The 288,358-nt window shown below is 38.5% G+C and overlaps 8 protein-coding genes and 1 long non-coding RNA gene across 52 annotated transcripts in view; 5 read left to right on the top strand and 4 right to left on the bottom strand.

The window, feature by feature from the left end:
• SLMAP (sarcolemma associated protein) overlaps nt 1-87,869 on the bottom strand; it is an 88,548-nt gene extending 679 nt beyond the window's left edge. Inside the window, exons 1-25 of one of the 36 annotated variants that reach the window (XM_082321869.1) lie at nt 87,762-87,868; nt 86,188-87,631; nt 51,270-51,423; nt 45,715-45,787; nt 44,283-44,319; nt 42,728-42,790; nt 41,226-41,321; nt 40,868-40,939; nt 39,871-40,011; nt 38,095-38,232; nt 36,638-36,806; nt 36,502-36,552; nt 35,886-35,936; nt 31,467-31,529; nt 25,209-25,265; nt 21,766-21,846; nt 21,443-21,502; nt 17,121-17,258; nt 16,281-16,355; nt 12,051-12,371; nt 10,609-10,726; nt 8,871-9,042; nt 7,239-7,373; nt 3,624-3,713; nt 119-2,587 (exon numbers count right to left, since the gene is read on the bottom strand). In XM_082321869.1, coding sequence (XP_082177995.1) covers nt 3,630-3,713; nt 7,239-7,373; nt 8,871-9,042; nt 10,609-10,726; nt 12,051-12,371; nt 16,281-16,355; nt 17,121-17,258; nt 21,443-21,502; nt 21,766-21,846; nt 25,209-25,265; nt 31,467-31,529; nt 35,886-35,936; nt 36,502-36,552; nt 36,638-36,806; nt 38,095-38,232; nt 39,871-40,011; nt 40,868-40,939; nt 41,226-41,321; nt 42,728-42,790; nt 44,283-44,319; nt 45,715-45,787; nt 51,270-51,423; nt 86,188-86,385 — 2,547 coding nt within the window. In that variant the 5' untranslated portion in view covers nt 86,386-87,631; nt 87,762-87,868 and the 3' untranslated portion in view covers nt 119-2,587; nt 3,624-3,629. Of the gene's footprint in view, nt 2,588-3,623; nt 3,714-7,238; nt 7,374-8,870; nt 9,043-10,608; nt 10,727-12,050; nt 12,372-16,280; nt 16,356-17,120; nt 17,259-21,442; nt 21,503-21,765; nt 21,847-25,208; nt 25,266-31,466; nt 31,530-35,885; nt 35,937-36,501; nt 36,553-36,637; nt 36,807-38,094; nt 38,233-38,658; nt 38,890-39,870; nt 40,012-40,867; nt 40,940-41,225; nt 41,322-42,727; nt 42,791-44,282; nt 44,320-45,714; nt 45,788-51,269; nt 51,424-80,769; nt 80,926-86,187; nt 87,632-87,761 lie in introns of those variants that run through there. The other 35 variants (XM_082321890.1, XM_082321891.1, XM_082321884.1 and 32 more) reach the window with 35 other exon arrangements.
• Nucleotides 87,870-95,912: 8,043 nt separating this feature from the next.
• On the top strand, nt 95,913-123,034 carry DENND6A (DENN domain containing 6A). 2 transcript variants are annotated; one of them, XR_014229200.1, is made up of 21 exons: nt 95,913-96,106; nt 99,405-99,443; nt 99,538-99,580; nt 103,096-103,208; nt 104,206-104,286; nt 104,658-104,763; nt 105,921-106,000; nt 107,476-107,538; nt 108,209-108,264; nt 108,603-108,725; nt 108,903-108,998; nt 112,247-112,341; nt 114,162-114,227; nt 114,323-114,387; nt 115,016-115,105; nt 118,161-118,214; nt 118,306-118,415; nt 119,018-119,120; nt 120,596-120,670; nt 121,180-121,404; nt 121,732-123,034. XR_014229200.1 is itself a non-coding variant. In XM_082321928.1 (20 exons), the coding sequence occupies exons 1-20, from the start codon at nt 95,921-95,923 to the stop codon at nt 121,309-121,311; spliced, it is 1,776 nt and encodes a 591-aa protein (XP_082178054.1). In that variant the 5' UTR covers nt 95,913-95,920; the 3' UTR covers nt 121,312-123,034. The 2 variants fall into 2 exon arrangements, 1 of the variants encoding a protein (XP_082178054.1); XM_082321928.1 differs by having other exon boundaries at nt 121,180-123,034.
• On the bottom strand, nt 97,736-125,635 carry LOC309595236. 2 transcript variants are annotated; one of them, XR_014229201.1, is made up of 5 exons: nt 125,433-125,635; nt 125,220-125,312; nt 123,191-123,371; nt 101,519-101,734; nt 97,736-98,146 (listed from the first exon to the last, which is right to left on the bottom strand). It is a non-coding gene; the product is annotated as an uncharacterized lncRNA (long non-coding RNA). The 2 variants fall into 2 exon arrangements; XR_014229202.1 differs by lacking the exons at nt 97,736-98,146; nt 101,519-101,734 and adding an exon at nt 121,235-121,323.
• Nucleotides 125,636-125,813: 178 nt separating this feature from the next.
• ARF4 (ARF GTPase 4) lies at nt 125,814-137,677 on the top strand. The gene is made up of 6 exons (XM_082321929.1): nt 125,814-126,287; nt 133,083-133,163; nt 133,672-133,781; nt 135,133-135,204; nt 135,726-135,851; nt 136,722-137,677. The coding sequence occupies exons 1-6, from the start codon at nt 126,221-126,223 to the stop codon at nt 136,806-136,808; spliced, it is 543 nt and encodes a 180-aa protein (XP_082178055.1). The 5' UTR covers nt 125,814-126,220; the 3' UTR covers nt 136,809-137,677.
• Nucleotides 137,678-143,950: 6,273 nt separating this feature from the next.
• Nucleotides 143,951-148,286, bottom strand: PDE12 (phosphodiesterase 12; the record flags this gene model as incomplete). The annotated part of the gene is made up of 3 exons (XM_082322219.1): nt 143,951-145,523; nt 145,882-145,960; nt 147,045-148,286. The coding sequence occupies 3 exons, from the start codon at nt 148,284-148,286 to the stop codon at nt 145,081-145,083; spliced, it is 1,764 nt and encodes a 587-aa protein (XP_082178345.1). The 3' UTR covers nt 143,951-145,080.
• On the top strand, nt 147,703-220,702 carry DNAH12 (dynein axonemal heavy chain 12; the record flags this gene model as incomplete). The annotated part of the gene is made up of 75 exons (XM_082322213.1): nt 147,703-147,828; nt 149,098-149,171; nt 151,648-151,811; nt 153,490-153,580; nt 153,855-153,881; nt 154,826-155,015; nt 156,357-156,432; nt 157,277-157,435; nt 158,129-158,321; nt 159,494-159,682; nt 160,758-160,908; nt 161,019-161,110; nt 161,370-161,548; nt 162,343-162,478; nt 163,353-163,478; nt 165,168-165,302; nt 166,314-166,507; nt 167,449-167,689; nt 168,263-168,448; nt 168,815-169,015; nt 170,132-170,326; nt 170,571-170,692; nt 170,831-171,113; nt 171,755-171,874; nt 172,270-172,426; nt 172,663-172,835; nt 174,338-174,490; nt 174,900-175,139; nt 176,303-176,548; nt 176,854-176,973; nt 178,342-178,451; nt 179,300-179,483; nt 180,623-180,763; nt 181,749-181,832; nt 181,916-182,104; nt 182,782-182,901; nt 183,707-183,895; nt 184,580-184,731; nt 185,492-185,630; nt 185,718-185,884; nt 186,969-187,224; nt 189,410-189,709; nt 190,891-191,069; nt 192,421-192,613; nt 192,704-192,865; nt 194,813-195,007; nt 195,305-195,438; nt 195,770-195,932; nt 196,385-196,465; nt 197,650-197,826; nt 198,628-198,759; nt 199,197-199,286; nt 200,835-200,975; nt 201,111-201,352; nt 201,699-201,846; nt 202,705-202,850; nt 204,018-204,232; nt 205,175-205,367; nt 206,231-206,423; nt 207,422-207,594; nt 208,101-208,241; nt 209,485-209,643; nt 210,660-210,804; nt 211,652-211,802; nt 212,152-212,405; nt 212,981-213,121; nt 213,922-214,059; nt 214,960-215,193; nt 215,618-215,803; nt 216,331-216,434; nt 217,434-217,638; nt 218,349-218,486; nt 218,965-219,056; nt 219,307-219,374; nt 220,512-220,702. The coding sequence occupies exons 3-75, from the start codon at nt 151,648-151,650 to the stop codon at nt 220,700-220,702; spliced, it is 11,874 nt and encodes a 3,957-aa protein (XP_082178339.1). The 5' UTR covers nt 147,703-147,828; nt 149,098-149,171.
• ASB14 (ankyrin repeat and SOCS box containing 14) lies at nt 219,302-234,231 on the top strand. Of its 2 annotated transcripts, XM_082322220.1 has the most exons (12): nt 219,302-219,374; nt 222,658-222,697; nt 223,862-224,073; nt 224,603-224,658; nt 226,041-226,172; nt 226,269-226,427; nt 228,438-228,683; nt 230,326-230,497; nt 231,488-232,031; nt 232,584-232,737; nt 233,466-233,696; nt 234,151-234,231. In XM_082322220.1, exons 3-11 carry the CDS (start codon nt 223,946-223,948, stop codon nt 233,657-233,659), a joined length of 1,785 nt encoding a protein of 594 aa, XP_082178346.1. In that variant the 5' UTR covers nt 219,302-219,374; nt 222,658-222,697; nt 223,862-223,945; the 3' UTR covers nt 233,660-233,696; nt 234,151-234,231. The 2 variants fall into 2 exon arrangements, with proteins under 2 accessions (XP_082178346.1, XP_082178347.1); XM_082322221.1 differs by lacking the exons at nt 219,302-219,374; nt 222,658-222,697; nt 223,862-224,073; ... (3 more) ...; nt 228,438-228,683; nt 234,151-234,231 and having other exon boundaries at nt 230,330-230,402; nt 233,466-233,673.
• Nucleotides 234,232-234,434: 203 nt separating this feature from the next.
• On the bottom strand, nt 234,435-265,542 carry APPL1 (adaptor protein, phosphotyrosine interacting with PH domain and leucine zipper 1). 6 transcript variants are annotated; one of them, XR_014229226.1, is made up of 23 exons: nt 265,411-265,542; nt 260,787-260,885; nt 259,638-259,697; nt 257,666-257,737; nt 256,703-256,790; nt 255,074-255,115; nt 254,138-254,196; nt 253,510-253,656; nt 251,902-251,984; nt 251,639-251,797; nt 250,153-250,341; nt 249,610-249,652; nt 248,587-248,643; nt 246,727-246,818; nt 245,963-246,145; nt 243,628-243,677; nt 243,080-243,254; nt 242,940-242,976; nt 241,251-241,397; nt 240,948-240,998; nt 240,510-240,599; nt 239,717-239,944; nt 234,435-234,494 (listed from the first exon to the last, which is right to left on the bottom strand). XR_014229226.1 is itself a non-coding variant. In XM_082322214.1 (22 exons), exons 1-22 carry the CDS (start codon nt 265,462-265,464, stop codon nt 239,795-239,797), a joined length of 2,127 nt encoding a protein of 708 aa, XP_082178340.1. In that variant the 5' UTR covers nt 265,465-265,542; the 3' UTR covers nt 234,575-239,794. The 6 variants fall into 6 exon arrangements, 5 of the variants coding, with proteins under 5 accessions (XP_082178340.1, XP_082178343.1, XP_082178342.1 ...); XM_082322214.1 differs by lacking the exon at nt 234,435-234,494 and having other exon boundaries at nt 234,575-239,944; XM_082322217.1 differs by lacking the exons at nt 234,435-234,494; nt 241,251-241,397 and having other exon boundaries at nt 234,575-239,944.
• Nucleotides 265,543-272,989: 7,447 nt separating this feature from the next.
• Nucleotides 272,990-275,026, top strand: HESX1 (HESX homeobox 1; the record flags this gene model as incomplete). The annotated part of the gene is made up of 4 exons (XM_082322593.1): nt 272,990-273,203; nt 273,322-273,527; nt 273,839-273,940; nt 274,928-275,026. 4 exons carry the CDS (start codon nt 272,990-272,992, stop codon nt 275,024-275,026), a joined length of 621 nt encoding a protein of 206 aa, XP_082178719.1.
• Between the last annotated feature and the right edge of the window lie 13,332 nt (nt 275,027-288,358).

The following is a 288,358-nucleotide window of genomic DNA, read 5'->3' as shown; positions in this document are numbered from 1 at the left end:
CGCAGGCAGCGTTGCTCAGTATGGGGCACCCACTGGCAGCGTGGGCCCACCCCGAGGTTGGTCCCAGGGAACTCAGCACCTTCCCCGCTGTCAGCCACAGGGACCCCTGCTCCAGGCTCCACTCCACCTCCTCACACCACGTCTACGTGCTACCGGCAGGGAGGAGGGAACAGAATCAACTGGGAAAGAAACAGCAGCTGCAAGAGGGACAAATAGGGAGTTCAGGATGCTAAAGAAGAGAGGAGGCAGCATCGGGCTCCCTTCCCCGAGAAGGGCTTTCCACTATCGCCCCGCTATCTGCGGCCACTGCTCCTCCAATCTCACACGCCCTGCCACGGGCACCATCCACCCTCCAGCTGTGAACGCTTCCCCCCATGGCAATAACGCTCCCAAGCCTTTCATGGCTCTCTCCTCCCCCCTTTCTTTCTGAAAACCACGGCAAGGAGAGAGATCAGCTAGACAAAAACTTAAACCAGTGCAAATGTGAAATACAAGGTAAAAAAAGCCTTTTGCTATTACTGGACATGCTGCAGACATTGTGCCTGGTAACTGTGGCAATATTTAGCGCAAAAGAAACTTAGCATGAATCTTTCGTTTTTAAATGACATTCAACTCAAACATGCATAGGGAGAGTAAAGTTATTTTATTAAATCATGCACATCACGTGTGTTAGTGCAAATAGTTTAATCTGTACTCCAGAAATTCTATTGTAATTTTATATCTTTACAAAATAGATTTAAAACAATTATTTACTTTAAAAAAATGTAATTCTGAAGTTAAGCATTTCAGAACAATATTTGCAATATCCTATATACAAGAGGTACTAAGTACCACTGGCATACGAGTGTTCTGTGGTTGGGTGGCTTCCTGCAACTGAAAAGGATGAAATGAATGAACTAAATGACAATATTTATTTTCTACAAGTCCCTTGTGGACTATTTTTTCCAACTAATAATCCTCCCATTAGCAAATCCCATGTAACTTAAGATAGAACCTTTAATTAAAGGACAATGACCCTTAAAACCTCACAAAGTAAATTATACGCTAAATTTCTATTTAAATATTTAAACTATCTGTCGATTGCCATAACATTTTTAAAGCCAATTCAATTGCTGAGATTACCTCCCTATTTTGAAGTTTCCTTTAGCAGAGCCATTTTACTTTACCATTCTTTAGCATATTATTTAAGTCTTTAATAAACTTTTTTGACAGAACTGTTGAGCTGAACAAGACAACTACAGTCTACATTTAATTCAGCACTAACTACAGTGATTCCCACCAAAAGTCAGCAAATAGCAATAGTTATAGTACTTAGATAAGGAAAATAAACTTTGTAATGGGGACCACTGCATCATACTTACAGCCATGTGATGAGGATGCACAAAATTCTACTACCAAATTAAAATCATCTTGACCCGACAATACATCATCAGGTATATGATCCCAATTTTGTAGTATTTTATGTATCTTAGATTTTTTTTCAGCTAATCACAGATGTACTGTAGCAGTTCTCTTAATAAAGTTACGTCAACAAAAGCTTATCTAAAGAGCTTCTCCAGCTCAAGTCAGAAAGTATCAAATGACTGAAAAAATAAATTGATACATGTGGTATGTGAGAGAGTATTCATACTTTTAAAGAACGCATCTCTTTAAATATATGAAATTTAATAAATTACATTCAAACTAAAGTTAACGTAAGTTGAATCACTGCACTATGTCCATCAAATGACCAAGTACTTGCTCCCAGAAATACCTTAGTTCACTCAAGAACACACACATACTTACACTCGCACACGCGCACACTAAATACTCTAGGCTGGTCTTCACCATCAATATCTCTATCTCTTTAAGGCTGGACATGAATTGTGTTTATTCCCAAAAATCATTAATAAAGCAATCCTTATTGAAGAAAAATATGCTTCCTTCAAAAGGTGTGGTAAGAGAAGTTTTCTTAAGTCTTGTTCCCAACAGCTCAGTGACTAACAGCAAGTAAAATGGTATACTAGTTTGTTTTTTTTTTTTTTAAAAGAAAGAAAAAAAACATACTGAAAGGCACTGAGCACACTGCATCTGTTTTCCAAGTATCTGCAAGGTTACTTGGCTTGGGTGTCCAAATCAGAAAGGTGTTTTTCCTTTTAAATCTGGCAATCAGATTCTAAAGTAAGTGTCCACAACGCTAGCCATTATAAATAATTTGGTACCAAGAAGCCTACTTTAGGCCACCATTATAGTATTCAGAATCCCAACATACTAATTTAAAACTTGCATGAAATTGTAAGCAAAAATATTGCTCACAGTATGATGAATCACAATTTTATTCCCTCTTTATAGACAGATACATTTTATACAGTTTAAAGCAAATGACCCTACTGCTGTTCTCACGCAGAGCTGTGCTGTATTAAGAGGTAAAAAGGAAGAGAATTAATCTGTTTTCCCTCAGTATATGAATGTTGCCAGCTTCTAAAGGGAGGACGGTGTATGGATTCAACAACAGTTCTCATGGAGAAGCTCTGGTTAGGCCTGGGTACAGCACCACGGCTGTTACAGCAACCAAAGCTGCCATCACAGGCATCCAAGGCCATTGTCTCTGTGTGGAGAGAAAAAAAACACAATATCATATTTGTTCTAATTCATACTAATCAGTTTAACCCCGTGGTTCCTGAAAGTCCTGAGTACCTGTTGATAGGCATCACTAACGCGTTACCCACGAGCCCTCCTGCAGGCTAGTCCTGACTCTGAGCGTCACAGTAGCCCCTGTTTCTCTAGCAAAGGGACCTCCGCAACTCATCATGCCTGAGGACCATCAGGAGAACTTTGGCAGTTCCGTATTTCCAGCTTCATTGCTGTACGCACCTCAAAGAAATCGGCTATTAAACACGTGAGGGCTTAAGATGCTTAAAACATCGCTTGTGCCAAGTAATCGCTAGACACGTGTTTATGCAGTACTGACATCTTTAACGTAGCTTTTGAATGTTTAAATCCAGAAGTTAGTTCGTAGCAGATCCTAACAACATCATTTCAAACGGATTGTCACAACATTTCATGACAACAATAGCATTTTAAGAGGAGGACACACTGAGAGACGTTAGAGAAAATGCAAGCTGAGAGTTCAGAATACAAACCAACCACCTACTTCTCATCTTGTCTTTTTTTTCCATCTTCTTCATAGCAATAGTGAGAAAAATTAAAGTGTTTAGAGCCAGAGAGGAATTTCTTAGTCCATAAATAGGAACCAAAGCTTGTTGATTTTTATTGTTATTTAGAGGCAAACTCTTCATTTTTCATAGTTAATTAAGCAATTAAGTTTTCTTACAGGCCCTAGCATCGCAGCATTGTGCAAAAGGTAGCCCATTTGCTAAAGACAAACTGAGACCAAGTTAGAAGAGGCACATCCAGAACCAGTTAGAATGGAATTCATTGTTAGAATTAAAGGAATCACACAGATGTTAAATGATTAGTTGATTGCTCAGCTCATCAGTACCAACAGAATGGCGTATTAAATGAAGGGTTTGCTTCAGGTCAAGAAATACCTGTGAGCATTTCACCATGCACTATTTTATACAGAAATGGCACACACAGGTGAGAGGGACAAACATACATTGACTGAACAGTAGTGCTTGTACCTTTCGCTACCACAATGGGCCGTAACACCAATACAGGAAAGCCAGGATTAGGCCGATGAATACGGCTGGGACGGGTTGTAATATGGAAGGCTAAAGAAGGGAAGGGATATTAAAAATCACTTTGTGCTACAAATCAATCAGGTAAAGATGATTTAGAGAGGGGAAAATAAGTCAGTGAGTTTCGTTTTAATTGAAACGTATTAAAGACATCTAACACAATACAGCATTATCTAATCTGGTATACAACGTTAGTACACCGTTCTACTCAAATGAACAGGGATGTTTAAAAATAAAGGGAAGTAAGCAGAAAATGTTCTAAGAAACCTCTTGTCACAACTTGGAATTTAGCACTTAAAACCAATACAAATCTTGAACTGATTTGCTTGTATCTTATTTACAGTTGGGTTTAGTTTTTCTAAGTGAGAGGAAATCCCATCTGGATTTCTTAAGGCAGAAAGACTCACACCAGATATCGAATTTGTCAGCTACTTCTTCATTCCTTGCAAGTTAGCCTTTCCCATTTTCCATCACCAGCCTCCTGGAAAAACCATCTCTCTCCTCCCTTAGCGAATCAATTACAGCTATGTCCACAGGCAAACCCAGCAGTTCAGAGATTTCTCTGAGATTGTAACGTGACTGTACAATCAACACCAAGCTACTATAAAGCAGGGGGGTACATTTCTATGAGAGACCCCACAACGATCAGCATCTCCGGCCGGTCATCGGCCTTGCGACCAAGTGCAATTCTGAAAATGGACCAAACGTTGCAGCTGGGCCCAGCTACCAGCTGGCAAGATTGCAGGGTTCGTTCAGCTTATGGCCTCATTAGAACCACCTGCACGTTTTCTCAACTACATTCAATTAACTGTAAACTACTTTACTTCACATTCTGGATGGACAGGCTCTATGCTTAATATGATAAATTAAAAGCAAAAAAGGACTTAATTTCTTTTCAAGCTGTCCTTGGAAGAAATCTGCTGTCTCTCTGTCCTAGCCTATATATTCGTGCACACACACACAGACACACAGAGGTTAAGCTCAAACCATGCTAAATATTTTCTTAAGAACTTTTTTGTGCTGAAGCCACCTTGATTTTGTTCAGTCAAATAAATAAATAATAAATTCATGTTTGAAGACTTTCCAAAACATTATGATTCATAAATAAAATCTCATCCTGTTATGAATTTGTAGAAGTCACTTAATCATAGAACCTTCAACATGGTTCAAAACAGAAATCTTGGAAGGTATTCTAGTCTCTGCCATTCAATTCAAATTTGTTTTAATCAAGGCAAATATTTAATACACAAATTATGTGTAACTATTAAAGTCATTTTCATGCAGGATTATTTGTGTGTCATTGGTGTCACAATTCAGAGTGCCACCTTCCCACAGAAAGCACGCTGGTAGAAATAATCACAGCAGTGTTCAAAAAAGTGCCAGAAGTTTAAATCAACCAGAGCAGCTCATGTTCTCAAACCATTCACGTAAACAAATCTGTCATATAAAGCGCATCAGGAAATAACCAGTGACTACAAGCATGCAAGCACAAGTAGTACACCACACTGCTAAGCGTTTCAGAGCACATTTGGTTTTTTTAAAGTAAAACTTAAGTACAAAAACTTAATATTTAAATGATATCCCAAATGGAGTACAGAAGCCTTGTCTTTTCTAACATTTGTTAGTTCACTGAACAATTCTATGGATTTTTTTTTTTCTTTTTAAAGTTACACGCATTCATGGCTGTGACATCTTGGCAAATGAAATAGATGATAAATATCGACCACATTAAACGAAATTGCCTCCAAACAATTCAATTTCCCCCTCACGAACTTATCAATCTATAACAAATCTCCTTATTGTCGAGGAGCATTTAACCAGGTGCTTCACAAAAAATGGGCATCTTGTATTAGAATATGAAGATATACAAACTCAGATACAGATGGGCTGCAAAAAGGAAGAAATCCCCCAGTGGGAAGTCACTTTCTGTGGGACACCGTCCTTGGGAATTAAGTAGCAGATAATGATTCCAGCATAAGGGGACAATGGTACTTGAAAAATCTGTCCTTGGAACTCAGCCCAGTATCCATGATGCTTCAAATAATCCACAAGATAGCTATGTTTTACATTACTGATTGCAAGTAATGCTTGCTTGAACAGCAAGCTTGTCCTGCAAGTCCTTATACGGTTGGATGCTCTTTATCACACCTTAACCTCCAGGCTCCGACTGTCATAACTAACTCCTCCTCTGGAAGCAGATTTTGGCAACTGCTGTGGTTCCTGATTTCATTTAAATACTCACCTCAAATTTTTCCTAAAATTTCCTTTACCTTGCACGCTTTTCCACTTCCACAAGGTGCTCCCATTCCCTTCACAGTATTTCTTCTACGTCTACTCTACTCTATTTCTTCCCCTTTTTCCACTGATCGTTTTAATCCCGAGGTTAATGTTTTTAACAGAGCAGAAAAATCTCACATTCACAATTATTTATTCAGTGCGATTTCTTCTACTAGAATGGGAGTTTTTTGGTTGTTTGTTTTTGACTTCTGCCTACTGTAGTAACTCGGTATCATCTGAGCATTGCAGAAGAATTCTAAGCAGGAAAGAGGTTCTAAGGGAATTATAACATCGTATTTCTGAAAACATGACTGAAAAAAGTGAGAAGGGCTCTGAATTCTTTACATCTTTGACAGCTCTGTTAGAGGTTTACATTCAGTAATTGGCTATGGCAAGAGTATTCACAGAAACTTTGGGCATCTAGCAGCCAGCTGACTTTAGAGGATGGTACCTGTAGAACTTTACTCATAGTCAGAGAAATAGTTTTCTAAAAGGCTATTACAGAGCATCCGTTATCCTCCTGCTTGTACTGTCCACGACAGGAGTTGTTCACCCTGCACTGATCATAGAGGCAGTACAGGAAGACAATAAACCGGTCATCCCAGGGTAGTAAGGTATCTAAAATAAGGCTATGACCACCTTATAATGTGTCTGCTGCACCCATAACATTTGGAGGATTTCAGAAGTCTCAGTATAAAAAAAAAAGTTGTCCCTAGCTGTAAACTCAATTCTAGTGATACAACCTCTCAAATTAATTGCAACAGAAAAGAATATTTTCATTAGTGAATAGAAAGGACAGTTCAACTGCACCGTTTAAAGCATGAGCTGACCAGGGATAACCACTGTTAAGAAGCATGAGCAAGAGTAAGGAGGGAACATCTGGTGTAATAAACACTAATAAAATAAAAGCATCTTGAAAAAGGTCGCTTAATTCATCTGGATACGGGTTTCTCAGCTTTTACCCATTTATTTTTCTCTGAAATCAAAATGTTTTGCTTAGTTCTGGTTCACTAGTATTTAAGCCAGATGTTTTCAAGAGAGCAGATATCTAAGGCCATATTTAAAACTGTCACACAACTTGCATGCATAATAGTAACAGTGTAATGGCCTGCAAATTTGCACGGGTAGTACCAGAATGAAATTTTGCATATAATATGCTACACATCCTTTTTTTTTTTTTTTTTTTTAAAGTCCGTCCTTTTTCGTTTGACACATACTCCCTCAATCAACAGAACTGCCAGTGTCATAACCCTACTTCCCCACATATTTTGACAGACTTACGTTGTTTCCTTTTTCTTGTAGCAGCTTCAAGTTTTCTTTACATTGTTTGAGCTCTTCTGCGAGTGACTGATTTTCTTGTTCAGCCACCTCATACTTCGCCTTCAGCTCTGAGAGCACAGTCTGTGTTCTTTCATACTAAAGACAAAGAGAAAACAGTCTGCGGACCCCCGGACACCCAACACATGCTTACATTTGCTTCGTGCACGGCTTCCTTTCCTGTCACCTGCCTAGAGAAACTCACCTTGGACCAGTACACCCTCTTTTCATAAAAGCGGGGTAGAAAAAAAAAATAAAAATCTTAGTTTAGATCATCTTTTTTTCTAAATGAAGATTTTGTCCCTGACTTTGAAGGGGTAGGATTACTTAAAAAAAAAAGGAAATATGAAGTAAATGCAAGGCCTTAATTCATCTCTCCTGCCAAACAATTACTTATTATCATATTGGAAAGGACTGTGAAAACTATGAAGACAAAACAAGAAACAGGGGAACAAGGAGTCCTTTACGTTTAAATAATGGTCTTGCATCTAGGCTGTAGTTTAAATACCTACACCAATGAAACAGATGCAAAAACCAACATTCTGTACGAGTAAGACAAATGCTCTTCCCACACAGCAAACTCAAACGTAAGAGTAAGAAAGGCATTAAAAAATATTATGCCTTATTGCAATCATTCCATAATCCTCAGTGTGGGTCAAGTACAAATAATACTGGGTGAATGTGTCTCACGTTCCTACAGTATGGGCAGCTTGTCCTTTTTCAAACTCACATTCAGTTTTTTCTATAGATCACGAGCTTTCTAGTAGTCCTCATGACAGGGATTAGTAAGGACAGAACCAATGACTTTCAGTACTGGCATTTACCACAAACTGAAGGGATTAGGCATCCTTACAAATACATCTGATCACAAAAACACAGATTAACAAGACTGGGTTTTTCAAATTCTGAAAACGGTAAGGAATGTGACATGGATGAATTAATGACAAAGCAAAGAAAAGGCCTGCAAAAGAAACTAAAAGCAGTGACTGGGGAAAACTTCACTCAAAATGCTCATAAGAGAAAGCAAGTAGTTGTTGGAGGCTATGGCCTTCTTCCAGACATAATCTTCAGAGGCTAGGCAGATGAAATACATGCTCAAAATGCTAGCTTTTCCTTATGCACTTGCTAATCATCTTCAGCGGCCTAGTGATCCAGTAAGGTGAAAGGAGATCTTTGTACAGAATGTGTAGTCCCATTGTCAAACAGAAGAGTTAAAATCTAACTAGGAAGATCATACTGACTAAAAAGAATTAATTTTGATTCATAACAGCTAATGAAACTCTATACCACGATGTTCAGGAAGACTCTGAAAAAGCGTTTACCTGTCTGAACAGCTTAAAAGTAAATTCCCTAAGGTAATGCACAAAAGCAAACTTCAGAAGTTCCCAAAATACACGCAAGTCATTTTATCTGAAATCTTCCTTTTTAGATTTAACCCCCAGTTTATATATTGTTAGCTACCATAGAAGTACTTGCAATAAAAATATGAAAAATTTCCGTTACTAGAAATCATGTATTTTTCCTTTTCTTTTAGCTTAAAAGTGAAAGCCATTAGGCATTATATTCTCTCAAAACAGAAATAATGTTTCATGTTACCTCTTTCTGAACATCTTTTGCTTGACTCTCAGCTTCACTGAGTTGGCTTTTTAGACTAGCTGCATCCCGTTGATGTTTTTCTCTCAAAGATCCCATCTGATTTTCAAGTTCCTTTCGAGACATTTCAAGAACACTTATATCGCTGGTTAGCGCTAAACTCTGTTTCTGAGAGCTGAAAAACAAAATCCAATTGATTCCTCATGTTTTAAATTTAAACAAACAAGAGATTTTTTAAAGCACTTTTCATCCTCCGAAGCTTCACACATTGTTTTTATCTAATAAGGAAATATCAGCTTAGAGCAATCACAGAAGCGCAGATCATCACTGTCTCCCTATACAAAGTGCCGACACAAAAGGCTGCCCATAGGCTTGCTTTTACATGGGCATAGCTTAGTGTGTATAATTAGTCACAATGTATAATTTAAATAATTCATCATTCATAATTTTTAGTTTCTTTTACTTTTTATTATTTACCAAGTATTTATTACATACTCCAAAGTATTTTGAAATAAATTTGTAACAAGAAGTAGTCTGTCCAAGGTTGTTAGAAGTATTTCACTTATTTGCACACATACTGCTTTGCCTACTCCAGCTGCATAAGCTAAAAGCTAGTATATTCTTCAAGTGTTTAGTAAAATTGTGTAATAGTCACAAAAAGCTCTAAATTAAGCCATTACAAACTTCAGTGTAATAACCAAGTAGTGTGAATTTGTGCCTGTGCAAGACAAAGAAAAACAAGGGAGCGATCTTGCATATCTCCATTATGCAAATCCTGTATTTGCTTGCGGGACCTTCCGTATGAAAAAATACAAGTGGAAATCAGGGCATGATGGAACAAAAAAAGAAAGGTTTGATTCCTGTAAAATAACACATTACTTCTATAAATGTTTTACTCTGGGAAATTTCCATTTTTTCAGTTAGATCTTACAACAGTGAGGAAGTCAGAAGAAAAAAAAATAGATATCTAAGCATGATGGTAAAATTCAGATCTACAACAAAACAAAGTTGCTGTCCTATATTTACTTTATGAATTAAATTCCAATATCTGAAACTGAAAAACAACGTAATAATGGCAGATGGAGGGATAAGAGGGGGAATTTTCTTCCAGGCAGAAGATTTAGATAGCCTTTAGCAATGTCACGTGCTCAAATAGCAAACGAAATACAGTAAAATACAAATACTCCTGCACTGTAAAATCCCTCTCAAAAGACATTATGGCACTTGCGATAAAAAGATTTGTATTTTTCTGTTAAGCAAAATACGATACAGAATACTGTTTCTGCCCATCATTACACTTTATAATGTGACAGGCTTCCATCAGACACCACACTATCTGAGAATCATTTTCCAACCCTGAAGGCTGAGAAAATTTTAGGTTTGGAAATCTATGTGGTTTATTATCTTTTAAGTAGAAGGATAACTGTTAAGCCTAAATACTTCCACAACGCGCACTTCCAAGTCCTTATTAAAAGCAGCAAAATAAGTCAGGTTACCTTATGACGATATAACACGACTGATAAGTAATACAGAAGCATTTGCAAACTAGAAAAAAATAGCTTGGTATAACAATTTGGCATGAAAGTCTGTTCTGCCCAAGATTACGATACAAATAAAATTTCAACACATTTACTGAAACACCATCAGAAATTTAGTACCAATTTTGGGAAGAAAAAACAACAACAAAACAACCTCTTCAGCTACTACGATACCTTCCTAGACAAAACCATTGCACCCTTACCTAGAAAGCTCCTTCTCTTGGCGTTGAAGTTCAGATGTAAGCAAATTGTTTTCCTTCCTTAGTGTAACACATTCATCTTCCAGAGCACTCCACTCCGCCTTCAACTTTTCAAGTTCACCTGCAACAAATAAAATTTAATTGAATTGAATAAAATTATTTCATGACTGCTTCAAGTATCACCAGCTAATAAATGGAGGAAAAGCTGGTATCAGTCGTAAATCTCAAATATATTTGATTATAATCTTGTCACATGAATTCTCTCACAAGCACCTATAAAACATTACCATATCTTCTTCTGTTATGAGGTTTGTACGCCATTAAACAAGCTAGTGCTTTTTTTTTTTTATGTGAGCTTTTTCTAAGGCACAAAGGAGCAGACTACAGTCCGTTTCTGGGTCTACTCCAGTATTTTAGAAACAGTGACAGAAAAGTGTACTTGAAGAAAATAATTTCCACGACTTGAAAATAGCAAACAACGAGAATCACTAGATACCATGCCTCTGCTAGAAGGAACAGAATGTTTAAAGCAATAACTAAAGGGTGAAAATAAGACCTTTGGAAAAAAAAAAATCAGTCCCTGGTAAAACAGATAAAAATCAATCTTACATGTGTTTTAGTAATACAATGACAGAGACTAGAGTCTGAACTGGAAAAAGGCTTCTCTGGCAACCTCACAAAGATTAACTGATTCAGAATTTAAAGCATATTTTACATATGCCAGCTTCTCTTTGGCATGTACAACGTTTCAGCATGAGCTTTTGAACTCTATTAGAAGATTCTCCAAGACCTGAAGCTATAGGCCTGGAGTAGTGGCTCTCAACCAGTCCTCATGAAATGTGGGTGCATTACAGGGAAACACAAATGAATGAGCCTAAAGAGCCCTATGCTGGCTCAGCACAACGTATTTTTATATCTCCATATCATGTGCCCAGAATAAAGCTTTAATTTTAAATTTATTTTGACATTTTTATGTTAAAAATGAGATGGTATCAACAGTTTTATTAAGCCACAAAATACAGTTATTTGTCTCGAGTGAAGCTTTGCTAGAAAAATTAAAAGGTCAGAAGCTACCCATTTACGGACTTTAATTATACAGAAGTTACACAAGTCCCTTTGGAAATCTGTGGCAATATCAAGCCCTCAAGCAGCACAAATCTTCCTATCTTTTCTAAGTGGAATTATACTCGGTCTACTTTTGATATCAAAGGGTACCTAAGCTCATTTAGGCATAATTGACAATTACTATTTAATGAAGTATACAAAACAGCTTTTGTGACACTACAAGCTTTGATACACATATATAAATACACACGTGTATATATATAGACATAGTAAATGACTACAGACACACAGACAAATAGCGATTTGAATAACTGACATTCATCAGACTGAGAAGGGTGCTACTGCTAGCACTGGTCTGCGACATCCTTCTAAACAAATACCTTTTAAGCGAGTAGCCTCTTCCTTCTGCTGATCCTCACACTGCTGACACCGGAGCTGAAAGCTGGCTTGCAGACTGACAATTTCTTTTTCATAATCTGAGGCATCTTTCCGCCACCGCTCAAGTTCTGCTCGCACTGTTTGCAGCTCGTCTTGCAATGCAGAAATATCTGTATCTCGTTCTGATGCTGCCTTTTCTGCTACTTGCTGAAGTGACAGGATCTCATTTTGAGCACTGACTAGTTCATTTCGAGTGCTTGAAATTTCATTCTCCTTTTCCTCACGAAGATTCTCAATATCTTCTTGTAACCTTCGCAACTGAGCTGGAAAGTATACATTAATGTTAATATTTTTTAAAACTGTATTTACAGAAAATTTTAAAAAAACATAACTCCCTTTCTCAACTTCTTGATGTTTAATAGGACTAAAGAATCCTAATGCAATTGAAAAAGATACTAATCCTGCCAAACGCTGCACCCTTAAAGAGACCTGTACGTGGGGTCATGTATTAGAGAGTCGAAAGAAACAAGAATTACGGCTGGACAAAGCTTTCCTCGACAGGTTGTGTTATGTGCGTGACACTAAAGCAACTGTCCAAAATCTGAAACAAAGACTGAGATCAAGCTTCACTGTAAGCAAAACCAGTATTACAGAACAAGGACGCGGCAGGGTTCGGGGACAAGAGGAAAAGCAAGAAAGCCGTGACAAGCCAAACAGTTGCAAAGCTACACTGGAAATGTTTGCCGGTTCAGCAGTTAACTCGTGATGCCTACAAACGTTTGAGGCACAGAGTCCAACTTCTACTCCAGCCTCAACATGTAGTAAAGGAAATAAAAATTCCTTTACTTCTTTGCAAAAAGCATTTTTCAAAGCACAAGATGCATTTTGAATTGAAAGGGACAGCTGCACCAAGTGAACTGCACTATAGGACATCCTTTAGCATTTGCAGTTTACTGTAAATGTGCAGCAGTCACATACACGCTAGGTTATTTCACATTTCTGCACGAAGCAAATCTTATAAATTATTCCCATTCAAAACTGTTTCATTACTAGACGCATCTCTTCTCTGAGCACAACTATTTTTCATAGACACACATGCAAATAGAATCCGATGCGAACAGTTGGAAAATAAAAGTGCAGCATGAAAGAAAGAACAAAATGATAATTAAAACCCTGATTGATGGAAGCGAAGTGTTTCATTTGCTCAGTGTTTTTGTTTTGCTGTTTAAAGAACACCTATCAGAGTTCACATGTATTTCATTGACTTTTAACATAGGAAAAAGCAATTACTAAATTAACGAAGAATTGCCCTGAGAAGCAAAGTGCAAAGTTCTTAACGTCATTTGAAAACCTAATATAAGATACTGTAGAGGGTCAGAATTACACGTTTAAATTTATATGTTTCAGAAGCAAAGGGCAAAAAAGGATAGTGAAAAGCACGGGAAAGATAACCAAGGCTGAGTAACCTTCACAGATTTCTTGTATTTATTTTTGTTCTCTCAATCCATTACAGAAGATGACACGGAGAATGCGAGCGAGCTGTGCCGTAAACTGATACAGCATAAAAACTACTCGAGAGAGATTTGCACTTTCATGACAACTATACTTGATGTTTTTCAGTAGCTGCATCTACCGTAATATAGGTCGAATTCATATACAGGTACAATCTAGAAGCTTTGCTGTTAGTTGACGGACAGTGAAGAAGAAAAATGCAATTTTTTTCCCCTCCTCTAAACAAGCTCCAGCAAGACATTTAGCTCATTAGATAAACTGAAGAACCTATGAATTACCCAATTCCACACTCTGGAGGAAAAAGAGAGCATGAGAAAAAACATGATAGTTTTTATATATTGTAATACACAAAAGCTATTATAGACAACAGTAAGTTAGATTTCACGGCAGTTCTGTATAAGATGAAACACTCTATCTGTTCCATAACAAAGACATTTGTAGCATGATGGATTTTTAAATATATGTGAGCAACATGAGGCTTACTACCACCTCATTTGTTTGGAAATAGTTTCCACAGGGTTATACTAACAGAAGAGCAAACAAAGCAGTAGATGAGAACGACCTGACAGTGCTACAACACATTAACAATTGCCCTTGCATGTATGCTTACAGCAGAAGCCTACCAAACCAATATGCTAGGAAACCACGTTTCTAAACCACCAAGAACTACAACTTGCTAACACAGCAGGTGCCCATTAATGAGCAAAGGAGTGATTTTTTCAAACCATATCTTCCCGATACTATTTTCTTTATCAAGCCAAGCTAAATTCCTGCTCCTCAGTAATGGCAGTATTTCAAATAAATTTATTTATCAGCAATGCAGACAGAAGGAAAATAACAACTCTCCCTTTAAATGTTCAGGCGTGAAAACAAGCATGGTATAACTGAAAATCCAAACACGTACAAGTGCTTCTAAAGTTTGGTGGAGTTGTAGAAATAACTTACACAGAAAAATTACTACCAAGAATATTGGTAGGGTTTCTGAAGCACTGGATATAATTTGAAAGGGCAATTAGAAAGAAAACTTCCATTACATCTCTTACTTACGTAAGCCATTACCTCATCTAAACTGAATGCTTCACTTTTTTTTTTTTTTAAATAAGTAATGACAAGTTACTTGAATTTCCTTTCTTTACCTATCTGTTCATCTAAAGAACTTCACACGTAGAGACAGGATCTCGGTTATTTCTGTGGCACCTTCTCCGTGATAAACACACAAAGCCATGTAGCACTGGCTGGCCTAAAACATTCATTCCGTGAAAATACTTTAAGAAATGTTACTGCACGAAGCTGCCAGGATTTTTTTTTCTCCGCTACAGTTCCTAAAGGCTGCCAAGAGAGAATCCCGACATCCTGACAACTCTTCAAGTTGAGATGTGTCGCACCCTAGAAGTCTGGGAAGCGGCAAGCATCCAACGAACATCAGAACATTTTGAACGACCACGGAGAGAGAAGAGGAGGAAACACAAGCAAGACCTCACTGGAGAAGGCTTCAGGAGACAAAAGAGCACTGAACTGCAGGGGTATCTCGCAGTTAAGTTTGGCTCTGTCAAGCTTCTACTCTGATTCCCTTTTATTGACAGGGGGGAAAAAAAGATTTCTTTTTTCTGCATAGAAATAACTATCAAATGCTAATTTCTAACTTTTGCTACAGTATTTTTTACTTGGAAAATTTTCATTATTAGCAGGACAAGATTCAAAATCAAATTGCTCCTCTTGTTCTGAAGATGAGTATTATGCAAGCTCCTCTTTCTTACAGCGCAATGGCAGAACACACAAGTATGCTTTGCTGACATTCAGATAAACCAGCGCTATTACATAAGCTGCTCAGTGTAACTGCTCTATAACAAGTACCACATTCCACAACAAACCACCACCCGTAATTTGCTAAAGCTATTTTGATTTCCTAAGAAAGCGAGGCTTGTCAGTCCATCTGCCTGTCCGCTCATCTGCCTTCCAACCGTTTTTAGGTCCGAAACAAATGATATGCTGACAAAGACACCAAGGTATGAAGCTCCTACAAGTTTCATAACAATCAATGACTGAGTAGATGTTCAAACTAGTGCTTGCTCTAAGGAAGAGTCATAATATAACCCTTTATTGATTTTAAGGCTAGACAGCCTCTTGACCAATATGCTCACTCAGGTGCTCAGGCTGACGAGTTAACGCGATACAGAATACATGGCACAGAAGTCAGGTCAACCACGGGATTCCATTCTGCCGTAATTATTTTGGACTGAAAGGAGCATGATTGGTCATACTGTTTTTTCAAAAAGCATAGACAGCGTCCCTGTTGCAGAAATTTTACTGCATGCTCTGAGGTTGGATGCAAATCTGGAGTGATTGAAATTTATTTAAGGGGATTCCACCAATGAAGGGAAAAGACTGAGTAGCACAAAGACGACTAAACCTTCTGAGTAATTTTAAGATAATAGTCACAGTAAGAATCCCTGAATCATTCAAAGCTGAGAAGGATGGAAGAGAGAGGAAGGAGAAGAGACATCTGTTACAGATGACGTCTTTTGCATTTTATAAGTTATGATGAGAACCATAGGAATTGACAAGAAACATTTCACAATAAAATTCAAAGATATGGCGAAAGAAATCAGGTTTAAAAAATACACTCAATTAGCATTTTCCTTTATTAATGCTTATGATGCCACAGAAACAGTCAAAGCTATATATTTTCCCTAAAAGAGGCGAAAAAAAAAATTTCCTACCTTGCAGAACATTTATTTGCTTGTTAGATTCTTCAACTTGCACTCGATATGCTTTTCTCTCTTCTTCCAATAGCGCTATAAATGAAAGTGAATATGTGCCCAGAAGTTTTTGTTAGTAAGAAGTATTTCAGCTCTGTAATTAATTTGTCACAACTTCCCCTTAACTGAAAAGATTGAAACAATCATATTATTTCAGGAAGTTATCCAAGCTAGTAACTGTGTAAGTAGTTTAATAAAAAGTTAATATTAAGACATCATTCCATTATTGTGGTAGTATTATAATTAATTTGAAATTAATATAATCTGTTGCCTGATCCAAAAACTCCACATGTGCTAAATGCAAACTGGTGTGGGAGGGGAAAAAAAAAAAAGCTGTAAATATACTCCATAAAGCACACTGAACAATAGGCAATTAAACTGGACTATACCATATCCTGGCAAAACCAACCCCCAGTTTGCTGAGGATAATGATACAGCTACGTATCCGATAGGATGATCTAAACAAAGAATTACCACCGAATACATTAAATTATGTGCATTATCTGACTGAAATACAGATGAATCAATACCTGTAGATTAATATATAAGGATGAAATATATGGAGTTCAAGTATGCATTCAAATACTATGAAAAGATGTCCGTCTACCTTGAACAAAAATCTGACTGTATACAGAGTTTAGGAAAAAAGCAAAAGTTTCTGACATTCTGTGCAGGAGATGTGAATGCTATGGAACAAATTTATCTAACAGACAGTCAGCAAAACTGGACCCCCTTTTAAGACTACCTGATAAATACAATTTTAATGGATACCCGACACAACCAAGTTGATCTGGGTCTCACCTTGAAGTTCAAAGCATTTTTGTTTACTTGTCCTAGCTAGCTCTTGGGCTTCAATCAGCTCCTTGTGCAGTTGCTGAATTTCTTGCTTAGCCTCAGTCTCTGATTGTGCACCCTGCGATTCATCTGATAAAAGAACATCTTCTTTAAATCATAAATTTGTACAACAGTTTAATTTGCACTGCCATGTGATGACTGGTGACTTTTTATTCAAATCATCCAAAGTTAGTTAAACTCAAAATTGGATTAGGTAAATATTAGCAAAAATATTAATATACTTTTACAAGGAGGAAAACATACGCAAACTTTAAAACATTCATTATACGTAACATGCAGTATAAAACAAAACCAAACAAGAATGAGAGAGTGTTTAAAAACACTGTAGGGATTGGGAAGGATTCCTGGATTGACGAAAATGAAGTAACAACAAGCATAAGACAACCCTTGACCGTGTTTACAACTGGTCTGTTTCTGAAAGGAAGCTACTCTAACCTTCTCTCCTAGCACGCTCTCATCAGCGCCGATCCTGCACCCCTGCCGCCCAAGCCCTGCTCCCGACAGCCGGCACCAGCCCGGCCCGCAGCGCAGCCAGCCCCAGCCCGGGACCGCGGCCGGGACGTGCCAGCCGGCTGCAAGAGGCTACGCAGAGAGCTGCTATGAAGCGGTTGGCTACCGCCCATCGGCTTGCTGCCGTGCAGGCCTTGGCGTCCCCCTCTCCCTCCGTGGGCCATGGCTACAAGGAAAGGAAAAATTTAGGGAAATTTTCTAAAACAAAATTAAGAAAATGAAAAGTGCACCCTCCTTATTTCATTCAGTGGCCTGGTGCATACTAAGCTAAATTTTGCTCTTAAATTTTTTTTCATTATATCTTAAAATATTAGGTGTATCTGTAACACGATCAGATATCTATGCATGTTATTTAAACTCCAAATAAAAACATTTGCTTTTAAGTGTTGTATTAGCTAAAATGCGTATTAAATACCCCTTGGGTTTATAAGAGATGACTTGCAGTCGCAGACAAATTAAATACTTTTAAAGCTGAAGTTTTGGGGGAATTTAAAAGAGGAAAATTAAGTATTTCTAACTAACAGCAGTGTCCTCTAATGGGCACACGGACAAAACTGGATGCAGTAAGAAAGGGGAAAACAACACTCTAGCCCGCAGGTATCTGCAATGCCAGGAACTGCATTCAGGAAACTCTCATTCACTAAATTTTCCTTAAGTAGTGCCTGTGCGGAAACAGACCTTTCAACAGGCACGAACAGCGTGAGTAAACTGCACAGCTAGAGGGCTAAAACTTTATATAAAGCCCGTTAGGTGAGACAGGTACAGGAGAGAAATCGGTGAGAAAAGTCCAGCTGTACATGATGGGGAGGGAGGACATAAAGGTAGACGTGTTACACAGCTAACTGGTTAATAAATGTCTACCACTGTAGCCCATACGGATTTAAGATAAAGGGACACTGCTTAGAATATAAACCCCAAAAGACAAATTGCTTTGGTTGTCTGGACCTTTCACTGACAAGAAAAAATACATACAAGCTATAGTTTATTTTGTCATTACACTTTTGACATTCATATTTGACTGTACATGTCACCAATAAAGTAACTATGAAGATTTTTTTTTCGCTGTTTTCTTCATTAAAATAATTGTTTATCAAACCATGCTAAGTATTCATACTGTATCCCCCTAAGAAAAGAGGCTATGTTTTTCCTGCTCCACAGTAATGAATTGGTAAGATCGAGTAGAGCTGAGGGCACACATGTGCTTTTAAGGCTTTTTCAGAACAAAATTATGAGAGCAGAAAGAACAAAGAGGACTACATATTTCATCCAAATACTTTCTTTTATAGTTTATTAGAGTTCCACATCCAAGTTTCTCTTTACTGAACATGTTTTGTTCTTCGCTTCTCATGGATAAAGACTTGGGGCAATTAGACTTTCAACCCTCCCTAATGAGACTGTTCAGAAGAAATGGATGAAGAAGCTGACAAATCATGCTCACATCACGCCTGATAAAGAAGCAGTGTCCCAAATCCAACAATAGACAACCTAAATGAACTTTCTGGTGGACAGTATTTTCCAATCAATGAAAGCACACATCATAACAGATACTACTGCTCCAAAGGAGATGAGGAACTGAACTTAATGGGACAACATAATCAGTTTAGCAAAGGCACAATCAAGGTAAAAACTCTTTCCTACTCAAATGCAATCGGGGAATTTCCATATGCCTGACATGCTTCTAAATCAAAAGCCAGGAGATATAAGCATGAGAAAATAACAGCTTTTCAGTCTTACCCAAACTGAAAATTTCTTTGATGCCTAGTTCAAAGCAAACATTGTTTCTGTGCTAACTCTCGTTTTGAAAAATACTCCTTAGTGAGCAGGATTGCTCTATTTATAAATAATAAAACTACTAAATATCATCAGGCTTAGAATTAGTTCCCTCAAGAAGCAAATTCACATGTCAAAAACCTGGTTTGAGAACCAACGTAAAAGGTTGCAATTAAAAAAGCAATTTCCAGAAGTACTCAGCATTGGACTAACTGTTCTCAGAGAAGTCTAAGGAATTCTATCATTAATTACAACAAGGTGCCAAAAAAGAAAGAAAAAAAGTCAAATACAACAGCTGAAAACCCTCATTCATTTATTCTAGCTCATCATTTTCTTGTTCCATGATTTTGTTTTGTAACTTCCAACAGTTAAACAAAACGGGACGCTGCCTTTTTCAGCGACCGTTTCCGCATTCCAAACAGCTGCCAGATCAGAAATGTTCTCACTCTTCCTTAATTACACGGCTGCGTAACAAATCCACTTGAAAAGTCTTTCTGTGGCAAGTAAGATCCTTTTTAGGGCAAAGTCAGGCATATGAAGTAGCTCTGACAAAACCTCAAGCAAAACTGTGGGTTTACAGGCTCTTCATAAAAATTATGAGGGCAAATGATTCATTGTACAGATATTTTTTAATGGTTTCATGAGAGCAAAATAGGAATGCCCATAAATAGCCTCAAGAGAAAGAGAGTTATTCCAATTATTTTAGTTAATTACAATATGTAATTCAATAGCAAAGTGGTCTATGCAAATAGGTATTTGTCTACTTATCCACTTAAAAGTTTAGTAATGGTTATGGTTCAAATCTTCAACTGGGTAAAGACAGATGAAGCAACGACAGCATCCACATTAGCAGAAGACTGCTTCCATGTTACTACAGAAAACTTGATTTTAGTTCTTTAAGAATTCAATTAACCCTCCCTGCCGGTTGAATATACCCTGGCCAGAGACAGTATGACTACACCTGACCCTCGCTGTGACACGAGACTGTTCTAATGCGGGAAGCGGCACGCTCGCAGCGGCCTCATCTTGGCCTTGGGCTGTCAAACGAACCGTCCCGACAGAACTCGGGAAGGCTTTGCTTGCATAGAAGGAGAATTCAGGAACCAGCGGGTTTCAGCCTGAGGGGTCCCTGGACTACTTTTAAGGTGTCTGCAGAAGACAAGCTAAGAAATCCAGCGAATTATGAGTAGTCTTCACTTGGTTACATGGGAGCAGTCACTGTCGCCAATTTTTTTTTTTTTTTTTTTTTTTTTGAGAATCCATAAAGGTAGAAAGATCACTGCCTAATTGTACATAAAGCATAAAATTAACTTTCAGTATGCTAAATGTAACAACTAATTAATATCCCACAAATTTTTCAGCTCATGAATATATAAATATTAGCTTGCTAATCAAGTTTTAAGGAACATTCCTTCAGTGCAAAGAGCAGTAAAAAAATTAATTTTATAGCTATGAAGCGCAAAGCTAAGGCGCGGCAATCATTCTAAACACAGTTGTAACAGGAAATTCAAATCTTGAGTGTGTTAACAAAAAAAAGATTTTTAGATGTTCTTTTTAACCCATCAGGTGCAAACTAACAGAAGGATTTCCGATAGTGATGGAAACTACACAAGTACAATTTGGCAATGCTTAAAATACGTCAGTGATGGAACAAGCCCTCTTTCCCCCAGCTATTAGCCCTAACTTAAGCGTATGCTGAATTCTCAACTCCACTTGAAGTTATAATGTAAAAATTCCTAGAACAGTGTTGGTGAGTGCAGAAACTTTAAGCACAAATTGTTTCTACACTAACACTCAGAGGTATGCTTTTATATAGCATCAGCCAACGGAATCGTTATTGATATTTAAATGCAATTCTTCCATACTACCATGATTAAAACATTTTAATTTCAGCACTCTACTTCAATGCACATTTGGTAAAAAACACGTAGACAAAAAGATATACATACAGATTATGCATCTGAAGTTGCAAAACCAAATTTGTTTACCTTTTAGAAGAGCTACTTTAGCAATAGGTTCATTTAGATCTTGGTCATCCATTTGGGCATCTAAAATAAAAAACCCACACCTTTCAGAGAGCAGGTAGACTGCAGATGGTTTTCATATACGCATTCTTAAGCGAAGAGAAGCTTTTACGTTCTTCTCATTTTACAACAGTTAATTATGAAGTTGCAAAATAGACAATACTGCTCTAAGCTTGTATCTGGCTCCGCGTAACACAAACGTTCTCCGCTCTTTTAGAAAACAAATTAAATCACTTAATCATGAGCAAACTAATTAGATGTTACAGAAACCACAGCTAAACGCTCACCTGTAGTGTCGTCGCTGCTTTTTTCCTTGCTTGGACTAAGAGTGTCCGACAAATCAGATTCTTTGACTCTTGCTTGATTCTCTGTAAGAGACAAGGAAAATTGACCACAATCAGTAAACGCTTTGTTCAGTCTCTTTCTATTGCTAAACGTCGATAGAAAACAACATAGTTGAAGAAACACTTAAAAACCTGGTGGTTGCCTATTTCTGTGTAAGTCTAGGCTAAAATGGATTCAGCATCACTGAAGTCATTAATCTAGTCTAGCATCTAATGGGGGACGCAACTGTCTCACGCACAGCTTGAACTGTTGTTAAAGCTGTATTCTTGCCAGCTGGAACTCTGTGCAAAAGCTGACTCAATCAGGGAACAAATAAGAAAAGAAAACTAGAACAATGCAGATACTGTAACAAGTCAGAAAGAAACTGCTGTTAAGAATAAAACTGTGCTTCAGTATTTTAGACAAATAAAATAATAGCAACAAGTCTTGTATCTACTGTACTGTTAAAAAAAAGTGTGGTATGAGCCAGTAAAGAATCACAGCAATATAAATTAATACACTAATTTCTAGAAAGAATTTTCAGTTCAAATTGTATGAAGAGAAGGCAGTCTATGTCCCTTCCATCAAAGAAATACCTTCATGAAATATCTGTTCATACACAACTCATCACATCATTACATGCAGCTTAGTGAAGCCACACAGATGTTTTTGTTTTGCCTTTTTTTTCAGCAGTTCTAGATTTTTAATGGAGACCAAACATTTTCAAAAGGCGAGGGGACCTAATTATATTAGTGCATCCTTTTCCCACACAGAAGTACCCCTGACTCAGAATCTAAATACTTTATGGGGCTGTAATTTTTTTTTTTTTTTTTTTTTTCTCCATTTTTAAATAACCATTCCAGTTTCGTTCTGATGGCACACCATCCCTGGCGTGGACAAATACAGTAAATTTGTCAGCAAGGAACCACATCACCAATATGCACATGAGGTTATACATAATGAAGTCTTCCTTGGCTGACTATGCAGAGCCTTGGTTTGACAGCACTGATGCCCACCCACAGATTAACAGAGGTTTCCTCTCAGTCTCGGGTTCCAGGTAGAGAGATGTATATAAAAAGGCATCATTACAACATTCTTGGTATACAGACTTTACTTCTACCATACATGCAGAAAAGCACGGTGAACACAAATAATTTCTTCACACATAGGTACCGTAGATGGAACAAGAAAGTACCAGGACACGGGAACAAAGATGCACAGCAATAAATGAATCAAGTGTGTTATACCAATAGGGTTAGTATATGAAAATATGTAAAAACCAAAGGAGTAATGAGAAAGCTTGTGTGCATTGTTTTTTCAAATGACAAGAGAACAGAACTAAACACCCCCAAAATGAAAGAAGTTAAGTGGAACCTGAAGACAACCTGTGCAGTCACACTGGGAAATCAGCAAGAGAACAAAACACAGACAGGTTAATGGGGGAAAAAAAAAAGTTTTCTTCATCTAACATGAAAAGTTTTCTATTTCTCTATGCCAGAATAACATCCACTTGCACATGAAGCAGAAGGCGGCAAGTACAAACAAACAGCTGACCAAGAGCCAGACTCGTCCTATCTTAATGCAACTGAAATCACTGGAGAAGGAGAATGGGAAAGCACCCGTACACTTAAAGCGCATTGGGGGTTCGGACCTGGCAGCTATTCCAAACACATTTCCTATGACTTCATCAGACTTCAGAGCTCCTAACAACTGAAGTAGTTAAAAACTCGAGGTTTGGAGGGGGTTCTTTGCTAAAACAAAAAGGGTGCTTCCCTATTTCTAGGAATAAGGTTTTTAACTAATATCTGAAGATGTTACAATACAAAGCGTTTTACATGTATCGTATAGAAACAAGCTCACAAGACTGCCATTAAAACTGTAATACTAATTACTAAACCAAGTAATACATTCTTTTTAAAGTATTAAGAAAAGCATATCCCAAAAGCCTCACCCATGTCGTTTATATTAGTGGCCAATCCAGAAGCCCTAAGCTGAGCAATATCTGTACCCAACTGACTTTACCATATCTGGTCACACAAGGAAACGCAGCTTTCTCGCTCTGCGAAACAGGAGGAACAGTGCAAGTTCCAACCGCTGAATTCGTTCTCTCTCCTCCCACCTCCCTCCCACCCTCGCGTACGCCAGCTTTGTCCTCCCTCCCATCCTGAAGGAAGGAACAAGATTAGGCACTAGAGGAAAGATGCACCAGTTTCTACATCTGAAACAGCAGAAGTGCAGAAGAGAAATGGTTCAGAAACCTGCTTCCTATTCTGGAAGAGAGCCATAAGCACAAAACTCTTCCCCATACTATAGTATTTCACAGCAGTTGTCCCTATTTCCCATATTAAAACTGAGCTGAATAAATATAGCCAAAATGATGAAGTATATTAAAATGTGTTGACATCATACTTACTTGGTGAGTTGGAATATATTAACAGACACTAAAAATAGCTCACCGCTTTGCAAGATAACTGGCATGCAGTGTTACGTTACAGTTATTGTATGCATTCTTTTGCCAAATATGGCGTGTCGTCTATAGCTTACTCACGTACACAAAGGTCCCATTTCATACATTAAGGTAAGAGAAGATAAATTGAAAATTCTCTAAAAGACCAGAACTTTTACCAAGCTAACATTTATTCAATACAATAACGCTTTGCAGAAGGACGGAGGGTAAAGAAATGAGTTAGTATGTGCAGACGTTAATAAAAAGCTATAAAAGTGGAGTCAGCCTGCAAGCCCAAACAAGCCTACATTATTAGACACACAGGAGGTACTGATCTACACGCTTTCTGGCATTCCCGATTTTGGCACTGCAAGATAAGGATGACTGTTCCTTGATAACATAAATATTTTCTAATTAGATCCTTGTATATCACTTGTGTTATACGGAAGAGAAAAGAGTTAGAGATGCATACTTATATTTTACTGGGAAAAGGCAGGTTTAGGAGGTTAATAGTTATTTTAAAGTTATGAGGGTGTAAGTTAGAAAAAAATCAAATGAAAATAACACTTTTATTTAGAACTTAAAATGAGACCAAACATTATTTCTATTTAGTCCTACAATAAAAACAAAAGCCTGATTGAAATTTATGCAGGCACTAAAGATTTAAATACATTTACAGAAATTATACATTTTTTTTAAAATGCACATTCAGGTTAAGAACTCGGTCAGAACTGAGACTAGCATTTCATGCACTCAATCTTCAAAAATGGTTTCCTTTAAATCTTTTTACCTTACAATAGTATTTGGAGCAGAGTTCAGTAAACAATATACCTTCTCTTCATTTATTTTCCTTTCTTCAGTTATTCAACAAAACTCAAACTGCTAGTTTAAGACAGAACATGCACTGAAGTGACATAAAAGACATGCTTCAAAAACAGTCAAATAATCCAGAAGTCTAACCTTTCAAAAGCTTTGTTTCTTCCACTTTGGTTAGATGTCCTTCATCTATGATCTTGTCTGCCAAACAAAATAAGTGTTACTTTCCAGGCTCAAATTAAGCAAGCTTTTCCCTGCACACATCTACGTAGACTACATTCCATGACCAAATTAAAAGCTGATAATATTACTTCCTACTCGGGCTTGAACAAAAACTTTATTCTGGCATGGAATAATGAAACAGAGCACACAAGCCCACTGGAACTTTGTGATAAAGTGCATAATTATTTCTTCTGCAATTTATTAGCTTACATTATTAATGCTTCAGTTCACTAATGAGAAGTTAGGAAAATTAATTTTTACGAACTTTTTAAAAAACCTAACTGGGAGCAATAAATAATTCATACATTTATCAAATTATAGTTATCAAAAAAGGAATTCTAAGAGCTGGTTGCCTGAAATAGATATCCACCACACACAGTAGAAATCTAGAAATATGCCACAGTAAAAGAGCAATTGAGAAGCCACCTCCACATCACAACTGCTTTAACAGTGCCCAGGAAAGGTACACAGAAATAGCCTTTCTTGGCTTGAAACATTCAGAGAGCTGCATAAACTTCCAAAAAGTTGTGCATGCTTCACATTCAGGTTCTCAAAAGTTGAGTTTACATGTAGCATCGACAGGGAAGTCTATTCATGTATGTCAGGCGCATAAAAACCTAAAACACGGAATTTGAGACTACATTGCTAACTTCATCCTAACTCCAGCTGGGGCACGAAGGCAAACAGTAAGACCAAGGGAAGAACAGGTTTGGATTAATCAAGGACACTAAAAGAACTACTGAACCAGTAATTAATTAATTTCTTATTCAGAGGAGATTTCATTATTTTAAATTCCTTAACAGCCAGCTAGTGATGCCAACATGCAAAATTAATCGAGGGTCACATCTCTTACAGATCACATAATCGGTTTCTATGCAGTAGATGTTGCAGTTTAGACAATGTTGAAAGCTGTTAACGCCCACTGAAACACCAGGCTGGAAGCTGCCCCTGCCTCCGCTCTGCCGGGTCCCCGGCCATCAGGCAGGGAACCCCGCTTGCTGGGGACCCCAAGTGCTGTTAACAGGGAACGAGGCGCAGAGACGACTGGACGAACAGCGCACACAGGAGAGTTCAGATTAAGGAAGCTGGATGTCAGTAAATTCTTTTCAAATTTTTAATTAAAAAAAAATAGCGAGCTTTAGTCAGCATTTCCAGCTTCAAGTATCTCTGAAGATTAAGAAGTCTCTGTGCTCCTCCGATGGCCTGTTGCTGTAAGCACGACAATCTAAGGACAGAGGCAGCACATTTGCATGGAGATAGCTTTTTCAACCCTAGCTAGTAAGCAAGCTTTCAAAGAAGAAAACTCTGAAATCTGAAGAAGGGTTTGCATGGCCGAAAGCTTGTCCTGTCCCCTTCCCTCTCCCGCAGCCAGACGAACCAGTCTAAAAGATATTCCCTCCATCTGCTTTTATCTACAAATACTCTCCTGCATTCCTGTAACATTTTACAAATACTGCTTCAGAAATACACTGAACAGCACACTGGGTTTTCAGGATTGGCTTCAGGTCTCAAGAGCTGTAGGAGATCACTCATCACCTGAGTTCAGAACAGTCTCAAGTTCGCCAGAGCTGGGGGGAGTCACTGTGCTGGGACTGGGGAAGGCACCGCAGAGGGAATCAAGTTACTGCGGCCACCAGTGAAGAGTTACTGAGGGATAGCATGAGCCCTCTTCCATTAAAAAAAAAAAATCTAAACAAAAGTCTTCATATGTGATTATTCCAGGACTCAGCTGCGGGTGGAAGAGGGGTGGGGAAGAGGCAGCAAGAAAGCAGCTGAGGAATTCTGCCCATGTATCTGAAAAAATTAGCTGAATGCAAAACCCCTCCACTCAAAGTAGCCGTCAGCTGCTTCATCTGGAGGGGCAACACCTCAGCTATGCTGGACTGTTAGCTTAAAACAGGCTTCTATAAGCAGTTTACAGAAGAAAACTTAGCATTATGAATTGATGGATCTTGGAGTTTTCACAATTCAGTAACTGTTAAAACCAGAATAACAACAGCACAAACCAAAGAAACTAGCCTTCTTGACCCAGATGCTTTTCCAAACCAAAACCTTTGCAGCAGCTTTAAGAATTCTCAATTCCTCTGACTAAAAAAGTCTGCAGACTTTCTTTTTTCTTCTCCATGGTGGCTTACTGTTTTCTACCGTCATTTATGAATTTCAACATTTGTACAAAACTTTTCTTCTTGACGGTTTCTTCAGCAAAGAACTTCAGCAGTAACACACCAGTCCCCTCGCCCAGTGAGACCCACAGCTGGTAAAGCCAGTGTTTTTCACTTGAGGGCTGACACCTCTCCTAGCTTACAAAACAAGTCAGCATTCCCTGTGTTTTAGGAATGTTAGCATTAGTATATTCCAGAGCCAACAAAAAGTAGTTTATTTCAGCATGCCTGTGTATATTTAGATAATAAACAGAAAATTGGATGTTGATGTCATTGAACTACATGGAATCTCATTCTGCACTCTGTTACTGCCCTAGTCACTAAAACCAGCAGAATCCAGACAACGATCAAAGCAAAAGCAGACGTACTTGTATCTTTAAAACTTCCCTTTTTCAGATCTCTGCATCTTTTCATATTACTATTTCACAAAACTTCATAAACTTGATTTTTTTTTTTTTTTTAAAACCAATCCACATTTTCCCTGAACCAAGATGTGCATTTTTGGCTACCAAAATATAAATTAGGGTCAGGATCCTAGCTTTAATTTCTGGCGCAAATAATATTTATCTTTCATGCTATCCAGTCACTACTTAACAGAAAGCAAAGAGCTACTGATACATATAATAAATAATAATAATTTTTACTGAAACAATCTGCTTTGAAGTTAAGCTTTCAGTTCATCTTTAAGATAGTCTATGTTTCTTTTTGCAGTTTTCCTTTAGGTTTTTAGGCATTTCCTATCTTTTCATTTTAAAAACTCCCTTTTAGATTTAGGTTGCCTATCACTATGTGTAATATAAGAGTTAAGATCTGTTAACATTACAATGATTACTTAAGTAACATGCCCCCGATACATTTATGTTTTTGTATCAAATTAGTCTTTGAAAGAGGCCAGTTTTGAAGACCAATACAAGGAAACCTGGCCCTCAACATACAAATTTCAAACCATGTGAAAAAAGTGATACGGAGCAGCTTCAACTTCACTTGCCACCTGCAGGTCAAACTCATGGAAAAGCTGAAAACAGCCATTCAATCCATCCAAAAACTACTCCTTTTTAGATAAGAGAAATTAAAAAAAAAAACTAGTAAAAAAGCAAAAAATTGACTTGCATTTAAAATGATAAATGCAAAAAAATCACAAAATGAGGAAAAAAATATGGACACAAATAAAGAAGAATTAGATTGGAGCAAAAGACAGGAAGCCAGCAGGGCACCAAACCTCTCTTTCATCTAGACACCATCAGCATTTTTGGTTATAACTCATATCGTCTACTCAGCAAAAAGCCCGATGACTTTTGCTGTCCACGTCACTGGTGTTCACCAGTGGTTACTAACAGAAAGTTATGGAATGAGCAAGAAGCGAACTGGATGTAATGATCGGGAGGTAACGGACTTCCCAGATCATTCGGAGCAAGAGCTCATAACATCCTACAGATGCGGTAGATCAGGACAGGTTACTGGATGGTATCATGCGCCATATTCTGCTTAAAAAATAAAAATAAATAAAAAATATCTTTAAAAACCTACAGAAGCTGGATTTTACAAACAATGCTTCCCAAGTTAAGCAGTTGCATTGCAGCCTGAATAAGATTGTAGTGTCCTGTTGTTTCTGCCCTGCCAAAACAATTCTAGCTTTAGTACCTTGAGAGCTCTTGGTCGCTCTTAACTGATAAGCACTTTCAATTACCTTATACCTCTGTAGCGACTGTTTGTACAGAATACTAGATTGCTTAATCATCTAATTTTCCTTCTTGTGTTACCTTACATACTCCACTTCCCCGACTCAAGTTGTGTTTCCTCATTTCTCTGCTTGTGCTTTCCAATTTACGTGCTCCTTCCCCAGCACTTCGGAGATGCGCGCTTTCCCCGCTGTACCACCACAAGTCAGAACCTCTCTTCTAGACAAACTGCACAGTTGTCTCAATTCCCCTTTCTTTTTAGATTTCTCTTATGGCTTGCAGATCCTATAGCTTTGTCTGCTTCTATTACAAAACAGCAAACCCTACATAACACAACTTCAATGAGGGACTCCTATTTCTGGGATTTTTATCATATTATTATTTTTTAAATAATAAACCTGCTCCTTTCCCAATACCTACACCCCTGGGCAAAAAAGCATAGTATCATATAATGAACTATATATTCTTTCTCAATATCGCCAGTCTTTATGATATGGTTCTACACTTAAGTATTTGCTGCAGGGCTTAAAACTCCAGTTCCTGGCGATCTCTGAAATTATAATTTTTCCCCCCACTAGTTCCCAACCCGCGCTGCTGCAGAGAGCAAAGAGCAGGAGGAGGACGGAAGGGCAGCCCTTACATACGAAATGGAAATAACAGATCCCGCAGTTTTTTAACCTCCTGATTTTGTGGGGCCTGACTAAACATATTTGAATTTGGGAAAGGTGAACTTTCAGTCCAGAAATAAATATATGAGCTGCTGACTTCGAATCTTTTTTGTTCTTGATTACATAGTAAAAAAATGCAGTCACAAAAAATGCAGAATACCGAACCCTTTGAACTCTTATTCATTCTTTTAAAAATGAGGCAATCGAGGCCTCACAGTGTCTTTAATCTAGCTTCCGTCTCTCAAGAAAGGGGAGGCCTAAGTAAATTGATCTTTATTTTACTCTCATTACTACTTCAACTGCATGTTGGAATCTTTTACTAGATCCTGATGGTCGCTTTTGCTTCTTAATAGCGACAAGACTGATCACGTTCAGTGTGCAGAAGTGATACTAATACAAGTTTTGCTAAAATAGGTTACACTAACATCCAAACAATGAAAACCGGCAACCAATCTGTATTTGAACATCACGCAGTGTGTTCTTAATTTTCACTTTAGACAAAAAATATTTTTACTCAAACATTTAACTTCAGTTCATTTTTATGTACTGAATAAAGAGGATTCATTGAAGATCTTTGCAAAATTTAAAATTATTTTAAACTTCAGCCTGAGAAGACAGCTACCATTCACTCTTAACAAACTTTTTTCAAATAAAGTTTAAATTTTCTTAGACAAACCTTAGCAGTGTTCTGTCATTCAGTTGATAGCACTGCAATCCATATCACAAGGAGTAAAGTCAAACAAGTCTGTTACACTTCCTTATTGAAATTTAAAAGGGAAGAGTCCAATGGGCATAATGTCAAAAAAAAAAGATATTGTCTCATTTCTGCTTATAAATACTTCTCTCTGCTCAAGTTCAGGTACAGAACTTCTGTAAACTCTTAAGTCGAAAAATAATTCTTTATGCTACAAAGGAGTTTTCTCTGAAGTTTAATAGCACTTTTCTCTCTTCATCCTAATGACATTTTTCTCTCAGTGGACAAAAAGGATTAACATCTTAAGTTTTTCTTTAATTATAGATATGCAGACTGCGCTGTTCTATTACTCATTTTCAAAAGCCATTTGCTTTGAAAAACATGTTTCTCATTCCAGAATAACACATCTTTCTAAAGATTGGTATTGCATCTTTATGTTCTGTTTTTCTTAAATGAACCTCTCAGATTTCCACATAAAAATTAAGGTATTGCTTTCCTTTTTGTTCTTTGTAAAAACTAATTTGAAGAATGTGTAAGAACTTTAATTATCAGATAAATTACAGATATGTGAAATGAAGAAAAGCCATCATTACCTTATCTCTGTCCTTATTATCTGCTGCTTGTGATGTTTGCTTAAACTGACAGCGTTAGGCTTTCAACTTTTTAATTCATAACAGATGAAAAATTACACTCGGTTTTAAACATCGTGTGGCAACATTACCACCCTTTTATTGGTCAGAGGACAATAACGGATTAACTGCTAAGAAGAGACAGCGTGATCACTGCTTTGCAAGAGCAAAGACATCCTCTTACTACTACAGGCATCTGCTTAATATCACATTGCCACAACCCTATGCTTCGAAAATTTCTGCTACTACAGAAATATTAAACAGTAGTGACAAATTCTGGTTTTTATCCACCTTTTCTGGGTTTTCTGTTGTTTTTAAAGCAAATGTGATGAACACTCTTGTACTCACTCTGACATTCTATGAACTGATGAATAAAAGTGCAGTCCCCTCCACTCTTTGAAAGAAAGTGCTCTAGTAAAGAAAGAAACACTTCAGTTTACATCTTCTTACCATTTTCAAATTGATGCAATAAAAAATTTGAAAGGCATATTAACAATATTTGTAACTGTGTAATTACAGTGAACTTTTGAAATCTGAGTTAATATGCAAGCAGACAAGACATGTAATTGAAATGATGTCTGAGTGATATTAGAAAACAGATTACTCTCTTGAACTCATCAGAAGAAAGTAGTACTTTAACTGCATTTTCAAAGGGTACTTTTAAATACTAAAATCTAATAGCAGTTCTTAAGCATAATAAAGAGCCCCTTACCTCAACAGAAGCTATTTAAAAAAAAAAAAAAAAAAACAACCTTCATTTAACAAAATTTAGTAAGAACCAATTAATAGAAGTCCAAACATTCTGCATTTGGCATTTGCTGTATTGTTCTTTCAGGTCAGGTGGTGACAAATGACTTCGACTAAATTTTCATTGACAACTTCATATTTTTGGCAAAAAGATTAATGCACATGAGTGATATATAAATCACAATAAATTTAAAATACAGAAGATGATACACTACTGAAACATGCAACTCCATAGCACTGATGCCTCTAGTTCCTCCCATTTGTTAATTCATCATCAGACAGGGATAACTGCAAATACCAAATCCAAGCACTGAAGAAATAGGAAACATGTATTTAACCTATATCTTTCAGCATTTTTATTAGCTTTAAAAGGGCATTTAATAAGTTTTTATTTAGTCTTCATGTTTATTCTTCGTATCTAACACCCTCTTGAAATGAAAAACATTTATTTTAAAAGTGTTGCTGAATATGTCCCTTTACCTTTTAAACAAAGTTTCACTGCACAGAAACAACAATTTTTGAATGGACAGTTCTACAGCAGGGATCCTAAGACGGGCCTCAGCTCCCAGGTATGCCCAAATCCTTCTGTGCCACCCTGCGCAGCTCCCAGCTCCATCAGAATCTTGCATCTCCAAATAAAAAGGTGCTTACGCTTCCTTTCTAAAGAACCCCAAAAATCCTTTGACCTCAAGAATCCAGCAATCTGAAAAGGCTGCTTTTTAGTACACAAACTGGCAAATGTGTTACATTCTAACAAAATTGTTCAAGCCTTAGCTTCTGCTATCAGAGGCCTAGCTGTTAAGATCCAATAAGTAATACTAAGTGTTACTATATTTCAAAGTTACTCTAAGTAATGAACTTTTTTCTAACACACAAGGACAGGGCTTTTTAAAAGACAGCACCATGGCTATAACATTTGTTTTCCATATTTAAACTTTTTTTTTTTTTTTAGCCTTTTTACATCATCCTGTAAGTGACTGTATACAAATTTCTCATATCTTTCCTTATATAATATAGGGCTCACAAAACTGAAATATGAAAGCCAGGTGTGGTGCAACTCACTGAGAAGCATATCACTTACTGAAATAATTCAGTTTTACACGGAATTATTATATTATATATAATTATATATTATTATTATAATTTCCGTTCTTCAGTGGCTTGATGTATAAGCAAGTTACTCTCTTCTGCACCAGAATTTCCATACGTGCAATGAGAGAAACCGAATGCCTAACTATTGTCATCTTAATACACTCTGTTATAAAAAGCCTGTATAGAGAGTATAACACGAGTTCTTAGTTCCTCTACTCAGAGTACAGGTCTTTTAAAGTTATGGACAGTCACAGAAAAAAAGTAATGTGAAATCCTTATTCTTGCAATGGCTAGGTAGTATGCCTATATACATACCTTGAGGACTTGACCTGAAGTTTTGAGAGATAGACAAAAGGAATCTTGAAAAAGCATACTGATTTTACATGGTTATACCATTTTCCTCCAAAGGCGATGGAGGGGGAAGGTACGTATACCTTTGTATACGAATAGAGGAAACTTTTTTATTCCCTTACAGGCTAGTTAGCACACCAAAAAAATTAATTTCTGACTTCTGCCTTCAACTGTGAAGTCTTTTCCTTATGCAGAATATCCACCACCTCTTTCACTGCCAAAGTTGCTGAACCTACATTATAAACCCTAAGTTCTTAGCTCTTCTAAAATAATGCAAGACTACTCAGCAAAAAACCCCGGTAACTGCCTCCTGCTGCTTTCAAGAGAACAAAATCCAAAATCTGGCAGAGAAAATTACTGCCCATCTGCCATTACACGAGGGCTAGATAAAGGACAGGAAGATACAGAAAGGGACAGACTGTCACGAAGAGAACACAGGCCAGCAAGCTGTAAAAACGCCAGAGAAATGTGGATGGAGCAGGTAGAGCAGAGATGCAGAAGAATGTGGTACAACAGATAGCAAAATGGAAAAGTACGCTAAAATACAGAATAATAAAATAGCATGGTAGATGCATAACGGAAAAAGGTGATAGACTGCATAAATACACAGAAAGACAACTTGAATGAGCAGTTATATGTTGTCCATATTCATAAAGAAAAAGAAATTGGCAGACAGCTTCCTAAAAACTCCCAGGTTTAAGCACAAGTTCTACTCTTACTCATAGGATGGAGGAATCTGTATTTTCATGCATCCATCCAGATGACATTTTGACTCTTATGCAATCCAAAAGAAGTCAAAAAGAGATTGCTTTTTCAACTTTTACAAAAAAGTGAATATCAGAGGTACAATATTTGTTATAATCACATAATAACGAATTCAATTTTGAAATATTTCATACAAATTTTAAACTCAGACTGATCAGAGTCAGCAGTATATAAAAAACTAACATGACATTCCTACCAACAATTTTAAAACAAAAAAGTGCTTGTCAAAAAAAAAAATCATCTTTAGTGTGATGTTATCAATTATTTCTCTATAAAACAATATGTATTTGCACTTGAAGCTTGAAAGCTTTTACTAAATGTTTCAATTTAGCTCTAGGCTACTTTTGTTCACAGTATTGTATGTTTTTCTAATAACCTTCAACAACCTAACTTTCAAAGTCTTTTTACAGTTTACATGATTAGAATGAAGAATCACAATCCCTAATACAGTATCTCAGTTTTGTTTTGTAAAGAAGTTAACTATTTTCTGGGGTGGAAGATTTAAAAAAAATAAAAAAAAAAATCAAAAGCCAGTTTCTTTCTTAACCATTCCATCAAGTGTTAAGAGGATTACCAACCTAAAATTATGCATCAGCAAGATGGATCAATCTATCTAAAAAACAAAGTATGGCAGTCCAGAGAACTGGGAACAGCCATTAAGCCTCCTGCTTGCTTATCTCAGTGTGCATCATAGCTCAGCGCCTAAAATGCTAAGACATTATGGGATAAGCAGTACTTAGTTTAAGGGGAGGTTTTGGTACAGTTTCTGTTTAACAGATCGCTCCTCCTGCTCCAAATAAGAAATAGGCATGAGGTTAGGCCTCTTACTTTGCTATTAGTCTCCCTGGTTAAGAAGCTCTTCATTTATGATAATTAAAAAAAAAAAAAAAAAAGGTAAAAAGCTAAGAATTAGAGCATAGAGTTTTAAAATTTTGTTTCAAAAATGTATACAGTAATCCTTCAACACTGTGAATATTAGTGAAAACCATGAGTTTTCTATGTAAGTGCCCCATCCTTCCAACTAGCACTACCACCATTCCTCAGAGCTTTTGCTATCCAGCAAGACGCAACAAAAGCTGAAGAAAGCTAGGAAAAATTTAAAATAAGAGGACAAATATATCTTAGCCAATGGAACAATTTGGTGAATTTAGAATCGTAACTGGAATAATCTTTGCTATATGTGATATTGGGCATATTCTTATCAGACAATTTTATTCAAAAAGCTTCACGTGTATGTTAAGACACGTTAGTTAAAACACTTAGCTTTAACTAATTGGTCTTTAAAAAAAACCCATCAGTTAGTTCAATCTGTATTCATTCCTCTTTTATGTAAACACACTCCTGAGTTTTAAAAAGTTAGTTTTCACTATTTATGTATTTCATATACTCACATTTTTCCTGTTATGGTTAGGAAAAAAAAATATGTTTTGCTGACTTTACTTACCATACCCAATTTACTAGAAAAATGGTGTATGTTTGTGTTGCAAGGGAAAATAAAATTAAGAGGAAAAAAGTAACGAGTTTGGATTCCACTTTCTTGTGTCACAAGCCTGACATCATTCAGTAGATTCCTGCTAATTCCAGTGAGAGCCCATAGAAACAAGAAAAAAAAAAAAAAGACGACTTCCAAGTTGGCTCATTACATTTTACAGAAAACACCTAGACTGAAAGTCTAAGCAGGTCAGAGGAGTGGACAAATTCAATTTCATTTTTAAGAGACTACTATTCAAAGTAAAATTTTAGAGAACATTTTGAATTTGTTCAACTTCAGACATCAACCATAAGACAAAAGGTAGCCTTAAGATACACTACCTTTCTCTGTGCTTCCATTAATTTTAGGTATGAAGTCGTCAACTTGTATGCCTAGGATTAAGAAAGGGTATTATTTCTGGAACCAAACAAAACGTTTTGGGTTTTCTTTCTTTATAAATACAGCATTGTGAAATGCATCTGTCTTTTCATACTACCTCCTCCTTTTAAGTATCTAATCTAATCAAACAGAACAGGCAAAATTTAATCTGTTTTCCTGCACTACAGATCATGTTCCGGTTTGTTCAAACGTGTAAGAGGTTACTATCATCCAAAGAATGACTGCCTATTATATATATATATGTATATATTTAAAAAGTCCTTTTATATATATGCATATGTAAAAACTTTCAAAAATCTTGGAGCTGAGGGGGCACAAGCAGAGCTCCGAATTGAGCAATGACCCAGAAGTCTGAACACTCACAACAGCAGTGCCCTCTACTGGCATGCTGCTGTGGCCACGTCTTTCAATGCTAAGTGACAACCAAGAATGCACTACTGGCCTAAGTGTAAAACATTATTCTTTGGCCAGACTCCTAGACTACAAGGTTATTATGATAAAAGTAATTGAACCGAAAATCTGGACACCAGCTTGAAACAAGAAACTGATCACACCTACCTAAGCTGTTGTGTTCTTTAAGAGTTTTCTCTTGAAGATGTTCTAACCGTACTGTAAACAGAAGTCCAAAAAAAAGATATTTCACAGATTAAAAGAAAAACAAATAATCAAAGTTTCTTCCCCACTAGTGACTAACCTTGTAAAGCAGTTAGCCGCTCATTGGTGAAGTCATTATCTGCCTGCAAAGCTTCTATTTTTGCTTGAAGCTCTTGCTCTCTCTCTTCCATTTCATCTATTTTATGCTGCAATTCTTTCTTCTCAGCCAGTCCTTTCTGTTGGATTTCTTCTTGTCTTCCTTCTGCTACCTGCTCAAAGAAGATTAAAAAAAATCCCCCAATAAATCAAAATTAACACGTAAAGGAATAGATTTCCTTGATTTCTGTATATCTAAATGTACATAAGTAACTTTCTTTGCTAGATGAAGCAAACAGAAACACTGCAAAATTTTTCTACTGTTATTTTTCTACAAATTTCACTGCAAGTGCAATAACAGAGAGAAAGAATCTCAAAATATCTTTACTAATGTTCTGTCTGAGGAACCCAAATTTCACAGGAACAGTACCAGGGCCCAAAAACTAAGAAACACCCGCAGTCTCCCAGCATCTCCAATCAATCAAAACCCAAGAGTCCTTCTGAACTGAACGTGCATTGCACAGAAACTTGATTGAAAGCCACATCTTTTTCCTTGCTGCATTTCATGACAATAAGTTTCAAAGACTCTTCTCCCTCAAAGCTAGGTAATGTTTCAATTTTGATCCTTCTCTGTATACTCATCATCATCAGTGATTAACTCATCATTAGGAAACCAATTGCCTTAAGACCAGCAATTTAACATTTTAATTTGGAAAGAAAACTCTTCTGTCTGAGGTGCTGAACTAGGACTCGAAGAACCTAAGTTCAAATTCTAGTATATATCCAAGACAAACGCAACAACTGTCTCAGGTCTACAAAGAGAACACTACTACCTTCCTCCTCCACATCTTCTACTTATCTACATTGGAGACTCTTTGGGAACAGGCTTTATCATACTGTGATTATTTTGTTCTCCAGCATAAAGGACCTTTAAATATTAAAATCCTTAGATGTTTGGTTTAATAACAAACCTGATAGCACACTCCTCCTTCCCCCTGGAAGCTGAGCCATATTATTACTATGTGGTAGGCTAGGTACGTTTGTAACTGCACAAAGAGGCAACATGAAATGCGAATTTATTTCTAATTCTGGTTTTCATTCCCATTAACTTCAAGATGTTTAGGTTGAAAGTTATTTGTCTATATAAATTGAATATAAAGTTTTATACCATATGTAATTTCCTACTAAAATATATTGCAACTCCAAAAATATGGTAACTTTCAAAGTGAACAAAATGGGAACCTTTTTAGCAATTTACTTAACTGATGAAACTTTTCAGGTACATTAAATGTAAACTGAAAGAATACGTAAAAGATGATGTGCATCTTTCTTTCATTTACCTGTTGTTTAAAAAGTTTCTTAACCTTTATTTGATTGCTGCATTAGAAATTAAATTGTATTTATTTGTTCCGTGTATTATGGTACAGTATCATCGTAAGTCAGATGAAGTACTGTTATTACCTTTAGCTTGTCAGAAAGATCTTTAATTTCATTTACAGCTCCATTGTACTTATTAGCTAATTCTCTTAATTCTTCCTGAGTCCGCTCATTCATTTCTTTCAGGTGAGTACATTCATCTTCCGTATTACTTAAACTCCGCTGTAAGACAGAATTATTATGCAATAAATAAAAAAAAAAAAAAAAAATAGAGGCTAATAATCTACCAAACACTGAAGTTGATCTATTTTTTCCAAACAGTATATGTAACTAGCCATATTTAACTGCTTTGTTCTTAATCATTAAGGCTAAACAAACAGATCAAGTCCCAGCAAAAACACTCTCTATACAAACCTTTGTAATGTTCTACTTAAAGAACAGATTATGTGAAAATAGATTAGCTTCATGCACATGTAAAAAAAAAAACCCAAACCAAAAAACCCACAGTCGGTTATACAATGAATTGTGATTGATGGGAATAAAAACTGAAACGTGTGATCCATCTCCCCCATTCTTTTCTGGTTTATGATAAACTGTGAAAGTTTTATAATATTTTGTGATTCAATGTAATAAATAGATATACCGTACCTTTCACCCAGCAAAAGAGGATTTAACACACCATATAAGCCAACTGTCTCCCAGGAAGTGTTCTAAATCTTTTCCTGAACTCCATAATGTGGAAAGGCATCTAAACTAAGATGCCCGTACTTAGGAGGCAGCTGGGTCTTCAGGAAGCAAAGAATGCTCCAGAAGTTTGCATCAGCTGGTGATAGCAGCACGACTAAATGGTGTATAGGTTTCCTCCTCATAGCTCAAGATTTGTTTCTTCATTCATACATTTTGGGGTTTTTTATAACAAGCTCTGACTTGGTTCTTCACCACCAAAACAGACCAAAACACCTTTAAACAAAAGCGCATTCAAAACTACATGATATAATAAAGGACAACTTTCAACCAGGAGCCAGTTCGTCTGTGCGTAGAGAAAAGTACATGGCAGGAAGCACTCAAGCAAATCTCTTACTAAAGTTAAATTAATATTTCTCCCCCAAGAGTCAAAGTAAAGAGGAAAAAGTATAATAAATAAGTCAGAAGTTTCTTCTCTTAGTATAAGATTGGAAAGGAGAAGAAAGCTGGAAGTAAACGTAAAACTCCAACCATTGACAAACCTGTCAAAAACTATTGCAATATGGAAAGGGTTATTTAACTGAAATCTCATAAGGTTATTTAATACAGCACTATATGCATTGCATTCGCAAAAAAGCATGAAGAGGCTAGACACTTTGAGCACTTAAAATTAAGTCTTACGATATTCCTTGACCTAAGGGAATGTAGCAAATAATGATAATGGAAAGAGAAAATAAAGGAAAAGATAGTAACAAGAGATACCAGAGGGGCAGAAATCTTATTTGAAGAAAGTGTCCAACACTTTGTAATCTTAAAAGCTCATTCTTAAGTGTAATTTGTATGAGTGGTTAAGCTTCCGTTTCCATAAATTTTACAGTTTAAAGAAGGTCTAATGGCATTTTTCCTAATGCACGTATGTCATTTTCCCCTCACTTATTTCCCACACATACTAACTTCTGTAAGACAGCTTCATGAAGGAGTTGAAATAGTTTCTCATTAACTGTTTAACAATCTAAGTATTGTCCAACGGGAGAAATGAACACTACTACTTAATATACTGCAAGTGCCACAACACAACACATACTGGTGTATTACAGGCAACAAAACAGGGATCTATGTAGCAGCAGTTTTAACTGTTTCAGCATTTCCAGAAGACGAGGCAAGCAACTTCAATACCTCCACTTCAGAGAGTTTTCTGACCACTTCAATCTTCTCCTGAAGGACCCGCCTCAGGGACTCTTTGGCTGTTGTCTCATAGTTGTGTTTGTCTTCTTGTAATGCTATAAGCTCTTTTCGTATACTGTCTTCTGTTTGATTCTGTATGTGCAAGATAATTCAGATACAAAGATAGAATATAAATTAGTATTTTGCTGATATTTAGACTTGTTCTATTACAAAATGTTTAGCAATTTCTGGTAGATGGGAAAATGTTATGGACAAATCAGTAATCAAAGATTCTTGACATGACTGGGTGTAAACCAGTTATATTTTTAAGTGTATGTATGGCAGCAGACATTCAATGATCAGCTTTGATTATAGGAAAACTATGTGGGTTTTTTTGGACATTGCTAAGACAATGTCAAGCCTAGGAGACCCAAATTTGACAAACCAGAAACCTATAAGGTCCCATCTGAAGGACCTCAAACAGGACCTGCAAAGAAAGTTCTTATAATGCAGGTAGTTGAGAGGAATTAAAAATAAAATACGAATAAAAATTTAAGGCAGGCATAGGTGGCCTAAACAACAATCAAGGCAGGGCATACTTGTTACTCTGTCTCTGAATATTAGACAGCACATTGATAATGCCTTTTTTCAAATCCCTATTTGGAAAGAAACATCCACAGGAAACACGATAGAACGGTTGCTTCTCACCAATGACAGAAATTCCTTTTCTGCATTTCACTATGTACATATTTATATGTATATACAAAGGAAATCAGTTTGGGCTAAAAAAAAAAAAAAAAATGCTGAAAAATAGCCATTTATCTAGATTTAAAGCGATTCCATGAAATACAGAACAGCTCTACAGTTTTCATGCTATTCGCATTATCAAAATTGCACAGGCTCTCTTCAGAAAGTTTATGTTCCAACTGCTTTCCTACAACTCGCTAATTTCAGAACACTTCAAAAGAGCTATCTTTCAGCATTCCCAGTATTCAAGTGAACTACTTACCTTCGAACATGCCTGTAACTGATTTCCCATAACCTCTAATCTTGATAGCAGCCTGTCTTCATCTATTAAAGCCTAGCAGAAAAGAAGCATCACCTTAGAATTAACATGTGCTTTACGTAGTTCCAGTAGAGTTCTGCTTTAAAGACTTTAATTTTGTTGGAGTACTTACTACTAATAGTAATTTCAAAATGGTACATAATCACTAAATTTAAACATCATCTTTTGCACAGTTTAAGAGAACCACCATAAGCTTTTTATTCTTTCTGCTGCTTTTTTCCCCACTGTTTGTAAACGAATAGCTAAAATTTACATGCCACTGCATATTTCAGTCCATAAAGAAAAGGATGCCTGCAGATACCTGCCAACTAGTATCTGAAGCCTCTTGCGTGACAGCAAGTAGTCGCTGAAGGGTTGCCAGCTTCTGTTCCAACATTTGTTCCCGATGTAAGGCTTCCTATGAAGAGAACAGAGCACCAGTCAGTTCAACTAGGCCAACTCAGAAAAACAGAAGCAACAGACAAGATACCAAAATACAAGGGAAAAAAAAGGAAGTGTGAGTAGCAAACGTTGTCACACATTCAGAATTATAATACACCCATCCCATTTTATCCACCCACACATTTATTTGGGTATTTTAATTAGAAAATGTTATCCTACAACCTCAGGTTCCTGAAAACCTTCATTTTTCATGCATATGTTGCACATGCTGAGTACACATCGTAACAAGTTATTCTTTCCAAGACTTAAAAACACTTTGACTTTTGTCAATAATTTGAGTAACAAAACTGTAAACACCAAAAGGCAACTTGGCAGCTCCCATGCAATCAGCTGTTCATCTTCAAATCAGGTCACAAAAAGAAAAATGCCAAGCAAGAACTGCTATTTTTGTTTGATTTTTGGTTTACGACAGTAAGCTAGAATAGCATCTTTGTTAACAATTCCAGGATACAGAGAGTGAACAGATTGGTGAGCGAGTATGTATTTGGCCTCCCAAGAAAGAGCATCTGCCTGAGCTGCTTCCTGCTACGGCAGCAAATATATAGAAAGTCAATATCGGTCTCAAAAGCCTCATCATTGATGTGAGCAAATAAAAATTGCCATTACCAAACAAAACCAGGCAAAATAAATCAGTAGAACTATACATAAATTAAACCTAGGTAGAATTCACGAGTAAGAATGCTTCCATATCTTTTCCAGAAAGCTGATTTTACGATCCTTTCTAAAGAGTTTATTTATATATATTAGCACACACTTTAATGTGTTGCCATTTTGCAGTCTAACCCTTTTGGGACATGATGCCTTAGGAAAAAACACACTTATTAAAACTGACACAGGAGCAGGCACAGAAAGGCTGGTGATGGCAATCACCAGGAGGAAGAGCTGCCAGCACTGTCCCCTCCTTTATACTTTCCAATAGATATGGGGACAGAAATGACCTCTTGTTTTGCCTTTCTTTAGTTCTACCAAAACTTTATATACATACACAGTACATCCACAGCAATGGATGATGATAAAAATAGTGAGCAAAAGAAAATTGGGGACAGCAAGGTAGAAGAAGAGAAAGGCCAGGAAAAGCAGGTACATGGCGTTCAGGGAGCCTTCTATACAACAGTGAGCTTTCATGTTTCTTTTATAAAAGTCATCGTTTATACTGCTCATGCAAAACCCCAAAAGTTTACATCAAACTATGCTATGTCCTATTACAATGTTTTATATTATTTCACTACAGAAAAGGTAGTTAAATGCTTATCGTGTTCCGGTTTACAACATGCAAGCCAAAGACATACAGAGCATAAGATTTGTGTTTTGAACAAAGATGAAATATTTAGCCAAACTAAATACTGCCAAGAGAAAACCTACCTGTAGATACTGTGAAAGCTGAAACAATTCCTGAGAATACATACTGGGAGTGTTAGCAGCAACCTGAAAAATAAGAGAATTTAAGAATCAAGATGGTTTTGGAATTTTCATTAAACTCAAATAATGCAAAATTCATCATTTAAATCTAGTCTTGAAGGTAAACTTAAGACTATCTAATAATGGCATTTTCAATCATTTATTGTTCTGCTACTATTTATTCTTTGTTTTATCATAGACCTTCCCAACTCTGGGCTGAGGCCCCACTGCGTTAAGGTCTTTACAAGTTCTTAAACTACTAACACACCAAAGAGTTTAAGGCTTTTGTTTCAGTTGTGATTAAACTGACAAAAAAGAAACAAGGTGCACAAAGGTAAAGCCGTTCAACCCAAGCACAAACAGAAACTGGGGCCTTCCAGAACTGAAAATAAAGTCTCTCATATTCCCGTTCAATGTCATCATCACACACACATTTCAGTCATGTTTCCTGTTGACCTACCAGACATTATCTTCATCGTTCCCCTTTATAAGTATCCGTTTCAGATGTGAAGGATACCTGTATTATCTTTAAACATAACTGAAACTGTTCTGGACTTGGGAGGAAAAGAGGGTTGTTGGGGGGGGGTGGGGGTGGGTGGCAAATTTATTTATTTACTAATTCTTGTAGGCTCTTCCTACGCTGACATAATTTTGAAGCTGTTTTTCACACAGTTATACCTGCAGTCCCTCCTCAGAATTTCTGCCCTTGCCCTGGATTCAAGCTACAGGTGCTGTTTTGAAACCTCAACTTAAATGCAAAGCCTATGAACTTCTCAGGCTGCTGACTTCACAAATAAGTTTCCTTTGTTTCTCAAAACTTTGTTCTTCACATTTAAAACTGATTCAAACCGATTTAAGTTAATCCTTCTTTTTAGAGGCTAGAGAGATGATCAATTCCTCATCACTTGTCTCAAAGGTGTATCTATTAACAGCTTTTCTACCAGTCCCTCACATCATCAAAACTGAGTTTAAAAATTACACTAGACATTACTGACTCCATGACTCTACAGTGAGCGACCCTGGCTATACAAGAAGAGCAGAGAGGTCTGGTCTCAGCCTTCCTCTGGAACACGCCGGAGCACTTTCCAGCCCGTGCAGGGCAGCTTCTCCTCCATAAACAGCAAGATGCAAGGACAACAGACCTCATCCAAACACCAAATCACGAGCCGCTCTTGGATCCCACAGAACAGATCAAGCGTCAAATTATGCAGTACCCAAGACCTGTTAGGCAGTTAACCTGCACCGGGAAATTTAACCATCTTAACATCAATGGGTTTTTTTCTAAGCCATGTTTCAGATGCCATACTACATTTAGAAGTCAAGCTACCTTAAAATACACACTGCGATACTGCATTACCTTCTCTACCTTAAATGCCACTCGAAATATTAAACTAGGTAAAAACAGGCAGTGGAAAACATATCTGAATGTAACTGGACTTCACCATTTCTTCATCTTTATAACAAGCCAGAAAACAGCATGTGGCTGAATAAGGCAGAAAACAGCAAATTACTGAATTACCTTGTCAACAGGACTTGGTAATGGAGCATGGATAACACTAAAAAAAAAAAAAAAAAAAAAAATTAAAAAGTGAACACAAAGTGCAGAATAGAAGTTAAAAAAAAAAATCTACAAGAACCCTAGTACTGTGCATTTAATCAAGATGCTTTGTATTTTTAAGTTTGTTCTCCAGATAAAAATGAAGAGTTAATATACAAACTTGCAAAACCAGTTAATACTATGCTGAGCAATGTTTTCAAAGTTACAGAACTATTTTCAAATTATAAATCCGGGGTCTATTCTAAAAACTCTCTTTACTAACTTTTATTTCAGTAGTTGCATAATATTTGATTTTTTTTTTTTAAAACTGATTTATTAAGTTTTAAACCAATTTACATGCACAAAACAATAGATATGAAAAGACAGTGGATATACTACTCTCATTTACAAATTCAACAAACTGAGTAAAATAATATTTGGTAACTTACAGAATTTTGTACGCTTTCAATAGAGCAAATTTTCATCAGAATTAAAAATTTAACACCATACATTTCTACTATTTCTTATTAGGACATGCAATTACATGGAAAATTTCCCATAGTAATTTATTTTGACTTATCGTCCCAGAAGCAAAGACACCCTAAAGCTTCATGCAAATATTTCTGGGTACTAATGATAAAAGAATATTTAAATAAACCATCAAAAACATACAATTGCTGGGGATGAAAGATGATTAAGATGTCATTTATAATTGGCATTCAGTTACTGTGAACAAAATGTTTACATTTCTTGTTTGTACTGCTCTATGAAATTTTCTCCAAAAAGTGCACATATACACAGAAAACCCTCTCAAAGTTCATCTGAGCTTCCAAATATTATTCCATCCAACATATTTTATGATTATTTTTTCCTCATGCCAGGCAAAGCTTTCTTTCACTGTGACACCAAATAACTGCACCACGAGGACACATTACCGTATTACTTAGCTGAAGAACATAAAGTGTTATGTGTACACCTGTACACAAAGACACACCACTAACCTCACTTTTGTGGAGTCTATGTGCACTTAAGGGAGCAAAAATAACAATCCCAAATAAAAAAAGAGGGAAGGAGAACGCTCATTTGCTTTCTTTTGTCCTATATTCTTCTGTTTACAATACCCATTCCAGTACACTAAACCACAGCCAGTTAGAAAAGCCCAACTTGATAAGAACCTTTTTATTCTTTTACAGAACTTTTTTATTCTTTCATAGTTGTCTTAATTTCTAAAAGCAACAAGCAAATGAGATTTCTTTTTCATAATGCCTGCAAAAGAACCATGCTCTCCGTTATTTTCTTTGCACGATCACAGGAAAATAAACTGTTCCTATGCTGATTTGAAACATAATATCCATCAAATCCTCATTATACAGTAGTTTGATTTTGCCACACATGAACAGATACTTATTCTTACTCTGATCGCAATCGAGCTTCCATTCCATCTGGAAGAAACAGTTTGATTGTGGAGACTATACATCCATGGGTAACTGAAAGGAAAGAAACACTAAGTCACCATGATTCGTTACTATTTAATTATAAGTTCAGTGGTTAATTTTATAGTAACCAAGCGAACTGTCTTAAGAAGCTGTGAGGCAGGCAAACAAGAGGAGGCACGAAGGCCTTGAAGCAGCAGTGCCTGGGTCTGCCTTCCCGGGCCCCTCTGGAGACAGGGAACGCTAGCCTCAGAAAGCCGGAGGGGTTACGCCGGGCGCTGAGCCCTGGCTGAGCAGCAGTTACGGTTCCCGCTCCTCCACAGGCAGCGAGTACCTGCAAGACGTCTTTCTGCAGCAAGTTAAAAAAGTTAGCCGCGTGTTTTGATCATAAAACGAGGAAAAAGGAATGCATCTTACCTGCGCGAGGGGACGGGAACGCAGAAGTATAAACAAAATAACGAGCTACCTTTCTGACAAGATTCCTATGAGCATACCCCGGGACTGAGAAGGCACGCATCCCATTTGTGTCGCTTCAACGTCCGGAGCTTGCCAAGCGATTGTTATTTACGAACGCAAGGATCAAAAAGGGAAGGCAGAGGAAGAGTGTAGGAACCGCTGAGGAGCGGTACATCCCCTTGAAGGCTATGAGCAGCACCGCTCAGGCACTACACCGCTGGTTTGCTACGCTTGCAGCACACGCCTAATGCACAGCCCTAGACAAGCGGCCTCTCGTTTCAGAAGGAGAAAGCTTGCTTCTCCAGGACTAAATTCAAGATTCTTTGAACTCAAGGAAGATCCTAAGGAATAAGAGGAGCAAACGCAATATTTGATTCTTACATCAAGTTTGACCTCTCTTCACAATTTTTCCCAAAAATGTTAGGCTACCATTTTCAATGACATCGCAAACAGTCAGGTTACATCTGTTCTGGTTTTTTTTTTTCCTTGTATGATTCTATGATTTGGGAAGTAAAAATTCTTTCCAGTTACACGAATAGACAGACAGACGTTGTTCCCAAAAATACTACCGCAAGCTAGGTACAAGTAAGTATGTGGTCATCTATCATCTACCACTATACCTAAAGCATCCACCAATATACAGAGACAAATAGCTGCTCTACTTTCATGGTTATTAATATCAGCAACACAGTTAATCTGGCTTTGAAAAAAAAAAAGGGGCAATGGGTGTTTTAGGACAGCGGCAGTACTCCAGGGAAAGGAGACAGGTCTTTGAGGAATCTACCTCAATAGAATCTAAAAATACAGGAGAAATGATCCAACTAAACAGAGATGTTCTTAACCTTTACTCAGCGCTAGAAGCTAATGCTTTGGAGAAGCATCCTCTTGGCTACAGCACCTTGTTTTTTCAAGCTGACCTGGTAAAGTATTAAATTTACATGCCAGGGAAAAACAGCCAGGACCTCATTCTCAAAACAGATTAATCCATGGGTATTGGGGTCTTTTTTGGCTTTAGACTTCGGTCCCCAGAATTCACAAATCTGTTCTTGCAAAAACATAAAAAAATACATTAGCAATATTAGCTGTAGCATCTAATGCTCACACAGCTCTCATAAGGAACAATCTTTCCTTTAAGGCAGAAAGAGGAAATTAGTGATTTCAAGAAGTATTAGGGTACCTGAAATTAAAGACCAACAGACAGCTTTACCTTTGGGTCATATATCAGGTGGGTCTGCTGCGAGATTATACAATTCTGAAGTGTTTCCATCAACACTCAGACTGAAAAAAAAAAATCTCCTAAAAGCTGCAGGAGCTTTATTTGTGTAAAAATTAGGAGACAAAGGGGATTTAGCAGAGGGTCTCAAATAGGCAGTGACTGCAAAAAGGTACCAAGCACTTTGATAGGTTTATAAAATAAAAATGATAAAAACAAACAAAAGAACACCCTGCACTCCTGTCCTTTAGCTATCAGTTCATTATAATTGAAATAATGAGAAAGCCTAAGGGAAAGGCAAAGCAACATATAAAACATTATTATAGAGATGACTGGACAGGATAGTGGTAATTGTTTAAATTCAAGCCTCTATTATTCCTTTTGGGGAGTAAAGAAACAAAAAGGCAGTAAAGCAACGCCCGTTTGCCAGGTGGGACTGGCTCAGCACCACGGAGCGAGTGGAAAAACCCTGCTCCTGCTCCATCTGCCCGGCGAAGCTCCGGTCGCAAACGTGCCGCGTCATTCCGACACACCTAACCGCCGCACGCTTCGCCGCCCAGCGCCGGAAAGCCACCGCCAGCTGCCCTGAGCCCTGACGAGGGGTTTATGCTGCAAAGGAGCATAAAAACGGGAATAGAGACATAATTTTTGTTTGTCTCAAAATTTTTGCTTCATAGAGAGACAATTTGCAAATGATGCTCTCCTATTTGTTTTCACCTGTTGATGTGATAACATCAGCTGTGGCAATAATTAAAATAGCGCTAAGAAACTGCCTGTCCCCTTCCCCTTTGCGAGCTCTCTGTATTTGACAAGCGGCACGCACCAGGTTTCCTCCTCTGCGCAAGCTTTTTCAAACACCACGAGAGAAAAGATGCATTAAAGAGTCCAAACTTGACTAGAAAAAAGTGCATAAACTGTATTTGACCTGAATCACCTGGTATTATTTGACCCTACTTGAAAGCCTGCTGCTCCTTTCCATGTGGGGAAGTCACCCCCAGTTAACCCGTGGAATGCTCTGGCACTGACTGGGAAATTTAGGAAGTGCTAAAAGAATATAAACCGCACTAACACAGAGAAAAGGACGGGAAGATGATTAATAGCTAAGTACTGTATTAAGGAGAGGGAAACGAGCAGGACTGCGTGCTTGCTAGTAATATAAGACAAATACGGGAGCGGGAGGGCTGGCAACGTTTCTGTCGGGCCCGTTAATGACTTCAGTTCAGCAGCAGAAAGCAGAGGAATCGGTGCCCATATAAGATATCACATACTGAGCATGCCACTATTTTAATGAACCAAATCAAGACCGTATTTGCAAGGAAATGACTTACTGAAACACAGCCTGAACAATAAAATAAAATCTATTCTAGCAATATTTACACAAATCAGAATTTACATAGGCAAGTAAACTCTGCCTATCCTGTCATTACCTTATAATTACACACAGCAAAATGCTGAAATGTCTTGTGCAAGTAAGGCGTTATGTAAATACCAGAATGCAAAATGGTTTTAAAGGGAATCCCTAATTTAAAAACTACTTTCATGTCTGTTTCATTACTCCATTAGGTTAACAGTAACATCTAAGACTACCAAAACAAACTGGTGAAAAAAACGTGTTTATGTGCATTCCAGTTGCATTCACGGGTAAACGCTTCAACCGTGATGCAGCTGTTTCATGTCCCAGCACGATGATACAGTCTTCATTCATTGCTTGGGAGAGCACGAGGAGGGAGAAAAGCCAACCTTGCAAGCTCTTCCTCATTAGCGCGCTCAACGCATTCACGGGGAACGCGAGTACGCTGCCTATGCCAAAGCTAGGGAGGAGGAACAGGAAGGCTGCACAACCCGATCACTCATTACACAAACGCTAGGTCACTGGCATCGTGCTTTGCAGAACTAACGTAAAGCCATTGGGAAGAACTACTACTGGCAAGAATTCCTGGCAAGAGTTTGCTTATGATGAACTTTCCACAAACTTTCACATAAACTCATGGCAAATAACTGCTGATAAAAACAAGTGAACTCCAATTTTTCTTCCAACTAAATCTTAAAAATAAAAATTGTTTTAGGTCTAAACACACATGAAGAAATCCACCCTCTTTTAGCCAGGAGAGCATCTCATCAAATGAATAGTTCCAGGTTCATTAGATGCAATGTATTAATTTGATTTATTCCAGGTACACTGCTAGTATTCATAAATATCTGCAATCACTTCACATGAAATAACGTTTTAAGTAACTCCCAGACAATTCCAACTGGGCATCCAGGAGTTAAATCTTCGCAACATCATTTCCGAGAAAAGTGAAACAATGTAGTGTGACCTTCACCCCCATCCGTCACTCAAAAATACTATAGCTCCAGAAGCTCTCCAGGACAAAATACTTAACCACCTCCAATGCTTAACAAAGTTTTCTTTAAAGATGTATTCACTGACCTTCCTCTGATGCTTCAGACTTTGAGAACTATAACCTGCCTGGCTAAAGACGGATAGGATTTGTGAGTAACAGATGGAGCAGGCTTCATATTTTTGTTTTGTTCACTTAATGCCCTTTAAAAATTCTACCGTTGTACTATGAGTTGGTTTGTTGGGGTTTAGGAGGTTTGGTTTGGGGGGGTGGTATTGGTGTTCGTTTGGTTTTGGTGTTTTTTGTTTGTTGGGTTTTTTTTGGGTTTTGTTTTTTGTTTTGGTTTGGCTTTTTTTTTTTAAAAGAACTTTACCACCAGCATTTAAATTTAATACTATCCTTTGATTTCATTCTTTCCTAATATACCCCTCTTTAAGGATAAGCTCTATGAACGTCTTGTTCAGAAAAGTAGTAAAGTGGAAGAGCAGTGATGGCAGCTCTGCCATTTTATTGCCAAATCTCTGTGTTACTGGATTAGGATTCTTCAGAACATGGGCAGAACTTTGATGCTTACAGAAAGTAACAGACCCATTATGTAACTTTAAAAAGTCTTGACAATATTGATTACAATCTAATAATTCACACACAGACCAGTTTTCAGAAAGAGAAAGAAATGACTCCTGAAACACTGTACATAAATGCAAAGGAGAAGAGACAGAAGCTGCATTTTTATTGATTAACACAGATATATAGCTATTACAATAATACAAGATCTCTTGAGCGTACATACGGGGAGAAGAGGACACCAAGAAAACCAAACCGAACAAGAAATCCCATCACCTCATTTTTCAGCTAGCAACGTTTTTCTATCCTCACTTTAAACTACCTGCAGGAACCAAAATCAGTAGCAGCCACAGAAAGAAAAAGTAGGTATCTTGACAAGAATTAAATGAGCCAGTTTCAAACTTATTCCGACTACTTTATCAAGAAACGCAGTTTCACGCTTCTGTCACATTAGCTGAAACTTTAGGGTTCATAGCCTTGACAGAAAGTAAAATAAAAAAATAAAGTAAAAAAGTAAAAACCCCACAAAGAACCCCACACAGCACTATGCACACATGCCTGTGCCGCTCTTTTGAAATTGTTGTAAGTCAATGTAAGTGAAGCACTAGCTAAACATGCGGCCCCAGTTGAGCCTCCGCTTCTGGACCTGCGTTTCCACTACCCACACTAGCACCCATACAGCCACACAAGAGCGTGGGCCGTGGAGGCAACCCAGGTAAAACCTAGTTGGCGGGGGGGTGGGTGGGTGGGTGGATATAGTCAGTGCTTTCAGCAGATCCGTTTCTTGATCCGGTTTACCATGTGGCCACAGCACTCACTGCCAGCACAAAGGAGAGAAGAGGTAACAAAAGAAAAAAAAAACCCACCTTATTTTCTTAGAACAGGAATACCATTTTAAAGATTGGATTGTAATAAGATGTTCTAAATAAATATACTTGGAAAAACAAAAAGTGATCCATACCCTTACCTTTCCGCGTGTTCTCCGTCACATCTACGCCAAACTGGATGATGTCACCTGACATAATTTCACATGGTGGGCTTTCCTCAGATCCTCTACTCAGTCTCTGACTATTAATAAAGGTACCATTACTACTTTTAGTGTCTTGAAGATAGAACTGTAAAAACAAGCAAACAAAAAGAATAGTAAAGCATCTGGAAAAAACAAAACAAGTATGATGAAACATAAGCTCCAGTAAAATTATATTTGCTATAAAATATAGCTTGACATCTTGATGTAGAAGAGGACCAATGTATCAAACTCAAAAACGCCTTCCTCAGGAAGCAACATCTTCATATTATCGAGAAATATTTGTATTTGATTTTTAGTTGTTTAACACACGATTGAATTTTCGCACATAGACTATGGAAGTAATTGCTACAAACTGTACTTAACCTACTGCCTGCATGGAAAGGATCCGACATTGTTAGCAACAACACCTTTTGACACACACGTAAGAATTTATATTTATGTTGGTCGACACAAAAGAAGTCTAACTGCTCACACATTTAAGGCACCAGTGTTCCATGGCAGAAACACACTGCAGGGAAGTGCACTGAGGGCACAAGGAAAAGCTGTGGCAGAAGACAGAATTCAGAAATTGTAATATAAGACCACGGGGAAACTAAGGAAAAAAAAAATTAATATGTTTTTACCTCTCAGCGATACTAGTTCACAGCATTAAGTTAATCTCAAGATTGCTGCATCATCAAGTACCTTTGTAAATATCCATTTGTAGAGTTAATTAAATTTTAATAGCAACTTACTGAATCTGAAACTGCTTATGACACAAGACTTCTAGTCAAAACTGCTGCATCTGAGACCAGGTTACAAGTGAGTCACCTGGCAGAAGACCAGCGTCACTGGCTGAGACCTGATCGGCAGACGGCATGAAAGAGGGGACGGGAACGTCACTAACCGGGCAGGTGTAACTACCCAAATGAGTCACTTTCGGGAGGTCAAGCTGACAGCAGTTATTACAGGAACCTGACGGGATGGTAGAAATCCCTGCCTTCCTGCACTCAGAAGGAATCTCATCAAGTCCCAAAGCAAGCATCAATCTTGGGGAGAGATGTTGCCTTCAGAGAAATGAATGTATTCCCATGTTTCTCCTATAAAAGCAATTGATAATTTTTTTCAGGGTTCCATGCAAACTTTTCCATGCTTTTATTTGCCTTTATTATCACACTCCTCAAAAAAAGTGATATATAGCTCAAAATAATAGTGTCGAGGGAAAAGTTGGGTTTAAAAAGGAGTAAGAAACCAGCGCTAGGGCTCTTCCAGATTTCATATTGGGAAATGACACCAAGCACGTGTATCTTACACGCTCGTCCTGAGCGGCACAGAGCAGTGCCCCTAACCTGAGAGCCTAAGTGCCGCTGGGTCCCGAAGATGGGACTCAATACAGTAATCAAGGAGAATGCCAGCACAGGAAAGGTCAGCTAGGTGCACGTAATGACAGGATGAAAAGCAGCACATGAAAGATTTTTTTTCCAACAGATATGCCTTTGATCTTGAATTCAAGAAAAAGAAAATAATAATCAAATAGTCACATGTTCATAAAGATGAAGGGTAAACACAGATTATGGATAGATCAAGCAATTATGGCTGCATTCACTGCACTAACAATCAGACCCACCCTACTCTAAATAATACTCTATATATTATTAAATACTACATATTACTGTATAATAATATATAATATAGCTTTTATAACAGTTATAAGTCTAAAAGCCAATCAAATTAATTAGCTTGTTAATTTACTAAGCTCAGAGTACTGAACCCTCTCACGGTTCAGTGCAGAGAAAACTATTTTGTGCTTCCTGCTTGTTTTCAGTCTGTTTTCAGTCGGCATTCTGCTCCATTTGAAAATCCTTCTCATGAAAAAGTGAGTCACAAGCAAGGAGAAACAAACATGCTCGTGCTTAATTGGTTTTCCCCACCCTTTTCTTTCCTATGCATTATATCTGCCTTTTGTCCCTCCAACTTTTTGATTAATCACTGCGCCTTGTCAAAACACTTCTGCAGAATCGGCAGATGGGGCACAGACGAGAGCACAGGGAAAGACAAGAGAGCGACCACGGGAAAGGAAGGGCGACACAGCATCAGCAACGCAAAACTTACAAAATACCAGTAGAGTCCCAAAATTCAAACTGAAAAAAAAAAATCTGTAAACAAATGGCCACAGAAAATACACATTAAATTTAATATTATTAAATTGATGTCCATTTAACTGTATGCTACTGAATTTCATTATGTAAATTTTAGAAAAGTGATGCTCTTGAAGTCCTTACAAACAGGATTAAAATACTCTCCTCTTCCTGCTTCTAGTAAAGAAATAAGTAAAACCAGCAACATGTTAATAAGCTGATGTCTAAGTAGAAACGCACTGACTTCAACACTTGGCAAAAAGGATTCAGTCATCTTGTCTTTAATGGAGCAACTGGTCAGCAACCCACAGCACCGGTCCCTTTCATGCACCAAAGTCACCTGTTATTGCCATACCAGTTTTCACTAGTTCAAGTTATCTTAAAGGTCTATCCCTTCATCACTTTTGTATCATTACTAAAAGTTATCTATAGAAAACAAAATCAAGTGCAAGCCCTGAGACAAACGCGCGTATATGGTAACCAGGATTTATGGCAGTATACTGGTATTTCATATACTATTAATTATGCAGTATCTTTGGTGGGTTCTCCAATTCCCAAAACAACGCCTTTTGCGCAGCAGCTACGTAATACGGTGCCTTCTGTGGAACCAGCACCATTTGTTCTCCCTGCTTTCCAGCCCAAACCAACAAACTTCAGCAGCTTGAGGAGCACCAGAAGTCTATCCCTTCCCCGGTGCTCCTTGCCGAGTTGCACCACCACCTCTTTAGTCCAACTGGCTCAAGCATTTGTTGAGTCACTGCAAACCAGTTTTGAGAGCTGACGCGAGTTATACGAGGAGGTGCTTAAGCCGGTACTGCCAGAAAAAAGGGCAGCATATACTGACCTAATTACACTTGCTTTTATAATTCACACTTTCCTTCAGATCAAACTAAAGCCCCAGCCCTTTTGTGCCTCGCATTAACAACTAGTCCAATTTAGAGCAGAGAGGATAGCTCATGAACGTTCAAAACACCTCAGCTTTTGAGGACTGTTAAAGTATCACATCCTTAATTCAGATCACAACTATATATATATATATATATATATATATATATAACCACATATATATATGGTTTGAGTGGCAGTTTTCCCTCTTTCTTAAAATGCAAGGTAACATACAACTATTTGAGAAACTTATTCTCCAGCATCGTAGCACCTTCTCAGATAGAAAAAGAAATCCTGGCCCACATTTCCTCCTTAGTAATTTATGTTCCCATCATAGTTTGCATTCTCTCTCTCGTTTATACCCCATTAACAAACTCAGTTAACTGCAGACATCCTACCACGCTGCTTCTACAAAAAGTATGGAGTCTTTATTCTAAAGTCAAACTTGCAGTTCATCAGTACACTCAACCTTCTCCAGTATGGTCCATCTTCTTTAGAAACCGCATTAAGGAAGTTTCAAAAACTTACAGATTTTTGTTTCCATGTTTTACAAGGAATTATGTATTAATTTTACAAATTTAGTATTTATCATATTTCAAGTTAAGACTCAGTTTTGCAAACAGAACAAAAGAACCTCCTCTGCCTTGACCTGTGGGGTATAAAATCTCGTTCCATTTAAGTTCCATTGCTTTCTAGGTCAGTGACTCAGAAGAGTACCTCAACTTGCTAAATCACAGTCTACATTTTACTTCCATGCAGTTCGACAGCATTACAATTTTTCCCTCTGTAACAAATTCCTAATACTTCCTGATTAATGAAATAGAAAAATTCTTCCACAGAGATCCCAGATTATAATGCATTAAACTTACGCACATACAATATATGTATCCTAGCTGATATTAGGAAGTGACAAAATTGCTATGCTCCAGAAGGACAAATTTAACTTTACCTATGAAAAGTAGGTAGAGTGTTTTCTTCAAAGAAATAAAACCAACCACCACCACCAAATATTCTGCTTAATGATTACTACTCTAACATCTTCCAAGAGGTGGGCTGAAGATAACTCCTTACTTGGCCTGACAAGTGAGAAAGTGATGAAGTGCTTTGTTTCCCAAGCCACATGCAGTTCTGGTCCAGGACGAGACACTTCTGAAGGGTCTCGGAGAAGATAAAGGATGGGCTCAGAGATGCAGAAAATCTTGAAAAGAAAGCAGCACACTTTTTCAGTGATTTAATTACCTGGATTTAATTACAGTACAACACAAGGGTAGAACAAACAACGGACGAGCTGTTGTTTTAATATCTTACTCCAAGACTTGCTTTTAGCACTGCTTTTTTTCATCTTCATCTTGACAATATACAGCATCTCTCAATATACGGCGTTATTCCACTGAGGATCAAACTAGAAATTTAACATGAAGTTCTAGAATTAGCCTAAAATGTAGCCAAGTGCATCACTGAAAATGAACTTTTAACTAACTTGCTAGTTTAACATTTTAGCTTCCTCAGAACAAAATGAAAATCTCAAAATAACAGCAGTGCATAATAATCACACACTCAAAAGCCAAAGATAACAGAGATCTTTCTGTTGCATAACTGTTCATTGCAAGGTAAAGAGGGAAAATAAGTGCTCCACATACAGGAAAACAAAAAAAAAAAAAAAAAAAAAAAAAAAAAAATATCACTGTTTAAAGCGCAAGTCCTCTGTTAACGAGTTCTTGACTGTTTAAATAGTGTTTTTTCAAAAACCCTTATGGCCTAACTACCCCAAGTACACTACAACGAACAAAAGAACCTCAAGCCTCTGCTAGGGTGGAACTGTACCAGTACTGCAGTAAGGCAGTAAATCAAGACTGGCGATCGTACTCACATAACATTTGCTATCACTATGTATAGCCGTCCTTTTCCATTTTAAGAGCACATTACTGCTACTCCATCTAACCCAGCTTGAAACTGCAGTTCAGGACAATTACGCTGAGCATTACAGTGAGGAGAATTACTGGAGAACTGAGACAGTTTGCAGAGATGTGAGATTCATTCCATGAAAGCAAACAAATTCTACATCTAAAAATGCAGACATAGACCACAGCATATATTTAAACATATTTCATCCTTATTCCATAGCTGAATTAATAATTAAGTAAATAATAAGCACCAAATACAGGCCATTGCCTCTTTTACAGAAAGTCAATCATTAATATATTTTATTCACTCAATATATTTTCACTGCCTAGACAACCAATGTAGAGAGAGAATCCCAATTTCAGGGCCTCCTAGTTTACCATTCTTTTCGTCATCTCTTATTTTATGTGTGAAAGAAGTATACGCAACTCCCATGTGCTTCAGAGCCCTGTTATACAGACTTTGAGGCATTAGTTTAAACCAGACAGATTTAAATTAATTTGTCAAATTCTGAACTATAGCCACTAAGGAGACAACAACTTCACTTTTGCCACGTTCACTACCGCACAGGGTCAGCAAGGCCGTCAGCTAGAGCAGTTAAGCCATAAAATGCTGCAGTTAAGGCCACAGATTCTTCCCCTACTCATGCTACAAACGAAATGATCAACCGTTAAAACAATTAACGCTGACATTACAAATGCATCCCCCGAGTACTAAAGCTAATACTCAAATGCAGCAAATAAATGGAGATCTAAAAATTGGAATACTTGCCCTAGAGTAATACTTCAGGCCAAAATTGGACCGAGTAGTACAACTGTGTGTGTTTACTTGGTTCATGCTGCGTATTCTACCAGGAGACAACATATATTGGCTTTGCACAATCTGAAAGAGATTTTAATCTCTGTGCACAATCTGCACAAAGATTTTAAAACAATACATACTGGGGTCAAACCAATATGGCCAACATTTATCACACTGCAGCCAGAAAGCTTTTTCTCCGATACAATTAAAAGATCATTTTATCTTCCTTGAAATGTTAGCACTGAGTATTTTCTCATTTTGGGAGCAGCGCTTCTGCCAGAGTACACTGTGCAAACCACACTGAATTCCAGGTCGCTCCTTTGGCTGTAAGATAGAAAAGTTCAAATGCTAAATGATCTCCAGATCGAATTGATTGAGTTCCTCATTCTGGTCTGCTTAGACATATCCTAAATTCCTTTCCTCTCACTCGCCTAACTCCACCCGCCTATCAAGGAAGTAGAAGTATTTGTCTCCATCAGCAAGCATAATTCACAGGGTGGGGTACATCAAGCAAAATTGCTTTTCTATTTGGTCTTATATTTCTTAAACACATGGATCTAATAGCTCTTTGCTTGCTAAACACCAGCTCTTTTAACTTAGGAACAAAACTAGGGCACTAACTTTTGAGTTCTTAGCAGATCTCCTTTCTAAAAGGATCCCAGCTACCTGAGGCCGGCAGAGGCTGTGAAGCTGCAAGTGAGCAGCTGTGAAGGCATTTTCCCGTCAGACTGAACAAACTGCAGGAGTGGCAGACAGCTATTCAGGGACCAAAGTATTGAAGGTCCCCAGAAAAGCACAACTTGCTAGTAGTTTTCAGAAACTTCTTTGGAAAATACACTTAACCGCTCTTTCTATGCGGTAAATAAGAAAAAAGGAAAAAGTGAACCTTTGTTGACATAGCACTGGACAAAAAATATTCGCTCTAAACTTTCAACTGAAAACCTAAGCCTAACCTAAACCCAGCTACTCTGATGAAAAAGGTTAAAACCCTCAGCTACCCCCAGGAATTCAGCGCTATCCCTCCAAACCTGCCAGCAGCCCCAAGGGGCGGGAGGGAGAGGAGCGCGGGGAACGTGCACCTCTGCTGACCACGCTGTTCCCTGTCTGTTTACACCTTCAAGTTTTGTTGACTGTACTGCCAGGACAACCCTGCTGGTTGCTCATACCTGTTGTCAAGCAAAATAAACTGTGGCAGTAAAAGCAGTTTTGCGCCAGCATAACTGAGTCTGGGGATAAAGAGCGTGCAGCCTTTTCTGGACGTATTTGAAGTGCTGTGAAGTATTAATCCCTCTGCTGCTCGCTGTGTCCTGATAGTCCGAGTGCTTTGAAGTTCACTACACCCTGTCATTCGGCTTCGCTCTTCTCTGCGCTAACTCAGCAGGCTGTGCGTGAGGAGGACACGGGGGCTATGGTGGGGACGGGAAGGCGGGTTGGATTTGGAGGAACCGCCTTAGGTAGAGGGGCAATGGCAAACACCGAGGGGCACCAAGAGCTTAAACTGGGCACAAAACATATGTTTGCCTACAACCTTGAGTTGCTCTAGCGTGTTCCTCGGTAGCAAAATGTCACCTTTCTCAACAAAACAGAGCAAACATATCCAGGCGTGTTGTACCTGCAAACATTTCAGCACAGACCTTTCTTTTGACATACTACATTGCAATGCTTATTTTCACTGGTGACTTTGACAGACACACACCTATCAGAATTTTAAATAACGGCACATTGAAAATGTTCACAAAAACGAAAAACATGACAGCATGTTTGCAGGGTTAACTGCCATCTCCTACCTGCTGTGCCCATTAGGCAAAAGCACTTACTTTCTAAACCACTATTCAAACCCTACGTCTGCTAGTAGTTGCAACTGAACTTACTGGTCTGAGGGTGAAAAGCTCAGGACTCAAGGTTACTCTTAGTGAATAGCTCTATACTATTCTTCAATATTTGCAGTTATTCACATAATCTACATCAGGAAAACTCAGAAACGGGATGTCAGATATTGACTTTAAAAGGATTTTAAAATTTGTATTAGGAAGTGGGCATTATTAACAGAAAGGCTACTAAAAAGCCTAAGCAATACTGTTTTAACGATTCAGTTTTAGAACAAGCTGTGCAGAGCTTAAAAGCATTCTATTTAAATGGTTTGGGCTATTATCAAACAAAATTCTCAAGCTGCACTGTTGCATTTTTCAAAGTAATTCATATTAAAGAGATTGGCAGATGGCTACAAGTTTGTTTAGGACCTCAAACTATATCACAATCCAAGTTCTCTAGTTTATAACAAAAGCAAAAACCCATGGTCACAATTTAAAGCTTGTGGATACATATAAAAGAACGAGAATTAAGATCTGTACGGCTTATCTCAGTTTGCTGTAATTACGCATTGGTGTCCTCAACTTCAAACCACGGTCCCACACATCTTTCACAACCACTACACCATTCAAGGCCGAGGTCTTCAACTCACACGTGGTAATGGACACAAGAAAGGAGGCAGCCGAACCCACCGCCATCCTAGTCGTCTCCTCCTTACCCATCACAGAAAGCAGCAAAGTTGGCTCGATGGCAGGGGCAGCTGAACAACTCAGCATGGTTTCAGAATTCCTACCATTTTCAGTTTGCTTAATTTGGTTGGTACGTAACAACGGCCTGGGCTAAAAATGAGCATGCTTTAGAAGCCGGTTCCTAAGCCATAGACTCAAACCACCTGCAGCAGCAGCATCGTTCAAGAGGAACACAGCGGAGAGCAGCCTGTATTTACAATGCCAACTGTCTGAATTCTGTCAATTCTGTAGGTCGGAACCTTAAGACCTTAAAGTACATTTCACAGCCATAATCTGGAGTTCTCTGTATTAGGAGATAGCTGTCTGAAGCTGGAGCAAATTAAGAAAACCACAATGACCTTCATCATCTTTGCTTTCGTAACATATAAGTAAACAAACTGCACTACAATTCCTGGAACCCCCAACATCCCAATGATCGGTACAGAACTGTACAAACATCACTAACCCACTTTCACATTTCTTTTATTTACTTTAGCTCTAAAAGGAACTATCAACACTCCAAACACCTAGAAGAACAATCCTTCTGGAAAAAACGCAGTAGTATTATGGTGACGGTAATTTATATGGAAAAAATACTTTTATATGAGATGTTCGTCATAGAATTCCAACATTACGGTAACAGCTTATACTGAAAGCAGCGCTTTTACTCTACGACTGCGCTCTCACCCAAACTTTGCACAAAAGTTGCCCAAGTCCTGTCGTTTCATTCTTTTTTTTTTTTTTTTTTTTTAAAAAAAAAAAAACCAAAAAGAACCCGGAACCAACCAACATGAATAGAAGCATTATCAGAAAGGATGGTTCCCCTCGCTAACCTATTTGCCCTCACCCTCCTCTGCAGAACTGGTGGCATTCAAGTAGCCTCACAAACTATTTTCTAGAAACAACGATTTGTAACCAAACTTGACAGTTGTGAAGTCAACTCCTCCCAATAACCACATTCTGTAATTGCAAAATGCAGTAAAATGCCCAGTCAGAGAAGAACAAGTCCTGACCACCCTCTATTATGCAGTAACACCTCATTCCTCAAAATTCTGCATAAGTACGTTCATGTAGAAGATTCATGCTGAAGGACGTGACCTGAAGCAATCCTAGGCACGGTACATTCATTCCTCTTACTGAATAAACTTTTCTGTGGTAAACAGAAAGCGTGGAATAAAGTAGTTTAAAAAGGCAAAAGTTACTCATGAGTGCTGATCCATCCGTAGATTATTCAAATAACCCTGAAATGCATTCACAGTAAAAAGGAGCAGGATGAAAAGATACTCCCCAAAACCTCAAAATAAAATGTTTTACCACAAAATGTGACAACACCATCCAAAAATAGATCTCTCTCCACATCAATGTCACTAGTTTTGATGCAAAAGGCTATTTTTAAAAAGAGAAGATCTAGAGGAAGAGTTCTAATTTACAAGTAATTTGGTAGCTGACTGACTTGCTACAGTAAGACATCTGTCACCATAGGTACTAATTACTGCTCTAGAGAACACCTCCTTTACTTAACTTTTGTCCTCACAGTTCACAAGAATTCCTGAAAATCAGCCTGCTACAAATGCTGGATGGTTTCAGGACAACTAGAAAAATTTTCTATTTGTTCTCTTCACAGCTGAATCCAAGTCTGCCCCTTCACATATGCCACGCTTTAGAACTTCCTTTTGTAAGGAAATCACAGAATAGATTAAGGACATTAACAGCCTCAGAAAAGGAGATGCAACTCCATTCTGAATAGAGACAAAGCAGAAAAGTTTCCTACAAAAAAATTCCCCAACTCAGTACTAATTACACAGAATTTTCTTGAGGAAAACAAAAAATTATTTGAATTTTCAGCCTACATGAAAATTCTCAAGTAGAATTTTCATTCTATGTGAAATTCTCATCCTGAAAATGCTGAGAGATTTTTAAGGTATACTGCTGCTTTAAGTGCTAAGCTAAAATATATTAACAATAAAGTGCAATCAAGGGAAAGATTCCCGAGAAATGACTACTCACACATGGTCCCAAGATTCTCAAATTGATTCATTAGAATACAAAAGCAATACAACGAAGAGATTTATTTTCTGTTACTGCTGTCGTAGATGACAATATCTTCCACAACATACAGAGACTTTGAAAAAAATTTCCTGCTCCATATTAAAAACCTGATTAGTGTAATAGACTCACAAAACCAATAAAAACTAGATAAAAAAACAGGTTTCTAGAAGGATATTGTACTCGTTGCAAGGAAGTTGTTCTGCTATATTTCATTAAGGAAGCTCAGTCTCATTACACAAGACATTTATACAGCTACATATCATGTAGCGCTGTGATACCAGTGATTACTTTGTATAATTTACATCAACTTCTATCACCACATCAAACATTTACCCTGGGGAAAACACACGGACAAGGTGACTTTCTGAGGCTTCTCTTAATGTTACTGTGTTCTCTATATTAATCAATTACGGAAATATACTGCAACTTAATACAGCTTTAAAATAAAGAAAAGAAACAAAACACCTTAATAGGCTATTACCCAGAAATCCAGGCTTCTTCAGGATAATCACTTAAGATAATAACTTCTAAGTGTAAAATATTGCTGAAATACTCACCAATCCTGATGCCCTTACATGAATACTTCCCTCTAAAACTAGACTGAAAGCTAAATACTATCGTTTACTGTAATAAACTTAATGAGAGCTTGGCAACAGGACATACTCAAACTTTGCAGCAATGAAAGTAAACATTATCTTGAAGTGTACAAAGTCCCAAAGACTGTATTTGTAGGATGCATGTATCCAGATAAAAAAATAAAGAAGTGAGCTTGCAAAGAGCAGGTTGCCATATATAACTCTAATTTCTCTTCAAATGTATGTTCCTAAAGGTTGGCAATTTATCATTGCAATTTACTCTTACCTTCAAGTGGCAAAAGCACCTGTACTAAAATTCTGCACTAGCAAAAAATGCTAAGACTAATCAGGAACTAAAATTTTTATTCTTAAATTCACTATCAAGAAGTGGTTAAACTTGACAGTTACGTTCTTTGACCAAGTGCGAGATCAAAATTAACTGTGGCCTTGTCTCGATTACAGCAATGAAAAGTACGGCAAAAAGGGAGATTTGTCATGTTTGCACATAGCTTTGCTTTGCCCTAATTTAAGATCAGAAGTAAGGCAAAATTTAAAGACCAGGAGAGATTTATAAGATACTAACCTTATTAAAACCTTGCATAAATAAAAAATAATACCAAAGATTTACAACACCTACTAAAATAAACACTAAATTGTTTTAGCGGGAAAACATTGGAGAATAGGCAGAATTGACAGAAAAAGCAGAAGACAAATGAAAAACCAATGTTTAAAAAAAAAGAAATCTTGACATACTATCAGGATGTGGCACAGTAAATACTTAGAACAAGAAATCCAACACTAACATCATCCATTGTTTCTGCTGCCTCGAAAATCTTGAATTAACGAGATAACTAAGTGATTAACAAAAAATCAACTGAAATTGAAATTCTCCTTAAGAATTTTGCATTACTGAACTTCTATCAGCAAACAGTTACATTTTTCATTTGCAAGCAAATGGGAGAAAAACCCCAACAGAAGCCAAAGTTACCAGATACTCCACCAGGTGAAGAGGCAAAAAAGGAGACGTACTGACAGGGGAACAAGAAGTAGGAGGCAGCTCGTCAGCTCAGCAGGGAACTCCGGCTCTCAGCCACAACCCCAGACATTTCAAGGCAGGTGCAGCACTGCAAAAGCTGCTTAACGCTCTTGCTACACGCTGCTAAGTTTCTCCAATTAGTTAATCATTACATCAAAGCTCCTCTGCTCCTTGCAAAGAAGAATCTCTTCTCACGTGTTCACTTTTCAGAAGTATAGAGAATAAAGGGAGAAGTTGTTGAAACCATTTCAGCCTTTCCTCATTTCTGCGCCTTCCACATAAGGTACGGTGTTTACCTGCCATCGTTAATCCCATACTGCTGCTGGTTTATGACAGAGAAAACTCCCAGTGATCACACAGTCAGACACAGAAAAAAACCACATCAGATTTCACCGACACCTCCAAATGCAATATTTGGTATCGTCACAGTAACACTACATAAAAACTCTAAAAATATCCTGAAAAACTTACGAAGAAGATGTCTGCCTTCCTTTCCGCAAGGGACATATTCCATCTGAAAGGGCTTTTCTAATGCCACTACGGTATTTTTTTTTAAGCAAACATCTGCAGTAGGCCTAGTTAATTCATCTCTCCTTCGCACAAAGCAAAGATTTCATGCTTTCTGCCATCACCTGCTCCTGAGCTGTTTATTAGCAGATGACAGGTGTCACAAGGAAAATAACATCCAGCACATTTCTAAACTACAGTTAAAATAACCATACCGAGGAGAAGCTTAATGTTATGGGGATATAAGTTCAATGCAGCAATAAAGATGCAGTCCTAACTCCAAAGAACTGCTTAAGTACAAACGGCACTGCACTAGTTTTAATCATGTCAAGCTAGATATTCTTGTACCAGGTCCAAACCACAAATACTACCAAAATACAGTGCAGTGAGAGTTCACCGCACGCTTCCTCATACTGAAAACAAGGGTCACAGAGCGGTATGCTCCTCCCTGCTTTTCTGAAGACCTCTCTGCATCACGTAAGGACCAACGCTTTTTATAAAAAAAAAAAAAATACTAAATTTAATTTATTTTCATGCTGTGTTTTGAACTTCGGCATTCCATACAGAGAGCAAATGCTATTAACTGGAAACCAAACACCGTCAGAAAAGGGTGCGGTTCCATCCAAAGACGGAAAATTCATTTTCCGGCACAGAGGAGAAATTTGACAATTGGGAGTTTAATATTTGTACTCCAGGCACTGCCAAGCCATACCTCCAACAAAGTGAGAGCGAAAATAGTCTGGGAGGAGACTGCATTTATTTGCAACTCATTCTTGGGTCAAGACTTTCAAAGCAAGCAGTAATTGGATGCTGGTATTCATGAACAAAGGCAGATTATTCTGGTGTTCCTTTGAGAGCAACAATTTTACAATAAAAAAAAGATTTTTTTTTTTTAAGCTTAAGGTAAGAAACACCTATAGCATGCATCCACATACTGCCATGGGCCTGCCAGCAATCCGAGAGATTGTATGAGCTGATTTTTGGTATGTGATCTTAGAGAATATTGGTCAGCCATTTCTTCAGCTGGGTCCTGCTGGCTTCAGAACAAGGGGCAGGTGCTGCAGCCTTCTCACCGGCTGGGAACATCAGAACAACCCCAGCAGACAGAGGAACGGGGAGAGCGCAGATAAGATGTTCAACGATATGGTAATTACAGTTTCAAACACAGTGAGTCATGATCCATACCGGTCTTAGTCGAGGGCAAAAATCACATACATGGTACCTTGGGTTTACAGATTAAAAGGTTTGCTAACGTGGCAGAACTTGCCAAGGTAATTATTCCAGTACAGCTTTCCACACAGACAAAAGTATCTTGATGCCTTTTTTCTAGCTGTTTTCCATCATCTCCACAAAGTCACCAGGGACATTACACTGATAACACTGTGCCCATGAATTTTATTCTTCAGACAAGCTAAAAAACCGAAACCTGAACGCCCTTTAAAGTAACTCCGTCAATAAAGAAGTACTTCGAACGCATGACAAGTGCCCATGACCAATCTGCCAGTGGGCACGAGGAGCAGCGGCAAGGGAATTGCCAAGTACTGCTGGCAATCTCACACCCTCTCAGCCGCAAAGCCTGAGAGAGTAGGCATCCACACCTCTCAGAAATACATTACCAAGTCTTGCAATTTTTTGGACTAAATGTGCCATGTTTCCCTCTAAAACGTGGAAAATATTTTTCAAAGTACAAAAAGAACCTCTTTCTAGCACCAGTGGTTCTAGATAGTCAGTCTAAGAAGAAATATTCTCTGTGATACATCTTATAAAGGGAAATTGATGGTTTAATTCTTTAAACAGCCATCGAGTCATTTTCCAAACGGCAGATCCTTCCAGGATGAAAACCAGAGACACCTCCAACCATCTACATACAGATTTCAAGTCACACTGTCCAATTGACAAAACATAATATAACATTTTTCTTACCAAGATGATATGCATTTTTAATGGCTACAAACATACCGTGAAATTTTCCACAGTTCACCTCCTAAAAGCTGCAACGTAAAGTTGCTGATACTATGTACACTGAATCACTTAGGTCATCCTTTGTACTTCAGTATCACCAGAAAAGTTAGTTCCATTCCCCCCCGCCCCCCTTTTTTTTTTAAACAAAGCAGTCAGGATAAGCTTGATAGTTTTTTTTTTTATTCCAAATTGATTTAATTAAAAAAAAAAAAAAGGAGGGGGTATGAGAGGGGGAGAGATGACGTAAGTACAGATAATTTCAATCCTGAAAAGCATATGCAAAATTATGAAAAGATGACTAGTCCCAGTGATTACCAAGCTTTTCCATTCAGCTACCAATTCAAGGAACTTGTCCTGCTGAACGTAGAAAGCTGGTAAATTGTTTGCCCATGAATGAAGGGTCAAGTGATTTTTCTCATTAATTCAGTTGTGACGCTTTGACCTAGGAAAAAAGGGGGCTGTTGCAGAGAAAACATGAAGCAAAAAAATAATTCTGCCTAGCAAGAATCACAAAAGAGCAAATTAATGTAGGTGGCCTGAAGGACTTGAATACTTTTTTTTTTTAAACATCCACATCCCTGAAAGTTGAATCCAAAGCCTCATCAAAAGGTTACAAGTGCCACTATGTTCTTCCCATGCGGTAGCCGAAGGCACACACCCAAACACTGCAACCAGCACACCAATAAGGCACTAATGATAATCTCATAAGATTAGAAAAAAATTATACAATAAATCCATCAGATTTTTTTTTTTTGTTTCCATCATAATAATTATAGGTGGTATTCCCTGCTATCAAATTATATAATAGCATATTATGTTTTCTCTGTACAAGCCTGGGGTTATTCAGTTGTCATGTCAGTAACGTGCCGTTCCACAGACCAGTGAACACATTGCTACGGTAAAAAACGCAACACACCTAATCATTTGCAAGCAAGAATCACTGAATCCCTTCCCTAAGCATGAAAATGCCTTTTCTTTTTACTATTCAAACCTGAGTTGCAACCACTAGAGGGCAACATAATTATACACACTCTCGCCCACATTTGGTGAAGCAAACCAATTCAATAAAAGAAGTACATATCAGAAACTAAAGTTAAAGACTGTTTATATTATGAGGGTGGCTTTTTTTTTTAATATTGAAATTTCCATTAGTTATAGCACATATACTGTGGGTTGTCTAAATTATTAATCCCATCTTTACAGTCTAGAGCCTCAAACACAAGCTATTTTTCAGCTACAACATCCACATTAACAATTCTCCTACTTCTCAGATTTTAAAATTAGGTTTCTCAACTTCGATGTTCCTGCTACTGAAATTATGCAAGTTATTGAAATTCTACCCAGAATAAGCAAGCATGTGTAAAAATCAGAATGCTGTCAAAGCCTTTTCATATTAAATATAGAAATTGAACTTCCTAATCAATGGTAAAAAATATCTAGCTAGAAATTGGCCATATGCTGCAAAAGAACTGCAGTTAACATGCAGATTTTTTCCATGTCTAATCAGCAGTTCAGAAATATTGCTGTTCTGGGAACAGTTAGGCTTTTTCTTTACAAAGGTAGCACTTTCTTAAAATGCATTCTTGACATTTAACGTATTAAGTTCTGCTACAATTCATTATCTAGGCTCCTAGAAGAACAAAAGAGAAAGTCCAGAAACTGAAGCAAACCAGGAGAATGAGTCAGTTACTAAAAGAACAAGAACAAAAACAACTGGCAGAAGGATATGCACTGGTAACTCAAAGCAAAAACATTTAAAGAAGTATTTCAAAATCTACACTCCCAACAGAGCATGGAAGAAAGCTCAGCAAGCTTGGCTTCTCCAGTCATTAAAAGCGATAATGACATTTAATAAGAGTGGCAACGCACTGGTAGTGTGCATCAAATCAGTCGCATCTACGCTGGCCCGTCTACTCTATGAAAAAAACAAAATCTGTACTGTGTATCACCAAAACAGATGAACTCTCAAATTAAGTTCACATAAAATTCAAACTGCACTCCCAGCACAAACACAGCCTGCCCACAAAAAACATGTTTGCTGTTAAGTACTAAGCTTTGACACACCAAGAGGTTTGCCATCCAAGCTTAAATTTCATATGGCTGTAGACAAGACTATACTTTGATTAAAGAAAAATCAGCAAGACTTTTATGCTACCTATAATTAGTCTAGTATTAGTATGAAGTTTTAATAAACTTTAATTAGGATTAGATGCTATCCATAGCTTGTTTCAAAGGAAAATAGGTTGGGCCACTGGGAATTGGCAGCATTAAGAGCAACATGGTTAAATACAAATTCAAGAGAAACGTGTGTGCGTCCCCATTGCTTCTTTCTTCTAAACTTTTTTGGAAAATAGTTTTCTTCTGCAGCCAAGTAGTATACTGAGGTCCTATGCAAATACCAGGCGTATCGCCTGCCTATACCATGCAAATACCTGCATAGAGATGATGCAGGTTGACAGAACGTTTCTTCGGATTATTACAGCTTTGCATTATTTCAACCCTGTCATTAAAAAAAAACAACAACAAAATTTGTGACACTTTTGCTAGAACAATTTTAAAGTATTTACCACTCAAAACCGGGAAAAATGCTTCAAAGTCTGCCCAGCCACTCTTAAAACAATTAATATGTTATTGTTATAATAAAACCAGACATACAACATGTATATAGGTCAGTAACAGCTCTCCTGATTGCTTATACACAGATCCATGAGAACATCCACTGAAGCTACACAACCTAGCAGATACAGGTAACAAGTAAAGGGCAAGACCCTCTCACATGAAAGCACCTTTTCACACCGCTCCTGTTAGTAGGCAGGAATTAGTCTGTCTACCATGGAGCTCAAAAGAAGGAAGCGAGTCTGTCTCCTACTTGATCTTAGATTTACCTCCTTCCTCTGTTGCCACCTGACAGCAGCTCCTAGGGGCTGAAGGAGCGGCTGTATTTTAGATATTCTTAAATGAGAGAGACTGCAGCAGTCCCTGGAAAGTAACGTACGCACCACCTCAGTCTTTACATCTCTCTTGGCTTTACTGGATAGCACGTTCCTCGACAGCACGCAGCATCTCTCATCTAAGTTTTCAGGGAAGCGCCAGGAGTCAGCTCCCTGCTTTCTTCTCTATGTATTTCAACTACTTTTCATCCTAACAAGTTCCTTCTTTTGCAGCAGGCCTATGCTGTGGACCGTGCAGTGCAGGCAGCTGTTCTGCTCTCCCAAACAGCTGCTTTCGGAGTTGCACCACAGCACATCTCCAGCCTCCTCCCTGTTTATATGCTCTGGTTTCTTTTGGAAAAGAAAAAAAAACTGGACATGTGGAAGAACTGAGTGTAGACTGGTCCCTTCCCATCACACAACCGCAACATGTGCGAAGCACACAAGCGACCAGAAGCACACCACAGAACAGCCTGTACTATAGTTTCAACCTTCAACAGAAGGTACCTTAAATCAAAGGGATGCTGCATTTCTGGACATAAACACAAATACATAATTCTTAATAAGTTCTCATGGGACAAACAAATTTTATCTTTACTATTTATATTTTTATGTATATTATATTTATATTTTACTATGATGTTTATTCCATGGCTTGCTTTTCTGTCTCTTAAAATTAGGTGCATGTCAGATAAAATAAACACGTTCTGTTAACCAAGGTCCCTCATTTACCTTGTTAAATTGCATTTTTCACACTTAATTCAAAGCTGGACAACTCCAGCAGCTTATCTACCTACTGACTGCAAAAACCAGATGGCCTGACAACTTCCAGATTCGGCAGCTGAATGTCTCTAGACTTCCAATACCATCCGCTCAGCCAGCGCCAACGAGAACTAATTCAAAACATGACACACAGCGCTCCCCTTCTCTGTTTCTCAACAGTTTTATAACCTCAGTGTTTCTTAATAGGCGCATCAGGAACGTTAATGTTTTCTTCACTTCCCTTTGAAAGGTTTAGCTTGAAAATTTAAATACCAGAAACAGTAAACTAGTAAACAAAAATGTGTAAACCACATCAATAGTTCAGAGTAACAAAGCAGAGGAGAAAAAAATGCAAGAAAACTCACACAGATATTACTTTGAAAGAAAAACGGCATTTCAAACCAACCGAACTTAATCCTTTATTCCTAACTATTCTACCAATACCTAAATTATTTTGTATAAAATAATTTACAAACAGAAATTGTATGATTTTAGAGAGTCCCTCTGGATTTTATCAGTCATTCATATGTACAATAACCAATGTGCAGATTATTAATCCAGTTTTCACTTATTACTTTAAGAGAAGACTATGATCATTTATGCAAAGCGAGTCACTCAACAGTAATGTTCTATGATAAGTTACAACAGAAGTATTCTTGCACTGGGCCTTGTGATAGAATGCAACACATTTACTTCTTTGCCAACTAGACAATAATCATTATAAAACTTCACTCAGGAAAAACTATCACCTTTTATTCTTTCACTCCCCTCTTTCTAAAGGTTTACCAACCGTGCGTGATTTACAAACATTTTGCTCTGCAACCCAGAAAGAAGTGTGCCCACGGTGAGCCGATCAGCTGGAACCTCAATACCATTTAAACTGCAATAGATTACCAGCTTATCTTCTCTCAGATTTCTGTGCAGCCATAATATCAACTGAAAAGTCAATGTGTATTAGAAGAATTCAGTCCCTAAACTATTCCAAGAAAAAAAAACAGAAATAAAATTTAAAACAAACACACACAAAAACCCACAAAACAAACAAACAAAGAAAAAAAAACACAAAGAGAAACCCACCAACTTGATTCAACCAAATGATGAATTTAATAAAGAGCTTCTAAGACTTCTCTTTTTGGAAAACACAAAATTTCTTTCCAAGCAATACTTAGTCCTCCTTACATTATGTTAAGAGTCAACCTGCAAATACATAACTATCACCGCAAACAAAAACTTCTCACTTAAGTGACCATACTTTTACTACTCACACTTCACCTGAATTTTTTTCATTCACTTCAGATACTGTATTACAGAGAAGTTCAAATTGTTAGCTGACAAAAATCATTGTTTACTGTGACAGTCTCAGAAAAAAAAAACCAACAACATTGATTTTTAAAGAAAACTACCAGAACTTTTACATTCTGCAGATATGAAGAGTAACCATTGTGTCAGTTCAAGGATACAAACATTCACCTCTACTTAGCATTGACTACAATGCAAACTGAATTACTAGATTTCTTCATGAAGCAACATGTTCAAAACTACATTAAGTATTAAATAAACTATTTTAGCTGTGACAGAACCATGGAAATGAACACAAGTGGTTCCATGCTGCTATTTAAAACATAAACCAAAAGCATTGAAGCAAACTCTAACATCCAATGCTCTCATTAGCAAGTCAAGAGGTGAAACTATTTTCCCTAAAATCTTTCATGGAAGAGGACCTATCTTCCAACGGTATGAGTTGTTCAATGAAAAGAATCTGTCTGATCAAGAAATATTTATGTTGCTATAAATAAAGTTCTTCACAACCACCATTTGTGCATTGCTCATAATGACAGCTCTTTTTAACGTCAATAATATTTTGATAGAACTTAAGAAATTAAGCTGGGAAAAAAATACACATTTTTAAAAATGAAACATTCAATTAGCAGACTTAACATAGAAAATTTTCAAGGAAAAGCTTTGTTACCTTAAATAACTAACTTTTACGATGATTTTTTTCAACAGCACAGAACTCTGCTCTTCAAGCACCTATGCTTAATGGTACAAGTAAATTTAAAAACGAGAAGTGGCAATACATGTTTCCTGTTGTTTTTTTTTTTTAAAAAGCAACTTGCAATCTAAAGTGTGTAATCGTGACTTCAATTGTTCTTAAGTTTCAATATTCCCTTTTGCATCACTTCATCCACTTACAACATCAATCCTCTTGTCTCTATCCCATCCTCGTAGAATTTCCAATGCAGTCACACTCCATGGTATCTTCACTGCTCAGTGCTCTGCTCTTTTCACCTGATCGTTTATCCCTAGCACTGAAAAGGGATTTGTGTCTCAGTGCTGATAAGCAGCTCACCTCTGCAGTTCTCCAACCTGACCGTACAGCTCTGCTGCCTGCGCCCCACAGTACCTAACCACCTGCAGACCACCGTTCGATATGGCTAGCAGGCTCAGATCAGAGAAAGTGACCTCGAGAACGCTTGCTTGTATTGAGAAGGAAGGAGACAGAACCAGAAAAGTTTCTTCCAGCCTTTCATCTCACTCCTCTTCCCCCTAATTTTCCTCTCTCCAGCCCCTAAAATCACTTGTCTGGCTGCCCCATCACCACATGACACTTAGAACCCACCTGGACAAAAGAGGGGAGGAATCAGAAGTGCAGCTGAGACGGGATGCTACCACAGCTGGTTGGGCATCTGCCTTTCCTACTTGGCAGAGAGGGACAGCAGTAAGAGGAAGGCGGCAGCTAGAGTAACGGTGACTTTCAGGAATACAGCCTTATAGGCTCCAACGGGGAAGTGGTGCTCAAAACCAGACAGGGTAGATAAGGCAGCTCTTTATGAAAGCTTGGAATTCTTTTCCTCTCAGTGAGTGGAAAGAAGACAGGCCCAACCGCGTAGAGCATAGACAAGGGAGCTGAAGCCTAAGGTCTAGCTGCTTTAAGAGTGGCCCAAGTGCCAGAGTCAGCATGCAGAGGATAGGATGGATGAAGGACCAGTTATGCAGAAGGGCTCATCTGACATTTGAGAACTGGTTTGGGAACATTCTGTGTACCCACAACCTCTTCTGCCACAGATTTGTTCTCATTTCTTAAGTTCTGTCATAGAATATTGCTAAGAATCAGTATTTTGCAGAACATTTTTTTTTACCTTCTTAGTAGAAAAAATAAAGGGAAACTTAATTCCACAACCTGAAGCAGCACATTTTCTAATGGTAATATATACACATTACAAACAAGAGGAAGTTACTACCCAAAAATCCACAAAAACCCACAATACAAGGAGAGGCACTCGCTGCTACATACGCTTTAGGCCTCAAGAGGATTAGATAAATGAAACAAGGAACACTCTACTCTGATGCTGTGGTTCACCGTGCTTTTTTGGTGCCTACTCCATTTCTCTCTTCCTGTTGACTTATTAGATGACTGCCCTGACCCTGGCAAGAGCATCTCGTTCTAAATAAGCATTATCACCCACATTTTCAGAAATGCATAGGTTCAGCAACCTTGGATTTTCTAAAAGATATTTTCACCGGACAACGCAGAACAAGTTGACAAGATTTTGTTTCATGCTATTAGCTTTAGTTATTTTGCCAAGGGAACTAGAAAGCACAGAGGAATATAGAAATCAGTATTGAAAAAAGTACCTTTTGAGTTGGAACAAAGTCCTGAAAAAGAGCAGAATTGCAAACTAATGAGCGTGATTCCTCTCTGAATTGCAGCACCGAGTTTTGCAGAAAGTAACAGACTCCATATTCTACCACAGTTTTCATAATGCAATTTCTCATTAGCATTGTGGGAAGATGCAAGACATACAAGCTTCCTGCTATGGGACATTTTTAACAGTTTGACCCAAGCGTAATATCAACATGTCTGAAAAAAAAAAACTGTTAAGACTTCGTTTTATGAAGAACAGTCGCCCATGTTTATTTCCCAGAACTTGAAGCTGTAGCACTTGAGAAAAACAAACAACTCAAGTATTTAAATTAGAGTGTTTTCAAAACTTGTAAGTTTGGCTTAACAAACTATTAGCATGTTAAACAAATATGTTAATTATTATAATTCAGACATTTAAATGATAATACACTTACTGTGCCTCAAGTGCAGGCAGGTATCTCAGTGCTTTACACTTTAAACAAGCTGCACTTTAACTGAGTTTACCACTTCTGATTATATAAAATAAATATACAAGACATTCCTCCCATCATAATTCTTCTTCATGCAAGGTCATAAAGTTCTTTCTAAAGGCTTGTTTATCAAAGCAGATAAACTTTCTCCTCCCTCTTTTAAGATGCCAGGAAACAAAGCTCATACTTCAAAGGCTACATTAAAAAAGTAAGCTCTACTACAGCTAATACTCTTTCAATTGCTCAAAAATACAATGCATCAGGAAAATAAGGAGCTGATCTCCACAAACCTAAGTCCACGTAGCATATGCATAAACTAAAAAAAACCCTTACTAAGTAGTTAAAAAGGCCCTCAGACCTACTCATGGACACAGCTAAAGGAACCTGCACTCCTGGCCAGCTGTATGAGTAAATGCAGTGCATTTAACACCCATCTGATTTTGTGGCAATTTATTACTGGTTTTCCTTTCTTCCACTGAAATGGGACATTCCATCCAGAATTATAAAAAACGAGAAGTTCTACTGCAATCGGAAGTTTTGTTAATAACTGTTCTAGTATTTGAATGAGTGCAATGAAGTTAAAAGACCATGAAAGGAACAATGATGGGGGAAAAAACCCTGGAAGATCAGTAGCAGGTTGGTCCCCTCCATCCCGTAGCAGCAATAGTAGTTTCCCTAGCTTTTTGGAAAGGAAACCCCCTTAAGGGTCAAAAAACATAAGAGCGAAGACTGAATTGGCCCATTTTTCATATTTGACTCAGTACACTCACTAAAATCCTTTTTAATGTCCTAGCAATTACACAGCCACTGGTAATATCAAAATTGCAAAAAGCTGACCCCTTCCTATGTTCCAAAATACTTGTTTTGCTTGTGTGTTCTTTCCACCATGTTATTTGTTAGTTCATACTTCAACCAGAACTTTCCAAAAGTTGCAACTTCTCTTCAGATTGAAGAGGTTATTCCTAGAAAGTGGGTTTGCCTCTTTTTTTTTTCCTCTTACTCCCATTTCCATTCTCTCATCCATTAAATATAACCAGTTTTAAAATAAAAATGCAAGTCGGCTGTGCCTGTAAATGCAATAATTAAGTTTTAAGATAAAAAACATTTTCTGTCTGTATATAATCAGATTCTCATTCTAAAACAGACTCTGCCATAAAAGCTCCTTACTCTAACATAATTCCCCACTAAAACAGCATTTACTGTTTTGTTAGTAAATGCTAATAGCACAGTCCCCAAACGGGTTGTGCTGTCATATTACTAATTCTAATCAACAGCCTGGGACTCAGATACATAATACCTACCTGTATATGCACCCTTCGCTTTCAGCTACAGACTAAACCAAAAGTACTTAGTGTTTGCCGTGGACGTGAGCAGTCACACACAGGCAGCTGCTGTTGCACCGAGTCACTTGTTAAGCCACTGAATCTTTATCAGCTCTAAGAATGCTTAGTTCCTGCACCGCCCAGGAACAGAAATTTCAAATGAAAAAATTCAACGGGTTTTTTGGGTCAAAAAAAAAAACAATCAGGTGCAAACGCCTCAATTCTGGAAGGCCAGTTGTTCCATTTCCTTTTCTTCTTTTTTCTTTTTAATATGCCATCAAGCAGATGTTCTTGATACAATTTCTCAGGTTTTATTCCAGCTTAAGAAAAGGCAAAAGAGATTCAGTTCACCAGCTATTTATTCTATAATTGCAAAGTAAGTTGTAGTTTTAGCACTAATGGAGAAATCACAGTTGTATCGTGTCTCAGCAAACAGCTTTAACCCTGATGGTATCAAAAAAGTATCCTTATTACTAACTACAACCTCATTAAACATCACCAGGCCAGAGCTCCTTTTTGGATGCAGATAATGGACCTCAATTTTAGATCATCAAAATATTATACAAATTGCCAACTTTGCGGACTGCCAACAATTAAACAGCACTTTCATGTAGCACAACTAGGACTTGATCCACAACTACAACTGTTCCAGGAAAAAGAATACTTGGGACACCTCAGCATGAGTGCAGCAGTCAAATGAAATTATTACCTTTTCCAAATGTTCACAAGTATAAGCAAACACTTACTATTTCTTAAATCCTTCTATTGTCTGAAAACTTTTGCTCTGGATAGGAGACAATAGTTTCCACTCAGCTTTGCTCACCTGTATAAAAACTGTCTAAAGCAATATTTAAAGCAAAACTATATAACATATTTTCTAGACTTAAATTTGAGGCATGACACCAGCAAGCAGATCCTAGTCATTGAAATAGTGTTACAAGATTACAGGTACCCTAACATTAGACTGAAAACTACATCTTCATAAAAGGTTTTTAAGGATACTGCAAAGCAATCATTTCTGTAAATCTTTTGGAAACACAAAACTGCAATTATAAAGGAAGATGTGTACAGCAAGTTTAAACTATAAAATACATCAAAGAGTACAAGTTACAGATCTCAAAAGAAAGACTAGTCATCAAGATCCTTTAATATTAGTTTATAAAACTTAAGTCATCATCGAAAATTCATCCAGTAACATCTATCCTGGGAAGGCTCAACATAAAGCCATGTGGGAAAAAAGAAGAGAATTCAGCACATCTTCATTTGATCAACCAGGGGAAACAAAAAAACCCACCTATCCGCACATCTGCATACAGAATTGTTCAGCTGCAGGCACATCTACACCAGGCTGTGAAGCAGGCAAAATCCCAGAACAGGATGACCTAGAGAGCCCACAGGAATGCAATCTGGACGTCCCAGAGTGGCTCAAGGAAAGCAGGACAGCTGCGCTGGTGCGGTGTTTTGCCAAACTAACCCTTCCCAAGCCCATTTCTGGAACACGGGGTCAGAGCAAGTCAACTTGCAGCTAAAACAGAGTTCTGCATTAAATTTATCAGGAGGCAGTATTCTGCAATAGGATGTACGTATAACCTGCACTGATTTCAGTAGGTGAGGGAGCATGTGTACACAGATTCCAAAACAAAAAACAAGTTTTGAGAAAGTCGTCCATGTGTGTCGATGCAATGCATTTGTTCAAGTACAAAAACCACCAATAACATTTTCCCTTCTGTTTACATGAAAGTTAAAAGTTATCCAAACACAGCACACATACTTTTAACTTCCTAATTAACAGCCAGATTCATAAATTTAACTAAAAATCAGGACGACACCATGGATAAAGAGCATCCAAATAGAATATCCACATGCCTTTCTATTTTATAGGTAACACATTATTAATATAATAGCAGTCTATCAGTTCTTCCTTTAAATACACAGGAAGGTCTCTGTTCATAGACCAAATCATTGGCTTATAGTGACAGACAATATTTATATACCTACCAAAAGCCCTGCTTAAACAGCACAGCCAGTAGCTTTACCTAATGTCAACTACTTACAGAGATTGCAAAAACAAACATCCCCTTTTCTATTCCTGGCTTTCTCTTACAACTGCTGGAATATGTCATCTAGGAAAAGTTCTCAAAGAGGAAGATTGGAAAAAAAAAAATTAATTTCCCCTTTGAGCTTTTAAAAGGAAGTAGTGGTTGAGAGCTGTTAGTGAAAGTGTTGTATTATTTCCACCCGTATGGAATTAGGGGTGGAACTAGGAACATTCTTACGTCTTTCATTTAGTGCTTCTTTTCCTCCAGGTAAATTTTAAGAGAATTTTTATCTGACATGTTTTGGTGGGAATTTTAAGTTACACTATAAAAGAAGTACTCCAGGTATTTCATAATACTAAATTATATATATACGCACACACTGAAAGTTCCAAACATAGCTTAAGACAATAGTAACACAAGCTAGCCTACCTAGCAAATATGCCTGACCCTGTCCTCAGAAGCTTACTTGTTGGTAGGGATTAATTTCGTACCCCAAACTCTATCCCAAGTCCACAAACAACCCAAACTAATTAGATCTGCTGTCTAATCATCTGGTCTGGGTGACCTCCAGAGGCCCATACCAACCTAACTTAACCTCTGACAGTACATCCATGTCATAGAATTTGGTTGTCCTTGTTCATAGTATTGTAAGTTCCCTTAAAGTAAAAACCACCCTAACTGTACAGAATGACTTACACTTCTGGAATCCATAGAAAAGAAACTTCATCAAACTTATACTTTATCCCTTAATAATATGTGATTATATTGACTCCACATAAAAATCCTTTGGCATTCAGCAAGAGGAATCCCTGTAATGATAGCAAGAAAACAACAAGGAGTTGCAATTACCTACCGAGATCAAAGACCTGAAAAAATAGTTTGGCTGCAGAATGGATTCTTTCACAACCAGATACAAAAAACAAAGCTTTTTTTTTAAATAACAAAATTAAATATGTTACAAATAGTTCATTATGTCTCCCAAAAGCTTTCAAATTCTTCAAGCACCTGGAAACAGTAAGTGTAAGTGCAGAGAACAGCAATGCCAGAATTAAATCGCAAGTAATAATATCACCAAAACTGATTTGCAATGCTATTGCCCAGAAGTCCATTCAACTATTGTAGCTAACAACCAAAAAAAGAGAAGAATGACACTTAATTGTGCCAGGAATTACTGGGAAAGGTCACCAGAAATTTAAAAGGCAAACCGGTAGGCAGGCTAAAAGCCCAGAATCGCATAACCAAGAGATCTGTCTTCTACCCTATACAGTTAAGTATCACACTTCAAGAAAAGCAATTAAAAAATAGAAAGCAAAGCAGAGTCATCAAAATCTGCTGGGGGGGGTGGTGTTAACCAAGCAAAAAACCTCTTACAGAACATTAATAATAGTGCATTAAAGACATCAAAGTTTTAGAAAAATCTATGTTTAAACTTAATCTTGCTCAATATCCAGAAAAGGAACAACTCTGAAAAAGTACCAGTTAAGAGCAAAAACTGCCATATCAGATAAGACTAATGGCATATGCAAATAGCAGCAGCCAGTACCAAATGTCTTCAAAAGAACCTGCTGTACAAATATCTATTTGGCCCATAACAGAGCTTTTCTTCTTTGATTTGAAACATAAGCATTTCCATTCCTTCCTTGTAAAAGGTTATTACTCAATACACAGTTACAAGCATTGACAGCTCTTGTACCTTAAGCTCTTGCATTCATTTTACTTTTATGGAAGAACTATTACAACTGTAGTTATGAGAATATACAGCATTGATAACTTGTCCTTAGTTTTATTTTCAATAGTCTCTTAATACAAGAACAAAGGGCCACTTCTCTGTTTTTATATAGCTTCTATATCTATCTCCGATGTTGCATGTTTCCAATATTGAAGGCTTTCTGTCAACAAATATTTTCAACATTTATCAAATTATCAAGTGAAAACCAAAACTGAACAAGATGTTCCAACTGGGGACAAACTTACTTTAACAGTAGCACAATACTGTCAATATTTTTGTATTTAGTTACAAGTTCCCACTACTTCACACTATTAGAACATTTGTGATTGAGCCTCGCTCATCACCCATTCTTCAGTCTTCTCAATTGTTGGTTACTGCTATTTTATAACCTAAGAAGGCCTAAGAATAGCACATATTTTCCTCCAGTATGCACCATATTTCAACTATCAATACTAAAATGTTCCTCAGCTTTGCAAAGATATTATAAATTCCTCATGCCCTTAACTACCCTTGACTAATCCCAGTACTTTTTATATTTGCTTTTTACATGTTTACAAAAGTAAAGAAAGTCGAACTGCTGCTAGCATTTTCTGTGTTTTTCCACTCAACTACAGTGTTACTACAGGATTTTGGACTTTCTATTATAAGCCTGCTGGAAGTTCATTATTTATTTATACTTTCTCAAGACTGAAATAAACTCTAAGGCATTGCTCAATCCCATGCATGTGTGTCTGGTACAACATAACACAAAAAAAATGTATCCCATTAAGTGTCTGGCTCCAGCACAATTATTTTCCTTTTCAAAAAGGAAACTGTTCTGGGTCTCTGGCAGACAGATACTTCTTCTTGCAGGGGCTTGAGATGGTACAGTCCAGTCCATCTCTCTGCCTGAGGTTCCCACTCCTAAAGCCAACTGAAAAAACACTTATCTGTACTCAACAAAAACATGACAGTACTGCAAGCCTTCTCCCACCAATTCTGCTACAAGCAGAAGCGCTTCTGGAAAGAAAGACAATTTGGGAAACGTTAATTCATTTTCACAGCAATATTTAACTAAACTTGGGGCTCTTAGATACTCTAAACTCTCAGCAAGTGAGCAACATTAACAGGGAGCAATTACTGATGTGACTCAAAAGAAAATCCAGAGACAACAAACAATTGTACAGTTCAGTAGCAATCGTCTGTAGAATTGCTAGCTTTAGGGATGGAGACAGCACTCTTCCTTCCCTTTCACTTGCAAGGTTCCACAAACAATAATAATTTTTCACTTTATATTATCCATTAAAAGAAATGACAAAAACCAAAATGCAACAAATCAGCTGAGTATTTGTCTACACATTTTGCAGAGTTTTAGCTAGATCAGATTCACATCAACCGAAGTAGCACACTGACACAGTTAGACACTACTAACCCACATGGCCCTTTACAGCATACATAAATTGAGTTACTTTAATTAGACAACAAAGCAACCGAAACTGTTCAAATTCAGTAAGAAAAATGAGAGGGCAAAGCCAAATCAAAAATATTTCTCCAGTGTAATGCAAATCCACCTGCAAATAATCAATGGATTGCTGCAACTAACATGTTAAAGAACGTCAAAGAAGTCAAAAAACAATTTTATGTAATGAAGGAGTATTAGGGAAGCAACGTTTTACATTTATAAGCATGGGACCAGAAGCAAACCCAAGCCATCCCGTTCGAAACCTAAGGAAAACACATTTACTGGCCTTCATTACTGCTAAGTAACCTGATTCATTTGAGGTTTGTAAAAATTCATTGCCAATACAAAAGGGATTTTCGTTTGTTTTTAAAACCTAATCAATGTGTTGGTGTTCCTGGCTCAGGATAGGATGCATCATGACTGCAATGGATCAGCTCCAAGAATTACAGTATTAGCTCTGCAGCAGTGGCTCTAGATGGTATCTCTGCAGGGAAATCCTTGTCAGCAGTTAACTTACCTCTACTATAAATGGCCGCCAGCACTCCTACATTGGGTTCTAAAAGAAGTACGGTGGTGAAGTTTGCCGAAACGGAGAACTCCCTGCCCCATACTACTCTTATGATCATATCAGCATAAAATTGGATAGTTCATTCAGGGTGAAAAGCACTTACATAACAATATTAACAGGTGTATGTAAGAGCTGCTGACATCGCCCTCTTACCAAAAGCATCTAAGCACTGAAATTTCACCTTCGTGTGTTACAGCAGATCCCAGGTCAGTCTCCCAGGGCACTTGGAATAAACATTCAATGTTTGGAAGATAAAGTGTCTCCTCTACAGACACTGCAGACTGTAAGCATACATCAACATCAAAAGTACTGAAAAATAAAACATTTCTTCAGTATTCAAAGACAACAATCATAACAGAAAGCTGAAAATATGTAAGAGGAAAAATAAATACGGTATCCACCAAAAGAAATGCTACTGATACATGAGAAATTAAACATCCCTTATGCAGATCAGCACCAAATAGCCCAGAGTATCATACAGGAATCTCTATAGGAAGCAACAGAAAAAATCTCCCATTAAAATCCTGCAACCCCAAATACCATTTTTCATATCCCACTAAATTTCGTAAGATAGATTCACTAAAATACTTCTGAACAAACAGGATGTCCAGAGAAGACGTCCTATACTTTTTGAATCTTGCCAAATTCTTGATATCCACAAAACATTAAGTGAACAACATCTTTCCTTTTTACAAATTCTTTCTCTTCTTTCTTTCACGGTCAATATACTTTTATCCCTAGTACAATACAGCAAGAAAAGAGAGCATCTAATCTTTCAACTCTTGTTTATCAATGCATTTCTTGTATTGGTGGTCCAAAATTAGATGTGGTATCCTAGATATGGTCTAACAAGCTGCAGGGGGGGTTCTTCCTTTCCAAGCGCAGGACTTCACATTTGTCCTTGTTCAGACTCCTGAGGTCCTGTCTGCCCGTCGTTCAGCAAGGTCAGGTCCCTCTGGATGGCAGCCCTGCCCTTGAGCGTATCAACTCCACCACACCAACACTCCCAGATTCGGCGTCATCTTCAAACTTGACTAGAGTGTACTTCACCATGTCCTTCAGGTCATTGATAAAAACGTTAAACAGGACAAGTCACAATATAGACTTCTGCAGGTGTTCTGCCTGTTACCAGCATCCAGGTAGAGCACCACTTATTAACCACTGAGCTTGATCCCCAAACCGGATTTCTTTTACTCATCTAGTTGTTCGTACATCCAGACTGCAGTGCTCTGAGACAGAAGACCATCGTGGGAAACAGTCAAGAGCCCTGCTGAAGGCAAGGTAAATAGCGTGCACTGCTCTCCCTTGCCCATAAATCTAGTCATTTTATCATACAAGGCAATTAGACTTGTCAGACATGATTTATCCCTGCTAAATCCATACTGACCATTACCAAATCATCTTCATGTGCCCAGAAAAGTGTTCCAAAACTTGTTCCATGATTTTCCCAGGGACGCAAACAAAGCTAGCCAGTCTGTAATTCCCTGGCTGTACCTTTGAGGTTGTTGTTTTGGGGTGTTGGTTTTTCATTTGTTTGTTAGGGTTATTTTTTTTTTTGGGGGGGGGGGGGGGTGGTGGTGGTGGTGTTTGTTTTCTTTAAAGAGGGTGCTCCCTGCAGGAGGTGTTCTGTAACATTTTTCTCTCACATATTTTAAGCCTAGAAGCCACAAAGCACAGCCTTAATAAATTTCATTTCCTATCATGCGGACTATTTGGCTTTCAATTTACTAGTTAGCATTTCTGTAACCAAGATACTATGAATGTGCTCAATTCAATTCATACCCACGTTGAATTAAATGAAAACAGCAGTATTAGCCACCACCCTAACACAGAAACTTGTCCCTACAATTTTTTTTTTTCAGTTGTTAAAAATGACCAGTCATTTGCAGTCCTTTTGGTCTAAGAAAATATTTTATTTCTCACAGTTTCTCAGCGCCTTTGGTAAACTGTGGTCATGGATTCTCTATAAAAGGGACTTACAATAGCCACTCACAACAATCTAAGGCACTGAATAATTCCCATTTTTGAGAGCCTGGATATCTGTTGGAAACTTCAGGTTTCTACTAAAAGCTTCCACTACATCTGCCAGAAGCATTTCAGCCTGGGAGAAGTCACACACAAATTCTCAAGGGTTTTCGACTTACTTATTTTTAAAAACAAACAAACATACAAAACACCCCCCAAAAAATAAGTTTAAGACTATTTCAATTAAGCAGTTTTTACAGAGTTCCTGCCCATAGGCAGTGATAGAAGCTGAACAAACATATTTAGATTTTCTGAACTATAGCCCTCTTTTTCTTTTGCTTTGATTCACACTTTTTGGAACACTCCCTGCTCAGCACAACATCCACTTCCTACATATCCAGTGACTCACTTTTTCAGGCATCTCTTTAAGAGATTCATTAACTTGTAATTACTAAAAAAAAAAAAAAAAAAAAAAAATCAATTCTAAGCATAAGCTTCTAATGTTATTGCTGTATGAAAAATCCACAAGGAGATATTACAGTTTCTACAAACACAAGCAAAAAGAGGCATTGCACTGGTTGTCTGTGAAAGTATTACTAAGCACAGAAAAAGTCTGAGTACAGATATTCCGCCCCCCACCTCCTTCCACCTTTATCTTACACTTATTTAGGCTTACATATTACGTTAGAAATATTTTAAAAGGCAAATCCAACTTTAAATATCTGCTTTTAATTGCTATTTACTGGTGATCTTGAAGACTCATCCTACTTTTATCCTTAATAATGCTAGCATTACATAGACATTATCTCCTTTGGGCACGTAACTTTTTCCATGCATAATTAAAGTGCCTTCACACAAAGTAAACATTCACATCTTTCAATGGTAAGTAACATGTCATCTTCAACTTGGTCTATTCATGTGACATACTTCAGCTTAAGCCTACCTCTGCTTCAAAAAAAAAAAAACAAACCAAAACAAAACCAAAAAAACCATATACTAGTTTCCTTGCCACTGCTTACTGATGCTCCCTCTCTTCGGTTTCTGCCCTTCTTTACAGATTATGCTGATACAACTGTTTACAGACTCTGTAGTGAACAGGATCACTTGCATGATTCACTAAAACAAAACAAGCAAAACTCCAAACAATCAAGAAAAAAAAATATTAGAGTATAACTGAAAGGCAGCTCAAGAGGCAGCACAGAGACTGGACTGAGTGACTGGGAATGCCAGAAACTGGTACTGCCATGGAAGTACACAACTTATAAAACTGCAGCCCCAGATCATTCATGAACTATTTTGAATCATTTGAAGGTTTCTCTCTGTTACTAAATTAACATTTCAAGGCCTTTTATCTTTCATAAAATTCAAAATTGATATAAGTCCTATAGATGAGCTTCTAAGAAATGTTTACAAATACTGTGGCAAAAAGAATTTATGCAGGTTTAAATATAAGTCATTGATAGGATAATAACATATTCCTAAATGAGATGTACTTATTAGAAGTTCCATAAACAATGATAATAAATATTCCTGCATGCAAACGTTCTGGCATAGTTTTATGTTTTTGTTTGTACTTTGAAAACACCACAGAATTCTTTGAAGTAGTTTTTGCAATTCAAGATTAAGACTGTTTTTACCGACACCTTCTACCTGCCTTTTCACAACAGCATTTTATATCTATTATCTCTAACAATGCATTTTTCCCCCTCCTCCAACGATCTCACAATTTACCATTCAGATACTCAACCAGATGAAAAAACAGACCACACTGCCAAGAAACAAACACAGAATCCAAAATTCTCCATACTGCTGTATCAATGCTTTAAACCTTTTACAGTACCACAACATCTAACATGCAAAATTTAGAGTAATGTATTCCTACGCCTGATCTTAAACCCCCTCTTTAGTTGATCACTATGGCTGCTGACCCAGATACCCACCTGGGCAATTTTCATCCAGACCCCCATCAAATCCTCACACCATCCACTTATCTACTACTACCAAGCTGCTATTTTAGATCAGCTAGATAAAATGAATAAGCATATGGTTTTTGACCTGTATTAGAACAGCCAAAGCTAACTGAATTTTAAAAACAAACAAAAAACCCCACAGCTGACTGTCTTTTAAGCTCGTGTGTTAGTTAACAGACTTGCTCAACACTCAATGCTTTGTCAAATTAGCAATCTTTAATATGGCTAGACTATTTGTAACCATAAAAGAGCACATGGGGGTCTTAAAAATCTTTATAAATCATGAGAAATGTTGATAAAAAGCTATGTGCATAATACTTTTTAATTTAAAAACAGTATGATAAATTGGAACATTTTATTTTGTTGAGTCAAACAAGAAAGGTTAAATACTAAGCTTAAACTGAAAGTATTTAATGCACTTGAGTTTTCTAAAGTGGCCAAGAATACACATCACATGCACAACAGAGCCAAAACAACATGCTCAATGAAACACTAATACAGATAGCACTTTGCACAATTTACATGCAGGTAACTTGAAAGCCATGCCATAACCCAGCCTTAAGAAATTAAACGCTTGTCTTGTCCCATCATGCCCAGGTATTGCATTACATAGGATAGTTAACAATGGAAGGTTTAAGAACTTGGGCTGCGTTATACTGTTCCTCATGCTGTGTCATACCAGCAAGAAATACTGCATTAATTACAGACCATATTATTCTCAAAATCAAGAGCTACACTGACTGCATTTCATAGAAGGGCATGCTGCGAAGCTAAAAAACAGCTGATTTAGAGCATGTGAAGCTCTAGACCATAACATTAATATATTTGGGAAAAAAAAAAAAAAAAACACCACAGTGCTGAGCAACTGAAATCTGCACTTTGTTCATTTCTTGCGGATATTTAAAATTAACTTGACAGTCATTAAGTAAAATAACTTAACTTGTCCCAGTTCAATCCCTAGTGGACAAAACATGCACTACAGAACCCCTAAATTTCACTTAACAAGATATTTAGCCTTTTGAGAGGAACAGTTAAGACAACACAGGATATATTTTAAAACCATTTTCACTATCGATAAGAAAATATCTTGTAAGCAGTTTGTTACACTCCTGCTACCAGTAACAAACCTTCTATCAGACCCAAACAACAAAATACTCTTTATAAAGTTTCAAAAGGGCAAATAGGAAGAGTGCCAAACCCAGTATTTTTTTTAAATCCGTTTTTTGACACTCCTCTCAACGAGACTGATTTACACGCCCAGATAAAATAATTATTTCTCAGCATTTGAAAAAACACTATTACACCATTATATTCATACAAGCCGGTGCTTTCAGATTTGTATTACTCACCTCAAAATCACCTACTTCCAGCAATGAATAATACGCATGCAAATTTTTCAGTACTTATCACCATTTTCAACTGTTAGTTTTATGTACTTTTAATAACATTTAAAGTTTCTGCTTAGTAAGAAATTACCAACTTACCTGAAAAGTTATCATTTTAACTATAACACAAATCTTACTCCTTCCACATGAAACCATATTTAGTACTGCAAACCCAAAGCGATCTGCCATCTACAGGGACTTGCTAAAACAAACGTCGAGTTCATTATTTTTAAATACAGAAAACATCTTACCTTGCCTGTCTTGTGATCAAACCAGACAAGAGCATGGTTCCTGGACAGCACCTTACAGTCAAAAGTTGCGTTATTCTGAGCTGGCCGGCAGCGAGCCACGGAGCGGCCGATCTTGACGGGCTCGTCCAGGTAGACATGACGCTCCTGAAATGGATGAGAGTTCGGGCGGCAAGTGAAGATGGCCAAGGCTGAAGGCATCGAGGAAAGATTGGGGTTGCCACACCAACCAGAGATGAAGAGAGCCTCTTCTGATGCAGGCTGTCCTCCACAATTTTTAACGCAAACCTCCACAGCAACTTTATATTAAAGCAGGACAAACATTATCATATGAGAGGCCTAACAACTCATTGTTTCAGTGTGTAAACTAATTCTGGCAATAATCCAGTGAAAAAGCCCCATTATGTCTTTTAACAATATCAGCAGTGGCTCAAAAAAAGTCTAGAATGTACAACTTTCAAACCATCCTCCTCTGGAAGAACAGGAACAAGCATCTGATTCCTTCAAAGAGAAGCGAAGGCTCCTTGAAAGAAGGATAGAACGTCTTAAATCCAAGTAGATGAGTCATACAAGTACTTTTGTTTGTAACCTCAACTGCCTTCTTTCCCCCCCCCTTCCGTAAACAACACTGACCAAAATTCTGACCAATGCAACATGGAAGCAAGGAAAGGTTTAGGGAAGGGGGACAAGGGAGAAGGATTAGCCTCCTCTCTCAAAGCGCACAGATCGGGAGTTGGAAGGTGAATACGAAGCCCTGGCTCCACAACAGGGATCTAGTCGCTTCACATGGCGATCCGCATTTCACCATCTTCGTATATTAAACCGAAGCGGAATAGGTGGTCCTCGATTTAGGATGGGGTATGAGAGCTACACTGTTTTCCTCCCCTACACCAGATAAAGCTGAACTGGTCTACAGCTTCAGGCAGCCACTCAGATAAGGAACTTGATAAGACATGGAGAGGGCTTCAAACTCTCCTTCTCTCGGGGACAAACCACCGCGTGGGAAGGGTCCTTCGGGGACGGCCTACGAGGCGCACTGACAGGTTCCTCCCGGCGGTGCCCGCGACGGCTCTGGCGGGCAGCGGCGGGCGAGCGTCCCTCGGCGGGCGGCGGGGCGGCGGGCGGGGGCCGGCGGCGGAGGGCGGCGGGCGGGGGGCCGCCCCAGGAAGTCTCCGCCAGAAGCCCCCGGCGCGGGCAGCGGCGGGCCGGGAGAGGCGGCGTCCCCTCCGCTCCGCTCGGCTCGGCTCAGCCCCTCCGCAGGTGGCTGCGCATGAGGAGGGCCCGCTCCTCGGCCCCCCGCGCTCTCCGCCCGCCGAGCGCGGCTCGGCTGGCCCGGCGGCGGCCGGCCCTGCGGCGGCGGGAGAGGCCTGGCGGCCGGGCCCGGACGCCTCCCGCTCGGTAGCTCTGCCTCTCAGGCAGCCGCCGACCACGAAAACTTTCCTCCGACCTGCAGAGCCGAAAACAAACCGGGTCAGACGCGTCCCTCGCCCGGCGCGGCCCCGCGCCTCCCCCCGGCCTAGCGCTGCCCGGCCCCGAGGGGGGCACGGGGCGCACCAGGGCTCCGCTCCCTCCCTTACCTTCAGCGCAGCGGCCGCCATAGTGACTGGAAACCTACCCGGTGTAGCAGCCGCGGCGCTGCCGGGGAGGGGCGGGGGTCGGGGGGGAGGGCAGGCGGCGGCGGAGGGAGGAGCCGTCCTCAGCGGGGCCTGACCAAAGGGAAGGCGCGGCGGCCGCCTCCTGCCTGGGCGGGGGCGGCTGCGCAGGCGCGGGAGCGGCTCCGCGGCGGCGCGCTGGGCCCGCTGAAGCTGCGGCAGCGGCCGCGGCCCCGCCCCGTTGCCGGGGTTCCGGGGGCGCGGGGGGGGGGGGGGCACCGGCGAGGGGAGGGGGCGGCGGGCCGAGCCGTGAGGGGCGCGGGCGGCGGCGCGGGGCCGAGGGCCTGCTGTGAGGCGGGGAGAGGGGAGCGGGGCCGCTGCGGAAGGGCCCGGCTGGGAGGCGTTAGCAGGTGGGAGCGGGGGCAGGTCCGCGAGGTGAGTGAGCCCCGGGGCCGGCTCTGTGCCCCCCCCCCGGTCTCCTCAGCTCTGCCCTGGGGCGGGGAGGGAGGGAAGGAGCGAGCGGGGCTCGTCCGCCGCCAGGCAGGGGAGCCCTGAGGAGAGCCCGGGGCCGCAGGGCGAGCGGAGGAGCCTCCCCGGCATCCTCCGGCTTCCCCCCTGCTCTGCTTGTCGTTTTATGATCCCAGCTTGGAAACTTTGGAAGCCGCAGTGCCACTTGACGTGTCTTGGGGAGGGAGAAGCGCCGGCCGCCTTTTGCCGTCTGGTTCCCGGCCGGAGCGGGGGGAAGCCCTGAGGCGGTGGCGGTAACGGCGGCAGGGCAGGGCGAGGGGGGTCGGGCGGGGGTCTGCTGCTGGCTCTCCCTCGGCAGTCTCGCAGCGTCGCCCAAGGCCGCGTTTATCCCCGTTTTCTAGAAGCCAAGGAAAGATTGTTCCTTTTTCAAGGTCATACGGTAGGCTGGTGCCGAACAGGTCTCTCCGGTCCGAATTCATTTTTAAGTCCGTCATTCCCTATAAAGCAAACAAGCGGAGATTGTTTGATATAAGAGAGATGTTGGAGTCGCGCCAGCACTATAATTACCCTGTGACAAGGTGTTAGGATTAGGGATACGGCAGCGCTCTCTGATGCCAGAAAGGCCGGGCAGCTGTGGAGCAGAGAAGCAGAGCAGGGCCAGGCAGTTTAGCCAGCAATATATGAGAGAAATAAGCACCAACTGAGGTAAGGCAGTGCAGTATATGAGAGAAAGCATGATTGCTGTGCTGTTACTTACAGCGCAGTAAAATCTCAGAGTTGTCTTCATTTTTTTTTTTCCTTTCTTTTTGACTGCACTGTGATGGAGGGGGCTGATTCATTACAGCCTAGTTTTCTTCTGTTTTCTTCCAGTGATCCAATGAGAGAAAGACAGCAAAACCAGGCTGTAACATCTGTGTTTGAAGCGAAGAAATGAAATCCAAGATGAGGGACAAGTCTGATTTTCGAAGACAAAAAAAGAAAGACTAATAGGTGGAAGCTTTAGGACTGTCTGTCTGTAGTTTTCAGTTCTCCTGACATGAGAAAAACAAAAAATTATCTGGTGCACCACTTCATGGCTTTCATCAGCTTGCCTATGAGATTATACTACCGTGAGAAATATATTCCTAATTTACTCATTTTTTAAATAAATGGAAATTCAGTATGGCTATTGTTTATAGCACACAAGGTGCTATAAGTAATCAAAAGGGGGGAGGAAAGTGGTATAAAAGGAGGATGGGGAAAACGGGGAATAAATTTAAGTCCATCAGGAGCTAGACTTGAGGGAAAAAGTTGCAAAAGTACAAATAATTGAAAACATTTTGAAATTGCAAAGGTGTAAAAAGTGGGAACAAAGGGTACTACAGGTGTTGGGATGAAAAGAATGTTTATGAGAGCATTTTTTATATTTTTGTATGCATGTTTAATGGAGAAAGTCTGAAAGTAAAATTAAAGATGAAGAAGAACCATTACCATCTATAGGGCCTAAGAGAATCAAGTAAAAAAGATAAGCTGAGCAGTGGATATCTTTTTCTGATGTTCTCTGTAAGTATTTATAATTTTTAGATATCGAGATTCAAACAAATTTCATACTGTATTGTCTGCACAGTATCTTTCTCAAGTCTTCCTGCGACCAGTAGAACGACCTAATACTGCAAGTATCTGTGTCCTTTAAACTGTAAGCCACTGCCATATTATGGTATCCTGAACCCTTTTCTGTCCCCTGGGGAAATCGCATTTTGACAGTCCCATGGGGGAAGCAATGGTACGTGCCAGCTGCCTTTCTAATACTTTTTGGCGCTGCCAAGTGGCTCATGGAACAACAGAGTTCTACCTGCTTTTCCACGAGGGCATTAATTCAAGCCTGCCTTTTCTGCATGAGTGCCAGCTTTCAGAGAAGTTGGATGGGTTTAGTTATCTCTCAGACTTTTTTACTCCTATTTCAAATTGCCTAATGAGTTCAAAAGTTATCAGGGGCAGACTCATAGACTAAGTTAAAAATACAGAAAGTGGTTGCATTCTGAAATGAGGATCCAATTATTGTATGGGTATTTTATGAGGTACTTGATGCTTCCCAGAAAGTATCCATCTTAGAACTGTGGAAAGCAACAGGTGGATGGAAAGAGCTCAGTATAAAATGCTCAGCTGCTGTTCTGTGCTCGGCAGGAGCCGGGAGGATGTGTAACATCACGCTTCGTTTCTGCGAACCACGGTTTGCCACACCACCGAAAGAGGCAGTGAGCTTTGGCAGCCATGTTAGGTAAGGGCAGCGAGATGCCACTCAGGTGGCCATCCTTTTTCCGGGCAGGAAGTCAATAAAAATTTTATAATAGCCATCATAGCTAAGGGCAGAAGCAGCCCGCTCTAAGGCCATCTTGGATAAGGGAAATGGGAGGGAGGTGACTGTCACATTTGACCCCTAAAGAGCTGGTGTCAGGATGATGAAATGCAGCAGAGGTAGAGTTCATGTGCATACCTGCAAACAGCTGGATTTTGGCTTGAGTGTGTCAAAGTGCAGGAGAGATTCTGTAGTCTTAATGGCTTGATGAAAAATAAGATCTTTTGCTGAAGGCAGCCTGTTGTGAATTCTAAGTTAACTGCAACTGACCAGGGAAGAAAAACCCTGAGCATCATTATAGGCAACTCCGCCAGATTTCTGAGTATTGTGCAATGATGATCTAAAAGGCTACCCAAAATATTAATATACATCAGATTAAGATCGTCAGTGGGAAGGGGTTGTGAACCAGTTGCTTAGTGGGAGATCCTGAGTCAAGAGAGATTGGTACATTTGGAATGAACGAGGCATACCGTACAGCAAAAGTTCAGTTTCTAGTATAAAAATTAAGATGCAAACTGATAATGAAAACAGAATGAACAGGTAAGGAGAAAGTTGGAGATGCACAGTTTTCTACTGAGTTCTCATCCCTGAAACTCGTTCATCAGCAATTTACTAAATCAATTTCTCACTGATTTTCAGTAATACAACAAATTCTATGTATAATTGCACTCTTTTAAGCCATACCAAATTTTAAAATCTGACAGTCTATAAAGGCACTTACTGCTACATAGAGCAATGTGGAAACATAGAGCAAAGTTTGAACTGTTATTTACATCCTAATGTTGTATCTTTTGCAAAACAAACTTGCCTCAGAAGTAGCGTCTGAGACATTCAGAATCAAGCTGAACTGTCAAAAAGTAAGGAATTGTTTCAGAGCAATAGTTTCATTCTCCTGGAGCTATGGATGTGTCAATTTGAGTGTTAACACTACAAAAATGTAGTTCACAGCAATCACCTTGTGTCTCCTAGAGGACCTGGGGGAGGACAAGCTGCGTGGCACGTCAGACTGACTAGCTCAGGCCGATACTTGCTGCTCTGTAGTTGCTTTTGAGATGCAGTGGCTGAAAATGTAATCACTTTTTTCTTAAGTAGGAAAAGTGGTCTCACAAAGTAAGTTAAACAAGGACTGGCAAGATTATTGTGACATTGTGGTGATTCTACAATTTGTTGAAATCTTCTCGTTGCAATTCTTGATAAAATTCGCAATACTCGGAGCATGCATGATAGCGCGTATCGCTGGACGGTCACAGGCGTAAATGGTGTAGTTGCAGTGTATGTCAAGAGAGCAACAATGCAATTTGAATTTTTGGATACACGTTTGTTTTAGGAGCTGGTGAATACATATACATTCTACAAATGTGTTCTCTAGCAGTGTGTTTCTGTCCATGCTGGTGTGTCCTGAGAAGTAAACGGAGCAAGATTTTATCCTCAGAATGATGATTGTTACCAGAAAACAACAACAGGTATTTGCTAATAGGTTATTTGCTGTTTTCATGATCGCATTGAAAAAGAGCCAAATTATCCTAGATTAATAAATATCATAGATAACACGAAGGCTGTAATACATCTAAGAGCTGGTTTCCACTTCAGTTTTAACTATGAACTTTGCTACACAGTGTTTCAGCCACTGTGTGTAAACCGCTTTGTAAAAGATTCTGTACAGATACAGACATTGGTATGTATGCATCTGACCACTCGATCCCTCTGCTTCCAGTGGCAGGGATCACACAAAATCCTTTTTATAATCACCGAGCTCCTCAAAACTTACCAGGACTTTACTCCCCACTACTCTTGTTGGAAAACTTCATTCAAAACCTTATTTCTCCGGTGATTAGAAAACTTGTGCTAATATCAGCCCACATTTATTCAAGGACGGTTACACTTTTTTTTTTTTTATTGTAGCACTATCATTGTTATTTAGTTTCGGACTTAATTTCTGTTCTTGATCTTCTAACTCCCTGACTGATTATGTAAAGAACAGTTGCATTATCTTTCAGCATTAATTTTGAAGGAATAAGCAACTCAGCTGGTTTAATCCTCTCTTGTCAGGTGGATTCTCCATTTATCTCATTTTCGTTCAGACCCTTCCCTGCTCCTATTTCTAGTTTGCATTAAGCTTATTGAAAGGTACTCGTACCCAGTATACAAATTAGTATCTTGCTAACATAACAGACAATTATATTAATGTAATATATATCATAAGCATACATAGAATATACTATTTATATATTAAATTATGCATATGCTATATTTATACAGTTTATATATAAATATATTATTTATAAATATAGTCTATATGTCCTATCTATTTATATATACAATATACATTGTATACTGTGTTGATAATGTATGTATATGGTATATATGAATAAGTATAATGTAACATGCATACTATTAATACAGTATTATGCTAATATATAACTAATTTTACATACAATGTTTCTTAATTTCTAATGAAATTAGGTAAGTTGGTATATCAGGCATTTTCACTGCTTTATCGTTTTAGTAAAACGTAGTCATCACGTAACCAGCCCTTAGTTGCTTTTCTGTTAATATGAGGTTGACTTTTTGAAATGTTTGATGTTTTCTGTGGCTGTCTGAAAAATAAGGAAAAGTGTTTTAAAAATAAGTAAGTGTGACATTTCTGGTGTGTGTTTGTTTTAAATAAATGTAATTATTAGACCAGATCTAATTGTCAGATGCAAATAAAGTACTGCTTTAAATTGAAATCTCACAGCGGGGAGTGGAGGGGGGAAGGTGAGGTGAGCAGAAGATGTTTATCCGGTCCTTTGGTCTTCCTGAGTGGATATGAACAGGCTGCACCGTCGCTCCCTACTGAAGCTGATGGAAATTGGCCCGCCAGCAGCCAACACAGCATTTGCTGCTACCTGATAGAAAGCGTCCCGCTGAGAGAGGCGGGCCAGAACGGCAGAGATAGCAGCTGTAGGAGAAAGATAGAGGGTGGAAGAAGGCAAGATGGGCTGAAAGGCAGAGCAGTCCTGGCTCTCCAGCATCCAGCTGTCCCACACAGGCCCACGCTAATTTTTATTCCAGCACTGACGTCATAGGGGAGGCTTTTTCTGGAAGATGCTCTTGTCCAAACCCTGCCGAATATTTATATGAACAGACTGCTGTCTTTCTGCAAAATAAGAGTTCATAGAGCTTTGTAAGGGCAAATTCCCTGTGCAGAGCCCTACTATTTCATGAGACTGTATTGCAATTTGTAGCAAAGCATTCTCAGTTAGCAGATTGCCAGCTTTGAAGTCTGTATTTTGTCCTGCCACTGATACGCTTTTTGAAGGAGAAAGCAGTCAGTCTCAGTTGTTCTAAACGTTACAATACTTAAAATACATGCAGAAATCTTTGTATTCTTTTTCTTAAACAGTCAACATCTTTTCCCAACTGAGGAAGACCATCACACATTTTACCAAAACTAAGATGTATTTGAAATGGCTGGGTGAAAATCCTCCTGAACTAATGCTTCCCTAGTAATTCGCAATATCTCCAGCAGGTGAGGATCCTCTCTTTTTCCGTGATTTCTTTCTCAAAGATCATGTCTCTATTCTCTAAACTTTCTGCTGCCAAAAGATTATTTCTGTTAAGCACGAAATGGAATTAAGTTATTGGTCATTGCTTGTTTAACAAAACGAGCAGAGAATATCAGTCTTACTAAATACTTTATTCTTCCTGTTTTTCTTGTCCATATTTATACTTTTTATTCACACGAAAACTTACAAGTGGAGGCCAGCAAAAACTAGAAGGGAATGCATGATAATAATAGCTAAAATTTTGTTCTGCCCATGATAGCAAGAATGTAAACAAGGGAAGGCTTGTAAGAAGCCGTGAGATGATACCTTTCCTTAAACCAAGGGATAAAAGCTTTTGGCCAGGCCCTGTTTCAGCTCTTGAATGAAGACAGCAAATGAAATACCACTGCGGAATTGTTGCTCTGGGTTTAACCCGATGAAGCTAAGGCTTAGCCGTGCCTTATTTTGAATAGTCATCTTTTAGGGAGCCCAGGAGTTAGCTGTTGGGAAAGTCCGTGAGCCCTGTGGCATCATGGTAAACGCCTGAGGCAGCGGGGGACAGCAAGAGCCTTCCTCTGCCGCTCCCGTCGCACCCCACGTAGCTCCGTTCGTATCTTAGTTTGTATCTAAAATTCACTTTGCCGCTAATGGTTTATGATAACTCAAGGCTGCTAGATCTTAAGTTATATTTATTACAATGATAATTTTGTGTATTATAATTTTGTCTGAGTTGCATGTTTGTTCCTCCTTTGTCTAGGAAATTACTGTAATGATGAAGGCGTACTTTAATTTCTAGCAGTTTGGTTTTGATAGATAAACAAATGTTGTTGACGGGTCTTAAGGAAATGGTGCATCTGAAGAGTCGTAATTTTTCTATGAAGTATGTATACATGCGGTATCTTGGGTTTAATATTTGCAACTTCTATTGGGAAAAAACGGCACGTAGTAATTCGGCAGCCAGCCTGTCTGCATCTGCTGCGGTTGAAGCTGTTCTGGTAGCAGTCAACCAGGAGTCTGGTGCGAATGACTAAGCAGTAAGAGTTACAGGTCAGGAGGGTGTGTGGTTTTTTGTTGTTGTTTAATAAAGTGGCTATTTAGCACTTCCAGCTCCCAAAAATGTTTCCTACTGGAATATAAACGGGACACGGACAGTGCTAAAAGCATACCTGAAAGCCCTTATATTATTACATAAAGAGCTTGGCTTTTGGCTAAGGTACTAAGGTTTGAAGAGATGAGGATGCTTTTGTGTTATTCCCGTTTCCCGCGCAGTCTCGGGGGGAGCTGCCCGTCCGTCAGCCGGTGGGTCTGTCCGTCAGCCGGTGGGTCTGTCCGTCCGCCCGCCCCCGGACGCGGGGTAGGACGCGCCTGCTCGTTCCTTAGCCGTGACCTCGGCCCCGCGCCGCTGCGGCGGCTTGCCGGCGGCCCGCTGCCCGGCCGTTCCCCGCTGCGGCGGCTTGCCGGCGGCCCGCTGCCCAGCCGTTCCCCGCGCAGCTCGAGGGGCGGTGGGGAACGCGCTCCTCCCCAGGGCGGGCCAGCCCGCTGCTCTGCGGAGCTCGGAACCGACGCCGGACCGCGCCGTCGCTGCGCAGGGCGAGGCAGCCGGCGCCGTTCCCGCGGCTGGGCGCTCGGCGGCGGCGGGACGGGCCCGGCCCTGCCGGTGCCTTGCGGGGCGGCGCTGCCGGCCTCCCCCCCCCGTCCCGCCGCGCCCGCTTGGACTCGCCCACTTCGGGCGGCTCCAGGCCCCGGGGGAGCGGCGGGGGGCGGCGCGCCGGGGTCACGTGGCCGCCGGCGGCTGGGCCCGGGCCGGCAGCGCCATGTCGCTGCGGGAGCGGGGCCCGGGCGGCGCCGTGGTCGAGGCCGGGGAGGAGGCGGCGGCGGCGCTGGCGGAGCCGGATGGCCCGGAGCGGTGCCTGTCGCTGCTGCCCTGGGACCGTTTCTCGGCCTGGCTGCACTGCGTCTGCGTGGTGGGCTTCGACCTGGAGCTGGGCCAGGCGGTGGAGGTAGGTGAGGCGGCGGCCGCCCGGCTGCGGCGGCGTGCGGGGCGCTCGGGGCAGCGGCCCCTGCGGCCGGGCCCCGCCGGAATCGGGCGCTTCCTCTGGCGCCGGCGTTGCACGGCAGCGGGGAAGCTCGGCGGTGCTGTGAGAGGAACGTGATTGTGCAAAGCCCCGGACGGCGGCTGAGGGGAGGGAGCGTTGCGCGGGAAAGCCTTGGCCAGGGGCGGCTGTCACGGAGCCTGAGGTGAGTTCAGCGGTTTTCACGATGCTGGTTGTCACGTCAGTGTGCCATTGTGAATGGTTTTCGTCTCGTGCCAAGGTTTGTATTAAATACATCGCCGCCTTTCCTTATGCGCGAATAGCGCTAATTTCCGTGACGTCTAGGTGTTAAGGATTTTAAGAGCATAATAATAGTGTGAATGCAGGTAGTCTTCATAAGTAACAGTTTTCTCAGATCGCTAAGGTATGCAAATAAATTCTCTAAGCGTTTGGAGCATTTTCCTTGCACCATTAAATGAATGTCAAACTGTGACGATGCCACAGACTGCAGGGTTTTTTAACTCCCTGCTGCTCTTTGCCATTTTGTGCAACAGGCAAACATCTATGAAACTGCATGTGGAACTGCGTTAGGGAACTGATTGGGCTGAAAAATAAACTGGAAAGAATAACTATCGTTTGGATCAGTTTCGCATCCTGTTTCACCATATTCGCCATACGACTGTGCAGCAAACGCTTGGTGTGCGGAGAACAGTGTCTTGGCTTTTTCTTTCTTTCTTTTTTTTTTTGTTAAAGTGGTGTTAGCATAAACGTATGGCAGATTGGCCTAAAATTCAACTAAGCTAACTATTACAGTATTTAAAATACGTAATTGATATGCATTTTTGGCTGCAAGAGAAATGCAAACAAGAAACCAGCATACTGTGCTAATTATCTAAATGATATTTGCTTGGTGTTATAAAGTGGTGTTAGCAACAAAGACAATTTCTTTATAACCTGTGGCCGAAGCAAATAATGTGCTCTGTAGTTGAGGGAAGCACAGAGTAGCCTCTGTCCTGCCTCCAAACAGCTGTTAACAGTCCCATTAATTTTAGTTGAATGGATGCATAAAATGAAACTTAAAATGTCTACATAAATAAGGCCTGATTTTTTCGGTTATGTTGCTGCAGGAAGAATAATTAGCTTTTCGTTTCACTGGAATCCTTAACAATTAGGTTATTTAACAGTACAGAATATTAAGACACAGAAATGCAAAGCAAGCATTTCTGTTCTTGCACACACACACAAAAGGTGATGTTTTGTTTCTTTCTTGGAAACTCTTTAGACAGAAAGAAGCATCTCCTTGCCCAAATCTGCAATTCTAGAAGAAAATTCTTACGACTGTGTTTGAGGGGAAGAGTTCCCAAGTAGTTACCAAAGTGATATTTCCTCCAGTAACCTAACTTTTCAAGTTCATTTTCTTTCACCTACAAATTAGGGGTTTTTTTTGTTTTGTTCCTTGTCCAGCAAGTTAGATTATTATTTCGGGGGGGCAATAAAATGCACATAAAGGACATTCAGGTTATGGAGGCAAACATTTGGAAACTAGGAAGTGAATGGTCTCCACTAATTCTGCTTCTTTGTGTCCACCTTGCAGTCTTGTCTTTTCCCCTTTGCTTTTGTGCTTTTGATAGGCAGCTTCATCTTCAACACCTACTGGTGATGAAGAGCAGGCATAGCAGTAGCTCACAGGAATGGTATTCATGCACTTTTTCACTTTGCATTTCTTTAGTAAGGTTGTTCAGAAGAACGCTGTGAAATCTGGTAAAACTTCACCTGGGCTGTGCTTACTTTCATTATCACCGCATCATTCTGACACGGCCGTCCTTGCAGGTCGGAAAGGCTGGGCAGATGTGACAGGATAGAGGTAACGGTTACAACTGGTTTTCCTCTTCTTCCTTTGACTTCTAGGAAGATACATGGCTAGTGAGGAAAAGGAGTATGAATTCAAGTCTGGTCTCTACTCCGGTCCTCTGGCTAGATGCAGATCAGTTCAGCATTATTCAGCTGCTGAAAAAGTTACGTTTGAGTGTATTGCTTAGCATAAGGTAACATAGGAAAATGTTAAGAGGTTAAAGATGATAGGTTTACTAGATGCAGTATACAGGGGTTCCACCCGTGTGTCTACTTTTAGTTACGCTCATAGTTATGTTGTATGCCTGGACATCGTTGGATAGAGGACTGAGGGGAAAAAGAAATGAATCGGGGCCTTATGGCCAGGGCACAGAAAGTCTGTTTAGTCAGAGACCAGCCAGTGGGTATATTTGTTGTTTTCTGTAGAGTAGAATAGGGCTATATTATCAGGAGATAACATTCCTGACATTTTGTCAAACAAGATTAAATTAGCTAACTGGATGTTAGCAGTATGGTAATAAGAGGACTCCAGACTAAGTTAGTGTGCTTGCATTGAACAGCTGTTCTTAGAGAAGTTCCTATCTATGAAAGCGCTGAAACATAATCTTTGAATCTGTGTTGCATTTCCTTTGCTTACAAGCTAGGCACCCATTTCAGTAGTCTTGAGGGTTTTTTTGAGGAACTTTTTAGCTGAAATTTAAGTATCTCAAGTTTGTCCTCTTTCCTGTGTGTTCTTTTCTCACTTGCATAATCACTGATTTTGTACATGCAGGTTTTTTTAAATGATGGTGCTTCCGTATGTTACATTGTGTTGCATTGTTTTTGATTTCTGTGTTGTAAAAACATATTAAATAAATGTATTTTTTTTTCTGTCAGTACAAAAGTCATAGCTTTTTTTTTTTTTTTTTTTTTTCCCCTTGAGCTTTCAGAGTTCCCAGCTCTCATTTGGGGCCAATGTTCATCCTCCAAGAGTTAGTATTAATACAGAGGGTGTTTTGTCATTGAATTTCTATTACTCCCACCTAACTATCCATTGCAACAGATCTCAGACAATAATGTGTTGTTGGCTTCCTATAGAATCATCTACTGCATTTTGTATCCACAAGCTAAATTTAAAGGGTGTAATCTTGCTCTCCTTTGAGACCTGTTGCACCAGAAACCTCAAGTACTCTGAATTTATTAATTTATCTGTATGGTCTCCAACTGGCATCCAAAATACCTTATAAAGATGGGTGATCAAGTTAGCTTAAAAGCATATGATAAATAAGAACAGAGACATAATATTAATAGTTTACCCTTGAAAATAACCTGAGGCTAGGCAGGTATTTGAGGGTTGTATGCTAAAAATATTTAATAGAATCTCACTGCTTATGCCAAGTTTATTTTCAAATAAAATAATACTCTTTTCCTGTAGGTAATATATCCTCCACATTCAAAACTCACAGATAAAGAGGTAAGCCATGGTTGCTGTATAAGTATATCATTTGTTTTTAGTTTAGTAATTTCAGGAAATGTAACGGTTCTCTCTTCTTTTCCCCACCCTTTAGAAAACCAATATTTGCTATTTGTCTTTTCCAGATTCTAATTCAGGTAAGTGCTTCCTTCACTCTGTAGTTGTCTGTGGTTGGATTAAGCTATGTTAAAAAAGATGGAATTTGACAGTATAAATTCATGGGTTTAGATTAAATACTTATGCGAGTATCTTAATATTACAATACAGAAAAGTAGCAAATAAGGTTAAATACAAAACTGTAGTTGTCTGTATTGCAGTAAGGTTGGAGAACTCTGATTTTATTTTATGTAAACAAAATATCAGGAATGTGAATGTATAAGGCCTTCCAGATGACACACACGCAGATGTTTCAGAATGCTTTGCAAGTAAAGAATGAACATCTTAATCTCGCTTTTAAAGCAAATAATAATATTGTCATTGTAGAGAGAAGTGTAGGCACAGAATTTTAATGGTTTAGTAAAGCAAATGGAAGGCATATGGAACCCTCTTCTCATAAAGGAGTAATATATTTTCTAAATTCATAACGGTGAACCTGACTTTTAAATTCAAAAGCATTTAGAAAGAACAGTTGTGAAGGGAAAACCTAGGCTATCTTAGATCTTCCCTATTCTTCATGCTTCTGTTGCTGTGTGTGGTCCTGCTTGCTAAATTCTTCTTTAATCTGAACTTCTACTGTTCTGCTGCCAAAGAGAAATTGGAGGCATGTGGCTGATGCCTTGGACCACCTGCAAAAAGATATGGCAGGAGTACAGACGCTTCCTTTCACATTTATTTCTTTACAAAAGTCAAAACCTGTAGTAACAGACTTGTCCCTATAACTGCTCTTACTCGGTGCTTTTGGCTGCTCTGCAGCATACCAGCTCTGACAGCGCGATGCAGATGTGTGCTTTTAATAGGTGTGAGAGCTCTCTCTTAAGTAATGTTACAAAATATCTTGGCTAATTTTTCCCCTTTGTCTTAATGTCATTAAAATTAAGATATTTTCTCTGTTCTTGATATCCTGCATGTAAATGGAGGAAGAGCTGCTTTCTATTACAGACAGAGAAGATGAGTTAACTGTATCTTCTTATTACTCCCGTTGTTAATGGTTATAAATCTGTCCAAGCTTCAGAAGGTGTATTGAAGGTACAAAATAATGCGTTAGGATCAAAGGTTGATTTTTTAAATTTGTTTTTTTGTTTTTTTCAAATAAGAGTGGTAGTAATGTTATTTTAGGCAGAATAGGTGTATGTAAGGAGGGTTTACTTTCAGCAGGAAAAACCCTCACCTTTTTTCTTTTTGTGATGTCCCTATTAAGAACCTGTAGGTTCTTGATTGTTCTTGGTAGGCTGAAGTTTCAAATGATGTAGATGGATTACCTACATAAAACCTGCATTCTAGAAATTACCTGGGAGTGCATGCTATCTGTTACGATTTATTTTTTCGTTGTACACTGTAATATAAAAAGAAAAGCTTTGTGTAATATAACAGTGAAGGAAGTTATTAGCTTGCAGCTAAATTTGACGTCAGTCCTTCCTAGGTTTTCATGGCTCAAAAGATTAATACAACTTTCTTTTTCTTTTACAAGTACGAATAGATATCATTCCAGGACTTGTAGTGGCTATGAATTTAGGGGGGAAAACAGATTTAATCAGGTACTACTAAATCATGACACTTTTTGTGTTTTTAAGCTAAGTTTCCTAGTACAGTTATCTTTAAAATAATGCTTTTGCCTTTTCTGCATGGATAGTTGAAGAAAGAATAGACATTTACCAATCTTTTCAAATTCTACATACCAGAATAGCTTGTTACATAAGAAGCCATCATATTCTGAATGATATTTCAACATATTAATTATTAAGGGTAATTTAGGTCTTTTGTGTATAGCTTTTTATAATAGCCTTTTTTTTTTGCTTTGGATGAAGGGACCTAGCTATGAAAACTTGGAGCAAATATTTAGTGCTTTGTTATTGGCATGTGCTATGTTTTTTCTTGTTACGACTGGATCCATATTGCTAAGCACTTGCTTTAGTTACCTGTTTGAACTGGAGGGTTATCCCATCGTACAACGTTTTGCTACTTTTGGTTTTGTCCTGGTGCATTGTGGGTCTCCTGCTGCAGCTCCAAGGGGTTCCAAGACCGACCTGAATGCTCTGAACACGTCGGTATTAATCCACGCTGCCAGTTGCACGGCCGGTGAATTTGGCGGAGGGTTTGGGCTGTCTGTGGTTGCTGCAGCAGTATGTGTGTGGCTGAAAGAGAAGAAGAGGAAATTGAGCTTTTAAGTCTGAAGAACAGTTATCTGGAGAACGGAGCTCTGCCTTTCTGTTAAGTCGGGTAGCACTGGCTGATGCAAGGCAGGACAGCTGTGAAGAGCTCAGATAGTTAGGAGTGACTTCATGATTTTTTTCCTGGAGGTCTTTGCAAATTACATCCAAAAGCTGTAGGAGCAAAGCACTAATGAAGGGGTTAGATGTGATACAGAGAGGCAAGTGTCCTTTGCCAGCTGGAAACTTACTGCTGTAACAGTAGCTATAAGTGTAATAGTAGATTGGTTTTTATAGTCATTTACATGAACGTTTACACCGTTATGGTGAAGATAGTCTGCTCGCCACAGGTTGGCAATGCTCAGGAGGTTGTCTTTCAATTGATCGTGTTCACGTTAATAACACTGCATTCCAAAGCGACTTTTTTTTACAGGTTTGCTAGGATTAGTAATGTGCGTGCGTGTTCTTAAGATTTTAGCAGTCCCCCTTATCACTGTTCTCATGAGCAGCACATTCTGTTCAGCTTATATAGCTTTTACTTGAACTAAAGTTTTTTTTTTTGAGCTGCTTCTTTTTTAACAGCAGACAACGTTTGTAATGGCGAGAACACAGCCATGGAGAGTATCAGTGATACAAGTTCTGATACTTCAGTTCTCCGGTTCCATCTGGAGAAAGTTTCTTTGATATCTGATACAAACTGAGCCCAAATTTATATTCAGACTGCAAACAGTCAATATACTTAGTTGCATTTTTCTTTCAGAAATTAATTTTGATAAAAATGAAGGGAAACTTTGCTCCTTGGGAATATTACTGGGAAGTTTACTTTCAGTTTCACTCAGTTTTCTGCAGTTAGTTTTGCGACTTTCAAAATTACTGGTCCTAGGCCTGCACATGGAGTTATCGGCATAATACACTCTTACGGTGTGACTTATGTACGAGCTCTTTGGTGTCAGAAAAAGGTTAAGTGCAGTCATTCAACGGAGAAATGACATGTGGTTAAGATAATCAGAACTATACAGGCAGAGCAATAAAATGTGTCATAACAGTAGGAGGACAGCCATTAGTAGAGCTGTTTAAGCATGTGACGGGCTCATAAACTCACTGTGAGGCAGAGTGACTTTTTTTTTCTTGTTGAAGGTAGGCTATTTATTGTTGCCAAAGATGCCAAATTGATCGCTTATAAAAACATAAATATATAAATGGTTGCAATAGCAGGGCACAAGAGCAGCGCAAGATAAATGAACCAAGGCTATTTCACCTCTTTGGCTGCAGACAAGTCCTCGTGTTAAACAAGGCTCAAACTCAGAATGTTGTCTGTCTGTTTTTTATCTCTTCCCCCTATGTAGGTTGTCTTGGGGACACACAGTTTTGTTTTAGATTTCGACGGTCTCCTGGAAGGAAAGTCTCATTGTGTTGTTTTCTGGACCAATTGGATAGAGATCTACCAGTTTACTTAAAGGTTGGAAATAAGAAAACATGAAGTTAATTTCTTCTGGGTAATGTTAATTTATGGGTCTTCACACTTAAATTTAATGCTTGAAAACCAAAAATCTCTGAACTGGATGTCCTGAAAGACAAAGCTCAGCATGTCATTATCATAATAATTAACTAATAATTAGTTCCGTTAACTAGTCCTTAAGTGTTCTTACTATGGGTTTTGGACTGCAAGGAATTAAACAGAGGAGCAGACCTATTTTGTTACTGACTAGAAACCTGTAGATCAAATTGTAAAACCCATTACCTTATTGGAAGTCTGAAGTGCTTTATAACTTAAAAAAAAAAAAAAAAAAGAAGTTAAGATGTCTCTCTCTGGTTCCACCCTTCGTTTTCTGAAGATGGAGCAGTTATCTAAAATAGGTAGTGGCCAAAAAGTTGTTCTCAGCATGTCCTTATGGAATATTTAGGCCTTTAACTATGCTAGTGGGAGTCTGATTGTCAGACTCCATTTAGATCTGTTTATGTGGCAAATGCTTGAATTCCTGTTTGTACGAAGGATGAAGCTGATGTTTTATCTTTGAAATGTGGCAGCATGCTTCCTTAGTGCTCCAAGAATCGTTTATAAAACTAACACATTGAAAGGGTAGTTTTTATCTTTTCAAGTCAGGGCTCTAAGGTTTTTAACTGCTAAAATCCTTTTAGTGCTACTTTGCAAAATTATGAGTGTTCATTTATTCCTCAGGAAATTAATTCTGGTTTTGCTTTCATGGTGTGTCAGGAGAATGTAGATATAAAAATAGTAAAGCTAGAAAGCACAGCTGTTTCCACACACTGGTGTTTTCTCTTTGAAGTACTTATTAAAAAAAATAATGCCCATAAACAGAGTAATCCTTCTAGTTTGTTGTATCTAATCAACCTTGGAGCTTGCAGGGAAATAAGCTTTTAAAATGCATGTCAAATGCTTCAGAAAGAAGGACAGTGTCAGGTTGTTGTATTGAATTCTTTCCTTTTTTTTGCAGAAAGATCCAGCATATTACTACGGCTATGTACATTTCAGACAAGTTCGAGACAAATCATTAAAAAGAGGCTATTTCCAGAAGGTAATTTTGATTCTTTTAGGAAAATCTTAATTTGGAAATTAATTCTTTTTCAGTGACCTCAAGGAGCAGGAAGGAGTATCTTGCTCTCTTAATTAAATTCATTGTTGATTTATAGTCAATTGGTCTAATTTTACATCAGCTATGCTATGTTCTAGCTGCACTGTCAGAACAGCATTTTTTTGTGTTCAAAAAGTTGGGAACTTTTGGGAGTTGTTTGTTTGTAGTTGCCTGTAGTCAAACGCGTGGTTGGCTTGCGTGTGTGAGAAAAATCACACTTGACATTCTCTGAGGATAACCAGTAGAGCTGCAACAGAACTGAGGGAAAGGGTTAACTTAAAATTATATTTTCGTTTTGTTGCTTTTTATTCCAGTCACTGGTCCTCATCAGCAAACTACCTTATGTCCATCTCTTTCGCACCATGCTCAAGCAAATAGCACCGGAGTATTTTGAAAAAAGTGAAGCTTTCCTGGAAGCAGGTAGTGGAACTATTATGTTGTTCTGGAAGAGCTCCTACAGTATCACATACTTCTTTTGGAGAAATCACAAACAACGCTCTCACATTCTAGTTTGCATTTCTGTCTCCTTGCAGGGCAGAGGGATGAAGCTTTAGCGAACTGGCTTGATTTCTAGATCATTGAACAGAGCTAATCTAATTTTGGATCCTCCATGGGAGAACTGAAGCTCCCCCCTAAAAAACATCTAGGGTTTTGCTGTATGTTTGAGGACCAGCTGTTCAGCACCAGTAGCTGATGGCACTCCTTAGTTTGCACTCTTCGCAGATTGAATCCTTTTGGGCATTCTGACAACTTCCGTTAAGCAGCTGTACAAATGTCATCTTGTGGGAGGGTGTGGGGGGTGTGGTTTTTTTTTTGACCAAAGGGAAAAAGCAACAGAGCAGCACTGGTAACGGGGGCCTCATCCTTACTGTAGAACTTTAAGAGCCGGAGGGGGCCAAGTGGGAAAGTTATTTGCTCTTTGCCTAGAAGTGCTGTGTTCTTTGTACTGTGTCTGTCCTACACAACATTGGTGTCTTTGTGCTTTCACTGAGCAGCAATTTGTGGAAACCATTCTTGATGAAGGAATTATATTTTTTTAATCACCTCTAGAGAAATAGTTTTTTTTGACAGGTTGTATTATGAACAAAATAAGCTCTGCAGAAAGTGCTAGAATTAGTAATGCTGAAAAACTTTCTAGCCAAGTGAGAAAGCTAGCTTTTTCCTTAACTAGCTAGCTTTCCTTTCCTTAGCTAGCTTTTTCCCGTGTTTATCTGTTCTACAGTAGCTAATGTACATAAATGTGTGTGTTCTTTTCAAAGTTTCCTAATATGTACTTTCATGGTTTCTCATATAACATTTCTTCAACTAATTGCGAGTCTAGTTGCTACAGAAAATGGAAGACAAAAGGATACTGTTTTCTTGAAACGAAAAACTTTATAGTTCTAACGAAATAATACGTTAAGAATGTCAAGAAAGCTGTAAAACGTCTTTAGAGTTCAGCGTGATCGAGATAAGTAGAACCGTTGTGGGCTATCAGCGCTAATTTAGAATTGCAGTGTGCACAAAGGTGACTACGATATCATGGGTTATAGCATATATAAACTAATTATAAATTATACTTTTTTTTTTTCTTTAAGTTTGTAGCGATGTTGATCGTTGGCCACCACCAATTCCAGGGAAAATACTGCATTTGCCTATTATGGGTATTATAATGAAGGTAAATACTCCTGCACTTATTTTTCTTGGAGCGTGTTTCCCCCTCTATTTACTGTATAGGTACTCACTGTATTCTGCCGTGTTTTCAGTGCCTCATGCTTCAGAACAGGAATAGATGTATACTCCACTCAGAGTGAAGGTCTCGGAGATCTTGATTAGTTTCCTTGATTGGGAGGAGGATCTTTTATGGTGCATAGGTTAACATGTAATTTTTGTAGATACTAAAAGCAATGTTTCAGTACGACTACTAATTGCAGTGTCTATATTATCCTTCTGGAATATGCATTCTAGGAGACTTTAATGCTAATTGTATTTATCAAATCAAACGTTAAGTAACACTTCGAAATTCTGAGAATTAAGTTCCAGTCAAGCAAATTAAATATATTGATGAAAATCAGTCTTGTGTCTGAAGTTTGACAAGTAAAAATCTCTTTTGGCCCCCGCACCAGAAATTAATTTCTTGGTCTGTTGATAATTTTCAATGGAAGTTGTATCTAGTGCATGGGGAGGAACTGTAGAGGTTAAATGGTGGCTGAGAACTGGGCCTCGGGGAGCCATAGCATCTTCATATGAAATGCAATTAAATGGATTTGATGAATCCAGAGGTTGCAGTCCAAAGTACCTTCCTAGCAGATACTCTCTCAAGTTTATGGCTAGATGCATGTACATCACCAGGGAGAGGAAGAAGTTTCTGAAGCTGTTCCGAAAGCACAAATTTAATAAAGCAGTGTTCTGGATGCTGGAGGATAACGATGAGTGTCAGATATGTTGTGTTTGGGTATTGCCTGCATTTATCTCATCAGTAATTCTTATCCGTAAGAGTTGGAATTGCGTTCCTAAACTGGGTAAAGCCATCATTGCCATCTTCAGTCATGTTGTCCCTGGTTTTCTACACTGCTTGGGCAGCCAGGATTAATTGTTGTGCATAAATTACATCCATTTGTGCACACCAGCTTCCAATATGATTAAATTTGTAGTACTCAAGAATGATGCAGACTGTGAGGTCAGAAAAATATATTTATGTTGTTCAGTCTATTTGGATTCTGCCTCGTACCCACCAGGATGTCTGATGTTTTAGGAGAGGATTTTTTCTAAAAGCAATTCAGTACCACCTTAAAACCCCATGACCTTATTCCAGATCGTTCCCTCCAACATTTAAACATATTTTTATTGAAATTGTTGTAATAGTTGTGACTAATGTTATCAATAGTGTTTTTTAACTGAAGTATAATTTTCAAATTCTAATATTAAATTTGCAATGTAGTACTACATAGTATTGCATATTGATTCCTGTAGCAATGATCAGTAGTCTTCAGCTATGTATTCATTGTTATGTGGATGTTCTGTAGAGTAAATTAAGCATCATACTGTAGTATATCCTCTTTAAATGTTACATTTTGTCTGCGAGTCAGCATTTTAATTCTCTGCTTAATTCAATACAAGGAAAAAAAAAAAATCTTTCTTTTTCTTTCCAAGTTGCGGATTCCAACATATCGTGACAAGCCTGGAACAACGCCGATAGTACAGAATATGCACCAGGTAGAGATTAGATACTTCTGCTGTATATAACCCCCAGACAAAGCTAAATACCTGCCTTCACTCTTTAAACTTGTTCATAAAAGATTGGTAGCAAATCTTCATATACTGAAGTACATGATAATAATGAAATCCACAGTCTTTGAAGCTTTGAGTGGAGGAGTCTAGAGCTGCATTCTTCATAGAAAAGGTATTCTAATCCAGTTATCCCAAGTATGTTAGGAGAAGGGCGTCCAGCTCCTGGAAGAGGATAGTTGGCTGACAAAATTACTGACCTTGAACATCCTTTTAATGGGTAAAACTATATTAAACTAGGTTTTTTTGAGGATGAAAACCAAATTAAAAATCTTTGGCCATAGAAGATGGATATAAAACAAATCTGTCTGTGCCTTCATGTGCTGCGTGACTGTTGTTTAAAACAGCTTCAGTGTTTTATGTCTTTTCTGGACTGAAAGTCACATGGCTGTAAGTGGTGTGTGTGTTGGGGGGAAATATTGCTGTTAGCACACAAAACGTTACTTGTGGAGATAAAGTAGTACATACTGCAGTAGTACAGTAGTGGTAAATCATTAGGGTCTATACCATCTTCTGCTGTAAGCATTTAAGGGAAACTATTTCATTTAATACCTAGGTATTCTGATGACTAAAACACAAGCATTGCGATGTCTTTTAGGCAGATGCTCAGATCTCCATGGCTTTACCGACTGTTCATGAAGTAGATCTTTTCAGGTAGGAGTCTGGACTGATTTATTCCTAGTTGTGAATTCCCACAAGTCAAAGCTTTATGACGTTCCCATAACACATATCTCATAGCTTGCAAGCTAACGTTTATCAGTATTGTTTTTAATATTCTTTTTCTGTAAAGCTGGCAAAAAAAAAATTCAGACAACATGCAGGCTGAAACTGCAATAAATAAGCAAGTTCATTAAATGTTCCATTTTATGGGAGTATATTTTCCAAATTACTATTAAATACTACTGCAAACTTCCTTTTTATCCAGTTCTTAATCAAATACGTATTTCTTCAGGTTATGTTAAGTGTATTAAAATACCTCAATCTGTTTTTAGGTGTTTCTGTCCCGTGTTCTTTCACATTCAGATGCTTTGGGAACTAGTACTGCTAGGAGAACCGCTTGTCGTGATGGCACCATCACCATCAGAATCTTCAGAAACCGTGTTGGCACTTGTTAGGTAAATGTAGTGGAGCTTCCTAACTAAAGACCAAGTGAGTCAGTGTGGACTGCAGCTAAGTGCAACTTCATTTGATCTGAATATAACAAAGCATTACAAATTTTAGATTTGCTTGGTTCTTTCATGAAATTTTGCACTGTATACATACAACAAGCTTATCCTCTTTCTACCTTGCAGTTGTATTTCGCCGTTGAAGTACTGCAGTGATTTCAGGCCATACTTTACCATACATGACAGTGAATTCAAAGAATATACAACTCGCACACAAGCCCCGTAAGTAAATCAAACTTTGTTGTGAAGGTGTTGGTCAAAGCCACTCGTAACCATAAATTTGTTTTAAGATACTGCTTAACTATTATGAATTTCTGTCATTAGAGAATACATTTAGACCTCCTTATTTATAAGATTTATCTTATGGAGTGCAGCAATTAGCTGTTTTAAGTTTTCACTCCAGCTAGATAGGATAAAGAAGTTATGAAACAATGTCATAATTAAATTACATTTGAGCTTCATAGGATACTTGTGTACAGAATAAGTAAAACTGCAAATAGGAAAGCAAGAAAAGCATTGCTTTCCTGTAAGGGTTTGTCTACGCAACACCAGCTCTGTGGTAGCTCCTTGGGAAATTGTTCTGTAATTGTTTTTATTTTTAAGCAATTACTAAACAACGTGACTTCTAAAATTCAACGTCCGTACAGCTGTTTTGTAAAGTTAATCCAGTCAGTGTCCTAGTTGACACAATAATTTAAAAAGTAAATATCTCTTCACTAAATTTGTTAGGAAAATGTTGTAAATAATTCGGAAATTAAGTTGTGGGTTTTCTTTAGGAGCGTGAGTCTACAAAAACAATTTTGTTTGAAACTGCTTTAAGGACACACTTTTCCCCTTTATTATTTTTTTTTTTTAATCCTACTCTTAATTTGAGAGCATGTACTTCCAATATTTCTTATTATACGTTAATTAAATGCAGCTCGGTTTGGGAATGAAGTGCATGTGTTATGTTCACTGATCTTTTTATAAACAATTTTTTTCTAGTGTCTGAACAGGCAGTGGTTGTTGTGTTGGGTTTTTTGTTTTGTTGGTTGGTTTTTTTACTGTATTTTTTCCTCTCAACGAAAGTATTGCCAGAGATTCAGCAGTGGAAAAACATACAAAAATAGGCATTATGTTTCAGATTGTATTCCATGGGAATGGTTATGCAGTATGTAATTTAATTTCTAAAAATAATTCCATGAAGAATTTGGTTAAACTTTAGTAACCCGTGTTTAAAAATTGCATCTGCTCCTCTGTAGCAAAATAGAAAGGTTGTTCAGTATGTACATTAGTATTTGAAACAGAGTTAGAATTGCTCTGGCTTTCTTACGGAAAACAAAAAAAGTTGGAAAGATTGGAACTGTTAAAGCAGTGGCTCTGAGAAGGGGAAGAATCCAGATGATGCAGATTCTGCGTATTTTATTACCTTTAGCGAGAGGGGAACAAGGGGTATTTTTCATCTCGATGTTTTGATTTATCGTCCCTTTTCAGAAATCAGTGGTTTAAAATCAGAATTGTTTCTGATAAATATGGTAGATTAAGTCTCCTGAAAGTGACCAAGTAGCTTACCGAGTCTTGCTATTGTATCACCAGTAGCAGTGAAACAAGATTCCTCATGATTTGCTACCAGTTTGCCTTGACCTGGAGAATTATTTTTGCGTGTGTGTGTAAATGAAAGCCTTACTTGACTTTAACCCTCCGTCTTTAACCCTCCAGTTAGTAAAAGAATGTCTATTTGTGTACATTGGTCCAAAACAATTGTGTGTGAAACTTGCTTTTCGGTTCCCACGAAGTAGGCATGAGTAGATTTAATACTTGTGTTAAGTTAGGCTAGACTTGACCCCTCCCTGGGGAGAAGGAGAGTGCCTGTTGTTTGGGTTCTTTTGAGACTGTTTGTTTCCTATGTTGATTCTTATGGCCTGACCGTGAAAAGAATGTAAGATAAAACATCGCAAGTTGATTTTTTTCAGAGTACAACAAAGGAATCTGTTGAGACCTTTTTATGGACAGTGGTCTTTATCATTGTTTTGGAAGAGAGACCCTAAATCATGAACAACATTTGCAAATCCCAATGAATTTAAATCAATCATGCAAATGAGTTTAACAGGATTATGGAAACAGCCAAAAATAATGAAACTGAATTCAAATGAGTAGGGAAAATATATAATATCTGGAATAAAATGTTTTCAGGTGAACATACTTGAACAGCAGTAGGACTTGGAAGAAGTGGTTTTTCTGGTGAAGGTTGAGTCAGTGACAAGCGAGAAGAGACTTTTGAGAAACTGGTACAATTCGGTGCTGCTCATTCTAAGATGGAATGGAGAGATGAAAATTGCTGTTTCCGTAGCCCAGACATTGTACTAAGCTACAGAGCTGTGTGATCAGATTTTTGTCCTATCTGTGTGTCTGAATGCCTAATGAGTTTTTATATATATCAGTATAGTTATAATTAGCAAGTGGAGGGAGGAATGTAAGTCACAAATGTTTGTAGGTTAACATAGAAATTGATGCCCAGTTGCCATCATGATATAGCTGGAAGAACTGACTAAAAAGTTAAAGAAAGATTACTTTTTTTTCTCCCCACCTTGCCTTGAGAGACAGGAAACTTAAGGATGGTGTACAGAAAGTGATAAAATTTGGGATTTTTAAAACCAATCTGAAGAAATGATAACGTATTTTTAATATGGCAGTTCCAATGAGGCTTGCAGTTATACTCTCTCCTTAGCTAATGTTTGCCTGTAAAGTGGATGACAGCCACTATACTGAAAAATAGGTTGATATTTTCATCATATTAGTGCTACAAATCCCAAACTTTGCAGCCCTGTGCTCTTACTGCCTCTTGTGCTCTGGGTGCCCCTATCCTGCCTTGAAGCCAGATTCTAAGCACAGAGTGGACAGAAAAATCTGACAGGTTGTGAGCTTGGGCACAATGCTATTAAAGTGCTTGTACTTCGTCACTTGATCACTGCTTTTTAACAAAGAATGCTGAAGTGTTGGAAAGGAAGTAGGATATTACGTGTCTCTCTTTCTTAATCCTGTCATCTGAGCAGTAGTAGTAGCTCTACTGAGAAGTCTCATACAAACAGCAGTCACGTTGACATGCACATTCAAGTACTGAGAGTTTGTTATAATCAAACCTTGAAAAGTAGCAATTTGTCTTTCAAATATGGGTCAGATTGCTGCTTATTTAAAAAAATATATCGGATAATAAATCAGATAATATCCTGTTCTCATCATTGCAAATGGGCAGAATTTAGCCAAGAGTCTAAGCAGAAGGTGTCACTTTTAGTCTCCACTACCGTTTGGACTTTGATACATCTGTCTTGCTATTTTCTAAAACTTAAAAACTTTGCTAAACAGACTGTGCTCTTACGTGCAACTTAAAATGTAACTGTTCAATACAAAAGAAAAATAATTTCAAGTTAAAAATTGAAGTTGACCTTTTGTATTCATTAAGACAGAAGCTCTTACTGTCATTATTTTTCTAGACCATCTGTCATTCTAGGGGTGACGAATCCTTTTTTTGCTAAAACACTTCAGCACTGGCCTCACATTATCCGAATTGGAGATATTAAACTTCCAGGTAATGTACAAATATCTTCTACAATCCTGTGCGGCAAGATCTAACTGTGTGCTCATTTATTTATAAACATACGTAATTTAGCTCAATTGATTTAGTTTAATACTAACCAAATCCTCATGGATGTAAATCTGTCAAGTGAAATTAGGCTCTTGAGTACCCTATGTCTTGTCTTGCCAAATCTAGTACATTAAATGCAAAAGGTGCTAATACTCATTAGTAATAATGTTTTACCTTTTGCACAATCCGTTTTTTGTACTTCTACCAATAAGGTATTAAAATGAGAAAGATCATTTATTGCTGATGTTAATTTTAGGATGAGTAGAATGTAATAAATCTGCACTGCACAGCAAATGCACAGAAAGTAAAACCCACGTGAAAGCTAAGTTTGAATGTTAGAATAATATAAAAAATTGTTTGTTGACAGTATTTTGATAATATATTTCTAATCTGGCAATATTCCAGTAATTATTAATTGTTCAAGTTGGATGGTTTCCTTACATGATTGAGTAGAATTTTAACGTAGTCTTTGGATAACATGTCACTCTCTAGCCTGTAATACAACACTGCAGTACTCTAATTGCTAGATGAAACTCCTGAATGCAGCTGTTCGCTGTGACAGGTTCACTGTTCTGTTCCGAAAGTGGGAACGCATAAATATCCAGTTAGGATAATACACCAGGAAATCCATTTTTGTAGAATAATTTGCATTCAGTTTCTGAATGCACCAAATTAATTAAGGATGACGTACTGTATTCAATATAATTAGGCAAGGTTTTGCTTTATTTTAAAGTATCATGCCTCTCCATGCTTCAGAATACCTGGGGGGGTTTGGGGTTGTGTGGGGAGGAGTTAGCTAGCGGCTGTGTAGTTAAGGTTTGGAAAATAGAATCTTAATTAAACCATTAAACCTCTGCAAAGCCATATACACAGGTTGCCTTCAAATTTGATATACAGTTTCAAGTATGAAATTCTAAAGTTTTGGTGCAGCTATGTGAAATGCTTAGTCAGGAAGGTGTGGAGATGTATCTGTCTGACCTGCCCTTAAAAATTTAAATTTTATTTCTTTAGGGACAAAGAAAGGGCTTGTGATTGTTGTTGTTGTTTTATTTTTATTTTCTCCCCACTCTGCAGTTTCAATAGCAGTTTATACTATTATCTTTTCTGAAGCCGAGCATCCAACTAGATCTAAGAGGAAGGTTCTGCTGAGGCTGCAAGACCGCTAACAGGGTTTAGGGTCTTCTGGCTGGAGAAGGATATATTTGAAAAACAAAACAAAACAAACTTAGTTTGGCCTGTGGAAAAGGAGACTTAAATTCATTTTCTTACAACACTTAATCCATGGCTACTGTTTTAATTTCTTATATACAGTTTTTATTTTGGCCAAGTTACTAAAGATTTGTTCCGAAAGCATTTACCCTAAGGGGAACAAAGGAACATGGAATGAAATTTGAAAGTAGTGAAACAATCATTCAGTGCTATACAGTCAGTATTTTTCCTTAGCTGCTTTGATTCAGAAGGTCATCCTTTTGGTTTTTTGGTTTGGGTTGGGTTTTTTTAATTTTTTTTTTTTTTTTCCTTTCTGACAGGGAGCCCTTATATAAAGTGAAAAGCCTGTATGCTGTTATTCATATCTTTACTGGATGTTTCTGGATATATACTTGGATGCTTGCTGGTGTTTCTAATGCTTCTTACAATATTAGATAGTCTTCTAAGTGAAAGTATCCATTTCTAAAACTCAGTGCAACGTGTAGCACATTAACTGGAGTATCTAGTAACAGGGGTGGAGATTTGAAGTAATGTGGCTTTACATGTTTTGGCAGGAGAAGTTCCAAAGCAGGTGAAAGTGAAAAAACTGAAGAACCTAAAAACTTTGGACTCCAAACCTGGTAATAAGTTGCTTCAGAGTTAAATTATCAGTATTTTTAATTTTAAAAAGCATACCCCATTTTTCCTTTGGCTATATGCTGCTTTTTTTCTTCAGGTGTTTACACCTCTTACAAGCCATACTTGAACAAAGATGAAGAAATCGTTAAACAGTTACAAAAGGTAATACCGCAAGTCTCTTCTTAATGGAGATTGTTTTACGTACTGCTGCACGGTGCTTTCATTTAAGGCTGAGCTCTGTCTACGTAACTGGAATGAAACCGGATTCTGATTCCTTTGCCCCGGTTCATAACTGAATGGATAGGTATACACCTTCACTGTAGAAGAAGGGCTGCTGCCTTGGTAGCAGTTTCTGTAACAACATGAAAGGTAGAACTCGAGAAGTTACCTTAATAATTCAGAGAATTGAAGTGACTGATCCCTTCCTCTGCTCTGGGTTTTCCGCCCTCTCCCATCCCATTGGTCTATAAATCTCACACGGGAGGTGTATAAGAATCAGAGCTTCCAAACTTTAACTGATTTGAACAAGTTTGTCTATAGAAATTTTTCTTTCCTTGAATTTCTTTACATGAAAATAAAAAATTGAAAAGCAATTGAAGGGATGAATACCTGTGCAAAAGAACTTGATGCTATTGCTTTCCTTCCGTGGTTCAGGGTAGGAGGTGCTATGTGTAAGCTTATGGCAAATGAATACAGAAACACTGGAATAAATATTCTTAAAGAAAACCCACAACTACTTACATATTTTGGAGTAACAGACTTATTGTGATATTTTACTTCTTTTTTTAAGGGTGTACAACAGAAACGTCCCACAGAAGCACAGAGTGTGATTCTTCGGCGGTATTTTTTGGAATTGACGGAAAGTTTCATTATTCCATTAGTGAGTTCTTAGCCTAATAGGTTTTTTACATATGTAATATGGAATAGCTTTTTTGGCGTTAGCCTGACTGAATAAGTCCAATAACTATCCAGTTACTGCTTTTTCAGCTGTTTGCTTGTGATGTACTGTGTACCATTAATGCAAAGCAAAACGGGGTGTGTATTTTAATATGGAGTAAGAAGGAGATTTTTTGAACCCTTCCTCAACACTTTGAACCCCTGTCCACTGTTGAAATGTATTTATTTATTCATTTATTTTATTTAAGTGTAAGGGTGTTTATCCTGACCTTGAGAAATGTCAGTATTGGAAAGGTAGAGTTGGAAGGTACTTTGTAATGAGAAGAGATCTAAAAGTGTATACTCTTGTAGTAATTTGCTATGATAGCTGAGGGGATACTACGAGGTAATCTTTTTATTAATATGTGAATTTATGTGATAAATATGAAATTTCTGAATTAATATGTGGTATTTTCTGAATGAATATGTGATATTTAGCCATATATTCAGAAAAAAATGGGCAAATGAAATTTGGAATGGATGGCTATTTTAAACACTTAAATACCCTTGGGGAAAAATCACATACACAGAGCTCTCCGCTAGATCATGAAGTCAAAGATGAATGTGGGTTAGCTGGGGCATCTGGTACAACCACGCTGCTCAGAACAAGGCCAGTTGAATATATAGCTAAATATCAAACCTTGCTTTACAAGTATAGGCATAAACTTCTGGACAAATTCAACACACTTACGTCCCTTGATTCTAGAGGAGGCTTTGATCATTATCCTTGTGCTTTGTCTTCCTCAGAGGCAGTAAATACAGCTTCTAGATCACTGGTGACTGCAGTAATCACACGCAGTACTGCTCTTTCCCCAAGCCTTGGGTTTTAGAGTATAAGACATTTTCATGATTATCTGCTATTTCTCAGTCCTATTCTGCTTGGCCATAAACCGGACGCAGCTTTACATCTGGGGGGGAAATCCTAAAACAAGATTGAAAGGGTTCAGAGTGTTGTGTTTTCCTTCAACCATAATGTCTGTTCAGGAATTTTCCTTCTGATTTTGTTGTTTTATCTTTGTCTATTAGTGATAAGCTGGTTTGTTTTTCCTCAGAGTCTCATGGGAATGGTTTTTAGAGGACTTTCTGTTTTCCTCCCAGCAGTTTCTATATGCTGTTCCTGTAAAAGAATGATTCTCGCAAAAGTTAGCTTTATCAGGTGATACTTTCTTCTGGTTTTAGGTGAGGTAAAACAGATTCTGAGGAAACTCTGAAGATGATGTTACAATTTTACAAAGGAGAGACTATCACTGAATACTGAGATGCATCTACTTTATATCAGGGCATCACACGGAGCATAGTTTTTCAGTGGATCAGAGTATTTTATTGTGCAGCATCGTGCTATTCTGGAAATGGCAGATATCTGGCGTTTTGCTCTCTAAACACGGTACTTCACCTGCTCAAAACGCTAAGCCAAAGTTAGGGGGCAAATTTTGTCTCATTTCTAACGAGTCAGCAGAGTTTGGAGTGCTTAATGTTCACGGGGGGGTTTTTTGGGTTTTTTTTGACAGAGATCTTAATCTGCTGAAACAAATTTTAAAGTAGGAATTTGTATCTAATGTAATAGTAAAAAATTACTCGTCCTGTAAATTGAAATCCTGCTGTAGTGTTTGCAGCCTCCTGACGTACCTTCATGCTGCCAAATGAATATTGTGATGAGGTTGCTGAATCCGTGCAGATTTGTAGGCTTTGACTTGCACTGACATGGAAATTTGTCATCTGTTTTCTAATTTGTGCATTAAGATAAGGATAAATATGTTCTAACATGCTCTTACCTAGCATCTGGAGGTATGAAGTCGGAGTAACGATCGACTTCACCAACCCAAAAAGTTCTGTGTGAAGTTAAGTCGTTTCTCCAGGCAATTGGTTAGAATTGGGAAGTGCTACCTCAGGCGCTGGATGCTTACACAGCAGCTGCCCCATTCTGAGCTCTCTGAACACTTGCTGTGGATGACCTGAACTTTTCATCGTTTTAGAGCACGCATGGTCAGGTCCAATTTCTGTCTGCGGGAACTGGGACATGCCTAGACACTTGTTTGTCCTTGGGTGTTAATGATTAGAGGAGTTTTTCCTTAAAATTTGTCTTTCTCTTTTGTTCTTTTGAGACAGGATGGACATGTAGGGTGACTCTAAAGCCTTTCCCTGGCATTCCCCCCATCTTACTCAAACTTTCACTTCAAGCGAGAAACTTAATAAGTCTTCTGTCCTAAATCTTAAATTTATAGGGCGAGATCACCCTTTACATTCTCTGCCACCAGACAAGTATATGGGGGGTCCTTTGTTTTTTCAAAAGATAGAACTAGACTTTTCATAATGTTATCAAAGCTGATTATGTTCACAGATCAAAACGTACGGCCATTCGTGCACAAACACTTTCAAAATGCACAGCGGCTTGTGTTGATGTGCTTGTGTGAGCTGGCAAGGCGGAGCCGCCTCCTGTTGCCAGACCTGGGGCTTCAGCAGCGGCCTGGCTGAGCAATGCCTCCGCTGCGGATAGGTCAGGTGGATGGCCCGCTGGGGCCCTGGCCCTGCCTTTGCCAAGCACGGCTCCTGCGGAGCTGCCCACAGCCGATACAGCGTTTTGTGGGTTAGTTCTGTACTTGATGTTTGCATGAGGCACTCTGGAAATCACTTCCAAATACTTGATACAAACCGGGATTACTGTTTAGAATCACCCATGATATGAAGGTACCTGTGGACTGTCACCAAAGAAAAGAGATTATTTACTAGCGGCTGGAGCTCAGGATAGATATATATATTCCATGTATACATTTGCTTCCTGCCCTTCTTGAATCATGCTGATGTAAAGTTCTGTAGTTGCAAATACAAATGGTATTAGATAAGCTCCTTCTTACGCTCTCGTGGTAAATATGCATGACCCCACCCTGTACCAATACTTAGAAGAGAAAATGCTGTGGTCACAAGCGATAAGTAAACACGCACGTGGAGTGTGTATCTTTAATACTGGTTATGCAAACAACCTTTCTTTTTCCTTTCCCTAGGAACGGTATGTGGCAAGCCTAATGCCTTTGCAGAAATGCATATCACCGTGGAAGGTAAGGAAGTATAATTTGAATGAGCTGGCAATGGGTGATTAGAGAAAACAGCTATGGTATGCTAATGGTTTTTTTTTTTTCCTTCCCATAGAGTCCACCACAGCTGAGGCAGTTTAGCCAAGATGACTTCATGAAGACACTGGAAAAAGCAGGACCACAGCTCACATCAGGTTTAAAAGGAGACTGGATAGGACTTTACAGGTCATTTCTGTCATCAGCATAAAAAATTAATTTAGATAAATGAAGACAAATCAGTAATATAAATGCTCTTTTCCTGAGCAAACTTATTATCAGTATTGATTTGAGTAAGACTTATTTTTAGAATGCATGCTTTAATAGGAACTGATAGTGCTTAGGACACTTCACTCGCTTAAATCTGTGTCTCTGTAACCTGTAAATGGTTTTCATAAGATGCTACTAATGCTACAGGTCTCTGTATACCAGTATTATTTGTGCTTTTATTTCTGGTTCTAGCTTGATTCATCCTTCCAGTCAAACACAAAGATAAAAACGAGGCTATTTCAAACTGAGCCTTGCTTTTTTCCTGACAAAATTCCTAATCTTGGTTGTCTTTCAGACCCCTTGTCTTTACATTGTTTTCTGCATCCTTGTCTTGATTAACAGAAGCACCTGTCGTGCACCACTTCAGAATGTTACATTTTTTTGAAAGTAAACAGAGAAAGGGTCCTAATACCTTCTTCAGCCTCCAACATAATTGCTTTACATTTGATGACATAGAAGACAGAGTGTTACCAAAATTGTAATGAAAATATAAAATGTATTTTGCTTCGGTGTTTTACCAGGCATTTTTTGAAATCGCCCAACTTCGATGGTTGGTTTAGGAGCCGGCAGAAAGAAATGACACAGAAGTTGGAGGCCCTTCATTTAGAAGCACTCTGTAATGAGGTTAGTAAAATGTGTGCTTATGATTATGTTTATCATCTTGTAATAAAAATATATTCTCCCTCAAGTTAGTTTTACTCCTGCTGTTTTCATTTGTTGAACGTAAAAATGTTGACAATTTTGTGAAGTCTGATCTAGCAAAACATGAATTTGTTAACCAAGTACAAGCTAGAATTAGCATAGCAAAAGAGAAGACTATGCAATATAGTTCACTTTTTTAATAACGACTGCCATCGTTTGTAAAATGTATCTTTAGTCCTTTTTGTGTTCTTGTGTATTTTGAAATTTAATATACCCCCTCTTCCAAAAACACCAAAGTTTTTCCTCTTATTTGATGTTATTTCATTCAGCTTCTCTCCTTGGCGTTGCAACACATTTTTAGTTGTGATATAGTTTGTAGCTTTGAAGGTATAAACTCAGTGAGTACCACAGAAAATGGACGACTAATTAGATGTGGATAGTAAATAAGCCTACAACTGATCCATAGTAACTGGAAGCCAAGAAGTGAAATCTGTTTATTGATGTATAACAAAATGCCACATAAATGATCTTAGGCTGTAAGATCCATTCTTTACTTAAGAAGCTGAAGTGGCTATCAGTGTAATTTGAGTCGGAAAACTGATAAAGAAAAGGTATCGCAAGAGAAGAGACTGTACAGCTCAAGAGGGACTAGGAAGAACAAAAAAGTCAGTCAATACCACAGCTTTAAAACAAAACAAAAAAATTGCACTGGCTATTTTAAAAATGCCATTGATTTTTATCCCTCGCCTTGTCAATTCCCAAACAGTAAATTGTAGCAACCCAAATAGATTGTTCAAATAGAGCAGCCCAAAGAATTTGCAGGGCAATTATATCACCTAGAATCTATCCAACTGTATTTGACATTAACTTACTGTAAAGAAAAGGGAATGCGTCACAAAATTATTACTGACTCTGCTCCTTATTAGATTTTTCTTTTGATCCAGGCGTTAACATCTTTCTGTACGTGAGGAAATGTCTGTAATAGGTGAATAGTAAAGGGGCAGGGAAACAGAACTTCCATAAGAAAATTCACTTAATGAATATATTTTATTAGGAATCGACTATGTGATCTCCTTTAATGCCCTAGAAAAAAAAAGAAATGCTGCCTGGCACTATTTTAATATTTCATTGTGCTGGCAGATCTGATTTGGTAAACATTCACTGCCATTTTGCATTGTAGATGCTATTTTTGAAACTAAGCCTGTTTGGCATGATTTTATTTTTATTTGTATTGTGTCCTAGTCTCCTGTTTTGCTAAGTCCTGGGCAAACATGCAAATAAAGCAGATTTTGCAGTTCACAGTAGAGACAGGACATGAGTAAAATGAGTTTAGTAAATGGCATGAAAATAAGGAAAAAGAGAAGACCCATTCTGAACAGTAGGTGTAAATTAATACTACTTTTGAAAATCATATATGTTGCCTTAAATATTTCAGTGCTTAATTTTTAATCTTTTAGAACTTGGTTTTCTGGAGTCAGAAGCATACTGAAGTAGAAACAGTGGATCTTGTCTTAAAGTTAAAGAATAAACTGGTAAGTAACTGAATTGAACATGGCTTAAATTTGCCTGACTTAACTAGATAAAAGTGTCACATAGTTATGTTTACAGGTACGTAAATGAAAATATTATTTAAGACCTAGGTAGCTCGAGGTATCAGTCATTCAGGTTTTTAAAACAAAACCAGTTCATTTTCAGCCATGAGTGCAGAGTTAGCTGGCTTCCCCCCATCGTCCAGCTATGTCGGAAGCATTGCACTGATCTTGGGGTTTTTTTAAAACTAGTTGTAACTTTGTGACTGGTCTGAGTGGGAGCAAGGCAGAAAGGAAGCAGAAGAACAAACTTCCTTGTGATTACTGGAAGCCCAAATGAGGGATAGCTCATGCTGTTGTCTGGTTGTTGAGGAAACCTGCTGTTGTCCAAATTCCTACTCAAGTCAGCAAACGAGGAATTCCTTTTCCAGATTCACTAATATGTCACTTTGGTTTGTCTTAAGGTAAACCTGCATTTTTAGTAGAAATCATGTTTTATTGTACCTTTGCAGTTGCAGGCTGACAGAGAACAGCTTCCTGTGAAGACTGACACACTGAAAAAGCTGCAGACGCACATCAATGATATTATACTAGCACTTCCAGATGACTTGCAGGACATCTTGCTCAAAACTGGCACGACGTGATTTCTACTGGGCCTTTTTTGTGCAGAAAACAAAAGGCAAATGTAGTTTCACAGAAGGCAGCGGCTTACCAACTTCGGAACACAGCTCTAAATAGTATGTTAACACTACAAATGGACTGTACTAATAGTATAGCCCCCTGTACTATTTTCACTGTTTTTTCCACTTAAATACCAATGCAACTAAAGGAGTTCCTGTGTCTAATAATGTTTAAAATAAGTGCTCTTAAAAGAAAAATCTGTGGGCATGTGAAACTGTACCACAGTATAGGACCACAGTGCAGTGCTGGCATTGCAGAATGTTTTCTAATTGGTGCTGCTACACCCAATCCTGTTAACTCAGGGGTAAGCGATATTGATCCTGGACAGTCCTGTTGATGTAGTATCTGATTGCTCTTCTTTTTTTCTTGTCGTTTTCATCTAGTGATAAGCCCGACTGGCATATTGTGTGACTTGGTCAGAATACATCATAGTTGAGGTATTTTACTGGTAAATCATTGCTTTCAAAACTGTTTCAGGGACAGCTGAAATAATCAGATTGGTTCTTAACTTCTTCCTTTCTCCTTCTTACCATCTTTTCAAAACTATATTAATTGAGGATCTTTAAAGAAGAGAAGGCAGCTGACGAAAATTTCCTGAAGAGAAGTCTCTTCCATTCAATGTCAGTTAATTAAGGTGCTCTAACTCACATGCCTTAAATATAAAGTAATTGTATACTAATTGGTGGTTTTAAACTGCTGACATTCAGGATTTAAACTGGATTACTAGTGTAAATGTCAGTAAGAAGTATTCATCACGGGACATAAACACAACAGTGTTCTAATACAGATTTTAAAATCAGTGATTTCAGTAGAGCTAGCTGATACACAATCTGCTTCAGTTGGAGATCATAGCAGTCAGCTCCTGTTATAAATTTTTTATATTTTTACTTTTATTTTTTTTACTTATATCAGTAGGGCGTTTGAGGAGGTAATGGGGCTGGAGGGAGAAGATGTTGGCTTCAGCGGAAAAAAACCCTATGGGAAGGTCAAACTGTGGCAAGAAAAGATTGTAGCATGAAATTATTCTCAGTGTATGCATATAGCAGACATGCATAAAGAGTAATTTCTTCTTGCATATTAAGCAACAAGAATGTGATGTTTATCTTCTTGAACAAGTTTCAGTGGTATATAAGAACGTGGCTGCTCCATATGCAGTGTTGTACTTTGACCAGTTTCAAGTAGAATAAACTTCAATGCTATAGTGTACACACAGCATACACTTCTATATGGCAAGTGGATCACAGTTAAAAAAAAAAATCTGCTTTTAAGTGCTTGGATAGAATTTTTAAAGACCTATGACATAATCCTGCTACAAGAATATGCTTTTGTATGATAAATATTTCATACCATCTTTCTAAAAATGTCTTATTTAGATATACAGTGTCACAACAATATTTTTATGAAAATATGTATTTTAATACTGTTATTGTTTGTATGTCTCTATTATGTTACTTAAACTACACCACTTCAGCATTAATTTCTAACTTGCAAATTCTTCTTGCACACCCCGATGAATAGCATTTCTAATCCAGAAATTAATAAGTGGCCGTTCTTATACTAAATTATCTTAAAACCTGGGGCACTGTGTAGTTTCTTGGAACCATGTAAACTGGTAACAACTATGGTAACTATCACATGACTGCAAATATGTATTTTTGTAAAAGGAAATAAAGGGTTTGATTTTTATTTTTTTCTTTGGAAGTAATGTAACTTAGATGATGGGTGTGAGTTGTTTGTTTGTTTTTTCCCCTCTCCTTTGTAAGCAAAGCTGTTCAGCAGCTCCTAGAGACTGCTGCTTACTCTGACTTTATGAAGCTGTACCCCTCAGGTGACCAGAAATACCTGATGTGATGGCGTGGTGGTGTAGTTTGATCGTGCATCATGGTTGTAACATGATAGAGCTGCAGGATCCTCAGGAAAGCAAAGGGCAGGGACTGGCTTCCAAGCAAAGTTTATCCAGCCTTCAGTCTGTTCCCTGTACGCATCTGCGAGGCCCTTGAGAAACATGGTAGCGGGAAGCAGGCTGCAAGCAAAGCTCAAGTCAGGTTGGTATTAGTTTAAATCCCTGAATAACTAGATGTGTAAATGGAATTAGAATCTTGTTCAAAAGAAAGGCAAAAAGAAAAGTTTTACTGGGTTGTTTGCTGTCTTAGTCAGTGACTTGTCATGCTTTTAGTAATGGTGGTTCAAAAGGACCTTAACCTATAACTACAACCTAGGCAAAATGTAGTCACTAAAACAGGAACAGCCTTTCCTCGCTGCAGGTTTCTGATCTTGTCCTGTCTCCCTGCAGTCATTTTACACTGAGCATGCATATTGTGACTAGGGATGCTTCAGCCCTTGATAGTGTTGCAGCAGAGGAATTGTATCAGCTGCAGAAAGTAGTTGCCAGCCTGGCGAGCTGGAAATTTCCCACCGCTGTTTTTTGTTTTGGTTTTCACTCAGTGTGCTTCAGATATGGTAAAGAGCTTGTACTAACCCTCATTCATCTGAGGCTCGATGGCTAAAGGACAGTGCAAAAAAGTACTAGTTTCAGTAGCTTTACCTCAGTTGTCATTCTGACTTTAAAAAAAAAAAGTATGTACACACACACATTCTTGAGACCAGGATAAGAAAAAGTCCGTAAGTGAGAGAGAGAATACCTGGATGATTAGGAGTCCTTGAAAAGAGGTAGCAGCTGTTCAGTAAAGACATGCTAAAGATAAAGGGCCCCAACTGGGTCATCAGAAGCAGCTAAGGCTGCCTCAGTTAGTGTAACAGGAGAGTAAACTGGGCATGCATAAGCTTTGGGACTTCTCAAATTTCTTTTAAACAATGTAAAAATAATGCCAAGAACCAAAACATGAGAAAGTGCAGTCAAATGCGGTAAAGGTGCAGCTAACATCCATGATCTGAATAGGGGAGAATGAATCAAAAGTGTGTTGTGAAGACTAGTTATGTATGATTATACAGAGCAACCACTTCTGTTAATGGTGAAATGCTGATTATTGGCCATCACTTCTAGAGCAAATGTTTGCTAGACTGTACTCAACTGAAATCATGAAAGGTATCTATTAATGACCTAGCTGTAGGAAGAACATGCCAGCTCGGAGGTCTGGAAAGTAACTTATTTCAAAGAGTCCTTCACATATTTTGTAGTACACAGCTAAGTTCAGGGAAGCTTAACTTCTGGCCAAAAAAAAGTGTGAATACTGAGTGCTCTGAAAAGAAAATAGGTAAGTATTGGAAGCCTAGAACTGGACTCCTTAAAGCTATCAGGAAATTGAAATCTAATAGTTGATTCAGGATCATATTAACATCTTGGGCACTAACTAGATTAAGTTAAAATATGACTTATTTGAAAAATTTTATAAAAATATAACTTTCAATCTTGATTCGAAACAGATTTTTGGTTCAGAAGATGATAATTTAAAATTGAAGTCTTTCAACACGACACGTAAGAAAAGAACAGCCTAAGTTGAGCCCCACTCACAGCAGCCTGCTGTTCAGGGCTGTTTCTTTATCAAGACCATTAAAGATGTTTTTCTTTAATGGAGGATAAGTAAATAGCTTCCGTTGGAAAAAATGTTAGCAATTTTTTATTGACACTGTTTCAAATTACAATAGGTAGGCTATAACTCCGTGAAAATTTTTAGGGCTTTTGGTTGAACCAATGCTTCCTTGGGATCGGGAGCTCAGTCATTTACGTGTTAGATGCAGCTCACCTTATGTTGCCCCAAATTTAATTATCACCATACTGTGGGCTTTTTACAGTAGCTGCGAAAGAAGCTGTTACAGCTGCTTACGAAGTCAAAGTCACCTCTCGGAAAACGGCACGTTTCTAATAAACCACGGCTCGTTTCGGTTTTGCTCTCCTGCGACGTCCCCATACCTGCCTGCTGCTTCCCGGCCGAGGAACCGCCGCCGGCTGCCGCGCCAAGGTCGCACGGTTCGGCCTCCGCTCTGCAGAGGGTCCAGAAACAGCCTAAGAAAAGATCCTGCAGTAAGCAGTGTTCCCGTCATACGCCTTCGGGTTGTTTTTTTTAAATACCTAGCTCTGTTGCTGGTGGGGTGTATGTGGGGGCTCTCTGAGGATTCGTTTTACCCTGACACCCCTACTTCAGCTCTCGGCAGTCCTTTGGCCCTCCGGGAGCAGAGCCTGGTGGCGGGCGCGCCTCAGCCTGGGCGCAGCGGCAGCTGCCGTGAGGTGGATTACGAGGGTCTGGGGGCGAGCCGGGGGCACGCCTGCCCCGGGGAGAGGCACCCTGGCCCCCGGGCAGGGGCACCCGGGCCCCCGGCGGGCGCTGCTGCGGGGCCGGCGGCGGGCGCCGGGCGGCTGGGCCTCGCCCGCAGCCTGAGGAGCCGCTCGGCGGACTACGTTTCCCGGCATGCCGCGCTCCGCCTCGCCCGGGGCGGCCGGGAGCTGGGGCGAGGCGGGAGGGAGGCCCGCAACTACATCCCCCGTCATGCGCCAGCAGCGGCGGGGCGGGCGGGCGAGGCGCGGAGCGGGCGCGGCGCTTGCTGGGAGCGGTGGTCCCCGCCGCCGTTGGGCGCTGGGGCCGTGCGGCGGAGGGTGGTTCCGCGGCCGGGGGATGTGGCGAGCGTGACGTGATTTTGTCCGCGTTGGAGCCGGGGCGGCCGTGGCGAGCGTGACGTGGCAGAGAACGAGCGAGCGAGGTTCCCCGGTCACAGAGCAGCCGCTGCCGCTGCCCTCGCTGCCGCCTGCGCCTCACACGTCGGCGCCGCCGGGCGGACCCGCGCTCGGCAGCCTGCCCCTCGCCCGCGGAGGGATCCGCCAGCGCAGACCGGCGCCGGGCCGCGCGCCCCGTCCTCCCTCCTCGCCGCGCTCCTCCCGCCGCCTGCGCCGCCGCCCAGCCCCGCGCCGGAGCCGCCATGGGCCTGACTATCTCCTCGCTCTTCTCGCGCCTCTTCGGCAAGAAGCAGATGCGCATCCTCATGGGTAAGGGGCGACAGCCGCACGCCGCCGCCCGGCCGCGGCCCCCCCCCCCCCCCCGAGCCCGGCCGCCGCAGCCGTTCCGCCCTAACCGGCCGCGGCCGCCGCCGGGCCCGCCCGCTCCCTCACGGACGCGTCCCGCGGGCGGTGGGGGAGGGGAGGCCGGCGGGAGGGGGTCGCGGGCTGGCGGCGGCGGGGGCCTTGCCCCGTCCCGGGGCGCGGGCGGCGGGACGCCTCTCCCTCCCCTTGCCTCAGGGCTTGCGGGGCCGTTGGAAAGCGGAGGAGCGGAGGGGAGAGCGGGAGCGGCGGGGGAGGGGGTGGGGATCGGGATATGTCTGCCCTTCCTTCTCCTCCGCCCCGTTCTCGTTTTCTTTCTTGTACCACCCCCCCCCCCCCCCCCCATCCCGCTGCCGGGGGTCGGGGGGGGCAGAGCCCCGCTTTCTGCGGGCTTTGCAGCGGGGCTCGCAGCGGGGCGTGCGGGGCTCCGGCCCCCTCCTTCCACCTGCGCTTCCGCTTGCGTCGGGCCGGAGCGAAACGTAGAACAAAGATCACATTGCAGGAGGCGAAGCCGGTGCCCGGCGGGCGGGGGGGGCGCCGAGGGCCGCGGGGGCCGCCCCTTCTCTCGGCCCTCGCCGAGGGGGGCTGCCCCTTCTCTCGGCCCTCGCCGAGGGGGGCTGCCCCTTCTGCCCCTCGCCGAGGGGGGAGCGGGGTTTGCGCCTCGTTGCCCCCCGCACCCCCGGCGCGGTCGTGCTCTCGGCCCGGAGGCCAGCAGCGCGGCTTCTCGAAGGGGATGTGACAAAGCCCGCTGTGTTTAACGCCAAGAGCTTAAGAAATTGCCATATAATGGCCGATTTTCGGTAACTAAGGTGTCTGTATCTCTGGCTCGTGAAAGGACGTTCCGGTATAGCATCTGAGCGCTTTGATTCTCCCGTACCTCGTGTACAAAACCATAAAACCCCGTGGGTTGCTCTTTCAGTGCTTACCTGGTTTTATTGTCTGCCCGTAATTATTTATTTGGAATTAGATTCTCGTTCTCTTGACGCGGACCGCGTAAGAGTTGAAGCCAGTGGCTCCTGAAGATTCTCGCTTTAAGATTGTGGTTCAAAAGGTCAAGGCAAGCGCATACTGCATTCGGTATTTCCTCCTCCGCGTCGACTCTTCCCTGCCTCCTTCCACCCACCCCCACCCCCCAAGCTTTATGTACAAACAGATTTTAACCCCCAAGTTTTTCTCAAATGCTATTCCCAAAGCGAATGGAACTTGACTCATAGCCATGGACGGAAGGAGCTTGTCCTAAGAAATTACATGAAGTGCTCATTTCGGCGTAGCCAGCAATGGGACTGAGTCCTAACCGTGAAACTTCTTGGCACGCTGCTCATCCTTAACGCTGCCTGTGTGTGCACAGCAGACACGATAATGCAGCTTTTTTTGAATTATAATTTTCCATACATTTTGTGATGACAGAGTCCTTTATGACATACACAGTAATTTTTATTGTATCTTTGCTGCTTGAAATTAGAGACTCTCATCCATTTCAAAATAACCTGAGTAATTTTTGTCTTCAAGACAACTTAGTACATCTGTTGGTTTCAAGGAAGTGATTTGACTGTCTCCTAGCAGCCAGACTCCTCATATGACTCTAAATGAATGAAATAAAATCTTTAAATGAGCTTGACTGTAGAATGAGATAGTGTCTATGGTATTTGAAGTTCTGTTCCATTCTGCAAAATAATGAAAAACAGGAAACCGATGCCATACAGATCAAAATAGCTTGCAAGGCTTTAGTTTCTTCATTGGTAGGTAATTAGTTCAAATTTAGGTTAGATCTGAGTTAGGGAGCTGAGCTTTCTAGCAGTCAGTTCAACTGCATTTTTTTTTTTTTAATAATTTTAAGGTGTGGATTATATTCAAGTACAGGACTGGATGAGAGCATGGGACTGCAGCATATTTGTTATGTAGTATAAGAGGGCAAAACTTTTGCTATGTTGTGATGAGAGTGTATCATAGGACCTAAATTGGATGTTTAGAAGCAGAATACGTTATATTGGAGATCACGTAATTTGTTTATACCTGTAATATGGAAAAGAAGCTCTTCATAGTATTCTATGTTATGTGTCAGCACGTTGAGGAGAGATGTCTGAATGAATACTGGGACTGAACTAAACTTTTCCTCAAGGTGATAATTTTCAATTTGTGATTCGAAAATGAGCTGGACAAAGCTAGGCATTTAAGTAGTATACCAGTGAAGTACCTTTATGGGGTAAGATGTTTATGGAGAAATATTTAGGGGAAAATATATGGATGAGTTGATAATGAACAGATGATTAATTCATAATTCAAACTTCCCTTTCACAGCTTTATTCTGTTTCTGCGGAATTCAAGATAAAGTAAAATTAGTTTAACTCTTAAGACATACTTTGTGTTACTGAGTTCTGCAGAATTTGAATATTTCTCATCAGGTACCATTACCAACAGCAAACATGACACACTATCTTTTATATTCTCAAACTACGTTTATGGTAAAAGGTGGACATTTAATGGTATGCTGTTACTGAGGTTTGGTTTGTTTGGTTTTTTTTTTTTTAAACTGCACTTGTATAATTAAGTATTTTTCAGAAATACTACGTTAACGTGATTCTGAAGAAACGAACGTAAAATAATTCCTGCGTCGTCTTTATAGACAGAAGTAACATGAGGGGAAAGAAAAGAAATAACTGTAGGATAGGATTGAATGACTTAAAATTAGACGAGCCAACTGGGGCGTTAGAGTGGAAAAACTGAGTCCTAACTCTACATGTAACTGTCTGTGAAACTCTTTGCTCATAGATTCTTGTGCTTAAAAAAGAAAAGTTAGTGATTCGTTGTGCACCTTTCAGTATCGTAATTTAGTGTTCTGCGTCTTGGTGTAGTTGTGCAAGTGTTAACTGAGATAATAGCTGCTCAGGAGCTTTGAATACAAAGGTAATTATTAAATACATTAGGAAAAAAATTGTCAGATTGTGTGTCACTGTACAGCGCAAAACCATTTGCCTTTTTTTTTTTTTTTTGAGCACTGTTGGTTTGCATGCTGTTGGGTTTTTTCGGGGGTGTGTGTTTTTGAGAAGCTGTGTTGAGAATGACCCCTTCATGTCCCCCAAAGACTTACCCAAGGGAAACAAAACCTGAAAGAGGAGTAGTACATAAAGGATAAATAAGACAAGTTTTGGGAGAGCTCGTATAAAGGTAAAAGAAAAGTGAAGGAATACAAACCTATAGTAAATTGGGATTCGTTAATTTTATTTTTTTAAGCTGGCTTTTGTTTGTAACATGAATGTCATGAATCAGTTAAATACAGTAGAAGGTTTTTTTTTTCTTTCTCTGATTATGGGAAATGTTCATGTTGGAAGCAGCAACACCCTGTATGCAATAGTAAACTTTGGCAATCTCAATCTGACAACCAAAATCTATTGGCCTTGATGTGGATTCCATTTAAAAAGTCAGTTCTCAATTTTTCTGCACCTATAGTTTATAAGAAGTTCTGGGCTATGATCACTGAGGCAGCTTGATGTTCAGCCACCGATGATCAAAGTAGAAAGTTGGTAAATGAGGAATGCGATGAGGTAAAAGATGGTAAATGAGGAATCCGCAAACTACAAGCTTGACTTCTAGAAACGCGACTGATAGACTGTGAATAAAACGCTCTTAAGAGGAGTAAAGGGCTTAGAGCCACAATGGTTTTAACAGCAGCTGAAAGCATTGCAGATGTGTGTTCTGCAGCTAGAGGAAGAGGATGTTTGACTGAGTTGAAAGATAAATGGTTGCAAGTGCAAGTCTGTGCTTCCCATTTGTGCTTCATTGTAATATTAGTGCTTTGTGGTACGACTGCTGACCATCACACCCTGCATTGAGGTTCTTACACCTTGGTCTTGTCAATGGTCAGTCAGGCAGTGGAATCAGAGTGAAAATGTAGAATTGGAAATATACTTTACATTATTTGGAGATTAAAGACTTGGGCTTTAATCTTGATGATTAAATCAACTTAAAATTTGACATGGAAGTAGCTCATAGATTTACATTTAGCGTTCCAGTGCAAATGTAAACGTGTTTATTCTTGGGCTACTAAAAGCAATAGTTACGCTTCCTGGCAGCTCAAAATATTAAACGTGATTTGGTGCTCTGAAACTTGTTCTAAAAAGGGTGGTAAATGGCAAGTTGGAGTAAGATGTATGAATGGAGGCTATGCTCTTGATGACTATTGCTTGTTTAGACTTCATAACATTTGCAGTTTGGTGAAAAGAGGCAGTTTTTGCAAATAGGGTCGTGGTGATTTGCAGAAGTTGCCTTCCCTCGATTAAAAGCTGCTGTCTCGAGCGTGGAGTAAGAAGAAGAAAACATGAATCCATAACTCAGCCTGCCTCAGTGCAAAGTCTAACAGTTTAATTAGAACTGTGGATAATAGCGGATTTAAGCAAAGTCTCTGGGCTTTGCGCTCGAATAGCTCACGTAGCCTCCTGCCAACGCCATTGAGGTGGTGCTGGGTCCTGGCACAAGAGCAGAGCGCATAACTACGGCAATAATTTCTTAAATTTAGCAAATAGTTTAAAATTCTTGGCTAGTTTCTAATTTCTTAACTCTGAGTCATATCTTCAAATGGTTTTCGATACCCTGTGTATATCCTTTGAAATGAGATGAGCGTTTTTCCCCTTTGTCTTTATCTGTATCTTTAGTATAACCCCTAAATACACTAAAACCATTTGTGTAAATAATGCCATCTTTCCTTCGTTGCTAATTTTAACAGATCTTGTCAGTGTTTGTTCTACTGATAAGTGTTTGAGGTTTTTTTGGGGGGGGGGTAGGAGAAGCATTTGTGAGTATGTGTAGCTTTAATTGGTGGTTCACTAAACGATCTTAATGTTCATTTACTGGAAAACTATGCATTATGTTTTCGTGCAAAGATCTAGGCATCCTATAAATGCTCACTTGAAGCTGAGCCGAGTGAGAAGTGTTGGGCTTCAGGCATTGTGCTATTAAAAACATTGGTTTTGAGCATAGATGGAGCATTTGCGGGTTTCAGAGTTCTCTTGAGGGCTTTTCTAAGGCTACCTGACACTTTACTGGTGTAGCGAAAATGCTAACATTTACAAGTTTCGTGACTTGCAAGCTCTTGTGAAACTTCTGCTGTACTATGTCTTTTTTTGGTTCATGCTAAGAGACCAACACTTAGCTAATAGCAAACTTAAAACTGTTAAATTTAAATTTGAGCGTTTGGGGAGTTTATTACCCCTCAAGGAGCTTTGGTTTTGATGGTAGATTCCCCCTCTCCCTTCTTGCATTGCATTAACAATTAGAACGACTTTTTTTTAACAACACACAGTGACAATACCAAAGAATCTGCATTGGCATGTATAATCCTGTTCACAGTATCAGAATATAGGACAATTATAGATAGGTTTTTTAATTAGTTTGCTGTAACAGCAGTTTGTGTCTTGAGAAGGAGGAGGCTTTTTAAGAGTTTGGTTTCATTCTGAGTAAGTAGCTAATCTCGAATTCCATTTTATTGCAACACTAAGGAAACAGTTGTATTATTAATAGTCAAGTCATCAAACCACTTAAAGCTTAATATATCGCACTCACCAAGTAGGAAATTAACTCAGAACACTTAAGAATGTTATCAGACAAAGGTAACATTTGGTTTCTTGTGCAAGTATTATTTAAGTAAGTCTTTGATGGGGGTTTTATTTTTGTTTGGGCAAAATGGTATTGACTATTTTAAGTTTCACAAATAGACCTTTTATTCAAACCATTGCTGTGGAAAGTGCTTAGTACCTACTGTTTATTTAGGTGCTTATGTGCTAGACATTGGATTCTAACGTAAAGAGGAGTATTTTGAGTTGCTCCTATGTGTTCTGAAGTGCCTAACAATAAGCAGTTGCACAAACAGTTTTAGAAAACTACAGTCTATGCCTGCAGTGTTGATGCCTCTCAAAAAGTGTCTTTGAGGCTCCAGTTTATTTTTTTTTTTTAAGGATCACATATTTACCACATAGCTTACATGGAAAAACAGCAAGCTTAAGTTTTGTTGTAGAAACAGAAGAGCAAATTTTAGTGCAGAAGGCCTTCTATAAAGATCAAAAGTGGAGACCCCTAACGAAAGCATCCTAGCGGATCTCAGTGAATAGAAGTGATGTCCTGAAGAAGAGTTAGAGCCCTTAGGGTGTATGTGGAGGGATGGCAGGAGTTTCCTAATGTATGTGTTTTTGTAAATGCAGAAGAAATGTGTTAGCAAAGGGACAAGGGACTGGAATGAGGGAGACTGAAGTGTCTTCCATGATTAGTGCCAGCTCCTGTTGGTTCAGGTGCGTGTGAAAGTGGCCTTGGCTGAAGGCTGAGTAAGTGAGACCTTCCCCAGCTTCAGTGTGAAGTAGCAAACGTGATCAGTTAGAGACTATGTGCTGCCTGTAAATTGTTGCTAGGCATTTAAAAGCATCCTGACTTACACAGAAGAAACTTTCAAAGTGAATGATAAAATGTAATTAATTAACACAAATACTAAGGAAGATGACTAGAAACTTGTGAGCCTGTAGGTGGTGGATGAAAATGTGTTATTGACCTTGTTTTCTTCATTGCTTCTTTTCTCTGTCAGTGCTGGGTAGAAGAGATGGGGAGAAACATACAGCAGTATATCAACAATGACTTCAGAGCGTTTAAAAAGTTGTTTCTTAGAAAAACCCCCTGAATAGTCTGCATGTAAAATGGCATGTTTTTAAATTAGCAGGTTGTAGTTCATATTGTGAACTAAATCAAATTTTCTGTTTATTCTAGTTGGTTTGGATGCTGCTGGTAAGACAACTATTCTTTATAAACTGAAGCTAGGAGAAATTGTCACCACAATTCCCACCATTGGTAAGATAATCAATTCTCATGTCTTTATTCTTGTTACTCTAAATTTGTGTTGTAGAGACGGGCTTCTGAAGAGTGTAGGGATTTGCGATCTTTGCTGTCAGTGTAAGAATCAATACAAACATGGGCTTTCTGGTACTGCCATGACATAACTGTGCCAGACCAAAGATACATCCTGACCAGCATCCTGTGTCTGACAGTGGCCAGCAGCAGATGCTCACGGGTATAGGAACCAATTAAGTAGCAGTACTTCCCCCAAACACCAGGAACCTCTAGCAGTCTGTGGCTGAAAGACTTGTTGAACCAAAGGTGGTATACTTGGATTTTATTGGTTTCCTGCCCCCTTTCCCCCCAAGTCAATTTTCTTCTTGATCTAGCAATTCAATTCTGATAAGCCATTGTATATATATTTGGGAGAAATATAACTTAGGAAGTAACTATCTTTAACATGATTAGAATTACATTTTAACACTAGCATTAACTATTTCTAACTATTTGACTCTTATTTTAGGTTTTAATGTGGAAACGGTAGAATATAAAAACATCTGTTTCACAGTTTGGGATGTTGGTGGTCAAGATAAAATTAGACCTCTCTGGAGGCATTATTTCCAAAACACACAGGTAAGAGTTGAGATGGCGATCATCAGAGACCTGTTTTGTGAAGTCTCATTATGTGTGGAAGGTTGTTTTCTATCCCTTCCTTTCTGAAAGGCTCCTCACTACTTCCTGCAAGTTGAGGGATACCCAGATTTTATTCTAGTTGAAGCTCTTTGTTACCCTGAAGGCTTCAAGTCTAGTCGTGAGTGTAGCCTGGCAAGGATGAAGTCCTTCAGCATCTACCGGTGTTCTGTAATATGCCAGAGCAGCTGGTTTGTTTGTGAGGAGCTCTTCAATTTTGCTGTATCCATGTTTTGATCTGTTTGAACTGGCGTTGGCTTATACAGAAGATGTGTTATCGTCTAATCACCCTTCACATATTCTGTTTTTCTAATCAGCCTCAAAATATACAGCTTTTACTGTGCTATATCACTGTATTTAGTATGCTGCGTATCTAAAAATGTCGTAAAAGATCTTGTTACCGATTGATTAGAAAGGGTCCGCTTCATATTGATGTGACTGCTGTCATTTTTGGTGACATAAATGTGATTCTTTCCTTAGGTTCACAAGTAGTAAGGTAAGTTGCTTATTAGTATCAGGAAACTTTGGGAGTGGTGGTTTTTTTTGCTGTGTTGAATATAGAATTGTTTCCAAGAAACTTCTGTGCAGCATAATGGATGTGATTGGTGCAGAAAAATGGAGAAGTGTGGATTGACGAAAAGGAGTTAGCAAAGTACTGTTGTGAACAGAGTAATACTTAATTTCAGTTCCTTATTCAACGCTGTTACTAAATATTTTTAAAAGATGCTCTGTTTTCTTAAAGGGTATGATAAAATGTAAAGTTTTCAGACTGAAATTTAAGAGTAAATGGTGTGTTTGTAAGGAGGACACTTGAATAACAGAGATGCCATTAGAAACACTGTTTGGTACAAACTTTCTTTAAACAAATTCAGGCCTTAATTTAAGGTTGTGGGTTTTTTCAGTGAAACATGAGATGGTGAACCACTTGTGATTCTCTTGCTGCATTTAAGGTGATAACAATGAGTGAAAAAGGAGGAGGGAGAGTTAGCTTCTGAAATTTTGCTGGTGTCCTTTTTTTTTTTTTTTTTTCCTTTCAAGCTAATGAATCCCACACTAATTATAAATTGACATTTGTGTTATTTAACTTTTTTGATTTAGGAGGCCTAGCTTTATTTTGCAGCTGAAACTTAGGTACTTGTACAGACAGACATCTTGCGTTGCTTAAACAGAAATTTCTGTCAAATTTGGTTACCTAAGAGAGGGGACAGTCACAATATTCAATAAGAGTTTTTTGGTTTTTAAGATAGTACTGCATGCTTACATTGGTTTTTCAAAACTGCTTAACTTCTTACAGGGCCTCATTTTTGTGGTAGACAGCAATGACAGAGAGAGAATCCAGGAAGCAGCAGAAGAGCTGCAGAAAATGGTAAATATCGATACCTTCTGAAATACAATTGTTACACTTCGTCATATTTTTGGATGTGCATCAGCTTCCCTAAGAGATTTAGGATTTTAAAATTTTAGGGAGTTTGTACAGTGCATATTGTATGCACCTGGTAATTCTGGGTCGCAGAGTGCACTGAGCTGTAACTACAACTCTGTAGAGAGTTTTAGCTCAAGAACTACTAATGCGTCAGAACCTTTCTTTCCTTCATAAAACCTTAAGAGAAACACAGCAGATAAAGAAGGAATTTTGGAAAAACAAATTGGTGCTAAGAATTTCAGCAGCAAGGTGCTAGTAGATTTAAACTGCCTATTGAAAGAATATTTCCTTACTTGTAGGAGTTGTTTTGTTGGGTACTAGTTAAATTTCACCCGGTACTTACTAGTGACTTCAGGAGCAAGAATGAAAAAGTTTATAACCCTTAAGTCAGTATTTAGGTTTCTTAAGCACTTATGAAGTACTTAACTGAGCTAATTTAATAACGTGACCATTTTTTCTTTTAGCTTCAGGAGGATGAGCTGCGAGATGCAGTGCTGCTTCTGTTTGCGAACAAACAAGATCTGCCAAATGCCATGGCAATCAGTGAAATGACAGATAAACTAGGTCTTCAGTCTCTGCGTAACAGAACTGTAAGTGCTAAACTTCCTGGTTGCTGAACTCTTATCTTCCTTTATTATATATCATAAATGTAATCTCCCTTTAAAGGAAAGGGAAGTTTTCACCTCTTTCTGTAGAAGGATGCACATACCTGCTATTAGACTCTGTAGTGTGTAGTTTAAGGTCCTTGCTCAAAATAAACGATTTGGAAGTATAATCCAATGTGTACAGCTGTTGCAGTGTTTCATCTCTCACCTTCTCCTGGAAAAATAGAAACGTTCCAGGCTGTCACTGAAATACAGCTGTCAAACGTGTTTGACAAAGCATGTGGTGGGCTTTCTTGTTTTCCCAATGCTTGTTATTCTGGGGGAGAAAACGCATTATGCGTTCTCCCCACTACAAAGATGGGAGGAAATTAAGTAGCTCCTGAATTGTTAGACTCCGTCTGCACAAGCCTTTGAGACATAGGGTTGCTTCACATAAACCATTTATTGTTCTATAATACTCGCTTAATGTCTGTATGTTGACACACTAAGATCATATCCATAGAAGATGTTTTAGAGGTCTGTTAATTTAGGTAATTCCATGTCTGTTTCCTGAAGAGCAGTCTTTCAAAAACAAGAAGCTAGTTTTCAGCATGTAAACCAAATGCAAGTTCTGTGTTTGTTTCTTGATGCACTAAACGGTGTTCTAGCATTTGGTAGTCCAGCGTTGAGTTTTTGGGTAGTGTCTGAACCCCATCTACTGTATATAGACTTTTCAAAACTTATAAAAGTACCATCAGTTCAATATTGACTCTACTTACGGCACAAAACAGTGTTTAAAGAACACTATTTGAGTGTGTATCTGAGTGTCACATGCTGGTTTTAAATTTCATTTTTCTTTCTGTTCTGCATTAACAGTGGTATGTCCAGGCTACCTGTGCTACACAAGGAACTGGTCTGTATGAGGGACTTGACTGGCTGTCAAATGAACTCTCAAAACGCTAACTCAAACTGGATGACTCTTTCACCAGGGACATGTTTGATATAAGTGGTCTAGGCTTGTTACAACAAAATTAGTTTGCATCTTGGTTATTACCGTATCTGGAACTGATATTTGGGCAGGATATTACAGCGTTTCAACTTATTTTGTTGCCAATTATTGTTTACCGAGCTACATGTTGCAAAGGTAGCAATATGCTTGGGTAAAAATCTCCTTAACTTGGAAAAAGTGTATTTTCTGATTTTATTCCCCTTGTTAGCCTAAATGCCTGAATATAGTTATTGTGACATCTTTAAGATCTGTTTTGAATACTCTTTCAAGCCCCAATAAATTAATGTTTTAAATTTTTTTTTTCTCCCTGCTACTTTTAGTTTACTGATGCCCTGTTTCATTCCTCAGACAGTCTGCTGATTTAAAAATGTAGCATTCCGTATGTATTTATTTCTCTCCCTTGCCAAAAAGAATTCCTAATACTGCTTGTTCCAGCCAAGGAAATGCTCTAAAACACTATAGAAATCTACTGCACTGAGGAACATTTTATTAATCCTTGGGTTCTGTCAGCCCAACTTGCCTTTGTGTGAATTGGATTTGATGGGTAGAATAGTTCTGTGCTGGTTGCGAAGAGCTCATGTTGAGGTTGTTTTTAATATTCAGCAGATTGTCTTCCTTTATATTGTATCTTTTTTTTATGTTGCATGTTGCTTTTTGGTATCAGCCTGACTATTTTTGCCCAGTGTATAATAGTTCTGCTGAAGTTTTACTGTTTGTTGGTGAACATATCTTCATAAAGAAATTTTGGAAAATTCATCAAACTCAATGGATTAGTTTCTTCATAACCCACTTGGAATTATTCCTAATAAAATGATAAAATGTATAGTTCTGTGTATGCTCTTCTTGATTCCTGAAGTAGTTGAACTGCAAGTTATCACTTACTCTTGTTCCATATACTGAGCTTTCCTGCAGCTTGAATGTGAACATCAGTCTCAGATTTTTCACTTGTTTGGAGCTATGTAGAGCGGGACCCGGAAGGTGAGCAACAAAGTTGTATACAGTGCAGTAGAGTAGCTGTCATCGGGACTTATATAATTCTGTAAGTGTCTTTTGAAGTTGTAAATCTAAAATTCCTTTGAAGATGTCCAGATATGAAAATACTAACAGTTACAAAAATTGTAATAAAACCAATACGAACTGCCTGAAAAGCATGCATGTCTGTTTCATAGTTGTATCGACATTTAAAAACCAACATTGGTTCTAGCAGGAGAATCGCAGACTCTGGTGGCTAGCTGGGAAGCTAACTTGAACACTTGTACAGGGGTTTAGTCAATATTATATTGGTGGTAGTCACCCCCAAAAATGAGCTCTATGCAACCACTACTGTCTGCTTTCGTGTTTCTGCCCCCTTACGCCTCTGTAGTTCAAAAGACTTAAATGAACATGTTTTTTGAGGCTGCTACTAATGGGTATTTTAAAATCTATTTTTCTATTACCTGTCTGCTGATGGGATGCAAATATGGCTCAATCCTCCACCTGAAATATTCTATTGTATTGGTTGTATGTCTTTAGGAACCCAAAGCATGATTTCATTGCAGTTTTAGGTTAAGTTCCTCTCTCATTTTTACCGCAGGTCTTGTTATCCGTGCTACAAGAAATCCCAGTGACAAGGTCTGGTCAACTGAAGCCAGTTTAGGTTAAGAGCACCTTCCAAGGCAGCTTCTGCTGTAACTGAGGTTTAAGTTTCAGGAAGCACTGTTACTGTGAACACAACTAACCAGAGAAAATTCCAGAGCTTTTGAATACGGTCATTAACTGTCTTCAGTATGGAACAGAAACCCAGGAGACAATGTAAGGCGAGTAGGGTTTTGCTTGCACCTTTATTGAATTGCTGATTACGTATTAGCCAAAGTTGATGTATCCATGCATTGGATCAGTAGGTGTTAATATGCATATTTCTGGGAATGCAGTTTCTTGAAATAAACCTTAAAAGGAACACATCGTTCAGAAGAGGTGGCTTGTCCCTAATAAGGGTTGTACTGGTAATCCCAGTAGGTTAAAATGAAGGAATGCTTGTGACAAATTAAATGTTATCTCCTCTTCCAAGAAGCTAGAGGTAGACTTAAGCAAGCAGATACTTAAAAACAAATGAGGCCTATTATCTGGAAGGAAACATGCTGTTTGTAAACAGAGATTAAGATTTCATTGTTTTAATTCTTTCAAGTGCTTTTAAGTAATTAATCAGGTTTAGGTGAGCTCTGTTTAGCCACTGCACTTTTGAGTTACAGCATGTGTATAGAAGATTGTATTTCAAAGAGTCACCATGCTTGGCTTTGTGTACCAGTAGGTTGTAGTTCTGCTATAAAATAAGTAATTTCACAAAATAGAAGTCAGAAAGTAGTAAAGATCTTGAGCCTCATTTAAGAGCGATGGGATCTGCACTGGGGGTTAAGACTACAGCCTACACTGAGGTGTAGTAAGACAAAGTCAATGCAATTTTTGGGTGTAACTGAGTAGTCACTGTAGTGTTAATCGGAGCATAAAAGGAACTGAAGCAAGTACTTCAGTCTTCTTGTAAATAAGATCACACTTGACCTCTGTTACTAAAATGATATTTGCCTCTTAATACCTTGTAAGGTTGTAATCTTGGAAGCAAGGTCTCTGTTACACAGTTTATTCGTAGTAATATTAACCTGTGGAAGCGACAAGGCGCTTGATGGGCTGTGGAATAATGTCACAATTGGCAGAAGTAAATGAACTTTCCCTCAGGTGGTTATATTCTCGTCAACTGTTCCCAATTCTCTAAACATTTTCAAGGTACGCTCCAGATTACGTGTTCCTGATTCTAAGCAGCAGTCCCTGGGTTGGTGCATGTGCTTAGAAAGTCTGTCATGCATATTTTCACAGACTGCTGCTCTGAGCCGAAATCTTGGTGGCTTTATTTTTTTTTTCCTTTGGAGTTAGTGCTGCTTTTGTAGCTAGTGCTTGTCTGTTAGTACAAGAACAAACTTAGTCCTGATGAGTTTTGGGTTTTTTTTATGATGTCTTCATTCTTTTAGTACCAGGATCACATGTAGTGTTGAAATCCATATCGTATTCCATTAATATGGCTACCTGTCAGTAAATTCATTAGCTGTGGCAGTGACGCTTTCTTAAACTGACCAAAGCAATAATTTGTATGCTAGTTTTCTTACCCGAACACAGTACAACTCTGCTACTGTAAAGGCATTGAATGTCATTTAAGACATTGTGGATAGGTAAAATTACTTTTTTGTTTGTTTGTTTTGATGTTCTTTAAAATTGTTATTTTCTGGCTAAAGCAATTACAACAGTGACCTGTAGATGTTGTATATCAGTAACAACTTAGAATACAGCCCTGCTCTCTAGAGGCAGGTGGAATTCCCATGAAGATCCAATTCTGTCATGTCTGTTAAGAGTTGAGATATACGAACTTTGTCATTTCCCTATCAGAAGTCAAATACCTGAACTGAGCTGTTGTCCCAGAAGTTTAGAATCTTGGAGAGGCACAAGACTGCTAAAAATTTGTTCCTCATTCTACTGTAATGACAGGAAATCCTGAGTTCCAGTAGCTGAAGTTTTTCATTGTGTAGCATCTAGTCCTATACTCAAACAATGGGTAAGTTCTACTGCACTGGGGAGTCAGTCTAGTCATATTTGTATACAAGAGTTTTTATTTCAGTGTATCAGATGGCCAGCTTAACTACAGAGAGCAAAACACTGAAGAATGAGTGGTTTTTCTTTTGTTTGGCCATGCTGACACAATTTATTCCTTGTATTTTCAGTACATGCATGATTGGCTTTTCATTTTTTCCCAACATTTGGAGAATAGTTTTGCATGAATATTCAGATCTACATACAGACCACTGCAAAAGGCTTGTTTTTTGTTTTTCTGGCATATAACTAACCCGATCACTCAATCCTACAGCATAAATATAGAGGATATTTGTTTTGGTTTGGGTTTTTTTTTGTTTGTTTGTTTGTTTTTTAAAAAAAAAGGCTTCATGAACAACATAATCTAGAATTTGTTCTGCAGCTGTTTTGTAGATAATATGCAGACTTTGGTTCAACTGCAAGCAGAACAAAAATTGGTTCTAAACGCATCAGGAATTAGCAGAAAATGCTGTAAGCATTTCTACTTGCTTGGTTTGTTCTCAGTGTTTTCAACATACAGCAGTAAAACAAGGTGCTGGAGGCAACAGAACACTACGAGGGCACTTAGAGCATTGGCCTGACTTGTGTAAAAAGTAGTTTAGGGTTTTGCCAGTAATGAGAATTGAGAGCCCGGTTTGCAGTCCTTGCTCATTTGAGTAACCGTTACACTCGGGTCTGGACAAGTGCAATTTGATGAAACTTTGCGCATCACCTTGTCCCACTGCCTCTTCCCTGCCCGTGTCAAGAATGGTATTGACAGGGGACTTGCGTAAGAAATGACATTTGTTATGCTGCTGTTTGTTAGACCTATGAATAAAGCTGAGCTACCGAATGTGTTGTACATTGTGCAGAAAAAGCTTTAAAAGCATCAGGTTCTGTTAAGGGATCTGATGCAAATTCTAAGCAAGCTGTGAAATGTTTTGGGCTCTTCCTCTTACTGGATGGGAGTTGAAAGGCTTGAAACATTTTTTTGTTTTGTTTTTTTTGATGCTAAGAATGTGAGAAACAAGGCAAGTACACAATTAATTTGAGGCGTTAAAAGATCTGACTCCTTAGTATGTTGGGTATTTTTCCCCTTGTACCATTTTTCTCCTTCCTTTTCTTCCTCTCAATCATACTTTGCATTATTGTTTGCTTGATCATGATACATAAATGCATTTTACTGAAGGCTTGAATTAGCCCCTTCAAAAACAGCAGTGATACAAGAAATACCGATGTGTAAGAATTCGAGTACTAGCTGCCACAGGTGGCCGAGCCCCCTTTGTCTGGTATGGACCAGGTCACGGAATACAAGTTCCAAGTTGCCAGACCAGCCTGAAGGATCTGACGGAACTCGGTTGGGTTTTGTACATACCAAATACACAGGTAAACTACATTGCACAACAGCCAGAACAACCCAAAAACCATCCGAGTAGCCGTGACCTCCGGAAGGCCTTTTTTTCAGTGCTCTTCATTCTTGTAACGTTCTTGTGAGTGACAGGTTTGTGCACAGCAGGGGCCAGCGTGAAAGGAGAAACTCCCTCCCTCCCGAGAGACCAGCCAGTCGGAGCAGATGCTGGAGCAGTGCTGTCTCTCGATTGCTGCATCCCATAGCAGAGATGGGAAAGTTGATTAGGAAGCAAAGCGAGATGTTCCTTTTTCCCTTAATGGCTGGTCTGGGAAAGTAAAGTAACCAAAAAAAAAAAACTAAACAAACAAAAAAAAAAAGATGCAAAGAGAATATTGCCCAATTCTTTTAATGTGAAGGATATGAAGCATCCCAATTTCTGGAAGAGGAACACTGGTGAGTTTAGGTTTAAAATTAAGACAGGCTTAATGAGGCTTCTACAAATCTGGGTTCTAGAGGTGATTTTGAGAGGAAGAATTAATTGCTTGGCAAGGTCCAGACGTGTAGGGGGAGCTAAAATCGCCTGATGTGGAGTAGGAAGCACCATATATTACCTCGTGTAGATGTAAATACAGCGTGGGAGCATGGCGGACATGGGCCAAGGGTGTACCTAAGGGTTGCTCCTCACCCCACCAAAATACCACAATTCTTTTGAATTGTGACTTTTCCCGAACCCAGACCCTCATTCTGCGTTTTCACTCCAGAAATGTCTGACTGGTTCGTGGCACGTTGCTGCTATTGGCAGTCAGCCCGTGCTGCTGCGTTTTACTAACTAAACCAGGGATACTTGGACTGGACAATCTCCTGCACTAGCTCACGGGGCTGAATTTCCTCCTGCGGACACTAAGGGATTAGCTGCCATGTGCGAGGACCATCTAATTTTCCTGGGCCTGGTCCAGTGCCGTGTTTTTCGCTTACAGCTTTCTTCCTGCAGATGCCAGCGTTCCTGCGCTCCCCCTCTCCTTGGCCTGCCAGGAGACAGAAGCAGCAACCCAAGCCCCGAGAGAGGGAACGAGAGGGACCTGCTGTCTTGGAAGGGAGGCAGAATCCCAGGGAAGTCTACTCTCTGAGCAGCTCCACCTTCCGGTACTATAGAGAAGTTACAGGTTTTTAATGTTTTAGGGTTTGAAAATAAGATCAAGTAACCCAGTTGTAATGGATAGGTACTAAAAAGGAGAAAAAGAATGTTTTTAAATTTATAAGGGGAGCTCAGTTAGCCTATGTGCGTACTATGATTTCACTTCCGAACTTCACAATTGCAATCTTACTGTTCTAAGTTACTGAGACATTTCTGTTGCCAGCCTACAAGCCTGCATTACTCTGTGGAGTTTGGTTTTTTGAGGTGTTTTTCCCCCAGTTCTTTCAGAGCTGGCAAATTGTAGAAGGCCTCTGGCTCAGCTGTGATGTAGTGTAGTAATTTTCAGTGTTTTTCCAAGGTGTTAATACTTAAGATTTTCTTCTTGAACAGATCATTTAATTAATTTTTCTGCCCTTTAAGATGCCATATACTTGCAAATGTTAAATCTTCAGGTGTAACCTTTCCTTCATTTACTAAATTAGTAAATATTCTTTGCCCAGCTACGAGGTTTAGACTCCATTCTGTTTGCAAGATTTCCTCCTCATTCCCGTATGTCAAAGTTTAGTTATGAATCACTGATAGTTTTATTATCAAATTTGTAGTCTAGAAGAGTACAGACATCACCTTCAACTCATGCAAGATTTACGCTTTTTAATTAGACTTATCAGAGAACAGTAACTCATCAAGGACCCACCCGAAGTATTTAGGGTCCAGTTTTACAGGGTGAGTGCTGTCCATCACTCTGCTGCAATGATCTAACATCATTCATTGCCACTTTTATTGCCACATTCCCTGGTTTGCTTCCCTTTTTAGTAGCATATAAACAGTTCAGTGACTCCCAGCTATAACCTGCAGTGGAGGCGAGGAGTTGTGCAAGTATAGGGTACACCGCTTTAATCAACTGGGAAGGCTTGTTTTGCCATGAGAGACACTAATAACTACAAAAAAAAATATCAATTGACAACAGTGACAGACAACTGAAAAGGGAACTTTATTAGGTGAAAGATGGAGATCTAATGAAATGGTTTTCAAACACTGTTTGTTTCATGGGGACTAACGATGCAGGGAAAGAAGCTTCTGCACTGCCCCTCCCAACACATTCCATGAAGGTACAGATAAAATACATTTCCCCACATCCAAATCATCTTCTACAAAATAGGGAAGACTAGACTATTTCTAGAAGGGAAAAAATGCAGGTAAAAACAGTATTAAAAATTTGGGTCATCTTTGTATGTAATAGAGGAACAATTGTGATAAAGGTTTGCAGGTCACTTGTGTTTCTTTTGAAAGATTTGGGCACAGCTAGCTAATGCACCCCGTTAACTATTGTGTATCTCCCCCTACCTGAAAACAGATTATATTGTTAAAAAGCTCCCTCCCACCCAGAGCTGGCTGTCCTAAGCTTTAGTATTTCTTTTATTGCCAATGCCTACAAACAACAGAAGGAACAGCTGTTCAACATGGATGCTCCCTATAGATGTAGTCCAGTTTTACCTGGTGCTAAAGTTACCCTCATTACCCATAGGAAGTGGGCAAGCAAAATGCTTCCAAGTCAATTATATCCTTGAATTTAACATGGTTCATTGTTGACAGAAAGTCTATTCACTGATAATTAAAGAACATCTTTTCAGAAGGTAGTGGGTACAAGTACATTGTTCATGTCACAAATTGGGACATAATAACGACAAGACAATTCTTGAACTTACCTTAAAAAAAATTGTCTCGTCATGACAGTAATTAGAATGAGGTTGAATCAACTAAATCCATTTGTTTTCAGGTTCTGTGTTTGGTTCTGAATTAAGCAGGGTTCAGTTTGTACACTATCTGTACACTATGTACAGATTAAATTCATATGTCTCTTTTTAACAAAATAATTCTTAATCCTTTAAAAACACCGATAAAAAAGGTATATGACAATCCACTTTTCAAAACCCTGTCTTAAATACATTTTTCCCATTAGGATGTAAAAACGGAAGGGGAAAGTTGTCATGCAAATATTCTGAACAGTGTTATAATATCCAGTAGAACCATTAAACACATGAACTTTTCAGTAATCGCTCCGACTTTAGCCAGGGTGTAACCTCAGTTCCCCAGCAGTAAATTAAATTTCTTGTTTGAAAACCCCCAAAAGCACCCTGCAAGAGCCGATCTATTTCCACTTTAAGTCACATACTAGTGCTATATGATCAGAAGGATGTGAAACACTCGGCAAAGCCTGATGGGTTGTTACTTCTTCGTGACTCGGCAAGGGAATGACCTGTTCAACCTCTAGAGCATTTTTGTCAATGAAAATGTAGTCCAGACATCCATGAAACCCACCAACATAGTTTGTATAAGCAGGTTCTCCGCAAGCACTTAGCAGTTTGAAAGGATGGCTTAGAGGCATGTTGCACCTTTCTTCTTCACCATTAGAGACCCAGTCTTCGTGATCTTCAGCAATGCCACCACTCTTAATAAAACTGTAAGTTCCAGACGATGGTGTGCTATTAAAATCTCCACAGAATATGATTGGTATGCTAGGGTACAAATCACATGCTACGTGCTTGATGTGAGACAAGGCTACAGCGATTTGGATGAGACGGATGTTCCCACCTAAGAATATAAAAACATATTACTTTAAACACTTCACAGTAGCACAGGAGGAATATTCTGAGTTGCTTATTGAAGCGTGTATCATGTATAGCTCTGAAACAGTAATCTCATTTTACATTTTCTGTGCGCTGCATTTTAGAATAGTTTTTGGAGTTGGTGACTATGAAAGTTGTAGAGAGGCAGATACTGTTTTAACTTCAACTCGCACATGCAAGAACTCTGAACCTTAAACACCCACATTACAGTAGCTTTCCATTTTGTGGAAAGCAAAAGAATGGGGGAAAATCTGTTCTCCCTAGCAAGGACAAAAACCTTTACAAACACAGTTACCCTACATACAGGAACACGACAAAATTACCTTTTGGATGCCAGTATAGGTGGGTATTGGCTACACAAAGCTTCCTGGAAGGATCAGCTGTAGACTGAAGAACTGAAACCTTCAAGAGAAAAAAGCAGTATCTTTGACAAGTCTTAAATAGAGAGGTTATGTATTTTAAAAAATGCAATAGTTAGCTTATGCCTTTATGGTCCAGTTCAAAGAATCTGATGCTTATAACTAATAAACCGTACAGCTCCTAAGTTGAGACTCTTTATCTTCTATATAAGGTCTGGATATCAGCCAATATATTACCAATATTGCCACTGAATCCAGGTATTTGACAAACGTTCTCTTGTCTGTAAGTGTCTGGTTTGCCCATATTTTTTCCTTCAATTCATTCCATATTTTTTCATAAGATGTTGCTAATGCTGTACCATTCTTAACTACTTTTATTTTCTGTTCTCCCACCTCTGCAACAGAATTGGAGCTGTATCTCTGGTTCTAGCAAGCAAACTGTAGCATTGCATAGCTGTTAAATTGAATGTAAATTTAGAGGTGATTTCGGTTATCAAGGAAAGCTTGTTAGTCCTACTCAGTCCATCAGTAGGAAACTTCTCCCAGTGAGTGTTTCTGAAGTTCCTGACGCAGACCCAGATCTTACACGTTCGTACTTACGGGACAGCTCTGCTGGCGGACCCACTGGCATCAACAAGCTCACAAACCCGCCCAACGCTATTTCTCTCTCTACTGCCACTTTGTAAAGTGGCATTATTAAAGCAAGCCAAATTAACTTAATCTCCTTTCCAACTGATTTACAAGATGTAATTTTTATCAAATACATATTCTGACATACGAGAGTGAGTAGCGAAAAACTTGGCAGCCAATACCACCATCGATACCTGGCCCAGAAGCTCGAGAGCTGTCTTCATCTTAAATAAAATCATTTTGCCTTTTTTACCAGATTTTGGTAATTCCATATATCCAGTTCAGTATAGTCCCAATGTTTTTCTCTTGTTCCTAAATTGCTCTTCTGCTCTATTTGTCACCCTAGCTGACACAGAACGTACCGCTGTTCTATGTTTCAGACTGTTAATCCTTCGCCTCCCTTCTCCTCTGGTTTGACACTCAACAAACCTAGCTTGGCTGCACCCGCCTGGAGACGGGGAGGAGGGGAGAGGAAGAACGCATGTAAAACCCGGTACCTGCAGCACCGATGATCTCTGCAGCACCTTCTCCTGCACCAAGGGGTACTCGGCCAGCTTATCACACAACTCCTTGTGCAGCGGGTCCGAGAGCAGGGCTTCGCTGAAAGCTATGTCGTGCTGGCTGAGGAGGCTGAACTTGTCCCTGCGGTAGAAGGTGGCCAGGCCTTCGTGCTGCTTCTCCTTGATCTTGAAGCGCCCTTCGAGTCCAAAAGCATCCAGGGCTGGAGCCAAGCTGTCCACGAAGACGGACTTATCCACTTCTTGCAAGCAGATGAGGTCGGCGCTGTAGCCGGCCAGCTCCTTCTTGAGCAGGTTCTGCCGGTAGTCGAGCTCCAGGGCGTACGGGGCGCAGTAGGGGTAGAGCACGCTGCGGGAGAACTCCGTCTGGGCGTAGGTGTCGGCCAGGATGTTGTAGGAGACGGCGCGAAGGGAGCCCTGGCCGCAGACCTTCTGGGTGTAGAGGTGCCGGGAGTCGAAGGTGCAGGCGCCGGGGCCGGCCTCCACGGGGCCGCTGCTCTCCACCTCGCGGGGCGGCCCGTAGCGCTGCGCCCCGTCCCCGGGCGTGCACCGCAGCTTCAGCCGCAGCCCCACCAGCGCGTTGGAGGGCGTGAAGACGCGCTCGGCGGCCGCCGCCTCCACCCAGGCCGGGCCCTCCCCGCCGCCCGCCGCCGGCCGCTCGCGGTACCAGCGGAAGAGGCAGTGCTGCGGCGCGGCGAACTCGGCGCTCACCTTGGGGCAGACGGGGAAGCCGGCCAGGAGCGAGCGCGGCAGCTGCAGCTCGGTGAGCGCCGGCGGGTTGCGCTCCACGCGGTACCGCGCCTCCCCGATCTGCAGCACGGCGCCGTCCTGCCAGGCCGCCGCGTTGGGCACCTCCTCGGCCACCGCCTCCCCGTCGCGGGAGAAGAGCCGCACGGCCGGCGGCGCCGCCGCCGCCTCCCCCCCCGCCGGGCCGCCCTCCGCCCGCGCCTTCTTGCTCTTCTTCGCCGCCTTGGCGTGGCCCTTGGCGGCGTTGGTGGCGATGCGGGCCAGCGCCCGGCCCAGCGGCTCCGCCTGGTCCCGCTGCATGTGCCTGGCGCTGCCGTCGGGCAGCACGAACCGCAGGCTCAGCTTGGGCTCGGACGGCACGCACCGCACCACGGCCCGCTCCATGGCGGCGGGCGGCGGGCGGCCGCCGCGGGCGAGGAAGGCGGCGGGGGAGCCGCGGAGCCTCCGGAGGGCGGAGCGCAGCCGGCGCCACATGGAGCCGCCGCTCGCCCGCTTCCGAGAGGCGCGGCCGCGTCGGCGGGGCGGGGCGGCGCGCGCCCAACCGTCACCGCGCGCGCCCCAACCGTCACCGCGCGCGCCCGGCGGAGAGGCGGGGCGGGGCGCGTCGCGTCGCCTGAGGCGGCGGGCGGGAGCGAGTGAGCGGGAGCGAGTGAGCGGGAGCGCCTCGCCGCGGCCGCTTTCCGCTCCCTGGCGGGTGCTGGGCCCCTTTCTCGGCCATTAACCTGCCCGTGCGGTGTAAGTGCGCCTGGCTGGAGGCGCGCCGGGTGTTGTTCCCTCAGCAGCGAAATCCCGTCTCCTCAGGAAAACTTCCACGTCCACCTGGCAAACGGCTGTCGGGAAAGGGGGTTGGTCTCCCACGTACCGCGTAGATGGGTGCCAACTGCTTACGGATAAATCTCTTGATATCAAAGGTCTGGGCTTGTTTTCTGTGAGAAAACGCTTCATGTCTGGATTAAAACTTCAAACTGAATAGTCCTGGGCTGCTAAAACGTGTTAAGAAGGTGCCTGGGACTTTCAAAACAAGGTCTAAAATTCTCCCCAGCTGTTGTTCCTGCAGTCTCTGCTCATGGGGCTCTGCCCACACGTGTAAAATTAGGACTTTAAAGTCTGTTTGTCAAATGTTGGCAAGTGGGTAGTAAATCTCTGGCATTTCTTAAAATTTCCATTTATAGCGTTACAGAATGTAGAAGCTTAGCAACAGCTCTCTGATGCGTGAGGGTATTGTAGTTTCTTAAGCGTTCTTGCTGTGTTCTGGAACAAGAAGGTTTTTATCTGCTTTGTGCAGGCAGAACGCCGCAGCAGAGACCCACTGACTCGCTGAGCCTACATTAAGCCCTGTGGCAGGATAGGAAATCTAAGGTAAGATTTTTCCAAGATTTTTCTTTCACGGGAGCACATTAGTAGCCTGGTACCATACAAAGTGCAACGAACACCCTTTCTGTGAACAAATAGGCCTCGAATGAGCTTTTCATTGCGGACAGGTGAACCTTGTTAACAGCGGGGATCTAGGCAGGCGCGGCTCCCGTTCCAGGGCTGCCTGCTGCTTTATTCTCCAGGGAGAAGTCTCCTCGGAAAGCTGAGGGGAGGCGGTTGAAGGCCTGGCCGTGAAATCAGTGGTTTTGCAGGGGAGCCCTCGGGGAGCTGTGCCGGGCGGCCAGGCGTGGGGCTGGGGCGGCCTGGCACCGCCGCGCGTCCCCGCCGCTTGAAATGGCGGCGGGGCGGTGGGTGGGCAGCGCCGTCCCGGGGAGCCCCCGAGCAGCCCCGCTCAGGGACCCGGGCGGCGCCGGGCCCCGCTGGCCGCGCCCCGGCCCTGCCGCCGGCAGCTGCCCGCCCTCGGCTCCGGGGCAACGGCGGTGTTGTCCCCAGCCGCCTCCGCGCCGCCGTCCTGCCCGGCGCCGCCCGGGACCGAGGCGGCGGGAGAGGTGAGGGCGGCGGGGCGGCTCCCCGTGGGGCTGGGGCGGTCGCAGGGGCTGACGCTGCTCTCCCCTCCACACCGACAGGGCTCTGTCTCCGGGCCCCGCCGGGCTGAGGGAGCGCCGGGGAAACGTAATACCGGCTCGGCTCTCTTTAGCTGAGCTTTATTTCTTTTGATGCCTGCACCACCATCCGTTTTAATTCGTTTCTAGGACATAGCGCTAATTTAGGAGGTAGCTTTGGCTTTCTGCTCCCCTGTGAGAACCTGTTGAAATGCAGTTGTGAGTTTGTGCATCGTGTTTCCAGGGGAACCCTACCGTGAGTCTTTTGGGATAGCCATACTCAGCCACAAGCAAGACTTAAGCTGCTGTAGAAGGATAGTCTTTTAGTGAACCAGAGCCCAGTCACATGGCTGGTTTTTTTTCTTTCTTTCTTTTCCTTCTATTTTTCTGTCTTTGTATGAAGTGATTATCAAACTTTGGTTGCCAAGTATCTTTAACTGTGGTTACCCAAGTATCTGTCTAGAGAATAAGTCATATGAGGAGCGGCTGAGGGAGCTGGGGGTGCTCAGCCTGGAGAAGAGGAGGCTGAGGGGAGCCCTCATCGCTCTCTGCAACGGCCTGAAAGGAGGCTGGAGCCGGGGGGGTCGGTCTCTGCTCCCCAGGAACAAGCGATGGGACGAGAGGGAACGGCCTCAAGCTGCGCCAGGGCAGGGTTGGGTTGGGTATTGGGAAAAACTTCTTCCCCCAAAGGGCTGTCAGGGCCTGGCCCAGGCTGCCCAGGGCAGGGGCTGAGTCCCCATCCCTGGGGGGATTTAAAAGCTGGGGAGATGTGGTGCTTGGGGCCATGGTTTAGTGGTGGCCTTGGCAGGGCTGGGTTAACGGTTGGACTTGATGATCTTAAGGGTCCAATTTTGCACTTCTTTTTACAAGATGATCATGCAGTTTCTTAACCTTTCCATGTATGGAATAGAACCTTTAATGACTACTTTGCATGCAGAAAATGAGCTTAATTCTTTTTCTCCTTGAGAAATGTGAAAAGAAGAATAGGATGCTGTTTTTATAGAAATGCTTTCTTGATAATTTCCTGCACTTTTTCTGTCTCTCTTTAACCGTGGTATAGCGTCTAAAGAATAACTTTCTCATAATTTTTCTCCCATTTGTGTGATATTGTGGTGAAGCTATAAGTCTGTATTGATGTCATTATGATTTTTTTTTCTTTTTCTTTAAAGACTGCCTCTCTCTTCAGTAGAATTCTAGGATCTCGTATTTGAAAATTTGCTACAGCTTTATCTTTGCAGTAATACCAAATATCAAGGATGCTTCTGGGCATTTTTTTTTTCTTCAGAACTTTAGAGGCCACCCTTGTCTGAATTTGTTCCATGTTACTTAGCATGGGTGGACTTAATGAGGCAGTAATTTTTTTTAGTGGCCAGACAAGAAAGGAGTAGGTAGTCACCTGCTGAAGCCACAGGAACGAACAGCAACGCTGTCTCAGGCCCCATCGGTACAGGAACTGTGCCTACATCAGGGCGGGTCTGGCGCAGTCTGCCAGGGCGGTTAATAGGCTGCTCTTCTGGTGTCTTTGTGCTGTGTACAGCTGGTAGATTAGCACTTCAAGAGATTTGTAATAGAACTTTACTTTTATGCAACATGCTAATCTTGAGTTAATAGAACCATACCATCGTTTTTTACTATTGCAACGGAAAGTGCGTACATACAATGTCTGAACTTTGCCATTTTAGCATACATGGTATTTTTCTGTTTTCTGAAAGCTAAGCTTTCATACCTAGATTGTGGAAATCCCTGAGGCTACCTCATTTTACATCTTATGTACATTCAACTTAATACATGCATCTGTTAAACTGCTTTCTGGACAGGATTAATTGTATTCTAGAATCTTGGTTTTCTTATGGTTTTAGATGCCACACTCGGATGGAGCACCTTCCAATAAAAAGACTTTGAGAACTTCGTTTCTTCCCACTGTTTTACCTTCATCAGTCGTATCTGATATGTCACCATTGCAGAATAAACTATTGACATACCGAAGATGCAACGAACAGCAAAAGATGCTTAACCAGTTACTGTGAGTTTCCTGTCATTCAAGAAATGTTGAAATTCAAATGAAAGACACATTGCACATTTGACATCTGAGAAATAATAATGGTGTTAATTTTAGAGGTTTTTGATGTCACTATTGCAGTGCTGAACACTTTCCATCTAAAATCATTAATAATAGAAGACCATTTGATGGAATCTCTGATGTTTTTTCTTTTACAGCACCCAAAGTCTGCTTGAGGTGTGTTTGTTGGGGTAGAGTTGTGAGGAGAAAGTGACCTTCCCATTTTGAACGTTGTTTATGATAGACTAAAAAAAATCCTTTCTCTTTATGAAGAACTTTTTCAAAGAGAATGAAAGTCTGGATTACTTGCTTGCTTTTGTATGAATGATCCAAATGTGGGCCTACTTCGAACAGGCTTCTTTGTCACTATCTTAACGCGTTTGCTGCTGAGCTTAGTGATCTGTGTTGCTGCCAGAGGAGCACAGCTGCCAAGATGATTGGTAAATTCACATAAAATTGCCTTTCAAGGTTTTCATTTGCAGAGGAGGAAAGAGAATAGGAAAAGGCTCCTTTCCTATAATTGTCGTAGATCTAATAGAAAATTAAGGGTTTTTTTTAAATTATTTTATTATTTTGATAGAAATTTATTCCTGAAATACCTACATTATTTTCACGAACTTACTGAAGAATCCCTAGACATGTTGATTATCTTGGTATAAATATTGAGAGGATTCTGTGGGCTAAGGTTGCGTTGTTTATAGTAGTATTATGAAACTTGCATTTTCGTGTAGAAGATGAAAAAGGTAAGGAAATCTAAAGGTATTTGATAGGATTAAAAAGTACAGAAAAAAATATTTTGCCCTTCAGAAGAAGAAATGGAAATGAAAGACCTACATACAGTCTTAATTTAACCCATTTTAAATATTGTCACTGATATAAATAATTTTATTCTTGTTGGTGTGGCTTTTTAGTGATTCCATTTGCTGTGACTAGATTTGGTGATGGTAACCAGTTCTATAACTGTTATTAATATACACATATGTAGCAGCATTATATTCTGCTGGAACATCGATTCAGTTACGTTTTTGTACAAAGTGAACGGCCTTTTAAGTAAGGTCCCGTGAAGTAATGATTTGAGTGGCAGTCTAACTTCCACTTGGGAGTTTTTAGCTGAGTTATATTGAGATAAGGATGAAATACTCTTTGCAAGATATGTAAAGAGCGTATCCCAAAAGGATGCACTGAAATGTTTTAATGCATAAGGTCAGCAGGACATGCCAACATTAACCATTTAAAATTTTCTGATAGTTATTTAGTGATTTATAACCACAGGCCGTAAAAAAGAGCTAGTCTTAAACAGCTTTACGAGTTTTGTTCTGCACTTTTTTTTTTTTTTTTTTTTTTCATAATACAGTTGGGCAAGATCTGTTGTAGTTGTGTGAGGAGAAGTGAGATATAATCCTAACAGGAGCACTGGGCAATTGGATGAGGTGAATCAAGGCATGTATGTATTGTGATTGCGGCCAAGATGAATGTGCTTCTTTATATAAGAGAGGACAGAGTATGCAAAGGCAGCCTTACCTTTTAGTGATCAAAGAGTGGGTAAACATGAAAAATGAGGTTGTGTCAATTAAAAGCATAGTGTTATTTTTGAATATATTATTTGTAGTTTTTCCATGCTTCTGATTCTGTTTTACTTTAGAATTGATCGAGCTTTAAAAGTCTATCACGTATCCATGGAAGAAAAATACCACAGAGATCCTGTACCTCCTATCCCGGAACTGCCTTCCACTGTGAGAAAGTATTTCTTTAATATTTTAGCTGTTGCCGGTTTTGTTCTTTGTTATTGGGGCATTTATACCTCTTACTTAAAGATACTTATGTCAATCCTTAGTAATTCATAAATGTATTTATATGCTCAAGTAGTCCCACTGAAGTTGATACCTGTATATCTGCAGAATAAAGTCTTTATTTAGGAATAACATTTATTAAATTTTATATTTCTGATTTTGTTTGTTTGTTTGTATGTTCTTAATACATTACGATTTTCTGTTCCTTTTTATACAGATGAACAGTGAGCAAAAACAACAAAGAGTGAGTTAAATTCTTTCTTCTGCTTTTTTAGAGTAGAAGAGTGAATGGTCTCTATTCAGAGAGGTTGAGTATGTTATGTGGAATTCACGGTGGTTGAACAGGAAAAGCTTTTTCAGTAGTCTTGTTGGGGAAAATGGAATAGGAAGCAAAACAGAAATCTTTTCTTGTGGTCCAACAGAAGGGAAGTATTTTTCTATCACAGAAAGTATGTCCATCAGTCATTTAAGTTTTAATCTATACCTTAGTTAAAGATCATTATTTGGAAAAAATTCTAACATGCTTCAGGATTTTTTCACTTGAGGTCATAGTTCATACTTCAGCCTGTACAAAAAGTAGTCTTTGACATTTTTCACCTGATTTGAAGAACACGTCAAAATCCTGGAATTTGTGTATAGCTTTTAAAATAAGACTTCGTCTCCGAGAGCCACTTTAAACTCAAACTAGCATTGAAATATTTATATTAAGTAGCTTAAGGGAACATCTATTTTTCCTAGCCGATATTAGGTAAACTCATTCTGAAGACTATCGAGATTCAGATCCCTTTTTGTTTTATAACAAAGCCAGCACTTGAAAACATAAATACCTATTTCTTTGTCCAAAAAAACACCCCTATTTGTGCATACTTTTTGACAGACAAATGTTTGTCCAAGAAACAATGACAGGAGCCTTGAACTGTTCTATTGTCAGTTATAAACAGCAGAGAACCAAGGAAAATGCCATACTCAAAAGTACCATAGTTTGTATTTAAGCATTGAGATAGGGAGACCGTTTTACAACCATAGAGTAGCTTTTAGCGTACTGGTTGGCTGAATACAGAAAAGGTTAGATTATGTCACCTGCCCTTAAGCGTAAGAAATGGTGAATAAAGAGACTTCATTGTCAAGCCTAACACAAAAATATTTACATAGCCACTTATTAGACCTCTGGCAATATTGTCCTTTCAGACAAACTATCTCTTTATGAAGAAGTGCGTGCAAAGTAATCCGGTGGTTCCCATTCAGCAGCAGTGGCTCATGTCCATGCTCACATTGGTGCCACGGTCGCTTATGGAAGGCAAAGATAGAAAACTGTTAGCTGAAAAGCTTTTAGGGGAGATAATACGGGATTATGAAATGAGCATGAGAAGATTTGTGGGTAAGTACCAGAAACTACACAGTACTAATATTAATATATTAATATATTAATATTAATATATTAATGTCTGTATATTTTTTTATATATATATAAAATCAGCTGTTCCATGTCCTCCCACTGAAAATAATTTTTGTGGACTGATCTTTGTAATTAACCACTGATTTCTCCTTTTCTGCCGCAACAAATGCGTATTGGTCATGATGTTTAAGGCAAATCTTGCTGATTTTATTTGGACTAGTAAAAAGTTAACCAGCCAAAGGTATAGTTCAAGCAAAGACAAAGGCCACTGTAGACTTCATGAGAAAAAGGTTGATTGCTGATGACCTTATTTCATTAAGTCTTTAACCTGTTTAGTCAATTTGATGTCAGAATGTATCGCTGTTTTGTACGAAAGAAAGTAGAAACTTTTAATGTACTAGTCATTCTTTTTTTTCCCTCTGCAGGAACAGCAGCTTTTTTTAAGCTGTTGATCCACAAGCACATCCATAAGTTTTCTGATGCTGCTTTCTATGCATGAGGAAGCTCGCAATAAAAATTTAATAAAATAAAAATAAAAACCTGTTTTCATATATCACTCATGCAACTCATGTCGATTTTTAAAATTTTAAGAGTGAGTCATGAACTGGAATTTTGAAAGTGTATTCCCTTGAAATCATGTATTAATGTCTTTTATATTTATAGTATCTGAAATCTGAAATTGAGCCAAATTTTGTCAATATTTTGGTGGATGGCTGATCTTTTTAAAAATGAAGATTAAAAAAATACACAATTTAGCATGGGACTAACTTCTCTGTAATGTCATCAGTGGAATATAGTGTTGCACTATAATTATATTAAACAAAATTACCATAAATACTTAGAATCATAGAATATCTCAAGTTGAAAGGGACCCATAAGGATCGAGTCCAACTCCCTGCTCCTCGCAGGCCTGCCTAAAACTAAGCCACGTGACTAAGAGCATCATCCAGACGCTCCTTGAACTCTCACGGGTTGGGTGCCGTGACCGCTTCCCTGGGGAGCCTGTTCCAGTGGCTGACCATCCTCTCAGTGCAGAAATTACTTAAGAAAGTACTTCATTATTTAAACACTAGTCTATCTGAAAACCTTCATGAATAGGGGACAGAATTGGAATTAAGCCACCTGAATCTGTATAGGTATTTGGCAGAGGCTGTGATTTGGCGTTACCTTTGGGCGAATGTGTTTTGAAGACTCGGATGATGCAGTTACCTTTCCATCCTACTGTGTGCTTGGTTCAATCTGGAGAAAGACTGAGGAAGTACAGTGCCTATTGAACATGGCTTCATTTTCTTCTAATGTTCATATATATTTTTTTTTTCCTAGTGCGAAGTGTTCTTATTAAACCAGATGTAAAAGGACTTGAAGATGAAGAGGAGGCACCTTTGCCTTTATCACCTCTGTGAGCAGATTAAGTTAGCAAATAACTCACTGGCAAAACACACTCAGCTGCAAGCGTGAAATTCTCGTTGAGCTGCATGAACAGAGTTATGGGACAATATTAATTCTGGAGTCTCTTAATGAGAAATTATTTTCTCTCTGTAGAGGATCTTACGTTTGAACATCTTCTATCTGAACACTTTACAAAGTTTTAGCACTGACAGTGTTTTGTTACTGTTGTTACAGTTACATGGAGTAGCACTAATGACTGCAAATGAGACTTCTGGCTCTGAGTGCCCAGACACTGAAGTCATATTGCAGCCACCTCTGGAATGAAGTGTGTGCGTGCGGGGCAGTTCACTGGCAGACAGCAGCATTGTACAGTACTTTAACATGCTGAAACTGCATCTAAAGCCAAGGTTTCCTGTGACTTTGGTGTTATCAGGTGAAACCTTGAGACCGAAGGAGAGGCTGTTATGCTCTGTCAAAATAGAGAATAGGCATTCAGGTAGACAGAACATAATTATCTGAATTGCATGATTTGCTGAAGCATCAGAATGTGTGCCATCTAAATATTGATGAGAAATACTGCCTGTTAGCAGTTGGTGAAGTTAGAAGTTTACATTGAAAGAGCTTCAGGAACGGCAGGCGATCTGAAAATAGTCTGGGGTATAAAATGTGGTTGGTCAGACTGAGTACCTTTATGGCTCCCACTGCATCATATTGAGGATATGTGTATGGCATTTAACCATTCATGTTAGGAAATAAGCTTTTTAATAGTAATTTTTTTATGTAAGAATGTTTTATCCAAGTATTGCTTGAGCTCGTTTGTTTGTTTTGGTTGGTTTTGTTTGTTTTTTTTCCAGAGGCCTGGATTTTTCTAGACCATGGCATAACAGGTTTATCCAAGCAAAAAAACAAATCCTTTCCAACTTGCACATTCTCCACCCCACAATGAAAACTCTGCTGGAATTTGGTTATGCAGCATTCTCTACACCTCTTACAGTGGATTTCTCAAGTTTCAGGTAAAGTCTATTTTGGTTAATTATTAACCCGTATAGGTTTTTGAAGCTGGTAAAGAAGAGTTTGTTCAATTCTGTTATTCATCCTAGGGTTTTTTATATAACAAATTGCTTCAATGTGTCATTTAATGTTCTTTGAGTAGGTTACTTTGTGTTATGACACGTTTAACTTCTCTCTGTTGCATATAGATATTTTATTGGTGCTTAAATTGCTGGTAGTATCAGCCCTTTTGATTTATGTTTTGCCTTTAATTCTGTAAAGGTCTCCTCATTATTTACTTAATCTTAATGCCATGATCCCCATAGGAATCTGGTTGAAGTAGCATTTGAAAAATTGACTTGTAGTAGTATTACTATCTGTAGGGAATTCTACACTAACCCTAAAGATCAGATTTGTTGCTGGTTTTCATCAGTTGAATTTTATTTTTCATCTTGGAACTTTTCATTTTCATCATTTTCAAAAAGATAATTTTCGATACCCTTTTCCTCATTATTTTTTCTGGTAACTCTTCTTTATTTCCTGGGGTTTGGGGTATTTTTTTCCTCATTTAAGTCTACAGAAGTGATGCTTCGGGTTCCCACTGTGCTTTCTGCTAAAAAAGAATGGGTTTGTAATACGGTACAGATTACTGTTACTTTACTTCATGGGTTTTTAAATTTTTTTTTAATAAAGTTGCCTGTAACTTTCTTTTCTAGATTGAAGGGGCCAATTGAATGTGAATCTTTAAAGACTGATGTCTCTCTAAGCTGCTCTAAAGCAGAAGAGAAGATATTGAATACGTGGTATCAAAGAGTTATCAGTCTCTTTACTCAGGAGTCATTGAATGGTGTAAAGTTGGATCAGGTTGACTCTTTTTATAACTGTGTGGCTACGCTTATGTCTAATCAGGTAAAAATCTTTACTCTTCGTGATAAACTTGAGAAATTTAGGTATTTTAGATGAGTCAGCACACTATATGATATGGGGCCTGTTTAATTAATCGTTGTTAGCCATCTGTTGCATGTACTCCAGTAAATATTCCAAGTGTTAAATATTTTTAACTTCCCTCATTTAAAAGAAATACATGGCCTTGTCTGCTTCTTTTTATTCTAGTTTTTTAGATGCAGAAAACTTATTTATTCTACCAAGTAGAATGTAATTAGCTTAAAGAAGGAAATATCTCAGTGTTCTCAGGACCCTTCCTACCACCGATCTTGGCACTACAATTACACGTCATATATTAGCAAAATGAACAAAACCTGGTCTCTCTTTCGAAAGCAAACATAGCTACACAAATAGACTGTAAATCCAGCTCTGCCAACGTGTACGCAAGTGACTGCAGTTCTGCAAAATTTCCAAACACAATTTTTTTCTGTGGAAAATGATACCACAATACTTTGCCAGTTAATTTTTTTTCTCCCTGATTATATCAAGATGGAAGTTATAGGAAGTGTTTATCGGTCAATTTTTTTTTTAGGAATTCCAAATTGTTTTATTTCCTAATAATAATAAAGCAAGAACATTCAAATGAAATCACTGACCGAGACAATTATTTTTCAAAGTTTTTAGTTTACTGAAAATTGAAAATACTTTAACTTCCAAATAATTTAAAGCATCTGTTGATTACATTGTTCTATTTAAGAATACAATAATCAGTGGGAATATATTCATCAGTTTGAGAAGGCAGTCATTGTTAGGATTAAACCTTTATTTACTTTGTAGAAAAATAATGGACAATAGTCTAATCAAATCATTGTCATATTAAAAAAAAAAAAAAGTCAGAGGAAAATGCGTTCCAGAGATTTCATTTATACTTAAAGCATGTATTCGTAATAGAGTCAACTTTTGTAGCAAAAATAAGTGCATGGGCTGTGCTGAAATGTTTATTTGTTCATTAGTTTACATCCTTTAAGGGTTGGGACTGAAGCCCGCTGAAGTCATTAGAAAAATTCACACTACTTCACTTATCCATGAATCAGGCCAAAAGTACTAAAATGCATGGAAATCCTGGCTTCCTGAATGAAGGGGAAGTGGGATGGGGCTTTCTGTTCTTTCAACTAACAGGTGATATTATTACCTAGCTGAAAGAATTCTTGAGAAGAACGGTTGAAGCTTTTGTGGAACTTTTTGATCCTGAAGACAGAAATTGTCTACCTTTATTTAAGATGGAATTGACTCTTGATGAACAGAAAATGGAGTTTTATCCAAGCTTCCAAGACCTAGAAGAAGCGATTCTGTTTATAGTAAATCGTATAGGACAGACTCTCCAGGTGTGCTTTTATTTAATTATGTAACTGCTAAGTTGCTCCATGTGTGAAAACATTAGTAATTTAGGACTCTGACTACCGTGGTAATGGGAAGCAGAATGCAACTTGAGGTATTTATTTTCCATGAGCGTTCTGCAGGTCACGTCATGAATCTTGATGCCCAGTGGAACTCCAGGCTCTGAAACTCATTTTGTTAGTCCTTGTTCTTAAAATATTGGTACCCCTGCTACTGATGGTTTTAGTCTGCTATTTTAATCGGCAAATCTGTGTATGCCTACAAATTAATTGTCTGCTTGTTCATTAAATAGAAGTCAGGCTGAAAACTTACTCAGGAAAGAAAACTAGCTAGAAGATAACCCCTTTGTTTTCTTCTTTGGTATGTTTAGAAAACCTGAAGAGTGCTTTAAGTATAGGTAACCACATATTCTAATTTATTTATGTATTTATTTTTAACATTGAAAATCAAGTAGTTTTGCAGTGTATACATTCTGTGAACTAACGTTTTGCGTAGGAAAACAATTGGGATGTTAGTTATATGTGTGATGATTTACAATAAGCTTGCATGAATAATTAAGATCCCCAGAGAAAGAAAAGGAAAATTAGAGCTGATATTCCTTTTCTTTCTACGAAAAAGAAAAGCCTCAGGTCCCTAACAACTAATGTATACAGGATCTAAAGATTTATGGCTCAGGACCCAATCTGTAACTCCAGGGAAGGCAGCCTTTCTGGGGGCTTTAGATGTATCCCTATGGACTTAGTATTGGCCTTTAATCATACACGCTGGTACTTTCAGAGAAGTGTTTTGGGTTTAGTTTTGTGTGTTTGCACATAGGATAGAATTTAATTTTATGTGAGACTGGGTAATTATTTTTTGTCCATTTTACATGTTTCCTGTTAAACTTTCTGAATCAGGAAGAGTCATTCTAGGTGTGTATGAAGCACCTGGCCTTGGTCATGGTCAGGGTCTCATAATTCTCTGATACAGAGTCTTCTGCAGATTGCAACTTGCTTTTAAAATACATGTATCCCTGCATTGTTTTTTCTAAATTTAAATAACCAGAATTTGCACTTCTATTAGAACATCCAGACAGTACGTTCTTGGCTAATGGGAGGCACTACAACTCTGGACGCTGAGCTCCCTAATCATGTCATAGTATGGGCCACATCTACACTGAAAAAATGCATCAGAGACAACTTAGAAGGTCCAAAGGAATATTTTGAAAACTACGGTGAGTGATAGTTGAGTGTTTAAATAACTGTGTTACTTCTTTGAAATAAGTAAGTTACTGGACAGTGTGTGCATTTATAATAATATTATTACAACGTTATTGAATTGTAGTTGAAAGGTATGGCTGGCTTGTAGATGGAACTGCACAGGCACGGATAGAAAGATTTGAAGCAGAAGAACACAGTTTTGATGAATATACTGCTGTAAGTTTTAATTCTACATTTTATATATAATTTTTACTATACATACAGCAATAATAAAAAAAAGATAACAGGTGCTTAGCCTTTAGCTAAAAATTATGTTGACTACCTACAAATCTACAACATAAGTGTGTTTTTCCCTAAAAGTCTGTGGTAAATAGGAAAAAAAAAAAAATTATTTACTTCCATGTGTAATACTTATTCATGTAGCCAAGTATTTAAATAACAGTTCTGAAGTGTAAAATCTAATGTTTGTCTGAAGTTCATAGATGAATTCTTCACCCTCAAGAAGGAAATCTTGAGTTTACCAGAGGTGGCTCATTTCCCTATGATCTGTTTGAACTGTGAGGATTTAAAGCAAGGTTTGGCTAGTAACGCAAACGCCTTTGCAAAAATGCTAATGGACAGAATAGTTGCGAATTACAGAGAGGAAAATGAAAAGTAAGTAGAATTTTCTGCTTGTGAATGCTATGTGTGCTCAATGCATAGTAGAAATGTGTAGAAGAAATGCAGATATACCATACTCCTGCTCAATGAAGACTTGGCTAGCTAATGATCTCAATGCAAGTCGCACCAGCTAATGTATTTTTCATATGCTTTAGACTCAAAAACTAGTAGGGAAACTTACTAACAGACTTAAATAACAGAGCTAAAAGATCAAAGGGCTTCTCTTACCGTTCTGTCTTTTTAAGTGTGAAATACAGGACTGCATTGTCAAAGGAAAGACTAGCTAGATTCTCTTATTACATGACAGATACCTCTAGGTTTTAGTAGATAATGACAGATAATAACACTGGCCAATTGTAAAGGTTAATTTGCAGGTATGGATTAAATCATGAGTGCGGTCATATTAAATTGTTTGGTTAAAATGAACTGCTACAGTCAAGTTTTATAGTTATTCCACATAACCAAAACGACAAAATATTTACTAGGAAAGTGTGTGCATGCTAATGGTACTGTACATAAGTTCGTGTACTTACCAAAAGTAATTGAAGCATTTATTGCAAAAGAATACCCCCAACTCCGAACAAATCAATTATTGCAAATTAATAAACAGTATTTTTTTCTAGGCTGACTTGGTCATATTCCCGATGTAGTTTTATAAAGTAATGGAGTTTGTGTAGGGGTAATACTTAAAGAAGTAATTTGAACTTTTAATTCCGTTAAAGCTGAGCTTGAAGCCAGTCAAACTAAAATCTTAAAATGTTGATATTTTCTGTTAAATAAATTTATAGGATATGCAGGGAATTCGAAGCAATTAAGGAACGTGCATTAAAAGTTCCTGAGACAACAGAGGAAATGGTGGAAACAATAGCTCACATAAAGAAGGTCAAAACCAAAGGTATTCAGGACCTGTTGTTAAGGATCAAGGTAAATGACTATCCTTTCATTCTTAATCTTTTACCAAACGTGCTGGCCTATGCAAATACAGAATTCATTCTGGAGTGCAGAGACTTTCGTCTGACCATGCTGCATGTACTCAGTGTTATTTCAGAGAGAAGTGGGAAGTCCAGCTCGTTCTTTGCCATGTGCCTGCCTTTCTTATTCCCCATTCCCATGTGTTCTGCATGTCTGAGGAAAAGCAGCTTTTAATACATCATAGCAGATTGTAAGACACTCCGTTTATTGTTTGTACCTAGAGACAGACTTACTTCAGGGCTGCTTAAAAAGCTGTTTGTGAAAATGTAACACACAAGTGTAAAGAGAATTTTATGTGTAAAAACAGTCATGGCTTTGAACACACAAGAAGCAATTTACTATTTGAGCAGAATATAGATGATGCTGCATTAACAGTAGTACTTCGTGTGTGCTCAGAGAACAAAACTGAAAAATTGTGTAAGGTGTGGGTCAGCCAAAAACATTACTGGATAAGAAGTTCTTTGTTATATGTTATGATGATAGGTATCAGATTTTCTGTTAACAGTAATAGGTCTGTAAATATAACATGTTTATTCTACAGAATTTGTATTTTTCATATTTTTTTAATAATACTAGGATTTTTGCGTGTAGATTTACAGGCCACAGGAGCCATATTTATAGAAATAAGCTCACGAACGGGACAGGGATTTGAATAACTTTTTATATGTATTTTGAATATTAGCATTCAGTTGGCTGAAGTAGCTCTGAATTCTGAAAAGTCCATGAAATGTAGACTTCTATTTTATCTTTGTAGGTAATGTTGTCCTCCCCTATGTTTTTAAGCAGACCTATGATAACTAAAGTTTTGTGAAATCTCTTTGTATAGGAGTGCTGTCGGCAAATGAATTACTTCTTAGACGTTTTTTCATTTGCTCCTGAAGACATTGCACTGAATGCAGCAGTTCTATTATGGCCAAAGAAGATTAACCCAATTTTCGATGAGCATGATGATGTAAGAGTATTTTCTTAGTTTATGGTGTATTTTGGCTTGTTAGACTTTTCACTTTACTTGAGCTATTTATTTCCTCAGCAGGCTAAATGTATCTACACATGTAACGTGAACCATACTAATTTAGACATGCATAAATCACATATTTCCAGATTTTTATATCAACAGAGGGCTTTTTGTGGAGTAATTTAAAAATTGTCACTGTAACGTCAAACCTTCAGCAAGTCTTGTTGTCTCAGTTTGTTTGGGGTCACTATTAGGCAATTCATATGAAGGTGAAAATTCACTACACTGCAGCTGACTAGTGCTGAAAACGTAACTGCCAGGCCCTAAATTAGTGCTCTGGAACGGACGTCATTGAGTTAAAACAGTCTTTTGTTCTGTCAATAAAAGAACAGTGGGAATTGTGTTTTTTAGGTAGCAATCATTAATAGAAAATATACAACATCTAATTTTCTCTGTGTGATTTTAGATTACTTTATTTTCTTCCACTTGTCTATACTCATCTCTCTAGCATTTGTTCTCTCTGGCTATAATACAGTAAGTCAAGGCTTTTGGTGTTCTCTTGCCTCTCTGTAGTAATTTAGCATAGATTTAATAATTTCTTCTAAAAATGTTTAAGAATTAACAATTAACATTTTCTAAATGAAAATATTAATATCTTTGAAGTATCACAATTGAGGATTTCTCTTTCTCCAAGTCTTATTTAGATACTAAGGAGTACGTCCAAGGATAGTAAATATGCCTCTGACTTAAAACATACCCAGCTTGGGAGACTGCTGTGTCTGTAAAATATTTCTTTTGCATGTTACCATTCTTTTAATCCCGAAAAATAAGTGAGTGAAAATAATTTGTACACAGAGTCCATGATGCTTGCTCAGATTATTTTTAATGAAAATGGTAGTACAGAGTATCTGACTTAATGAGCGTCCCTCAGGAGTATACCTCTCTGTAGCTGACTGTCTAGCCACTTGCATTGTGCTAGAGCTTGAGGACAAGAATAGTTTCACATCAGGTTTTAGAGTCTGCGTGTTTGCATTTTATACTCTCTGATGAGAGTCCATTTTTATTCTAATGCAGTAGGAAAAGACTGGTTCCTCCTTTGGAGAAGCTCTGTCTGCTTCACAATTTTTGCATGGCAGTAGGTGTCCTCGTCACAGGAGATCTCCTCTGCCTCGGTTGATTTCTTGTTTGGTACCTTAAAAATAACCCTTCTGTGCGCAGACCTTGTGCTGTAGAGTGGTCTTATGTGCTAGAATTTCTGCCTTTTATAGCAGTAGATACATGCGGGATAGCATTAGCTTTCAACACCTGTAGATGTCTCCTCTTTTGGCAATAAAAGGTCGAATCCCAGAGATGAGAATCTCTCTGTTTCTTTCTGTAATACTTTCCTGTCTTTTGTCTGATTGCTGAAGGAGGCCTTTAAGGCAATGGTAACTGCTATGATGATCGAGGTAAGGGTTTCATGTTAAAATATAGAGGTTGCACACACTTAAATGGGACATACAAAAAGCAGCTCCTGAAGAAATTTCAATTATTGTAAGGATAATAACTTATCTGTATTGTTTATTTTCTATCTGTTTGTGCTAAATGTTTAATTTAGATGGTACTATGTATGTTAATCATTGAAAGGACTTACAACCACTTCCCTGTTGCTTTTTTACCATTAAAAAAAAAAAAATGGTTTTGTAGCTGATTGAACAGTCTAAACGTAAAGGAGAGCAAGAACTAATACATAAATGTGAGAAACTGATGGTGGAATTAGACAAGCTGACGCGTTCTGTGGCAGAGTTCGAAGAATACTCAGAACTGGATTGCATGCAACAGGTCTGATTAACATTTAGTATAAAATGGGTAGAAACGTTTTGTATGTTTAATACACAGGGGTCATGGAAACAACTTAGAATTAAAAGTAATCAGTTATTTTAACAAATGTGAACTAAAACGTTTATTATCCTCTTGCTACAATGAACAAACTCGTAAAATGGCCCCTGCCCCCTCTTCCCTTTTTGTATTGCATTGGCAATAACATTTGACTTAAAGGAAAGTTTACTATAAAGTTGTGCATAAATTAGCTGAAAGGTAATCCCAGCAAGGGCTGAGATGTTACAGATGTATAAAGTGAATGATTTTTTTACTCTGGTTTATATAAAGCATGGAATTCTGGCCCCAGTGACATTCTTTGCAAATAATTTCAGTGGGAGCAGGATTTCCTTCCCTGTTTTTGATATGTTGAGGAACTGAAGGAAAAAAAAGCAGGTTAGAAAGAGTGATTGGTAGCAATTTGATTTTTTTTTTTTTTAATTTTATTTTTTTTCTGTGAACCTCAAAACTTCATTTTTCTGCTACTGAAGAGCAGACCACTGGCTCCAAAGCTTCTCAAATTTCTAGAGGTATTTTATAATTGCCAGAGCACGTCTTGTGCTTTAATTGGAGGATATCACAATTGTGCTTAGTAATTTTGTTTTTTAAAAACAAAGCACTTCAAAGCACCAAACAGAAATCCTAAGCTAATAAATCCCAGTTGCCCTTATGCTGTGTCAGGCACATAAAAACATGTATGCCTGCCTCCTGGAACAGTGAATTTTAAAGCCCAAACATTTTGAAAATAGTTTTATACTCTTAAATTCAGCAATGATAAAACCAACTTTATTTTTCTCAGTGTTAATCTGGGTTCTTCATAGTTTATTTGCTCAAGGATAAGACGATGAGTTTTTAACTGATGTTTTCTAAAATTTTAATAAATACAAAGGCTTATTGTATTTTGATATCTTATTTCGATAGCTGTTAAAAGCATAACTTAGTTATCTCTCAAGACATACAATTATTTGATTACAGTATGTGGCTGACCTGAGGGTGTTACAGAAACGCATACAAGAGGCTGATGAAACAGTAGCTCTTATTAATAAAGAAGAGACTCTGCTCGAATGGAAACCGAGTGACTTCCCACTCCTCAACAACTTAAAAGTTGAGATTGAACCATATCAGAAACTCTTTAATCTTATACTGAAATGGCAACGAACAGAAAAAAGGTAATTCAGCTCTTGAAGCTAAATGAGGGAGAGCGGGGAAAAATACTCATGCTGGTTTTGTTCATGTCAGATGTAGAATATGGATTTGTTTTCTTATAAACATTTATTTGTTATCAGCAATCCAAGTGTAATAGTAACATAACTTACATATCAGGATTGTTATTTTTAATTCAGCTAGAAAAAATGTCAGGGGTTTTGTTTGGGTGTTTTTGTTGTGGTTTTTTTTTTTTTTTTAATGTAATGAAAAGGAGTCTGTCGCATATTGGATTCTATTTATATTGGTCATGCTGGTGAAGCCTGTAATAAGACAAACTCTGTGAAAGAAACGCATTAGGAAGAAAATATTTGGTTAGTTAGGAGCCATTTTGTATACCAGAAAATTACAAAGTTAAATTAGAAAGCTCACAATCTCTATGTAATGAAAACCATTTTTAACCTATGGGCTGTCCAAAGTACCATGTAGATGTGCTCAAATGATGACACTGCTATCTGGTGGCTAGATCCTGTCACAAAAACTGTAGTATGCGTGAGTCTAAATTAAGTGAGATTGTTTACCACTTCCTGTGCTCTCGGGAAGTTATAACGTGATATGGCTAGAAAGTATGGATTTTTTTGAAGTACAAAGGCCTAGTATATTTGATGTCATATGTTGATCTCTATCCAGAGCTTAACTTAAATATTTCTCAATCCATGCAGTTACTTAGTTTCAGTATGTGACCGACTTGAGAGAATTACACAAATACGCAGAAGAGTGTGATCAAGCCACCTTTAGTTGTGCATTAGAATTTTGCATAGAATGACAATAATTGGAAACAAGAGCTTAGCTTTAATTTAAATAACTACTAATCTACATCTCATTTCTGTTGCAACACAAAGTGTTAGTTATTTGTGGACTATTTGTTTATTATTCTGTTTTCTAACTTTGTGGGTTTTTTTCTCAGATGGATGGATGGTACCTTTTTGGAACTAAATGGGGAAAGCATGGAGGCTGAGGTTGATGAGTTTTTGAGAGAGATAAACAAAGCATCAAGACTGTTCCAACAAAAGCAGAAGAAAATTCAACAGGAGAGGAAAAAGACATCACAACGCAGAACTGTAGAAGAGAAGACAGAAGAAGAAACAAAGGGAAATCCAACTCTTACAATGTGTTCTTCAGTTCTGGAGCAGATTAAAGACTTTAAGGTAAGAAAAGGTGAGGGATATTAGTATTTGATGCTGAGGGACAAATGCTAAATTCTGCACTCGGTATAGATAGATGATGCAGTGTCAGAGACCCCTATTGTTACAGAGGGAGAGAGCACGCTCTGAATCGTTTCCAGATTGTACTGTCCCATTGATTTTAATAAAATTGGATTTTGGATATCTTTGTAGTTTTAGGAGTGTGAATTGTTAAAGAGTGGACACATACAGGAGAAGAGTAATTTTTGGATGCAGAGAAACAATTAAGGATGTAGTTGGGAATTTTGAAATGGGGCTATGTTATGTTGATGAAAGCCCAATTTAACATAACTGAAAAATTGTTCCTTTTTTCTGCTAAGACTGTACTTAATAGTTTTATATTTCTTCTTCAGTAATTTACTACAATTATTGGGAAAGGGAATGGATAACTGAATGGATCCATCTGTGCTTTTCAGAAAAGATTTTCATGTCATCAGCTACTGCAGCAGAATTTTAAGTGCACATCAAAGATGATTAAAAAGTTAAGAAATAATGCACATCACAGTTTTTACCTTATAAATGTTTTTCCTCAATTAGGAGAATATTCCCACTGTGATTATCTTTTGTAACCCTGGCATGAGAACTCGTCATTGGCAGCAGATGTCAAATATAGTAGGATATGATTTAACACCAGACTCTGGAACTACCCTGAGAAAAGTTTTAAAGCAGAATCTAGCCCCTTATTTGGAAGAATTTGAAGCGATAAGCGTAGGTGCAAGCAAGGTAAGCATAGAGATTTGATAGTGACAAATATAACATCAAGTGTCTCAGTGATGACTTTCATGGCTTACTAGGATTTTTTGTCTTTGCCCTTATGCAACAAAAGAGATTTGGTGAGACTTTGGCCCATTAGATGATAACAGTGAGTGTGCAGGCATTTGTATCTCATGTTACATCATTAGTATTTCCCAAGTGTACTGCTTTCTGTGCACTAGAAAATGATATACTAAGAAAAATAATGACAAGAAGTTAATTTATGCTGTTAGAGCAAAACAGCTTATTCAGCTAGATGAGTTTATATATGGAATTAATGAGCTGGAAAAAAATAATGCAGTAACTAAAATAAACTGTTTTCTTGTCAAACTGTAGGAATTTTCCTTGGAGAAAGCAATGCATGGCATGATGGAAACCTGGGGTTCAATTTCCTTCGGTACGAGTGTGTATCACGAGACCGGTGTTCATATTCTGTCTGCAGTGGATGAGATTCAAGCTGTTCTCGATGATCAGATTATGAAAACTCAGACAATGAGAGGATCACCTTTCATTAAGCCGTTTGACGAAGAAATCAGGGTACGATGACTACTTTTAGTTTTTTACCATTTTTAGTTGCAGGATAACTACTGTAAGAGTATGCCAATTGTATTACAGCTTTATTGTTTGACTTGTTAATGAAATGCTTTCATTGACTTTTCAGCAAAATTCTTTTGAGTCCATATAAGTCCCACTTACATTATTTTTGTGTTGGAATTCCCTCTTCCATTCAGAGTCAAGTGCAACCAAGAGAATGTGATTATTTTTCTGCGTATTTTGCAAAATCACTATTTCTATTAGTGTCTTTAACCTTGCTGCTTAATAACTGGAAATTATGGTTTTATTATTGTTAATGCGAATAGTTAGTGATTTAATCCTTGAGTTTCGGACTCAAATGTTGAACTAGAGTGCTTTCATCTGGGCAAGGAAACTTCTTGAGGACTGGAGAAGATTTTTTTTTTTTTTTTTTTTTTTAAATCAAGCCTCAGAACAATGATGAGATTGCTTTACACCTGCTTTTGTATTTTCAGGGCTAGAGTAGTCTTTGTGGTGCTAACACCATGAGTATTGACGGGAGAGAAGCTGGTGAAATTGCTTTGCAGTTCCCCTCCTTAGTTCTTTGTTGGTTTATGTAGGAAGTCTTCAGGTTCAAGGAGGCTCAGTGAACAGAGGCAGTATTTACCCTTTACAGGTAGCCTCTTGCAGAGGTATCTGCTGTTGTTCACTTTAGGGAGAGGATACTGGGCTGGCTGGATCTCTCCTGGGATCTAGCGTGACCTTTCTGGTATTTTTGTGTCCCTGCTGTAATTCAGCTGCAAACCAAGAGCTCCTTGCTGTGGGGAGATGAAACGGAATTTGTCCCTGGTAGCCTCCTGGGTATTACTTAACCATGAAGTTATTAAAAGATCGTAGCACTAAACTGATAACCGCATTTTGGGAAATTCATTTCCAGGTAAGTTAAACTTTCTGAACTCCTTTGGTATGTGCGGAAGAACCTACATACTCCTAAATATTTTTATTTTACTTTGTTTACTTCTAGATGTTTTTATTTTCTCCTTGGGAACTAGAGTACCACAGTGTCTACCTTTCTTGTATTTATTCTCTCTGTTATTTGTTTGGAAATATTAAGGTAACATCCTTTAAATATTTATTAAGGAATGGGAAAGTCGCTTAATTCAAATTCAGGAGATTATTGATGAATGGCTCAAAGTGCAAGCACAGTGGCTTTATCTGGAACCCATTTTTTCTTCTGAGGATATTATGCAACAGATGCCAGAAGAGGGGCGTCTCTTTCAGACTGTGGATAGATACTGGAAGGATATTATGAAGTGTTGTGCCAAAGACCCAAAGGTAAGGAAAATCTACAGTACGGAAAGGAAACAGTAGCTTCTCTCTCCTTTTTTTTTTTTTTTTTTTTTTTGTTGTTGTTGTTGTTGTGTCAATGCTTTTGTTTTCAAGAATATGTACAATGAACTACTACATCAGTTGCCTGGGCTTTCTAGGAGCAAAGCCATGTTGTATGTTACTTGAATACCTTCCGCTGTTTGAAGTGTCTTGTTTATAACTTAGAGTTTGCATGTGTGTGTTGTTACAGGTTCTTGTTGCTACTTCCTTGGTAGGGTTATTCGAGAAGCTTCAGAACTGCAATGAGCTTCTTGACAAAATCATGAAAGGGCTTAATGCTTATCTTGAGAAAAAACGCCTCTTCTTTCCCCGGTATGATGAGTTTTGGCTATTTAAAAAACAAAGAGTGTGAGTGTTTGTTTTGTTGTGAATAAGGTCAGCCTTTAAAGTAGCTTGATAATACAGTTGGCTTTTTTCTTTTTTTTTTCTTTTTTCTAAATGTTTTTTTAGCTTCTTTTTCTTGTCTAACGATGAAATGTTGGAGATCCTGTCGGAGACTAAGGATCCCCTCAGAGTTCAGCCTCACTTGAAGAAGTGTTTTGAAGGCATTGCTAAGCTACATTTCCTTCCCAATTTGGATATTAAAGCAATGTATAGTTCTGAAGGCGAGCGTGTAGAACTGATTTCGACCGTTTCTACTTCTGAAGCTCGAGGTGCAGTGGAGAAGTGGTTAATTCAAGTAGAAGATATTATGCTGAAGAGTATACATGATGTTATTGCTAGATCAAGAATGGTATGGATTTTGTAATAATTTAATAACTGTGGCACAAACAGACCTTTCTTTACTTTGAGGCTGTCTCTTGGCTTGCTAAAAGTCGTCCTGAACACAAGAGTTGATGAAGTTATGGGGCCAGGACTGAGTTAACATGACTTGTATTTATAAGCCGGTGGGATAAGTAAGAGTTTTTAAGTTGAATAAGAATAAAGTCGTTTTCCTCTAACACTGGATATAAATTCTTTTAAAAGCTTGGCAGCAATACTGTGTTTACAGGATATATCACCTGATGTAAATAAATTATTCAGGTTTTTGTATTTAATTACAAGTTAGAAATACAACACTTGTAATATGTTTGCTCCCTCCTAAAAGAAAATCATTAGCCAGAAAATGTTTCTTTGTATGAAGTTAGCAAGTTGTGAATATTTACATAATACGGAAAGATAATTGCAAGAATCTTTAAAATTATTTGATAACAACTTGCAAATCTAAAGGAAAAAGAGCATTTAAAAGTTTGTTTGGACTTTGAAAATAGGAAAATAATATTTTTTTTTTTTTTTAGCAAAGAATATTAATAGGATCACATTATATGCTTCTGTATTACCTTATGATATACATGCACTGACACTGTGTTTGTATACTGTATTTAACTCTTTCAGGCTTATCTAGAGACTGAGAGAAAAAGATGGGTTCTGGAGTGGCCTGGACAAGTAGTATTGTGTGTGTCTCAAATGTTCTGGACAAGTGAGGTACATGAGGTTCTTCGCAGTGGACCAGAGGTACTTCGTAATGCATACTCTTTTTTTTAGAAATCTTTATTAATTTTTCATTTCAGCTTATGTATTTTGCTTAATCAAATATTTTTCTACAATCAAAATAAAATTTGAAAAAGGATCAGCATATGAGTTTGATATACATGAATTTATGTACAGTGGCTTATACCTTTGATCCAGGGACTTGAATATTCTTGTTTAGAGCAAGCGCAGGTTAAAATGTAGCTTTGCAACATAAATGCATAACTGTGAATGAGAGAGCAGCTGATGCAAAAACATGACAATGTAAAAGAATGGCTTAATAAGCAATCTCCGTTAAGATATTTAGTCAATGTGAAGAAGTCTGGAACACCTGAAACCGTCATATAATCAGTTTCATAATTACCTTTTTTTTCTCCTAGGGTTTAAAGGGTTATTATGATACACTTCAGCTTCAACTTAATGATATTGTAGAGCTGGTAAGAGGAAAACTGTCGAAGCAAACAAGGACTACGCTGGGTGCCTTGGTTACTATTGATGTTCATGCTAGAGACGTCCTCATGGAAATGATTGAAAGTGGTAATTACCTTTTAAAACGTTTTTTTTCACATGTGTCTTAATACATAGTTAATGAAAAATAGTTAACCAATCTGATTTTGCTGCCTAAAACACAACAGTATCAAGATATGTATGCGAGTATTTGGATGTGAGTATCAACATTAATAATTTCAAGGCTGTTTTAAACTTAAACCTGATAGAAAAATCCAGTTATCCAAAACATCTTTTATGATTGCTTTTAATTCTGTGTTTATCAGGTGTGCAGAGAGAAACAGACTTTCAGTGGCTTGCACAACTGCGATATTATTGGGAATTTGAGAATGTTCGTGTCTGCATCATTAACTGCAATGTAAAATATGCCTATGAATACCTTGGAAACTCACCACGCCTTGTCATTACTCCTCTTACAGACCGATGTTACCGCACCTTGGTATGATCTTCCACCAGTGCTACTTAATACTGTATTTACTCTAGTATAGTATTTCTTACACTGTTGATTACACCATACTTTCAGGGCTTGCAGTTTTTGTCAGACTTTGGTATTTCTGTTAAAAGCAGTTTTCAAATATTGTAATTTCTATAGAACATGAAACTGACTTGAAACAAATCTGGGCAGCCCACCAATGTGACTGAAACATTAGCGGATTGCTCTGTTGTGGACGTGTTTTAAAAAACAAACAGAAAAAATGCCTAATATCTTTATTGCTGCCTAGATTATGAGAACACAAAATCCTTTTCTGATGTTCTGTGGTTGCTAAATAAAATGGAGAAGGATCCACTTGTGATCATATTGTTCCTAAGACTAGTTACAACAGTTTGGCAACTTTTTGGTATCCCTGCTCTTGTTAGAGGTGTTTATCATTGTACTGGTCTATCCTCAACTAACCTGACAACTGAAAGTTACCCAAGTCATCTCAGATATGGCTTTTCTGACTGTCATTTACTGCATTACTGTCGTTTACATTGTTTGGCTGGAGTATGGTTTCAAGTTTTACTAGGCACCCATCCTCCTCCTGTTGCAAGATGGTAATTTTCATGCTGTGGAGACCTAATCACGAACTCCCTAGGGTTTAAGAAAGAAAAGGTCTGAAAACACCTGACTGATGCATCTGAAGATTCCCCCCCCCCCCCCTTTGTAGCTTCAGGTTTTATGGAGTGGTTCTACCTGATGCTTGGTAGCTATCTGTCAAAACATCAAGGTACGTGGGTGTGAGAGGCAATGCGGCTGGTAGGCTGTTTCTTTCTTAAGCTCACAGACCTTGAATCTTGGAGCAAAGCAGTTGGAAACCTGGTACCCTGGCAAATGGAAGTCTCGTCCTTTGCACGCAAAGGTCTTAATACAGTATTCCCAGTGGTTGTCAGTATAGATATGGCCCTGTAACTGTGGATTGGAAGCCAAATATGTCTGAGTTTTTGTTTAGAGTCTGCAACTTTATTTTTTTTCTGTCAGCTTTTCCTCCTACTTCAATGGAATATAGGAGAGAATATGGAACGGTCAATGGAATACACATGCAACAAAGGGGGACAGTGTGGGAAACAAAAAGGGAAGAGGGAAAAAAGTATATTAAAGGAGAAACAGAGATAGAAAAGAGTAGTAGTAGCCAAGTAAATGCATCAAATTTAATTTGAAAGATGTATCTAAGCAAGAACTGAAAGATTGAGTCCCACAAAGTTTGAGTAACTGATCATGGTCATGATGATAATAACACTAAACTCTCTGTTAGGGTCACAATTCAATTCTCTTGTATATAGTTCCAAGCTGTAAGTAAATTTCAGTTTGTTTTTTTTTTTTATTAGTATAACCATACTTTTTATGTTTGTTTCATACAGTCATTGTATCTATCTAGTGCAATTTAATTTAACATTTTCATTCAGAATAATTTCATATGAATGAAGTAGTAAAAATTTCTGTAAACTATTTCTGTTTCTTAGATTGGAGCCTTTTATTTAAACCTTGGTGGTGCCCCAGAGGGTCCAGCAGGGACAGGTAAAACGGAGACCACCAAAGATTTGGCTAAAGCTCTTGCTGTTCAGTGTGTTGTCTTCAACTGCTCTGATGGCCTCGATTACCTGGCAATGGGAAAGGTAAATAGAGAATAAATGTTATTTTTTGGCATGAAAATTGTAGGGTGCCTACTTTGCAGAGACACTTAAATAAATGTGTCACCTGTGGTCTGCTACTCTTGGACACTATATACTGGTCTCTACATATGTTTAATTTTCTGTGCTTTACAAAATCCTATTAAGTCGCTAATTAAAACATGTAAAGAAAAAAGAGATTGCAGGATCAGGATCTTCTGATTTAGCTTTCTTTAGAACCGAGAAAAGAATTCGTTCTTGAGTACATCACTGACCTTTGCGCTAAACAGGCTTGAATAATATTATCATAATTGTGTCTTTCGTGTAATTAAATTTCCAACATGATACTCCTAGTTTCTTTTGAATCTTCTGAGATTCTGTTAGCGATATTATTGCTGTCTGTCTTCATCTGCAGTTTTTCAAGGGTTTGGCTTCATCGGGTGCATGGGCGTGTTTTGATGAATTCAATCGCATTGAACTGGAAGTGCTGTCTGTTGTGGCACAGCAGATCCTTTGCATCCAGAGAGCCATACAGATAAAGCTAGAAACATTTATTTTTGAAGGAACTGAACTGAAGCTTAACCCCAACTGTTTTGTAGCTATTACTATGAATCCAGGTTACGCAGGACGTTCTGAACTTCCAGATAATCTGAAGGTAAAATAATAAAATGCATGCTTCTGCTTAAGAATGAATTTTTCAAAAAAATAGAGGGAGACATGTATTGCTCATGTTAATTCAGACTGTATCACCTGGAACATAAACATATACTTGTTACACGATTTACACATACTAAGCCTCCCCCCGCCCCCCCCCCCCCCCCCCCCCCCCCAGTAATTTGTTCTTTTTGAAGGAATTTGAAATATTTTTTATTTTCTTGTGTTAGTGTTTCTCATGATTATTTTTCCAGGCCAAAGGCTGCAATGCTGTAGCAAGTAAACTGGCAAGTGTCAGGCTGTGGGTAGATTATAAGATTTGGATGCGAACTTTAACATGGAGGGCTATGTTGGAAAAAATGCTTTAAGAAAGTATTTTTACATTGCATTTATTGTTGTCTTATTTAAAAGAAGTGTTAGCAAAATACACTTAATACATGTAATGAATTTAGTTAGATTACCTGATTAAATAAAATCTTTGAGATGATTGTTTTGGCTAGATTAGCTGTTTCATTGAGGAGGCTTGGCTTTTGCATAATTTGGAGCCTTTTGGAACAGCATCTGTTCCTTACGACTCAATGTGGCGCAGAGCTGCTGGGCCAGAGCAAGTTGCCTCAGTGGGAACTACACTGTGAATGCTAACTTACAGCAGAGTTGATGCAGCATGAAGAGTATATCGACTGCACACGACTTAAAGAAAGGAAGTGCATTCTCTCACCTGCCATGTACAACACCTTCCTGCGCTTGCTGCTGTGTTGGATGTGTCGGTGTAAGGGGCAAAGTGCATTCTTGAGACAGTGATGAGGGAAAAGATCTGGGAGAGACAGTGCCTCTTCTGCACTGGACTGTATGTTGAGATGGATCTTGATGGCAGTTTACTTAATGTTAGCTTCCTCGTGAGTCATAAGCTGCAAACATTGGTAAGTCTTCTATTTCATTGGCTCCCAAACGTTCTGCTGGCCACTGCTTTCCAGCGTCACTGTTTTAAATGATCCACAGCTTACCTAATCATATTAAGCAGTACCTCATTTAAAATGCCGTTACTATTTTCAGTTAGAAATGCTGTGATGGGATGAATACTGATCCCTCACCTGCAAAAGTTCTGAATTGCTTTCCATTCCTCAATTGATTATTTAAAGATATTTCTTTGGGTATGTATTTCAGGTTCTTTTCCGAACAGTAGCCATGATGGTTCCTAACTATGCTCTGATAGCAGAAATTTCGCTCTATTCATATGGATTTTTGAATGCTAAGTCACTGTCGGTGAAGATAGTAATGACCTACAGGCTTTGCTCAGAACAGCTTTCCTCTCAGTATCACTATGACTATGGCATGCGAGCAGTTAAAGCTGTGTTGGTGGCTGCTGGGAATCTGAAATTGAAATTTCCCACAGAAGATGAAGATATATTGGTGAGTTCCTGAGGGAGTAATTCTTAAGGACTTTTACAGATGCACGCAGTTCTGAAGGCAGTTCCACCATGTCTTGGCACGTCGCTGATCCCCATTTCTTAGTTTCCCTATTTGTAAAACGAAGTTAATGAGATACATGCTGTGCTTTCCAGTGCTAGGCTGATGATTGCACAGTTTTGCTTAACTGCTTATCAAAGGCACCATTTAATTAATTAATCTTTATTACATATTAGGTTATTTTAATTGATGAACAGTTTATTCTGTGTTTTAATAAGAACAGTAAAATGTATATTTCTTTCTTCTAGCTTCTTAGATCAATTAAGGATGTGAACGAGCCCAAATTTTTGGCTCATGATATACCTCTGTTCACGGGTATAACTAGTGATTTATTTCCTGGAATCAAGCTTCCTGATGCAGACTACAATGTAAGTAGGCTTGTAACTTTTCCTTGGTCGTAATCACTGTGGGTTGTTTTGTGGGTTTTGTTTTGGTTTGGTTTGGTTTTTTTTTTTTGTTGGTTGGTTGGTTGTTTTGTGTGTTTGTTTTTTGTTTGTTTGTTTGTTTGTTTTCCCCAAGTGTAATTAATACGGTAATTTCATAGAGTAGTAGAATACCAGGTTGGAAGGGACCTCAAGGATCATCTGGTCCAGCCTTTCTAGCACAGTCTAGATGAGATGGCCCAGCACCATGTCCAGCTGAGTCTTAAACACATTCAGGGTAGCAGAGTCAACCCCTTCCCTGGGGAGATTATTGCAATGATTGACTGTTCTCATTGTGAAAAATTTCTCTCATGTCCAATCGGAATCTCCCTGGGAGTAACTTGTACTCGTTACCCCTTGTCCTCACCATGGGACTCCTTGTAAAAAAGGGAGTCTCTGTCTTTTTTGTAGCGCCCCTTTAAGTACTGGTACATGGTGATGAGATCACCTCTAAGCCTCCTTTTCTGAAGGCTGAACAAGCCCAGCTCTCTCAGCCTGTCCTCACACGGCAGGCTGCCCAGAGCCTGGATCATCTTGGTGGCCCTTCTCTGGACCCCTCCAGCCCATCCACATCTTTTTTGTATAACGGGGACCAGAACTGTACACCGTATTCCTGACAAGTGCCGAGTAGAGAGGGATAATGACTTCTTTATCTCTGCTGGTGAATAATTTGTGAATTATTGCAAGATGAGGAAAATTACTGAATGTTTGCAATGAAACTTAGTACCAAAGAAAATTCCTGTGTCTGTTCTGAGTATAAGCCACATCTGAGTTCCCTTACATCCAGAAAGGTTGTGTAAGGCATCTGACGGATTGGAAATTGATCTGCAGATTTACCAAATTTTAGGGTCCTTTGCTGTTTCTTTCCTAATTTTTGGACATAATTAAGTAAGATTAAACTTTGTGTTTCTTTTGTTTATAGCAAGAATTCAAGCATAGTTTGTTTGTAGGAGGATGGTTGGCAAGAAGATGAGCATATCGGAAAAGACAAAAAGGATTAATTTTTTAAAAACTTCCAGTAAATACTAGAGTCTTGTTAAAAGTGTATTGTTCCAAAGCACACTGTTGGTTTCCTGATGGTGATATGCCTTCTCCTCAAGATAAAATTGTAGTTAACTCCTATTGTAGCATATGAAGTACAGAAGTGATTTTTTTTTTTCTTCCCCCAGGGATGTTTGCTATATTCTGATTAATAGTATTTCAGTTATTAATTAATTTGAAACCCTTATTGATGAGCATAAGCTGTTCTACTGTAGTCCAAGAGAGTAATTTAAATTGTAGCAATGATAAGATTATGATCTGTTCTGATTTTAGGATTTTCTGGAATGTGCTAGTGAATGTTGCATTCGACATAATGTCCAACCTGTAAAAGCTTTTATAGAGAAAATGATACAGACATACGAAATGATGATTGTTAGACATGGGTAAGATTCTCATTACTGTTTCACAAGCACTATTTGTTGTAGTTTTGGCTTATACCGTAGTGGTTATTTATAGCAAATATAAAAGGTCTTAAGGGTGCAAAATGATTCTATTTGTATTGGTCACCACTACTGCTTTCATGTCTGCGGAGTTGTACTGCTCTTGATACCAGCAGTAGCCTCACCTGTGTAGGGAGTTTAGGTGCGGCTATCAGTATGGTGAAGGCTTAGGACTGTAGAAGAAGTATTAGTTATTAGATCTCTGCCATTTTATGCCTAGATTTTATTGCTGAATAGCAACTGTGTGGAGAAAATATATACAATATGACATTAGTCATGTGATTGTTAATATTCAGCTCATTAATTAATGCTTTCCATGTGACATTGTTATAGTTGCATCTCTCTGCTGGGTGACTAAAAAAGTTATTTTTAGTGGGTGAAGATAGTTTGATTTTTTTTTTTTTTTTTTTTTTTTAGTGTGTGTGTAGTACATGTTCTACTGTTTGTGTTCTTCCAGAACTTTGTTATAAACTCTGTCTAGACTGAAAAGAAACTAGAAAGTAATCTTTGATTCAGCAAATAAATGAACTAGTGTGGTAAATCTGGTGAATCTGTGTTTTAGAGGACAAGTTACGTACAGTGGCTGTGCAATCAGATTTACGTGTGCAAATAAACTGTTTTTGCCTAAACGATGTTTCCTATATACAAACCAAATTTACTTGTTCTGCTTTTTAAAAATTAGGTGAAAATTAGCTTTAAGCATATGAATGATGCTGTTGGCCTTCATGTGGTCTGTAAAAGTCTAAATCGCAAGACAAATTTATTAATAGCATTTTTTTTCCATCTAACAGCTTTATGCTGGTAGGAGAATCTTTTTCTGGGAAGACCAAAGTTCTGCATGTGTTGGCAGATACACTCTCTCTTATGAAAGAACGTGGGTATGGTGAAGAAGAAAAAATAATTTTTAGAACTGTGAATCCCAAATCAATCACTATGGGTCAGCTTTTTGGGCAGTTTGATACAGTATCCCATGAGGTAATGTATGTTTTAAAAATAGTGTATAGTAATTGTCCACCTGTATCTGTTTCTTCCTCTCGCCCGCTGTGGCTTTCATGGGGTTTGTATGAGTGCACTTGTGTAAGTCTGGGCTAATTTTAGGTTAACTCATGGTGTCATTCCGCAGTTGTTTTCAGGGGCAGGAAGGGCAGTTTACAAGGCTTCTGCTTCTGGTTTTTAAGTCCCAATTCCAGACAGCACTTTTGCATCATCCGTTCCCTGGGCTCCAGACAGTGTTTATAGGGCTGTGCTATAAATTAAATTACTGGTTTGGTTTTAAGAAAAAAGAAGCAAACATACCAGTATGGGTTCAAGACTAGGAGTTAACAATCCTGTCTGTTTTTTCTGCTTTGTAGTATTTCTAGCGCTTTCTTTTTTTTCATTTTCCTGTGTATGTCAGACCTCCGTTATTCTGGATTGTAAACCATTGAATTCATAATTTTGTGATTTTTAAACACAGATGAGAACACAATTGTAATTTTTATTTTAGCTTTTTATGGCTTGTTTTAAATCAGTGCATTAAAAAAAATGCAGTACCAAGTGTGTATGCAGTTATGTAGGTTTAAATATGCAAAAAAAAAAAAAAAAGCAATACCATTCCAAGGGTCATTGTCCTAATATAGTTGCATCCATGCTAGGAAATCATACCAAACTTAACTATTAATTTCCCTGTCTATTCCTAACCAATATAATCAAAGTAATGCAAAAATTATCTAGAAAACCTTATGAACTCATGGGTCTCCAAGTGTGAAACTTAGGTTTGGAGAAGAAACAATATGAAGAATCAAATGTAAAATAGTGAAACTTAGGGTGACTCTGGGGAGAAACAGATGCAAGACAGAGCAGAAGCACTTCAAAGTTTCTATAAATTGAATTGCCGGTCTTCTGTTTGTTACAGTATTTTTCAAAGTAAAAAACCCACTATTTTAAGATTTGCTGATGTTGCATGACCCTCAGTGAAACTGCAAAGTTATGTTGTGCTCTCTGCAGAACAAGAGAACAATATTTAAAAGAGAGGAATAACGAAAAGGAAATGGAAGGTTTTTCTATTACTTGCAGTTGAAATTGAACTACCTATGCTATGTCTTACTTTTCATTCCTACGTTCTCCTCCTCTAGTGGACAGATGGTATAATTGCTAATACTTTCAGAGAATTTGCATTATCTGAGACTCCTGAACGCAAATGGGTTATCTTTGATGGCCCAATTGATACCCTGTGGATAGAAAGCATGAACACAGTTCTGGATGACAACAAAAAGGTATCAGTCAGTGGAAATAAATGCCTAAATAAACTCATGTGACATTTTGAAAATACTCTTCTACATATAAAATCACAAATGCAAACAGCAGTGCCTGGCAGAGCAGGTGCCAGGTGGCTTTGGTAACAAGTTGTAAGCTTTTTTTTTTGGTTCTTTGTTTTGATTGGTTGGTTTGTTTGTTTGGTTTTTGTTTGGTTGGTTTGTTTTTGGTTTTTTTTTTTTTTTTTTTCTTACTTTACTGTATTGGAGTCATAATCACAGAACCTACTCAATGCTGTGAGACATTAAATGTATAGTATTTCCTTAATGTTATATTGTAAGTTTGTAACATAAATAATTGAAATTTAAATTTTAAAAAATACATTTAATTATAGTTAATGTAAATCCCACAGTTTCAAAACTTGCACAAACTCAAGCACTTAGGATTGTCTTTAAACCTAAGACACAAAGGGTTATATTTTCAAAATGAATGACTTCTGAGGTCAAAGTTGTAACCATATGGCACTTTTGAAAATGGGCCGTAGGAATCTCAAAGTGAATATAAAAATTAGAGACAATATGTTAAGTTTATGTTCTGGTGGTAGTTTGTCAAAACACTCAAACTGGACTTCTGTTTTGATGAGTAGGAATGGTGGGTCTCCAGCTGGAATGCTTCAGCGTTAGCAACAATAGCAGCAGATGCCCTTTCTCCTTTCTGCTTGCTGTCTTTTCTGTATCCTGTCATACGCAAGATTGATAGTTACCTGTAATGAACCTACTGGTAGGAAAATGTGGAGTACTATGGTTTAAGTGAAGAATTTCGCTAAAGCTTGAAAAAAATAATTATTGCTTCAAGTGATTAAACATTTTGTGTGTTGACCTTGCCTTTGTTTGTACTTGGTTTTGCTGATTTTCATATAGAACTCTCCTGTGATAGGAAGTGTAATTTACAACTGAATTTTTTTTTCTAATCTTGCTTGTGGTTTTTTTTTTTTAATTATTAAAGCTTTGTTTGATGAGTGGAGAAATCATCCAAATGTCCCTTCAGATGAATCTTATTTTTGAAACAATGGATCTTTCCCAGGCATCAGTAAGTTTTGTATTTAATGAAAATATAAAGCAAAGTTCAATATATTAAATGTATAATAAAATGAGTTTACAATTTTTCCTTAGCCTGCTACGGTCAGTCGTTGTGGCATGATTTATTTGGAACCTTCTCAGCTGGGCTGGAGGCCACTTGTTACCTCTTGGTTGAGTAAACTGCCTGAGCCTCTTAACTTAAAGGGACATCAAGATCTTCTGCAGGGACTTTTTGATTGGTTAATACCACCAGCATTAAGACTCCGTCAGAAACAGTGCAAGGTATTTTTTGCCATTTTTTCCTGCAGTAGCTAGGTGGCCGTTTTTGTTCTGTTACCCTTGGGAGGGACTGTTCTCTCAAGACAAGCACAATTAGAATGACTATGCAGCAGCCTCCTGTTGTTTTGAGAAGGGCAACTCTTGGGTCCAGTTTGGAAAGTTAAAATGAGAATGTTAGGTAAGGCTTGTATTGTAAGTTGATCATAGTTTTCACCTTGTTCTTTTCAAAAGTAAAGTAAGTATTTAAAGCACTGAGTGGAAAGTCTTCCCAAGAGAATTTTGTGCATATATTTTTTTCTTTAAAGCTGTCACGTTGAATAGGGAAGTACTTTTTTAAGCGTTAGGGGAAACGTGCATGTAGTTCCTTGCAAACTCTGTGTGATATAGCGCTTAGGCTTTTGCTCGCGTGTTGCTGTAGCTACTTCCATGGAGGTTTTTGTTTGAAGATCTATGATTGTAGTGGTCACGTGGTAGCTGTGAACATGGTTAACAAGCTGAATGTCTTGATGTTTCAAGGATAGAGGAGGGCAAATGATCTTTTGAATAAAAGTCAGTGTAAACCTTGCCTTCAAATATTTGTTCAGAATTAGCTAATTATCTAATTATTTTAGCATTTTAGCTTCAAAAGATAAACTAACTGAACACATAAAGTATAATACCCATCCTTTCATATCTCTTAGGAACTGGTACCTACAAGCAATACCAATGTTGTAGTAGCTCTTACACGGCTTTTTGAAATGTTGATTTGTCAAACTGTGCAAGAAGATCCCACCAACAGACACATCCGTGCATGGATTATGGTTGGTTTTTTTTTAACCTGTAGAAAAATGTGTATCTGTTTCTGTATATGCCGGTCTTCAAAAATAATTGAACTAATCAGAACGACTTTGATTTGGGATAAGAGATGTGAAACAATTTCACTACCTCCTTGCTCCGTCCCCCCAAACTTTGGAGATGCCCAGATGAGACACAAGTCTTAGAAGTAACAAATATGATTAAATATTTTACTATTTTTCCAATTAACTGGGATAAATAGTGGTTTTGTTAAATGTGCTTTTCAACTAACCAAGTAATTAGCTCAAGCAAAGTGTCTTGTTTCCCTTAAAGGAAATAAGTGTTCATGTAATACTGATTGGCTTGTTTGAGCGAAATTTCCTTGGGAAGAGTGTTTTCTGAGAGTTATATTAGTTGGATGCTCTGTCTGACCTTCTATGACTGTTCTTACGAGAAACTGAAGAAAACAGAATGTAAAAGTATTTACTTAAAATAGAATTAGAAAATTCCTAGATCCTGGTTTGCAATTAGAAAATCCTGAGGCCACATGATTGAACTCTTCTCAGGCTTTGTCATGTGACATTATGCTTTAGTCATTGGCCTTTATTTTTTTGTCATAAACATGTATTTATCTCCTTGAATAAGGTTTTTTTGTTTGCTCTGTCTTTAATCAGATTTCAAAATCTCTTTAGACCGGGTCTGTTCAAGGGTAACTTGTAACATCTATCTGTTTCACAGTATTTTTAAGAATTATGTTTGTTAATCAGACTGTACAAGGTTCATATAATATGTCAACTTTTTAGGCAGTTGCTCGTCTTTTTGCCCTTGCAGGGTTGCTTTGCTTTTGCCACAGTCTGGTCCATTGGTGGAACTTGTGATGGTGACAGCAGGATAATTTTTGATAATTTCTTGAGGGAAGCTTTGGCTGGGAAATCTGGAATAAATCCTGTACCAGCGAGTGTGGGAAAATGGGAGTGTCCCTTTGAAGAGAAAGGCTTGGTCTATGACTACATTTATGAGGTATGATTGATTGCTTCTGCGTTGACTGAAGGAGATTCTTACAGTCTGAATGGAAGGAAAATAGAGCTAGACAGATATTTTAACTTTGTGAAGCTTGTTGGATGTTGTAGAGTGTTGGTATTGGATTAAATCCCACCATGCATTTTTCTTTTTTGAGTAGTAATGTGCTGACCGAATTTTTTTAGAAAATACCAAGATATACACATCAGTTATACTTACAGTGTTGCCACATTATAGTTATTCTGTAGCTGAAGCTAAGCTGACGGACTCAAATCTGGTTTTGTATAGAAGGAAAGATGTGGACTGTCTAGACGGAAAGCAGGATATTGAGCCCCCAGGCAGCTTGCTTATATTAAAATTTTGTTTATACTGTCTGTTAGAAATGTTAGATTATAATTACACTTAACTTTTGCATATGTTCTTCTATTGGGTTTTTGTACATTTTTATGTTTGTTTTGGCTGAACAAAATCTTTAAGAAAAGAAAGGAGTCTAAGCTTAGGTATATACTTTAACACTTCATTAGTGAGATAAAGCAAACGAAATATATGGACTTCTGAAACATTTAATATTCATTAATTTATTAAAAATCATTATTTTCATTTTTCAAAAGTGAAGTACTGGAGAAAACTTTCCATATGTATAGAAGTAACACCATTCTATTTTACATGTGTATTTCTTCCTAGCTGAAAGGCAGAGGATGTTGGGTTCATTGGAATGGATTTATTAAAAATATTAATTATAGTGATAAAAATGTGAAGATTCAAGATATTATAGTCCCAACTATGGATACAGTCCGATATACCTATTTGATAGAGCTATTCATTACCCATGGAAAGTAAGTTACTTCACTTCAGTGCAAATTTCTGAAATACTGGTCATAGGTAGAAATCTCTCTTATTCTTTCCATTGACTTCATTGTTTATATCAAGCCCTCAAAGTTTATTTGGCCTGTTAAAAATAAACATTTACTACAAACAATACAATTTGTTGCCTTAAAGTCTGTTTTTATGAAGCCTTATTATAATCCAGTTTTAGTGTGCCCATTCTGATGATGCTGTTATGAGAGCCCAAAGAGTTTTTTGTTACCTTCTCTCTTCTTTGGTAATGAAATATATGTGTGGGTTTTTTTTTTTTTTTTTTTTTTCTTCTTTGATTAGTTCTTAGATTAATCAATTAGAATTGATTAATCAATTTCTTTGATTTTAGCTATGGTCAGATCATATAAGAGAACGAAATATAAAACAGCCTCAGGTTAAATTTCAAGGCTGAAAGTTTTATGAAGTTTAAACTACTGCAAGATCTGTCGGGGGAAATTTAACTCCCATGTATGTTCGTACATTCTCCAAATCCAGTAGAATGAGGCAATGAGAAACGTCTCTTTCTCTGTGTCCCCTTTGTCTTGTTGGTGGCAGCAAACTAAAATTATGAGAGGGTTATATGAATATGTTAAAACATTTTAGTTTCTTAAGGCATGTAATGTTTTGAGAGGTAGAACAAGCAGGGCAAGTTAATAAAACCTTTGACTTCTAATTGCAATTAGTTTATATTTTGTTAGATTTCCGCAGCCTGTATGCTTTCTTTCTTTCTTTGTGAAGACCACTGCTTTTAGTGGGACCAACAGGTACTGGGAAATCTGTGTATGTCAAGGACAAGTTAATGAACAACTTGGAAAAGGAGCGCTACTTTCCCTTCTTCATTAATTTCTCAGCTCGAACCAGTGCCAATCAGACCCAGGTTAGTGGAACAGATAACCTGTGTTTCAAAAAGATAACATATATGAATATTTAATTTCTCTTTTGAATATTCCTGTCTGCATTATAGAACATTATTATGGCCAGGCTGGACAAGAGGCGCAAAGGAGTCTTTGGCCCTCCAATGGGAAAAAAGTGCGTTATTTTTGTAGATGATATGAATATGCCTGCTTTGGAGAAGTATGGTGCACAGCCTCCTATAGAACTTTTAAGACAGTTCTGTGACCATGGATTTTGGTAATTATTTGAAATACAATCGAAACTTTTTTGTTGCTGCATTTCCTGTTATAATTATTTATTCACTGGAATTTTACTTTCAAAAGTTTCTTCAAGTGCTTTGTAAATGTTAAGATAGCTTTGGTTTATACAAAAATATATTATTTAAAGTTGAAACAACTCTTGCGTTGTTCTTCAAGTGACTTTTCAATTTAGGAAATTGATCCTCAGATTCGTTTTGGGTTTTTTAGAAAGTTTTATTGCTGAACTTCAGCAGTACTTGTATATATAAATAAAATCATTCCTTTACACCTCGATTTTTTATGTCTCTTTTTCATTGTTTTTATTTTTCCAGTGTAGTTCCTTGTTTCTTTCCTTTCTCTTCCTCCTCAGAGTGAATTGGCAGATATAGAGAGATATAAATAGAGATATAGATATATAAAATTATATAAAACTTTTGATTTTACTCATTGCATTGTTTTTTACTGTCATCCAAGATAACAAATTTTTTTTTTTAACAACATTTCAAAATAATTTTTTAAAATGACAATGAAATCAGATCTGGTAATAGCCATGAAGAAAAATAAGCTAAAGGCCTTCCCTGCTTTTGAGGTTTTTAGCTCTGCTTAGATAGGAAGAATGGAACAGGTGGTCTCCTGCGGTCCCTTCCAGCCCGAATTATTCTGTGATTCCAGGCACTTCTCAAATGCTGTTCCTTTTGTGATTCCAGGCTCAAATATCTGTTGCTTTTGAATAGAGACAATACATCTTTCCACATTACAGTTTTAAATACTTGTCTCAAAATGTCGTGTTAGGTTTTATGTAACCCAGCTTAAACAAATAATCTTTCAGGCCAGCATGATGTGTTGAGATTAGCTGGGTCATAGTTATAAGGCTAGTTGTTTTTGGGGGGGGGTTGTGTTTGTTTGTTTGTTTGTTTTAAAAAATATAAAATATATAGTAAAAATATGTAATATATAATATTATATTTTAAGCACAGATATTATGCATGCAGAGAGTATTCTGTAATATAAATGCATCTAAGCTGTAACAAATGTGTTGTATCTGTAACTATCTAAATGTTACATCACACTTTATTTTGAAGGTACAATTTAAAGGACACATCTAAAATTACACTTGTTGATGTACAGTTACTTGCTGCTATGGGGCCTCCAGGCGGTGGGAGGAATCCTGTTACTCCTCGATTTTTGCGACACTTCAACATTTGCACTATTAATTCTTTTAGCGATGAAACAATGGTCCGCATCTTCTCTACCGTAGTAGCTTTCTACCTACGAACTAGTGAATTTTCTTCTGAGTTCTTCACAACTGGAAATCAAATTGTCACTGCCACTTTAGAGGTAAGAGGCAAATACCTTAATGGAAGTTTCCCTTAGTTTGTTCAGTAAAGCTCCACTGGCTCTATAACTTAGTTGGTGAGGTAGAGATTTTAGATATTTTGTTCCTTATTATTTTTAACATACAGCCTCATCTGCTTTGACAAAATGTCCTAGTTTTATTGTTGCAGTAACCTTCTTATTCTAGGAAAATTGTCTTTGAATTTGTGTTAGTGTCGGGTCAGTGGTACCTGTCCACATAATGGCAAGCAGATGAGAGTGGAATCTCTTTGGGGTCAGACAGGAAGCTGTCACACGCAAAGACAAAATGAAAATATGAATTGCAACCCTTCCAGAATTCCTTCTCAGAGAGACTAAGAATGAAGAAATCACTTTCTCCACTTGCCTCCTTCCTCTCCCAGTCTTTATGCTAATTATGGGCACATGACAGCAGACGAAGGAAGCCAATGTGAACGTGCAGCTCGGTAGAATCTGAGTCCGGTACGACAAAAGACATCACAGAAATGTTGTGAAACTGAAAGCCATTAGGCCCAGCTGTATGGAATTTCTAAATGTTTTGTGAAGTTCCACGTTACAAATTTTAGCAAGTGTCACATTTGCAATGTACCATACACATAAAAAAAGGAATGGTGATTTGTGACATTTTTGCAAAGAAGCATTAAATTACAGACATAAATAATATCAAGGTATAGCTTTGCTGGCTTATTATGTAGCAGAAATCATTAGCAGTGTGAACGGGTCTATTGCCTACCATAAGTGTTCAGTGGAAATGCATTAGGTAGCTAATATTTGACTAATGAAAAATTCCGATAGAAAATCTGATCAGCTTCAAAGGCAAAATCAAATGGCTGAAGTTTCACAGGGGATGTGACTTCCTTCTACTGCAGAACTGAGGCCTTTCTCAGACTTTTCCTGCTTATACCCAAAGACATGTTAAAGACCGAATCCATCTCATTCCAAGGACTTGCAGAGCTGGTATTTCAGAACTTCTGTTGGGTAATACGTTCAGTGTATGAATCACAAGGCTGACTGATGACTGCCACTAGAAATCTTTTTGTAGGTTCAATTAATCCTTCCAAAACAAACAAACAAACAAAAAAGTAGTTCACAAGAAATTGGCAAGTTTTGCTTCTCTAAACAGAAAATAATAGTAGCAGCTACTAGTGATACGAATGCACTTGACTACATATTTAAAACATTCAGTTTTGTCAGGCTACATCTTAGACCAATTTCAGACTGTTGTCTTTTAATACAGTCATGCAGGTATTTCTCATCAGACTGCATCAAATTTTGTTTATACTATTAGACTCTTACACATTTGCCTGCTAGAGAATTTGTTCTAACATGAATTTTCATCCTGGTAAGCAATACCCTCCAACTCCTAGGATTGAAGTATAATGGAAGAACTGGGCTTTGGAATTGGCTTTGGACATGGGACAGCAGACGAAATGTGTACTCAGTACCATGGATATAGTCAAGCCTGTAACACTTGATTTTGCTGTACCCTTTTTTTTTTGTTTTTTTTTTTTTTTAGCAGGTTGATGTTTGATAATTGCCTTTGAGTATACAGAGACAGATTAAAGGTTTCCTCTGTCAGCATTAACTTCAGCATGTTATTTACGCTCAATGTAATGAGAAATGGCACTATTTCTGTCATAACAGCATGAGCTAACAACAGCTGATGCATTCCAGATAAGAGCAAAACATAGTCAAAAGACACTTTTCTTGATCTGCCTGTTCCTTCAGCATTTTTAATTGACTTTTTATTTTTGAGTAATTTGTAGATATGCAAATAAATAGATTTAAACAACTGAAATCTGGGAAATCACTATTACATATCATTCAGTCCTTCACTTGAAGGAGGATATCGTATAATTAAAGGAAGTCAAGAGATCTGAATGGTATTCCTGGTCCTACAACAGCTTTCTTTACACTTGCTACAATTACTTTTCCCATCTGCAATTAGGTTAGTAGTACATGTGTGTTCCAGCACTGCATGAGGTGCATCTAATATATTCAGAGGACTTTGAGATCTTTAAACATTATTAGGATTTATTAAGTGTGAAATGTTTCTCTTGGAGAAATATAATTTTAGAAGACATTTAAGATTCATTATAATAATATAGTCGGTGTTACTGTTTTGTTGATTTTGTTCTTTTGTTGTTGTTGTTGTTGTTGTTATCTTAAGGTGTATAAGAAAGCCATCAAAAATCTTTTGCCCACACCAGCCAAATCTCATTACACATTCAACCTGCGTGACTTTTCACGTGTTATCCATGGCTGCTTGCTCATTAAGAGAAGATCAGTTGAAAGCAAACATGTAATGATTCGGCTGTTCGTACATGAGGTATTTCGTGTCTTCTATGACCGTCTAGTGGAAGACAATGATAGAGCCTGGTTGTTCACTTTAATGAAAGATATTGTGAAAGAACATTTCAAAGAACCATTTGATTCAGTTTTTGCACACCTGAAGCAAGGAAACACACCTGTGAGTATCACGTTTAACCTGTAGTTAACAGTTTAACCTGCTTTCCTTATAAATTCTAGAAAGTTTCTTAATCACAGGTGAAATTTTGGATCAAATGTGCTTGAAAATTTGAGTTGAATTTGGCAAAATGCCTTCTTTGGAAAAAAAAAATGTAAAAATGTTTGGAAGGGTTTAACTGTTATACATAAACATCCTTTTCAAAAAGTATTTAATGTAAAATGTGGGTAAACTTATTACTTTTCTGTGAAAGAATCTTGTGTATCTGATAGTGAAACAAAAACTTGTTTCTTATTCAATTTAAAAACCAGTGCAACATTTTTGCAGATTTACCGAAAACCCCCATGGTATTTATATCTTAGAAATTTAATTTATCAAGTGTAGCATTTTATTAGGCTCCTAGATGTCTGCACATAGAAATAAAGCATCCAATTAATCAGTAAGTCAGCAGAGGAACTTTTCAAAAAAATTCTGTTACATCTTTTCTTGGAGATGCAGCAGCACGTACTGAATCTTTGGGCAATGGGAGATAAGATAACAGAAACAACCAGAGTAATTTATAAATTACTGCCACAAAAGTAGCTGGGATCTGCAGATAGTACTGTGCCTGCAAGGAGAAATACAAATATGAATACTCTTAAATGGACTTCCAGAGACCTGAGTGACAGGATAAAGAACCGTTCCCTTTTAAATTTAGCCTGCGACTGAGCTACTGTGTGGTAAACAGCATTCTGTAATTGTTATGAAATTTTAGTATTTAAAATGTTGTATAATCATGCTGTACTGTATGCCTTGTCTTCCTTTTTTCTGTTTTTCTTTTTTTCTTCATTGATATGTAGAAGAAATAACTTCGTGGTCTTCGTTATCCATTTGATAATATATTGAAAATTGCTACAGGTACATCAGTATAAATTTGGTGCAATCTGAAGGTCATGATTGTGTGACTGTTAATGGCTATTTGAGCCAATTGTGTTCCAGGAACAAATTAAGAATAAGTATATTGTTTAATACGGGGAAATATACAATTTTGAGGTGGGTGTTGTCTGCGAGTCAAAATATTTGAGTGCTTGTTCTCATGTCTTGAGTATTTGTCTAAATTCTTCTTTGTTTTCTAAAATTCCAATGAGGAATATATTAATTAAATATTAAACTTGACTTTATGATTTGTTGAACATTTACCATAGGTAACGGAAGAAAACATGAGAAGCTTGTTTTTCGGTGACTACATGGTTCCAGAACTTGAGGGAGATGAAAGACTTTATATTGAAATTCCAAGCATTCAGCTGTTCGGTGATGTTGTGGAGCAGTGTCTGGATGAATATAACCAAACCCACAAAACAAGAATGAACCTTGTAGTTTTCAGGTGCAGTTTTCTATTTCTGCTTGGCCTCTGTTACTGGTGAAGGCAGATGTCAGTTTTGCCTGCAGCCCCTGGACTTTCATTTCATCAAGGACGAAGATTGTAAGGGGGTGAGGTGCAGAGTGAGATACAGCACAGTCATAGCCGTCTGCTCTGTTACTGTGCAGCACAGCCGTGCCCCGCTTTGGGGCATGCACCCAGCCTGGTGCTGCAACTAATCCTGTGAAATTTTAGACTCTGCAGGCTGCTGTTGTTACCTTAAGGTGTGATCAGGCAGAGCTACAACTGAGACAGATTAGGAGGTCACAACTCCTTCCTCCTCCCTATTGCTAGAGATTGCTTCCTCTCCATCTTTGCCAGTGTGACTTGACATGTAGATGCTTTGTGAAGGCAATGAAGGTTAGTTTAAACACTTCTAATAGCAGTTTGTTTCAGTCTGGGACATTTTGACAAGCTGGATTTGTGAGTACCTGTATATACAACTATTCTGGGAGTTTGAAGAGCTGTCAGGCTCTGATCAGAGGCCACTTCTGAGTGCAGAAGCAATATGCCAGTTACCTCACTGAACAGCAGCCAGGAGAGCATGTCTCGCTGTAGCCTTAGAGTCCAATCTCATGGATAACATCTGGATTTCACTCCTTTATTTTTCTAGTCAGTCAAAATAAACGAGAATTTATCTTCTTTGAAATGCTTTAACCTTTCTTTGAGACCACTTTTAGCTGCTGCTCAGCTTACTTTAACTACCCCATGCCCTGTGCTTAAACAGGCCATCTCCTGTAGACCTTGCTGCATATTCCAAGGTGAACTATGCTTGTGCTTTCACAATAGATAGGACTCTCGGTAATGTGCAGATACTGCGTTCTGAAGATGTTGTGCCAATATCTATTTCACATGTAAGTTATAAAACACTGTCAGAGGCAGAGGGAAGGAAGAGGTTTGTTGATATAACCCATTTTCCCCCAGTTGTTCCTTTAAAAAGTATTTAAACTGTTTATACTTCAAGAAAGTCAAAACTGATAATGCTGTTATGATTTAGAAGTAGAGGATTTCTGTTGGTTTTCTCTTTCTTCGACACCTTTATTCATATAGTGCTCCTGTTCTCACCACCGCCCATTCCCTTCAGTAATTTGTAGTCATTTGTAATTTAGCTAAATACTGATATTTGTACAGTAGAAGAGTTGTGAGTTTTATTTTATTTCATGGTGCATACCCACTCCCTTTCTTCCTCTCCCCCCACCCTGCCTTCAGAAATTTGTTTTGGAGATGCTACTTCTATACTTGTTTCCCAGATTTATAGGTGCACAAATGTATACGTATTTCTGCCATTCTGCTAATCAGGACATTTCAAATACAGGTATGTGTTGGAACATTTGTCTCGTATAAGCCGCATTCTGAAGCAGCCAGGGGGTAATGCTTTGTTGGTTGGAATGGGAGGAAGTGGACGTCAGTCTTTGACTCGTCTAGCAGCATTCATGGCAAAAGTGTGTGTTTTTCAACCGGAGATTTCTAAGACCTATGGTACAAATGAGTGGAGAGAAGATCTGAAAGTGAGTATTAATAACCTGTCTGCATTTTGACTTAATTTTGGGGAAGGATGTTTTGGAAGGTACAATATTTTAACTGTCTTGCATTTTTAGAGTCTTCTGAAGAATGCAGGTGTAAAAGGCTTGAAAACTGTATTTATAATCACAGATGCACAAATTAAAGAAGAAAGCTTTTTAGAAGATCTTGACAGTGTCCTCAACACTGGGGAAGTACCCAATCTTTTTGCAGCAGATGAAAAACAAGAAATTATAGAGGTATCTTGAGAAATTCTCTTTAATGTCACCTGCCTTTTAAGCTATTTTGTCAGTTCAGTGTGAAGTGTGGCTTTTGGATATATGCACTTAATTCTGTGACTTTTTTGGAGACCTTAGATAAATCAGCCAGTTATTAGTAAACTTATGGAGTCACTTATGCCTACTACTAGCTTTAATTCTGACCTGGCATTCTGTTCCACAAGCACATTAAGTTGTGCGCGTAGGGAACTTTGATTGCTCACAAATACCCCGTGGCCATAGTTATTTTTTGCAGTCTGTTGGCAGAAGAAGAATGTACATCATAATGTTTTCATTGATCAGTTAAGGCCAAAGACTTTTTTTGAGAAAACAGCCTGCCTTTGTCAATAGACTCTTGCTGTCTCGGGCACTAGGGCATTGTTAGACAGAATTTGTGAGTCTTGACATTTGTACTCAGAGAGAAGCTGGGGAAAGGTGCTCCACGAATTCAGGGTCAGAAGTAAAGATGCAATGTACTCAGGCAGTTTTTAAAAAATTTCTAACTAAAATCAGGCTTGGATTTTCAAAATAGCAGTCACCAGTTGGGAGGGAGGGTCATCAATCTTTGTGTACATCAGGTTGGAAACTTCATGTTAGCTAACAATATTTGGAACTGTATGCTGTGCTGTCTTCATAGCTCTGTGGTATATTTACTAATAAATTACCTAGGTGTGCTTCTAGTTGGCATTCAAAGTGGTTCTTAGTACATATGCAGATGTTCTTTATTGAAATAGCTATATCACTTGATAAATGTTACTGTATTGTTTTTTCTTGCACTTAAGTTATGTAGCATGTTGATACCTGGATTCCATGTATTTTGCACAGAAGTTAGATTATAATTCTAATCATCTTTCTCTATTACTGTTTCATTCTTGCCAGGTATATAACAATATTAAGATAATGGGGCTCTTTTACAATTTTGTTTTACCAACATATTCAATTGGTGTATGCTAGAACTTGGTAGCTATCCATAATATGCCAACTGGAGCAAAGTTGGTTTTTACTCATTTAAATCTGCTCCATCAAAATATTTCCACTTTTGATCTATTGCTACTAAACTAATTTTTGTCATTTAATTTAATTGCAGGATTATGTAATGTATACATGCTTTTGTGGAAGAATAATTTGAGTTTTAGGGGTTTATAGTCAGTGTTTCATGCATTGTTAATTAATTGAGGGTAATACTTTCATGAAGTAGTCTTTAGTTTCGAATCTAGAGACTTCTTGTTTTGAGAGATTATTATTTCTGGTAAATGAACAACTGGAATATGTTTTGATGTTTGAAACTTAAATCTTCCTCTCCAATTAGGTAAATACAGCGTATTTATATTAAAGCTAAAACAGTTCTTAGTAAATTAATGTCTTGAAATGTTGCTTAGGGGACTTACATGGCACTGAAAGCGTAGATAATGAGAAAAATATTTGCTTTTGTGTAATGACAGTAGTAATTTGCCTCATCTGTTTGTATCTCCTAAATCTTTGAGTGACTAAAGATTGATTGTAATTAAGCCTGATAGTGGTATTTATCATTAGAAGGCTTTGGTTCTTTATTTCTTGAGGGAGCTGATTATGAATTCTGATTTTTTCAGAATGTGTCTTAACCCTCTGTCTCATCTTAATGTGTCTCATCCATCTGGAACTCATCTTGGGATGGATTTTTAGGTTTTGTTCTGATGTACTTGCAGTTGCTCAAAGCAGCAGATGATCATTTCTGGAATGAGTTGTCAGGGTCACAGATAAATATCGTAGTCTTATTCTCAAACACTATTTACTACTTGTTCTGTTTTTCTAGTTTATTCTACTTGTTTCATATATCAAGAAAAAATTTTATTTCATGGTGATGCTATCATTAACAGGATTGCTATCGGACTTCGGAAGTGCTTAATGAGAAATTATGTAACAGTTTTTACCTTATGTATTATTCCTCAGGGTGTTCGTGCAATAGTTCAGGCTGGCAATAAACATGAAGAACTCAGTCCCTTGGCCTTGTTTGCATTTTTTGTGAACAGCTGCAAAGAAAACCTCCATATTGTGGTAGCATTCAGCCCGATTGGAGATGCTTTCCGCAATCGTCTGAGGCAGTTTCCCTCACTCATCAACTGCTGTACTATTGATTGGTTCCAGGTATGTGAAAATACTTACATTGTTTCCTCAACAAACTACTTCCGTTTTCTAACAATCTATATTTTCACGTCCCATTAGATTTTCTCTTACCTTCTGTATAGTAGTACTCCACATTTTTCAAAATTTTACAATAGCATAGGCATTTTTTGTAATATTTTGGGAGCTCTTTGGTGCACAATCTCAGTTGGGACTAGTGTGTCTCATTCTGGTGTTTTGAATGGTGAAAACTGTGTTTAAAGTATGAAGACTGCTAACAGCTGAATTTCACAAATGCTTCTCTCCTCACTTCTCCCTCAGCCGTGGCCTGAAGATGCCCTTGAGCGTGTGGCTAATAAGTTCTTAGAAACACTTCAGCTCACAGACAGTGAGCGTCAGGAAGTTGTGCCTATCTGTAAATACTTTCATACTTCAGTTTTGTCACTCTCTGTAAGGTCAGTCTGTTTCTTTTGAAAACAACTCGTTAATTTATAGAAATATTAAGAAGGAAGAGATTATGCTGTTGAAAGTAGTAAATTGATCAACAGAGAACTCAAAAGTTAAATTTTTAGAAGTAAGAAACAACAAAATAGGTGATTGAGTTTCATTACTACTAATTTCTGTCTTAAAAGTTAATGTATACTATCTGCCTACATAAAAATATTATATAAAACTGTCAAAATTGTTTACTCCTATTATTTGTCAAACAGGTAAGTTTGCTAACAATAGTTAAACAAGAAAAAGAAAACAAAACTTAAAGGTACTTTTTTTTTTTTTTTTTAATAGGTTCTTGCAAAATCTGGGACGCCATAATTATGTTACTGCTACTTCTTATCTTGAGCTTATTGCTGCGTTTCGGAAACTTCTTACTCAGAAACGAGAAACTGTAATGAAAGCCAAGAAGAAATACGTGAATGGACTAGATAAGCTAGCTTTTGCTGAATCACAAGTGAGTGAGGACAAAAATGGGACTGAAAATACAAGATGTTTGGCAAACCAGGTCTTTTCCTGGAGAAGTCAGTCGAAAGCATTACTTCATATTTTGTTTAGCTCAATCTTTAACAGTAAAACCGTAAGAAGTACATTTTGCCTTTTCTTTCCTACAGTCATAGCAGTTGTGCTAGAGGCCACAGACCTCTAAGCATGTGTTGCTAAGCAGTATATGAACAGAGCTTCCCTTTCCTAGATGATTAACAGGTGACTATGAGTGAACGTAGTTCTTAAAATTAGAGATTGTACATATGAGATAAAAATAAGTCTCGGAAGTGTTCTGATTTGAAACAATGTTATTTCCTTCTATCCATAAATTTAGTCATTAGGTAAAATCTAAGCCTTATAGAAATTGTTGGAAATTGTACTTGGCACTTCTTAATCCTACCTGATTCTTTTGCATGTGTATAGGTTGGTGAGATGAAACAAGAACTAGTTCAGCTGCAGCCCAAACTGGAAGAGGCTAAATTGGATAATGCAAACATGATGAAGGTAGAGTTATACAAGCACAACTTTGTGGGTTTTAATGTAAGCATGTGTATACCTGGGATCCATAATTTCACCTTTATAATAATTAGCTTTGAATGAGGAATCTTAATTGTACAATGTACTTCTACTTCAGTATCTCAGCTGATTCTAGCCAGGTTTTAAAGAATATGCCTGTATAAGGTTGCTGGCATGTGACTTTCAGAAAATAAAGAGTTGAGTTCAGGTTTTTGAGCTCACTTGTTTACTGAGGTTTGCAGTATTATGAAACTTGCCACTATGTACGCTTATATCCCCGGAACTGGAAGAAAATGGTGTTCTTTACATAAGATACAGACTCTGGATGTACAGTCCTTGCCTAAGCTCCATGCTGAAGGATGTTAGAGGAACTTTTGCGCTAACAGTGTTTAGACTGGATTTCCCAAGATCATTCACAAACATTGCAAAAACCACAAATAGTTCTTCAGCATATAAAATAAACAAGAACAGTTTTGCACAGTCTGCCTTTGCACGCACAGGGATTATACGCTTGATTTTTAAAAGGATCCTAAAAAGGATTAGCTTCATAGAAATTTAGTGGGATGTAGGAACCAATCTCTTAGGTGTTTTTGAAAATTGTGACTTGTGAAAATACGCTTATCTAGTATGTTTACTGTTGCATCACAAAAAAGCAAGATTTGGTTGATGTTTTCATACACTTGCTTCTGATTTGTAGGTGTTTTTACAGATACAGTGATATCTCTTCTACCTGCTCTTACCGATCTCTAAGAAAACTAGATGTCACTTATATAGAAATGAAAAGGGAAAAAAAAAAAAAATTCAGTAGTCAATGTTATAGCCTATGAAGCTATGAGAACTCACTATAAAAGCTAGTCATTTTTTAGGTACAGCCTGATGCACAAATATGAGGAGTTTCTTGTCTCCTGAACTTCAAACATACTTTAAATAACTTTTATTGACAGTAATCTGATTTCATGCAGTTTACCTACTATTAAAGCTCCATGATGATGTTGCATTATGCTAAGAAACAAATTATTCCCTTAACATAAATTGAAAATATATGAAAATATTGAAATACTTCAATTTTCTCTTTATATTTTACAGTATTCCAAAAGTGCTATACTAGGTAATTTCAGGTTATTTGATCGTTCGCTGCTCGATAGGAAACTCACCCATGTGTTTTTCTTTAGACTATAGAAATAGAATCTGCAGAAGTAGAACAAAAAAGAAAAACTGTAAAAGTAGATGAAGAAATTGCTACAGAAAAAGCTGAAGAAGCTCAGACACTGAAAAATGAGTGTGAGAGTGACCTGGCAGAGGCGATTCCAGCCCTGGAGGCCGCACTTGATGCTCTTGACACCTTGAAGGCAAGCCGATCTAAACTTCAGCGTTTGAAAGAGTTAATCAACATGATGAAACTCCATCCATTTATTTGGGAAAGAATGCACTAAGATGAAAAGAACTTGAAAAGTGTTACATTTCCTAAGTTTTGGCAAAGGAAAGGCCCTGTACAGTCATTGTTCAGTATATTTCCTATTCGTGTATTCAGAATACAAAGGGGACAAGTGTATTTAAAAAATTGTTCATTTGCAAGAAAGCCCACTTGTGGGAAAAGTAACCAAAACCTGAAGCTACCAGCAGTGGTATCAGCTGAATTTCCTCTTTCGGCTAAGTTAATGTTGACCCCTAGTGTGTAACATGGCATTTGTTTATGGCTAAGAATTATCTGGATCTTTGGTTTAAAAGTTTTGTCCTTGTCATGACTTAACACGTGATCTGAAAGCGGTATTGTTGAGAAAGTCCTGCAGGAATTGAGTATAGTAGGAGGTAGTTTAGTAAGAGTTATGAAGTGTATGAGGTGTCTTAGATGACACTTATGGAAGTGTATCAAAAAATATTCTGCCCTGGACTTTTAAAAACATAATTTTAATTATTAGTTTGCAATTACTGGCATTTATTTCATTTTTATTTCCTCTGTATAGGATACATTGATGGATATTGTTAATTGTCTTGCTAACACTGTATGATCCTTTCTAAAAGTCCTCTGTAATTATGTTCATTGGTAATGGTGTTATAATTCCCCTTTTTTTCCTGTTAGTTAATTTATCTTAGTGGTAAGAAAGGCATAACATTTGTCATGATTTTTTTAAATGTGATTTTTATTTTAGCCTTCTGATATATCAATTGTCAAATCAATGAAAAATCCTCCGTCTGGTGTCAAACTTGTCATGGCCGCTGTCTGTGTCATGAAAGACATAAAACCTGAAAAAATTGCAGATCCTTCAGGGACCGGAGGCAAGGTAAAATGGCAGACAATTGTTTCAAATAAAAGTGTAATTCATGTTCTTCTCAACACAGAGCACTTGTTCAATAAACAAGATCACCCAAGGTCCACTAAAGTAGGCAAATACTTATAGCCTCTGTACGTTATTTTACTGAAAGCTTCCAGAATTCCAAATTTTTTAAGTTTCGTAATGTGCAAAGAGAACACATTTAATTTGCTTGACTTGTATATAGATAATATGTAACTCTTCCCTGAGACACTGTTCAGGTTTTGGCTTTAGGTATGGTTTGGGGGAAATGTTCGATCTGATAGACTTTCCTTTATAGATGTCTCAGGGAGATACAATGTCGTCAGTATTAAATATGCATGAGTTTTAATTAAAAGAGATTTGTCATTTATTGTTTATGTGTTTGTTTTAAAGCTTGAAAAGATATTTCCTATTGTGTTTTGTAGATTTTGGATTACTGGGCTCCAAGCAAGAAACTGCTTGGTGACATGAATTTCTTAAAGGATTTGAAAGAGTATGACAAGGACAATATTCCAGTAAGAATTCTGTCTAACTTTTCAGTGATTTTTTTACCAAATAGACACTTTCTGGCAGAGGGGATCAGAAAACACTATATCAGAGGCGCCATTTGTCCGAAGTTAGTCAACTTCTGTTATGACCAAAGATCTCTATAATATGATAGGGTATCTCTATAGGATGAGTATGGTCATGGCAAGTCAGTCAAAATTCCTCGGGGTGAGCCTTCTAAGTGGCGTTTCAGAAGGCTTTAGAATTCCCTTTGGGAGTTCCTAAGGCTTCTATACAGCCTGTCTTCTATTTGAATGAAATGTCCTTCTGTGCACAGATGTTTCTAACTTAGCAGTAGTATCTTATCAAAAGGTAAGAATAACACATAAAAAACCATATCAGAGTCAGCAGTCTGTCCTGTTCATTGTCCTGTGTCCAAAAATGGCCATAAGCAGGTGCCTTGGAAGGGGTAGGAACAGTATATATGATAATCTCTCCAAATATTCTCCCAGCCTCCGGCACTCTAAATAAAGGACTTCCAAAGCTAGATGTAGTTTCTGTGTGTTTAGTAGCTTTCAGTGGATCTCTCTTCTGTAATTTCTCAGGTCCCCTTGAGCCCATGTAAATTTTCTCTATCTACAAGATCTTTTTAGAAAGCGTTGCAGAAGTCTGCTTTAAGTGGTATGAAGAGCGATCTCCTTCTGGTTCTTCTGAACCCGGGTCCTTTTAGCCTCATTTCATGTATTCTGTTTTAGGTTTTGGTTGGGGTTGTTTTTGTGGAACCAGGGAACGTTTGATCCCTGTCCAACTTTTCTGTGCCTTTTTTTGTACTAGTTTTTCTGAATCAATTACTCTGGCATTATAAACTTTTTTCTATTTTTAAATAACCGTCCACATTGGTGCTCTTCTTAATGGCTGTTTCTAATTGTATTATTTTGATTGAATGAATGCTGACAAAACAGGTAATATTTTGTTAAGTATACTAAAAGATATACAATAAATGCAGAAAGGTACTAGCTATATAACTTTATTTAAAATATTACCATCTCCCCCAAAGATCTTAATATCCAAGCGTGTGATTCTTGCCATTTGCCCAATTCACTGGAAATTAAATATGCTTTGCCCTTTATAAAACTGGTCCCCAAAAGCAGGCACAAGCAATGTAATTCATTTAGATTTTGCCGTATGTTGGTAGAAATACATTTTTATAATGATACCCAACAGCTGTGTCTTGTGAAAAGATAGCAAATAATGAAATTAGCATGTTTTGCACAAGGGACAGCATAAAGTAAGGCTTCTATGTCACTGTAATGCTCTTAGCACTAAGGTAGCTGCCACATGGAAGACATACCAAGTGAATGATTATAAAGGATAAGGATAGGATTAGGATGAAAACAGGAAAAGATCACAAAGCGTGATAGGAAAATCAAAAGAAACAAATGAGCAGTGGTTTCTACTGTAATTAATACGAGGTAGTTCTTCCCTGTTTCATCGTGTAGAGAAATGGCAATCAGTCAGTGTAATTTTAAAGTGTCAGCCACAAGACTTTGATGAGATGTAATTCTTTTGCTATCCAGGCAGCTGTCATGCAGAAGATTCGGGCTGAATACTTGACTAATCCTGAGTTTGATCCCCAAAAGGTGGCTAAAGCTTCCTCGGCAGCAGAGGGTTTATGCAAATGGATTATGGCAATGGAGGTATATGACAGGGTTGCAAAGGTGCGTTTTTGATCCTAGTCCCTCAGTGCTATGAAAGCTTCCCTTTCCTTGGTATATTCACCCTAAGCATTGTATTAAATAATAAAGTTATAAAAATGTGCTTTAAGCATTTGTGTATTGGTTGTATTTGAATAGGTGGTTGCACCCAAAAAAGAGCGTTTAAGAGAGGCACAGCAGTCCTTAGCAGAGACACTGACACTGTTGAATCAGAAGAGAGAAGAACTTGCAGCAGTTGAAAATCGTTTGGCTGCTTTGGAACGAACCTTCACTGAGAAAACTGAAGAAAAGGCTCGATTAGAATTGCAGGTTGATCTGTGTGCTAAAAAACTAGAACGAGCAGAGAAGTTGATTGGAGGCCTTGGTGGAGAGAAATCAAGGTCAGGTTAAAGTTCAAATGTCAGATATAACAGCCATTGTAGAAACAGAGTTTGAACTTCAGTTCTCTGAGCTGTGTCTCTGTCTGAGGGCTGTACTGCTGAAGAGTTTAACAGTCTGGGCCCTTGAAAGATTCCTGATGGTTTGTAATGTAAAAATATGGGCAGCAACATTGGGAGAATTGTAGAGAAAGTCTTCAAAATGAGAATGAAATACATAAACACCATGTCCTTATTCTCTACCTGAAGTTAAGATAAACGACAACAAAAAAGGTGGATTTTTATCGTCAATATCATTAATGTGGAGGTTTCAGCACCGTTTTTTTCCTGTATTTTCTGCTTGTCATAGATGGAATAATGCTGCAAATGACCTTCAAGACACATACGATAATTTGACAGGAGATGTTCTGATATCAGCTGGTGTGATAGCATATCTGGGAGCTTTTACTGCTGGATTTCGACAAGAATGTACCAAAGATTGGAGCAAACTGTGCAAGGTCAGAAGGTTATCTTAGATTTAAATAAGCGTTTGCTTTTTTTTGGACTACTGCAAAAGGCTTCAAAAATCCCTTGTCATTTCTTCAATATTAGCTTAGTAAAATGCAATAAGATCAATGGGATAAATTTTGCCGATCCAATATTCTGTAAATTTGAATTTAATTAAATCGGTGAATTTACTCTAGACTTAAAGTAGCATAGCAGAAACGAGAGCACATCGTTGACTTTTTAAGGCTTGATTATTACTTAAATAAAATCTCAGAATTTTCTCTATTTTGCCTTTAAATGAAATAATTAACTTTAAAATGCCATTGTGTAACGTAAAAAAAATTCTATAATAACTTAGTCACATATTTATGTGTTAATTAAATAGTTGATTATGCTGTTTGCAAAGGGACAGTTCCAACATACTTCTACTAATGCCATAATTCATAAATCGAGTGATTTGAAGTCACTGATTGTGACTGACATTAAACAGTAACAAATCAGCATTGGATTACTGTACTGAGTTAATGGAAGATATAGTCATTAGATGATTTCCAACTCTGTGAGTTTCTTAAGGTAATGCATTGTCATAACTTTAACAAAACCCCCCACATTTAGAATGTACAAAAAACTGGAAAAAGCCTACAAAATTTGGAGAGAGAGAGTAAATATTCAGTGGGGAAGTACAGTTAGCTATTGAAACTATGATTTTATTTTTCCCAGAATTTTTACTTATACTTGACCTATTTCAGACTCTTAAAAGGAAATGCACATTGTCACTTTGGATTGAAGTGGCATTTAATAAAAGATGTAAAGAAACACGGAATAAAGATAAATGGGGTTTTCTTTTCTTTTTTTTTTTTTTTTTCCAGGAGAAAAATATCCCTTGTTCTGAAAATTTCTCTTTGAGTAAGACTCTTGGTGACCCAATAAAAATAAGAGCCTGGAATATTGCTGGTTTGCCAACTGACATGTTTTCTGTAGACAATGGGGTCATTGTTGACAATTCAAGACGTTGGTAGGTGACAAAAAGGTTTAATTTTCAAATCCAAACAAGTTTTCACTTTTTTTAAAAAAAAAGGCAAACTAAACATCTAGAATTAGTGTAGCTTCTGTAGAGACAATGTAATTGAAAGCAGGAGTAGAATCTTTATATCCAGCTCAGGTTGTGTAAATTGCAGGGACCAGATACCACAGTCCCCTTCAGTTTCTTAGAGTTATAAGGCTATCAGACAATGTTTTTATGTTTTATAGACATTTATTGTGTGTGAAAGTCACATCTTTATGAAGGATTCTTTTAGGACCTTTAACAACTTTTTTTTTTTTATTCCAACTGAAATTTTATTTCAAGGATGATATCTATTACATTATATGAAAACTTGTGATAGCTGCAAGTCATCTGCACTCAGTAGAAATATAAGATTATAAAACTTCCTAGTGATGCTCTTGTGATCTGTGTTCTGTTAAGAATTAGTCTTCATGATAGATTCAGATTACATTCAGACTACAGTGTGTAATTCCATTTTTAGAATGTTGCTTAGTTCTCTGAGGGTGCAGTTAGAGGAGATGTTTGATATCATTCGTGCCTGTCTTATTAAAATACATACACATAGATGAAATCAGCAAGTGCAAAGGGGGACAAATCTGTTGAACAAAATTAAAATATTGTCACCTTTCCCTGCCCTGCTTATGTTTCCAGTCTTATACTAGCTGATATACCAACACCTCAGATTTAAATTGCAACTAATTGTTGATTTTTATTTTTTAAGTGAAACAATGATACATAAAAATATATTTATATATTATTTATATATATTTATATGAGATTTAATATATTTAAATATATTTAATTATCTAATTCTACAAAATTTATAAAAATAATTAAATTTTAAATACTGAGAATTCCAAGGGAGAAGCAGAACAAGATTTACAAGAATTCTGCATTCTGGTATATTTTATGAAAAATGTTATGAACACTTTTTTGCAACTCTTAAAATTGTTTTTGGTATTACTTTTCAAATTATGATAAAACACCTATGCATCCATTTTTCACTGATCTCTTAAAATAACAGAATCAAAATTGTATCACTTTTTCCTTGACAGCCTGGCACAGAAACATTTAAAAATAGTTTAAAATTTTCAAAAACTACTGCAAGCACTGAGAAAACTTTCTTGTATATTCTAGGCCATTAATGATTGATCCTCAAGGTCAAGCAAATAAATGGATCAAGAATTTTGAGAAGGAAAACCGCCTGAATGTTATCAAGGTCAGTGACACAGATTATATGAGAACTGTGGAGAACTGCATTCAGTTTGGAACTCCACTTCTGCTAGAAAATGTTGGAGAAGAACTAGACCCATCACTTGAACCTCTGCTACTTAAACAGACTTTTAAACAAGGTACAGCAAAATTAATTTTGAACCCTGAAGTAGTTTACATTAATGTTCATCTTATAGTCTATGGTACTGTCTGATATTTTTCTTACTACCCTCTGATTTACTGCTGCCTGTGGTAAGAGGAGTGTAGTCTCACAACAGCCTGCAGTTTTATTTTATTTTTTAATAAACAGCATTCATATATCACATGATAGTGGTCTTATGTGAAAACCTTCACCATGTCACTATAGGAGACTAAAAAGACACTTGACTCTGCAAGGGAAAAATAGTCAATGAAATTATGTTTTGCTTGTTCATTTTCATATGTTTTAGTCTAATACTAATATTTACTAAATTTTGCACGAATCAAGAAAAGCTATGAAGGCATTTTGCTCAAGGCACAATTTTCCTGTGTTTCTCTGAAACTTGCTAAGTAGCTGTGGATTTGGTTATCAACTCTTCTTTCTTTTCCTCCTGGAAAAAGACAGAAAAATGCAGATAAGCACAAATATGTTTTACTTCCTTCTTATGTAGTTTATCTTTACTGGTTTTCACATTCATACTTAAAAAAAAAAAAGACAAAATGCTCAAACACTTTTTTCCTTTTTCTTTTTTTGAGTTTTCTATTTCAGATGGGTAATTCAAGGAAATAGTCTGTAAGAATATCATATTTGAGAATATTTCCACAGCTCTCTGTTACCATCTCTAGTATTGCATATGCACGTTGAAAGTGCGGTAGTAATTGGATTGACTCAATTTCATCTGCTAAGAGTAAAATGTGGCCTCACTGAAGTCTCTGAGAGTTTTTCAGAGTATCAGATCTATTTATTTATTTACACTTTTCAGGAAATTTGTCATTGACATGAAATTTTGTTCTATTTAATCACAAAAGTAATTTTTTTTTTTTTTTTTTTAAGTAATTGAAGTAGGTAACTGTTTTCTTAACATTTCTCATCTTAACTTTAGGAGGCATGGATTGTATCAGGCTTGGTGAGACCATTATTGAGTATTCCAGTGATTTCAAGTTTTTTATTACCACAAAACTGAGAAATCCACATTATATGCCTGAACTTGCTACAAAAGTTTCTCTACTCAATTTTATGATAACACCAGAGGGACTTGAAGACCAATTGCTAGGTATTGTTGTAGCGAAAGAGAGGTAAGTCTCTCTTTATGGCAAATAGCCATTAAAATTTTTTATGGCGTAATTCCAGGGAAATGAGATGAATTCATTGTGAAGCAAAATGAATGTTACATGGTGTAAATATTGATCAGTAGCAGCTTTAAAAAGAAAAAAGTTGTTTTTCTAGTTTTCATATCTAAAAAGTTTGTTAGGGAAACAGATTGTCATGTTTACTGTGGGGTAAGTGTCCACAAGTTAATTAAAATAGCAGATGTAAAATCATTGTTTTTTCATGGCAATTTTCTCCTAAAATATTCCTTGAATGTTAGAAAACTATGTAAATATTATTTGAAGTTTAAATCGGTAGTGTGATTCTTGCAGTGTGACTGAGCTGCCAGACAAGGATGCAGAATTATGAGGATTTAATTTTAATTTTGCATGAAACAAATGCACAGTACCTCTAAAACTGAATATGGGTCTTATCTGAACCCTCACAGAGATACAGAGAAGTAGTATCTGGGTTGTACGGAAATGTCTACGCAATTGGTCTAAACTCTGTTTGCTAAAAAATTGTTTCCAGCAGTAAACTTATTCCGCATATCACATGGTGGCTTTTTAGGCAGCAGGGATATAGTAAAGGAAAAGTAGGATGCGCTGACATTTGCCAAATGCGAAGATGCTAAAGCTTAGACCATCATTTCCAAATACTGAAGTTATGCAAAGAAATCTATACTCAGAATTATAAATATATGCTGAACAGTGACAACCTACTTAAAGCAAAGAGAATATTCACAAGTATTTATTGTAGGAAGAGGGAGTCATCTTCATGGGCTTCCTTTACAGTCGGTGGAAGGTGAGTATCAACTGGTTTTGTTTTATGTGTTTTTCTTCTTCATTAGACCAGAATTAGAAGAGGAAAGAAATGCTCTCATCCTTCAATCTGCAGCCAATAAAAAGCATCTAAAAGAAATTGAGAAGAAAATTTTAGAAACCTTACATTCATCTGAAGGGAATATTCTGGAAGACGAGACTGCTATCAAGGTCTTGGATTCTGCTAAAATAATGGCTAATGAGATCACAAAAAAACAGCAGGTAAGGAATGTGCGGGTGTGCTTTCCTTAACAATACAGAGAAATTAAAAGTTAAAATTTGCAGCTAGCAGAAGGACTGTGAATTCCATGCAAAGCATAAGGAGGAAATTCTGTGCTTGTGAAATGTGAAGAGAAATAAAATTGGATCCGTTCTAGAATCTTTACTGTTAGTTTATTCAGTCTTTAATTTAAAATGTTTTAAAGAATGTGTATCTATCTATAAGGACTGAGTGAAAAGTAATAAATTCTGAAGTTAAGGTAACGTGTTAAGATAAAGGAAGGAACGAATTTTTTAAAACAACAAAAATATTCAGGGAGACATTAATAATCTGGGTAACTAATATAGGTATGCAAGCACAGATTCTTTTGTTACACTTAATGCATTAAAATATCAGCTGAAGTCAATGAGAGCTAAATAACATTGGTAAGAGAATAAATATTTTTTTACATTCTTTTTAATTACTATAGACTTAACAGAAATCAAATATTAGTGTTTTTTTTTAAGCTGATGTTGGCCTTACTGCTATTTGTTAATGCCTATCAAATGTAATCTCAGAATTTGTCTGATGGTCAAATTTTGAAAAACCTTTTAACAGTCAAGTATTGTTTTGTATAAAGCTGATTTACAGTAGAATAAGTAGAGCTTAAATACATAACCAGTCTGCAATTAGTCGTATTTTTGAATATTGCAGAGATAGGCTGATACTTTTGATGCTAACTGATGCAGCAAAACTGTTGTGCCTCCTTTGTCCTTTGTTTCGACTATTGCATCCTGTAGTGTAGGTAAATAGATCGGGCAGTACCGTGTTAGGGGCAAGTACTTGCTTTACCTAGTGTAGTCATTACCTGCTGTGATTGTGCCTTCTGGAACATCAAAGTTGTCTTACTCTGGCATTACAGAGAGCTGTATAGAACTATTTTAATAATGTTATTAAGTAGTAATATTCTTGTACAGAGAATATTGAAACCTTTTCTTTATCCACTACTATTGATATTTAGATTGCAGAGAAAACAGAACTTAAAATAGCTGAATCTCGAGAAGGCTATCGACCTATTGCAAAGCATTCATCGGTGCTGTTCTTTAGTATTGCAGACCTGGCAAACATTGATCCCATGTACCAGTACTCCCTTAGTTGGTTTGTTAATCTCTTCATCAACTCTATTCATGATAGGTAAATACAGTCTTTCTGATGTAAAATAAGGTGTTTTCATTCTCTTCTTATGAACAGTTCCCTCCATTTTGAAACCGTTTACCTCTTATCCCTCCTTAAATGCAGGCTTTTGAAACAAAATATGATTTGTTAATGAAGTAAATGCTCTTTTTAGTTAATGTTTGAGCAAATCATGAACTGTAAGCATGTGCTTTATTTAAGTATTTTTAAGAATGTGATTTAGAAAGGGTGAAGTCTGGTTCTGAACTAGGCTCCATTATGAACACTGAGTGCCACCACCTAACTGTGGTAAATAGATTTCAGCTCATTATTTTGCTTGGGACTTTTAAAAGAGCAGTAAAACATTGAGTGTAATTGAAATTCTGGGGAAATGAGCATCTAAATCCCTTATGGAGCATGTGCGTCCAATATAATTCTTCCACAACCTTAAATAGATTTAGATTTCTTGACTGGTTGCCTAAGTTATTCAATCTGAAGTCTCAGTTTCTCACTTCTTTTCTTTTTAGTAACAAATCCAAAATTTTGGAGAAGCGACTTCGATATCTAAATGACCACTTCACATACAATTTGTATTGCAATGTGTGTCGTTCACTGTTTGAAAAGGACAAGCTGCTCTTCTCGTTTTTGCTATGTTGTAATCTTCTCATGTAAGCTCATTTTTGTGCAGTCTCTTAATAACAGAAACTAATGATTTTCTTATCATGGAAAAAGGTATTGATGAGATAGCATGTTCTTATGCATATTGATAATAACACCTTTGGAGTAAGGCCATGAATGTTTTGGGTTTTCTAATACTGGTAATATTTACAAGTGAAAGAGTATGTGAGTGCATGTATCACTGCTACTGGACACGTTATGAAAAGAATGTTCCTATGCTCCTTTAAATCACTGGTTTTGTCAATGATACATCTCTGACTCCCTTTAAAGGACCTAGGTAGTGCTACATAGCATCCTTATGTCAAGAACAATTGCTATTATTGAAGAAAATGTTTGTCCTGGTTTTGGCTGGGATAGAGTTGATTTTCTTCCTAGTAGCTGGTACAGCGCTGTGGTTTGGATTTAGGATGGGAATAACATTGGCAACACACTGATGGTTTGGTTGTTGCTAGGCAGGGCTCACACCAGTCAAGGGCCTTTCAGCTGCCCGTGCTCTGCCCGGTGCACAGGGAGCCGGGAGGGGGCACAGCCAGGGGGGCTGACCCCGACTGGCCCAGGGGCTGTTCCGTACCCTATGGCGTCCTGCCCAGTATAGGAACTGGGGGAGTTGGCCGGGGGGCAGCGATTGCTGCTCCAGAACAGACTGGGCATCAGTCAGCAGGTGGTGAGCAATTGCATTGTGCATCACTTGTTTTGTATTTTCTTTTATAACTTTTTTTTTTTTTCTTCCTCTGCTGTCCTATTGAGTTGTTTTTATCTCAACCCATGGGTTTTACTTCCCCCCCCCCCGGCTCTCTCCCGCATCGCACTGGGGCAGGGGAGGGTGAGTGAGCAGCTGGGTGGTGCTTAGTTGCTGACTGGGATTAAACCACGACACATCTTAGAAAAAAAAATCTAAGACAGAAATGTGCCATCGCAACAACTTCTAGACTACTGTATTCTCAGAACCAATTATTTTCTATAAAGCTTTTAAAAATCAGGAATAATTGCGCTTTTTAAAAACAAATAAGCATATATATACCATTAACCTCTTGAAACCCTTGCTATAGCCTTAATCAGTCATTTTTACCATACAGTTTTTTAGCTATGTAGAATACTGAGATCTGATCTCAGCTGTTACTGTAGTAGAAGTATTACTAAATAGCAGTGAAGTGTAATTAATTTTAAAGAACTCTTTATATTATGGAAAACTGTGTCTTAATAACTGAATATTATCTGTCTTTTTTAATATAGGGCTAAAAATGAAATAGAACATCAAGAGTTTATGTTCTTACTAACTGGGGGTGTGGGTCTCAAGAATAAGTACAAGAATCCAGATCCATCCTGGCTGCCAGAGAAGAGCTGGGATGAATTATGTCGTGCAAGCGAAATCCCAGCTTTGAAAGGACTGAGGTATAGTAAAATGTTGTGAATTAGCCTTAATTGTTTTTGACCAAAGCATGTATAGCACGCTAAAAGAAGTATTTCCTATACGTTTTCCAAACCAGTGCCAGAACGCCAACATGGTAAAACCAGCCCCTTTTTTTGTCATTAGGTTTGCTTCACTTACAGTCAGATCGCTAATTGCAATATTATTTAATGAAACTATTTTCCTAAATTATTTGAGGCATTCCCTAAAGAAACTTTTCTTTTGGAATGTCTCCATGGTAGAGAAACAAGTGTTTCAAAGGGGTCAGTGGAGGCCAAAGGAAGTATATGTAGCAAAATTCCACTGCAGAGCTGGGGGAGGAATTTTTCTGGTAAAATCTAATCTCCTGAAATCACGAAAATTCCACCCTGGGTTTAAATAGAATTTAACCCTAAATTCTGGAGCCAGCATGGCTGTACAAGTCTTGCATATAAATAGCTGACAGAGCCTGAATATTCGGGGGATTTGGATCTGACTGCAGAAACACTGCTCTGTTAGAATCAATTGTTTGGAGCTGTTTTGTGTTTCTCCCCCCTAGGAGTTTTAGTAGCAATGTGGATGATGATCCAGCCTTTAAATAGTCTGAGAGTTGTCCCATTGCAGAGGATGTACTCTGCATGTTGCGTGAAGGAAAATAATTTTTTTTTCCTTGGTTGAATTTCCTGGTAATTTTCTTCAGTTAAAGAGTGGAGTTTTCCTGCAATATGAGAGGCATAAAATTCGCCCAGGCCTACGAAGGTCCAAGCAGTGCTGGCTGGAGGAACAGGCAGAACTTACTGTCAACTCGGAACGTTTCAGGTGGAGTCTTGTATGTCTGCAGCAGCGTGGTGGGAAAAGATTTTTCACTCTTCAGCATGGAGAATCTCTACTGTAGGATTATCTGCTCATGTAGATGTGGAGTGGCTTGTATGACAACACAATATTGGCTTCTGATAAACGTCAAAAAACAGACTCCAGGTATTTACAGTAATTGTAAGTGCTTTTTTTTTTTTTTCTCTAGGAGTCATGTCTCTGAAAATACAGGTGAATGGCAAAAAATTTATGACAGCAAAGAGCCACAAAGCTTCCCATTGCCAGAACAATTGAATAATACATTAAATGAATTACAAAAGATGATAATTCTTCGGTGCTTAAGACCTGACAAGGTAAAATGATCTGTTATCATGTGTTTGTAGACTGTTTCATGTCTTGTAGCATAGTTTGCACTGGTTGTTAAAATAACTAATCTGATCTTCATCATATTTTATTAAGAAAATTAATTATATTCTTATTTTTCAATTGAGCAATACAAACACCACAACCATCAGCTGAGATCTTTTGTCTGACGTGATTTAATGCATCTTTCAGAGTATACTCATTGTTCTAGTTTTCTTCAAGTGCTTGTCCATGTTTTTAATCTGTTGTATACTCAAGAGCAGTCTATATTAGCCTGAACAAATACACAGAGTATCCAGTACCGTGTGCTTTCATACAAAGAGTTCCAAGGCAAAGAGATCAAATGTGTTTATTTGAACAGACAAGGCAAACTTGTAACACATTCTGCCTTTGGTGCACTTAGCAAATTGTATTGTATGTACTTTAGGAACAATCAATGTTAGGATTTAAAGTACATATTGCAATTGCTCCTTAGAATTAATTAAAAATAATTACATTGATATTTACTAAGGGGCAATGTGATGGTTCTCCACATCAGGTAAAGCCTGAATTAAAGTCTTAATGTCATTTATTGTTTATATGAGGTATGTTATTTTTTATTTTCTAAAAACATTATTATTCCTCTTGTAAGGGAAAAAAAAAAGAAAAGGGGGGGGTGTCAACAAGGTGACACCTTTGCTTCTGAAGCATTCTGCAAGACCCATCTCAAATCCATGCAAAGCAGAGAGGTGTCTGTAGGCTCAGGAATTTAACTAATACATGGTACGTAAAAGACGCTGTCAAATATGCAGTTATGTTTCATTTATGTTAATGACTTGTATTTACTTTTTTTACCAGATTGGTCCAGCTATAACAACATTTGTAACTGATAAACTGGGGAAGAAATTTGTAGAGCCACCACCATTTGATCTAACAAAAAGTTACTTAGATTCAAATTCTACAACCCCTTTAATATTTGTGCTGTCTCCAGGAGCAGATCCCATGTCTAGTAAGTATACACAGAAAGAGGAAACAAAAGCGTAGTACAGCTTTTTAGATGAGGGATCTGAATTTCCCCTTCAGTACACAATGAGGATTATTTTGCACTTTGTGCAAGTAGATTTGAGTATATCATGTCACACTGGTAAAATTCTGTGCTCCCTAAAAACAGGAATGGTATTTTAAACTAAATAAATTTTACACTCTGCATCAAAGCTATACCATCTTATTGTGCGTACATTTTAACAAAACAGTAATAAACGTTTTTAAATGTTTTTGGTTTTGTTGTTTGGGTTTTTTTTTCTGACATAACTTCTTTTTAATGGAGAAATGCTAAAATCTTACGCTTTCTGTTCAAGGCCTCCTGAAATTTGCGAATGACAGAGAGATGGTTGGCGATAAGTTTCAGTCCATCTCATTAGGACAAGGACAAGGACCTATAGCTACAAAAATGATTCAAAAAGGAATGGACGAAGGAACCTGGGTTTGTTTACAGAACTGTCATTTAGCTGTCTCCTGGATGCCGATGCTGGAGAAAATATGTGAAGAGTTTAAAAGCGAAAAATGTCACCCAGACTTCAGACTTTGGCTTACTAGTTACCCTTCACCAAAGGTACGTGCATTGCCAAATATTCTGTATTTGGGGAAGGGAAAAATTGGTGACATTTTTAGGAAATATTCATATCCCTGAATGAGCTGATAATATGGAATTTCCCTGAAATACAGTGAAGCTGTTGAAGAGATAATTTAATTAAGAAAGGACATTTAAAAAAAATAATTATAAACATAGTAATGCCAAGCTTCCATTGTAATATTTTGATATTGTGATGTGTGATTTTTTTTGTGTACTAGTGGATGGAACTGCATTTTGCCAGCGTATATAATTAAGAAGTTTTTATGCTGTTACCGAGGTTTTGTTTCACATAAATTCAAAAATTTAATTTTGCATTTTATTTTTGAGGTGTTGAATACCAAAAAAACATTTTAAAATATAGGCTTGTTGTTTACAGCAAGGTCTTGCTTTCTTGATGCCTTTGAGAATTTTTTTTAAAAGCTGTTGATGTTTAAAATGTAATTTCTTACAGATAATTGTTTATCTAACAAACACAGAGTAATAATATATTGTTATAATAAGATAGCATCTATTCCACACTTTCTGAATGCAGTTTTGCTATTTTTCATTTCTAGTTTCCAGTAACCATTCTGCAGAATGGAGTGAAGGTGACAAATGAACCTCCTACTGGTCTTCGGTTAAACCTACTGCAGTCATTTCTTTCTGATCCTATTTCTGATCCTGCATTCTTCTCTGGATGCCCTGAAAAGGAGCTGGTAATGTGCCTGTCTCTTGGCAGTTTTAGTCTTTCTTTTTTTTCTGTTACTGATTTCTGTCCATTGAATATTATAAGCTAAAATTTTTACTATGGTTTAAGTTCAGGTTTTGCAATGACAAAGATGATGAGAATTACTCTGCCAGGTAATCTCACATGGCAAAATTTAAAATGGTTTCTTAGACTTTATTAAATCACATACATATTACACACACATTACACAATGTATGTAAACTCTGAACGTTCATTAGTAGGGCATACCTATCATTATTGAGATGGTAAGCACTGAGAAGATCTTTTTGTGCTGCCAGGGACCAGTACTGCAGTGCCCATATGTCTTCCTGGCGAGTGATGAACCACTTAGCTAATCATTACCTGTGAAGGAAGTGAAAAAACCGTGGGATTACTCAGAGACATGAGTATGGTAAACAGTATACATAGGTGTAAGTGGGTGCGTCTGAGGACTTATGTTAAACAATACATCTGTATTTTATGTTTGTCTAATGAGCCTTAAAAATAAATATCTGGTGCTATTTGAATTCTTACGAGGTCAGCTGCCCTTTACATGGAAGAAGAGAAAAATCTTGTGTACTTGAGGAACTAGCTAAATGTGCTTGCATATGGGGCAACTCTGTGGGTGCTTGTTCCCAAGTCAAATAACCACAGCATACTTAATAGTTGCCTGTGTTTAAACCCTAGATGGAGAGTGGTAATCAAATGGTGTGTTCTCCGTATAAGTTACAGACTAGCATGAGCATACAGGCTAGTTAATAGTATTTTTTTGGTTTGTTTTTCTCAAAGGTATGGGAGAAACTGCTCTTTGGAGTTTGTTTTTTCCATGCTCTTGTTCAGGAGAGAAGAAAATTTGGGCCTCTTGGTTGGAATATACCCTATGGATTTAATGAATCGGACTTGCGAATCAGTATCAGACAGCTGCAGGTAAAATCATCTAATGCTGCCTTTAACTCTGATCTTGCGAAGCATAGAAATGAGCTGATAGTCAAAAAGGAGCGATACACTTAAGTTACATCAAGTGTTCATAGATTTTCATGACTTCAGCTACAAAGGCAAGGGATATCAATCATATTATAAATATTTTCAGAATTACAAATGAAATAAAATTTAAAATTGTTCTTTGTGAGATTTAGATTCATACAGACATATGGAATATAATGAGTATACATGAGTATAATAGGAGTTAGAATTGCCATATATAAGAGCTCACTGTGCTTTAAGTAACACCATGTCAGTGACAGTCACCTATTATGGTAGTTTTTGTGGTTAGGAGGAGGAATTTTTTTTTACAGTTAAACAGAGCCTCAAACTGTACTTCTACCCTAAAATGAAATGCTGAACACTACTTGACCTTGAGGCTTCTGCAGGCCCTGTGTAGAAAAGTCAGGAGAGCTAAAACTGTTAATTACAGACGTTGGGGCTGAACAGTTGGAAAAGTTATCAAGAAGTTAATGGAAGAGATCAGAGGGTTCTGAAGATTGGAAGAAAAAATATGTGAAATGCACATTTCTTTATGACACAGAAAAGTGTCCATCTAGAAAGTTTAGGCTGGAAAAACTATGCACTTGTAAAGAATTCAAGAATGACTTGGGCGACTTACTAGTTTGGATATTCATAAGAGGCTTTTACTACTAACTCCTCTTTATTTTAAACAGTAATTTTACCTGAAAAAAGATTTCAGAATTTGAATTTCCAACACTTAGGAAGAAAACTCCATAAACTGCAGTTTTGCATGCGCTATAGCCTCCAACCCTTTAGTCTGTAGGTCACACCGTTGTTCTGCTGGTATTTCGTCTCTAGAATTACTCATGTCTTCTGTTTCAGTTATTCATAAATGAATATAGTCACGTTCCTTTTGAAGCTATATCTTACCTAACTGGTGAGTGCAACTATGGAGGTCGAGTGACAGATGACTGGGACAGACGCTTGCTGCTGACAATGCTGGATGACTTCTATAATCCAGACATAATTGAAAATCCTCGTTACACTTTTTCTCCCAGTGGCAACTATTATGCTCCACCCAAAGGCACATATGAGGACTACATTGAGTTTATTAAGGTAAAAAGTAGCAACAAGATTTTGAGCTGTTATAATGATGATGCACTAAAAAGCAATCCTTAAAGGCTTCTCTGTGTTAAAAAGGTTGTTTTCCAGCACATTAAACTGTGTGCTCGGCTTCTTGCCTAACATCCATGCATGATACTTGCTATGATCTAGAATGTTTCTGAGAGGGAGAGGGAATCAGTAAGCAGACAGGAGGACCTAGCATAGATAATGAAGAATTCCTTGGAAATGGCTTTCTGTAAGTGAGGTGATGGCTCTATCACCAGTCATACCGTCTGCAAATACCTACCATTAAGGTCCTTATCCACCTTCAGTTGAAGTCAGTGGTAGTTTTTCACTCAGCTTCTTAAAGACTTGGATCTAATTCCTAGCATGCTACTTTATCTCATGCAGATGTTTATTGTTTACTTTGTCTTAGAGTCTTCCCTTTAGTCAGCAACCAGAGGTATTTGGTTTGCATGAAAATGTGGATATTTCAAAAGATCTTCAGCAAACTAAGATCCTCTTTGAATCTCTGCTTTTAACACAAGGAGGCGGCACTCAGGGAACTTCTGGAGGCAGTGACAGCACTCTCTATGAAATTGCAGATGATATTCTCAGCAAGGTATTGTATTATACCAATGACTCCAATTTATCTTTTTACAAACCAGAAAGTCTAGAATCTTCAGTGTGAACCTCATTTTGTGTTAGAGGAAAAACCTACTGCGAGGAACTTAGTGCAATATGAAAGTAAGAACTTGTGTGGCTGTAACAGACCACAGCTATATTTTGGTTGAAAGCAATTTTAAGTAGGTAGGAGATAGGAAACAGAGAGAGAAAACAGAGCAAACACAGCTTGGAAGAACAGTTGATTGATTCATGTGAACAAGTTTAAAATTAATAAAATTGAAACATATTCATAACTTTTCATGGTATGAAAAATTGTAGGTGTTTTTTAAAAGGTAAACATCACTTTAAAAAACCCCATAATTTTTATTTGGATTAAACTACTAAATACTGTATTGATGAGGTACTCATCAGAAAGTTTAACGGTATCTATTATTCTGCAATTTTTCACATCTGCGTACTTTTAAAATAATACTGATGCATAATGGTATATGGAATGATTTCCAAATATGTTGTCATTTACAGCTTCCCAATGATTTTGACATTGACGGTTGCCTAAATAAGTATCCTGTGAGATATGAAGAAAGTATGAACACTGTGTTGGTGCAAGAAATGGAAAGATTTAACAAGTAAGAGTGTTGTACTTTATTGAATGTAACCCGAATCATTCCATTTGCAGAAATTTTCATGTGAATCGTACGCTGTAAACTATGTTCTGTGAAATATGCTATTTATTTATTTTGTTCCCTTCTTATTGACTGCAGTGATATGTGCAGTCCAAGCACCATTACTCCTTGTGGAAAGTCAGAATGTAGGACAGATGTCAGGAAAAATGATGTAATGGCAAAATGAAATGAAAGAGAAAAATACATGATAGAAGAAGGGAGTCTGAGAAGACACTTCAAAAAGAGAATGTGAACAATATCTTTATTTTCCTTTTTTTTTTCTTTTACTTCTCTTTCTTTATCTCAGATTGTATTTTACTTTCTTTGTATTTTTGACCCGTAGGGTAAAGGGGTTAGAAACTGTCATACACGCAGTTATTGTTTACGAAACATTTTCCTAGATAGTTGGAAATATTTCTGCTTATTCCTTTATTGTCTCATATGCTTCTGTTCTAAATTTTCCTTCCCCCCCCCCCTTTCTTGATGTCCTTCTTCCTATACCTCATTTTCACATTTATTCTCCTAGGATTACAAATCTATAAATCTATAATCTATAGATCTTGATTCTCTCCCAAACTTTCAGTAATGATCCCTGGCCTTCAGTCTCCAAGTTTTCCTTTGTTGCAGATGCCGCCTCTTCTTTTGTAATCTAAACCTTTTTCCTTCATCCAGTATAGGGTGTATACGTTTGGAGTTCCAAATTTATCCTCTTACCAAACAATACAGAGTATATCAGAGATAACAAAATAATTTATTAAACTGTTCCTAGTCTTAAATAAATCAGCACAAATGCATAAATCCATGACTTTACAGATGTAGCTAATTACGCATTTATGTAGCAGCTATATGAGTTCTATAGATGGTTCCATAATCCTGTTTTTTCTTTTTTTTTTCCAGTGAGGATGTCGTGTTTTAGAAATTATGCAAAACATGTGAAAATTCTGTTTTATATTTTAATTCTAGTTTAATCCGAACTATTCGTATTACACTAATTAACCTGAAGAAAGCCATAAAAGGACTGGTTGTTATGGATGCTGAACTGGAGGCTGTGTGTGGCAGTCTACTTATTGGAAAAGTTCCTGAGAATTGGGCTAAACGTTCATACCCAAGTCTAAAACCACTAGGGAGCTATATTCTAGATTTTCTAGAAAGGCTGAAATTTTTACAGGTAATGTACAAGAGGCAGTACTACCAATTATTTAATCTACTTCTTCATATAATTTGTCATAGAAGCCCACCACTAAACCATGTCCCTCAGCACCACATCTCCTCGGCTTTTAAATCCCTCCAGGGATGGGGTCTCAACCACTTCCCTGAGCAGCCTGTTCCAGTGCCCGACTACTCTTTCAGTGAAGAAGTTTTTCCTAATATCCAACCCAAACCTGTCCTGGCGCAGCTTGAGACCGACCCCCCCGGCTCCAGCCTCCTTTCAGGCAGTTGCAGAGAGCAACTGGACACGCTCCAGCCCCTCCATGGCCTTCTTAGGGTGCGGGGCCCAGCGCTGAGCACAGCATTCGAGGGGCGGCCTCACCAGTGCCCAGCGCAGGGGGACGATCCCTGCCCTGCTCCTGCTGGCCACACCAGTCCTGATACAGGCCAGGATGTCATTGGGCCTCTTGGCCACCTGGGCACACTGCTGGCTCATGTTCAGGTGGCTGTCAACCAACACCCCCAGGCCCTTTCCCGCCGGGCAGCTCCCAGCCGCTCCTCCCCACACCTGCAGCGGTGCCTGGGGTTCTTGTCCTTTACATTAAAGGAGCATTGGGAAAGGAGTGATAGGCTTCACTTAGATTTTCTGAGTACAGTTATGTAGGAAATGGTCAAACAATATGGGATTTGTCTTTCTGATCGTTAAATGTGGCATTTTCCTCTTTCCAGGATTGGTATGAATTAGGGAAGCCCACGGTATTTTGGCTGTCGGGATTCTATTTTACTCAAGCTTTCTTAACTGGAGCAATGCAAAACTATGCCAGGAAGCACAGGATCCCTATTGACCTTCTGGGATATGAATTTCAGGTAGAGATAAATTATAAATTTTGTAAGTTTTTATAAGTTTTATTAAACTGAGTTCTGATGTTGCAGTGAGATATAGTAAGTATCTGACTGGAAGGTTCGTTTTCCAACTAACTCACTGCAATTTGAAGACACATGTTTAATTCTTTGGTAAGCTAGGCATGTTAAATAACATACGTGAAAGAGATAATTAAAAGCTGTTGTATCATTGGACCTGGACCTCCACTCAAGAAAACAGCCTATAGAGTACATATTTGTCTGTGTGATTAAAGCCTTATTTTATAACCTACCATAAAGGCAATTAACAAACCTACAGAAATCTGCTATCTTTATAGTTTTGTATAAAAGTAGTACTAAAAGGAAGGTATTGCTGTATTATTCTCATTTTGGATTGATCTTCTGAAAATTGGCTATTGGCATAATACCTCAAAAAGCAAACAGCTATGAAAGTTTAATAACATAGAACACTTACTTCTTGTAGGTTGTTCCTCAGGATACTGCTGATACTGCACCAGAAGATGGTGTTTATATCCATGGATTATTTTTAGACGGAGCTCGCTGGGACAGGACCAAGTCAGTAACAGTGTGTTTTACTATGGAAAGCTTTCTTAAGTGCTCAAGCAAGATTTGCTTCAATATTTTAAGTGATACTTTTCATATTATTGAAATAACACATCAAATGAAATACTCTTTCATGCATGGAAAATGGGGAAGAAATAAACCTAAACTAAACAAACAAGCAACAACCAAAAAACACACATCAAAACCCGCTTTGGTTTAACGCCAAGCCACAAACGATTACTTTGTTGCTTTCTCTCACCAGGGGAATGTTAGCTGAGCAGTATCCCAAATTGCTCTTCGATATGATGCCAATCATTTGGATAAAGCCAAGTGAGTATAATTTCACTGAAGTGTGAGCTATTCAACAAGAAATTGCAACAGTGGATTCCTTTTTTACAGAAGATCAATGCTCCTACCCTCACGGAAGTACCTGAATGCGCATGGAATTAGTGTACATCTGACCTATGACTTTTACGTTAAAAATTGGGCCTGCTAGCTTGACTCAGTCTCATCTCATCTGAGCAATAGGCCTGTCCCTCTCCCCCCAGGTGTTTATAATTAGGGATTAGATGAACGGACTAGTTAAATGAATTTTTATAAATACGGTTAGGTGCTGCCCAATCTATTTTTCAACCAAAAAGTTCATTTGAGTAGGAAAGCACATGGTGCTTGAATTCCTGGCCCTACTGAAGTTGAGGAGAACTTTTAATGGACTTACAGAGGCTCAGTGTTTTACCTCACATGATTTAGCAAGGGTTGTTAAGGTTATTTTTAGCTGCTATGCCAGTAGTCTGTCATACTAGTAAGATATTTTTCCATAACTCTTGTTTTCTTTGATCAGGAGCAGTAAATCCCTGGTTTTCTTTATTCACTGAAGCAGGACTTTCTACTGCAAGGTTGCAACTTAGCTGTTATTAGCTAATAGGCGGTCTTATAAAGTTTCCACTTTTTCTGCCTGTGCTTTCTCTTGAGGTTGGATGGATCTGTTCAGACGTGCATGACTTTAGACTTTGCACAAGTTGCACGTAAGCAGTCTAGGCATACAAAGAGTTCCTGCAGAGTTGTGTTGTTGGATCTCAGGTGACTTGAATTGCAGTTAGGTTCTGTGGCTGCTGGACCAGAATCCTTGTGGAGCTGTTAAAAGCTCGTGTATAACCTATGCTTTAACTATGTACCTATTCAGATTTTTAATATGTCTTTGAATGATTACAAAGTTGGTAGAATCACAGAAAGGCGTCAAGTCCTGAAAGCGAATTAGTTAAATTAGTTGGGTTTAAAAACAAAACAAACCACACAAGGAAACACAAGAAAAAGCCAGGTGATTTTATGATGTTAACTCACAAAACAATTTTGCATTTTTATTTAGTTTTAAGGATGTTACTGTAAATACATAATATTTGTATGCAGGTTATGTTTCTGACAATAGATCTGATTAATGTAATATATTATTTTGGGTTTTTTTTGAAGCTATGAAATTGGACATAAAGAAATCTAATGCATATGTTTGCCCACTCTACAAGACAAGCGAGCGTAAAGGAATCTTATCTACTACTGGACATTCTACTAACTTCGTCATAGCTTTGACGCTTAACACAGATAAACCAGTTCAACACTGGATCAAGCGAGGTGTTGCGTTGCTCTGCCAGCTGGATGACTAATTTTGGACAGTTCAGATACAGGCGTCACAAGATCCCATTCTTTTTGTTGGCTTACAGAGGAAGTGGAACATACTGTGTAAAAGAAACATCTGGAATGTTTTATATTAAAAGAGGGCATGCAAATATTTTCTGATCCTCAATATTTTGTCTTAAATAAGTATGTATTATCATTAGTGTCTTTACAATCTGAAAGATATGGCTAGGATTTTAGCCTTTGGTAATATTATTAATGTGTAAACGTCAATTTTATGCATTACTTGAATATCACAAAATATATCTTAATGGAAAATGAAAACAGTCTGCACTTTCTGAGAGAAACATTACAGTTAATGAACTTGAAGCATTAAGAGTGCTGAATCATGTGAATGGAAAGCTAGTACGTAGTAAGTTGGGGATTTCAGTCTGGGTTTATGTATAGCCTATGTTCTGTCATAGCAACAGCAAAGATTACAGTATGAAAAATCATTTAACTATCTACAGTAGGTACTTCTGATGCCTGCCTTCCGCAGCAAATTCATCTTTTCAGGATTTAATTCAGATATTCTGATTTCTGTAAGAGGTTTTTTCCAAATAGTTTCCGTGAAGAATAAATTATAAAATCTCCCTTATGGCCGCCTGCAATAAAATGTTATCTGTTTCCCTGTTGCTCCAGAGAGGCAGTCCAGTTTCAGTTCCTTCACTGATTCTGCACTTTGGTTTTCTTTAGGAAAAAAAAAAAAAAATTCCTCAAGCATTCTTCCTAGATCTCCTCTAGCAAAGAACTATTTCCTCCTTGCGTTCAGACACAGCCATCATCATTTCTTTGTAAGGATCCCTCTATAAAATACAGTAGGAATACATTAAGCATATGAAAGTCTCACTCCATCCCACCTTCACTATTGTAAGCAAGCATCTACGTCCTTCATTTCCCCGCTTATTGTGTGTTACCCCAGCGTGAGTTTTCAGCATAGATCTTTCTGAAACTGTGCTTTTCCCTTTAAGGACTCTATATGTTTATCTTTTGTTTGCTTTTCTATTTATATCAATATGTGAATTGTGAGTAATCAATCAGAAACACATAGTAATTTTAATAGAGTTCTTGCTTGATTTTATTTGCTTATTTGTGTTTACTTCTATTGTTGGTTTTAGTTTTTCTTTTTACACTGTCTTACCCTTTTAAAAGTAAGTTCGTAACAGTATCTTCAGTTTACTCTCTTAGGAAAGCACTAAAGAATTTTCTTTCCATAATGTAATAGTTACTACTTAGAGTTCTCAAATTCTCATTCCAAAAACTTTTAACAAGAGTATTTTTACAAAGAAACTGGACTTTTAATTCCTTCTTTTGCGAACACCGTTTGTCAGGTCAGATTATTAGACATAACTAACCTGTATGAAAGAAACATGGAGAAAGTCCCAGAGTATCTTATGATCGGGTATTTATAGTGAGCTATTAATGGACATAGGCTCTGCTGAGATCATTTTCAATCCTGAAAATATCACTTTCAACTGAATAATCACTTCTTCAAAGTGTGAGGTCTTCCCTCTTTCAGAAGGTGAGGAAAAACAGTCTATTTTCTCAATTCATAGGAAAATTAGTAGTCTGTTTAGATAAAAGAAATAGTCTGGATTTAAAATGTTTATATACTCATGGTACTATAGGTATAATCGAATACTAACAGTTACTTGTCTGTATATTTTGTTAATAGATTTCTCTTTTTTGCTACATGTGTAATTACAGAGCAAGGCCTTGCAATCACACATTAGGTGGATCAGGTAACAAATGATGCAGGTTTGCTATGAATTACTGCTGCTCAACTTAAGATGTTTCTAGAATTATTCCGAACTTTGTAAGTGGCATGTTGACAACTTCCTTCGTTTTGCTGTCCTTATTCGTTTTGCTAATTTATTCATTTGCTTTCAGTTTTACTTATTCATTTTATTTTGCTTTACCCTGTATTTTTGGTTGTTTTTTTCAGGCCAACCTTCTTGAAAGACAAAAGTGGAAGCTTTGATAAGGTAAAACAGATGAGAGGTTTGAGCCTAACAGAACATCTGTCATTTTTATCTATAATAGCATGTAGCTGAATATACACAAGAACAGTGTGACTGCTTATGCATATAACAGTGTACGTCTATACACATTTAATGTGTGCACACATCTACACCATTTAATGATTGTTGTGATTGTTAATAATTTTTTATTATTTCTTCTTAAATTTTAACATTTAGACTTAACAAATAGGATCAATGGGCTTCATTTCTATGCTCCACAATCTTAGAAGGGTAAAAATGTTTTTAATTGAACCCTTTCCATTTGGCGAACTTTTTTTTTCTAAGCTAAAGCAATTCTTAAGCTTCTTCTTTTTTTTTTTTTTTTTTTTTTTTTTTTTTTTTTTAAATTAACTCCATTGTGGTTACACCAGTATCTTTTATTTCTGCCTGTATTTGGATATATATATTTGCAGTATTTTATATATATCCCTTAAGAGTATTAGAAAAAAACAGGCATGCATTGATGAAGAATGCGGAATTGTAAGTTTATCCATTCTAAGTGGCTGTAGCTTATGTACATAAGGTGGTAAAGTTGGTCTTTTTTCAAGCATGGAGTTTGTTGTTCCAGTTGGAAGGCTGATGCACATAATGGCACAAATCTACAATACTTTCCTGAGTACAAGATACAGCCCTAACAATATCTTTGCTGAAACAGTTTGAACAAAAGCTATTATTAAAAAATGTCATGTCCTTCACTTGCCCTTCACTTGCAGGCCCTCTGTGAACAAACTGAAAAAACCTCCCAAGTCTTATTGCACATCTGTGTTTCTACTAAGGAGACATCAGAGCACAATTGTGATGATATTTGAGTGTCTAAAAGACTTAAGAGGGAATGATTATTTATCTGAAAACTTAAGTTTTACTTATTTTTGTTGCTTTCTAATACGTAATGCCAGAACAAGTAGCTATTCTGTATGTTCAGTCTGAGGAACAGAGATAAAAACTAGCACATGCTATTGGAATAGAAAACCTTTACTCTGTTCTGCATAGAATCACTCTTAGCAGCGCAAGCTTAAATACCTGGGAGAAGGCTGGAGCTTGAGATGGAGAAGTTCCAATTCATTTAATTTAAACTGTGTTTCATTTCTCTTGATGCTTAAACAGCAATTGTTGTTTCTGTTACTCCAGATTTAACCTGAAGATTTACCATCTGCTTCCAATTAAAAAGCAGTGTTTCCCGACAGAAAGTGATCCAGGTTGTGCTGATTTGCCATGTATAATTCTATATCTATGTTTGATGGTGATTCTGATGATGAACTCCCCACCCAACAAGCCATTCAGGAAAGCTTACAAGATAGGCATAAAATTGAAACAAGTGGCAGTGCAACAGAGGATGAAAGGTAATAAGTTATTGCCTCTATTCTGGGTGTTTTCTTGGCATTATTATAAGCATGTAGTAACCTTGTTTTCCTTTGTGACTTCATGTGTTGTATTGCTCTGACCTTGTCTTGCGGATACTGGAAACCAAGGGTAGATCACTTGAAAAAGTGATCTCCCTGAAAAAGTATGCCCATTTCTTCAAAAATACAGAATGTGTGAAACTTTCCGGTGACGTTTTACATCAATATCTAAATGAGTACAAGGCTGTATGGAGAAGAGAAGTATGTGATGTAAAAATAGATTGGTATGGTAGCTTTCCCTCATTTTAGTATTTAATTGTTGGCCTTTGTGTGAAAAATCCAATATTTATAGTGGCAGGGGAAGACCAACAAAAAAAGTGTTTTAATGTGTTAAACCCTGACAAAACCTACGTAACTTACAGAAATCTAACATGTAGTCTAGACTTCAGTATTTAAATTAAGGTATAGTTATACCCTGAACTTCACATTAATTTTTACTTCTCACTTTATTTTCGTTCTGTTTATGCAGTTTCCAGTGTATTGCAAGTAAAGAACATGGAAAGATAATTGCAGCAATTCGGACAGTTAAGTACAAATACACCACACTAAGCCTACACGCCTAGGAATCACTTGGGTATTGCGTTGCTGAGCAATGCCTACATTTTAGGCGTTTGATCACCTGATTTAAGTGCAGTTTTTCTTTATATAGTTTTGGGAGAAGCAATGCAACTAAAAATGGGACACCCGAAAGCTAACTTCTGAGATAGGGACATGGTAATGGGATGGGTTCAAATGTCACTCCTCTTGGATTCCAGTGCTTCGTCTCCTGGAATTAGGGTACAATGCCAGGCCTTTCTTGTAAAATAAACAACAGGATGGCAAGGCCCCCAGCCAATTAATGCTGCCTAAAGGCATTTCACTTTGTGAGATATCCAGATTAAAATCCCTTCTCTACCTGAAGAGTGTTACAGAATTGTTCTTTAACTGCCAAAATTTAGTGTATTCCTATATGAGATGCTCTTAGTCTGCTTTTCTGAAACTTCTACTTTTTGTGCTGTAATCAATTTATATACTGAGTCACAGAGATAAGGAAACAATGAGCATAGGTAGTACAGTTGTTAGGACAGTTGTCTGGCAGTGGGAAACCTTCAGTGCAGTCTTTATACATGTCATAGTAAGTAGTTAGATATTTAGTGGAGTAGGAATCAAGAAACCAAGTCTTTTCTGGAAAGGCAGAGGATATATATGTTCCGTACACTATGAAGAACATGCCTAAACTCTAGTTACACTTGCTTTCTGGCCTTATGAATACGTAATTCTTCCATATGCAGGAGAACTTCAGCAGCAGAGATTGAGAGTGGTCTGTCCCTTCACCCTAGAGTTGTAGGTAACAGGAGGGCAGACTGCCTTCTCCCAGGAATGGTGGGATAAAAAACACGAGCAGAAACCAGGCCTCTACTTAAACAGGCACTGCAGCCAAGAAAGTTTTGCTGTTTCTTGGTGAGATATGAAATTGGAAACATAATCGTCTGTGTTGATTAAAGTTCCACTAAGATTGTTAGTAAAAGCAGGAATAATGAGATAGGTCTTGTCCTGTTAAATCAGCTTCATTTTACTTTTGCCAGCCTAAGTATTTTTCCTACAGTTTCACTAGGACACCCGTTTCTGTTTTATACATTAAGCTTAGATGCACTATTGCTCATAAGGGAGGATTGTATTTGAAATATTTTAGTCATATTCGTTATAAGTAAGTTTTTTCAATGTATAATTCAAAATGCTTTGCGAGTCAATGTCAACCATTGATTGTTCCATTCACGTAAACCACCCTGTGAGAAAACATTGCTTTGACAAAGCAAGTTGTTTATTCTAGATAACACTGATGGGATAAATGGCACTCAGTATATTAGTTGCCTGATTTTTATTTTATGATGAGTAATGGGATATGTGTCTGTCTTAAAATATCGCAGGCCAAGAAGAGGCCTTGATGAAGTTGGTGAGGCACAGTTCTGCTTTTGAAGAAGCAGATCAGCAAGGCTGGCTTCCTGTGCATGAAGCTGCAGCACAGCTAAATAAGAACATCCTTGAAATAACTTTGAAAGGTACGGAGTCCTCGTGGTTTTCCACCAAAAGGTTTTGCCAAGTCAGGTTTGATGAATGATCCAGCTTCAAATGTGTTCTTCTTTTCTGTATTTCAGCCTCCCGTGCTGTGACGTGGGAACAGACAACTCTAAAAGGGGAAACACCTCTCTTGGTGGCAGTAAGGAATTGCTTTGTAGACAATGTCCGCTTTCTCCTGCTCAATGGCTGCAATCCCAATGTTAAGAATGAAGAGGGAGATTCTCCTTTAGTTATAGGTGAATACCTTATTTAGGGGTGGAGAGGTGAGGGAATGAGGTGAGGTTACAGTTACACGTTTTAGGTTTCAATTTGACATATTTGACTTCAAATCAATATCTAAAATATTTTGTCATAAGGAGCAAAAAATGTTAATCTCGGTATTGAATGTGTCTGTCCCTGTCTGTTTTTCTTAGATGATATCAAGGCTTTAAATGAGCTGACAGTTCCGAGTTAGGGAGTCTCACCACAAAGTTCTTAGTATTATTTGTTAATTAAAGTATTATTCTTACTGGTCTACTGAAGTATGGGAAACAGAACTAGGAGAAGCTAAAAATCTTTCCCCAAAGTCTGATCCAAAACAGGGAGCTCCAGATGCCTACCATTTTCTGTCTCTCATTTGCAAAGAGTTCGAGGTTCAGGTTGAACGTACATCTTTTTCCTGAGAGAACCGAATAGCTTTCTCCATGACGTGCCAGGCTGTCTTCCTCTGCGTTCCTTGGCATCGTTTATGCAGTGGTGCCAGATAACCAGGTCCTCCTGCTTCTTCATGCTGTCACTGTTCTTCATCTCTGCAGGCATAAAACATCCGTAATCTCTGCTTACATGGTATCTCTTTCATTGCATTGGCTTCTCTTTCTCCAAAACCCATGGTAATTGGTTTTAGTTTTCAAAAATTATAGCAAACCAGCCTGATTTATCTGCATTACCTAAAGTATAAAACGGTGTTTGTCTCTATTCAGACATTGTTGGAATTAATCCAAGTATGACAAGTGAAGAAGCTAGCCAGGCCTAAATTCTCAGTTCAGTTCTCTTTGAATTTTTTTGATTGAAGAAGGTCCCATACCTAGTATCACTCCTAGTGTGAATGCCATTTTAATTTGAGCATGCATAAGAACTGTAATTCTTGATTTGTAAAGAACTAGTCCTAATATTTTTGCCAAGATGTATTGCACGAATGTTCTATGTTCATTTCGTTTGCTTCCCCCAATCTGGGCGATGATGCTGTTATTCTTACGGAGTCCTAGCCAAAAAAAGGAAAGCATGTTCTCATTATCTGAGTTCTAAAGGAGCACTGTAAGTTTCTTGGATGAACCTGTAAGTTTTTCCATATTGGAAGGGTGTTTTTTTCAAAACGGTTGTTAAAGGAAGAGGACAAAGCCTACCTATCTGTAGGCCCCCCAGTCCATCCTTTTGAAATGACTAAAGCTGCTTTTTGGTCAGGGCCGCCTGCTTAGAAAAGATGCAGAGAATTCCTAGATACTTTTGAAGTGCACTACGTTAAAATGCACCGTCCCCCAAGAAGGGGATGTGTGGGATTTATCTGAAGCAGCCGTGTAGGTTACAGATAATGGGACGTTACAGGCTACGGTATGCTGTCAATGGTATTTCAAGCAGCTGTGGCACACGAAGCTTCTCCGCCTAATCTGTCTGGGTGAAGGGCACGCGCTGTTCTACCCCGCAGAGCCTGGAAGATCAAAGAGAGGAGGAGGGAAAGGTGTTGCCTATTCATTCCATTCACTGGAGCCCATGCAAATTACTCTTTTAAGATCCTTACTGACTTAACAGATCAGGCTTATTAAGCTAAGAAGGCATATGACAGTCATTTTAAACTTTGGTTCCTATTATGGTGACTGCTTATGAAGATGAAAGAGCAGGCCAGCTCCTGACTGCTGCGAGTCCCTATCTATGATCTCCACCTAGTGGCAAGGAAGGTCACATTCTGTTGCATCACCAAACGCAACAGAGGATTACAGAGAGGGGAAAAAAAAAAAAATTACCATAAAATTATTCATTTGTATAGTTAATATAATATAATAATATAATTATTCATTTGTATAGTTAATGTTATCCTGGCAACAAAGAAGAGACTTGTTGACAAGTTAAACCTTTCAGTGCAGTGTGACATTTCTCAGTGTAGCTGCGAAGGGACAGCTCAAGCTTTCCTGGGCTGCCACATAACAGAAGCCATAGCGCCTAGAATAGTGTTGAGTAACATTCGGGCTGATACTTCACTTATTGTCTTGCAGCAATTAAACATGATTCGTATGAGATTGCCTCCTTGTTGATAAGTTTTGGTGCAAAAGTGAATCTGCAGTGTGTCCACGAGAGGACTGCTTTACATGAGGCGGCCAGACTAGGCAGGAAGGATCTGGTGAAGCTTCTCCTTCGTTCTGGAGCAGATCCTGACCCTCGCAGTGGATATGGGCTCACACCTCTAGCACTGGCTGCACAGATCGGACATACAGAAATTATGGAGCTCTTATTGCAAAAAGGTGAGACTTTATTATATAGGATGTCACAGGAAGAGAAGGCTCGGGGTGGGGGTCTGTCCTGCCGGTGTTATAAATACCTGATGGGATGGTGCAAAGACGACAGCCCGATGCTTCTCAGTGGTGCCCAGTAACAGGACGAGAGGCAATGGGCGCCAGTTGAAACCTAGCAAATTCTGTCTGAACATAAGAAAACACTTGTTTCTGTGAGGGTGGTTGAACACTGGAACAGGTCACTCAGAGTTGTGGAGTCTCCCTCCTTGGAGAGACTAAAAACCCGACTGGACGCTGTCCTGGGCAAGCTGCTGTAGCCGGCCCTGCTCGAGCCCAGGGTTGGGCTGGATGATCTCCAGAGGTCCTTTCCAGCCTCAGCTATTCTGTGCTTCTGTTTGGCGACTCCGTAGATTGAGTTAGTGACATGTAGGTTCAGTGGCGGTGTTCACGTGAGTAGAAACTGTAAGCCACGTGTGCTAGTACTGAAGTGTTTGAAACCCAAGTGGGACAAAGTGAATCCTCTTTCCAACAGAGAAAATTATTCCTAAACGCAGAGGCAAAAAATTGTTCTTAGCTCAGTAGCCAATAAAACTTTGCATTACTGAAGTGAAAGGGAATGAAGTATTACCACGTTACTGAGTATACAGCCTGTAGGGTTAAGAGAGCCAAACACACACAAATGTATTTTTAGAGATTACTTACTTGTAGCAAACTGTAGTAGTCATCAGTGAATGCTTTGCAAAACTGCAAGTAAATCTGACGCATTGCAGGAGATATTTTGTTTGTGTTTTTGGATGGCATCTTAATTTATTTGAAGAATTTGACTGCCAAATCATGTGAGTTGTGGTCTGTCTAAAGAATTGCTAGTACCTAAATTTCATGTTATAAGAGAGAGATATGTACGCACACACACACACACATATATATTCCCTCTAAAGCAGTTAGTCTATTTACACACATTTTTATTAGTCTTCTGAAAGTTCTGTGATTGGATTAAAACTAGTTATTGTAAGATACGTCTTCAGAAATAGCAGCACAAGTAACTTTCCTTACTAAAGAAAATGAAATGCTGTCTGCACCAAGAGGATTGTTGTGATGTAGTTAAGTAAAGGCCTAATAAGGACTACATTTTCATAATAGTCAAATAACATATCAATATTTTAGTGAGTAGTTGTAATTGTTTTTAAATGCAATATTGTTTTCTCATGTAGACAGGTCACCTTAGGGAAGGCCTGACGACATTTATGGTGGGCAGTTTCATATGATAGCTCAGCAGTGCTGCAACTGGATTGGATGAACTGTTTTGATACTGGGTTCTCCCCTATTTACAGTTATATCTGTCTGGTCTTTGTAAAGTAGAAGAACTGAAATACATTGTATGTAAGCCAAAACCCAATGATTTGTATGAGTAAGAACCAAACCCCTTGCTTGCCCAGTTCTAGCATCAAGTCTTACTGCGTGATCGTGTCCAAAGCAGTTTGGAGCGTCTTGTTCCCAGGATCAAGGATCCCACATGAAGGTTTATGCCCGTAGTGGTTTTATTTGGTGAGGAATAGTATCCACAGTACCGTGGCACTGGAGGGTTGGAGATACTAATTACTGCTGGATATTTACAGTGACTACTGTGAAAATCCTTGATGTTTTTTTCCAGGTGCGGATGTTCTTTCACAGGCAATGGATTGTGCTTCTGTATTGTTCGAAGCAGCAGGAGGAGGGAATCCAGATTCTGTGAGTCTTTTACTAGAATACGGGGCTGATGCCAATGTACCAAAGCACTCGGGTCATTTGCCAATCCACAGAGCTGCATATAGAGGACACTTCCTGTGAGTTAATATGCTTAGAAATCAAGTAATGGTGACACCAGAAATATTAATTTTGCTAATTCTACCTTATTCCAAGCAGGCAGGAAATCTGTCGTTTTGCAGAAGGAATTCTTTTTGACTGTGTAAATATGAGTTTTCTGTGTCTGAATGTAAGAGACCAGTCAGGATAAAATCTGCATCATTTTAGGGTGAACATACCAATTCCTACAGCATTTCCCCACTTGTCTCAAAGAGTGACACTGTCCAGTCTGATGTTGAGGTTCTTGGGACATCCTTACCCTCTTTGGGTATGCCTCATCTCCAGCCATCACAGGAGGGTAAACGTACTAAATAATCAAAGAGGCTTAGGGGTTAAGAGTTATCCCTGTTTTAAAGGCAGGAGGGTCACTGGAAGATATTTATGCTGAAATCACAACCAATAAGTGAGAACCAGCTCTTCAATACTAGGAATGCTGCATTGTGGTTAAGAATCTGAGAATTCTTAATTCCTATGTTACTATTTATATATATATATATATTTATATATATATATATATATATATATAAATAAAATAAATTAAATTTAGATGTATATATTAAATTGTATATTCTATGCATTCATATTTTAATATATTTTATTCTATTAATTCCCTAATTCCTATAGGTTAAGCAATAACACTGTGCTCTTGACATTCAGGAAAAGCTTCTGTTGAGAAGGAATCATTATTCCTCTAGCAAGGAATGGGGTTGTTCGCGAATAATAGTATCATAGAATAATGTTTCATGTGTAGTAGGTGTAAAGTCAGTATCCCTTGCTGGCTAACAATTTAATTGTGAGCCGTTAAATCAATGCAGAGGTATAGCATGCCACGGTGCTGATTTGGTAGATTAAGACAATTGTATACAGTCATGATGAGTTCTGAAGCCCAGCAACACAGAGAAATTCAAAAATTGAGCAAGGTGAACCAATATGTTTAAGATTCTGAGATTCTTCTTTTTTTATTTCTTCAGAGCCCTAAAAAACTTAGTTCCCGTTACTAATTTTGATGCCATTAAAGAAAGCGGGATAAGTCCAGTTCACTCAGCAGCAGCAGGAGCGCATCCTCAGTGCCTTGAGTTTCTCCTCAAATCGGGGTTTGATGCCAATTTCATGCTGGCTCAAAGGGTTCGCAAAGGCTACGATGACCACCGGAAATCAGCGCTGTACTTCGCCGTCTCCAACGGGGATATCTGTTCCACAGAGTTGCTGTTGAATGCAGGAGCCCTGCCAAACCAAGATCCCATCAACTGCCTCCAGATAGCCTTGAGAATGGGCAACTATGAGTTAATGAATCTCCTGCTCCGACATGGGGCTAACGTCAACTACTTCTGCCGAGTGAATACAACGCATTTTCCATCAGCTCTCCAGTATGCTCTGAAAGATGAAGTCATGTTGCGAATGCTGATGAACTACGGGTATGATGTGCACCGCTGCTTTGATTGCCCTCGGGGAAACAGCTCGCACTCCCAGTACGTGACCGACGGGTGGACTTCTACTGTTATCAAAGATACAATGGTAAGCACATCAGATGGCTTCCTACGTTGTTCTGCTGCCAGTATCCTCCCTAAAACTAACTGCAAACGTACTTAATGCAGTGCCAGAAAAGGAAGTTTTGAAACCATAAGACAGGAATAGACAAGGCTTTAAAAATAAATAGATGTTGCCATGAGGCCTGGTTCATGGCAGCAAATTATCATAAACGATATTTTTGAATTGTGAAAATATAGCTAATGATATGCTAATGTCATTATATATGCTAATGATCAGTACAGAATTGGCTAAATTCTACTTAGGGAGTGGTAGCACTTCTTTTTAAGCACTTAGTTACCAAATACACAGCTGCTTAAGTTCATTTTGGATCTACTACAAAATAACTGTCTCTCAGATTTTCAGATTCTACTAGCAAGGCTTAATGCAAGCTGTGACAACGTCTAAAGCTCCCCTGACTGACAGGGCGCTCCTTCCTGTCCCTCAGCTGAAGTTATTTATTGCTCTTGTCCTGCAGAGGCGGAACTCGGTGACAGGAGTAGTGAATATTAATCCTATTAAACATTTTGTTCCTGTCAGTTCTGTGAAGTAATAACCTTGGCATGGTTGAAGCATCTGTCGGGGAAAGTAGTGCGAGTAATGTTGGATTACGTCGATCACGTCAGTATCTGCTGGAAGCTGGAGGCAGTTCTCAAGGAGCAGGAACTCTGGCCAGACATCAATTCGATTCTGAGTAAGTAGCTGATGTTTCCGTTGGAAGTGACAAAACAAGCTGGTTTGGGACTGGGGCCTTTTTTGTTGGTGGTATTTTAGTTTTCATTTTCTTTACCCCAGACCGGTGCTTTTCTTGACCCTTGTTAGGCCAAAAGTTATGCTCTGACAGTAAGAGACCTCTCAAAAATCAGTCTATGTAGGATTTAAACGAAGTTTCTCCCAGAAGTGTGAAAGACAGTAACTGCACATTTTATGTAGAGCACTTGGGAACTTCAATTACAATGCAACATAACCCTCTTCGAGGGGAGAAAGGCTTTTCCCCTGCCGCAAGTTGATGGAACAAATCTAATAAATTACTATTTTCAATCAAGAGATTCAATTCTAGTCTAGATTAATTCTATGTCCTTTTTGTTTATATACAGATTAAGAAGTAGTGACTCGTAATTTTACTTTTAGTAGCTTCTTCAGGCTGACAGAAAATTGGCACCAATTATTTGGGGTTAAAGTACATTCCCCAAACTTTACTACTTAAACTTGCATTAACCGACATTTAGCCAGCTTGACAGAAACAAAATCCGTTGATTTAGCTGCCAGTGATTATGAATATAACCGAGAGATGTATGGGCTGAGGTAAAAAGGCGAGATTCTGACAGGTCCGGTTTTCCAGGTAGCGGAGTATTGAATAAATAAATTGAACAAAATTTAACAAATGACTTACTAATGTCAGTCTCGCCTTCTCATTTCTAGCAAATCCTCGTGCTCTGAAGCACCTTTGTCGTCTCAAGATACGGGAGTGCATGGGCCGGTTGCGTCTCCGTTGTCCCGTCTTCATGACCTTCCTTCCGCTGCCAAACTGCCTGAAAGACTACGTACTATACAAGGAATACGATCTTTACGGACAGGAAAACTTCACAGGAACCTACGGCCTCAACTGTGCATAACTCTTAGTTGTGTGTTTTGAAGGGCGTGCCGACGTGGGTAAGACTGTCTTACGCAGCTGCTTTGTTCTTTTGGGCTTTTCTCTCCTACGGGTATTAAGGAATACCAGCGTCCCCCCTCGCCCCCAGAGAAAGCGGGGAGAACCCCAGAATGCGAGTATTGGCGAGCCCCTTCTACATGTCTACGGGAATATAAACTATCTGACAGCCACGGCAGTGGTATTTTAAATGCTTAGTGTGAAAAGGAACTGTAAAATGCAGGGCTGCAAACCTTGTGTTATTGCTAAGTTAAAGCCTGTTGTAACAGATAACGCTGCCCCACTGCAGGGTTAAACTCGGGGTTTAGTTAGAGGTCAGGGATTTCACTGACACCAGGAAGGGACGTGGTTCTTTTTGTCTCCTGTACCTCCCCTTCTCCTGCCAAGAAGGGGGGTTTTTGTTTCTGAAGTTCTGAAGAGCAGCCTAAGCAGATTTATTTTTTTCACCCAATTCAGCAGTCCCACATTCTAAGCAGTGAAATGGGATTAACAGCTACAGCAGCCTCTGCTTCTCACAGCAGCTAGTGTGAAATACCGATGCTTCAACGAGAAGGCGCTATTTCTGGAAGACGTGTTTAGTTCTGCTTCTCCTTCTCAGGTATCGATGTGTCTCATCCATTCTGTACTTTGATTGCTCTCTCTAGAACTGGGCTTTCCTTCCCGGTGCTGTCCAAAGGCGTGCTTGCCGTTTTGGGGGCTTCTCTTCATAGAGTTGGAGCTTAAGCTTTTGGAGCACGATCTGTCAGCAGTCACAGTTGTCTTGGGAAGCCTTACCCGGTACACGCAGGCCTGCAGCATGCCTGTTCTTTCCAAAAATACACAGATCTCAGTCCGTATTTTAGGAAAAAAAAAAAAGTTCATCAACACATTTGGCATTAGTAGTATTTATTCCTTCATTATCAAGTAAGCATAGATTTATTTTTTTTTCTAGTTATACATGCATCTTTATCACGGAAGTTACATAATTCAAAAGTCTGCTTTTCCCCAGAAAAAATCTACAAACCTTATAAAATACAAATTTAACCATAATGTAGCTATGACCCATTGCTTTTTACACGGTGTTTATCATATAATAAACTAACGAAGCCCGCGAAGACATAGATCAGTACCCAGGTTAACGGTTGTGCTGGTACAGCCTCTGCCCGTGTGAACGCTGACCCTTAGCGTAACCCCCGCTCTGCGCAGCGCCGCCCGTTGGCACGGGACCCCGGCGACGCGCACTGAACGGCCGGCTCCTTACCGAGGGTAAGGATTTTCTTCTTCTACCGGTCAGTCTTTGATTGCTGCAGAAATAAGTTACCAGCGTTCCCAAGCACAATAACTTCCTCTGAGGTGATCGGGCTAATGTAATTAAAATTAAGAGAAGTGAGAGAGGCTTTGCTAACAGGGATCTAACTGCACGTTAAAGCGTTGTTTAATGGAAGGGAACGCATCCTGTCACCAATAACGGTACTTCCTGGAACTCAGTATTATGAAAAATGCAGGTTTTTGCATCAGTACAAATCCCACCCAGAAAGTTATGACAGTTAAGCTTTTATTTAATCTACAAAATGCTGACTGAAGCCCCGGCATGATATGTTTACTATCCATGTTTCCAAGATTAAGACACAACAATCAAAGCTGACGGAAGGATGCCGCTGGAGGTTTTTAATACAGCTATTCAGGGAAAACGTGCCAGTCGGTTTCAAACGTTGCAAAAATCACGTACGCTTCACTAGAACAGGACCAATCCAGAACATCATCGTAGGAACTTGACCACTCCACTCTATTATAAAAATGACCTGAAAGATTGTACAAAGTCCTTGGCTTGCAATAGGGACTTGGTTAGGAATACAAGTGCACTCACAATGACACTGACTTACGCTTGTCATCACAACTTAGATACCGCTGTGGCAGGGGAAAAAAAAACCAACTTACTGCTTGGTTGAAAAGAAAGCCTTGGAGACTAACTGACTTGCAAGAAATTTTGTAAAATAGAGCAACAGAAAGAATATAAAAGATCAGCTCTTGCTGTTAGACTAGACAATCTCTCTACTAAATTCACTAAGCAGAGGCAGGTTTGCTTTCTCTGTGTGAGTTATTTCTGAAATAACAAGAGACTACATCATAACTTAATTTTCTCCACTGGTTTCTCCTAAATTCTGTGCAACTAATTAATTGGAATTTACCTTAAACATGCGCAGTCAAATTTACTTCTTTATATCGAAGTACGTACATTGTATCTTCATAAATAGCTTCAGGATTTTCAGGCCTGGGTTTACATCCATATAAAGATGAAATCTGACAGCACTGTAGAGGGGGAACGTTCCTTAACTCTTAATATTTACTGTTAGACAGTTAAGTGTCTCGATGCCATTTCAAACCTCAGCAGATTGAGGGAGTAACAGACTATCAAATGCAAATCACTTCACGCCACCCGCTCTTAACCAGTTCTCTATGGCAAAGTGGTTTTTGACTCTTAACTTGTCCTCTGATTTAGACTTGGAGAAGTCTGTAACGGCCAGAGAGGAGTGCCGGGTGTTATCTAGAACGCAATAAAATGCGTATGCATAAGCACACTTTATATATTTTGATATTCATGCGATTACATACATAAAGAATGGTGCAGCTTGAAGCAACTGACGCAAGGCTTGGTCTGCAGTGTGTAAATCTACACAGCGTAGCAAACTTAATATCCCCTGCCGAAGGGAAAAATGTGAAGGTAACTAACTGTGAGGCTGCAGTTAGCAAGGTAGAGAGCTACTCCTCAGCAAGGCGGCTGAGTCGGTACCTATGCAAAGGCACTTTGAAATCATGTACTTGAACGAATATTTTCAGGAGTGTCTGAAGCAAACTACAGCTTCAGCTGGAAGTGCGTGCAAGACCAGTCTGCAAGGAAAAGGCAATAGGAAATATTAAATTACAGGGGAGGAAACCAACCTGTAATTTACTTAGAATAATAAAATGCTCAGGTGGTGAAATCCTACCGCAGTGGTTCCCAGGAGAACACGAGGTGTTGATATTAAAGTCATACTCTCAAGGAAAATACTAAGCACTCTAATTTTTTTATAATTAACAAAAATGTTTTCCAATGAAGTAGTTCTAAACCTGATAGGAAAAAGGGTACCAAAGAGTTGTTTATTCTGGGGAGGAGGGCATGCATAAAACCTCAGCCGTTGTTTTTTTGCCTTGAGGTGGCTCTGACTACAGAGAAGCAGAAGGCGGCAATCCTGCCCCCGCTAACTCGCCGCACCGTTCCGGTCTGACTGCCTCCTCTCCCCTGCCCGCCACTTGCTCTTGCAGCTTCCCTCGCTCTCCCAGCTGCTTCTACATCTTTCTTTGCTCATTTTACACCAGTGAAATGCCCCTAAACAAGCAAAAAACCCCCCATTTCATTCATGCCTGGCAGTCTGTTTTCCTTAACCATTCTCTTCATTCATTTCCCCTTTTTTTAGCAGTTAGGATGAGACTCATCCAACACAAAAGAAATGCACTTCACTCCCATGCCGTCCGTTTTAGAAAACTACATTTAATGACATAGATGGCCTGAAAAGCAAATGGAATAATTCCAATCAGCTATTCTTAAATCTGAGAACTCCCATCTGACAGGAAAGTCATCTGCCAACTTTCTTTCTCCTGCTTTCTTCCTCATCTTTGCAGAGTTATGTCTGAAACAGTAATGGTAGGTTTCAAGAAAAAAAATAGGGTAGTTCAATTTTCTGCCCTTTCTTCAGTAAGGCTGATGCAGAACAGGTACCAATCAGCGCTGCTTTTTGCTGAGGCGGCTGATCCCCTCACTGTTCCCTAGGAGCCTGGGCCGGTGCAGCTGGCGTGGCTAACGCGTTCATCGGCCCCGCTCCGAGGGCTGGGGGAGGAGATGCTAGGGGCTGGAGACCACTGAGTGCATCGTCTTCCTGTGCTGTTTCAAAATGACTTCGTCTTCAGCACGTACTTGAGGAAGACACAGTAGCCTTAAGCTATGCGGTCATATTATTTGACAGAAAACAGAAGTATCAGTAAGTAAAAACAAACAGAAAACCAAGAGAAAGAAACATGAACTGGAACGATTTGCAGAGACAACCTGGCTGCCGTGCAACTATCTGTGAGCCTAGATTTAGGCACAAAAAGGTAAAAAAAAAAAGGATTTGCTGCCTCTCTGTACATTTTTGTTGGCAAGAATAAAATGGTCTCTTGTGGGTGAGAGATGAGAATAGAAGCCTGTACATGAAATAAAAATGCCACCCTCTTTTAGAAAAAAGCCGCAGATTTGCGTGGTCCATGTGACAGCGTGCTAGCCAAATTTGGCCACAGGGCAATGCCGTTTGGCCTGACTGGGCAACAGCAAAAGCAGGTATTTCTGCAAATGTCTGGCTACTCTGGGGATGAGTAGTGTCCTGGAAGAGGAGCTGCTAACTCGGGAAGGGCAGCCGGGGGCTCTCTGCTGCTCAGCCCCCCCCTCACCTCCGCTCCGACGGCAGGAGCTGCCGCCCCTCCCCAGGCCGGTGCCAGTACCCCCAGCCCCCAGGGCTGCTCCAGCCCCTGCGGCAGCGGCAGCGGGCGCAGTTGGTGCTGCCTGGGCGCTGCTCCCCTGCTGCGGCAGGGCCTGAGGGGCAGGAGCAGCCAGCGCCGGGGCGCAGCCAGCGCCGGGGCGCGCGACGCCGCTCCTCCTGCCAGCGGCCGCCCGCGCCTCCACACTGAGCAGCTCCGGCTACGAAGGGCTGGGCCATCGCCAGCTGAGGGGGAGATGCTCTGAGAATGGCTTCGTTCCTGACCACCAGAAATGCCCTGCAGTGAACCCTAAAACACTCCTACCTGTTAGACTGTAACTCGGAGCACAAGCACCTCCTCCTCTTTCTACATTTCCTGTTATGTTCATGCCACTGTTAGAGAGATGATAGCTTCTGTTCCACTGGATTTTACTATTTATAGTAATTAGTGCAAAAATAAATATTTCTCTTCAAACAAGTTTTCTCTTCTGGATCAAAAGGTGAACGCGCATTTAGTACTATACAAAATAAATATTACACAGGGTACAGAACACGGAGTTCAGGTTACAAGCTGTAAACAGACACTGCTTTGAAAAACACTTTATGGGGTTGACTCTAGGATGTAGGATTAGCATAGTCCCCTACTTCAGAGCTAGTAACTTCTGCTTGCAAAATTAAGTTCCATAAAAAGACTTAAAGAGCCTCAACTCATTTTCAGTAAATGTAGTGTACTGGTGGCAAGGCATTTACGTATTCCGAAGATTTTTCAAATGACGGAATTCAAGATGTTCCTGCAACTCTTAAGCACGTTTTATAAAAAGTGAACTCTAGGGCTTACAGCTTTTTATTACGCATACTGGGGAAAAACCAAGAACGTGGCACTTGTGCTACCAGAATATATACACTATTCTTATCACTCGATAAGGAATGCTTTGTACATTCCTCGTGCAGCAAAGCGCAACGGCGGCTCATCAGCTCTTACCTAGGTCCGACAGTATTTTTTTTCTCCTGTTGAAAGAAGTCTTTCAGCGTTACATTCACCAAAAAAATCGAGACAGTATCATACAGTGCAATATGAAACAAAACCGACCTTTCTGCCTAGAACTATTGCACATCTCACTGATGTTAATGAGGATTTTTCCTTCTAAATCTAAGCACAGCTGTGTGCAACAAATCCGGTAAAGCTTAGCACCGCCTTACTTGGACATCCACTTTTATTTCCAGCAAGGTGCTCTCCGTACTGCAGTGTAAAGAACAGATTTCAGTGTACTGCTGAAGTCCAATGAGAGTTTTAAGAAGTTTTGCTTCAAGAGCAGTCAATTGCACAGAGAAGTAAGGGAGAAAAAACCCCCGTTTTTTTCCATACTGCAGAGAAGCCTTGAGAAAACACGATTTTGTACTAAACATGGTAGCATCACCATGCTTCACCTGGCATACAGAAGAGAAACTATACCGACATGAAAATGGAAATCGCTTAATGAGAAAGAAAAATCAAGGCATAATAGGGTCTACATATTGTGAAGCCTTTTATAGAATACAACAGACCCTCCACCTACATTCCACTTCTTGCAGAACCGGTGCCATTTCACCAGATAGATACAGCCATGATTCCAAGGTTAATAAAGTAGGCAACCTTAGGCTTCAGATTCCCTCTTCTTCTTCCCATCTTCTCCTAAATCACTGTCTTCCGACTGGCTGCTGCTCAGGACGACAAACTGTCCTTCTCCACTGCTCTGGTTCGATCTGCTGGAAGCAGCTATCAACCGGCTTTGCTCCTCTAAGTCCTAATTTGAGAAGGGGGGGTTGGGAAAGCAGAAAAAGGGATGTTAACTTTAAAGCCGCCTACAATTGAAACAGAACACTATTATGATGATTTATAAACTGTCTTTTAGTGCTATCCCCGGACAGCTTTCTGTACAGAGGGAAGCAAAAGATGGACTAGGAGACCCAAACGCTTCCATTTCAGCAGCTGGCATTACCAGAACAGCCAATGGGTGCACACGCTTGAAGCCATAACCCACCGAGGCGGCAGGGCAGAGCGAGCGTCTGCAGCCCCCTCCCCTGTGGCACTGGCCCCTCCTCAGCAAATGCAACCAGTCTGGGCCCTCGAGCGCTGCTCTCTACTACTCCTGCAGAGAGGCTGTGTGGTTTATCACCTCCTGGGAAGAGCTCTTTTTAAAAACTACTATACAAAATTATACAAAATCTGCACAGGAAATACTTGTAATAATTAACTTAATTCCATTATGGTCTATGAAGTGGTACTAAAGAACGCGATGGTGGAGCTTGGAGTACAAAAGTAAGTAGAAAGAAAAAAAAAGAATGTTAAGGAATAATGATGAAATATACCTTTTCGATTTGTTTTTGTTTATTCAGTTCTTTTTGTTGTTTCTCTTTGACTCTATCTATTTCTTTTTGCTTTTCTGATGCTTTTCGATCCTAGAGGGCAAAAATGTAAATAAGGTAAATAACAACAGCCTGAGATGTCTGATACGCTACCCATTTATGTGAGTTTGCTCAAAACTGCTAGACCACTGTTTTGATGATTCTTCTTTTAAAGGACTGGTCTGTTCGGTAAAGGTGGCAAGCCAAATCCTATCCTGAACACTGTTCCACAGTAGGCATTGGTCAAAGTCCTTTTATCTCAGGTTTAAATTCTAGAAAACAAATCCCTTACGCGGTATTTCTGCATCTATAGGCATCTTGCAGAATATCTTCTGTTACACATGTGGAAAATACTCTCTCCCTTCCGTTCACAAGTATCCCTTGCCCCAGAAAGATTCTTACCAGTTCTGCATGGAAAGCTATCTGTTTTGCCAGTCCCACAGAGTCACAAATCTAAACACAAAACAGATTGGAAATAATCAAGACGACTCTAATAAAAATGCCTTCATAATTAAGCCAGATTCCCAAATTAGATACGAGAGCAAATTAAAGCACTTGCAGGCGCTTAGACTGTCAGGTTTAACTCTTTGGCGGTACATAAACAAAATACTCTCCCACAGAAATCCCTTAGGCAGCTTCAGTGGATCTAATATCTCAGAGTCCACGTCAGTTCAGAACTGGTACAAGTATAACCATCACCGATACCTTTTCCCCTTCATTATTTGATTCAAATATATAGCAGACGGAAGTTTGGCGGCTCTCAACTCTCCCTCCGGAAGTTCTAAGCACAAATCCGAAAAGGCGCTTATTCTCCTGGTGCGTAGCGTACAAGACTACATTGGGCAAAGGAAACTGCCAAAAAGGATCAGATAGGGAGAGATTAAAACTGGTTCCAAGTAGTCGCTATATGAGGTTTCAGTACACGGCACATTAATTACTTCACTGTTGTAAATGCACAACCACACCAGAAGTTACAACCTGACCAAACATGTAATTACGAAACACAACCAGTAGATTAGAAGGCAAGGAGTAAATTATTCAAAAGATAGGAAAACCTCTAAAAACACGCTCCACGTAAGAAAAGGGGACCACGTTTGCAATGCGGTTCAGTCATTTTTCTAAATGTGAATACGCTCCTTTTTTTATTTTCTTTAAAGAGACATCACTCATACAATGACATTTGTGACTGAGGGTTCAGTATTTGGTCCCAGGTAAAGGCACTACTTCTCCAAAATCTTTGCTGCAGTTAAGTTCAGCTCCCCTGAATTAGGTAAGCAAGGAAAAAAGAAAAAAACAAAAACAAAACCAAAACCAAAACGAACAAACCACATACCCTCATTATTTTGTTACAATAAAACTATTTTGCATTCTCAGTCCTGAAAGAAGGTGGACTTAGAAATCTCAACTGTACCTTTTTAAGACTCGCCAAAGGGTAAGTTTTTAAATGCTGAAGGCCCGACTGCAACTGTTACAAACGGACAGGACGAGTTTTCCCTGCCCTTGCGTGCGCGCGCTTGGAATACTGGCCAGGCGCGCAGCTGGGAAGCGTCCCCTGCAAAAGCTTACAGCCTTGGGGCAGTTTTCAACTTAATGCCACAAAGGTAAAGAAAGAAAAAAAGCACTACTTGAAATATCAAGACATTTTTACAGGCTTAGGATTTCCTTGTATGGAAAAGAAAACAGTTCAGAGCCCCTGAAAAACGGAATGGTTTTAAAAGATGACCCAAAGAAATTAAATGACAGACCATAAATTGTGCATAAAGAAAAGGGCGAGGGGGGACACAGTTTTGAAATGTGAAAAATAAAGACTGCTATTACTGAAGAATTAAGCTGGCCTTATTCGATATCCAAAGAAGAATTCCACTTATTCCTTTCAAGTGCATTTTTTATAAAGAATTTGGAAAAAACCAAAACCAAACAAACACCACCAACAACAAAACGAAACCAGGAACGGCACAACACTCTCAATGCAATTATGCATTAAAAACCAAAAACCCAAACACAACAGAAAAACCCCAAACCCCAAGCAAACCCTTTGGGACTTCAGAACTAATTTGACTCCAACCTTCATGTTACCTCTCTACTAACAATATAAATGCTTATAATCGAACATGTTAAAATGTAATATTCTGTTTTCCTAAGATTTTACCCTGTCGGCTTGGTGGTGGCGGGAGTTTCGAAAGCCTGTCCGACCTACTGAAATCACTCCCCTTGCGCCTGCTTCCCTAGCGTTTGTCTGTCTGATTTTAAATGTATGCATTGGTCTCCTAATTCCAGTGGAAATTTGTCTGGAAATCTCATGCCATCAGTGATTTTTGCTGACATCTAATAATTATTTTTAAAGCAGAAGAATTACGTTGCTGGGTACTTAACTTAAAATGTAAAGTTACTTACTCGTAGTCTTGTAACTTGTGTCTGTGGATCAATTAACCTAAAAATTTGTTTTTAAAAACAAACCAGAAAGTAAATTTTACCAAAATGAAAGAAGATCATTCTGTAAATTACCATCAGTAGAAGTCAGGAAGCAAACTTACTTTAAGCAGTCACAAGTGACCAATAAATGTGATTCTGTCATCCTGAAAATGTTGTGGATGGCGCGAGCCGCTAGTATTTGACGCATCGTTTCATAAACGACATCTGGACTTTCATCAGACTTCACCTCCATGGAGCCAAGAAATCGTACAATAAATAACTGATGAAGAATCGAATCTAAGACAAAGAAAAGTATTGAAAAGTGAACTTCGTTTTGGGTTTTCGTTCAAAACCGAAGATGGACTGCAGTCAGGAAACCTCCAAACTTCTAGAAACTTGGAACGAGAAAGCTCATACTTAGGAATTAGAGGTAAATTACTAACAGCAAGTCGCACATCATTTGCTTTCATGAATACAAAAGATGGAATGAATTATTTTTAAAACAGACTTTCAGGCAGCAGCCCGATTTAACTCTTGTTACACATTGCTAATGCGACTAAGCATTCTAAAACTGGTGTTGAATTAGAAGAGAGAAGCTACAGATGAGAATAGGAAAATAATTTTCAAATTCTATTTTTTATTTTGCATTGAAATAAAATTTTTGCTTTACCTTCTGTTTCAGATTTTGAGCCTCCAGATTCACCAAAAGGATTTGTGCGTCTATTAAAAAATGAAAACATTAAACCAGGAGTCAGATTGGAAGAACCATTAATGAGTAATGTAGCAGTCTCATGCTGCATCAAATAAGAACACGTAATGATTTCACAGACTTGTAATCCGGAGGATCGTAAGGACAAGCAATTTAATCAGGAGTTAGACATAAATTGCTATACTTGAGGGCTCAAATGATGGGAAAAATACTATTGCTGCCCAAGAGTTTTGCTCACGCAGTATTTTTTAATATCTGAATTAAGCCCGAGACAAGACCTTGTTACTACTGGAAAAGGTGTAGTTTTAGGGGATGAACTTTCACAGACCAGCTTCAGGAAGCACGGCCAAAAGCTAGGCCTTTCAGTACTCCGCAGGAGCACCACACTTCTCATCGCTGTCTCAAGTCGTTGAATTACTTGCTGAAGAGAAGTCACTGGTTTTGTTTCAAAGGCAGCTTTCTGAAAACATCACTGGGGTTTTACTCCTAGAGGGTCAAGAGAAATGTGGCTATTTCTGGCTCTCAAAGACAGAATTGCTATCGGTTACAACGAAAAGTGAAAATACTCTAGGCTTCCAAGTCTACATTTTTCAAAAGCAGTAAAGCACTGCTGAAAAGAGTATGGGAAATGGGAAAATTTTATTTAAAACTTCCGAAGAGGAAAAAAACCCTTTCTCTTTGGCTAACTGGTAGCTGAGAAACTATTGTCAAGGGTTCAATAAACTTCAAATTAGGTTTTATAGGGGAGTAATGAAGGTGGCACCTCTCAGTAGTGCTCTAAAAGCAAATTTCAGAACTAAGAGAAAAAAAAGTCAGTCTCTTGTTCAGTTAGATGTCCTACTGATGCCAGTTTCATTGTATCAGTGAAATCTTTTAACTAAGAGATGTCTAGTTTGAAGGGATAAAACTGTTCTAGATTGAACTCGGAAGTCAAGACTGCCTTGCTCCCATGTTTGTATAACGTGGACCCCATCCACAATCGCCCCATTACACGTTGGCCTGCGTAAATACGCTAAAGGGAAGTTCTTTCCATTAGCATCCTTTATTGCTCAAGCTTTTCTTGTCATTTAAGATTAGACAGGAACGGTAAATGCGAAATCTCACAGGATCTCTCAGAAGGCAACAATAAAATTTAAATATATGTCATCAGATTCAGAAACTAAGGAAAGTCTTTTTTTTGGATAATTAATCCTTCTAAAGTAGCATGTTGCCTCTCTGCACAAACACTGCAGTTCTTTATTGACAGTGATGGTTTCCTGAAAATACCGAGCACAACTCTATATCATTTCTCCTATGAAAAATATGATTTTCTAGAATGGAATTATAACTGATGACATGAATTTAGCTGAAGTATTAACCCTTCCACTTCCTGGAATACAGTTCAAGTCTGTTTTAAATCAATATGTTCTAAAGGATCTAGTTAGCCAACTGATTCTCCCGCTATACCAAACAACAACAAAAAAACCTGCCCAAAATAGTTGAATATATAAAATTTTAACTCTTACGTATCTGTGAGGTGCAACTGGAAGTTCAAATACTTTTCTACAGGGCAGGGGGATACAACACATTGTTGTGACTAGAGGCACGTACGTTAGTGTTCAGCTTTCGGGGGTTTTTTGTTGTTGTGAAGAGCAGCTGGATCTGCAAATATGTTTTCTTCATATCTGAACTCTGTACATGTAGTTCCAGAAATGCAGTGCAGATTTACAGGTTTTTATTATTCTTTTTGAATGGGAAGTTTACAAAAAAAACAAGTAGGAGAAAATGTTTTTAGCTTTTGGGAAGAGCTCTTAGACAATTTGAACTTGTCTGTCTATGAGATTACTCTAGAAGCCTAGATCATTTTCACTCACCTTTCAGGTTAAGAAGAGTGTCATCGTATGCCATCATCACCTGGAGGCAGGGCTACCAAATTTCTCTTGAGTTTCCAAGAGGAAATAACCCAAGCTGCTGGGTGAGCAAGCAATAGGAAAGGAAAATACTTTGTGAAACCAAAGGATTAAAATAAATCAAGAAATAAAAGCATTAGCCGTTAAAGCAAGAAAAGCTCCTGCTAAATAGAAAACTACACCCTGAATCTAGTGCATGTAATTGAGCCATTTTTTTACAACTCCATTTAACAATTAAAAATATTGATTTGCTTTGCTGGCCACTGCAAATTTTGTGACATGAGTAGGGGCAAAGGCAGTGTGTATTTGGAGCTGCAGCCTAAACATGGTTTTCTCGTTTGGTTGGTTGGTTTTAAATTAATAACATTAACTTTAGGGATTTTTTTCCTTCTCTCTACATTTCCTACCTGCCTGACTGCCCGGAAGATTTTGCTTGACCAGGCAGATCTTCGCTAACTGGAGAGATTATGTCAAATTGTATGGGAGTGTCCGGGGCAACAAGTGAATCCAAGGAAAGTGCCGATAAAGCTGCTGATTCAGATCCCAGTGACCCTGTGCTGCTAGTCCGAGCTGCAGGAGGACGAGATTGTCTGAAACAAAACAAAAAATACAAATGAAGATACCTTAGGTTCAGGTTTGTTGATAATAAATTAAAGCACATGGGAGACCAATACAATATTCCAACACTTGGACATAAAACAAAACAAAAGCTAAAAACCTGAGGAAGATCAGCGTATAGTAAACAAAAATGGAGTCTACGTTCCTAGTCAAATTTCAATAAGTTACTACCTGCATTAATAATTGCATCAGATTGGATTGTATTTCATATGTGATTATATGTTGATGTTAAAACAATCCGAGGTCTGCTTCCAGGAGCTGGACGCATTAAGAAAAATCCCATTTTGAATTCATACAACAAACCAGACATATGATGCAACCAACAAAACTGTCTGGTCAGCTGAAATCTGGATTACTCGTAACAATGGAAGCTAAACAACGCTAAAAAGGTGAGTTCAAGAAATTTCCCTCCAGCCTATCAAAGATTTAGTTCTGAACATAGAAAGTTTTGTTGTTTGGGTTTTTTGTTGTTTGTTTTTTTTTTTCCTGGAACTTTATCCAGGATTCCCTTTATAGATGTGCTCTTCAAATGACCTACAGTTTATTAACTTACACAGCTGGCCGCATGCTCTCATGCCTCTGCTGAAAGGAAGGAGACGGAGTAACAGCCTCCAGAGCTGACTGATTTACACGTGCAGCAATTTCCTGCAATAGAGAGATGGGAAAAAATAACTGAAAGCCTTTTCCTCAAAATAAGCTTTAAGATTTTAGTTTTATTTATATGCAATTGATAGAAGCTATAAACTCAACCCTTTGTGAGAATCTTACATTACTAAGTTTTCACTAACATAGGTGTAGTATTGTCTTCTAACTTGTAACACATTTCCTGCTGTTCACTTTCTAAATTCAAACGAATGCACTCGCCTTATAATACTGCAAATGCTAATAAAAGCCAGCAACAGAGCAAAGTCCCAATGATAAGTCTGACAAAATAAGCAAATGTAGCCAGGACGAAAAAGAAAAATCTCATTTGAGAAATGCAGTCCTCAGCGACGAAAAACCAGGAAGATTCAAAAGTCTGCACCTGAGATTTGGGAACACTTAAATGTTTCTGAAAAACCAAGACATGAACAACTACCATGTAAGCACTGCGTAACAATGTTATTCCAGCAAATAACGGCCCAGTTGCAGTTGAAGAATTCCATTTTAACCTTTTGTTGAAATCACCGATTCTGAAGTATCGGTATTTAATGTTGATGGCTTCACTTCATGGCGTAAAGCCAATAATGAAAGTCCTTGAGGAAAGAGGATTTTTGGAGATGGAAGGTGCAGCAGACAAAACATTTTGTGTGGGCGTGTGACTCAGAAAACGCGAATGACTGTAAAGCCATTGGGAAGTGAGGAGAGGCCCTAAGCTCCAGGCATAAACGCACACCCCTTCGCTGCTGTAAAGGAGCCGCACCTGTTAATGCCAGGATTAAACAGCAGCTCAGCTGTACATTCATCAGAACACGTGCTCTAGGTAACTCAGCTTGCACTAAACCCACCTGGTTTCCCATCTGTATGGTTAACTTAGACAGCCAGCCAGGTACTTGTGGTCTCTCCAAAGTTATATTTAGTTCCTAAACCAAAAACTGCCAGGACACACTTTCCATTTCACCTTGATCTTCCAGATCGTTTGTCAAGGGCCTTGTGTGACAAAGCTGAACGCTGGATTCCCGTGTTACTCAACGGGCCGCCTGTTGAGGGCTGTATCTACAGTTCTCAGCTCTGGTGGTCACTGGAAAGTTTCCTTTCCAATAACCTGTTTCGGGCCTCAGCAGGGACATCAAGGAGTACAGTTTCACTTTCAACACACATTATATATAGATAAATGCTCTGTTATAAAACAACAGATTTTGTTGGACGAAGTCCCCTAATTTAGCAAGTAAAAATCACTATGCAAGTCTCTATCCATATGAATTTACTATATAACTATAAATGAAACCCATATAACTGACATTAATTTACTTACCCAAATTCTTTACGTGAAACAATCAATCAATTTCTAACTCTTCAAAGGGCAAATAACTTCAATGAACTGAAAATAGGTCTTTCCTACAAAATTGCTATGCTCATCTAATTCCTAAGATCGTCAGTTCCCTCTAGGAGAAATTGAATGCATCCATCCAAATATGTGTCCTATTAATTTGTAACAAAGTATCATGTACAAAGTACAAACACAGGGTCTTGAAGATGTCAAAGTTATACCAAATACAGAAGTCACATATTTTTAATGCTTTCTATATAACCACTTAGATGAAGGAGACAACGGCCTGTATGCTTTCATACCATGAAAAGCTTATCATTAGACATGCAGGCAGCACTCAGCTTAATTCTGTGCTATGCAAGTAGATCCAGTTCATCTCTTTTTCATTTTGTGCATATCTACATCTTAAGATATTACGGATACTATAAATTTTAGTAAAGTTACCTCAGGATTTTCACTTAGATATATCTGTTTAGATATGTTGTTTATGGTGCATATCCACTGAAAAAGAGAGGGAAAAAAAGAAAAAAGTTAATTTTTCATAGTTTTTTAACAAACTTGATTAAATACCCGAGTTGGCTGGCTTCAGCACTTTTCCGCTTTCTCTGTAACTTCAGGAAGCCAAGCCAGTATTCTGCTTGTCATTAAATTCACCATTATCTGCATACTGCACCTTACAATATCAGGTTTTTACTTGAAAAAGTTATTTTAGTCACACTGAAGATGAAAAGTAAAGCAAGCTTAAATCACGACTATAAGGAGTCAAAAAAAAAAAAAAAAAATCAGGATTCTCTGTACTCCGTTACTCTGTGACAGCAGATGACATTGTTTCCTCAAGATCTTATAGAGATTCCATCTGCCTTTTATGGAATTTGCCCATTTCTTGCATCTGTAAGCCAGAATCTATTTTCTCCCTCTGCGATGGAAAACCATCTGCTCCTGCTCCGTGCTTTTTAACTTCTCTCTGAAGGAGAAAACTAACTGGATTATATGCAAACTACCAGTGCTGTCCTGCTGAACCCCAGCTTGTTGTTAGGGCTGTCACCTGAGCTGTCTAAGAGAGAGCACAGCAGCTGCAGCCCAGAAAATCACACATCTGAGCGCTAAAGCTGACTATAAACTCCCTTCCTCTGGCGAGGCCTCGGAGGGCAAATGTGTCAGAGTTAGGCTACTGGACAATCTCAACCGAGCAAATGACCCAGGGCCGACCGGACACAGCCCAGCTAAAAACCTTAGAAATAGCACAAAAGGTCTTTGTATATCGATGTAACAGTGAAGATTGCAGAGGAATTTGAATCCAGGCTGTCAGTACCATATTTTCTATATTTCCTTATCTAAGGATGAGTTAAAAGTTCACTGCTTACCACCTAGAGAACATAAAATGAGCGTTCCAACTATTATTACCAATGTGTTCCTTCTGTGCAACAGAAAATCACTGGACTCCATGCAAACCTCCTATAAGCTTACCTCTTCATAATCTTTTTTACTCTCTGCCTGTAAGATTGAAGACCTGAAAGAGGAGAACGGAAAAGACAATTTTGTCTATTTAAAATGCCTCAGAAGTACATTCAGACAGGAAACTCCCATTTTCATGTTTGTACGTTGCACAACAAATTAAGAAAGGCTAAAGATTCCATGTACGTGCCAAGTGCGGCCAACATTTAATTGAGGGGAAAAAAAAAAATTATGTTTTCATTTCAATTGAAAAATAGAAAAGGAACAAAATTCTAATCATGCCCATGTAATACTTAAGCACTCACAAAATGTAATAGTACACCATTGTAAACTGATTATGGTAATTTTATTCTGAAATACCACTCAGCTACATTATAGAGCTGATAAACTAAAAAAACCCCAGACATTGCGACGTTAAGACGACATCCCAGATTTTGCTTCTGAATACCCCCAAAATCTATCGAGCTGTCATCTGGCCAAAGGCAGACCATCTTTCTTTTCTTAATTAGTGAGTCCAGTATTACTTAGAGGTAACAGTAATGTAAGAATACTTACTTTTTACCATCAAAAGATGTGATCTGGAAACAGTACCGTCTGTCTTCGCAGTCCACAGCCATTACAGAACAATTGTCTATATCCATGACGAGTCCCCCAGCTACGTCGCCTCTTGCCTGGCTCATCAAATTTCCACCTTGAGTGAAGTAAAACTGTCGGTCCCAACTGGAAGATACCAGCCCTGTCTTACTAAAAGATAAAAAGAGGTTCTTAGTTAGTAGATTAGGAGTTCAGCTGAGCTGTATGAATTAGAAAAAAAAATAAAATTACTTGGAACAAACCATCTGGGCGCTAAGAAAACTTTTTTCCCCGTTTAATGTTTTCAGTTAGCTTTACAGCTAAATTAGTCTCTTTCCATCTGCTGGTTTTTTCATTCTAAACCCACTGCTGAGCAATGAATACATAAAATAGTTGCTTTCTTAGATTATGTGAAACTTAATTTAGAATAAAAAGGCGTAAGTACTTCAGTTTTGATGATCAGCTCTTACAGTATTGCTTTACACAATATGCATATTCCAATTATATGTATTAGCAGCGTAACTGGTAAGACCTCTGAACTCTGCACTTACATTGTTAAGACTAAGTTTTGAAGAACTTTGTGTTAAGCATTAGCTTGGTCATGTAAGATACCTCAATTTTCCAAGTATTTTGTACCAAAATTTTCCTTAGCGCATGTTGTTGGGGTTTTGTTGTTGTTCCCCGCCCCCCAGAATAAGAGAAGAGGAACAATCTGAAACCAAAAGGTCAGTAACACTTGCAGTTTAGCCTCCCTTTTTGTTCCGACACTCTCTTCGGTATTAATTGCTGCAATTGTGTTCTACTACAGAAATTCATGCCTCATTCAGTATGTGACTCTAACTGTTGTTGTAATCTACATTTTTAAAAAAATTCCTTGGAGCTTATGATATAAATTACAGAAAAAAATCTGAGTGTTATAACTTATTTTTAGTAACTATAAAAATCAGCTGCTAGACTTTAATAACTACAGGAACAGCTCCCTCCAGCGGACAGAAGACTATGAAATTGAGAAGGCTGTTGAAAGTGCATTTCGGGTACAGAGAACATTTTGCCTTGTATCTCTCAAGCTTGCCCTATTTTATTAGTAACTTGAACCCCAAAGCTTTAGTGGACACTCATATAACCATCCTGATAGCTGCAATCTTGTTGTTTTCCAGTTACGATCCAGTGAAATTACACTCTCCTAAACTTTAATTTTTCTTTTTGATGTGAAAATTCAGGCAAAAAGAGAATAAAATCAGGATAACTATGCTTTGCACCTGAACGACACTATGTCAGCGTAACAATGAAATGAATACCAATTAAGTGACGGAGTCCAAAGAAAGAAACAGAATCGCTCCTATGTGACTTACTCAACTAAGTACGTAAAATCAGCATAGCTAGCTTCAAAAAAATATTGCATACTTTTTTAGTTTTCCTTTCTCAAAATGAAATATGCTGGAATTTTTAAGTAACAAGTTAGTCTTACTTTCTTGCATTGAGATAGCCAGCTTTCCGCGTCAGATTTCTATGAACAGGAAATTTCATGGTATCAGGATCAGGCAAATACAGCGGATCACTAGCTACTTCCAGGTCCTCTATCGTTTGTTGCATGTTTTCCACTTCACACTCCATTTCCCTGCGAACACTAAGGTAAATAACGTGTTACGAACAAAGATAATTTATTAATAAGTAGAAACAGAAAAAATAATTGCCTTGATAATAGTTCAAAATTCAATAAAGACAACTTACTTCTGTACACTTGTGCCAATATTGGTCAAAAAATCTTCCAATTGCTCAGTAAGATTTTCTGAACCCATTTTAAAAAAACTTATCTTTAAAAAAAAAGAGGAGGAAAAGGGAGAATTTAGTCATTAATAAAACGACAGTAACAATTAACAGAGTAAACCATAGGAGGTTCAAGTTTCTCAGACAACTCTGGTTTTGTCCCTCATTCCCACCAACGGAGCAGAATGCATGGTTTTGTCTGCGAGCGAAGGCTGATGCCGACCCTGCAGCGGGGTTTCGCTGCGACAAGAGGAACTGCAGTCGCCTGGAGGAAATACAGAAACGCGCAGGAAAGAAACGAGGTTTCGCCTTGGTGATCCCAAGGCCTCCCTGTACTTTTTCAAGCCCACCACTTCGGTAACTGTTGTGTTACGGGCGGAGGCATTTGGGGGCACAGGAGAGGGGAAACCTGTGAGAGCCTGTCTGGGGCCATGCCCTCACTGCGGACCCTGCCGAGGGGAACCGACAACGTGTATCTTAAAGACAGCGCACTCCATGTTGCATGTCCAGAAAAACTGCCACACCTAAACTGAGTTTAGCCATACGAAGTCTCAGAACAGGACGCCACGGGGCACGGCCCTGCCCTTCCCATTCTTAGATGCAACAAAAACCTGCACCCAAACAACAGGGTGCCCTACCTGCTTTGTTACAGACAATATTTAGAGCTTAGTTCTTAAATACAAGCTGCAAAGTTTCAAAAAGAAGCAAGAGTTCTTCTTGGACTCGGAAAGCTTTCAGACAGTAACTGCAAGTTAATTCCTACTCGGGACACTGTGGCAGTGCCAGATGCTGGAAAGTTTGGGTTTGGGTTGTTTTTTTGGTTTTTTTTTGTTTGTTTGTTTGGTTTGTTTGTTTGTTTTTTGTTTGTTTGTTTTAAAAACCCTACTGACAACATACTTCTGAAAGTACAAATTAAGTCTCTTCAAAGAACTTTTTTTATACTTGTATTTCCTATTGCACCCATTCTCAAATAAACCAATCATGAACTCATTTATATTAAACAAACACAAGCCAGGATGATTTTTAGCATTCCAGTTCTTCCACACCCTTGATTGAAAACAGGAGCGATGTGAATTTGATGATTATCTCACCTCAGAATAGCTGCCACAGGAAAGAGTTTAACAGTCTCCAAGTTACCTTCTAGGAAGGTACGCTTCCATGTGGACTTGCACGCGCGCAAGTTTTAATCAGCTATTCCCATCAGTGATGCAGTAGAAAAAAGTACCCGGCAATGAAAATTCAGGCAGCGCATTAAATTTAGCCCTCTGGGTTTTGGGGTAGAATTAGGCCTTTATATTTGTAACCCAGACTTTCCTAAAAGATTCTCCGATGGGAGTGAGAGCACGTCATGATGAGATTCATATACTGAGTGGGAAATGCCTAGTTGTAGTTACTGACAGTGCTGATGGCAGCAGCTACGACAGCTGCGGCGATGAGGATGGGGTACATCTTTTCCTCCATTTGCTTCCTTGGATTGCAGAAGAGGTCTTGCAACGGATTTCACTACATCAACCTTCACAAAGTACTTTTACGTCTTCTTTCAGACCTACAGCTTTCAGAGTCTGAAATTACCTGAGCTTGCATGTATCCTAGCAAGGGTTCTAGCATAGCAATTTTCTTTTTGTACTGAAGAGTGTTTAGTGCACAGAAATAATGCATCATAGTCTGATGCTGTTTTTTCCTGGAAGTATATACATCTTCTGTAACTTCAGCCTTGATCTAAAGAGACACAGACAGGGGAGGGGAAAAAGGAATGTTTGAGACTTGGTATGCATCACACGCCTTCTGGACAGCTTCACAGTCAGCATGGAAAAAAACCACAGTAACGTTCCACCCTCTATCATCAGCAATTGCGTATTTTACCCTACAATTCCGCTTCTCTAACTTATACATTAGACACATTAACAACAACTACAGCATTCTTTTCTCCCTAGAAAGTGTGGTTATTTCTTTACAAAAATAAATTGAATATAGTATCACAACCTTCATCTTAGAGCATTTTCAGTGTTACAAGACAGGCACGTGTTGGGGAAACGTGCTTTTCTGTTCTGAAGCAAACTGTTTAGACTGCTAAAACATAAACTATCAGCCTTCAGGTGGACTGCCATACATTGTCTTCCATCATAAATATATATATTAGATGAAAATTATTTCTTATCTCCTCTAAAAATCTTGATATTAAGTATTTTCGTTTACGAACCTTTTCATTTTCCCTTCTTTTTGACAACCGACTGTATCTGGTAATGGCAGCATCATGGTCTAAGCAATCAAAAGAGAATTTATGATCATTTTGATAAATTAGTGACTTATGAAACAGAGCAGAAAACTGTTATATCACTGTGTGTTGCGCAGCCAGCTGAATGCAAAGTTCTGTCATATCAAAACCTTTAAGAATTGTTCTTGCCTGTTTATAATTACTTCACTGCCACAAATACTTGGGCTGAAGAAAAATTCTCACCAGACGCAAACGTGGCCAGTTTGTTACAAATTTCCCTAAATATCTAATATTCTTCAAAGACAGAAACTTCCTATAAGTAGAGACAACTTTCCATTATCACAGAATCATAGAACCATTTAGGTTGGAAAAGATCTTCAAGATCATTGAGTCCAACTGTTATGAAAACCTGTATCTAATCTTTCTTGCTTCTAAAGCAATCAAACAATTTACATTAAGAGAAGCAGAATCCTTACTTAACCCTTACTTAAAGAATACGTTCTCTACAAGGATATAGTAGAGCTACCTAAAAAAGTAACTTCTGACAATAAGGAAGAGAACTATCAAACTAATTCTAGGGAGGTAAAATTTGTTTATTAATCCAGTCCTGACTTTAAGAAGTGAGCTTACCATTTTTAGTAATTTTGGTAGCATAATCCTAAATTATTTAATAATTATATATGTATTTAAAATATCGTAAAAAAAAGACTAATACTGTCAATTTGCCTTAACACTTTGGTACACAAAGCAGGGATTTACAAGTGAACCAAGGAAAGCTGGGTGCCTAAGTATCGCTGAAAAACTTACACATTAATTAGTCACTTTACACTGCGCAAATACCTTCACGAGTTTTCTGAGTAAATAATCTACAATAATACCATCGTCTTCTAATATCTATAACATTAAGTGTTTTACACTTACCATTGCTTGCAATTTGGAAAACTTCTTTTAGAGTTAATATCTCTACAAAACAACATATCACAATTTAAGCAAGTTGTTATTGACATAACATTTAGATATTAGGGTTTCTCATGCAATGTTTCACTACTGAGCAGTTGTAGTTCCCACCTTGCACCGTACTGAATTACCAGCACAGGCACTATGAGGCCAGGAAAGTCTGCTTGGGGCCTGAGTATCATTTCTGTGGCTCTCCGGCTTCCCAAAAAAGACACTGTACTGTAATAAGGTAAGGAGGAACTTCTTTTCAAGACTTTGAAACAGATCCTCAATACAAATGTGTCACCTATATTTCTGGTCAGAGTTCTGGTCTGAGTTGGGGAAGTGGAAGCACAGGAGACAGGGAACTGCCACCGGATCGAAGGAAAGCCCCAAATGCATTGTGATTCCTCCTACCTAAAATTAGTCGTGGTCTAGATGGTTATTTAGTCTCACTGTGTCAGGGAACAGAAAACAGTACAACACTTAGCACTCGTTCTGATCTTGATTGTGGCTGTGTGTCATATTGCAACATAAGAAGGCAGAGAGCTATGCTCAACTCTATGGTAAAGCAAAGACAAAAAACCATGGAAAAGCTTTGCAGAAAGTGCCTATAAAGTCCATAAAGAAGTATGGTGTCATTACATACTGCATCAGCTGGTGGTTACAAACTTCCAGTGGGAAAATGTAATTTGTGATTATTGCCTCAGGGATGCTTCTTCAGTAAATATTAACAGGAGATTTTTCCAGGTTCTGAGAAGTAATATAAGCCTTGAGATACTCATGTTCCCTTGCTTAAAAAGCATGATCTATTTAATCCATAATTTCGCAACAAACTAGTGCCAAAGAAGTATTTTCCAAGATTCATAAAGAGCTAGAAGATTTATGGAAGAGTTGTGATTTTTATTTCAATTTAGACTTAAAATGTTCACGTTAGGTATACCCGCTCTAGGATGTTCACATTAGGGATTTAAATTATTTTGGTTTTAACTCTTATCGTTTCTATTTGAGGCCCATTTGCCACACCAGTCTATTCACTTTAGCATCTCGAGTAAAATCTGTCATAATCAGACACATTACGTATTATTTTAGACCAGGCAGAATAAGATACAACTGTTACAAAAGTAGGAAGCTGGAAGCATCTTACGCCTGCACGTAAGGAGCTACCTATGTTACCAGCAGGGGAGAAGAACCACCTCACTAAATCTTAGTAAGTACTACAACTCTGGCACTTTGCCTTTGGAGTTTAGTCCAGCCATTATATTGATGTCATGGTATTACAATATATACAAATATTTCCTGAACATGCAAATTATCTGAAAATATTCTTTCCTAGTGTTTACAGTAACTGCAAAATTTTAATCTTGAATAGAAGTGCTTCCATAATATAAGTAATATTTTTGTTGAAACAGTAATAGCGTTAAGTTCTTCAACAGTAATACTCTCACGAATAGAAATAACTTACATTTTTTTAAAAATTGGGAGGTGCATACTTTTGAGAGCTGAAAAATAAGCGGCGTATTCTATTTAGTGAAACAAGAGCTATGGAGATGAAATGCTACGTTTTTGTTATTGCTGCTGTTGATAAAAACAGTATTTGTTTGAGCACTCTACCTTTTAGATCCCTTTCTTTAAACTGCGTAATAGGAAACATCATTGCGTCCGCGAGCTGAGTTGAAAGTACTGCATGGCAAGAGCTGAGCTGCAAAAGACAAGAGAAAGAAGGAAATTTTAGGAAAACAGTGCCAAGATAAATAAAATGAAGCAAAATAATAAAATGAAGCAAAATAATAAAATGAAGCAAAATAAAATAAAGATAGGTTGACATCAGTTTCACTCAAAGATGACATGTACAACTCAAACATAATTTTGCACATTCATTTTTTTGCAGCTGTTCTTTCCTAGGTTCCTGATCTCATCACGAGCTTTTTATAGAAGACCTTTAGAGTTTAGTGTTTGTCCCTGCTTTTCCAACTTATTCCAAGTCCCTGGATCATGTCAGGAGATGGCCTCACACATTCTGAAGACAGGTCAATTTATTTCTCCAGTTTCCCTCCAGCGACACGACAGCCCATCTTTCCCAGGTTACAGAGGCAGAACAAACGCGTTCTTTCTCCCAAAAGACTGTTTAAGTAGTGTTAGAAGGGAGGCGCAGGACCACAGAAACAATCCTGGCTCAGACCTCACCGGCGCTAAGCTGTCTTTCAGAAGAGCCTGCGTCTCCCATGCAGGCAGCAGGAGGTGCCTTTGTCAGTCAGGTATGGGAAACCAGGCACTACAAATACTCTCACGGCAAACAGTGCTAGCTGCCATTCTGCAACGGTGTTGGGCTGTGGCTCCAGGAAGTTAAACTTCCTTCTTTCTCAACAACGCGCCCTCATTTTGCTGAATTGATTCCTTATCTTCAGGTTATATAACTTTAAATACATGCTGCAATACACAATTAAGCGTTACCTTATTGACAAATGAAAGCCATTTCTGTACCTTCTATCTTAAAAAAGGCTGGAATAATTAAGCAAGTTCAAGTCTATACGCCACAACATTAGCAAAGCAAGTGAAACAAATACAAGTACTTGCCTCATCTATCACTGTTGCGAATTGCTGTAAAGTGGAAGTCATGACTTCATCATCTCCCCCTAGTGGAAAACGCTAGAATAAAATAAAAGGAGGCATGTTGTTTGCAGTGCCTTCTGCCATTCAGAAAATACGATATTAATCCTATCTATGAATGCACTGGGTATTCCGTTGTTTTAAAATATTATACAGTTAAGATACACTGAAGCACTTCTTTATTGTCCTGTGAGGAAGGAATATTGGGGGTGGAGTAATAAACAATTCTCATTTAAAAAAAAAAATCTATTTTTAAAATAGATTAATTGATCTAATTAATAGATTTTATAAGTTAATTCATAATTTTATTGAAAAAATCAGGAAAGATGCAGACTTGACATCTCTGAAGAATTTTATCCAGCTTTGCAAATTATTTTAAAATTATCAAAAATTAAGCAATATTTAGTGTTCATCTTCAACTTCTGATGATGTGAAATTTTTAAACCATCCAAAAGAGTTTTCTTCTATAATGCCTTGATGGAGGCAAAAGTATGACCAAAATGGTCACAAGCGAAAAAAGAAATAATCCAGTTAAAACATTATTTATGTATTTTTAAGCTAATCTCCTGACTGGGGAAAAAAAGCAGTCCAAAGGAGATAAATCAGAAAAATAAGTTAAAAGTCCAATGCTAATTGAATTCTTCTTTTAATTCACAGCAGCTATACATAAAACACTTGGAAATATAAAAAAACACAACTGTTTTGTTAAAAATTTTGAGTACCCCCTTCCATCTTGTTAGGTTCCCCCCTCCTTCTTCTCAATGAATGTAACAAACTGTAACTGAAATAAGGATATTTGGTGTATATTTTGATACCCATAACTGCTACCGAATAAGAATATCATGCCCTAATTGGTTCTTCTAATCTGAAGCTAGTTCTTTTCATTTTGATTTCGCAAAAACCGTGGTTTTGCTAGAAAATGGCAGAAACAGTGCAATTCATTACATAGCTGTGTCCCTAAAGTCAATTTGGTATTGTATCAGCAATGTTAAAACAATTCAAATGACAGTACTGCAGCTACTTCTTAAAAAAAAAAAGCAGAAATAACTTAATTCCTGCTACAATTCGGACTGTGCACAGACATCTTAAGCAGCATTTCCAGTCTGTCATTAGGAATTCAGACTGTTTTTTTCTAAAAAGACACTCTAAATCTGTTTCTCCATCTCTTCCTAGTGGGACTACTGCAGGTACGAATACTCACTATTCTTTTGGATCAGCACCACTGTGGTTTTGATCCTATCTGCTTTACACCTATTCGTTAGTAACAATTACTGAAGGAACAATAACGTGTCATCTCACCCCTCTAGAAAGACTCACCAAACCAAAATAATTCATAAATAGTACTTTTTCCAGTTCACCTCATTAGGTGAAGAATGAGGACAGGGAGCGCCAGCCTCCTTCAAAGGAGTGACTTTTTGCTTTTAACGTGCATCTCAGAAAAGGGGTCGCAGCAGCACAGCTACAAATAGGAAAGCCTTCACAGTACAGGCTACAGTGGGGACAGTTAGGGATTCCACAATCTCTGCTTTCAGAGATGAAATTATTTTCACAATAAGAGTAAATTATGGTTGTTAAATGGAGACTGCAATCTCTTCTCTTTGTGACTAGTAAAATTAAAGCACTTAACAGTAAGCAGGTTTATAAAACAAAAACAAAACCCCACCACCACCCTAAGCAACCCCCAAAACACTGATCCAAAAGTAAAATATTCCAGAACTTACTAATATTCATCATGGTAAGAGGAACTTCATTCTGTTTTAGTTGGAAGAACTAATATGAAGACAGTAGATTCTTTTGGCAAGGATTCGAGCCACCCACTAGAGCAGTTCATTTTATCTGGGCCAAATGTAAATACATTCTACGTTGTGCTCTGGGAGATAAAAGACTACAAAAATACACAGTCCTGACCACACAAAGACAACAATGATTTACACAGTACCTGCTTCTCGTATTCCTTCAGAAGCTTTGAAGTCAGATGAGTTGCTGCACTTAATTCATTCTGATTTAAAAAACAAACAAAGAAACCCCAAGCTTGTTATTTTGATTTAAATTAATATTAAAAAAAAAAAAATCACATATTTGAAGAGGAAACTATTACAGACATGGAACTTAAAATCTGACTACAGATTTCCAAAAAACCTAAGCATCCTGCCCTTCCATTTCTCTAACATTATTGAGAATTAGAGGTAATCAGTGCTTACAAATACCAAGTTCACAACCTGTGCTATGTACACCGATTTCTGTATTTTTCATGTTATGGAGTGCATGTTTGCATTTAATTATTTCAAATTAGCTGCCCTAGTTACTGAGTATTAGGAATTTGTTATCTGTAAAGGAAAGATTAAAATGAATCCCAGTACTACCTGGTTACAAACTGCTTTGTACTTGTACACAGACAGGACCTAATTAGCAGCTTCATGGGATGGAACAACTTCATCTTTCATGAGGCAGTTGAAGGAGAAAGTACAGAAATTAAAAGCTAAATAGAGAGGCAGTAAAATAAAACTACAAAGCAGCAAACCTACAATAAATACACTAGTCATTAAAGTAAAAACCACAGTAAAATAAAAATATAAAAAGCAAGAGTAACAAATCAGTAAAAAAGCCAAACAGTTCAAGTGTATACAAATTAAAAATACAGCCATAAACTCAATTGTTCAGAAAAACACGCAAAATAGATTCTGCCTTTGGCATAAAAGTGCAGTTGCTTATAGATGATGAGTGAAACATGAATATATTGTGGGTAAAAAATAATCTCCCACTTGGTACGTACTATTATACACACTAAGATCACGATGGGAAATATTTTAGAAACACTTGGGAAATACAATAAAACTACTAGAAGACCAGAAAATCTTTTTACTTGTCATAAGAAATTCTGCTGCAAAAGAAATCACAAGAATTTAGTCTTTACCACTCCCTAACATACAGAAAAACAATCATTTAATTCTTCTTTTATTTCACTTCCACATTTAAAAAATGTGGAAGTTTAAAAAAAATACTGCTTATAATAATTTCAAAAAAAGCAAGAGACGTGAAATGTGGTTCAAAAGCTTTATAATGCATTCAAGAATTTCATTAACACTACCTGTGCATCATATATTCTGTGCATGGCTTGAAATAACTGATTGATGTAATTGGAAATTGCAGCAGCATCTTCTTCAAATACTCCCAGCAAAGAGCGGGTCTGCAAAAATGAAACAGCCAAAACATTAACATGTCAAGTTAGCAGAGTCGTATTTAAATGTACCAGATTTTCAAAGTTAAATAGCATTGCTTCAGGTTTCATTACCGAGAAGTTTATACACCCTCCGACAGTGTTTACAGGAATGATACACGGTGCATGCCAGAGAATCTTAAAGATACCCAAGCTCAGCCTGATGCCTGCCGTCAGCCTCTCTCCAGGCTAATACAAGTACATTTTCAGAAAGGAAAGGACCAAGGGAGATGGATAAGTGTGTAATAAAGTTGGAACTGTGGGAAACTACTGGACTCACTATGGTACCTAGGAAAAGGGTAAAGATGACGGGTATTAAATAGCGTGCCAGGTGTACACATTTCTTCTGCAGCGAGATCAAAACAAAGGCTATGGCATGCTGACACTATCCATCCTGCACGAAGACAGCTGCTGGCTGTGCTTGGACCTATAATTCAGCTGTGCAATCACGGTCAATTCTGTGATCAAAAGGCTGAGGAACTAAAAGCCAAACCAAATCAGAACAGCACAACCTACACCTTGTCACTCCTAAGATAGGTGTTTCTCCTCCTCACCACTCCACGTGAAAGGGAGTGAAAAGATCTGTCCTTTTGTCCTTACCCCAGCTTGTCAGTCAGTCTGTTCCTTAGCTGGAGTCACCCACAAGCTCGCTGACTGTGCATCCTATTGCACTGCGCACATCACCGATGACGGTGCTTAACAGCATCCACCTCAAAATCAACACCCTTATCACTGTCCACCTATTAGACTTCAAAACACTGATCGCTACTCTTCAAGCCCAGCTCTCCAGCCAGTTTTTCCACCCAGGTTGCTGTCCATACCTCTCCATTTTGGCCAGAAGGATGTTACCAGAGACCGTGTCAGAATGCTTGCTTAAGTCAAGGTAAATGACATCCACTGCTCTTCCCTGTGAGGAAATGACTGACGCTGGATGAGAAGGCAATCAGGTTGCTCAGGCATACTTTGCCCTTAAGCTTAAATGAGATGCTGACTCAGTGTTCTTGCATCCTTTTTGCACGGGGAAGCAACGTTACTCCTCACCACGAGGATATTGAATGGCTTCTTTCCACCAAGACAAAAACCCAAAAGAGGGAAGAGCAGAGAATGTACCTATAACTGTGCACAGGCTACATTTGCTTTTCCTAATCTAAAACATTGGTTGGGGTGCTTGGAAACAGGAGTCTCGCTTGCAAGACGCACAAAATAAACCCTTTCCCTCTAGTAATGTTTTAGCAAGAAGACTATGCTTTGTTTCCAGGTTTACACTAAAATTTATGTCCAGACAAAAAATGGAAAGAATTGTAAGTATATAACTGTTTTTTCCCCCAAAATTATGGTTGTTAAACACTTGAAATTGGAAATTCTCTGTCTTCCCTAGGCTAAATAATTGTAGTTTCCTCAAAGAGGAAGGGAAGGAACTTATGGGACCTGGAAACTTACTAAACCTGTATAAAGTCTATTATTTGACCATTCTTTTGACATGAAGTTCTTTTATTTAACTTGAATTAGATGCCTGGTTGTCTCACAAATATGATCATACCATATAATGCCTACAAGATACTTAAATAAAAAAAAATATTATCAAACAGCATCATCAACACAATAAATCACTTTAATGGTGGTTCCAGTTTATAAAACAAGTGGAAAAGGGGGGTGGAGGAGGAAAGAGTTGGAGAGGAACTCAAATGTTTGCCGAATGTGGCAACATGTTGTGTCATCCTAATAGCTGTGACTCTCCCATTGAAGGAGACACACCTGAAAGAATGCAAAAGAAAAAATTACATAGTACCATAACCACTGAATTATATACTCATGACCTTTAAATCTGAACATTAATAAACCTGAACATAAATAAACCTGAACATGTAATTTTAAAGGAATATCATATAAGATTTCTGGACTGTGCTTACTCTTTAAAACTGAACACTGTAGAATAAAAGCATTTCTAGGTTTTACTGGAAGAATATCAGTTATTGATGTCGGGACTTCAAACTGACATTGCATGATATCAATGGAAAGAAAATAACCTGAAACTGTAAACAAGTCATGGCAGACCACTGCTTAGCAAAAAATTGGAGGAATTGTTTACTCATGTTTCTAGTAAAACTCTGCATCATTTTGCATGTTCTTTAAGATGCTTTCATCCCCTATAGATGAGCAGGTGCACTAGAAACTACCAGTGATAAGCTGCACAATGAAACCACCTAGTTAGAAGTCGCTGAATTGTTAAGCATTTTACGTCACCACATGTATGGCAGCGTAAGTGACATGAGACAGAGCCTGTACTATCAAGTCTCTCGGCTTTTTTATTGTGCAATGCTTCAGGAATGCAAATAAGTCTGAGCAGAAACTGTCTCTAAACATATATATATATAAACACTGAGTACATGTGCAATATATGTCCTAAGTATTTAAATTGCACTGCTTTGCACAGCAAAAGACAATGTAAACTTGGCATTTGGTTTACATCTAAAAACACAGCGGTGAGATTTTTATCCTGCGACAAGAGGAAATGAATGGGTTTTGCCATTTTAGAAAAGCCTTTCCTTCGCTCACATGCAGAATAAGTTTGATATCATGTTTATATACCTACAGTTAGTGTCTGAAACATGTCTAAAGGTGCAAAACTCCAGTCCATAGTTCAGCACTAACCAACGACCTACGCTGATGATCTTTTTCAATATTACAGCATGAACACATCAATCAGAAAGTCATAGCAACTCCTAACGAAAGCAAGGTTTCTTCCTTCTTCAAGCGACATTTCCTGCCATTTTCATTGCACTGTTTTCAAAATAACAGAAATGAACTGATGTAATAGAAAACTACAGAGTCCTAGTTACGTTATTCTAAGAGGTGGTTAGCCAGATTTCACTGGAAATATTAGGTTGACTGAAAGACGTAAAATTTTGTACCTAAAACAGAAGAAGATATCGGCAAATCTAATTGTTCAAGCACATCAAACTCATTGGGCTAAGTTAGGCTTTGCTAGTCTGTGTCACAAATAATGTCAAATGAAAGATTCTAGAATTTATAAGTATTTTCCAATACGTAACTTTTTTGCATGTGCTTCCCAAACGACATTCCAGTCTTAAGTGCTTGGGGAAAAAAACTCTACATCCCATGTTTTAGGGATCCTAAGTTTATCTCACATTTGACATTTCCTATAAATATGAATAATTATGACCTCCATATACTGAGAACAGACCTTCAAGAGATAATTTCATTAAATTACTATTATTATAACACTTCCAAAAATCTTTCCTCTTCATGTGAGTACATCAGGTTTAGCCTGTGGGCCAGAGACCATACTACAGGCTAGATCTCATCTAACATCTGGTATTTGAGCTATATGGGGCACTGTCCTTTGGCAAGCAACAACACACTTTCTGCATAGCCGCCTTCTGTTGCTTTTTCTAAGTTGTTCCTCCACTTGACGTAGATTTGTTAAAATGGCTGTCATTTTAGGGGTTAAAATTCCCTATTAAGCAAGTGAAACCTTATCTTCCTATGGTTGAAGAATCAAAACTACCAATACCTATGCTATCACAATATAGAAAGTCTTGCTCACCTACATAAACAACGCAGCAAAACAAGGATCTTAATTCAAAAGGCTGCAATAACAGAAAATATATTGCAAACTTTTTTCATGTCTAGGAAGAGCAGTACAAAGTACTTGCTGTTGTTGCTGACAGCAAAAGAAGCCAGCGCAACTGAAGAAAGCATTTCCCGGTTAACAGCAGTACGAAAGAAACGCCAATGCAATATATGGCATCACTGACAAAGGTCAGGCAGCAGAAATGGAAGCGAAGACACCACAGTAATTAAAGGCCTCTCAGCACCACGCGTTTCCCACCTACTCACAGCATTAACAACCGCCGCGATAACCGCATCCAGTAACGGCTTTCCATAACTATCTATTACACCTTAATGCCTTTTAGTAAAACACAAAGGTAAGAAAAATCGTCTTGAGAAGCGAAGACGCGTTTTGTCAACACGAGGTCTCCAAAGTAAGTCACGAAGGTAAGGGCGGGGGCGGGGAAGGCGGGGAGCCGATGCCAGCCACCACCCCGACGCCCGACGCCGAAGCCCAGGGCCCCTGGACCACCGCCACCGAGCTCGCCGCTTCCGGAACGGCTACAGCGCGCAGGACCCGGGGAGGCGGTGCCGCGGGCGGGAAGGCGCCGCCGCGAGCGGGGCGGCTCCTGGCAGCGCGCGCTGCCGAAGCGGACAGCGCGAGCGCCGCGATCCTGGCCCCAAGCCCCTGCCACGCCACAGGGGCGAGGAGGCCGGGAAGGGCCCTGGCCACGCACGCCGCGTCCCTGCCCCGCTGCCGGGGAGGGTCTCCCCCTCCCTCCCGGCCGCCGCCGAGGCGCTCCACCGCCGCCCCGAGGGAACACGGCGGGAGGGAGCGAGCGGGGGTCAGCGCTAGGCCCGGCGCCCCGCGGCTGGGCCCGGCCTGCCCTCCACCCAGCGGGCTGCGTCTCGCCTCTCTCACCTGGGGGCTGTCTTCCAGCGTCTCCTCGATGGGGAGCTTGTCGATGCCGGGCATGGCGGCCGCCGGGGCTGACTCTGCGCCGCTGCAGCTCCCGCTCCCCGCAGCGCGCCCAGCTGACTGGGCCCCTCCCCCCCTCCAGTCACAACACGGCCGCCCCCGCCCCGCTTCGCGCCGGATGTCCCGCCCACGCTGCCCGCTTGGCCTTCCTATTGGTTCGCCCACCCCGCCTGGCCAGCTTGTTATTGGCGAGCGGGTCCATCTGTTTGCCTACAGGCGCGCGTGGGGCCGTTGGCGCCCTGAGGTGGCGTCGCGCCTCTGCTCCGCTGTTCCCGCCCCTCGCCCCGGCGGCTGCCGGCCGCGGGGCAGAGCGGGGGCGTCCCGCCGGGGCAGCGGCGGCCTCCTCCTGCCCCGTCAGCGCGATGAGGAGCGGAGAGGGGCCTCTTGGCGGTCGGAACGGCTCCCGCTCCTCGGGAGAGCGGCCCCTCACCCGCTGCGTCGGGCCGCCCCCAGCCCGGGGAGGTGAGTGGGGGCGGAGGCAGGCAGGGGCGTCTCCCTCTGAGGTGGCTGTCCGGCGGTGCCGCCGGCAGGTGAGGGTTGCCAAGCGAAGTTACTGAGAAAAAGCGAGAAAACTTTTTTTTTTTTTCTTTTGCGTTTGCAGAAACACGTGCTCCGTGTTACAGATCAGTGTGTCTTCCTAGCCCTGTTTGTTCTGGCTGTTGCTGACTTCTCAGAACAGACAGACGATGCTCTTGGGGGCAAAACCACAGTGGGACTAACGCTGTCATGACCCTGTCGTGATGGAAGCATCTTTTGCGCTTGCTTGATGTTACCTGGAGCATCCCTTTTGAGAAGTCTCCTTTTATCCCTGTCATGTCCGTCTCCACCATCCACCGGGGCTTTTATCCAGAAAGTATTTCTATCCCTAACAACCTCGTGTTTTTTGTTATCAAGTGATAGCTTCAGCTGAGGACCTGGTGTTCCTGCTTGTGTCTTAAAAAAACAAAAACTTTGCTGACCACAGTTTTTCCCGTTCAGAAGCAAGAGTGTAATCAGTCCTAATGGACCTCCTGCTTTCTTAGACTGGATAAGCTTGGTGCTATAGATTGGTGACCAATTTTAAATGCTTGAAACTACTGTGAGGGCTCGCTGGAATTGAACCAGATCATTGTGCGCTGTTCAAAAAAGAGCATATTCTTGACTTGCCCTCTGTGTTTAGTATGTTTTGACCAAAGTTATCATACTTGGAACTATTCCTGCAGGTTAAGCAATTCATATTTTAAGAGTAGGTCTCTTAGGAGGCATACAGTATGTACAAATGGGTAATCAAGAACATCCATCTGAATTTCCATTCCTTTAAAAACAGATTAAAATGTACTGTGTGTCAAACAAGAGGCTGCATAAAATTCTCACTCTTAAAACTAACAAAAGCAAAACCAAATTGTACAGCGTGTTTGAATTTGCAAACTGGTTCAACTCTGAAATTACTTCATGATATTTCATTTCTGCATTTTAATAGATGATTGGTAACTTTTTAGATACATTTATTATTACAGCTGAAAAAAAAAAAAAGTCTGTTCCCTTGCTGGTTTTGCCTTTTTGGGGCCAGGTGAACTTAGTATAAAACTAGATTAGACAGTACACAGTCATCTAGCAGAGCAAATGATTAACTATTGTGCAGTCTTGCTATGGAGACCTTTCTTTACGTTGGATCAGATCATGTTTTACCTTTCAAAGGAGATAAAGGAAAAGGCTGGTATTAAAGTACAAACAATGAAAGATTTCTGAGGTGTGTGGGGGGGGTTGTTTGGTTTGGGGTTTTTTGTAGGGAGCAGCGAGGAAATTTCAAAGTTGCAGCTCGGTTCAGTCAGTTCATCCAGCTCAGCTGGTGACTCACCTCTCATACCACTGCTCTCTTGCCCTGTCATATGATGGTAATAATATAGAGTTGTCTTACGAGGGATTTTAAAGACTAAGTCTTGTATCTGTAATTATTATATGACAGAACACTAGCATTGGTTCATGACCTATATATATGTGCATAGTTTTCTGGTTTTGAAATCAGTTAACTTGTGACTGAGTTTTACAGCAGTCTTCTGTATGAAATGCTCTCTGTTTTGTACTATACGATGCATTTCCCTAGCAGAATTCAGGAAGGTAGTAACTTTAAACGGTATTGGTTTTAGTTAGCTTTGTATATTTACAGCTGTAAGTGGCAGAGGAAAAAAACAGTTCTTGAGCTGTTATGAACAGAGAACAGCTCTTTGAGAATTACATGTTTTCTAGAAGAAAAAACAAAACACTAACAAATATATCTTTAATATGTAGAAATGTGCTTTGGGATTTCAGCTGGCATGTAGCATAAAAATGTGTCTTGTTTCTGTTGATCTTAGCGATTCAGTTTAATGATTCAGTTCGCTTTCGTAGCAAGAGGAGGGCCTTTCTAATAATTTTGTAGTATCCCAGGGCTTCTTTGAATTAGTAGTCAGCTTTTAAAATAGATGCCTCATGTTGAAGCATTCTATAAGATCTTGCTAGTCTTGTTCTTACCTTTTGTGTACATTTTTTACAAATGTTACAAGGCATCCAAAAGTTTTGAGATACAAATTTGACAGCAACAGATGAGACTTGATAGTAATGAACTGAAGAATCCCTCTGAACCCTCTAATAAGTGTGTTTTTAGTGTTACACTTTTTTCAGCATTGTAGGTTTTTTGTTAGTGTGTGATTTATTTCTTTGATTGATTGGGGTTTTGGATTTGTGGTTTTGGTGTTTTGTTTTGTTTTTTTTCTTTTTTTTTCTTTCTGCAAAATTCTTACTAAGAGGCCTTAAAAATGTGGGGAACTAACACTTGGCACTATGTAAACAGGGAGAAGAGCAGCCAACAGGTCTTTAGAGGATTCCAGATGTGTCCCCTAATGGAGAGAACGTTTTGCCTCTGCTGGAGGGTGAAAGCGGCTGTCTGGATGAGGTAGGCTTTATTTGCATGTTACGCACTGTTTAACACACTGTTTCTCAGACTTTTCCTAGTGCCACCCTTGGATTTACCTTGGATTTATCTGCGTTTACTTAATCTCCCTGGGTCAAAATAGCTTTTACTTCAGCCAAGAAATAGCTAACTGCTTTTAGTCATGTTTTGCAAAAATTGGAGTTAACAGTTTTGAGGTATTCTTGCCTAAAAAAAAAAAAAAACAAACAAACCTTCTGTGTTTTGAAGTTGACTTTGAATATGATCTTTGTTATTCGTGTTCAAAACATTTTTGAAAGGGAGCTACATGCAGCAGAATATCTGAGGTGGTGAAATACTGGTGCAGCTGGGTAAAGAAGCTGTGGTAAAGGTGAGATGAAAGGCAATTTTTGTGAGTGTGATAAGTAATCAAGAAAGATTACATATACCATTTCTGCCATTTTGAAAAGCTGAAAATACTGCCTAGGTTATTGTGAAAGGTGACCTGGCAGTGGAGTAGCAATGGGTGACAATGGCAAAAGGTAGCAACCATAAGCATTGGGGTTTCAGACCAAAGTCACCAAGAACTCTTGGTGTGGTCTCGTCAGCTGGTATAAACAGGGTCCTTAGAGGCTTCACATCTCTAAAGAACAAGAGCTTCATCTACTAAACAGATGAACTCTACTGGCCCTGGGCAAAAAACAGGGGTGCAAAATCTGAAAGGGAGATTAGTTTGCTGCCTCATCAAGTATGTGATGCTTTAAGAGGATTGGATTTGCATATCCAAGGAGCACTGATTTCTGCTATTATTGATTACTTAGGATTTTCAACTTAATGTTTGTTGTGTTGCTCTAATTGCCCCTACAACAGTATTAAGCTAAAACTCTATAGGTAATTTCATATGGGTTGCAAGGGAAGTATGGATCATTTCTAAGGGCCAAAATAATTAAATATAGTTTTTGAGTGAAGGCTCAAGGTCTAATGACACTTTCAGTGGGAATTCCTGGAAATTTAATCTGGTTCTTTACTATCAGGTGTTCTTGAATCTAAAACTTTGTGTTCTGCCTTGTGGAAAATATATTTTCAGCCTCATTTCTTACGGAAAGGTTTGTTGACTGTTTACCTTGATAACAAATAGCTTTCTTCTACAACTAAGCAAGCTTCTGTTCAAAGAAATCTAGCAACATTTGAATGCTAGACCTTCATCCAAACTTTCCAGAAGATTTGTCTCTACGTATATGTTGTTTTAGAATCGTGGTTTGGGTTGGAAGGGCCCTTTAAAGATCATCTAGCTCCAGTCCCCCTTTGGGACATCTTTCACTGGATGAGATTGCTCAAAGCCCATCCAACCTGACCTTGAATACATCCAGGGATAGAATGGAATTTTGGTATAATGCAGACTTCTTATCTTCAGAATAAGTTCTCTTTTCTTGTGAAAATTTTATAAACAGTTATATGGAGCTGCATTAGCATTATAAAGGTCTCTTAGATATATGGTGTTTCACTTTCACTGAATTTCTCAGAAATTAGAGAGCATAGTGTGAGCATCTACCTTGTGAACTTCTGAATTGGTGCTTCCTGGTCCTACACGCAGTTGCAGCCATGAACTCTGTTTAAAAACAAGCGTGTTGATGTGTTTCAGTGACCGCATTGCAGTCTCCAGGTCTGAGTCAATTCAGCATTGTGCAAATGAATGTAATACGGTTATTTTAATAATAATAACAGTTTCTTACTCAGGTAACATTGCTGAACGAACTTAACAGCTGGGCAAGCCTCAACACCAGATGGCAGTATTTGATGAGCTTCTGACCTGTGCCTAGCGAATGTGTTGACTGGTTTTGGCCTATTTTATGAAAATTCTTTTTGAGAGCTACCAAAATCTCTTTTCCCTGAAAAGTCATTAAAAAACCCTGAAAGAATGAGTGTTTCCAACTGGGAGTTAACAGCAGACTACCCTGAAAAAGTTTTTTTCCATCTTCCACAATCTCAGAGAGACCAGAAATAAGTTATAATTACTTGGTTAACTGCATGGTTAGCTTTGGGAAGAGACATGCCTCTTATAAATGTCTCTCTTACCACCGCATATGCCTGTCTTTATTGATAGTTCTTGATAGCTTCCTGAAGAGAACACCTACGAAGGTATTTACCCCTTTGGGACTTGAAGCATGTGGTAATCTGTGTCTCAGCTGTGTGGCTCAGGTTAATGTCATTCATATTCATCCAGGAGAAATAAGTATTTTCTGAAATGTGTTTTGTATCAGTGCTTGTGTTGGTATTTTTAAGTTCTTTAAAAAAAAATAGTGGGCTGTATTTGGACACTAGCCATTTACATTATAATCATTAAGAGTTTTTTTGTATTATTAAAGTCAGCATTAGTTTCTGGATTCAAGAGGCTGTCTCTCTATCAGTGCTCATGCTTTTCACCTCTTTGGGATAGAGAAATCGGGAAGCAGCTCCAAGTTCAGTACTGAAGGAGATGTGTTGTTTTCTTTTTGACTTAATGTGTTTTGTGGGAAATTTTTTTTTTTTTTTTTTTAGAAATGGTGTTCTGTGTAGAGACTGTAGAGGCAGAAAACTGACCTACCGATCACTGCTATATAAGAGGCTTTGCATTATCTCTTTAGTAACCTCTGGACCTGGTGTGCAGTTTGAATACGAAAATAACTGCCTGCAGTCAAGAAAAGGAGTCCTGTTGCTTTGATAAGGTCACAGGTTGCCTTGTTGGGAACAGCTGTACTGAAACATAAAGGGCTGTAAGGCCCTTGCTTAACACTGCTTCCCACTGACCTCTAGTTCACCAAATATCCCAGCAAGCAGTGGTTTCATACATAGGTCCTTATGGCTTTTCTGTGTGTCTACACTTGGTGGTTGCTGAGGCTGTTAAATGGTGGTTGGAGCTTAGCTTGCAGGCGGTCATTGCAGTTCTATTGATGCCACTTCAGGATCCATTGATACGTGCTGATAAGGTGTCCTTGGTAAGATCACTTCTTGAACCGTCACTCTTTTTGATAGTTTGGTTTGACAGCAATCTCATTGCACAACACAAAGTCAGTCCAGTAAGTCAACATTCTTCAGCTGAACGTCTTTCTGATATAAAGCCACATATGGATTGCATTTTTCTCTGTAGAACCTCTCTCAGCACAGTATTGTCGATTCTAGGCTGTGCCATTTCCTTAGCAGTTTTCCTGCTTCTGTCTATTCCTAAAGATTAGTCTTGGGTTGTTTACAAATGTACAGAAAATCAAAGTGGAGGTACTGTTTATTTCCTTAGTATTAGTTGTTAGCCATGAGAATGGGATTGATTACACAGAATAAACTACTCTGAGAGAAAAAATGGTAAAACAAGAAAAAATAGAGGGCCAGATTTTTCCTCTAAAAGCACACAGTCCTACGTGCGCATGTGCTCCTACATTATGTCTCCAAATCAAAAGTTTTATTTAAGAGAGGTAACTTTTGCATCCGGAAATTCAAATACTGTTCTCATTTTTTGCATGTTCTAAAATAAAGCTTTGTCCAAAATAGAAAAGGAGGAATCTCTGTAGAGAGGTTATCCTGAACCAAAAGCTGGTTTTGAACGTGACATGTAAACTGCTATGTGGCTGACAGATGATCTTGAATATAACAATATTATAGTTGGTACTTTCTTTATAATGCATGAAATCAGAATTCTCTTTTCAAACTTTGAACTTTGTTACAAAACCTTTACCTCCTTTCTCCCCATTACTGTTGATAGTTGGTCATTTCAAGTGTTTGCTCCGTAGGATTTAAATAAATTTCTATTGGTTATAAACTACAAGAAGGGAGGAATATCTAGCAGTAAAAGGATGTTTTTAAACCAGTAAATTTGAGTGTACTGCGTCTATTACTTTAAGTTTTGGTTTTATGTTGTCCCGAATGATGAGGGAATTTCACATATGTTATGTTTCAAAAAAGCTGCAACAAAGTTATTTTAATAAGAAAAAATGAATGCATGAATTATTTAAAATAGTTGGTGCAACTGTTCCTGTTAACTAATCCAGGCACTTGGAAGGCAATTACACTGAGCTTTGACAACATTGCCAACCCACTGCACAGCGCCTTATGCCAAAAGCTATTGTTGTTTTATTGACCACGTTCACCATTACATATGCATATGAAAAAACAGAGGCATTTTCATCGGGATTACCCTAATAGCATTAAGAGATTATTTTTTAAATTTCCTTGGAAGGAAATTCACTTAAATGAGATTACTTATTACTTGACTGGTTTCCTATCATGCTGCTATGTTTAGGTAAGTGGAGTCCATTAGAGTATAAAGTTTTTAAAAAACCTGATTTTATACATTAATGATTTCAAATAAAAGAGAAGTACTATATTTGTGCACAGCTTCTTTTGAGAAAGTTAAGTCGATGTTCTGGTTAGGAGAGATAACACTTTTTGTCCCTCTTGGTGGCCCCCCTAGTGTCACCATTAGTTGCTAATTACTTGCAAACAAATAAACAATTAACTCCTCGTGCCTCTTGGTGGGAGAGTTTTCATTGACATGCTAAAACTTTCTAATAAAAGATTTTAATTAATGACGTTGCAAATCCAACCCCCTTGTCAACATAGCTATAAGGAGGACTTGTGGAGAAATACAAGTACAGTATAGATGCTATGCTGGCTGAAGGTGAAAGCATGGCAAGTACATCGCTATGTGCTGCTAATCCATCAGCCTCTCAGAATCTTCAGAAAGTGTCTGGTTTTGTAGAAAATAAAACCACACAGTGCTCGTTTTCCATTGAAAGTATTTTGGGACTGGAGCAGAAAAAAGATGTCATTCCAGCTGTGAAACCTCACAGACCGTGGACGGATGCACGCACCAACTTGGGTAAGTCAGCAGTCTGCTTTGTAACCTTTCAAGCTTTTACGCCTTTAAAAATGTATATATTTTCACGTTTCTATTGAAAACCAGTAAACTGAAGCTCTCGTTTGCTTGCTTTTTCTAGTTTTAGGTGATGACAGTAATACTCATCTGCAAATCCCTGTTGTTTGCTATGAAAATCCATTATTTCATGCTAACAGTAATCCAGTGCAAGAGGAAAGAGTTTTGAAATGTGAAAAATATTTTTCAGTCACTGAAAGGCTCTCTTTCAAACGAGAATTGAGCTGGTACAGGGGTAGAAGACCAAGAACTGCATTCACTAGAAACCAGGTAGGGATTTTCTTAGTATTCAATAAATTAATAACAGCGTAGTTTAGTAAAATGTTGGTAGAAGCCTACAACAGCTGACTAATTCAGTATGATGTACCTCTGCAGAGAGAAATGTAATCAGGAGCTAGTGTAAATTAATGGTAATGTTGCTAATTTCAGCAGACCTGTGTTTCTGCATGGAATCAAAATTGTGCAAACACTGCTGGGACGTCTCCTGTTGAACAAACTGAACTGTTCTTTGTATTTATTTTCTTTCTTACTTCTTTGAAGGTAGTGATAACTATTCAACAAGTGTGTTTTAATCTCCTCAGATTGATGTCTTGGAAAATGTTTTTAAAATGAACTCCTACCCTGGCATTGATATTAGAGAAGAGCTAGCTCGCAAATTAGATTTAGATGAAGACAGGATCCAGGTAACTAAAAATTTATTTGAACTTTTCTGTAATTCCATCTCTATGTACTCTCTGGTTATATAAATGAGTAGTTTCACAGCAGTAGCAGTAATTTTATTAATCTCAGTTTAAAACAATGTACATTTGTACATGTGGTATGCCTTCAGTGATTTGTGAAATGGAAGCCATTGAATTCCTTCTGAAATCTTAAACCTTCCTCCATAGCGTTGATGAGGTATTCATCACTATAATATTTCCATGATATCTGCTCTGTTAATCTCTAGTTAGCATGTGCAGAAATCTATCATTCGCTTCCAAATTTTAAAATAATGTTTATATGCTTGTCACCACATTTGAAAAACAAATTTGAAACAAATATTGAAATAATTTGTGTGAATGTCTACGTATTCTGTGAGACTGTCAGTAGAGCATATGTGTGTTAAACCAGTGTTTGAGCCTATGTCTTCACCTGGCCAAAAGCAAATTCTACTTGGGGATTTTAATTATTGATTTCCAGGTAGTCTAATGTGATAAGAAGCATACCATAAACATTAGAATTTCGGCCTCACCTTGATGTTTATTAAGCTTTTGATGCAAGTCTCATATTGGGGTTGATGGGAAGCTTGATGCTGACATCAATTAAGCAGCTGAAGAAATAACACCTTAAGACTCGTGTGGGAATTCCAGATGCTCAGGATCTTCCAGGGTCTGATTCAGCATCACTGAAGTTCATATTAGTTTTTATATTAATTACAGTGAAGCTGGTCCTCACTTTCCAGTTAAGCTGGGGGTATTATTTTCTTCGTCTGTGGTGTTAAAATTATTGCAGGTAGCAATAATCTGCAATAAAATATGCCATCACCTGCAGATCTTAAATTTGTATTGAACTTCCAAACTACTGTGATTATACAAAATACTGTAAAATTGTGTGACTATTTTTAAGTTTCAAAGCTTATTCTGCTTACAGTGCTATATTTCTGAAAAGCATGCCTTTTCTTTCAATTTTAGATCTGGTTCCAGAACCGTCGTGCAAAGCTGAAAAGATCACACCGAGAATCTCAGTTTCTAATGGTGAAAAATACTTTCACCTCCAGCCTGCTAGAGTAGAAAGAAGGATGGTGTACCTTTACGGTACTACAGTAGAACACGAATCACTGGAATTTTCATAACTTGTATTAAGTAATTATGATATATTAATTATGGTTTTATCCCCAGATTTGAAAGATTATCGTAATTTTCATTCAAATAAACTGTAAATACTTGAAGTATTATTATAATCTACTTTTTGTGGGAAAAGTGAACTTTTCATGTGTATTTTAACAAGTATTTTCAGAAAAGCTTAGATATTTTTGCAGTTAAAAAAAATCCAGACCCTAGGTTGCACAAGATTTTCAGCTAGTACGAATTACTGCAGCTTAACTGAAGGCGACTTAACAAAGCTTCATGGTTTTAAAAAAAAGTCTGTTTAAAGTCTGGAATATGCAAAATAGATTTTGCTACCTGAAACAGGTTGTGTGTTACATTGGAGTTTAAATAGCTTATTTATAAAGAGCAGGATAGTTTTCATAAAGAGCATAATTTTTAGAAAAAGGTATCTCAAATGGAAGGGCTAGTATTCAACTGACTGTTTGAACAATTGTTTGGTTAAAAGAAGCTGCAAACTATAATCTTTTTTATATCATATTTTAATTAATTTAGGATATTTGCCTATTTAATGCTTCACCTTGGATATCTCCTCTCTTGTCAGTGTAAGTGTTCCAGTTATGGAAGTTGCCCTCATTATCTTTTAATGACAGAACGCAGTATTTCACAGCATCAAATCAGTTGGGACCAGACCAGATCTCCAGATCATTGCCATTAATTTTAGGGTGTTGAATTCATTTTTATCAAACAGTACATGAAAGTTAATTATCCTCATATTTGATATTCAGCCTGAAGTCAATATGCGTAAGGAGAGCCTTATACAAAAAAACCAACTGTTCACAACCATAATGTAGGAAAACATTCTGAGTATGGGTTTACGCTGTTCCTTGTTCAGCAGAGCTTTTAGCACTTGCTTGAAGTGCTGGTGTCCTTCACTGAGACTTCAGGCTGTGTTACTTACTAGAGGTATATCCTACATGGGCCCAGCTGTACATACAAAAGATCATTTTGTGTTGGGCTCATGCTTCAGCTGAAGCACTGACTTCAAATGATATTTCAATCTGTAAATCTTAAAGAACCAGTAAATCCCAAATAATTTAGACATAGAGCTTTGTTAATTGGGTTTTCCCGCTTGGATGGCTTGAAAAGTAAGTTTTATTTTGAACTAAAACTATATTTACAGTGGTCAAAAAATTGAACCGAATCATTTTATCTGATGTAAAAAAAAAAAAGAACATAGGGAAAAATTCTGAAAACTAGGGAGAAAAATGATGTGAGTGCTTACGACATTCAAATCGCTTTTATTTAATTCAGAGTCTAGATCTCAGACTAACTATCCCACACTGAAGGAATGCCTAGCCACTGAGCTATTACATGTTACGATGTTGGCTTCCAGATTTCTTGTGGAAACAGTTTTGCTTTACACAATGTACTTTGATATTCACTGGAGGAAGAATTTGAGCCAAAGTCTTCAATCTGCACACCTTAGCCACCAGGCCGAGTCATTCACAGTCTGGCACTCGGCTTCTCTGAAGTCAGGACACCGAGGACACAGAAGTCAGCGTATCATTGTTAATATAGGCTAAATGTAAACAGCAAAAAAGGGGGGAAAAAAATCCAGAGATTCTCGTAGTATTTAGTAGTGCAGTTACAGTTAGATTGTTCTTCACTTGCACTTTCTTGCTTAATAATAATAAAATGACAACAGATTTTTTTTTTTTCTGGCATGTTACTTTCAATGTAGTATAGTTTCTAGAAGAGGTAGGTGTTAAAATTGTGAAGACCTCTCTACTGCTTCCAGACAGTTTTTGATTCCTATATCTCTTCTAACATGCTCTGCTTTTCCTTCGGTTTGTGTTCTTTCTTACGACATCTCTGTACATTTTAGCTGTTATAATGGATGATTTACGGTAGCTTTGCTGAATGTTTGCAAGGTATCGCGAAACGCCGTTAGTTTAGGATTTTACGAGATAACATTTTACCTGTTACCATGAACAAACCAAGTATTGCTCTTCCTTTCTTGGTGCTTGTATCCATATCTGCTGTCCTATAGAATGAAAGGTAAGTTTGAGAAAGGGGGTGACAGAAAAAACTTAATTTTATGTAGTCTCATATTAGGAAAAGGTAGAGGGAAGGATGATCTGACTTCAGTCCTTAGCTGATATTTTGGATAATAGGCTGAGATATAAGAGTTTAAATAAAAAACATCTCTATATTTTCTGAAAAACGTTACTGAAAAGCTGCATTACTTTAGAACCAGACTACAGGTATTTGCTATTTTGTGTCTAACTTCATGGGCTCATTGCCATCATTTTAATAGAATCTCTAAAATCTTTAATTGTTTCACTTTTCTCCTGGAAATCCTATTTTAGTGTGAAAATAACAAACTTTTATCCAATATTGAAATGGTAATTATTCATGCTTTGTTGGATTTAGGAAATAATATTACTAACTGAACTTCTGTTGTGTCCTGCATTCAAAAATACTTAAGAGAACATTCACAAATAAAGCAATTTAAATGGAGCCAAATCCATTAGCAATATTTTTTTAGAGAAATTGGAATCTCAACTCAGATACCTACCTGATCTGGTAAAGGTAAAGTCAAAATTGAGAATGCATGAATTCTATTTTGTTTTTCTTCTCACCTCAAAACATATATTGCCCATAGCTTAACCTTGTTGCAGGTAATTTGAAACTATTGTCTACTTTACTGCTGGAAACAAGGTTTCCAGCAGCAACAGATTAGACTAATCTGTACAGATTGATGCCTAAGAACCTTACTCTATTATCTGGCAAATACCTAAATACACCTAATGTCTCTTATAATGGAACTTGTCTCAAGTGACGGAAGTCTGACAAAGCAATTTGAGAGAAGGAGTAGAATAATAGCAGAATAATAATAGCATCAGCCCTGGTAGCCAGCTCTCAATTAGCGAATGTTACCAGAAGGATGATTGGTGTAAGGTACCGAGTGTCCCACATAGTGCTGAGGGGCAAAAAGTTCAATAGCATAATTGCATTATTTGCTTCATCTTGGCTTAGCTTGTTCTTCCCAAAGTAAACGCATCGACAAGTTAAAGGAGAACCTCTAATGTTACATTTATACCTACTTCGACCAGCATGGGTTTAAGTTGTGGCCATTGCTTTCTCAAATACAGCTGATTTTTTTTTTTTTTTCTGTCTTAAAAAATATTATCCTGGACTTCACAGGATTTTCTAGTCTTGTACTTCCTGATAATACGCAGCTTTCTGGGCTGCTGTGGTAATACATGCAATGCACTGGGTTGTCTGTCTAGGCACAGCCAGTCTGAATAATGATAGGGGATGAGACTGTCAGAAGAGGCCGCCATGCATGCTGCAGAGCAAAACGGGAGCGGGACCAGATTTCATACTTTGCCTTGCAGTGTTTCTGTTGTTTACCAGCCCTTCAGAACTATGACCAGAAAAGTCTCAATCTGCTTGGCTCCCATTCTGACTTAAGCTTTGTGAAGCCACAGCCTCCTTTACTTCCAGCCATGTTGCCTTGCCTTGGCTCCAGTGATCATTTGACCCAGTGATAAGCTGATAAATTTACTAGGATAGTGAAAAACTGCTCTAGAAAAAAAACGGCTAGTTGTAAGAGTTCTCACTCTTAATATTGGCAAGCTGTTACGTCAAGATCCATCAACAGCTGCAATTTAGGCTAGGGCCAGGTTGATAATGGACTTCTGTCGTTGACTGTAATGGCACTTCAACACTCTAGTAGTGCTTTCCTGAAATGGGTCCAGTGCCTGTGACCCTAATCAGGATGCTGGGCTGCATAATGATTTGCTTTAAGTTGATGTTCTTTACTTAATTAGGGTCTCTATCTTAAAAGTTTTTTCTAACCACAAACTTCAGCAATGCCCAGTGCTGTCCAAAAGAGATGAACTACGCTCATGGTCTAAAAGCAGATTCAAATTAATTTATACCAAAGAACCAATGCTTCCAAAGTTCCATTGTAATACTATTCTGTGCAGCATATATAAAAGCATAGTTTGAAACTCACTCTTTAAATTACCAATGTTAGCATTGAAAGCCCAGATTTAGAACACCATTCATTAAATTGTCATTTAAAACTTTGAATTTGCAATTACTTAGTTTATCAAGTCTATGCTTACAAATAGCAAGCTAGCACACCAGCAAACTCCATGTTATAATTTTCCTGCTGTGCGTGGGTACATCTACATTTTTCTAGTTGTTCAAAGTTTTGTATTGAAAATACTTCTAAAGCAACGAAGCCCAGGACTTTTATAATTGTATGTAAGAAGATTAACACTGTGTTCATAACATTATTAAAAGGAAATGTGGCTTCAAAAATCACCCAGCATTTATATGACTGGATTTAACAAAAGACTTGCACAAAAAATAGCGTAAAATCATTTGCAAACACCTTCAGTTTACCTAACATGAAATTAAGCTAATTTTAAACAGTTGAGGTTAACTCTCAGGGTTAACTAGTAATCACAAAATCAAAGCTTTTTAGAAATTGGTTGTAAAATAACTTTTGTTTTGATTCCTTGGATTGACTTAGTTTCCCTATCAGTTGTTAGGTTGATGCTCTTTGTCCCTTAATTCTGAAGGGTGGACATAATTGGATGGGAAATACAAGGTATTTTATTTTCAAAAATACTTTTGAACAATGGTGATTGACCTAACTATTGTTTCATGTCCTGCTATCATGTCACGGATGCATCTTGACTCGCAATCCTATTCTGTTACTTTTATGAGAGCTATGTAGAGTATCTCATACACTTATTTGATAATGGCACAGTAAAAAGACAAAGTAGTAATGATCATTATGTGAGGGGGAGCTGGGGCTGTTCAGCATCTGGGGGGGGGGAAGGATCCCATCTGATTGCATCACAAAGGAAGTCCATGTGGTCACAAGGGGCAAGCGGGATTGTTACTGGGGGAGGAATCTAGGGCTGTGAAGAGCCGTCAGTTCTAGAATCCTTTCTGGGGGAATAGTCCCTTGCATGACACGAGGCAAGGGCTAGACAGAAAACGTGGAAGAACAGTCTTTCTATTTTGGGCACTCAAAGCCGATATTGGCATGGGCCAGCAGTATTTTCTTTGACCAAATCGGGAGAATCTCAGAAAATAGGAAGTGCTGTGTTAGCATGGCACAGTAGTAGCACTGCAGTTTTGCTTTTTCAGATTGACTAGCAAACTAGAAAACTAATCATATATTTGTTGAGTTTAGAAGAGGCAATAAACTGAATTGCTTCTCATCTCTGCTTTTGCAGGATGCTGAGGAGGTGAGAACATGATCAAAAATGCTTAGGGATATGCAGGGTTTGGTGTATTTGTGGTATAATTGCTGATGACTTTCGTACCGCCATGTATGTTTTATATTTGATCATATGAATGTGTTACGGTGCTAGTATTAGAGTGATAGAACAAGTGGTGCATCGCCTGTGCCTTAATTAAAAACAAAAGCAAAGTCAAACAAAAGAGCAGTGAAATGATAGATTTTTCAAGTGTGTTTTGATCCATGTTGTGAATCAGTTGGTGTAAAGCCTAGTGCCTTTAGCAAACAGAGTATCTGTCTGTTGATCCAAACAGGGCACAAGTAATGCTTTTGATACAAATTTTCAAGCATGGTCATCTGGCTTGGGATGTTGTAAGGATCCGTATGTGTGGCCTGTAAACATGATGCCATACCTGGATTGGAAGAAAATACATATTCCTTCTTTTTGGATTTACAGTCCGATGTTTTCTTTTTCCTAGCTCCTAAACCAGGTTTCCCTCTGCCACTGTGATGGCTGGAGAACCCAATGAGTATAGCCTATCACTCTTTTCCTTACTCCTGTGCAATTTGGAGCAAAATGGACAAAAGTCAGCTGGTGGTATAAGATAGTCCCCTTCATTAAAAGTTATCTATGTTATTAATCTTGTTCTTAATCACTATAAAATTTTGGGAATTTGCCATTTTTAAATTGCATATGTAAGCATATGTTTCAAACTCATTCCCTCATTGTGACCTTTTAAAAAAAAATCATCTGTAACCTTGCAACAACTTAATTACCCTGCTGTATTTTTCTCTAATCCTTTCTTGCACTTTTAACACCAAATTTTTATTTTACTAGTCCATCTCATTTAAGGTGGTAAGTGCCTGTCCACAATATCTAGATTCTGGGGCAGTCTTTTGTCTATGTATAACCAAATTATGCTTTATATATTAAAGGAAAATTAATATATATCTTTTAATGATAGATTTTACACTCTTAATATTTAGAATTGTATTGCATCAATCATAGTTATACTCCAAAATATCTTGGGCTTCAGTTTCTATGAATGATGCCATAGTAAGGAAATTAAGAAGACAGCAGATCAAATATTCTGCATTAAAGATTGTTGGCTATATATTAGCTGCATCTTAAACACTTTGCTTTTTCAAATTAAATCAGACTTTAAATTCATAAGTCCTGAAACAGTGCTAACAGTCTGTATTTGAAATGCCTATAAAAATGCTGGGCTGCTTTTGCCCTCTTGTGGCTAGATATTATAATTACAGTCCTACATGTTAAATTAATTTTGAGTAAAACCTGCAGTCATGAGTTAGGCTGTGGGTAGACTGAATGCCAGCAGGTGACTACCTGTTTTAATTGTACAAAATTTGTGACCAAATTTATATTGTATGTGCATACAAATGCTTGACGTCGGGCCTGATTTTCAAAAGTTCTGAATGGTCAATATTGAACTGAACCTAGTGAAAATTGGTGGGTGTTTAATATTTTTGATAGTCTGAACATTTATTATAATTAGCTATTACCTTAAGAATTCAGTTTTGGGCAGCCAGCCGTTTAAAATCTTGCCTCTAAATTTAGGCTGCTTTCATGAGTACGTGTTTATAAGACTTCCCAACATGGTCAGAATCTTTTTGCATTCCAGAAAGCAGCTGACAAAGTGGCCAGTAATTCTAAAAAAACCCATCCCTTAGAGTGTAAAACTCAGAATGACTTCTGGTACAATATCTACTAATAGAATTCTTCTGTGATAATAAATACAACGTTGGCAATGCAAAGGTTTGCCATGCAGAAACACTTATTACCACCAGACTTTTCATTTATCATTGTTTTATCACATCGGGGGGATAAGAAGTGACTTTGTGCTGTTTAAATAACGTGCATTTCTTAACACTGTCTTGCATTTCAAAATATTCAGTGAGGGTAAAATATTAAAAAATGTGATAGTAGATAGTATCCACCTTAATTTCTTTCTCGATTCAAATATTTGTAAGTTGCCAGATAGGTATTTGGATACGAGGCATGCAGTGAAATGCAATTCTCTCCCTTCAGAGTCGGAACAGCATCTTATTCTATGCCACAGGATGTGGCTATCTGACAATATAATTGCAAATTGCTCTAATTTATGTTGACAGAGAAGGGAAGTCATAGGGAAGCATTCTAATGAGGCGTCGGCATTGCCCTTAGAATGCAGTTGGCTATGGCTAGGTATTTTTGTGAAACATAACTTATCTGGAAAACTCCTTTTCTTGTAGACATTCTTATTTAAATGAGAAAACCAATCCAGTGTTTCCTTTTTAAACCTATAGTCCTGGGCAATAAGTTTGATCAAAGTTACAATTTAGTAGGAGTGGTGTTTTCAGTGATTGTTACTATTATAATCTAATTAGAAACAAATCATAATTATCTATTGTAACTTATCATATTAACATGCATTAACTTTCTATGTAAGTAATAACAAATCTTGCTTGTTGTGTTTGAACGGTCTATTATTATCTGCATATTTATCTTACTCTTTCAAAAAATCAGCAGCTAACTCAATCCTGATACCCAACTGCTTCAAGTTTTTGTTTTAAAAGAATGTGCCAGGCTGTAGATAAAAAGGGCCTTGAGTTTGTTGGTTTGAGAGGCAGGGCTGCCAGCAACAATTGTTGTTGTGAACAGGGCTCTTCCTCTCTATTTTTCGCCCAGTCTTGTAGAATCACTGTGGATTCTTTTGTAAATTTGCTATAAAATGTTTTAAAATTCTTCTCTGAAATACTGTTATGTCTCTATCGCATAAACAAGGATTGCAATTTCCATGTGCTTCCAGCCTTCGTATTTTATTTGTATGTTCCCCTTAGTGGGAGTAGAATGAGGTGCTATTGACAAAGTGCTTTCCAGTCGTCTTCCATAATGGTTACACAATAGTAAGATTTTTTTTTAAGTCTTCCGGCCATGTTCTTATTGTTCTGAAACGGTATCTGTTACTAGTGTCTCTATGCATTTTAATTACAAAAATGTTCAAAACGTTTTCTTTAGCCTTAATTACCCTTAGCTTTTGGCCTCAAATAACAAATGATGTCATCCTGAAGTGCTTGAGCAAATAGCTCTCCCTCAGTTAAATGGGAAAGGGTTTAAGGCAGGTTATGCTCAGTGAGGGGTCCCTTAGTGTGCTAGGATTAATTTTGCAGACATTGCCACAGGATGCTGTTGAATTTCAGAATAGACTGTTAAATCAGGCTAGGGTTGTTCCCCCCCCCCGTGTTTCCCTGCAGAAGGAAAATGACAAGCTGTCTGGATGGAAAGTATTGTGCTGTAACAAGAAAGGGTTGAGATTAGAAGCAAAACTGAGAAACTTTTGTAAAAACGTTACTTTAGTAACATTTCTAGCATTTATTCAAACTGCATTGTGGGGATCTTGATTTGCATTTTTAATAGTTGATTGAGATGAAATGCCTGTATGCAGAAAAATACTATTTTAAAAATCAAACATTAATAATTATTCAATTACTGCTAAAGAATAAAACATACATAACTTTGGGGGTACAGTTGTTGGTTTGGAATATTTCTAGTTCAACAGAATTTTTATTGAAAAATGACTCTTCCGTGCAATTTTTAATTTTCTTTGCCTCACAGATCTACTTTCCTCTAAAAGTGCAGTTTCATATTACACCTAATCCAGTGTAACAGAAGACTGCCGCTGAAAGATGCGGTCCTGCCCTGCTCCCTCTTTTCTCAGAGACGACATGTGGCCACAGAGTGAGTCAATTCAGCATGCTTTTGGAGCAGGGAGGAGCGTATTTGGTGGCACATCAGTAAGTTGAATCATCTCCGAGAACTGAGCTGTGTGTTCCTTTATTATATTCATATGAATAAACAGATGAAAAACTGAACAGAAATACAGAGACTTGGCATTTGGCTGCAGACGTTCTCTGCCAGCAGAACAAGCTGGCCTCCGTACAATACAGAGAGCTGTGAGGTCTGGGGAACGGTGATATTACACGAAGATTCGCATCCATGGATCATTGATAAATCGTTAATTTGATGCTGATCAGAGGTAATTTTCGTATAATGACTGTTTGGTTTATTTCAGTCAGTTCCTTTTCACCATAACTTAGTCTTACATCTGATGCTGACTTGGGCCTTTAGGAACAGGGGACCGAAACTTCCTTGGTCGTTAAGTGCAATTTCCTGTAGAAGACATTAAGTCATCCAGAAAGGTCACAAGACCATTCACTCCCTACTCTCTGAACTCTACAAGCCTCAAAACGCCCCCAAATACCTTGAGATTTTTAAGAAAAAAGCTCAAATGTGACAGTGTGACATAAAAAGTGAGCAGGAAAGAAATACCCCTGCCTGTGCACTACAAGGGATTCAGTAAGGTCTAGCTTATTCAGCATTAAGGAGTGGATGCTTCATTTCAAGGATTTGTTGCAAAGCATCTGGATACAGAAGTGGTGGCTGCCAGTGTCAAAGCAGAATTCATGCATCTAATTCCACTTTCAAGTCCCATCTGGACACAGCAGCAGCTAATCTAGGAGTGCCAATAAATGTTTGGACACGGCAGGAGGCAGCTGGCTGCCAGGACAGCATGCTGTGCTCTTTGCCACTCGCAAGACACAAGCAGCCAGTTGGATGGGATTGTTCGGAGGCTGGATCTGGGCTCCGTGGCCCGCACTATTTTAAGCACCCACTGGTAATGTCTGGATGACCTTAGGAAGTAGAGTGTGTCTCTACAGAAAGAAGCAAATTAAAACCAAAAAACACTACCCCCAGGACTCTCTTCCTGTCTTACTAGGGGGCAGAGTCTTTCCTGACTCCACATCTAATTACTGGTTTAGCCTTGAGCATGTGTGCAAGACATAAAAGCACGCATCTTTATGACTGCGTGCTTAAGTTTCCCCATCTATAAAATGGGAATAGCGATACAGATTTTCCTTTCAGAATTCAGTGTTTTTCATGAATTCTTCACACATTTCTCAAGGCCTAGTGATTTAAAAGTTGCCTTGAACAAGGTAAGTATTCATAACAATTGATAGATTTGATTCAAATTTCAATTCAATTTTATGGCCTGGGGTCGCTGTCTTATCAGTTGATAATCTTTCACTTGAGCTTAGCCAGATCTTTTGAAACTATGGCATGTAATAATATGGAAGATTCAGTTTTTAGACACTGGTGGGAATGTTTATGCCCTTGCTGAGTGTGTCCACATTGATTTCACACGTTCTTTCTAATTTTATTCTTAAGGTTTGATACTGGAAGATCTGCCTCGTTTTTGTGCTAGATGCTCATTCCATAGGTAAACCATTTCCGTGTAAGCGGGACACTTCAGTATAAGTGGTTATTATCAAAAGATCTGGTTTTTTGCTTTCCAGTATCTGCCAGATGAAGTTCCAGAAGACCCTTGCATTGCGGATTTTCTGTTCTGGCATCGTATTTGTGCTTTTATGGGGAGTGAGATGATACTTTGTGATTCCAGACCTGTAAGAGGTTTCCGAGATGCTGCTGATCTTTTAGTATCCTGGCTGCTTGGTTCACCGTAGCTCCTCCTCATTTTTTAAGAATGGGCGGTGTTTATCTATAACAGAAGTGTGATATTGCAATAGTCATGATTGTCTGACTCAGCTGAATACTTCTCCAAGCATGATACATGCTTTCTGGCCCCAAAGTGAGCTGTCTTCATACCTCCTTTTGCAAGCAAGGTCAGTCTCTCTTGGGAGAGATTTCAGTGCTAGAAATACAAAGTACGGATGGAGCATACAACTTCCAAGTCTAAGAAAGAATTTTTGCTGAGCAATAGAAAAATTCGGTAGGGAACTTTTAACCATATTATCAAACTTTTTACTACATGAGTTTTCATGTTTTTATAGGAACTGCTGAGTTCTCACTGTCCCCTCCATCTGGGAACAGCTGCTCAGAAAGGAGAAGGGAAAAAAAAATGTTTTTAGCTTGAAGCAAGAAGGTAGAGTGGCAACCAAAACCAGCTGTAGAATGCATGATATTGATACCCATGACTCTCGGATATTATGCGTTCTACACTATTTGGAAACAAGAGACTGTTGTGAAAAGGACAAAAGAGCCTACAGAACAGCAGAGTCCCCGCAGCCACTTTTGCCCTTACATGAGCTAGCAGCGTTTTGGAGAATCGAGCTAAAAATGTTAACTGCTGTCGTTCGATTCCCACCTCTCCCCTACCCTTTTCCACAAAAGATTTCAGTGGAAGTTACTCTAAATGCGTACAAAGCCATGAAGTACTTCTGTATTCAGTCAGCTCGTTCACGTTCGTAAGCTGGGCGTGGTGGCCGTATGGAGATAATTTTTTTCAGATGCGTCGTTTTGTTATTAGCTTAAGCTGAGCTATTGGGAAGGGGGCATCAACGCTGATTTTGTCAGATGGCATCTTTGCTTTGTGATAACAAGTCTGAGGTCTTAGTAAATCAGACCGATCATTTTGCTGCTTTCTGGGTACTGCCAGCGTAGTCAGTGGTAGCGGAGAGTTCTTCAGTTATTCTGCTGCCTAGGAAATGTCACTATTCATTCGGTATCTTTGTTTATATTAAAATTATTGTAGGCTAATGCATCAATAGCGCAGGTAGTGCTAATTTTCCTCTTAGCTTTCACTTAAAAATTTCAGCTTCCCCAGCAGTCTAGAGGTCTGTTAACAGAAAATGCCGAACAGGTTTCCCCGTAGTTGGGAGGAGATCTGTTTGCAGACCAGCGGAGATGTGTTCAACAGGGAGCCGTTGCTTGTCGTACGTGGTTATATGGGCAGCAGAGGCATTATCGTCCTGTAAATAAATTGTACGTATGTAGTCTTCCTTTCTTCAGCCAGGATACTGTGTTGCTTTATGTCCTCTGTAATGCATGAAAACATAAAAGGACTAGTTATTTACAGTTTTTATACAGCCTGACTTGATTTTTTTTTTTTTTTTTTTTAAAAAAAAGCTTATATAGTTTTCAAGCCTGTTTGGTCACTTCTGAGTAACGCGAGGAGAAAGTAAAGCAAGAATACCCGGATAGAAGTGTATGATGTGCAGTGAAAAAAACACGTGCTAAACTTTAATTCTGGTCTGGGATATACTTGACCTTAGAAAACATCTCATCGTAAAATCAGTGAAATTCCAGCTATAGAATGAGTAGTCTTAATATTCCCTTTTTCAGAATTCTGGCCTGCAGGGGAAATGGAGATCACAAGTAAGCATCATTTGTTCCCGGAGCCCTCAAAGGACTCTGGCCCGATCTCCAGTCTGGGGTAGAAAATGTTTACTGGCAAGCATCTCATTTCTGTTCGTCTCACGACAAGGGGCTGTACCATCCTGAAGTCACAAACCTGCTGTCAAAGGTGACTGTGAGCGCAAGAACTGCATTTTTGCCAATAGTCACGAAGGATGGAAAACCCAACGATAGGTGTAAGACCCGTACTAGTTTAAAAATTACCAACTGGTCATGTTTCCTTTCAACTGATGGGCTTCCTGGTGGTTTTGCATACTATTTTAATCCAACCCATAATGTCCTTTATCATACCGATGGGTTTGTCTGTTCCATTAGGATTATATTTTTGTCCGGTATTAATCATAGCAACAGAATGTACTAAAATCAAAATTTTCAAAAATAAATGGAGTTCTATGATGTGTAAAAGTGACGTATGACGAGGCCCTGAGCTACCTGATCTAAAAATGATGTTAGGCCTACCTTGAGCAGGCAGTTAGACCTAACGACCCGAAGGTCCCTCCTAAGCTAAATTACACTGCGATGCTGTGCTTCGGAGGAGCCCTGGGCTTCTGTGTCTCAAACGGGATTTTGAGACTTTCAGGCAAGGGTTGGTATTGATATAACTCACTGATATTTGAAATTTATTAGAAATGTGATTTCTTTTAGAGAGAACTGTTTTGGTCAAAGCATGCAATGCCAAAATGAACTGTGGAGACTCCGGCTGAAAAAGCTGAACTCTTTATTGCTGCGTACGGCCTCTGTTGCGCTTCTGCAGCTGAAAGGCCGTGACAGTGCACTCCTCCAGCTCCTCTCAGCATTGCAGGCAGTGCTC

Source organism: Platalea leucorodia (genome assembly GCF_965183815.1).
Source record: "Platalea leucorodia genome assembly, chromosome: 9".
Lineage (NCBI taxonomy): Eukaryota > Metazoa > Chordata > Aves > Pelecaniformes > Threskiornithidae > Platalea > Platalea leucorodia.
The sequence above is the reverse complement of the archived record's forward strand: the minus strand, read 5'-3'. Positions and strand labels throughout refer to the sequence as shown.

Coding starts and splice junctions, on each gene's coding strand:
- DENND6A (XM_082321928.1), top strand. CDS start 95,921: ATGTCGCTGCGGGAGCGGGGCCCGGGCGGCGCCGTGGTCGAGGCCGGG. Junction 103,209..104,205: donor ATCTACCAGTTTACTTAAAG/GTTGGAAATAAG, acceptor TTTTTTTTGCAG/AAAGATCCAGCATATTACTA. Junction 108,726..108,902: donor ACCGTGTTGGCACTTGTTAG/GTAAATGTAGTG, acceptor TCTACCTTGCAG/TTGTATTTCGCCGTTGAAGT.
- ARF4 (XM_082321929.1), top strand. CDS start 126,221: ATGGGCCTGACTATCTCCTCGCTCTTCTCGCGCCTCTTCGGCAAGAAG. Junction 126,288..133,082: donor GCAGATGCGCATCCTCATGG/GTAAGGGGCGAC, acceptor TGTTTATTCTAG/TTGGTTTGGATGCTGCTGGT. Junction 133,782..135,132: donor ATTATTTCCAAAACACACAG/GTAAGAGTTGAG, acceptor AACTTCTTACAG/GGCCTCATTTTTGTGGTAGA.
- ASB14 (XM_082322220.1), top strand. CDS start 223,946: ATGTATAATTCTATATCTATGTTTGATGGTGATTCTGATGATGAACTC. Junction 230,498..231,487: donor GCATATAGAGGACACTTCCT/GTGAGTTAATAT, acceptor TTATTTCTTCAG/AGCCCTAAAAAACTTAGTTC. Junction 232,738..233,465: donor AGACATCAATTCGATTCTGA/GTAAGTAGCTGA, acceptor TCTCATTTCTAG/CAAATCCTCGTGCTCTGAAG.
- APPL1 (XM_082322214.1), bottom strand. CDS start 265,464: ATGCCCGGCATCGACAAGCTCCCCATCGAGGAGACGCTGGAAGACAGC. Junction 250,342..251,638: donor GGCTATCTCAATGCAAGAAA/GTAAGACTAACT, acceptor TTTATCTTTTAG/TAAGACAGGGCTGGTATCTT. Junction 241,398..242,939: donor CACAAGTTACAAGACTACGA/GTAAGTAACTTT, acceptor CCTTTTTGGCAG/TTTCCTTTGCCCAATGTAGT.